The sequence below is a fragment of the Phoxinus phoxinus genome (genome assembly GCF_949152265.1).
Source record: "Phoxinus phoxinus genome assembly, chromosome: 22".
NCBI lineage: Eukaryota > Metazoa > Chordata > Actinopteri > Cypriniformes > Leuciscidae > Phoxinus > Phoxinus phoxinus.
The window spans coordinates 10,995,171-11,283,104 of record NC_136897.1 but is presented as its reverse complement, the minus strand read 5'-3'; the positions used below and the strand labels follow the sequence as shown (position 1 = coordinate 11,283,104).

Here is a 287,934-nt window from a genome sequence, read left to right as displayed (position 1 = left end):
TAAACAACAGCATGGATTGCACTGTTTATGTACTACTGAACACATTAGCTATGTTTCCATCCACACGTTTTTATCCGAATTAAGTGATATCGATGAAAAATGCCTTATGGAAACAGTACAATTCGATTGAATTTCATGAATATTGACTCAAATGAAATACGTTCGGTCTCATCGGATTTTATCTTGATCGATATACGGCTTATGCGATAAACGCTGATGGAAACGTTATTTGCCGAATAAATAATTAATTGCATTTTGTCTAGCAAAACTTTGTTCGCAAATGTTGGCTTGAATGTTGTGCGATTCAGTGCGAAAATGAAATTAAACACCTTAAAATGTCTCAAATCAATTCGATATACCAATTTGATCGCAAAACAAAATGTGACGTCATTACGCACAGGTTTTTATTCACTTTAAAGCCGTTGGATGGAAACACACTTTCACCAGCTTTATTCGCATGAGTTTTTTTTACCGAACTTCAGATAATTCAATTGACAAGTGGATGGAAACTTAGCCATTGTTACACTAATAAACCACAAAAAAAAAAACACACGTGGAAGCTGCAAAATCACATAGAGAAGGACTTTAGCAGGAAAGAGCGCGAAATTTTGACAAACTAAAGTTAATATGTGGTAAAGATCCGAACGAGCTAGCTTCTCTAGCCCTTACTGCAATTCTTCTTATCCTGGCTACGGTCAGATTGTCAGCCCAAAAAAGCACATGAAATCCGCTTCAAGCTACAGTATGTGGTTTGAAATCCTATTCAAATCACATATCAGGACATCAGCTTCAGTCTGAACGCTCTGATCGGATTTCGCGTGGTATGTGAGTTTCTCACGCCAAGTAAATTAACACGTCAGACGTTACAGGAAACATGCTGAAAGTCGCTGCCGAAACAAGGCTGTGTTGTTGCAAAGTGTTTTTATTATTCTTTGTTGTTATTATTTTTGAAACGTATTTTGAAACCGGTGCAGACAAGAGCGTGGAAAAAAAGCTGTACATACCAGCCTCCTACAGTTCTGCCACAGGCTCAAGACGCAGTAGTCCAGCGCAGTGGCTACACATTTCTATGTTGTAAAATTTAAATAAGACAACAACTCTATTGCAAATGCAAACCCCTCCATCAAGGGGTTAAGGGGTTGCAAACCCCTCCATCATATTGCCAAAGTGCTGCATGGACACACAAATCAGACTTGAACAGTTGCGATACAGTGTGGACATCATTTTAGATAAGATTCCAATCGGATACAAAGATAATCGGATGGACTGACAGTGTGAATGTAGCCGTTAACTACGTCAACATTTTAGCCATAGTCAACGTTTCATTTACACATGTGGCTGATGCTGTAACGTTACCTCTCTCAACCACAAATGCCTTCTTTCATCAGTTTATTGCACTCTTCTCTTTAACTTTTGACAGTCTATAGAACTCAAAATGTTTTTTCCCGGTGCGACCGATTAGTACAGACTAAACCTGGACCATTTTTCAGCAGCAATCAGCCAAATTTGCGAGTGTTCAGTTGCATTGTTTATGTTCAGTGCCTCCAAAATGGCTGACTTCCAGATTGATGACGTGTGGTGAAAACCCATCTTTTCAAAGCACTTTCTCGCCTGTGATTCCGAGGGGGTGTTGATACTTTTTCCTATGCAATAGCCAATCATACCAGTGGTTACTGACAAGCCTTAAAGGGTCAGTTCAGCCATAAATGAAAATTCTGTCAGTACTCACCCTCATGTTGTTCCAACCCCGTAAGACTCCCGTTCATCTTCGGAACACAAGCGCAAAAAAAGTATTCTCATTGCTTGATAAACTTAAGGTTGAGCCACTGTAGTCACTTGGACTATTTAAACGATGTTTTTACTAACCTTCTGGGCCGCCAAGTTTCAATTACAATAGAACCCTATGGAGGAGTGAGACAGTTCTCAAATTTAATCATCTTAATTTAAATATCTTAATTTGTGTTCTGATGATGAACGAAAGTCTTACGGGGTTGAAACAACATGAGGGTGAGTCATTACAGAGTTTTTGGGTGAACTAACCCTTTTATAGGAGCCACCCATAAAAGCAAAGATAATTTCAGAAAGAGGCTGCTTCTGAAAACCTAGGCAGTTGACTTGTTGCCTCGCTGCCCTGTCAGGAAATGACTTAGCAGGCAGCGTTTACACGTGAAGATACCTCACAAAACTGATTTCAGACAGACTTCTGAGGCGGCGTAACGATTTAATGATCGATAACAAAACAGAGAGAGCTTTGGTGACAACTAATTGAATATTTAATTACTACAATACTAACTTCTCACTAGAAATGTGTGAGAAAAGTGGTACAAGTTGGTCAAAATTTACACTTTACACAAAACTGACCACATACCTCAAATTTCAGATGCCATTATTATTTTTTAGCTCAATTGTCAGGGAATGGAACGCACAGGATTGTGGGATATCAAAGGCAGCGAAGGATTCATATGCTGCCTTCAAAAATCGATCGGATTTTTGCTGCCTTGTAAAATACGAACATTCAAATAATAATTATATATTCATGTCATGACACCTTTAATATGGGTATAGCCTATATATTATGTTGTTGTCATACTTTTACATTAAAAGTAGTTTTAAACACATCAAATGCATCTAGAATAAAATAGTTAAATTATTAACTTTTTTTGTAGGCTAATCACCAAAAATTGTCATTTGCACTAAACACGTTTAAATTCATACAAATCAACATTTGCTGTCTAACTAATAGCCTCTGTTGAGTGAAAGTATAAATAAGGTAAATTTAATTTATATGAGCAGTATAATATATTTAATATACTTATTTAACATAATATACATTTAAATAAAATGATAACATTTTCCTTGTGAAGGGGGCTTCCTTTTTATTACTTATTGTCGTTTCTTTAACCTGATATTTTCAGTCACTAGATGGCGCCATCTGTCTATCTAATAGCACGCACGCACACACGTTGGGTTTCCATATTTTACGGGGACTTTCCATGGACATAATGATTTTTATAGCCTACTGTTCAAACTGTATATGCATTAACCTAAACCTACCGTTAAACAAAACATTCTGCCTTTGTACAATAAAACAAACAATTTACTATGATTTATACATAAGCTATTTTCCTTATGTAAACCAAAAAATTCCCCACATGGTCATAAATGACTGGTATTACTATCCTTGTAGGGACATTTGGTCCCCATAACATACAGGACCACTTACACACACACAGCTGTTACCCAGTTGAGTTTGGCTTCATTCCTGCCTCATGAACCATTAAACCTGCTAAATAACATAGATAATTAAATTTATAAACATAATTATGTTGAAACAACAGAAAAGGGTTCATATTCCTAATTCAGCCGCATATGACCATGAACAATCAGCACAGAAATAGCACTCTTCAAGCAGGGTCAAAAGGGGTCGAAACACACATAATCATTATATTACATTAACATGATGAGTTATGTCATTTTCTGCTTACATCTACACGGCTTAATGAGCAACAGTCTTGCTTATTTCAGAATCTCAATGAAGTATTGAGTTTGAACAGAAACTCAAATTCTCATGTCTAAAAGCTACAAAAAAAACTGATTTGATTCTCAGAATGATTCAATGTCCATTATCAAACTCTGAATGCAACAAAAAGCACTAATTTTATAGAATATCACTAGCATAATTTCATAGACATCCACCTTTTCAGTTCTATGATTTTTTTGTAATAGTTTTTTTAAATAGTTTTTACTTTTTTACTTTTTTGAGTACCATTTATACCATAGTGCATGAATATGGCACCATGAATATGGTACAATGTATACGATCGATACCATCATTATTCTGGTTCTGCACAATGCTTTTTTGATAATGTGTAATAACATTTCTATTTAAACAATATTGTAAAAATACAGCCTAAATGTTACAATGTTTACAAATTTAAACAATGTATTATTATTTTTTAAATCCAAACAAAATTTTTCAGCTATCTATTTGCTAGTGTAGTAATAAAGGTTGACAAAGCTCACTTTTAGCAGATACGCATTTCAAATTTACTGTCTGTCTATTGTGGGAAAACGGAGAAAAAATGGAAAAAGTGGAAAAGGGGTGGGGGGGGGGGGAGAGAGAGGGGGGGGGGGGGGGCTGTAATATATACAATATAAAACATTTAGGATTTTTTGGGGTCTATCATGAAAAGTTTTTTCAAGCTTTGAGCAACAAAAGATTTTTCTTGCTGAAACAATTCATTGTCCTGTAATGGGATTCTCTTTTGATGATTCCGGTTGACTCTAAAAAGAGACCAATTTACCGACCTCCTGAAAATGTGGAGAGACAAGCCAACAAGGAGAACAAATGACAAATGCTATTGATCGCCACAGCAGGAATTTGGAAAAATGCAACAACAGAAAAAAGGAAGAATTGCTGGAAACATAGTGGCTAAGCTATGTATAGAATTCCAATTTTTAGAAGCATGCTAGAAGAGAGATTAATTCAGTCAAAAAAAAGAGAAAACCCAACTTAGTGAAAAGCTACGCTCGGACTGTTTGAAAGGCAGAAGAGCAGTGGTGTGTTGTTGATGATCATCCCAGCTTGATTCAGCACTCCATCTGCGCTCTCAGCCGTGAAAAGCAGCTCCCGCTAGATACCTTTTAGATGCTGCTCGGCAGATAAAAAATTACCTTTTGTGCCTCTTTGTCTGAAATCCGGTGGCTGGTGTGGAGATTTTCCTGGTTCCCCACTGAGTCACTCTGGCTCTCCTCGGCCATTTGTCCATTGTCTGCACAGCAAGCATTAAATATTCCCCCTGGAAGTTTCACACAATTTTCAGCTGAAGCTGTAGATTTGGCATTGTGTTCTTCTGCTGACTGACATCAGTTAAAGAGCCCAGCGGCATCTGTCATTCTCACCTGTGGGTCAGAGAGATGCTGAGAATGTTTCTGCTGGTGGGGCTGTGGTGTGTTCATGGTGATTCTGTCTGCGGTCACTCTCCCGTTGACCAAAGAGGCCCGACCCAGGAAGTTTAAAAGTGCGGAATGAAACTTCTTCTCTTGTCCTTTTTCAAGTTTGGGACAGCTTCTGCTTGTACGTATAATAAATGCCGTCAAGTCCACACATGGCACTTTCAATTTCAATATCTTTATTGTCTTGACAAAAAACTGAGGTAAAAGCTCTCAATAAGGAACATTTTTATTTTTGTCCCACTGTCCCCAAATATATGACGATTGAAATCATGTTATTAGGGCCAGAGCACCGATGGTGTGAGGACCCTCTTGAAATTGCTCCGTTTATTTTTAATTAATATTGAAGGAGTCACATAATTTGTGTAAAATTTAATGTTAAAAGAAGTTTGTTTTGATCATGTAGCCTAAAAAGACTGGCAGCTAGAGAAACTGCTGGGGTATAATGGTTTAGAAAAGAGCTGTCTATGGCAAAATATGCCATCATAGTGATACGGTGACACATGTGCATACTTTTAAAGAAATATTGTTTTATTTGATATTGTCAACTAAAAGTACATTACAAGTACACATACAAGTATTGTCAAGTACATACATAAAAACAATGATATACATTTTTTTTTTTTTTTTTTCAAAGATGATTGCGTATCCCCTGCCACCTCAACACCAGCTGGTCCAACGTATTTTACGAGCTGGCTAATTCGTACGAATTCATACAACCTCACTCGTACAATTTTTGCTAACCTGTACAATTCGTTAGCCTGGCTAACGCCAGACCCAATTCTCGATGAGACTTGGGTCTGGGAACCACATGTGCATTTTCTCGTATTTGAGGCGTGGTTTATGAATGCCCGGCGCCATTTGGTGCTAAGAATGTCTATCAAATGCGCCTGTACGTAGCTCATAGCCAATCGTTTCCATTATACCAGATGACGTATGTAGAGCGACAGAAATTAGACAAGGAAGAAGACGATGGGTAAGATATTTTTGTGTAAACAATGACGTTCAGCGACTATTGCCGTTTGTGCAAGATAAACATGAGGGTCGAAGATATATATGGATATAAACAAACTGCTTAGTTGTGTCGCATAGATGTCGTCATCGTCTTGCTGCTCCCTCCCCGTTCTGTGATTGGTTCCCTAGATGAGGCGAAAATCTGGTCCATGGTATCCAGACTGCCTTTCAGCGTGAATAAAATCGCGCTGCGCAAAGGCAGTATGGGGAAACCCAGGCTAAAATTCGTATGAATTCATACGAATGACCTACCCCTGACCGCGCCCCTAAACCTATCACTGGGGTTTAGACAAATCGACGAATTTTTACGAATTAGCCACCTCGTACTCACTCGTACGAATTTGTACGAATTGGTCATGAGATAGCATTGGCTAGCCTGCTGTTCTCAGACTAAATTTTTAGGTAACACTTTACTTGAAGGGGTGTGCATAAGACTGACATGACACCTTCATAATCATGACATGACATGACACATTTCATGAATATGAAGGAGGTTTTATGCATGTTTATGACAACTGCCATTAAGTGTCATTCGCTCAATTATGAAATTTAACTGAAATATGACATTGTTTGAGATGTCTTTGTTATGACAACTTGACATAAACCAATACATCATAACCTGTCAGTGTCATAACAACTTGACAATACCAAGACAATATAAATTGTCATAAATATGTCATAAACATGACATAGCAGATTCATTATCAAACTTAAAAAACCACTTAGCTTTTGTTAACATTACATTAAACTGTCTTGTGGTTGGTTTTGACATTGGCTGTCATGAGGCCATTATAACTGTGTCATGAATGTTTTTCTTGACCTCAACTACAGTGGTATCCAGTATCCAATTTATCCAGTTCACTTTACGACAAAAAATAGTCTAGAAAATCTTTACTGTTAAAACACAGTCGGTTATGGCTTAAGTGAACGTAAACATTTGATTACTTTATTTAATTTCTGTACCTGAAAACTAGTTATACCTACCTGAAAAGCACTGTTTATTTCATGTGTATCTTTATCCTGTTGTATTTATATTTTCGTGTTGGCCTGTTGAATGTTAAATTGATCCAATCCATGTTCAATGGAACGTTTAATAAAATTGAATAAATCAAATGAATAGAGATGATAAAAGTCATTAATGTGTTTACTTCTGCTCATTCATTTAATTGGAAATGGAAGGTCATGTGTATTTTGTGTAATGTGCACTTCTGTATATTACACATTTTTACAAATGTAATGGGTTGTGTGGTATTATACAGAAAATCTACTATACATACTACAAATACAACCCAATCCAGGCCACTTATTCTAAAGCTAAAACCCCGCCTGAACAAGCGTTCTGCCCTCTATTAATTTTTGGACATGAATGTTTTCCTCCCAATTTTCACTTGCTATATTTGTCAAAATCATTATTTACATGCAGGAATAATAAGCATAGTATGCTCGTATGCTATTCCAAAACCAGTCCACGTGTTAGGAAACATTTCCCCCCAGAGCGGTTAGATAATTGATCAATTGACCTTTTAATAATTGCATCTGATTGTTGGATTGCAGCTTCGCCAGTTTATTGGAAACTTTAGAAGTTAATGAAAAGGAAATCATGACACTGTTCTCTATCGTAGGTTCAAGCTGTTGAGCTCTATGTCCCCAAGGGTGTATTTTACGCTGCAGTAAATCTGATAGAAATGAGATGGAAAGATAGACCAGTATCTTTCCTTAGTTATCTACCATGCTTTGTTCCTTCTCTTTTCTTTTTTTACTCTTCCTCCTCTCCACAGACCCTCACGGTGACATCCCAGTGAACAAAGCTGGATTGTGGGCAGGCGTGGGCATTGGCGGCTCGGTCACACATGCTAGTCAAGCACCCCGCCTGAGCAAGCGTTCCGCCCGAGTCATTTTTGGACAGGAATTTTTTTCTCTCAAATTTCATTTGCATAATCCTTCACTAAACACCCCCAACACACACACACATTCTCTCTTTCACTCTTCACTCACATCTATTGGACCATGTTCACTATAAGGTTGACAGACACTTCTGAAGAAGTAGAGATTCAAACACACTCAACAGTACAATTCAAGCAGGTGATTGAAGATTTGCTTTTATTCTGCGGCTCTATTTATCTGCTGCTTTTTCTCATGGATTCCAGAACAAAAGCTATGCAGAATCATGTATTCGCACAGGTTAGACAGTGGGAAACTGGTGGACTGTAAAGTTTGTGACCTTTCTCTTTTTCACAATCAATTGGGATGATTTTATAATAACTTTTATATTATAATATATTATTGTCATGAACTGCTCCGAGACACGAAGGTTGAGGTTCCAAATGCAGTTTTATTGAAGGACAATCCAAAAACGTAATCCAAAGACAGGCAATAGGTCAAAACACAGGGTAAATCATCCAAACAGTTACAGGGTCAAAGGGGCACATGCGAAAACAGAGAAATCCAAGAATAACAGGCAGAAAAAGAAAAAAAAACAAGATACCACAAACCAGGAGATAACTATGATTTTTAAGAACATTAGTAGATAAGTTCTGTCTTTAGTTGTGTCCCAAATTACATACTATACACTATGCAAAAGATTATGTAAATAAAACTTAGATTATTGGAGTAAGTTTTACAAGAAAACACTTTCAGTCTTTCTACTTAAAAACTTTTACTTAATATTTCTTTGTTCAGAGCCAAATAGTTGCTATGTAAAGAAAGCTGTGACAGTGCTCTTTTGGTACAAAACATTATTTGGTACTCTAAAATTATCATTTTAGAATAATGAAATTTAAATACATTTATTAAAAGAGCCCAAACTATTATTAAAAGAGCCCAAACTATTATATTTAAATTCTATTTATTTTTAGATATAGCAAAATTATCACACTCAAAAAAAAACTTGAATGTTTGTATACAACTCAGTTGCACATAAGGCAGTCATAAACACTCGTCTTCATGACAAATTTTTTCAAACATACATACATAATAGGGATGGGACGACACACCTGTCTCCTGATTCAAAACCATCACAATACTTGGGTGCCGAAACGATATGTATTGTGAATTGCGATTCTACAAGTATTGCAAATTGATATTGTTATATATTGCGATTTTTGTTTGCTTTTTTAACTCTAGACCAGGGGAGGTGAACCTGTCCAGCATGATGAGCCAAAAAAAAAAAAATCACTTCAAAGTGTGTGTAAAACACAACAGATGTGTTTTACAATAACTTATTACTATTGCAATTTATTACAATTACTAATTACATAACACACACTAGTTTTCATGGATTTGAATGTTTGTATCAGCCTACCTCCTTCTACTTGACTCAGTGAGACACCTGGCACTCTTTGGTTTCCACACTCTTTGTTAAGTCTGGCTTGCATTCAGTTGTGGCTACTCGTAGAACTGTCAGCCAGAACAGAGCGATGCTTTGATTTCACTTGTTTCAGTTGTAACTGTGGCAGGCCCCAAACAGAATTTAAATCAGCAAACTAAATATATATATATATATATATATAAATTAGTCTGGGCGCTAGTTTCTGCTAATTAGCTAGCTCTTTAAACCACTGGTTACAAACAAATATGAATCAGAATCACACAAAGTATCAGTTTCACAGTTATATTTTCATTATTTTCACAGAAATCAAACAAAACTTCATTTTCACCGTCAGCAAGGAATCAGACAAACTAAACATTAAAAAGAAAATACTTTAGCTCAAGTTCAAAATACAGTCTTTCCACCATTTTTTAACTGGTTCAACTATAAAGAAAAAACAACAACTAAATAACAAGTGAAAGTTGTTTGGTGCTGAGGTAGAATTATCTTTGGAGAACTGGTCGGCAGATTCAACACTCCATACTGGAGAACTTGCTCACACTCGTCAGCATAAAAGACAACAAGCTTCACTGTGCAGTCGGTGTCCAGAGGTGCAGCGCACACTCAGTGTCAATCGCCACGGCAACTCACGCTCACTTTAGCGATCCACCCGAGCCCAAACACAGCGTCTCACGTCTCACCGATTATGCGTTCGTCTCAGGTAACCCGTTACTTTTTTTCCCACTGCTTCCTCTCCTACAACTCCACCTTACTAATTTCCTCACTTCCATCCTAGTCACGCAGCTTACGTTTTTCCGTACTGCCACACTCCCCCCCCCCCCCCCCCTGGAGAAAGCAACCCAAGGTTGTAGGATAGAAAGTGTGGATTAAAATCCCAAAGGATTCTTGGAATATTTCAAGGAGTCATTTCCTCTCCTGGATCTCCAACTCCTCGGCTGTGGGGAAGCATGCTTTTAAATTACTCACATGCACATTATTGGGGGAAATTCCTAAGCCACACACGGCCCTTTTCTTTAAAGGAGTAAAGGAGTCAATTACAAAATCCAACTTCTGCAATCGAAGAACCCATCTAATGAGACGATTGGTGTTTTTTGTAGAGCTCATTACCCATTGCAGGGCTGAGTGATCAGTCACAACCGTGAATAGTTTGTTCTCTAGGTAATGTTGCCGCCTTTCCAGAGCCCATATGACGGCAAGGCATTCTTTCTCTGTCGCAGAGTAATTGGTTTCGGCTTTGCTCAGGGTTCTACTGGTGTAGGCAATCACCTGCTCTGAGCCCTGGTCCTTCCGTTGCGCCAACACCGCACCTAGTCTGATGTCACTGGCATCCGTGTATACAATAAATGGAAGTTCAAGCTTGGGATGACCAAGAATGGGAGGTGAGGTAGGCTTTTAGCTGTTCGAAAGCTTCTTGACATTGGGGTGACCAATGAAATGCACACCCCTTTTTTTTCCCAAGGCATTTATGGGCTCAGCGATCCTCGAAAAATTTGGGACGAACCGGTGGTACCACCCAGCAAGTCCAAGGAAGCGCTGAACCACTTTGATGTTACGAGGTACATGGTATGCACGTATGGCTTCTACCTTACTCAGGTCTGTGGAAATACCATGAATGTTCACCACATGTCCAAGGAATGTACACTCCTGAAGACAAAATTTGCTCTTCTTTAGGTTGATAGTTAAGCCCGCTGTCTGCAATCAATGGAGAACAGTTTGGAGATCGAGGAAGTGCTGGTCCATGTATGGTGAGTAGACTATAATATCATCAATGTAGACAAAGCATATGTTACCTCGTAATTCCCCCAAAACTGTCTCCATCAGTGTTTGAAATGTCGCTGGGGCATTTTTTTTACCCAAAAGGCATGACTGTAAACTGATACAACCCCGGTTTGCTCTCTGGACTCATTTTTCACCTGCCAGTAGCCACTGTTGAGGTCAATTGTAGAAAAGATTGATGCACCAGAGAGGGATTCAAGAATCTCTGTAATGTCAGGGAGGGGGTATGCATCACTCTCTGTTACGGCGTTGACCTTCCGGTAATCCACACAAAATCTCATTTTACCATCTTTTTTTGGAACTAGGACAACAGGGGATGCCCATGCCGAGTGAGATGGTTCCCCGATACCTGCTTTTAATATTTCCTCCAGCTGCTCTCTCACAACAGCTTGTTTAGAAGGATGCATGCGATAGGGTCACTGTTTGATGGGCACTGGATAGGTGGCAACATTACCTAGAGCACAAACTATTCACGGTTGTGACTGATCACTCAGCCCTGCAATTGGTAATGAGCTCTACAAAAACCACCAGTCGTCTCATTAGATGGGTTCTTCGATTGCAGAAGTTTGATTTTGTAATTGAGTATCGTAAAGGAAGGCCGAATGCTGAATGATGGCTGAGTGTTGAAAAAAAGTGATTCACATATGTAAGTTGACCCAAACATTGACAATAGTTTGACTGCAGCCTGTTTGACATTGGGATATCTCTCAATCGGCACAATCTTCCAAAACTCCACGGTTCCTTCCCTCAGAACACTTTAAAGTCAGTCATCCTCAGAAAGTTAAATCATTTCAAGCTAAGATTCTGCTTCATCTTCCACGAAAGGATCTTTTAAACAGTCTGATTCAGCAGTGAATAGGTTGATGAGAAATGTAATCTGTGGTCTTTTGTCCTCAAAACTCTGTTTGAGATTTTCAAGCAGTGTTTCATACTGTGCAGTACTCCCGTTTACAACCTCTGCTGCTTGTCCACTTGCCTTCAACAAGGATGGAAAATGTGTTAACTGTCTCTTTTGTAGATGAGTCTTGAACAGCTTGAGTTTGTTGACAAATGTGAAAACACTCTGCACCAGGTCAGGCACCATCTTTAACTTCTCATGCAGATCCACATTGAGGCCATTCAGATAATCCAGTATGTAGACCAAAAAAGCCAAGTCCAAAATCCACTGGGGATCTCGTAGCTCAGGATTTTCCTTATGTTTCTCTGCGAGGAACAGCTTCACTGGATTTAAAAGCTCAAAAAGCAAACAAACAGAGAAAGCACATTACCTCTTGACAGCCATCTTACAGCGCAGTGAAGAAGCAGATCAGATAGAAGATCTTCATCAAGGTCAGCAATGTGATTTTTGAACTGCCAGTGACTGAGAGCATGTGTGCGTATAAAATTGAAAATTTTCAACACAGGTTTCATGATGTGATACAAGTTCAACTTTTTAGACACCAAGTGGTCTTGGTGGATAATACAATGAAATGTCCAAAATTCAGGAAAACAGATGTAACGCCCCCTACCTGTCTTTCTTGAAACTAAGTAGGACAGCGCTCCAGATTCATTAACTAAATGCCTACTGATGTTGAAGTTAGGCCCCTCCACAGTCACAATGATGATTTTCTTTTGAAAAGTTATGCAGAATTAACTCTATACGCACCACCTTAACTAATCAAGTTAACAAACACTTTTGAAAGAATAAAACACTTTTAGAAGTACCAAAAAAAAAAGGATTTAATTGGAATAAAGGGATTAGTTGGAGTTATTAAATGATAACTAGCTTAAACAATGAATTTCAGTATGTGAAGTATTCACACAATCACATTTCCAGTAAATCTGACACAATTTAACACCTTATGTGCAATATACAGTTGACAGACCTACTGTAATTAGTCTCTAGGTAAAATACACTCAGTATAGACTGAACCAATGTGATGACTACATACAATAACTCACACAGATTATACCAAATATACTCTGAATACTCACATCATATTTTCAGTGCACTGAATACTCTTAAATGAACCAATATTTAATGCTGTGGGCCCACACTCACACCAGTCATTCACACAACCCACCCCGTTGCAGGCCTGAATCGTGGCTCGTGTTCGTGGTGGCCGGGAAACTGAAAAATGGCCCCTTCACTCTCCTGAGCACAAAACAAATCAAACAAGATACCTCAATTCCACGTGCAACCATACAGCAATTCCAGACTCCTTTCGCAGGCCTCGCGCAGCTCCTCGTCCTCTCTCTCCCTCGTCAGCCGACGAAACGCACCTCCCACGCCGCCAGAGGAACCCCAAATAACGCGGGTATTTGGGGCGCTATCTGGTCCTCAAGGTCTCCCTCGTTGATAAGGAAAACAACTGCGTTAACAGTCTTTAGTCTTGTGGTTTAACTGTTGTTTTAGATTATCAGTTCAGATAATTAAACAGCCTGTATTCGCGCCTGAACGGCAGATTAACAACACTAAAACGGCCGTAAAAACCTCGCGGCGATCTCAAAGTAAACACAACTGAATAATTCTTGTGTCAGTGTTTCACACCCGATCTACATAACAGTTTAAGATTTTTAAACTTGTAAATCATTAACCAACTCACTCTCTTACCGCAAGTGCGTCTCTCACATTCTCATGTCTCTAACTGAACTCCCGCACTTGTCAAAAGCGTCTCTCATCTCTCTGGAACAACCACTCACATTAAACAAAACACCAGTGAGGGCGGGACTTAATACACATAAACCAATAAAATAATAAAACACCTAACTTGTAGGTTAATGCCACATTTTGCACATGTACATCGCAATCAAACTTGACATAGGAACGAACGTTCTTAAAGGAACACACACCTTTAAACATACTATACTGAGATGTATTCACATTTTAGCTCTGGATTAGAACTAAATAAGAACGAATAAATTTAGATAACCCATTAACTGAATAATTGTATTTTACTGGGTTACATGCTCCCTCTTCTAAACATCTCATGACCCCATGAGATTACTTCTCAGCACTTTAATGGAGACTTTAGGCTCCGTATAAGAGTTTACTTGGTTACAATGAGCACACTGTGCCATAAGGTGACACCACATGGTGTTACAGGATTTCTTTTCTGACTCTTCCCCACCCTCTACATTTATGACCATCCCTCTATGAACCAGAGTTAAGGGTCGGTTAGTGGGCTGGCCCAGATTATCATAGCTCAACTTGACTACTGGTCTTATGTCTCTTTTTGGGCGGGAATGAACAGTCTCTACTACCTCTTTAGTAGCATTAACTATTTCAGGCTCTCCCCCTTCTAAACCAGGATCTCCCATTTCATCTGAACTCTGATCTGAGAGCTCTCCAGGTCCTTCTTCAGGGAATATCGGCTCTGTAATTTCAGCAAGGGGTCTATCCAATTCACCTCCAAGGTTAACAGTTTCCTCCTCCACTGTAGATTCCTCCTGTGTAACACACTCTGGCCTGTGCTGTCTCTCCACCCTATCCGAGTAGTAATACCACAGGTCATCCTCTTCACTGTCAGAGTGGTTCCTCAATTCACTTTCTGTCAGAGCCACATTCCTTTCTCCCAATCCTCTTCTCCGTTTTCTCTCCACAGATCTTGTCCTGGTCTCTGGCGGATCAGAAACTTCCGTTGGTTCTCCAGGATCTGCCAACCTCACCTTGTCACCAACTGGTAAGAGATGGTCTCGGTGTAAAGTTCTTACACTTCCCAAACCAGACTCGGGTTTCAGGCGATACACGGGTAAGTTCTTTAGCTTTTCCACCACCAGGTAAGGAACAGAATTCCACTTGTCGCAGAGTTTGTTCTTTCCAGTCAAAGCCAGATTTCTTATCAGCACACGATCTCCCACAGTCAGACTCTGGTGTTTCACTCGCTTGTCATATAATCGTTTGTTCCTCTGTTGACTTTTCTGGGCAGTTTCAGTGGCTAACTGATATGCTCTCTGTAACTCGGATTTCATTCTTTCCACATACTGTCGATGGCTACCAGGTCCCGTTCCATCAGGCGAAGTCCCGAAACACACATCCACCGGCAGACGAGCCTCTCTTCCGAACAGAAGATAATAAGGGGAAAACCCAGTTGCTTCGTTCTTAGTACAGTTGTAAGCGTGTACTAATCTGTTAATGTGTTGACTCCATTTGTGTTTCTCTGCGGGATTCAGCGTACCAAGCATGGAAAGAAGTGTTCTGTTGAACCTTTCGGGCTGTGGATCTCCTTGTGGATGATAGGGAGACGTTCTGGATTTTCGGATTCCCAGCATGCTTAGTAGCTCTTTTATGAGACCACTCTCAAAATCTCCACCCTGATCTGAATGGATGCGGGAGGGTAAGCCATAGTGAACGAAGAATTTGTCACACAGTATCTTGGCCACAGTCAGAGCTTTCTGATCCTTGGTGGTGAACGCTTGAGCATAGCGTGTGAAATGGTCTGTTACGATGAGAACATTGCCAATACCTTTTGAGTCAGGCTCAATTGACAGGAAGTCGATGCACACTAAGTCGAATGGCCCACTGCTGGTTATGTGATTCAATGGTGCAACCCTCTTGGGTAATGTCTTTCTCATTACACAACGGCCACAATTCTTAACATACTGCTCTATGTATGTAGACATTCTAGGCCAATAGAAACGTTCTTTCAAGAGTTCAGTAGTTTTCTCTATTCCCAAATGACCCGAGTCATCGTGCAAGGAGTGCAGTACTTCGGACCAGTACCTCTCAGGTAAGACGAGTTGTGTCTTTTCTCTACCACAGGAACTTTTGGTGACTCTGTACAGAAGTTGACTCTTTATCTTTAACTTGTCTCCCTGCCGCTGTAACAGAGCAATGGTAGCATCGGAACTCCTAGCAGCTGTAAGTATTTTTTCTGACTCCACTTCTCGCTTTACCACCCCAACTACAGGGTCCTCCTCTTGAGCTTTCCTCAACTCTGTATTAGTCAGCTGTTCCATTTGACCAAGACCCAAAGCTGTGGGACAAGAGAACGCATCGGGAATACTCTGAGGTAAAACACCTAAGTGATCCACCAGTCTGGATGATGAACCTCCACATTCAGCAACCACGGCTAACTGACAGATGGCTCGTACTCCTGACTTGGGTATTTCCTTCCAATCAGAGCAAGCAGTCGATTCACAGGGGTAGCGAGACAATACATCCGCATCGATGTTGTGACTTCCTGGTTTGTATTGCAAGCTGAAGTTATAGGTAGCTAAGGCAGCTAACCAACGATGACCAGTCGCACTCAGCTTGGCACTTGACAACACATAGGTAAGTGGATTGTTATCGGTCTTCACCACAAACTGGGCTCCATATAGATAGTCGTGAAACTTGTCCACAACCGCCCACTTGAGCGCCAAGAACTCTAGCTGATGAATGGGGTAACGTTGCTCAGAGGCACTTAGTTTCCGGCTTGCGTAGGCTACGGGCCTCAGTCCTCCAGAATGCTCCTGATTCAAAACGGCACCCAGTCCACTCAGACTGGCGTCCACATGCAGTACATATGATTTGGCAGGATCAGCGAAAGCAAGTACTGGGGCATGTGTGAGACAGTAAATTATTTTATGGAAAGCTGTTGTACAGGTGTCGTCCCAACGCTCTCCAAATTGCTCAGATACTCTGAAGTATTTCTGGCCATCGATTGACTTTCTGTTTTGCCCAGATGTTGGTGGGTAACCTTTGGTGAGCTCCGTCAAAGGCCTTACAATGGCGGAGTAATCCTTTATGAATCGCCGGTAAAATCCACAAAACCCCAGGAACGACCTCAACGTCTTTAGGTCGGTGGGCCTTTTCCAGCGTGTTACGGCTTCAATCTTGGCTGGGTCTGGTGATACGCCAGCAGCTGACACAATGTGCCCCACATACCGTACTTGAGGCTGGCAAAACTGGCACTTGTCAATCGACACTTTCAGGCCACACTCTCTCAGGCGGTCCAGGACTTTTAACAGTCTCTCTTCATGTTCTTCAAGGGTGCGTCCGAACACTATGATGTCATCAAGGTACACTATAACTTGGAGAAGATGCATGTCACCTACAGCTTTCTCCATTAGCCGCTGGAATGTGGCTGGAGCTCCAGTAATTCCTTGAGGCATGCGTTCGAACTGGAAGAATCCCAGGGGACAGATAAACGCGGTCTTCTCTTTATCTTCCTCCGCCATGGCTATTTGATAGTATCCACTGCGGAGGTCCAGTACAGAAAACCATCTACTACCAGCCAAACTGTCCAGGGCATCGTCGATCCTGGGAGTGGTGTACTGATCAGGGATGGTACGAGCATTTAGCGTTCGATAATCGATGCACATTCTGATTGCCCCACTCTTCTTCCGCGCTACTACAATGGGCGATGCGTACGGACTCCTTGACTCCTTAATTATTCCCGCTGCTAACAGGTCTTTGATGTGACGTCGTACATCCTCGATATCTGCAGGAGCGATGCGTCTTGAGCGTTCTCTGAATGGTTTGGTGTCTTTCAGTCTGATGGGATGTTCAACCCCGCGAGCTAATCCAACATCCCATTCCTCTGTTGAAAACACATCACCTCTGGTGGATAACTTTTGGCGCAGTCTCCGTTCCCAGGCCTCAGAAATGGATGACTCACCAAAATTAAACAAGCTCGGGTCTATTGCTTGGGAGCTCTTTTCCCCAGAACTTACGGTGAGTGTGTCAGTCGGATACACATTGGCAATTACTGTTCCAGCAGGAATGGAGATATTTTTGGATGTTTCATTATGGACCAACACTTTGATATTTTGTCCTTCTACTGCTGACGATGGGAGTACCACTGGGGTTATGAATGTTCCAGCTGGAAGACTAGCGTCCTCGGGCGTGTCTACCACAAAGATCTCTTTTCTTAAAGGCTTGTCAGTCTCCATTTTACAGACAGCACATACTTCTCCCCTTGGTGGAACTATGCAATCACCAGGTCCTATCCATCGGACTTTTCCTTCAGGTTTATCAGGTAGAGTTTCAGTCTCTTGCTGCTGTGGTAGCTGAATTACAGGGTGTCGAGTCTGGATTCTCAAAGCACGTGCAACACTGGATCCTTCTGTATCATGGCTAAGAGCAGCAAGACGTTTGAAGAAACTGGCGTTGGTACCAATAATGACTGGCAACTGGGAAGGACCTTGGGGTTCAGGACATACAAGAGCCAGGATGGACAACGGCTCCTCCACACCAGTGACAGAGGCGGGAAAGGTGACATCCACTATGATATAGCCCTTATAAGGGTAACTGGAAGAACTGAGGCCCCATATGGATAATCCAGTCAAGGGGTGAATGGGCACATCAGGCAGGTTCTTGGAATACCAGCTTTCAAACACAATCGTCACTTGTGATCCGCTGTCCCACAGTGCTTGACATACATGGCCATTAAGCTTCACTTCTACAGTGGATGCCGGTCCTACTAGTCCTTTAGGAAGATAGCTGGATTCATGTATGGTGGTCTGGCTCTTTTTGGAGAAACAGGCTTGGTTTTGAGTACCGGTAGTTCTATTATTGTCAGCCGTCTCAGGTTTTCCACCCTTTGCCTGCCGCAAAGAACGAATCAGCTTCTGAATCACTTGATCAGAATTTGGTGGAGCTTGACACTTTGTGGCAATATGGCCATCTTCTCCACACTTGTAGCAGAAGTAGTCATCTCTTGTTCGGGCTGACTGATATCTTAACGACACAGGAACAGGCTGGGATGGTTTTGGCCAATGCTCTGGCACATGAGGTGAGTATTGAGTAGAACTGACACTCAGAACTGCCAACTGCTGCTGTAGGTGTTGGACCTGTTTCTTTAACTCTTGGACTTCTGAATCATCAGTTTTTTCAGTTTTCTTGAATGGTTTTTCTTTGGTTTTAATCACTAATGATGAAGTAGAAACATCTTTGCACTCAACCCCGCTTATCTGGGTTCTCAAGTCTTGAAGCTCGGCCTTGAGTTCCTGGATAACAGACACGCTGGCTCTTTCCTCTTCGTGGAATTGTATGGCCTTAGCTTTTGCGGACATTCTGTGGCGAGTGGCTTCACTCTCCTCTGCCTCACGTATTTCCTTCAGCAGACTCAGAAAAGAAGGTGGGTGATTTTTTCTTTCTCTCAGCCTCAGTTGGAGCAACATCATGTCAGAATTCACAGCCCCTCTAATCAGCTGTTCCACTCGTACTTTATCGACCATACTGAGAGTCAATCCATCTCTTTCCACGACTTTGCTGAGGGTCTTCTCCATCCTTCTTAGGAATTCAGACAAAGCCTCCCCAGTGCCCTGGCGCATAAGACGAAACTTGAAGTACAAATCCTCACCAGACTCCGAGGATCCAAAGGTGCTCTCCAACGCTTCCAAGTACTGTGAGGCACTAGATTCAGGATCAGAGAATCTGACAGCTCTTACAATATCCATTGCAGGACCCTTGAGGCTTTCCACAATTCTGCGTCGTTTTTCTTTTTCGGAGCAGTCACAATCAGTTATCAGCAGCCTGGCTTGATCAATCCAATTTTCCATATTCTCCTCCCCTATGGGGGTTGGAACTACGGCTGAAAATGTGCGCAGGCGTCGGTATGTGTTGCTGTCACTCGAATGCTTTACTGTCTTTTCCAGGACCTCACCCATGGCGCGTATAATTGACTCAGGGGAACTGTCAGTGGCACCGTGTGGAGAAATCAAAGCTTGTACCTCACTGAGAGACTTTCCTTCTTCCATCAGGAACTTTGCAAACTTTTCTGTAAACCCTGCAGAAGCGGTGTCGGATACAGGTTCTGTGGTCTGGATTACTATGACTGACCAGGGCTTTTCCTTTTCTCCCCTTGACACTTCAGGAGGTATGCACTTTGGGTCAATGGCTTGTCGGCACTCACACAACACCCGCAGATAATGTGAAGTGGGTCCTTCTCTCGTGTCTCTTACTCGAACTCTTCCTAGAGCTTTTACTGCTTCCATCACCTCTTCCATTTCGGCCACTTCTGTGTGAACAGTAACATTTAACAGCATAAGAGCATGAGTCTCATCAATGTTAGCATCTTTGCACCAGTCGGCCAACTCTGCTTGGAGACAGGGGTCTTTGGTTAGAGCCATGATAGCACTTTATGCACTTTTCAATTGATAATGATGTAACTACAGGGGTGCGTTGAGCTTAATTTCTTTTCTCTCCTTTTTTTTTCTTCAGCAAACTATTTTGTGACTTGCAGAGGGAGTATCCCGGACGAGCCCCCACTTTATGTAACGCCCCCTACCTGTCTTTCTTGAAACTAAGTAGGACAGCGCTCCAGATTCATTAACTAAATGCCTACTGATGTTGAAGTTAGGCCCCTCCACAGTCACAATGATGATTTTCTTTTGAAAAGTTATGCAGAATTAACTCTATACGCACCACCTTAACTAATCAAGTTAACAAACACTTTTGAAAGAATAAAACACTTTTAGAAGTACCAAAAAAAAAAGGATTTAATTGGAATAAAGGGATTAGTTGGAGTTATTAAATGATAACTAGCTTAAACAATGAATTTCAGTATGTGAAGTATTCACACAATCACATTTCCAGTAAATCTGACACAATTTAACACCTTATGTGCAATATACAGTTGACAGACCTACTGTAATTAGTCTCTAGGTAAAATACACTCAGTATAGACTGAACCAATGTGATGACTACATACAATAACTCACACAGATTATACCAAATATACTCTGAATACTCACATCATATTTTCAGTGCACTGAATACTCTTAAATGAACCAATATTTAATGCTGTGGGCCCACACTCACACCAGTCATTCACACAACCCACCCCGTTGCAGGCCTGAATCGTGGCTCGTGTTCGTGGTGGCCGGGAAACTGAAAAATGGCCCCTTCACTCTCCTGAGCACAAAACAAATCAAACAAGATACCTCAATTCCACGTGCAACCATACAGCAATTCCAGACTCCTTTCGCAGGCCTCGCGCAGCTCCTCGTCCTCTCTCTCCCTCGTCAGCCGACGAAACGCACCTCCCACGCCGCCAGAGGAACCCCAAATAACGCGGGTATTTGGGGCGCTATCTGGTCCTCAAGGTCTCCCTCGTTGATAAGGAAAACAACTGCGTTAACAGTCTTTAGTCTTGTGGTTTAACTGTTGTTTTAGATTATCAGTTCAGATAATTAAACAGCCTGTATTCGCGCCTGAACGGCAGATTAACAACACTAAAACGGCCGTAAAAACCTCGCGGCGATCTCAAAGTAAACACAACTGAATAATTCTTGTGTCAGTGTTTCACACCCGATCTACATAACAGTTTAAGATTTTTAAACTTGTAAATCATTAACCAACTCACTCTCTTACCGCAAGTGCGTCTCTCACATTCTCATGTCTCTAACTGAACTCCCGCACTTGTCAAAAGCGTCTCTCATCTCTCTGGAACAACCACTCACATTAAACAAAACACCAGTGAGGGCGGGACTTAATACACATAAACCAATAAAATAATAAAACACCTAACTTGTAGGTTAATGCCACATTTTGCACATGTACATCGCAATCAAACTTGACATAGGAACGAACGTTCTTAAAGGAACACACACCTTTAAACATACTATACTGAGATGTATATTTAATTCACATTTTAGCTCTGGATTAGAACTAAATAAGAACGAATAAATTTAGATAACCCATTAACTGAATAATTGTATTTTACTGGGTTACACAGACATCAGCTTTAAACAGCCCTACAAGGTCTTTCCCAGATCCCAACATGGCTGGAGCTCCGTCAGTGGCTATTACTGTTAGTTTTGATAACTGCAGATCTGCTTTCTCAACAACAGTGATCAGTGTCTCTTTCAGGTCGATGCCACGGGTTCTGTCTTTCAGTGGCACAATTTCAAGCAGCTCTTGAGCCGTCTTCTGACACATATCGTACAAATATTGCCAACTGTGGCTTATCTTGAACATCGCAAGACTCATCCAAAGCAATGCTGAAATACCGGCACTTCTGAAGATCTGAATATAAATGTGTTTCAACTGAGTTGTTAATGTCCGATGTTCTCTCTTCAGCGGTGTGCCGTGACAGCTGAAGGTCCTTTACTGAACATTTCAAATGTTCATTTCCGGGACAAAGAATAGCAACAACATCACTAAGGCACTTTTTTAACAAACTCCCCTTCACAATATGTTTTTTTTTTTTTTTTTTTGCACGAGCAATGCTAGCTGATATGACGCTATGTCCCTGTCTCTGATTAATTGGTAAATTTCAGAAAAAGCTAACTTTGCTTCTCTGGCTGACGTTTCAAAGTGTTTACCTTGTGCTTGTGAAGTTCACTGCCTTTGGGAATGGAGTGATGTGAAATGGCGCTCAAGATTTGAAGCCTTAAAATGCGACAACGAAGTTTGGAATATCAAGCAGAATGGTTTTACATTTCGTTCAAAAAAAAAATATAAATCCTCTCATTCAGATAAATGTTCTGTGCTCATCTTCATATTTGCGCTTAGCTGTACGCTTCTTTGATTCAGCCATGATGATTCCTAACGTACTTCAAGTTAAACAGGCAGCGTAAGCAGCTCCTGTCAGTCAATAGATGTTAAATAGCGTGAGAGCCGAGGTTCTGTTCAAAATAATTTCATATTCTGCGGGTTCGCCACCTCTGCTCTGGACCATTGGGGAAAAGTTGAATGACACGCTTATAAATAATGGGGCAGTTTGTATATCCGTAGATGTCTCTCTGTCCACCATTTATCACTTTCCCGTGTCCACTAGTAAGCGTTATGACATCATGTAATACTCACAGATACAACCCTCTCTGCTGAAATAAAAGAGATAACTTTCCTCTGTCTCGTCTATAAGCAAGGACTAAAATAAAGCAATTGAATATGTATTAATATCGATTCTGGAATATAAAAATGTAATCGTAAAAATAATTGCGATAGTTGGGTGAATATATTTCCCCCCAACCCTAATAATTACCAGTAAATAAGCTTATCTCTGTTGTTTTTTCATTGCTAACTAACGAACTGTGAATATTGGATAACTTTCCTGAGGTTAACGCAAGAAGTGATACATAGGTCACAAGCTGTTTTATTGACTTTTTTTCCGTGGTTGAAACACATTGAGCGAATACATGAGACATGATGATATATTTCTGTAAGTTACTGTATCTTTCAACATACATTTTGATGTTCATGCATGTTTTTTCATGCTATAACTTGTACTAAAGTGGAATGGGCTGTCAAAATGAACGTGTTAAGGCATTCGATTATTTTTTTCAGTTTAACGTGTTCAATGCGTTAAAATATTCAATGCAATTAACGCAGAATCCTTTTTTCCCGTCATCTTTTGGCTTGCGTTATATGACCAAGCTCTTATTCAAGCAAATGCTTTTAAACCATTCAAGCACGATTAGGCACAAAAGAAAATGCATGCAGTGCAGAACAGGTGCATGTCTGTGAATCTCATGTCTTATTGACACACACGACTTGGAGCACAGAAAGCCTCTTCAAACTGTCTTAAATGAGTTAAATAAATTCTTAAATGAATGTAAAGAGATGTGAGAAAATGGGATGCATGTCAGATACACATCATGTGCAGCAGCGGCAGGTCTTAAAGTGACAGCAGCCTAATAAACCTGCAGCTGTGACGTCTGTCATTAATGTTAATCAAAGAACAAAAGAAAAATAGAAAATCACTCACTGCTCTTGACTGAATAACTTTTGTTGCTTTAATAACGATTAATCTGTATTTAATTTATAATTCATGCAGTGAAGACTGTGACGTGGTTGATAACTTTTTTGTTCTTATTTTTATTTGTCTCAAGATGGCGCTAATAAGTTATTCTAGAGATACTGCAACGCAAAATATTCACAACTTGTCTAAATTATCATAATTACAAAATTCGACTTGTAAAAAGTGTTCACAACTCATAATTACAACTTGTAAACTGAATTTTCTGAAAGCTCAGACTTGTACCTCCTGGCTGCTGTAAAGTCATGCGGAAACACTCAAAATGGCACTGGCTTCTTGCAGTAAAATTTAGCATTTTTCGTGAAACGTAGTTTTTTTTTAATATATATTTCCTTTTTTTCTGCCCTTATAATGCAAAAATAATCTAAAAAATAAACGGAAGTCATACAAAAGTTTTAATACATCTAATGTTCCGCTAAATAAACTAAAGTTTTATTAACTCTTTCCCTGCCATTCATGGAATTTTCTGTCATTTATGAGAACGCATCCCCGCCATTGACATTGACAATTTTCCGGCTTTCTGTGTTTACTCTGTTATATGTTAAGAGACACTATTATGCATCTTCTGAAAGAGTACTGAATCTCCGGATCAAAACACAGACAAAAAAGGAGCAGAAACATGCAATAAAAGCATTGCTTAAGAGCAATGTTGCTTTTTTGATGAAAACATGTGAAAATTATCAAAAGACTTTCCTCAAAAGGACACGGTACGTTGCTGTGGACAATGGTCAAATATACAGTTTGCCATTTGCCATCAATATCAAGAGTTGTGTAATAATGTGCTGTATTTCATTTTGCTTATTTGTATCTGAGGTGACTTCAACATCTCTGTAATAACTAATCCAGCTCAAAAAGATGATCCAACCTAGTTTGAGATAAATAAAACAAAACAAAAAAAACAAACCAAAAATTATTTAAAAATGAATAAAAGTAAAAACCATGATTGTCAAATGCACATAAATAAAATGAATTAAGTTGACTGAATGGAAAAATAAAAATATCATTAATTCTGTTTGTGACAGATTGCTTTGACATGATCAACTCATCTCTCACATCCGATCTTTGCATTTGAGAACAGTGCCAGAACAATACTAAAAGCACAACTTTAAATCCACAAGCCATGGTAACTTTAAAGAACAAAAACAAAACACTTACATTTAAAAAAAAAAGTGCTCCATCAGTCATCAGAAAGCCAATGAATTTGTCATCTCTGGCTGGACTGCTAGTAAATGTGGAGAATTAAACAACTGTGCCCAAAAAAAAAACGGTTCCAGAAATTCTTCTTTTGGAGAATGGCCATATATCTTGTGTTTTAATGTGTTAACATAATGATTTGTTCCAACAAGGCCTGCAGGACTTCAGAGACTGTTGTTACTTCATACTTTCTGGGGAAAGGGCCATTGTGATGTTTAAAAAGAGAGATTTGAGGCTCTTAAGGGTTGGCCAGCCCAGCGCATAATTGTTTTCTAGTTAACAGTCTTTATCTTAATGGCTTGCACACTTAAGAAACTCTTGACACTTTTTTCTTAGTGAAGAATTTAGTTGCTGTAAATCTCGTAAAACATGGTATACATTTCGCTATAGTCTCCTCCACTGTCGGCTGAGAGGGGCAGATGGATGGTTAAACTTGAACAGATAGCTGAATTAGAGGCAAATGAGGGCTGATGAGTTTTTCGGAGGGTGGATGTTGGGGGTGTGGAGTAGGTTACCCCGAGGCCCTGAGGATTAGGTCGCAGTCATGAGCAAATGTAAGGCGGGAAAATTATTTTTTCCGTTCATTTTAGTGTAATGAGGTGTATATTGCTTCCTGGGAGAGTAATGAATTAGAGAATGTGATTCTTTTCAAAATAAAGTGGTACATTCTTCCTTGGCTCATTTTTTCCTCTCCCACTCTCCTGCAGTTCTTTGTGTTGCACTATTTTATAATCAGGGTGTCAAGCGGCAGAATATAATAACCCATAATTTCCTATTAGGCTCATGAAAAAGTCATTTGGGCTTGTAGAAGGGAGAGTGAAAATATGCCGCTGTTTTTTTTTTTTGCAGATCTTTTTAGAGTCATAACAGGTATAAATAGGCCACTGAGTCTTATTTACTGAGAGATTATTGCTTGCCGCACTTTTTATGCAGAGTTTACAATAAAAACGTAAACTTTTTATGTTCATAGAGGAAAGGCAACTTTGAGAGGCCAATTTAAAAGTTGCTGGGGAATTTGTCAGTGTGTCATTTTTTTTCACCATTTAACTTAACACATTTTAATAGTTTTGAAAAAACTTTTACAAATAAATTAGCCTTACAAAAGCTGTTTTATTTTACATAGAAAAGAAGGCCTCTTGGTGGCAGACATGTTGAGATCACATTGGTCACATCTAAATATGGGTTATGTCTTTATAGCATCTGCAACTGAAAACATTCTTATGTGATGTCACATCCACGCCACTAGCTGTCAGTACAAGTCTTAGACAACCAGTAAAAGATAAACAAGGTATCCTTTAATGAAGGTCACGTATAACTGCTGTGGGGTTTTTACTCAGAGTGAGTTTTGAAAACTATTACATTTGAATTACAGCGAAAGAACAGACTGCTGCAAGAATGACTTGAAAGTTAGCATCACCCTGGTTCCCTCAGCATAAAGGCAATAGAACTGCTCCATTGACTTACAGGAAATAATCTCAGTGTCCAAAAAACATTTGATTCTTAAACAATTTTCACAAATGAAGAAGTAAAAAGCAAAAAGTTAGTCTACGAACAACACATGACTTCAATGTCTCCATCACTAAGCTTCTGGAAACTCTTTCATTCAACTCATCTTTATTTAACATCTACAAGTTGAAAAGTTTGAGTTTAGAGTAGTTTGCATGTGTATTTAAACACAACGAGTCTGTAAAAGCCACTATAATTGTACCTGTTTGTTGTGATGGCGTTTAAGGCCCCCGACAACCTCTCTAGTCCCATCACTTGTTTGCAACTGCCTTTTTCAAGACAAGTAGAAACTTTTAAAAAATCATGAGTGGGGTGTTATTGATTATGTCATATAATGAAACGTGAAAATATCTTGAGTTTATGTTAAACACAGATCTTATTTCAGGCATCATAACCATAACCCCATTCAAAAACCCATTGACTGGGACTTTTTTAGGACTTATTCCTGCACCATTCTGTGGGCCTGCATCATTAGTAGATACCATACCTTTTTAAAAGAAGAGGAAATTGGATAATTGAAAGGCTCTAATCTTCAAATGTATTTATATTTTGGATTATTTTGAAATGCCAAAATCAAAAAGACACACATTTCTATCATGTCCCTTGTCTTTTGTTAACTCAATTAAATCAAGATTAGCTAATACTCTAGTTGGTTGCCATAGTTTCTATGAAAATTTTGTCATTTACTCACCCTCATGTTATTCCAAACATTTTTCTGCTTCTCATAGTGACGCTCGCATGGCGGTAGTGTACTTTGTCATAGATGATTTGTCAAATATACAAATATAATATTTGATGTTTCAGACAGTTTCATGAAGCAACAGAAACCCTTTTCATACTATACTTTATGGACTGCTTAATGCAGTGCCATATGTACAATAATCAAATATAATTTTTTTATCAGTTTTATATTTAATAAATTACACAATATAGCACTAAGGTTAAATTAAAATAGTTTTTACTCTTATAAAAACAAAATTGTGAGCATCAGATGAGGTGAATATGTCAGAATAAACATGAAACTAGGGATCTGCCTGAAGCCGAATATTAAGTTCGGAAAGGAAATGACGCATTCTACAGAGCCCCTAAAGGGACAGGGACAGGGACATGGTGATGGAAAAAAAATGGGAGATGGGAGAAAAAAATAATATTCCTATGCTTTTTAGTCCTCTGGCAACTATACAGTTGGGTAATAATATTGTATATAAATCAATATGCGGGGTATTTAATTGCTATTTGTCAATGCCGCTCAGGATCTGTTGTCCACCAAATCCTCTGTCATTGTCCTGTCAGTCATCTCTCCTTACTATCTTCATGTGATAAGTGAAATCTGATGTACAGTAATGGCTACCGCAGAAATGGTAGGGGACATTCTCCGTAGAATGCACTACTCATTTTCCTTGCCTTTCCAAATTTGGATTTAAGGTTTGAACACATTTCTACATAGTCTCAGCCTCAGACGTCATGCCCACTACCGTTTGCTGAATGTCTGATGAATATGGCAAACTTTTCTGGAAACACTTCAGGAGTTTCAAAGTCGTGATCTGATTGGTTGAATTCTACAGGATGTCCAGGCCAAGTACTGTATGAGTCGCGTTCTTTATCGGTCCGCCTGGAAACAAATGTTGTGACGCCAAAACCCCTCTTGGAAGAAGAAAGCCGTTGTGTTTACAACTGTGACAATGAGCGCTTACCAGGATTTAAAGACTAAATGCTGAAGTTCACGGTTCCATTGTTGCAGTAAACTTGCACAACGTACTTGAATGAATAATTTATTTAGATGCACGGTCTGTTATTTTAGGGACATCGACCCTGTTATTGGTCACTCCCCTAAACATGACACGGAACAAAATTAACTGTGATTGGTTGCGTTACATGTCAGTCAAACGTCCTATTGGGCGGTCCTTGTCCAAGAAAAGTTGCGATAGAGTCCAGACCTTCTGCCGTCAGTCTGAAGGTCTGGCTTCGCGAGACTTATTCCCACATGAAACACACATGATCGTTGTCTTTGGTCATCATCAGAGCTTTGAATTGCTCTTGTGGTACTTTGATGGCATATGTCACAAGGCAACTCGTGGCAACTCGCAAGTCGGACAGAATTTCTAACTGGCATGCACTGCTTCAAGTCAAACGCAGCGCCGCATCAAGTCGAACACACGTACTGACTTTTCTTTCATCCAACATGCACAGCGTTACCGAAGAAATGTTGAACATTTCCGCTAGTCACACCTGTAGTGTGTCCTTTGTGTGCCCCCACATTCACACATGCACACACTTGCGCAGTACGTACTCGCACACACGCACTCATAAATCATGCCTCACGCTTCTTACCAATTCCAACATCTCACTCATCTCCTACTGCTTTTTAAGATCTCTAATCTCTTCATTCTAGAGAGAGCGAGAGAGCTGTGGGCCTTCATTTTTCCTTCATGCTCTTCTGGTCACAGTTCAAGCCATCATCTCTCCTCTCATCTCTTTCGATTTCCTGTCGAGTATTTAATAGATTATTCCCCTGCGTCTCCACTGCCATATGAGGCCCGGCAGGGGCGCAGTGTGACCGCAGTGGGGTCATATGTTGATGTACTGCACGCTGTTGTCTCTGATTAGCACCCGAGAGCTGTGTGTAGGGAGCAGCGCACACTAATTAAAGGTATCAAACCCCATCTGTGTCCGATGACAGCAGAGTTTAGGAGTGACACCACAATCCTGTGTGTGTAATTAGACGTCCAGAGGCAGCTCCCCCAGCAGGCTCCTAATGATGGAGCTAGTCGACTCAGGTAATGCTCACTTGCTCATTATCATGCTGTGAGTGGGAGCACTTGTTGTCTTCTTTTGTCAGTTTATCAATTTCATTCTGTTCAGAGCAATTAGATTTAACTCAAACTAATCTGTTCAACTAAGATTTTACAAAAATAAGTTAACAGTTCGACACTATTAATTCACAAGTTACCAGTGCTGGTGAAATTACTTTGTAATGAACCATTATAAAACCTTTGTTCACGTGACAAATCAACATGATCCCATTCATTTTCAATGGAGCGCTGGCGACATAATGTAGGCGTGCGACACGACTCACGCAATAAAGTTCAAACCCTGCGTCTCAATGTCCATACCATCCATCCTAAGGATTCAAATAAGTGTGTCCCAAAGCAAAGTTTGTACTGGTATATAGAATACATGTGTAGAAAACAGTTTACGTGAAAGGATGATTGTAACTAAGCAACAAGAGCAACAACTTCTTCACAAAAAGAGTACATACTTTTAGGGCGTATTAGCAAATTGAAGTACAGTATAAATGTAACTTTATGCTAATGAGCAGCAAATTAAGCGAGCGACAACCAATAGGAGTAAAGACTGTCGGTGAAGCTCAAGTCACTCGAGTGCAGACAAGACAGGACAGAGTTTCGGAGCGAGTACACTGTTGTATATGATTTGACTGTAACCACATACATGGACATAGTAAAATGATGCGTGAAAAAGATACTGTCAGCAGTCAGTGAGTTTGATTCATTGATAGTTTGCATGTTGATATTCAAAAGATGCAGTGAGCAGTTTAGCACTGCTGCAGTTCATATGACAGTTTGCCCTGCATTGTGTTGATTATTATGGACAAGAAAAAATATTATTTGTCAAATTTGACCATTTTATTTCATTTAATTTGTTAATTGATTGATCATTAATCTGGTAAATGATTAAAGGGATAGTTCACCCAAAAATGTAAATTAGCCCATGATTTACTCAACCCTCAAGTCATCCTAGGTATATATGACAATCTTCTTTCAGACGAATACAATCGGAGTTATATTAAAAAATAAAAATGTCCTGGCTCTTCCAAGCTTTATAATGCTGGAATTTTACATTGTAAAAAACGTTTCTTACACAAACGCATCGCTTCACTTCAGAAGGCCTTTATTAACCCCCGGAGCCATGTGGAGCACTTTTATGATGGATAGATGCACTTTTATGGACAGAAACAGCTATTCACTGCCATTTTAAAGCTAGGAAAAGCCAGGACATTTTTTAATATAACTCAGATTGTATTCGCCTGAAAGGGAAAATGTCATATACATCTAAGATGACTAAGATGATATTTCGGTCAAGGAATATAACCCCTGGAGAGAGCTATCTGTTAGCATTAGCATTGCCAAATGTAACTGTAGCAGGGGATAACAGAACCACGCTAACCATTCAAACCTTTGCTTCATTTGAGTTGGCTACTCTACAAAGTACTAATACAAAGAATTTTGTATTGGTTCGCACTGCACACTGTTGACGTCGACAGCAGCGCGGATTGATAGAAATGGAAAGAAAATAGTGCCGATTAAAACTGAGGTATGAATTTTGTCTGGAGTGTTTTTTGTGATGTAAATTAATAGAAAAGCAAATAACTTTTTCACGTAAAAACGCACAGTTTTGAGGCCCCGGAAACTAACCAGGACTACTTTCTTGAAAAATTTCCAGTGGCCAGAACTCTGACCACTGAAGGGAGGTGACCACAGAGTGGGTCAGTGTGTATGCACTATAGTGCTGGTAAGGATAGCATACAACTTCAGGTCTTAAATGGGCGAACTAACCATTTAAAGAGTGACACAGAGAGGTCCTGCGCAAGCGTCAATATGTGACGAGTTGGGAAGTGAGAATGTGTTGCTAGTTGTTAGTTAGAAAAGCTACAAAATGATCTATGAACAGGTTACTTAAAAATGCATAGTTACACCACAACTTTTACAACCTAAAGTAGGAAAACACTTGTGGCTTCCCCAAGTGAAAATCCTATCCCAGTCTATCTCTCAAACATCACACACGCATATTCACAATGGGAGGCAGGTGGAGCATCTGTGTCCTCGCTAAACGAGGCTCTTAACTGCACATCTCCATCTTCCTCTGCATCTGATGGCGGCCCCAGACTGAGGCAATTCTGCCCCGCTCGCCGTCGGCACTGCAGCAGCTCTGTGCTGCCACCAGCAGTTAGACAACAGTTCAAAGATGCATGTGGCGATCACTTCCCGCCCTGGAGTTCTCACTCAAAAGCCATCATGAGTTTTCCTGCTATCAGGAGCAGCCGTCGGTGGTCTCTAAGTTATTCATATAAGCCGGTGGAGGCCCTGCGCTATGCCTACTGTTGCCGCCTGCGTTTTGAAAATGTAATAAAGCAATAGAGATGTGTCTATGTTTTCTTGTAATGCTTTTTGAGGGTGTGTTTGAGCGCATGTGTTTGAACGCACACCAGTGCCGACATTTAGACGCCCTCTTCTAATTGATTTGTGCACAGACAGGGTGTTTATCAGACCCTTTTCTCCTGTTGGCTCTCCGTATGTTTTCAATGAGTGATTGTGTCGATACCCACCCCTGTCCTCGTTGTGTTCTGAGCCATCAACACTCTCAGTGGGGATTGAAGCCCCTGCTGGAAAACTATTGGAATTTGCCTTTAGCTGTTCTGGTGCTCTTTACTTGAGGACTGGATGAACGCTGGCCTCACGACCCAGACCAAAGCAGGACAGCCTATGGAAAATGAGGAATAAAGGTCGAACTGTGAAACTCATGGGACAGATGAACACTCAACATGTGTGCCAGTCATGTGAGAAACTGGGAAATGTGTCTAGGAGTTTTCAAGTTTACAGAACAGTTACTTGGATTTATTGATCCATAAAAAGCAGTCTGAATGAAACAAGTTGATCATTGACACGAAGCCCTATTCGAACAGAACTAGTTTTCAAAATAGAGTTTGAGATGAAATTTTTATCTGACATCTGTGATTTTATGTACCAATTGAGACTGGACTAACATCTCTACGTTTATTAAAGAGGCAGGAGTGTGTTTTACCGTAGTTATTTTAGTGAATTATTGTTATATCATTTTTCATTTATCATAAAAACCTTATTTAAATAAATTTCATAGGAGGCATTAGATTTCGGATGGCATTCGGTTTTTCAGGGGACTATTGAATTTGCTGAAAAACAGGTGATTTGCTCTGGAATATTTTACAGAGGTTTGAAAAAAAAGACAGATTTAGCAGATTCAGACAGGATTATAAATCAAAGTAAGTCTGTGAATTTCTCTAATGTCCTCTGTGAAAACAGTCTTGTCCGATTAGGGTTTTAAAGTGTTAAAAAAATGTAAGAAAATAATATACATACTCTAGTCTAAATATTCAAAGGTCAAAGGCCCACCCACCAAAAAATATCACAATTAAAAATGAATTAATTTAAATGAATTAATGAAACATCAGAGGTGTATTCAAGTATTCAGTTGTATGAATTGCATTTTTAATATTTAAAAAAAGTAAGCTTTGTGTCATTGACCAAATGTGTTGATGGACTATTTTTTTAAGGTCCAAATCATTTCAATAGGAATCGATGCATGAGGACGGAAGATTTGCCCATGCAGATTTCGCGACATGTTCAATTTGGTCACGCGGATTCGTCGAGTTGATCAGCAAAAAGCTTCTTGGTTTGAAAGTGACTTCTGTATTACTGTAACACTATTGGCAATCATCTATGAACTTAGACATCTCACATACATTTTGCCAATGTGACTGCACGTTTAGAGTCCTATTTGGAACAGGGCCTATCATACCCCTTTGATTGACACAATATTGCTTTGTCAGGCCACTCGAAGGTTGCAATTCTGTTTGGTGCCACTAGAGGTATCAAAAATTACCCACTGCACATTTAAAGGGCACCTATTATGGAATTTTGAAATTTACCTTTTATGTAGTGTGTAACATAGATCTAAGTGAACAAAAACATCCTGCAAAGTTTGAAATATGAAAGTGCACCGTATATAAAGTTATTGTCTTTCAAAATTAAGAGTCGACTCGGAGTCATTTTTATGAATCGTTAGAAGACCGAAGCTTTTTCTCTGACTAGATGACGTCAACTTGTCAAGTTATCTGAATATGATACGCCCACTTATTGCGCTCCAAGGCCAGCAGGGAAATATCATGGCGACGAGACGCTGTGTTCTGAAGTGCGACTCAAAAGCCAACTTTTTTCATCTTCCCAAGGAGGAGCATTTGAAGACTATGTGGCTACAATTCATATAACTATATCACAGAAGTATAGTCCGAGCCTTGTGCTTTGTTCGTGCCATTTTGAAGACGATTGCTTTTTAAATGCAATCAAACTTGGATTCGCGAGCCGGCTGATATTGAAGGAAGGTTCATTTCTAAGTGTATTTGCATCAGCTTCCTCCTCCATATCACAACCTGTAAGTGTTATTAATAATTGTTGCATTTATGTTTTATGTAGCATGGTTAATAATTATTTTGTTTGTTGTGTAAGCACCGTTTAGCTTCTAGGTCTTCAATGACAATTGTATTGAGATATGTTAAGTGTTTGTCGTTGTTTTCGGAGTTGTCTTAAAGAATAGAGTAATACCTCGTAGTAACGTAACTGCATTTTTTGTTTTGTAAAAACGTTATGTTTATGCATCGGGCTAACGCAAACAAAGACTGATTGTGCTTTTACAATATGAACTCTGGGCTATGCTCGCTAACATAACATTAAATTCTTTATCTTATTTTTAGTTTTTTACTACAAAATACAAAGCAGTGGACTATAATCATTATTATAACACGATTTAATTGATAAAAGCATCATTGTACTCCGTGTTAAACAATAAGTATTATCTCTGTAAACACTGCTGGGTCATCTGACCAATCGCAGATTAGCGTCGCACAAAGGAGGGGTTTGGAAAATTAGTCGTTGAACGAATCATTTGGGAGTCGGTGAGCAAATCAGGTAAAAATAAATGCATATTATACGAAAACAAAAGTGTTTTTTGACATTGCATTCCGTTTTCAGAAAATGGAGCAAGGTTTCAGAAATTGTGTTTTAGCAATTGAGAAAAACTGTAACTTGAACCTACGATTGAAAAACAAAGTGGTTTTGAATGATTAGGAATTGATGCATCATGCTCTGCTGCGATTGATTTAATTTGGAGTCTTGGACTCAGTTAAGACTGATGCCCCTCACACATGACTGGTAACGTGTTTGACAGTTGAGACATCTATCCATCTTTCTTCTCACCTTTCCTATTCATCCATCTTCCTGCTCTCCTTGCACAGCATCCATCTTCCTGGTCTCATTCCTCATCAGTCCGTCTTCTCGCTGACGCTGTCAGAAGAGACAGTGAGAAGGTGTCCATGGCTTACCCATAAGGTTGCTGGTACTGACATCTTTAAGCTTGTCTGAACTTTGAGCAAGTGCGCTATACGACAACTCACATCCCATCAATCAGAGAAAGAGAGAGAGAGAGAGAGAGAGAGAGAGAGAGAGAGAGAGGAGAGGGGGGATAAAGAAAAAGAGTAAAACAGAAGTGTGCTCAATAGAATTGGGAGTAGCTTTAGCTGCTTTTTAACAAGCTATTTTTCCCCAAGAGTAGCGGTCTAGCAACCACATGCAACATTGCTGTTTTTAATGTCACATTGTTTGTGCTTGTAGCTGTTTCTTATATTTAGAGTTGGTAAGTTTGATTCATTTTAGTGACAGTTTGTGACAGTGATCAGTTCATCACTCAAGTCTGAATAATTTCTATAGTGAATTCATTCTATTAATCATTTCGTTTTTTTTTTTCTCGCAATAGGTTTGGAAAGTTAAATTCCTTCAGGTGAATCAGTTCATCTCTTTTCCATGTGCTTCTTTGGAAAATTTTATTAATTATTGTATATTATTCATAAATGGTCCTCTCTCACATATAGCATTTGAAAGTTCAAATTGCAGTGAATCGGTTTGTTTGGATAACACAGTCTCACCCCAAAACGTCACATACTGACGGGTCTTGACCATACGTCAACATACGACGAAAAGGGTACCCCTATAACGTCCATGTGTGACGATTCGGGTATGGTTGGGTTTAGGTATGCGTTAGGGTACCGCTAGGAGGCGCTGCTGGTGCGCTTATGTCTGCGTCTCATATTGACGTTATAGGGGAACCCTTTTCGTCGTATGTTGACGTATGGTCAAGACCCGTCAGTATATGACGTTTTGGGGTGAGACCGTTCACACGAATAAACGTCACAGATTCTTCTCCCTACATGGCATTTTATTTATTTTTTTAACAGATTATTAACTTAATAACAGATTATTAAGTGCTACCACTTTTTCAATCCAGTTACAAAAATGTGAGTGTATTTTAGTTTTCTAGTTGTATATAGTATAAATACATCTGTTCAATTAAGTCTAATGCTGTCACCGTAATTAAGATGAATTAATTGAAAACCCTAATTGTTTTGTGCCAGAAAAATATGGCTCTAGTTTAATTATATATTATTATATATTAATTATATATCCATAGGCGGAGCATGAATAGCTTTGAATTCTATAGCCTGCTGCTGCTTCTGATTGCTTCTGAGGGAAAAGCTTCTCATTACTGCTGGTCTAGGGTCAGTCGTAATAATAGCATATTGGCGAAAGATTTGGCAAACAATCCAGTGCATGTGGAAGGTTTATTTACAATGTGTTTTTGAAGCTTTGAGCCAAACCACAAACATAGCTGTTGGTTTCTTGAAGGCAATGGACAATCAGAAGTGTTTAAGTTAACATGAACAAAAACTCCTCTCATCCTCTTCTCTCATCATCCTCAATCCTCTCATTAGAACAAAGTGTAAACATTATGTAAATAAGAGATTAATTGTGCAGGCAGTTTCATTGATTATAACGGAACTTTGTGAGATTGCGATTAACTAAGATGATTGACAGCTTTTTAGTAATTATAAAGGGAGCCCATCTTCTGCCATGGCAAATCCATGTATTAGCTAATGATGTTAGATGTTGTGTTACAATGTTAGATATATTTTTTTCTTAGTAGCTTGTAATGTTGCCAACAACTTTCATTAAAAGCTACCCTAATGGATATCTCCCTCGAGGCATTAAACCTCCTTAAGCTAACTACTTTTTCAGAAGAATTTACATTATGAGCAGCTTGTAACTTGGCTACGGTGTAAAGTATCCTCACCATTGAAGCCAAATAAGGGAAATGGCTTCCTCATCTACTGTTATTTTTATGGAGATATGGAAGTCGTCGCTCTAGTTACCCTCGTTTATCTGGAAGATTGGGACTGATGCGGTGGGTGATGGAGATGGGGGTGTTTGTCATCACTCACCCACCGAGAGAATCGTCCCGGGGGCAAGAGACGGTATCGTTATCATGCTGAGAGGAAGTTAAGCTGATTTGGCCTGAGCGAGGTTCATTTAACGCTGCCTCTCGGGAAGACCGAGGCTTTGCAGAGGAAATGATGATGATCTTTAGAATATCATTAGCTGCTGAAGATAAGAACAAACTGATCGCTCAAAATCTCATCTCAATCCAGATCTTTAAAACATTTGTCACGGAATTAGGTGTTGAGTAATTGCCACCTCCGCAGCACAGAGGTCAAACCAAGGTCAATCACGGGTAGCTCTAGTTTAGCTCTCTGTAGTCTGACAAGACATGTTTGTCTATGCTTGGGAAACCTAACTAGAGAGTTAGTAAAACTATCAAGAGAATCTTTTAAACATGGAATTCATTCAACCAAAACATACACATAAAAAATGCTTTGACCTGGAGCCAGCTGTGCGTAAGTTACAACTTTGCCATCAACTTTAAGTTACAACTTACGCATTATTAAATATTTTTGTGTTGCACCATTAGACTTAGTTAATGCGTAACTCTGCGTATAAACTAAACATTTACGGAAGCCCCTGATCAGGAGTAAAGAATTTAGAGGTTGGAATAAAATAGCAGACTGACTAAACTGCATCAATAAGCTCTTTTGTTTACCTGACAGACTTCAATTCTTTAGACATATATTATAATGCTGACATTTACACTCGCTTACATTTTAAAAGAGAGAACATTATGTGCAAAGATTACTTTGTTAGCTGCTCTTTAACACGAACCTGTCCTAAACATCTGTCCCATCACTCCGTGGTGTAATCATAATCAATAAATGTGATTTCTTATGTTTTTTTCTATTTAAAACTTTATCGACTCAAATAAGAGTCCATCCGGCAGATAGCCTACGCATGGATTTACGGTGAAAGAGTGACCCTTGACCTGACGCATTGACGAATACGGAAGCGCAGAGGATAGAGCAAAACTAAACACCAGTCACGAATTAGAAGTCTAAAACGACGAAGTCCTACATCCTACATCGTCAAGCGTTACTCTTTTGGAGTAAGCCGACTTGCGTAGGCCGTCTGCCGGAAGCTAGTAATTATAGTCAAATAAAGGTTTAAATATGGATATATTTCTTACACAAACGCATTGCTTCATTTCAGAAGGCCTTTATTAACCCCCCAGAGCCGCGTGGATCACTTTTATCATGGATGGATGCACATTGATGGACTTCAAAACAGAAACAGCCATTCACTGCCATTATAAAGCTTGGAAAAGCCAGGACATATTTTTAATATAACTCTGGTTGTATTCGTCTGAAAGAAGAATATAATATACACCTAGGATGACTTAAGGGTGAGTAAATCACGGGCTAATTTTCATTTTTGGGAGAATTAAGAACAACCGAAAACAAAGTACAGAGTTAGTTACAAACTAGTTGTTACTAAGCCTCTAGTGTGTACTTGGACTTCGTTCCAATTTAAGAAAGAACTTACGAACTAGAACTTACCGCTGGTGCAACCCCTGGACTCAGGACCTCAAGTCATGTACTTACTGTAGTACTCAATCCTGTTCTATACACACAGAGTTTGGTTACAGAAATTATAAGAAAAAAAAGATTAATACCAAACAGGTTACACTGTTAGCATTAATGTTTCTTGTGACACACCAAAAACTTGATGTTGTTGATTAGCCCCATTCCCAACCATCACAGATTGGAAGCAGCTCTTCTCATACACACACACACACACACACACACACACACACACACACACAGACACACAGACACACACACACACACACACAAACGTGGAAATCTTCAGCTGTTTTTGCTCTGCCTCACCAAACTTACCCTCCCAGCCAGTAACTATGTCCGCCAAGATTGGCATGTGGATGATTTAGGACATATATTTCCACCAGATAGTACTAATCTGGCTCCATTAATTGGATATTAAACGCTTTTGGTCTTTTTTTAACGTAAATTCTGTATTCATTGAACATTTTCTACCAAAACAATGTAACAAAAACATTTAACTTAGATTATATTAATTGTTAAAATGGATTATTAAATTTCTCAGTTATAAAAAAAAAAAAAACCCAGACACTTGACAAATTAGTGTGCAAAACAATATTTAATATTCAAATTTTCCACACTATTATGATTATATTATAAGGTTTTTTTGACTTAACTACAAAATTTAGCTAAATACCGTTTTTTTTTTTTACAACCATTTAACATTCTTTGGTTATGTTAACAAAATACAAATTTGCAAGCAAAATATTTCAATATTTTTAATAGTTAATGTTTCATTGTATTATAGAAGATGTTTGGCCAGTGACTGATTTTTTTAAGACATACTTTTCACTGTTGCATTTCATGTCACAGCTCAGGATAAATCACAAATAAAGGGCTTGACTACAATCACCTTTAGGCCTGTCAGGATGTTATTTTCCAGTGACTTTATATTAGTCATGGCATTTACGATCTGAATCTGTCCCTATATATTTAAACTCTTTATGTCTAAATCTATTGGGACACACATATCTGCATTTTGAACTTTGTAACTTGCTTTTCTCCATCACTCATCAATGTTTGTGACTCAAACTGCCCTTTACTGTGGTGCCTAGGGTCTTCATTAAGTTGACCGTGTACGAATACGCTGCAGTTTGTAGCTGTACAATTACTAAAGCAGGGTCCAGATTCCCAGTTGTTGAAAATTAGCACATAATAGTAGGAGATCAAAATTTGCTAATGGCTGCCATGTTTATATGTTTTGAACCTAAAGGAATTAATTCACCCCCACCCCACAAAAAAGTTAACTCTAGACAATTTTAGATAGACTTTTGTAAGGTTTTTAAAGGTCAGTAGAACGATGTGGCTGACTGCACCAAAGCAGAAATCACCAAGCGAGCGAATAGTTTATATGCTAATTCTATCCACTCCCATAATACACACAAAAACATGCAGATAAAAAATGGCCAAATGTAGCGGAGATGCTCTCCCCCCACCGTGAAAACTACTTATGGCACATCTCCTGCCATATTCTGGAAGCGGTAAGTGCTGCCCAAATCTCGCCACACCGTCGAATGATCGCACTCACAAGCGGAATGTCAGAGTGATCAATATAAATTGCCGTGTGCGGTGTCGGGAGAATGGAACGGGAAAGGTTTTGATGTGTTGTCTGGTGAGGAAAAGACGAGAGAGCATGCATGATTTGACATGTGAAGGCAAAACTCTGCACCAGGCCTTCCTAATGGCTCTATTGGCTAGTTAGGCATGTCCGCAGTTCAGATGCCCCTGTCAGTTTGCCGCTTTTGCCTAAAGGGGTATTATGCAAAGTTCTGGTTCAGTGCCTCCCGTCACAAGTACCTTTTTCTCCTGGTGGTCCTGTTCTGCCCTCCACCGCCCACCAGCCACCCCTTGCTTTTTTGCCCATTCCATTGTTTATTTACAGGAATCCCTGTTGAGAGTGAATGGGCAGATAATGGCGTTGGCATGTGAGACGTAAATAATTGCCAATTTTCTTCCTGCTTTCGACCTGCCTCAAACCACTCTGCACCATTTCTGCTTTCTCTGAACAAACTATTAATTGGACATGTCTCCTGTTTTCAATTACTCTAATTGGTTGCACTTGTGAGGTGTACAGTGGGCAGAAAGGACAGCATTTTTCCGCTCATCATCCAGTTTCCTACTTAGACCTCTGGAGAGCCACTGCCATTCCCATCACACTCAAATCCTGAAGGACCTTTTCAACACTTTGATTGGACGGAAGGGTCTTTTCCTGCAAAAACACAATAAAGTACAGCCCAATTAATGCCTGATGGGTCCTCAAGTGACCTCTAACTAGGTTTTGTGTTTCTCTGAAAAATCAGCCTGTGATCGACGGCTTTCTTTGAGCGCCTGTGCTTTTGTCTGTCATCTTCATTAATGCCGCGTCTAAGTCATGTTGGAATGATCGTGTTTACGACTTGAGTGCGAATGAGTGACGCCATCAAGTCATAACTAGTGGGGAAACTTTGCATTTTCTTTAATCCCTGAGCTTCTGAGTGAGAATTTAGTTGTAACTGTGAATGTTGATGGTACAATTTAGTTTGAATGCATTTTGTGTGTTGTTGATAAACAGCAGCGAAGCTAGACAAAAAATACCACTTGATCTGAGGTTAAGGAGACGTGCTTGTGTCACCACACTACAACCCCCATGATTCTAAGAGGTGGCACAATAAAGATGGATATGCTGCATTCAAGTCCGCTTGAGAAGTTCCTACATCCAAGTTGGTCAGCTGTCCTTACACACATTCAAGTCAGAAAGAACATACTGAGCTACCCAAAACCAAACAAATACACAATAAACAACAGCAAACGCTCTTTTTTTTCTGTTGTCCCAATCTGGGGTAACAGCAGGGGTTTATGAGTTGATGAAAAGCTAGTAATTAATGAAATCATGAAATAATTTTTCTTAATTAGAGATAAAAACTTATCTTGTCTTTAGCCCTATTTGGGCGGTAATTGTTTCTCATGTGGACGTCTTGGGATGGCGATTTATTCAAGGTGGAGGAGCGAGTTCTGTAGCTACGTTCACTCCATGTCATAATAACGTAACTATTCTGAACTGTTAAATGGCTTTACATTCTTGTAGAACTTGTAATTACAATGTGTAAACTCGTAAAGAGCTACGACCTTGTACCACGTGGCCGTTGTATCATCTGATCACTGCAGATTTAAGATGTGTTCAACTTGAAGAGGCGGTGAGCACACCAATCGGTGTGACATCAAAGTACGGTGAGAGCGATTCGATAAAATAGAAATGTCATGTGCTTGGAATAATAAGAATAAATTCATATCTTATTTAACAATAGGAAAATTATACATTTATTATTTGTTTATTTAAATCTCCGGTTTAAAAATAGGAAAATAGACATGCTATAGTTGAAGTGGTCTTGCAGTTTATCTCTCAAAATTATGAATTTTGAATTCTATTTAAAAATGTGGAAATAAGTGCAAACAAATGCAAACTCTTATTTACATAAGGCAAACAAAAAGCTTCTTGGTTTATGTTTTGTAATGTATAATGCACATAACACATATGATAAAATTGTATTGCATACCTGTTACTGCCATATTAATGGCCCAAATGTTTACATGATTTTATTTCTTCTTTTTGAAATATTGTTCTTGCAAATACTTTCCGGCATTTCAGTAAGTGTACGTCTTTAAAATGCCAACTACCCCCAAACGCAGCAGTAACCACACAACCTTGGTGTTCGGCACAAAACTGTAGGTAATTTTTACACGGGGGGGGGGGGGGGGGGGGGGAAGAATTTTTTTGGGAGAATGGCAATAAAATCACAGACAAACCCTGTAAATTATGGAAATACCTTGCGGCCCTATAAGAAACAATTAACATATGAATAGGGCTAATTGTCTGGGAGTGAAAAAGAAAAAAAAAAACTGTCCAGAGAGCCCATTTTATTCCGTCCAAAATCCCTTACGCACATCACCTTGAAATTATGACTTTCCAGGATGACTTGAACGCAGCATGATCCTCTTGTTGGAGCTTTACATCTTTCTCGAAGTTCCTCATGTTACATTTCACTCTGAAAGTCATGTGTTGATGAAGAAAAAGAGAGCCGGGGGAAAGACAGAGAGACGGCGGGGCTCTCACACAAAGTTTGGCAGGGGTCGCCATCTGAGACGATGAAGGGTGACGGCCAGACCTAGTGAAGAGCAGATTACAGACTGTCAAGAACTCCACTGGGGATCACGCGTTCCCAGTCTCTTCTCCCCTCATCCCTCAAAGCCTTTCACCTATTCATCTTCCAGAAGGTGACAAAATTGTCAACAGCAGTTACTGCAGAGGCCGGGCGCAGGCCGGCTCCCTTCGGCTGCTGTCTTCTTAGGCTTGATAAATGTGTCTGATTCCTAAAGCCAGCTATCTCTGTCACATGGAGTGTTTTACAGGGTTCCCCGAGAGAGACACTGTGATGTAACCAATAAGGATCTCAGATGAATCTCCACCTTCTCATTCAGTTGTCTTTGTAGGGAATGTGCTGTCTCAACTGCAGGCTCATTTTACTCTATTCAAGGCTCTATTCAAATTCAGCTGAATATGTCCAGTTTGTCCAGCGTCCAGTTCTACATCAATTGCAACAATTTATTTCTCAGTAATGTCAGAATTTATGCAGCAGACTTAATTTATTATCCCACTTTTATGTTTTTACACAGCTTTTTTTAAATAAACATGACCTAAAGCAAAAAGTTAACGTACACATTTTAGAGTTAAAAGACCCTATACAATATTATATATTTTCAAAAATATATCTATCTTAAATTGCCTATAATGCAGTATACATAGGATGCCTCAAAAGAACTGTTGAAGAAATTTTAGTCTTTTTGTATATAACTTTTTTTCTGGCAGTTTAGAGTTCTGGATACTGTTGAAGTGCACATACTTGCACTCAGCTCTCATTGCTGGTCAATGTCATAACCCAGCCTTTAACATACACATCCAACACACTCCCTTAGAAACAACACATCAGCAACACAAATCATGAACACAACACATCACCTGCACGCTCTCAAACGCATATATCACACACACCAAAACACATAGGCTGATCAGCACACAAAACAGATGGTAGGATTCTTCAGTTGAAAAGATGCTGCTGTGGAGCATCTGAAAATTCTGATGAAAAACAGACTGTAGCACATTTCTTTACTAACTTTAAGCTGCACATGTTATTGTGACATTGCTGTGTCATCAGATTCGAAGGTGCCTTTTTAAATTTCAGTTCAGTTCCAGAATTTAAATTATAGACAAGTAGAATTTAAATCGAATGAAATTCAAAAATATATATTGGCAGTTTTGAATGATTCATATTATTTTAAAAGTATGAATTACTCATCAACATGTTATCACACACAATTTATGGGGCATTTCCAGAGATATTATATCAGTGATCAGTTTTAATTTAATAGATCTTAAAAAAAAAAAATTGTGTGACTTTTATGTGACTGTTGTGTTACATTACTTTAAAATGCCTCTTCCATGTCATTCCGATTGAAATTCCAGAAAATGTATTACAAAAACAGTGCAATTGGTTTATTAAACAGATGGGATAGGATTCTGAGGTTTCTATAATACAGTCCCAGGATAGTATTCTGTGTATGCGGCTTTAATTCAAATCATGACAAATATACTGAATATACTTTCACCCAACCTTTTTATTTTTCATTATAGGGCCTATTGTGACTCATGTGAAAGGATCAGTATTTTATAATGGCAAAACATGAGGTCACTGTCTCTTTCTGATGTTCATGCCTACAGGACTCATAATCTCAGCCACACTGATGTTGTACAGCTCACAGAAGGGCTCACTGGTCCTGACCTACATATGCGCCCGTGTGTTCTCTTTTAGGTTCCTTAAACTTCTCTGATTAGCTCTTATAGTGCATGCCAGCGGGTTGCTGCTTCTAATCAGGTGGTCTTTGGTCAGCTATGCGTCTGGGAGTAATCGAGCTCTGTTTTAACTCCTCCCCACTGGCACTTCAACATCTGCACTGCCAAACCGGTGATGTCATCACCCTGGAAGCTTTTTCTTCTTTTTGTCCTGGTTAGGTAAAAACAGCCCTGGACCGGTTCCCTTCCACCAAAAATTCCACTCTTCTTTTATTCATTTATTCACACTTTCTGTATGGGTCCAAAAGCCTAAGAACACATTTCAAATATGTATTTTTTATTATTTAAACCATGGAAGAAACAGAACCCAAACCCCAAAAAATATATGTCAGGAGTGAAAGTATATGGTAACAGGAGATTTCCTGACAGGGAAGTATTTATTTATTTGTATTTTTTATTGGTAATGTGATCCAATATGAGGTGACCTGCTCCATGTAAAATTAAACAGCTTTTATAGGCTACTGAAATTACTGGAATTAAAACAATGTGGACAAAAACAATTAAAAAATATATATATGAATTTATTTTTTAATATAATATATTTTTTTAAACTACCATAATGACTGTGCTCATTGTTTTGACATTTAGAAAAATAGGCCATGTCTAATTAGTTAAAATATGTATGTATTATACACACTAGTAGGGACTAGAGAGGTGTTATTATTCAAAATCAATGACTAGTGATATGTTTTTTTCTTGAAACGTTTGTGTGACTGTGGTGAAAATACAAAAGCTTTTATAAGGCTACTGAAATCAATGGAATAAGTCCAGGAATAAACTATTTTTTACAAATATTTATTTCATTTTTACATAATATTTTTCAGAAGTATCATTCATTCGTTTATTAAAACCTTTTAATGTTGCAATACACAAGCTTATAGACACACAAAAAATAAAAGCTAAAGTTTGCATGGCTGGCAGTTGTAACTTTGTAATCTGGTTTTAAAAAACGGATGGCCATTTAAAAGTAGCCACACACACACACATGCACGCACGTCACACACACACACACACACACACACACGCACACACACACTTTTTTCTTTGCTATTTTGTGGGGACTCTCCATAGACGTGATGGTTTTTATCATCATTGAAAACTTTCTGCATTTTTACATTAAAAAAAACCTCAATCTGTATGATTTATAAGCTTAGATGTTTTGACAAAATTAGATGCAACCATACGCCATCATTAATATTGACATACAGTCACTGATAAACGTCTACTGACAAACAGATAACATTTTCTATTGGTTTATTTAAAAAAAGCAGCCCAATCTCAGGTGGGAGCCTGAGCCCAAAGACTGATATCTTAAATCTGTATACTGGCATAGTTTTATTGCACTGTAACATCACTTTTGGAGATATTTGTCCATTTTGTGTATTCTTTCTCCTCTCTAACTTTCTTCATCAATCAAGGAAACATATATTCCGGTTTTCAAGTGCTCTCCCGCTGAAAAACAGGACTGCATCTTGGTCTTTGGTTGTAGGCGTGTTTGTGAGTCATTATCAGAGGGCTGAGGGCAAAAGAACAGACGGCACACAGACATCAGAGCGCCAGGCGGAACAACATGTGACCGAATCCCCAGATACAAGCAGGACACCTCATGAAGATCACAGTCCGGTTTGTATAGCCTACTAACAAAAACCATCAACATCACGTTGAGACGCATGGGCTGATATAATTGACCTTTGGGTTTCGTGAACAACACGATCCATGTGTTCCTCAAGACTACTAGACTGTGTTCTGATACGGCTATTAGATTAATTAAACCCCACACATCAAAGTTTCAGAAGCAGATCTGCAGGTGTTTGGTTGTCTTTACACCTGCCCAGCTCTAACACACTGATGTGTATAATTGGTTGAGTCCTCAATTATGCCATTAACTGGTGGTACTAAACATTTATCTATCCATTATTCCTGCTGGGCATTTCTAGGCTATTAGCATAATTAACAAAAGTGCTTATTAAATGAGTCACCTAATAGCCACATACTGTTCTATGACAGAATGCTGTCTTATTGTTCCTATAATATTGCATACTAATTGGACTTCGACTGGACTGTGAGACAGATCTGGCCTCTGTCACAGATGTTAAAAAGCTAATTATAATGTTAATTACAACTTTAAATAGATTTATTTTCTTTTTTTTTGTTATTCTAAGCTGTAATAAAGAACTGTGAAATCTACTGAAAATGAAAACATAGGCTTGCTTCATATAAATGGCCGTTTAGCTTAAAATGGCGGTTTAAATTCATAAATTACAGTCTGAAATGTTGATAAATTATATGGCCTTCTTCAGAGGGTAGTTTAAACTACGAGGGCTGACCACACTGTATATAGCTGCCAAAAAACACTCAAGAGCAAGTTTACAACTTTCAAGTATAAAACTATTTATTGCAGGCAGTGAAAGGCGAATCTTAAAATCGAGGGGGGAAAAACGAGTGTAAGCCTTGATGAACTGAACTGCTCAAGCTGAACAAATGGAAACACTCAGAGCCCTGGGAAGTGAGGTGTCTAGAGATGACTAAAATAGGTGCACCTGGAGTCCAAATTTCACTTGGTGCTACAATGAATAAAACATGGTCAGCTCTCTCCCGCACTCTCTTTCTTCTCTCTCTTTCTCTTTGTTCCTTTCTCTCGGTTTCAGTTTCAATTCACTGGACTTTATTGGCATGACAAATAACATTACATTTGGATTGCCACAGCGGTAGCAGACAAGCTGAGGACAATCATTTTAATAAAGAGCAGGGTTAAATAAATGATGAATTATATTTAATGAAATAAGCCACGACAAGTAATAACTTTAATAATGGAAGATTTATTTAATGTACTACAGTACGAAAAATATGCACGTTTGTTTACTCGTTGTTCTTGAGATAATAGCATCAACGTCATATGCTCAAATCAGTATTTTATTATATATATATTTTAATGTAACTTATTCCTGATAGCAACGCTGAATTTTCAGCAGCCATTATTCCAGTCTTCAGTGTCACATGATCCTTCAGAAATCATTCTAATATGCTGATTTAAGGGATATTTATTAATATTATCAATGTTGAAAACAGTTGTGCTGCTTAATATTTTGTGGAAACTGTGATATTGTTTGGGGGGATTCTTTGAACAATAATAAGTTCAAAAGAAGAGTGTTTATTTGAAAAACATTATAAAAGTAATACTGTCACATTTGACCAATTTAATGCATTCTTGCTGAGTAAAAGTATTTATTTATTTAAAACAATACATAAACCAATAAATAAATCTTAGGGTATTCAGTCCAAACTTTTTAACAGTATTATAAATATAGATTTTCTTAGCTTAAATCTGAAAATGTATTTAAGTTTGAGAATATGCGTTTAGTGTAATCAAAATGTCATACAATTGGTTTTGGTTAAAAACAAACCAATAATTAAGTAATTTTACAGTAGAATACTGCTGGACATTACTTTCCTGTGCTGCATGTGGCATTTCATTTGCCAGTCCAGTAGGTGACATAAATGCTGCTTTCTTCTTCTGCTGCTGTTTTAATGGTGGTTGGCACACAACATGCAACACACATGCCCTCAAGAGAGCAGGCCAGAAAATGGAGTGTAGCTGGAAGAAAACACAACTAGAGGTATTTCGCATTGTGTGGAAGGAAAGTATTTCTACCTCCAGAAAGGCCTTAAATCTGCTAGATCTGCTTACTTTTCGACTCTCTTACACGTTCACACTGCCGCCCTGCCATCGACGCCGTGAGATTCGGGGACTCTCTGGCGCTCTGACATAGATTTTTTATTTAAAGGAGCCGCAAAGCAAATAAGAACTGAACATAAATCAGTATCCTATTTTGTGCATACTGGCCACACGTAGGGTATAAGTTAACCTTTTAAAATCTTTTAAATGTGAAAGTAACAAAACACCAACAATTTCAGACACCTTTTTTCATTCTTCGTTCTTTTTATTAATGTCCCTGTATGTAAACAGGGACACGTCGTACAATAACGGGAAACCCGCAACAGAAACAACTTTTCCTCCATTTTGCTTAGGAACTAATGTGGTCGGAACCAAAGTTTACAGGATTGTGTTCTCTGGTATCCTCTCAGGCGGAGGACTTCTACATTACGATTGGTTGCCACCGAACCGCGTCATAGCTTATTACCATAAAGTTGACTTGATTTCAACTCTTCTTGCCGTCCAAGACGCGCGCCGCGCCGCCCTCGCCGGCAGTGTGAACGCACAGTTAGAAGAAACCAATCACAACCTAAGTATTTATTTATTTATTTCATACTGTGGCTAAATTAACTCGAAATAAAACTTCATTGAGAGGTGGTGGTTGGTGTTCGGGCTTGGAATCATAATCACACCATGTTTGTTCAATTGGCCCGAGGAGAACTGCACCCCCGACTGAGCCTGGTTCCTCTCAAGTTTTTTTTTTCCCCACGTCTGTGACCTGATGGAGTTTGGATCCTTGCCACTGTCACCTCTGGCTTGCTTAGTTTAGGACACTTAATATTGAGCAATATTATTGATTTGACTGCACTGACATTATTGGATGAGAAGTGAACTGAGCTGGACGATGACATCATTGTTTTCTGCAGAGCTGCTTTATAGCTGAATTGAATTTGTTCCATAATTTATTAACTTTACACAGTTATTGAACAGAAGTAAATTAACACTGAACTGACTACAGGTGAACAATGACTGTGGAGGCCTAGAGCCGTGAGAACATGAGTCCAATGGCGTGATTGATAATGAGCATCACCTGCGCACACTGGCGTCATATCTCTCACAGAGGAGCTAAGGAAGCATAAAAGGAGGAGCAAGGACAGCGAAGAACGAGAGAGGACCAGGGACCTGTTTAAATAAGGAGGTTCAACCAACTCTGAGTTAAAATTGAACTCTGAGTTGACTTAAGCCCTATTCGCACTGGATTAAGATCACAGACAACCTCCGCAATTATTACAAATAACTAAAGGTCACCAGGTAATACTTATCCCGTGCGAAGAGGGCTTTACCCTGAGATGAGAAACTCTGAGATTTTGGTTTCAGAACAGCTGAATTGAGTTAGTTCAATCAACTCTGAGTTAAGCACGTGCACCATGAAAAGCCATGATCAATGGAGCTCTGAAATTACGATTCACTTGACAAACAGACGTCCACATATTTCGTAAGTTTGATTCTTAATCACTGATATAATATCAAAGGTGAAAACTGGCAGAATGGTAAGTTATTGAACTAATATTCATTTTCATGGTATCCCATGGGCAACAAAAGAAAAAAGGGGGGAAAAAAAGAATGCGGCAGCAGCTAAAAAATGAAGTATTTTTTTTAATTGATTTAATCAGGTAACGCTTTAAGCAGAAAAGGTTAATGGGTGTAGGCTCTTACTTTACAAACATTTGACATATTAAATGCATATAATTCAGAGTCCATTTCAGTGTGCAGCAGCTTTTTTCAACCTAGTTTAATGTCGTTTTCACATAATTAAATGTTATCTAATCCAACCTGTTACATTTCTTAATTAGGGTTACGAAATTAACATTTGATGACTTCTAAGCCAACAGCAGGAGGGAAAAACTTGCAAAAAGAAGAGGAAATGGCCACAATACCAGGTATTGGAAGAATATTAAAATCCAACAGGAAAAATAAGAACTGTTGCTTTTGGATTTGTAGAAGTCCAAATGAATTGTGAATAACTTGTTTATTTAACAGCTGTGGTGGTGGTTACGGCATATATCTCTACTCTTCAATTCCATACAGTAATTGTTTTATTTTCAGAAGGTGCGATGATGCGTGTCATCAATGCATCCAACCACATTGTAAATCCTAAAGGAATTTCTAATTAGGTTACTTCCAGAGTTCGCAGTAAGATGTTATCAAGTGAACATCATTTATCAGATTAGCCTCATTTAAAGTGATTTCTACACCACTGACCTGTAATCCAGTAAAACTCCTCTTTGATGGCTCTCACAGGTTTGTGACCATGCAGGAAAAAGATTTCAGAAAGAGTGTGAGAGCGAGGCGCACTTTCCTTACTGCTCTGCATGCAGTGGCCCTAATGTGCTCTGCATCCCCGATGTTCTGTAGAAAACTACCGACTACCGGTAAAATAAATATGCATGTGGATATGGCAACCAAAAAAAAAAATCCTCTCCTTATGAATTAATGCAGCCTCCTGCATAAAAGGACATGCCATTTTTGTCACTTTGAAGGTCTCTGCATGATGAAAATTTGAGCAATGGATGAATGTACCTGCGTTGCAAAAACATTTTTCTGACTTCATATTTTTTTCTTGTTGTTTCCAGTAAAAATGTCTAAAGATTCTTAAATCAACATGCATTTTCTGGCTAAAAAATGACATCAGGTATTTAGTCTTTTCTGAAAAAACTAATTTAAGAATTAAATTACTTTGCAAATTAACTACCAGTGGGGTAAGAAAAATAATCTTGTTTCCGGTATTTTTAGTAAAATGCAATTAATTTAGATTCCCAGAGAGGAGACTGAAAGAAACGGGTTTATCGAAGAAAACCTGCTCTTGACCAGGTTAGGTTCACAGAGTAAGTTACCATGGTAACTGAAGTTCCCTTTCGTTGTCACTTCGAGTTACGTCGAATGACGACGAATGGGGTTCGCTTAGAAGCCTATCATCTTCGAACAGTAATAAAACGAGCCAATGGCAAGCAAATGCCATGGGTCTGCTGAATTTGCATAGCATAACTCCGCCCCACCTTGTGGGTATAAAGGAAGTGAGCCGGCAACATGCAGATATGTTTTCGCTTTCGGAGCCAAGAGCATTCTTCACTCCACAAGCCATTCTGAGATCATCTCTCTTCACTCTTCGAGACGAGCTACTCTTCAGAAGTGTTGGTGTGACGGCGAATTCCAGCGAGCTTCATATTGCCTGCCGATCTGCGCAGTGGTCTGCCAGTCGTGTGTCTCTCCCTGGGCGCTTCAACACTGCTGTTTGAGTTTTATCTCTCTAAAAGAGCTGCACGCGGCGCGTCTTTTTAAAGACGGTTCGCCCGTGTGTTTCTGGGTGCGATACACAGATTAAATCAGCTGATGGGCACGGACGCTGTCTGATGTGTTTGGGCAAACGCACAGACAGCGTTCGTGGATGCGTCATGTTCTCATTGCGGGGACATGACCATCGCAATGTAACGATCGAGACTCGATGACCTCCTCGAGAGAGAGTCCCCTCATCCACACCCCGATCTATTCTCTCCGCAAGAGGGAATACTTCGGCTGGTGGCCAGGGTGATCAGAGGCTGCTGTGTGGAACCAACCCGACGATCTATCCTCGGTCCACACACTCCTCTTCACATTGCAACCCGTGTGGTATCCGGATGAGATCGCTGACCAGTCCCGGCCAGAGGTCGCGGGCTGGTCCAGCATTTCATTCGATGCCCCGGCAGATGAAATCTTGTCTATCGCCGCATCACAAGGTGGGCGTGAGTACGCTGGAGAAGACTCGGCTGTGCTGCCTCCTCCGGGTGTGCCAGCATTGCCCGAGTCTGAACCAGAACTCTGCCATGCTTCCCCGGGCAGTCGCGAGCATTTGGGCTTGTGTGGAACCCTCCGCCATGTCCCAGGTGCTTAAAGCTGATGATCGGTTTTTGGGGACGCACCGGCACACGTCGGCCCGCCCCCAATTCCTTTCTTCCTGGACGTGCATGAAGAGGTCATGAGATTACTCAGCGGCCTCTTCCGCCTTCTCTGCCCTCGATGAGGTCGCGGCCAGTGGGTACACTGGGGTTCCCCCTATGGAGTGTTCTGTGGCAACACAACTGTGTCCCCACAGCGCCTCCACTGGCGTGGCGGCCCTAAGCACCCACCCACCCCAAAGCATGTAGGTTTTTGTCTACTCCGGTGGCAGAGATCTATAGAGCTGCGGGGCTGGCTGCCACCTCACTGCATGCTATGCCCATCCTTCAGGTCTACCAGGCCAGGGGTGCTCATTGCTAATGCACGAGGGTAGGGCTGGTCCAGGGCTCTTGCAAGAGCTGCGTGCCGCCACCGACCTCGCTCTACGGGCGACGAAGGTGACCACACGCTCCCTGGGTCAGGTGATGTCCACATATGTGGTCCAGAGACAAAAACTGGCTTAGTCTGGTTGATATGGGCAAGGCTGAGCGAAGACGCTTCCTCAACTCCCCATATCCCAGACTGGCCTCCTCGGCGGCGCAGTCGAGGACTCTGCCCAGAGTTCTCGGCTGCCCAGAGCGGACTGAGGCTCTGATCCCGCGGCCAGCTGCTCAGCCGCCGGCTCAGCTGCCTCATTCCGCTCGCCGCCGAGGGCGCCCTCCTGCGACACTCCCTGCCGGCCCTAGCAGCACCCTTCACCCAGGCCGTGCCGTGGAGGTAGTCGCAGGAAGGCGCCCCAGCCCGTACCAGCCCCGCAGCAATGCGGTGCTCCCGTTACGGGCAGCTCAGAGATGGGTTGCAGTTCTTTCTAGGAGGTGGTTGCAGGGCCACTCCTTCCCCCGGTGGAGGGCCGGGGGAAAACCTCTTTTTCCAAAGAACTGTCTCTCCCATCTCTGAGCACACAGAGTTCTCGGACGACAGTGCGCCCCACCCTCGGGTCCCGCCACTCTCGCCCTCCTCTGTCACAGAGTTCTCGGATGACAGTGCGCACGCTCACGGGCCTCGCCACTCTCGTCCCCCTCTGTCGCCAGACCCCTGCCAGAGCACGCCCCTGTGGAACGCTGGTCCTTCCCTGGCCTCCTCTGGCAGGACGCGGCTAATGACCGTGCCCCCACACCGGGCCGCTATGCCACCCACGTCTGGGCCGGTCATTCCGCTTCGCTGCACCCCCGGGGGGACGTCTGTCGTTCGCATGACCCCACTGGCACAGTCCGTGGAAGCCTGGTTAGAGCTTCCCCCCTGTTCCGCTGGCTTGCGCGAACCATCAGGCTCGGCTATGCGATTCAGTTCGCACGGTCTCCTCCCCGCTTCCGGGGAGTCCGCTTCTCTATGGTCGGTGGCTATGCCCCTGTCATGAGAGCGGAGGTCGCCACCCTGCTGGCGAAGGGTGCGATCGAGACTGTCCCTCCAGCCGCAATGAGGTCCGGCTTCTACAGCCCCTACTTCATTGTCCCCAGGAAATCCGGTGGGTTACGGCCAATCCTGGATCTGCGCGTCTTGAACCGTTCCCTTCACAGGCTTCCGTTCAAGAGGCTCATGGCCTAGCGCATTTTCGAATGTGTGCAGCCACAAGATTGGTTTGCAGCGATCGACCTGAAGGACGCCTACTTCATGTCTCCATTTTTTCTCGACACAGACCGTTCTTGCGGGTTGCTTTCGAGGGGCAGGCATTCCAGTACGCTGTTCTCCCATTCGGGTTGGCCCTGTCTCCTCGCGTCTTCACGAAGGTCGTCGAGGCAGCCCTTGTGCCGCTACGGCAGCACGGGGTTCGCATCCTGAATTATCCCGATGACTGGCTAATCCTAGCTCACTCTCGGACCAGGGTTGCGAACACAGGGACCTAGTGCTCCGGCACCTAGCCCGTCTGGGCCTTCGGGTCAACTGGGAGAAGAGCAAACTTTGCCCCGTGCAGAGGATCTCTTTTCTCGGTAGGAAATTCGACTCGGTCGCCATGTGCGCGCAGCTTACGAGCGAGCGTGCGCAGTCACTGCCGACTTGCCTGAGACAATTTGAGGGCAAGAGTGCGGTTCCACTGAAACTTTTTCAGAGGCTCCTGGGGCATATGGCATCTGCAGCCGCGGCAACGCCGCTCGGATTGCTTCATATGAGACCGCTTCAGCACTGGCTTTGCGATCGAGTCCCGAGGTGGGCATGGCGTCAGGGCACGTTCCGAGTACCAGTTACTCCGACCTGCCATCAGACCTTCTCCCCGTGGACGAATCTCAGCTTTCTCGGGCCGGAGTGCCCTTAGAACGAGTTTCCAGGCATGTTGTTGTCTCAACGGATGCCTCCTCCACGGGCTGGGCCGCCATGTGCAATGGACATGCTGCCGTGGGCTCCTGGACAGGTCCCCACCGCCTATGGCATGTCAATTGCCTCGAGTTGCTGGCAGTACGTCTCGCTCTGCACCGCTTCCGGGCGCTGCTCAAGAACCAGCACGTACTAGTCCCATCAGACAATACCGCAACAGTAGCGTACATCAACCGACAAGGTGGTCTACGCTCCCGCCGTATGTCGCAACTCGCCCGCCACCTCCTCATATGGAGTCAGAAGCATCTGAGGTCGCTTCGAGCCATTATATTCCGGGAGACCTGAACTGTGCAGCCGACGAGCTCTCACGGCTTCAGCCTCTTCCGAGAGAATGGAGACTCCATCCCCAGGCGGTCCAGCTGATTGGGATCAGTTCGGGGACGCACAGGTAGACCTGTTTGCCTCCCACGACTCGTCCCACTGCGCCCAGTTTTACTCCCTGACCGAGGGCACGCTCGGCACGGACGCTCTGGCGCACAGCTGGCCCCGGGGCCTCCGCAAGTATGCGTTTCCCCCAGTGAGCCTTCTTGCACAGACCTGTGCAAGATCAGGGAGGACGAGGAGCAGGTCATATTGGTTGCGCCGCACTGGCCCACCCGAACCTGGTTCTCCGAACTTGTACTCCTCGCGACAGCACCTCCCTGGCCAATTCCTCTGAGGAAGGACCTCCTTTCTCAGGGACGGGGCACCCTTTGGCACCCTCGTCCCGATCTTTGGAACCTCCATGTGTGGCTCCTGGACGGGACGAGGCAGGTTTGAGTACCCTACCACCAGCGGTGGTGGCTACCATCACTTCCGCTAGAGCGTCGTCCACTAAGACAAGACATGCCTACGCGTTGAAGTGAAACCTCTTCGTCTTTGGTGCTCTTCTCACTCAGAAGACCCCAGATCATGCCCGATCAGTGTCGTGCTTTCCTTCCTGCTGGGTTGGAGCGAAGGCTGTCTCCCTCCACCCTGAAAGTATATGTTGCCGCTATCGCCGCACATCACGATGCAGTTGATGGTAAGTCCGTGGGAAAGCACGACCTGGTCATCAGGTTCCTGAGAGGAGCGAGGAGACTACAGCCTCCTCGCCCTCCTCTCGTTCCCTCTTGGGACCTCTCGGTGGTACTAAATGCCCTGCAGAGTGCTCCCTTTGAGCCTTTGCAATCAGTGGAGCTTAAGTTCCTGTCAATTAAGACAGCGCTCCTGGTTGCTTTGGCCTCCATCAAGAGGGTAGGGGACCTGCACGCATTTTCTGTAGACGAAGCGTGCCTGGAATTCGGGCCGGCCTTTTCTCACGTGATCCTGAGACCCCGGCCTGGATATGTGCCCAAGGTTCCCACCACTCCCTTCCGGGACCAGGTGGTGAACCTGCTAGCGCTGCCCCTGGAGGAGGCAGACCCAGCCTTGGCATTGCTCTGTCCAGTACGCGCCCTCCGTGCTTACGTAGACAGAACGCAGTGTTTCAGGACCTCAGACCAGCTCTTTGTCTGTTATGGTGGGAAGCTGAAGGGAAAGGCTCTCTCCAAGCAAAGGTTGTCTCACTGGATAGTGGACGCCATTGCTTTGGCTTACCAGCAGCAAGGTCGACCGTGCCCCCTTGGTGTGACGGCCCACTCCACCCGGAGTGTGGCCTCCTCTTGGGCTCTAGCGCATGGCGCCTCGCTAACAGACATCTGCAGAGCTGCAGGCTGGGCGACACCCAACACATTCGCCAGATTCTATAATCTCCGAGTGGAGCCAGTGTCCTCCTGTGTACTCGCTTCAACCAGCCGGTGCTAGGACCCGCTCAGGTGTCTTCGCTTGCTCGCCATTCCACTCCACGGACTGGATACGTGCGATATTCCTCAGGTGAGCCTGATAAGCCCTGAGTTCCTCCAGCGCTGTTGACGTCAACGCCAGAGTTATGCCTCCGGCAGCTTTCGCGTTGGCTAGGTGCCACCATGTGCATGGTTCCCCCTCTGGGCGACCCCCACGTGTGTATTTCCACTGTAAGCCTCTCTCGAGCATGTGTCTTTCCCTTGGCAAGCCAGTCTGCCACCCCTGGGGTTGAAATACTCCACCCTACGGGCTGGACACCCCAGTGTTTCCGTATGCACCCCCCTCCGGGTCATATGTTATTCTTAAGTCCCCCCTTCGGGCGGGCACTGATTGCATATTCCACTGAGATATGCTCCCAGTGTACCTTGGTATTCCTGTGTTAAGTAGGAGTCCTTCGTCCGTGCTAGCACGACAGGGAGCTCAGACTTACGCAGGGCACTGGAAGACAGCCGAGGTGGCGTGATTGGACTGGTAACCCCATTCGTCGTCATTCGACGTAACTCGAAGTGACAACGAAAGGGAACGTCTCGGTTACGGATGTAACCCTCGTTCCCTGAGTAGGGAACGGAGACGTTACGTCTTCCTGCCACTTCCGCTGTACCGCTGGAACAGCCGAGTTCAGCCTTGGCTCCTTCAGCGAAGAAACATATCTGCATGTTGCCAGCTCACTTCCTTTATACCCACAAGGTGGGGCGGAGTTATGCTATGCAAATTCAGCAGACCCATGGCATTTGCTTGCCATTGGCTCGTTTTATTACTGTTCGAAGATGATAGGCTTCTAAGCGAACCCCATTCGTCGTCATTCGACGTAACGTCTCCGTTCCCTACTCAGGGAACGAGGGTTACATCCGTAACCGAGACGTTACCTCTCTTTCAGAAACGGGCTTGACTTGCTCTGCTTTCTCGGGTTTGACATGCCTCCCATTCTGAAATTAAAAAACAGTGTTTCCTTCATTTTAGGGTTAAAATACTCAAGAGCTGCTTTACAGCTAAATTTAATTCTGTTTGCCTCATTGAATCATTTTCCTGTTTATCAATGTAAAACTGTTTTGAAACAATCAGATTTTTTTTTCAGCTGCTTTGTAGCAATCTGCATAAAGCGCTATATAAATAAAGATGCACCAAGCAAATAAATACATCACCATATTGAGTGTTTCTATTTTTTTTAAATAGTTGTAATAGTTCTCTTAGTAGTCCATCTCCTCCCCTTTACTGAGGTTGTGTTGTGAAGCACTAAGGGCAGAACATTGTTCTGTACATTACTGAAGGTTCAGTTTTCTTCTAGATTTGACTCTTATAAAAAATTTATTTCAGTCTCCAGTCTCCAGTCTCTTCCTCTTTCTTTATTGCTCTTTCTAAAGTCTAAAAATAATGCTGCCATAGACTATATCCATTAATTTGAAGTTTCATGACCCATATGTGTTTTGTCAGTGGCGGCACCGTGACATGAAAAGTGATCCTATTTTCTTTCATATATATACATATACTATTTCACTTGGAATATCCCCCCCTAAAATAAATAATTAAATAAATAAATGTGACTGTTATGGTTCTGACAGCTTCATTTGTTGACGTGCACATACAACTGAAATATTTAGCATGTGTCCAATGCATAGATCACAACTCAAAGCGCTGGGCTGAATAACAGAGTCAGCAGTCTTTAGTCCACTAATAGACTTAATCTGTGTCTGTACATGTGCATTATCAAGTGCTCTATTGATGGTATGATTATGCCAGTCAGAACTCAGCGGTACATCTCTTATAGACCGACCCAAATGGATCTCTCCTGGAGCGAAGCGGCTATTTCCATTATGCTACATTTGTATCTCATGCCATTATTGCTCAAATAGCACAGAAAGATGCAGTTCTGTTCTGGGTTTCTGTTACAGACCCTGATGGGTCTCCATTTACATTAATGGTCCCATTTTGCTGGATAAAAGCCTGGTCAGTTTGGCCTGCAGCTTACTATCCTGGATCTCTCGCTCTGTTTGCGAGGATTTTAGAAAACACCTTTGCTTAATTTTTTGTTGTTTTTTTGTTGTTGTTATTTTTGTGTTTATGCAAGCAAACTGCACTTCAGGAAAAAAAAGGAACATTTTGTCCAAAATACAAAGTTTTTTTAAAAAGACAAATGTACTAAGAAATTACTTTGCATCTACATAAAAGCACTACACAACGTAGACTGACAACGTTCCCCCAAATGTTATCCTCATAGGCTAGTTTTACTATTTCAAATTTGTTCTATTGAAGTAGGACTATTCAATTATTTTAAATGATATTATTGTCACAGGCTGGTTGCAGCAGAGATTATACTGGAGTAGGAGTCTTTATTGAAAACAAACACAAACAAACAGAAATACTCAGGTTCTCAGAAATACCAAAAACCAAGGACAGAACAACCATAGCGACACCGATAGACAACTGGACAGGACTAAACACAGGGCTTAAATACTCTGAAAACTAAATGAGAAACTATCTCGACACACCTGAACTAAGGCCTCTAATCAAATCTGTCACCAAGGAGACAAACAGGCAGGGGACAGAGGAAGATAAACAAATAAACTCATAAACGTGACAATTACATAGTTAAATTATATTATTTTATACAATTATTTCAATATTTAAATTGATTGATAGTTTCAGTTTAGTTCAAAATTTTCTATTGAATTTTTACATTTTTAGCAACTATTGCACACATTTCTGATTACTGAATGAATAAATACTGACTGTTACAGACTCATTGTTTTGCTGTTTTCTTTATTTGTGCAATTGTTGTTCATTATCTGTTGTGTGGCAATGTTAAGAGCTCATATTTTAAATGAATGATGTTTGTTGAATGTCACTGCTTCTGTGTTTAGGTTCATATGCTTCTATATAAATTACTGCATAAGATTTGCCTTACCGGATGTTCTCTTGAGACAAAGATTGTGGAGTTAATTTTATAAACGTGTTGAAAAATAATGATAAATAAAATTTGCCAAGCAAATTGCTAAGTTACTTTATATTTTGTTCAACAATAAATCTTGTCCTGACAAGAATTCAGGCCCTGTTCCAGAATCAAACCACTGAGGGTGCTTCTGAAAATAGTGAGTGTGCTCTAGCCTTAATGCACATCTAGTTTGACACAATTGTCACATCCATTGCTCTCTTTATCACTAAAAAGCTGTTGCTAATCTTAGTTCATTGCGATCTCACAAAGTTGTGTTATTATCAATAAAGCAACACTACAAAATAAATGTCTTATTTACAGTAGATCATGTCTACACTTTTGTTTGTTATGACAAGATGATTCGTGAACTATCATTGAGGGGATTCTAACTTAAAGTCTCTGATTCGCCACTGCGTTCAAGAAATCAACAGATATTTCTGTGATTGGCTACACTCCTCAATGCTGCAAAAACACATTGCAAATAGAAAACTTTGACACTCTCCAGAGCACAAACACAAATACGCACTGGATCATTTGCTAAATCTGTTTTGCCAATATGCTGTTATAACAGCTTCAACTGAGGGTGTTCCTGCTTTCTAGCACCCCGTAGAACCGGCAATAATTATTGGCTTAACCAAATGAATTAATCATTTTGACCCATTCAGGTATTTTTTTATACATTTTTAAAGCATTAAACCAAAAACAATAGAAACATTTGACATTTACATATGACTGGGTCGGGCCATAAGCCTAAATAGACATTGAGTCGGACATGTCACCCCCAATATTAGTGGTAAACCAACTGAATCCCAAATACATGGTTATAAAATATATAACAGCTGTCAATTTTCCTTCCTGTTGACTTGATTATTAACTTTTCTCAACAATACAGTATATTGGTTAGCCAGTTTGAAACATCAAAAAGATCGCAGCATAAGTCTTGTGGGTGAATATCAAGTGCTTAAAAAGCACTTACACCGTTCCATTTTTCTTTTTTAAACAGTGTGTCAGATTCAGAGTGGTTTTTCCATTTGTCAACTCACACTTTATCCCAGTAGGACACACATGTGCCAGTAATGCTGTGTTTGGCAGTGTGTGCAGTATGTCATTTAGACTATTTTTTCCAGTATATGTCCATCTTCATCATCAATACATCTTTCTATTTCTTATAATTGCACAGCACAAATCTTCTTTAGCAATCGAAGTTCACATATACAAATATCCTCTACGACCATAACCATCTTTTCTGATACCAGTCAATAAAAGAAAGTGCTTGATGGAGCTCGGACCCTTTGTGACCCCAGCTGTGATGGCTTAAGGCTTTCTGATGACCTTCGAACGATTTGCCAGTAGCTCTCCTTCTAGCTGATGGTGACAGAGTGCCGTACCACCACACAGTGCTGCTTAATCTAATAGTGGGGCCAGTGCTGGCCGGCCCACGCTCACTCTCCTCTCATGCTCATATGAGGAAGGCTAATGTAATCTGTTCAAGCCGCTAGAATCATCCGGTAATTCGATTTGTCTGTTCATGATGTGTGTGCGGAGGACTGACTCATCTTTTCCTTGAATCTCTGCTGCACGGGAATGTGTCATATTAACTCTTGGTTTGCCATTGTGCTACTCAACGTTAGCAGAACAGAAAAACAGCTACGGTGAGTTTTTTAATAATGAGGTGTCACTTTTTTATATATTTTCCTGTCGGACACTTCCAAAACATTTGCTGTTTCTGATTTCTAAGAACGCAAAGAACGGACTGGGGAAGATCAAGCTACCTTGAAAGTAGTGTTGGACGCTTTCGAAACACGCTTCAAGAAACTTTGAAACCTTTGAGGATTATTTGTTTCGAACCAGTAATTCGGAGTGCATATCAAACTGCCAAACTCATGCGATTTTAGTTAACAAAGCTGTGTTTACTAAAATCGCATGAGTTTGGCAGTTTGATATGGCAGTTTAAATATTTAATGAAATTGATCCGAGATCAGGTAAAAACCACAAAGACACTGGTTTATACCTGATCTCGGATCAATTTCATTAAATATTTAAATACATTTACTGAAACGTTTATAATCAAAAGGAAGAGTTGTAGTTAATAGTCTTTTAACCCTCTATAGGAAATCGTCAAATTGCATTAAAAATACAATAATATTGTTCAGTAATTATTTTTTTTTGGCACCTGGAAGTGAAAGAGACATTAGCACACGTTGTAGACCTTTTAGGGAATACCTATTTCTGTGTATCTGCACTATTGTTCGGTACTGGCTGTAAAATGATTGATGATAGTGATGGCAGTGCAAGTGAAAATGAGATCTTAGTAAGAAAGGAGTTGAGGATCAATGTGGATAGAAGCAGAGAGGGTGATGGCAGAGGTGAAGGATATAAGTCATAGATTATTATGGAAGTCAGACGTTTGGGTACATTATCCAATGCCAGTTCAGAAGATGTGATCCATACTACAAAGGTCATATGCCATTGCCTATTGGCCTCACTACACAGACCAAAAAATAATGACTAAACAGTTCAAAATCGAGTTACGTGTGAAAAAGTGTGGGCTACTTGCTGATTTTCACTTGTTACAACCATTGATTTGGAATTCCAAGAAAGAAACAATGTTTTAATGCTTTTTAAAACACTAAGACATGGTTTCACTACTTTCCAGGCAGTGAAATTGCATCTGAATTTGTGTTTTTTTTTACATGTACACATGTGAGTTCCAAATGAAATATAGTAGCACAAGTTGAAATGGAATGGTAATTAAGCTGTTTAATCTTTTTTTAAACACTAAGATATTTTCACTACATTTCAGATAGTGAAAAAGCATTTTTAATGTGTGGGAAGTTTCAGACAATTTGCCAAGGATAATTTACCCTGTAGGACAAAGTCAGTTTGGGGGATAAGAATGCCCATTTATACTTAGATATAAACTTAGATTCTGTAGGCTACTATAGAATATGTAGATTGTATGATATTAACATTACCTCTGTAGGCCTCTCTGTGGCAGCAGAAACTGTTTCTTCATCCCCATCATCCTGTGAAGATGAGCATTTGGTTGAGTACACTTTATAATAGGCCTAGTATTTGTCATAATTTCTGGTGTATTGAGTAGGTTACTTACAACTGCCTGGGGTTCTGTTGGGACAGGAGGCTCCAAAAGACAGATATTACCATCAGAATATGTTGGGACCAATGAAAAACCCAACCTAAAGTAAAATAAATGGAAATATCAAAAATACCCTATATAAAAAATAGCACATATGTAGACCTCTTACATTTTATGAAGCCCCTTGGATCTTCAGGAGTGACTGGCTCTGATGAAGTCCCTCCAGGAATTCCCTCAGCCAAAAATGCTGCCGCACTGCTAGACACTGGATGCTATTTAGTTATTTAATATGTCAAATGTTTGTAAAGTCTGGTAGCCTACACCCATGATATGCTCAAGCCTTACCTGATTGAATTATGTTTTTATATTTCATTTTCAGCTGCTGCCACATTCTTTTAATGCCTGCATGATTGCACCTAGCCTACATGCAAATTAAAATTAGGTTGAATAACATATACTGTTCTTCCAGTTTCACCTCTAATATTATAACAGTTGGGTAATTTAAAATAGTAAATAATTACTAACTACAAATGATGTCGTCAACAGTATAGTTAGATTAAGGTAATAATTACTATCTTTAAAAAAAGTATTGGTCTACTTAATATTAATATTTACTAAATCCCATATCAACCTCAACCACTTGAAAAATACAAGGAGAGACAAGAAACTGCACTTCTACCAGAAAGACTCGGGAGATAAATTGATATAACAGCGTATATTTATTAACAGCCCAGCAAGCATGAATTTATAAAGTTCTTTGGCGTAGGCCCCGTCCTTAGAGAGCAATGCGAGGGTAGCGGAATCTGCATATCCTGCCTGAAGACGAAGGCAGGGGCGCAGCCGACCCCCCCTGGAGGTTAAGGAAGGGACCATCCTGGTGGTGGTGGGGAGGATGAAGGGGAAGGTGCCATCTGGGTGGTGGTTGGGGAGGATGGAGGTACTTGGCAGCGTCAGCATCTGCGAACTCAGACGAATGTAAGTACCGATCTTTTATACTGTGAGTGTTAGCACATGATTGGTTAGGAGAGAAGTAATACGTGGCACGCTGATTGAGTCTTCCTGGCAGAACCTACGCTGAAGCTGTCATTTCTACCAGAAAGACTCGGGAGATAAATTGATATAACAGCGTATATTTATTAACAGCCCAGCAAGCATGAATTTATAAAGTTCTTTGGCGTAGGCCCCGTCCTTAGAGAGCAATGCGAGGGTAGCGGAATCTGCATATCCTGCCTGAAGACGAAGGCAGGGGCGCAGCCGACCCCCAAAGATAGGTGGAGGAATAATTCCACCGGGACGGAGCCCACCCCCAAAGAACTGAAAGAAAGTATACCCACCGGTCGAGCATCCTGCAGTTCCTGAAACGAGAAAGAAAAGTTAGAAAAATAACGTAATAACAGCAATATAGTGGGTGTATACTTTTTTTTTTTTTTTTTTTTTTTATAAATAATGCATAGTTATGATGCCTATAGACACGGCCGCAATAGACCATTAGACCGTGATGGCTGTACGTGAACATGGTGAAACAGACAACATAGAGACGAGGTCCAATGGACCACACACAGAAGCCATAATAGCGCAAGGTCGAGATGACCACATAAAGACGAGGCCACGATGGACCACTTGACCACGATGGGCCGCACATAAAAGCCGATGAGGCGCCAGGTCATGATAGACCACATAAACACAAGGTCAGCTTGACCACAGGCCATGATAGACCACATAAACACGAGGTCAGCTTGACCACAGGCCATGATAGACCACATAAACACAAGGTCATGCTTGACCACAGGCCGGCTTCGACCACACGTAATAAGGCCGCGATGGACCCACATACCTCAAGGGCACACACAGACAAGCCACATGGCCACACGGCCATGATAGACCACATATAAGCAGGGCCACGATAGCCACGAGACCACGATGGGTCACACACAGGACAGGCCGCGATAGACCACACGGCCATTGGACCACATAAAACCGAGGCCGCGACGGGCCACAAGCCATGATGGCCGCATAAAGGACAAGGCCACAGTAGGCCACACGGCCATGGGAGACCACAGACACGAGACCGCTTAGGAGCCACAACGGCCGCTAATGCCACATAAATACGAACCTATAAGACAAGGCTACTAAGCCACACGAAACAGCGGCCGCGATGGACCGCACATAGGACAAGGCCGTTGAGGCCACACGTAGACGGCTAAACAGACACGACCATTAGGCCACATGAAACCGAGACCTCTATAGGTCACTAGACCACGATGGGCCTTGGAGGACAAGACCACAGTAGGCCACACGGCCATGGGAGACCACAGACACGAGACCGCTTAGGAGCCACAACGGCCGCTAATGCCACACAGAGACAAAGCCTATAAGACTAGGCAACTAAGCCACATGAAACCGAGGCCACGATGGGCCACAGACCACGATGGGCCACACATAGGACAAGGCCACAATAGGCCACACGGCCATGATAGACCACACTGAACAAAGGCCGCGATGGGCCCGGCCACGAATGGCCACGCACAGGACAGGGCAGCAATGAGCTACGAGCCGCTAAAGGCCACACATAGACGGGCTAAACATAGACACGGCCGTAAAGCCACATGAAACCACGACCTCTAGAGATCACTAGACCACAATGGCCTTACAGGACAAGGCCACAGTAGGCCACTCGGCCATGGGAGACCACATAGACGAGACCGCTTAGGAGCCACAATGGCCGCTAATGCCACACAAAAGACAAGTTTCACGAGACAAGGCCGTTAGGCCACACGAACCAGGCCGCGATGGACCATGAGGACAAGGCCGCGATAGGCCACACTGACCGTGGCTATGACCGCCTACTTGGGACAAGACCGAGCTCAGCCACTAGGCCGAGAAGGATCACGCAGAGACGAGACAGACTGAACAGCCACACGGAACGGAGTTGCAACACATAGAGACAGACACAATATGGCTTATCAGATGATGTGAATAAGCTGCAGCTCGGTAAGTAAGTGATATGCAACCGAGACACCACCACCAGTATTTGCATGAGGATTTACCTGGATCGTAACTGGAGAGCTTGCTGAGCTTCAAGGATGATTTTAGAATCGGTTCTTATATAAGATTCGAAAGCAGAGGAAGACCATCTTCCCATGATCTTAATGGCTGATGAAGAAACTCCTCGTTCAGCTGCTGTAGTGGCTGCCCCAATTCTGGTGGAATGGCCAGTATAGAGAAAAGGGGATAGACGGCAGCTTTTGAGGACAGAAGCTAAGTGAGACCTGAACCAGGTTTTAGACAGAGGTGCTCCGTTAGGTAGGATAACAGGGGGAGTGATCTGAGACTTGGCAGATATTAAGGAATTTAATCATAGATGAGAAGGAACAGAATTTATTGCTAATTTTGGAAATTGTTAATGTGATAACAGAACATGAATTCTAGAGTACATTTAGCAAAGTTACAACACTCGAAAGGTCAACCATGGAAGATTTCATTTAGCGAGATTGCTTTAAGGACTACGACAAACGCTGAACGGCATTCCTCCTGGGTTAGTGGCATCACAAACCCTTAAATTACATAAATCCGGTCCCCAGAATATGATTTATAGATACCAAAACAGAATGAGCAAATCAATGACTAGAAGATAACTACGCATAAGCTGCGAAATCATGAACTAACCATCCTGAAGTGAGGTCTACATGTTTACACTTCTTGGGTCTCTCCATCTTTGACTGACTCGGATTTGAACAAGCTAAAAGTTTTTAAATTTGTCTGTGAGGGGTAGGCGAAGCTGTAGTACGAGCTGTTGAAACTCCGCCCCCTGTGCTGGGAGCAGTAGCCTGACTGCATCCGAGGGATAAACGAACTGTGTGCTTCACTCACCCTCGAAGACAATTCCGGCATCAATACGAAAATATCTGAGGGGCTTTGTGAGCCAAAACCCCTCGCACGCACCCTGGGGACACCGGAGACCTACCACACATAGATTTTGTAATTGTAGACGAGGAAGGAACAACCGGCCATGATCAGGATGGGAAATAAGGGGAATCTGAAAAGAAAAGTGAAACATTATAACAAATACTGCAGCGTCTGAGCTTTTAAGGTGTTGGGAGCCACGCCTTTAGTGAAATATGGTCTAGCTGGATTGACTTAAATACATGATCTCTGTTAGAGGAGGGCAGGGTGATGGATCCGGGTTGCTGAAGGGTGAAGCCATCTGAAGCCTGAAGACTAAAACTTGAAAGCACGTAGACATGGCATTGCAGTGGCCAGGAATGAGCGCGACCTTAATCATGAAATTAGAGACTACTGATTGCCAGATAAACATTCAGAAATAGAATGACCGCCTGACAAGAACTGCTTTAGTGACGCAACGGAGCTTCGTTAGCACATACAAGTTTTACCACCACTTCGACCCAAAAGGACGTTAGCAGCCGCTATAGGATAATTCTGTGAAGCGTGGATGAACGAGCCGGAGTAGGCTTGGTAATATGTCTGACCTTAGCTGTTCCAAATGCCCAAATCTGAGATTGGACATGCACCTTCGTCTAGCTGAATCGGGTCACTTAATTCGCCACAGTGGGCCAGCGTTAACACAAGAAAGATGTCCTGCTTAGAATAGAAATACTCAGTGAATTTTCGATGACCGAGCAGAAAGCATATACTAGTAGTGTCAACAATAATAGATTTGGTGATGCATCGCAATGCGGGGCATGCCCGATTCAGCATCGATGCGGCAAAGTGCCATAATCGTTTATTTCGCCGTTTATTTTCTGGCCTTGGGTTGGACAATAAAGTTGTGAAGTTTCAATTACATCCGGGGTCATAACAACAACAATCAAGATGGCTGAAGCGGAGGGAGATGACCGAGATAGACGAGTAATTAAAATCGCACCCAAAGCTTGGAAAGCGGACATCTGGGCACATTTAGATTCTACGGAGTTAATGGGAAACGTAACAAAACTTACGCGATGTTTTAAAACCTGCCACACTAAAATCAGCACGTTGGCAATGCAACAACGACAAAAAGTTGGCTGTTATTATTGCACTATTTAATTTCAAATGGTTCAGAAGCAGAGAGATGGGAAACATTTCTCGTTCAAAGCACTGAAAGCAGTGATTTAGGTTTTCTTTTCCAGGTTTAAAAATGCCTTATCTGATACCCTGTACCATTCAATTTTATTTTGTTTAATGACATTTATGTCAAAGATACAGAAGAGTGATAATACACACATAGCAGCCTATAAAATCTGTTGTTCAATATATGACTGCTTGTATTGCCTCATGACTGATGAAAAATTTGCCTTGTGTGCAGAATAATTTTGATGCATCGCAATGCGTCGTAGAATCGAATTGTTACCTGGTGAATCGTAATCGAATCGAATTGTGAGGGCAGTGCCAATTTATTTATTTTAATAGCACTAAATCTTAATCTTATTAATCTCAGTACGATACTTACCTGAAGTGAGGTAACGGTATACCGATAAGATACTACCTCGATACACTTGATATTGAGTTGACTTGAGCGTAGAATACATTTTCAGCTGCACAGCATGTACCTGACATTACTCTTGAGTTGCTCTTGTAGGAATTAAGTTTTATCCACGGCCGGGAGATGCTGGCCATGACAACCAAGTGAGTCCCTTGGATAGGAAAAATATATATTAACATTTAAATCATGCAGATGAGTAAAACAATGTCACTTGAGTCTCTTGACTGTGATTTGTTTTGGTGACACATGCTATCAGTGGATTAAAGTAGTCACCAGGAAAACGTGTTACAACGATTGTACCATATCTGTTATTGTAGACTTTTTTTTTTTTTTTTTTTTTTTTTAAATAGTATAAGACATTTGTTAGAGAATTTCCAGCACTTGTAAATGTATAATATACTGTCTTTGTACTTTACTACAGCATATGCAGAAATATAGTGACCAACTGTTCTCTTAAGCTAAGCTTTTTCCTTTATAGATATGGTGGTGGTCATATATTAACATGAAAAACTAAAAATAGCCGGACATCTCTGTAAATACCGAAGCTGATGAATTAAGAGAAGGCATAACGAGTTGAATTGGGTAGCCTACTGCTCCTTTAAGTGGAACGCACTCTCTGGTGAGTGGGCAGCCGGTATGAGACGAGAGCGCGAGCTTTGAATATAGCATGTAAGCCGGTTAACATTTGTGTTACTCTTATGCTGGTTTATTTATATTCGGTTATCGTGAAGTATATGCGAACTGCCCATGTGTGCGTGGGATCAACGATGCTGAAAAGACATTAACACTGCGCTGCCTGTGGGATATCAGTTACGTGAATCTTGCTTACACATGCTACAACCATCCAGCGAGCTATCCAGCCATACTGAAAAGCGTTACAGTATGTTGCGTTGAATACTGCAATCTGTATCCGCAGTTAAGAAAACTGCCACGTCACCACAGTCACGAATGAACTCCACCGCTGGTGAAGGAAGCAGCGGAGTAGCCAAATAAATTAATATACTTACCTGAATGAAGTTTGAATATTTGATCGTGAGTAAATGTTAACGTGGATGCTGGAAGCGCAAACGTGAGAACCGACTTGAAAGCGTTGAAAGTGAATTTGAACTTGAACTGAAAACCATAGAAGATCGTCTCTCATGAGATGAGTTTCCTGCACGCGTGTCTCGCACTCGCGCGCCGTCAGAGTTGGTAAAACCGACGATATGATTGTGTGTTGGAATGATTGGAATTGAGACGCGGGTGACTTGGCAGCGTCAGCATCTGCGAACTCAGACGAATGTAAGTACCGATCTTTTATACTGTGAGTGTTAGCACATGATTGGTTAGGAGAGAAGTAATACGTGGCACGCTGATTGAGTCTTCCTGGCAGAACCTACGCTGAAGCTGTCATTTCTAATGCTTTCAAATTAACAATATACAAGTGCATGAATTATTCTTGAATTTACCAAAGTTTGTAGATGGAGAAGGTTACATTAAAACATGTACCTTTTAAAAATGTATGTTAAATCCACTATTGTTTTACACAGAATTGTTCTATAGTCTATGCAGTAGCCTACTTAATGTAATTACATCAGATTTTATTTTAAATAACAGAATAATAAAGAGTAATCCCTTTAACTAAATTACAATATTTAGATTACTTGGTAATTAATTACACCCAACACAGTATAACAGTAGATCCTCTTTGTGTCTGGCACTGTTGCCATGGTGACTCATAATATCTGCGCTCCATTGATAATGGCTTTTTATAGTTGTGGTGCACGCGCTTAACTCAGAGTCAGTCAACTTAGAGTTGATTGAACTAACTAATTTCAGCTGATCTGAAACCGAAAACTCAGGTTCCCATCTCAGGGTAAGTCAACTCAGAGTTGGTTGAACCTCCTTATTGAAACAGGCCCCTGGGGCATGTTTCTGAAAGGAGGTTAAGTGAAAACTCTGAGTATGTTAACCTTGAAATTAGTGAAACTCTGGGTTTTCCATTTCAGAATGGGAGGTATATCAAACCCGAGAAAGCAGAGTAAGTCAAGCCCGTTTCTGAAAGAGAGGTAACTTATACTCAGAGTCAGTTACCATGGCAACTTACTCTGTGAACCTAACCTGGTCGGGAGCAGGTTTTCTTCGGTAAACCCAGAGTTTCTTAAGGCCTCCTCCCCTTTTTTAAAGAGGAAGCGGCGTTTAAACACCTCATTCATTCTTTCTGTACATTTATTAATTGCTGGTTTTACCGCTGTTTTTTTATATTTTTTTTTATAAGATGAAGTCTATATAACTCCTTAACTGGCAACTGAAAATACAGTAGATTAGAGTTACATCATGTAGTTCTAAACAAATTCTACAGAATTAAACTGTGGCATTTACTGAAAATCACTGAAGTGTGTTCATCTGTGCACCAGAAGTTGATGGACCTTCCTCCTGCTGTTATAAGAATGTCCGTTTATACTTAGATATAAACTTAGATTCTATTGGCTACCCCACATACAAATGTGAATGTGTAGATCGTCTGATGTGTAGACACATACTATTAACATTATACCCCTGTAGGCCTCTCTGTGGCAGCAGAAACTGTTTCTTCATCCCCATCATCCTGTGAAGATGAGCATTTGGTTGAGTACACTTTATAATAGGCCTAGTATTTGTCATAATTTCTGGTGTATTGAGTAGGCTACTTACAACTACCTAGGGTTCTGTTGAGACAGGAGGCTCCAAAAGACAGATATTACCATCAGAATCTATTGGGACCAACGAAAAACCCAACCTAAAGTAAAGTAAATGGAAAAATAAAAATACCCTATATAAAAAATAACACATATGTAGACCTCTTACATTTTATTACTAATAATATTCAAAAATTATTATTGATCTGCCTGCATTGACACCATTATTTGAGAACTGAACTGAGCTGGATGATGACATCACTTTATTCTCCAGAGTGGCTACAGGCTAAGTGAATTAAATGAAGAAATGTTTTACAACAAAAGTAAACTATCACTGAACTTACTCAAGCTGGACTATGACACTATTTACTTCTAGAGCTGCTGTACAGCCGAAACAAACGTTGTTGCATTATTTTACTGTTACAACTGTAGAGCTGCTTTGAAACAATCTGTCTTGTAAAAATATACGCTATATAAATAAACCTGACTTGACTTGACCTGTGCGATCCTTTCCTGAACTGTCAATTCTTCAGTCTTCATCCATCTTCTGTGATCATCTTGTCTTCTGGTTTTCCTCTCATTCATCATCACTGGCTGCAACAGATAAAAACTGTCACTTTCTTGCCAGTATCACCATATTGATCTGAAATCCAGTTACTCACAAGCTGAAGTCCCTTATGTCACTCAATAAACTCTTTTTGGAATTTACCGGTGTTTGCATTCCTCTGTTCCGTGATATAAGATCAGACCTTAAGCAATGATATCAACCATGGACATCATATCTTTTGACCCAGAGAATCTCCTCCTCTCCTTTTCACAAGATGGTCGTCCAATTGAAGATTATGTTGAGGAATTTCTTAATCTTTCCAACCTGGTATCATGGAATGATGGATCCTTGAAGACAATTTATGGGGTTAGAGGATCATCTTTTTCAACAGATGCCGACATCAGCTACCACCTGTTCCCTGGAGCGCTATCTTGATCATGCACTGTTGCTAAGAGGTTTGTCCTTCACTGTGAGTGAAACCAACGCCAGCTTCCCTCCTCACGACGATGCAATGGCACATTTCAATACCATCATGGTAAGTGCTCCGGCTTTTCTTCGGGCAAGGAAAGCTGTCTAAAACAGTGCAGACCTGATGGGAAAGCTAGCGGACCCACCTATCATGGCCATCAAGACCGCTCTTAAGAAGATTTCCCATCTTTGGTCCTCATGTCCAGTCTGTTCCAGTGAGTCCTCTTCCTCAGTCTGTTCCAGTGAGTCCTCTTCCCCAGTCTGTTCCAGTGAGTCCTCTTCCCCAGTCTGTTCCAGTGAGGCATCTTCCCCAGTCTGTTCCAGTGAGTCCTCTTCCCCAGTCTGTTCCAGTGAGTCCTCTTTCAGTGAGGGGTTGATTACCCATTAAGCAGCCTGACTGCATGGGGGTAAAGACTGTTGGCCAGCCTGCTGGTTTTGGCCCTGATGGACCTATATCTTCTTCCCGAAGGCAGTAGTTGGAAGAGGTGATGTGCTGGATGTAAATGGTCCTGGAGGATGTTCTTCACTCGATTCATGCAGCGTGAGGTGTACACAGTTGAAATGTCTGGGAGGATGACCCCAATGATCTTTCCTGCGGCTCTCACCACTCTGTGTAGGGCCTCCTTCTCTGTGCTGGTGCAGGCAGCAAACCACACCAGTAACCCGTAGCTTCCTGAGGAAGAAGAGGCGCTGTTGGGCCTTCGATGTGGCAGAGGCGATGGTTTTCCCCCACGACAGATCCTCCGTTACAATCACACCTAAAAACTTAAAACTAGAGACCCTCTCCACCACCTCATTCCCAATGAAGAGTGGAGAGTGGTTTAACTGTCCAGCCCTGCGGAAATCCACAATGATTTCTTTGGTTTTCTTTGTGTTGAGGGTCAAGTTGTTGCTGCTGCTCCATGCCGCCAGCAGTTGGACCTCTCGCCTGTATGCAGTGTCGTTATTCCCGGTGATGAGGCCGAGCACTGTTGTGTCGTCGGCAAATTTTATTACGTAGTTGGATGGGGAGGAAGAACTGCAGTCGTATGTGAAAAGTGTGTAAAGAAGTGGGCTGAGCACACAACCCTGGGGGGCCCCGGTGTTAATGATCAGGGTGGAGGATGTGTGCTTGCCCACTCTGACATATTGTGTGCGGTTTGTTAAAAAGTCCAGTATCCAGTTGCATGGTGTGGTGCCTAATCCAAGTCCCTGTAGTTTGTTACGTAGCTTGTTTGGCAAGATTGTGTTGAACGCTGAACTGAAATCAACAAAAAGAAGCCTTGCATATGTGTTCCTGTGCTCTAGATGTTCTAGCAAAGTGTGTAACACAATAGCTATGGCATCCTCTGTTGACCTGTTCTTCCTGTATGCAAACTGGCATTGATCTAGTGAGGGTGGTATGGCAGTTGTTATATGTGTAATGACCAGTCTCTCAAAACATTTTGCAATGATGGGGGTGAGTGCCACTGGCCTGTAGTCGTTCAGGCTTTTGACATTAGACTGCTTGGGGACTGGAACTATTATGGCCGATTTCAAGCATGCAGGGAACCATGAGGTCGCCAGAGACAGATTAAAGATGGTAGTGAAGACCGTTGTTAGCTCAGCTGCACAGTCTTTAAGCACCCGACCCTGTACTCCATCTGGTCCTGCTGCTTTCCTTGGGTTGATGTTGCGTAGGCAAAGTCTGACATCATGGGTGCACAAGACTAGGGCCGCATCATTAGGGGGCAGAGGGGGCAACACAGAGTCTTCGTTATCTCTGTCAAAGCGGGCATAAAATATGTTAAGTTCCTCAGCTAAGGTGGCACAACTGTTGACAGGAAGGGATGACACTCCCTTGTAGTCTGTGATTGCCCTACTGCCCTCCCACACCTGCCGGGGGTTTGAGGAGTTGTAGAAGTGTGCCTCAACGCGGTTTTTGTATGCCAGTTTGGCATATCTGATGCCCCTTCTAAGTGCTGCCCTAGCTGTACTGTATGCCTCAGTGTCCCCAGATCTATATGCTATATCCCTGGCGTTAGTTAATGTTTTTAGTTTTGGTGTCATCCAGGGTTTTTGGTTTGGAGCTACCCGGACCTGCTTTGAAGATGTCACGGTATCCACACAGAAGTTGATGTAATCCAAAACTGTTTCAGTGAATTCATCCAGAGAGCCCCGTGTCAACACCTCCTGGCCTCTGAAGATGTCCCAGTCGGTGGAGTCGAAGCAATCCTGGAGTCTGGGGATTGCATCATCAAGCTGTTCAACTACAGTGGTGTTTGTGCACCAAGAGTCGTTAATGTAAATACACAGACCTCCACCGGTCTTCTTACCAGAGTCTGCTGTCCTGTCAGCTCGGTAGTTGGTGCGGCCCGCTAGCTCGATCGCTGCCGCCGGGGTCGTGCTGTCTAGCCATGTTTCTGTGAAGATCAAGCTGTTGCAGTTGTCCATCTGTTTCTGCATAGTCAATCGCAGTCGGACTTCATCCATCTTGTTCCGGATTGAGCGGGCGTTCGATAGGAAGATGGTGGGAAGCGGAGTCTTGAATGGATTGGCCTTTAGCCTAACCCGCACTCCCCCGCGCTTGCCTCTCTTCTGTCGGCGCTCACAGCGTCTCCTCCTCCGGTTCACAACCTCAGAAGTCCCGGATAGTGATAAAACGATCTCGAGGGGGATGGATATATCCAATGGAAGATGGTATTCTGCTCCGTTGTTAAGTCGTAATAGTTCATGGCGACTGTATGTGTGTGTCTCCAGTTGAAAGCTACGTGCAATAATATTGAGTGCTATCAAAACAGCAAAAAACCTATGCCCACTGTGAGAGCTCCTAGCTGCTGCGACTGTGCGCGCTGCCATTTTCAAAGGAGGCATCTTCCCCAGTCTGTTCCAGTGAGTCCTCTTCCCCAGTCTGTTCCAGTGAGTCCTCTTCCCCAGTCTGTTCCAGTGAGGCATCTTCCCCAGTCTGTTCCAGTGAGGCATCTTCCCCAGTCTGTTCCAGTAAGTCATTTCCCCCAGTCTTTTCCAGTGAGTCATATTCCACAGTCTGTTCCAGTGAGTCATTTTCCCCAGTCTGTTCCAGTGAGTCCTCTTCCCCAGTCTGTTCCAGTGATGCATCTTCCCCAGTCTGTTCCAGTGAGTCATATTCCCCAGTCTGTTCCAGTGAGTCATATTCCCCAGTCTGTTCCAGTCAGTCATATTCGCCAGTCTGTTCCAGTGAGTCATTTTTCCCAGTCTGTTCCAGTGAGTCATATTCCCCAGTCTGTTCCAGTGAGTCATATTCCCCAGTCTGTTCCAGTGAGTAATTTTCCTCAGTCTGTTCCAGTGAGTCATCTTCCCCAGTCTGTTCCAGTGAGTCATCTTCCCCAGTCTGTTCCAGTGAGTAATTTTCCCCGGTCTGTTCCAGTGTGGCATCTTCCCCAGTCTGTTTCAGTGAGGCATCTTCCCAAGTTTGTTCCAGTGTGGCATCTTCTCCAGTCTGTTCCAGTGAGTCATCTTCCTCAGTCTGTTCCAGTGAGAGAAACTCCCCAGTCTGTTCCAGTGAGTCATATTCCCCAGTCTGTTCCAGTGAGTCATGATATTCCCCAGTCTGTTCCAGTGAGTAATTTTCCTCAGTCTGTTCCAGTGTGGCATCTTCCCCAGTCTGTTCCAGTGTGGCATCTTCCCCAGTCTGTTCCAGTGTGGCATCTTCCCCCAGACTGTTCCAGTGAGAGAAACTCCCCAGTCTGTTCCAATGAGTCATATTCTTAAGTCTGTTCCAGTGAGTCATTTTTCCCAGTCTTTTCCAGTGAGTCATATTCTCCAGTCTTTTCCAGTGAGTCATATTCCCCAGTCTGTTCCAGTGAGTCATCTTCCTCAGTCTGTTCCAGTGAGATAAATTCCTGAGTTTGTTTCCCCCTCTGAGATTCAGTCCAGTGTCTGCTCCAGTCACCGTGAACCAGCAAGTTCAGGATTAAACTACAGCTCGCTTCCATGTAATTCTCCTAACTCAGGATGACCGTCCTCTTCAAGCCCACACTGCAAACTTTTTGGAACTTGCCTCTCAGACCCATTATTCTGACCAAGACTTGATTACCTTTTTTTTCATGCAGGGTAAAATAAACCGTTAAAAGACAAAATATATATATTCGGCATATGATCGTCAAGGGAGATTATTGACCTTTTGTTAACTTTGTGTTTTCTGTTAATGTTCAACACTCCCAAGTCCCTACACAGTCCATTGTCGGCTCCAGACCCTGACCAGAGTCCATTGATGTCCCCTGGATGTCAGGAGTCCCTTGAGCTCAGTAAAGAGTTCGTTCCATCCTCTGAATCTACTGTCACAATCCTTAATCACCAGTCCAGTCACCTCAGCAGTCCCAGAATCCCTCCTGGCTCATACCTGCTCTCACTCCACAATCACCATACCTGTCTGTGATTACCCTCATCAGCACCTTTCCATTTAAGCTCACCATTCAGTCCACCTTTGGTCTGGTCTCGTCATTCAACACTGAAAACTTACCTGACTATCCACCTATGGAAACTTACCTGTGCAACCCTTTCTCGAACTGTCCAGTCTTCTTCAGTCTTCTTCTTCATGAAAAATACTTACCTGTGTGATCCTTTCCTAAACTGTCAATTTTTCAGTCTTCATCCATCTTCTGTGATCATGTCGTCTTATGGTTTTCCTCTCATTCATCATCACCTCCTACAACGGATAAGAACTGTCACTTTCCTGCCAGTATCACCATATTGATCTGCAATCCAGTTACTCTCCTGCTCAAGTCCCTTATATCACTCACTAAACTCTGGAATTTACCTGTGTTTCCATTCTTCTGTTCCGTGATAATATTAAGACATTAATTAGTTTGTCATTTTATTTTAATTTCAGAATTATTGTGTGTGTGTGTGTGTGTGTGTGTGTGTGTGTGTGTGTGTGTGTGTGTGTGTGTGTGTGTGTGTGCCTGCATGTTTATACATAACAAAATGGGAAGGGAAAAATTTGTGTGAGTGTAGGAAAGATGAGAATCAAAGTAATTTGAGAAAAATCTAACTACAGAATTTGATTAAAACACAAAACATAACAACAAAAAAACTTGTAATTTCATGTGTAAAGCCACAGTTCACTTTCGGGTCAAAACAGACCTGAACGCATAAGGTGTGACTATTTAGTTTGAATGGTCACACCTTACATTTAAAATACCTCTTCCAGTTCAAAAAAGGCTTATGTATGTCATCCACCTGAAATTAATTATGGGATTTCTAACAGTTAATTTATTTTACGTCTGTATTTGATGCATGCATCCTCAATATCAAGAACACATCTGGGTAATTCCACACAACCTCGGTACTTGCATTCTTTCGGCAGGTGATGATGACTTATAACGAGAATACAAGATCGCTAGAACGCACAAAGTGGCTATCCACACAGCAAGGTTTAGAGACGCATTTTTTGAAATGTTGAAATGATTTGAACTTTAATGCCATGTTTATAGAATGCCTGTGCCATCCATGAAATTGCAAGTACAACAGTCAAACATTGTCTAGCTCAGGGGTGCCCAAACCTCTTCCTGGAGATCTACCTACTGTAACTACCTACATAGTTCTACGGTGGCCGAGAGAACTCACCACACTGCAACTGAAGAAAACATGTAAATAGGAAAAAACTAAAACTGTCTTAGTTTGACAACACATGTGCTGCAAATACTCACAATGCAACTAAATACAGAATCATGTGCTGCAAATACTCACAACGCAACCAAATGCAGAAACGCCTGCAAATACTCACAATGCACAAATGATCAAGATGCTAAAATGAACAAAAAACTCATCTTTCAGGTCATCGAAAACATCACTGACGAGTAGACATTGAACAATAAGCATATCCCAGTCATGTTTGTCACTTGTTTGGGTCTCCTTGAAATATTTCCATTGTGGTTTGTGCTATTTGCAGCATGTTTCTGTATTTGGTTGCACACACCAAGCAGGAGTTCGTTGTTAGTCGCCAGCAGCACACACTCTAGACAACCAATGTTACTCATGTATGGAGCAGAAACAACTCAACCTCGACGTCCGATTTCAGGCCTTCCCACTAAGGTCTCTCTGGCGCTGGAAAGCTTTTCTAACATCAATGCAGGTCCTAAGCTCTTGCCTGGTCATAACCCTTCTTTTCCCAGTGAAATTTCTCTGAACTTTTCTCTTTTGTATATGTTTCTCCAACACGATCTCATGAAAGTGCGTATCTGAATGTTATTTCTCGTGCCATTTATACGCCAAAATATGTTTTTTTTGCATGCATATGCTACGCACTGAAAACCCTTGGGTAGGATTAGGGGTGGGGAGTGCGTGCGTATTACACGCCATAAAGTGGGTATCATATGCACGCGAAAACTGTGTATCATATGCATGCAAAAACTATTTTTGGCGTATAAATGAAACGAGAAATAACATTCCTGGTATAGACACGCACTTTCATGAGATCGGACTGGTCTCTCAGTAGCGGTGTAACGATACCCCCATATCACGATTCAATACATGTCACTATACTGAACTCACGATACAATATTATTGCGATACTCCAAGACATATGGAAAAGGGTTAACAAAAAATGTACTGTCGATTCAAATGCTAAATTTGGTATTACATTGGGGGTGGAAATGAATAGGCCTGGACTTTGTGCTGGTGAGCCAATGCACAGGACAATGTTAAAAACCTGAATAAAAGCTGAACATACAGAATTATTTTAGATGAATATGCGTGCACTCTGTCACTGACAAGATATATTTAAAATAATGTAGGACACTTTTTTACTGGTAACAAGACATTTGACATTTTTAGGACACGCAAATATTCCCCCATTGCGTTATTATACATTATATTCAACATATAGTCATTTAATGTACTGACACTAAAACTCTGTAAACTTTATTTTTTTTTCTCACACAGTAATTGTCATTTTGGGTGAACACAATACAGATTGTCACCATCCACGATACATATTGTTGCATTTCTGTTTTGCAATATATTGCAACACTATATATTGTTACACCCCTATCCCTCAGCCATCTCTTTATCAACAGTCATTCTTCAAATCTCCCTCTTGCTCACTCTCTCTCTCTCTCGTCGCCCCCCAACATGACTGCATGCACCCCCTACAGCAGTATCGGCTACAAGTTTGTTGTGGTTCTCGGTCCGATCCACTTTAAACAGCGTTTTTCAGAAATCGCTTACTGCATCTTTAAATAGCTTGTTCAGTTGAGTTTGATCAGGGTTGAAGCTGAACTTTGCATGAAGGTAGATCTTTAGGAATAGCATTGGGTACCCCTGGATTAGTTTGTTTACATACTGTGCAAAAGTCTTAGGCACGTTAATATTTTCACCTAAAAAACCTAATTTTGCTATGTCAGTAGAATTTATCAGTTTATATTTCCAAACATTCCTTTTGCCATTAATTTTAGTAATCCAGTGAGATTTTTATATGCTAACTTGCCTAAGACTTTTGCACAGTACATATATTCATAGATATGCATACTGCTTTTGTATAATAATATATATGGTCTTTTATTATGCTAGGATATTTGTAACATTGGATTCAGATACCTTGATGTATATAAAAGGTAAGACAATATACACATAAAAAATAAGACAACACTTTTCAGAAAAAAAGCCAATTTGAAAAAAAAAAATGATTCAGACATTACATGTTCCCTTGGTGGCACCTGCATGAGGGATGCAGGTTTTATAAGTGGCATGCTATAAATCACAAATGTCCTTTACATTATTGTGCAAGAGTGCAAAACTCAATTCCTGGAGAGCCACAGCCCAGCAGCGTTTAGTTCCACCCCGGCTCCAACACACACCTGTAGCTTTCACCAGCTATTTATAAACCTCCTTGGCCTGATGTGCTCATGCAGTACCAGAAGAACTCAAAAGGGGGCGCACAACATCAGCAAAGATGCTCAGACTCACTGGAGGCCGTAGGTAAGTCAGATTCACAGATTCTGGCAGCCTACATGTTCGACCCATGATCAAATAATTAATGATGAAACGTAATATGGTGCAGTGAATCTTTTTATTAAGCTAAATAGAAGTCGAGCAGATGCTGATTTCTAATGTTTTTTCTTAGTGAAGAAGTCACAGGGTGCACTTCATGTTTACTCTACCAAAAATATTTCAGAGAGTAAAAATGGCCTCTGCTGTTATGAATTGCTCCTAATCCACTGGAGAGGGTCCCAAATATTATGATATTTGTCTGCATCATCCGAGTCTTTGAATGTGGGTGCGTTTGAGTTTGGTTCAGTAATTTGATAGCACATCTGTCGATCCACAATCTCTTTAACCCGCTGCCTTTAACTCATGCAGCGCACTTTCATGTGTGTTTGATTCGCCAATTAGTCTCAATGACTTCACGTGTTTTTAAAAGCATCTTTGTGAAGGTCTCAGCTTTATAAAGGGCTAAAGTGAGATAAACCCTAGGATATTAATTTCAGCATACTGGCTGGTCATGGAATGGATCTGCAGGCTTTCCAGCACTTTTGTGCCAGCAGGCATTTGAAGTTTACAGCAGGGCTTCATATGGGACTTGATGACCTTCACAAACTGCATCAGAGGAGGCATGACTCCAGCTGCAGAGACATTTCAAATTCAGCCATGTCCTGTGTCGGAGACATTTACTCTTACAAGGAGTAAGGGCCCCAACGTTTCTGTGGTTACATGGACCTTTGAAATGTTAAAAACTAGTGCAAGATGTTTTTTTTTTTTTTAAGTCGAGAGTGTTGAAAGTGTGTTGAGGGGTTGTTAAAATCCATTGCCTGCAGTTATGAAATACTATAGCAGATGATTTAACTGATCTTCACATACAAAACCAGGTGGATCATTCCTACGCACTGCATTTTCATGTAATTATAGTAATTACTTACATTAATGACCCATATTTGTAATTAACTAAGTGAGGATACATCACCTGAAGCAAAACTCCTGTGGTGTGTGTGAGAAAGTGTTTGTGTTTTCTCTCTCTCAGCTTACAAAGTGCTCAAGTAAAGCTTTTGCTGCCGTCCGGCAAAAGTACAGCCCCGTTTGAAGCTTTATTGGAAAGGTATGCTTGTTCCCTCAAGTATAGTTTTACACACATGGTGGTTGCTGGCGTGTGCGGCAGATCTTTCAGGAAAGAAAAAACAGATGTGGCCTCTTGTCTCTGTTAGCCACATCTCTCTTCAGGCCAATATACATTTCCAACTGACTGCTTTTAAGAAAGTGACCTATTACGCTGACAGATATATTTTTCAAACATTGTCCGGGCTTGTCAAAAGATTTCCACGAGGTAGTGTAATTTGTTTGTGAACAGTTTATTAGCAGCAGCGGTAACATTTCCTCTCAGAGCATCTATTAAGGCTTTCAGAGTTTGAATATGATCGCTGATTGATCTAATGCAGCAGTGAAGGATGCAGATAAGAGAATGTCAGAATAAAACAAAGCCAAGTGAGCAGATCCAGTCTTAGGGTCAAACTCCAGTGAGTCACGCTGCCCTCTGCTGGCAAACACTTAATCTTAGGCCAAGCCTCGCAGCGCAATACGAGTAAAACTGTGAATCACATTTCTTGTGAAAGTGTAAACAATATGAACTAGGCTGGATATTCATATCCATTGTAACATGTCTTTGTTAATAGAAAAAAAAAGAAAGATACTTATCTTCTTATTCAGAAAGCCAGTCGGTCACATGGTCATGGTGTTTTATCAGGGAATTTGAATAATATTTTATTTTATAGCCAAGCGTGACTTTTTTTTTCTGCTAGTAGGCTATATTCTTTTTTTTGGCATCTGTGTGTGCTGTGTCTCCTCCTATAGCATCTGTATCCTGGGTATAATGATTTCACAATCCCCTCCACAAGTCATTAAGCACTCCATGCTCCATACATATATGCAGAACACACCCTGAATCTTTAATACATGAGCACCATTAATCTCTGTACCATCTTTAAAAGCAGAATTAAACTTTCATTTGTATTTTTCTTTCCTGTGTGTCTGTTGAGCCCCCAGCCTACTCTACTTTTTAAATATTAATCAGTGCTGAATCACACATCTCTCTCTCTCTCTCTCTCTCTCTCTCTCTCTCTCTCTCTCTCTCTCTCTCTCTCTCTCTCTCTCTCTCTCTCTCTCTCTCTCTCGTTTAACACTAAAGACAGCATCAAGCACCAACAAGCACTGATAACAAACAGTAATATTGTAAAATATGATTGCACTTTAAAATAGCTGTTTTCTTTTTAAATATAATTTAAAATGTAATTTATTTCTGTGATGTCAAATCTGAATTTGCAGCATCATTACTTCCCCCATTTGATGATTTAACATGGGTAACAAACTAATAATCATATAGCATCATCATCCGTTTTTGTCCTGGACATAAAATCAAGAAACTTTAAAGAAGTCAAAGATTAAAATATGAGAATTAAATGAATAAATTCTAACATGCCATTATGGATATTAAACAATTTAGGTAATACAAAAGTAATTTTCCTGAGTGGAAATTACACTGTAAATTTCAATTTTACACAGAAAATAAATGAAAATGAATGTAAATCATGCCAAACTGTATACTGTAAATTATTTTCAAAGGCAATATACATTTTACAAAAAAAAAAAAAAAATTGTAAAAAAATTAACTGTAATTAACTCAGTATATCCGTCCCAGTATATAAAGTACTGGTCAAAAGTTTGGAAACATGAATATTTTTTTATAATTTGGAAAGAAATCCCTTAAAGGGTTAGTTCACCCAAAAATGAAAATGCTGTCAGTAATTACTCACCCTTATGTTGTTCCAAACCTGAAAGACTTTCGTTCATATTCGGAACACAAATGAAAATATTTTTGATCAAATCTGAGAGCTGTCAAACTCCTCCATAGGCTTCAATGGGATTGAAACTTGCCGGCCCAGAAAAGTTAGTAAAGACATCATTAAAGGTACAATATGTAAGATTTTTGCAAATGTTTCCAACTATTTTTAAATCGTGAGAAAATTGGGATTTTAACCAAGGAAACGAGCAGGGGTGAGCTGGGAGTTGCCAGTCAATGGCGTCATATCCACGTTACCCTCGGTTTCCGCTCGTACTGCGTGGAGTCCTGGACAAATGTGGAAATTGTAGTTGTAGCGTCTATCAAGCAACAAACTTTAGCTTGTTTCGTGCAATCGTTATTATTCTTTACCGATTGCAGCTGGTTCTGTCGACAAAGACAAGTCCCATAAACGTACGGGTCAGTTTTATATATTCCAAATGTAGCATTCGGTAATAGTTATGTTTATGTAAGGAAAGTATTATTGCTTTAGGTTTGTGTTTAGTTTATTGACATTGTTTATCACGTCTGGTGTTTACGGGCATGTAAATAAATATAGCATGTGATAGACATAAAGATTAATCAGTCTTTTGGCAAGTGATGTGGGTATGTTCGAATTTACTTTTACAACAATTGTTTAGAACACGTAAAACTGTGCAGTGTTATCACAACAATGAATTCGACAAATACAGTAACATCTATGATAACCAATTTAGTATTACACCTTACTTTTCTTGTGGTTAATTCATTTTAATGAAATAAAAGCATGTCATTAAACGCAACATTTATATAAATAGAACTTTACCCCATCCATGAACATGATTTTTCGATTCCCGTCTGACTGATTTACATCCACAGTGGAGTTAAAAACGACAGTTCCCATCATTCCACGCTCCTTCACATCGTCATCAAGCTGTTGTTGTTGTTGTCTGGAATGTAGCGCCCTCTAGTGGCAGAAAATCTTGCATATCGTTAGCCTCATAGCATAATTGCCTAAGTCATTTAAAAAAAAAAAAATGACGTAGGCAATTATGCTATGAGGCTGACGATATTGTACTTAAACGTAGTGTAGTGCAGCGCTTCTGGGTTGTACATTACACGCATCACACACATGACCAGCGTTGGCCAATAGTGAGCCTACGTGCTGACATACAACACAGAAGTGTTGTGCTGTTACACTATGTGAACTCACTCAGAGACCCACAGAGGAAAACATGAATGGTTGAATAAAGTTATTCAACTTTATGATTAAAAATTATTCTTTTCGCTTGATAAACTTAAGGTTGTGCCACTGTTGTCACTTGGACTATTTTAACAATGTCTTTGCTAACTTCTCTGGGCCGGCAGATATAAACTTAAAGGACAAGTTCGGTATTTTACACTTAAAGCCCTGTTTTCAGATTGTTTCTGATGAAATAGAACGGTTAAGTTTTAAATTTGGACACATGCTGCTGGCCCGAGAATTTTTGTTTTTTGGTTTCTGTGGTAGCGCCTCAACTAAAAAAAAAAAGATAAATTTGCAGCATCATTACTCCAGTCTTCAATATCACATGATCTTTCAGAAACAGTAAAATTATGATTTTCTGCTCAACTATATCAACTAATATTGGTGCTAATGATTAATAATGGATTAATAATTGAAAAACATTTATGAATGCTTAGTATTTTTGTGGAAACTGTGATACATTTTTATTCAGATTCTTTGCTGAATAGAAAGTAAAAAATAACAGCATTTATTTGAAATATACATTTTTTGTAGCAATATAAATGTCTTTACTGTCTCTGTTGATCCCTTGCTGAATAAAAGTATTTTTTTACCTACCCCAAACCTTTAAATGGCAGTGTATCAAAAAAAAAAAAAAAATATTAAGCAGCACAAATGGTTTCAACATTGATAATAATAATGAATGCATGTAAGAATGATTTCTGAAGGATCATACCGATGAGTGGAGTTGATGCTGAAAATTCAGCTTTGCCATCATAGAAATATATTACTTTTAAAACATTAAAACAGTTATTTTAAATTGTAATACTATTTCACAAAATTACTGTTTTACTGTAACTTTGATCAAATAAATACCGCCTTGGTGAGCAGTAAAGACTTCTTTCAGAAACATTAAAAAATCTTAATGTTTCCAGACATTTGACCGGTACTGTATTTATTTACATTTAATTTTGCAAACAATTATTATATATATTTTTATATTTATTACTCAAAATTATTGTTATAATTTAATGACCACCAGGAACAGTAGCCTACATGTAAAAGTGAGGTAAAAACCGCACCGTAATGCTTGTAATATTGTCCCTGAATTTGTACGGTAAAGATGTGGTAAGCACAGCTGGCATTTAGTTTTTACCGCAAATTTACAAACAATTTTACATTTATAGTGCTCATGTTACAAACAACAACATTTAAAACATGTCACACAACCCACACAATCTTGCACTTATCTTTATTTGTCAAATGCAAGCTGTAATTAAGTTAAATTTCATAATGGCCTTCTTAACGGGCAATATCTCCAAAGTTTCAGTGTGTAGGTCCAGGCGGTCCCTCTTCAAGCAGCTCCGCCCCGCAGTCGAGGATACAGCGAAGAGACTGAGACGTGCTGAGAGAGACAGCGCGCTGTGGAGGCAGGACCGATCGTCTTTAGGTAGGAAACAGATAAAATGTCATTTCACACTCGTGAGAGCGACTGTCTGTAAGGAGCAGCAAGTTGTTCGCGCGCAGAAGCGACATTTAAAGCGCCACACCGTCAACTTTGCGCGTGATGCGGCGCGTGTGGGTTCAGCATCGCGTCTGTGAGCGCGCCACGAGTCCGCGACCGAGATAACTTTCACATGGCAGTTCGACACTGAAGTGTTGGCTACTTTTTACTCTCAGTGACTGGTGACAAAGAAGACCGACTCGGTCAGGTGGCTTAAGAGAAGAGGCTCACGGACCACGCGCATGTGTGGAGTATCAGCAGGGTTTTAGAGCGCGCACGTTCGCCTGAATGGATGCTAACTATCTGGCCACTTTTTACGAGTCTGAAAAAAAGTTATTTTATAGCCACTGGAAGAAAGAATGGATGTGAAAAGCAAGCGTTATTGTAGTTTGACAAGCAGTGCTTCTGAGATGGAAACATCTCAAGCTGTGGAGCTCGAGATGCTGGATGGATCCTCCGTGATAAGTTCTTTCACTGAGCTTTGACTTTACTTTTATTGCTTCACAGAAGAATGTGATGCTTTTGAATAAGACTCTCACACACATTCTTTAAACGCATCTATTATTAACCGAGCTTGTATTTTCTCCCTGTTAATTGACATTATGGACAAGAACTCTATTGCATATCAGATGGAGTTGACACTTTTCATGGTCGTCTTCCTGTTTTGGGTCACCGTGTGTGCGGATGACAGTAAGATCATTTCAGACCGGTATGCTGTGTACTGGAACAGCACGAATCCCAGGTAAGAAACACCACAGTGCATCACTACTGAAATGAGTGTGAGTCAAGTTTCAACTGCTATTGCAGAGTCATGGCTAGCAGGTTTTACTCGAGTTTTTCAAAACTACAGTCAGGCCAGAGTTGTTTGGAACTTTTCACTTTTGTGTATTTTTATTTTATTTTGACCTTTTATATGTACATATATATATATATATATATTATGTGTGTGTATGTATGTATATGTGTGCGTATGGGAACCTCTAGACCTAGAAAAAAAGGCTTTATATAAACAACCCTTATTCCAGTGTTCTAGTGTCCAACTTTTTATTTTGAATTTTCCCTAATTTGAAGAATAGAAATAGTTGCCAATGCAATATTCAAAACATTTAAACACTATGTTGGGCTCATCTTCTATCTAGATAAAAAAAAAATGTTTTTACTTGCACTATAAGCATATTTTTATTATAAGTTTTTTATTATTATTTACATTTATAATTGTATTTTATGTCAAATTCAGTGCCACAATATTGCTGTCATTACCATCATGTTGAACATTTAGGAAAACTATTTTTTTTTCCCTAAAAAAAGTTTATAATTGGTTATGTAAATATAAAGGCGGTATCTTTTTATAAATTAATTTGTGCTTTTCAACTTTACTCCCAAAAAAAAAAAAAAAAATCATTAACGTCACAGATTATTTCACTATCCTGAAATCCACTCGAAGGTTGCTCAGGCCATATACTCCGATCTTTATTGTAGGATGTGTGATGTATATTTTCATATCGATTAAACAATTTAGAAGTTGTCGAAAAAGCCTCCAATTAAAGAATCACCATATATTAATATTTTTTTAAATATGTTTTTCTTTGATCAGTTCTGATACAATTTAGGTGAAGTCATTTAAATCAGTCCTAAACATCAAGGGACACTCAGGGTCTTCCATTTGAGTTATTCATGTGCGATTTCACTCATAAAACCACCAAGATTTTAAAACGCACACAAATATGCCTCACTTGGGCACTGTTTTAACAACTCGTGTGTTCCATTTAAAAGTACTTATAGGGCTTCTCACAGAATCAGCCTCTCTGAGCATATTGTAACTTTATGGCCTCATTTATTGCACGCTTACTGTTTGACACTTGGTGTCTGTTATGAGTTACTGAGGGCTGTGTACGGTTACATTGTGTGCCGTTGGGGTGCGGGGTTGATTATCACCCAAAATATGTTAATAAATGCATAGTCTGATATCCTGTCAGCTTTTGAAGAGACTGTTTTGTTTACTATTCTTTGTGAATGTTTCTCAGGATGGATCAGTACTGTTCATTTCATATCACCATATGGTTTAAATAGTCTAAGATGAAGCCCCCCTCTCGGTACACCCCAGCACCCCTCATCAGACCGCTCTCAAAGGCTGTTTCTGGCAGAGGACAGGGCTTTGTGTAACCACACAGTCAAACTTATACATTACATGCCACAGTTTTAACCAATTAGAAGTCATTACTGAAAGGTCCACAGATGTTTGTTCTCTTCAGTTCTGTGAAGAATTTCTAAAGTTCTTTTTTGAGTTCTAGATTTGTAGTTTTTGCTGGGGATTGTTGCTTTTTGTCTTTTGCAAGAACGTTTGTATTGAACTGTTCTTTTTTTAAATGAAAAACGATAGCATGGAAGGAAGTTAACAAGGAAAAAGAGAAGATAATTTTATTTGCATATATCTTAATTTTGTCCAGTTCATCTTAAAGGAAAGAATGCAGAGTAGAGTGTATCATTTATTTAAAATGTTGTTTAAGAAAGAGACTGCACATAGTTTAAGAATTTAAAACGTTAGTGGGCTTGATTTTTGCATTACAAGTAAATGGTTTATATGTTATATAGAATAACTTACAGTAGTACATTAATACTATTATTTATATATTAGACCTCCCCCCAAAAAACAAAACAAAAACAATTTCATTCTCAAATCTAAAAGAAAAAACAATAATAAAAAAAAGTTTTCTGTCCCGCATTCCATGCGTCCATATATTCAAATAATTAAATCTCCGATTACAGCAGATTTTTCTCTATTTTTTCACCTGTAAGTTGTGTGTGTTTGTGTCTGCTGTGCTATGTCAGAGCAGTGAAATGTTTGTTCAGCTAAACTGAGATGGGTCTTCCCTCTCTCTCTCTCTGTGTGTGTGTGTGTGTGTGTGAGAGAGAGCGCTCAGGGAAAAGGCATCTCTATTATTAGGCTGCAGAGTTTTTAACCCGTACTATTGATTTTTACCGGTCAGCCAGTAAATCTATGAGATGTATCAGTTCTTCCAGGTTTGGGCGGTCAGAAACGCAGAGCAGATATGCATTGTAGCTCCATTGATTTGACTTGGTTGTTTGCAAACCTGGAAAACTGAAATTCGAGTTTGCGGGCTCATTCTGAGCTGTGGTTTTCTAGCACGCCACCATAAAAGCGAGCTGTGCCGTCTGGTGTGGTTTGAGTCAGGTCTCGACTGTTTGAGTCTGTTGTGTGGCTCAATTAGAAGTGTGAGACTGAAGTGACTTGTGCTAAATGACCCCAATCAGAGCATAAATAAATACACTGAAATACATTTCTGCTCTCTATGAGTTCAGCCCTGAGGTGTCGATTTAACCCTTGTGGCTTTACGGTGAGGTCGAGGAGACTGGTGACTCAATAAAGAGCATTTAGGGTGAAATGTGAGTTTTCACATAGGTACCGCATCATGCAGCACTTCGGGACCGTTTCAGAATGGAGCTGTTCAGGTCCGAAGAGTAATCTTTGTGATTACATTTTTGAGTGTAGCAGCTAAATAGTTAGTGAATGCTTGTGTGTGTATCAAGTTTAGTTTTTAAGCTATTTAGTAGGCACTCTTATCTGTACAGACTTAGAAAGAATACTTTAGTTTAATTTGTGAAGTGCTGAGAACTAAATGGCATGTCCAATTATTGATGTTTTGCTAAGCGTTGCAAAAACGTTTTATTTTTGTAGTTATACTTTTAGGTATTTTTTTCTATTGCTATCATTATTATTATTGAATAATAATTATTTATTTTAATTAATTAATGAAAGGAAATATTTTTATTGGATTTAGCTTTTCCCCGTACCAGTAAAATATGCAATGAATTGTTTCTTCATAACGAATAAAATGACACATAAAAATCTGATTTTTTTCCAATATAATACTATTAAATATCAATTCACTATAACAAGAACCCATTGTTCTGGTAGGGAATAATTTCTTTGTATGGTTTTATTTTACTTTCTCGCTCTTTGGCATAGTGTAATTGGTTCCTCAAGGTTATGAGGGATGCCTAGTGTCAGAGGACTTCTGTATGAGGGCAAGACACAGATATGACTGTCTGAATCCACATGGATTTTATTCTCTTAGGGTCATTAACCTCTATTGTGATTGGTATGCTTGAAATTAATGACTTCAAGCTTGACCTTGGATGCTCGTGTCAAACTTCAGCTCCTGTAGGTGGCATTGCACCACATTCTGCCCCAGTTTACGGATCTGTCCGCCATTTTGTGAACCCTCACACTTGCCTCTGGATTATGGTGCAAGACGAAGACAAAAAATGGAGTATGGGGTTAATTCAGTCATACTATGAGAACTAACCAGATTTTAATTTATTTTAATTTATTACTAAGAACTAATTTTCTTGAGGTTTATCACCATAGGGCAGCATTTTGAAACTATTAGTATATTATTGACAGTTATAATTTAGTTAGCATTTTCATGTTTATCTAGCATAGAGTGTTGAAAAAATGAATATGCTAAATATACTTTATTGCATTTATTGTAGTGACAAATTATCGTTTTGGTAAAACATCTGTTTTTCAGACATTTTGTTCAAGCTTTTGTGTTGTTCGCTTAAACACGTTTTCATAACACAGTTGTTTAGCAAAAAAGTGTGCTGATTTAAAAAAAATAATAATTTATCTCTCTATGGCAAGTCATATACATACCCAGTGCCCAGTTTATTGTGCCTGACATTAATTGATTTTTCTGTTTTAAGCAGCACTTAGAGTTCAGTCAGCTTCCACTTCTTTGTTTGTGCATTCTCTCCGTATGTGTTTATAATTCATTTCTGGGCAGCTGGAGGGTGGCAATTTACAGTCTGGTTTCATCTAGACAGAAATACCTCAAATTTCACAATGCATGACCGGGTGTTTCTTCTGCTAAGACTGACCTGCCGTCCTGAGGGTTGGGGGAACAATTTTGCCTCTTTGTAGGAAAACACTTTGAGAGAGAACCCATTCCAACCACCAAATTGCCGTCCATCCCGTGACTTATTGCAACTTTAGCATGAGATCGCCGTTTTGTTCGGTGGTTTAATCAAATTAACTCATCCATTAAAGTGTATAAATATAATCATTGTTTTTTTCCCAACGACCCCCGTCCATTAATACGCAGTTACTACAGTGAGGGAAAGCACTTAAACTGACAGCGCTCTGGGCACAGTGAATTCGTTAGTTTGGAAATCAGATTACAGTGGGAATGGCAGTCAGCTGTGTCCACTTGCTAAAACAACAGTGCATCTTTTAAGATGGGTGCATGGAGTCACGCAGCCTCACTGGTGCTTTGTTTCTATGAGATTACGAGCTACTTCTGTTGGAGGACTGTAGGAAGAAATTCAGTTACTGGGGTCTGTAGGTCAGCGGTTATTATAGCTATAATGCTTCCATTCTGTTATTGATGTTTACCGCTGGACTTCAGATTCATCTGCTAATGATTATCAATGACAGAATGTTTCATGAGACCTTTGTTCTCTAAATGCATGAACCAAAAAGGGAATTGAGCCCTTGTCGGCAGTGAATGATGCAAATGGTCTAACGCCATATTGCATCAAAAGGCTCCAACATGTAATTAAAGATTAAAGTTGCCGCATGGTTTCTACCTAAAACGACTGTATGAAATAAAACATTTCGCAATCAGTAATCTAGGTTCAAAGTTTCGTTGAACAAAATGACAACTCATCTGCTTATTTAATTTTCAGCATTAATCAAAGTTACATTACCTCAGGTTGGAATAAAACATCCCGCTGTGCCAGTCACTGAATGGTGGAAACGGTTGTGCTTCTCTAAATTTTACTGCAGGAGTAACATAACCCTCTCCGCCATTATCTGCACTGTCCTGCCCCCCCACCCTGCGACAAACTGACTGCTCATACCTGAACATTTGCACAGATGTGACATTCTTTGCAAACAACAACAACAAACAACTTTAGTGTACAGACAATATAGACATTCAAGGTTGGTGTTTATAAACGCATGTTTGTTTGAATTTTAAAGTGAAATATTTTAAGCTAGTTTCTATGTGTACGCCAGATATGTTTTGTTAAAAAAATACCGGCAGTGTTATTTTTGTATAATGTACAGTATAGGTCAAGCATTGCACTTTTTATTTTTTTTAAACATTGAATTATTTATTTTTAATTATTTTGTTGTAAGGCATACACATTTTTCTTTGTCTGCTTTCAAAAAGTTTGAAATCACTCTGTTTAAACCGTCACAAGTCTTTTATAGAAAGCAGCAGCCAAAATGCTTTCTGTGCAGGCGCTATGACAGTCAATTTTTACGCTTGTTCTCTGCGGTGGACACAAACCAGAATTCATTCTCAGGACCTTACAGGGCACCTTATCACCCCTTCGTCCTCACCTCTTTGTGTGGCAGTTTATTTTTGTCTGTTTTTATACCCAGCAACAGCCCCAATCACAGCGTCACCCTGCCTTCTGTATTACTCATAAATTTTAATGCCTGACCCACATTCACGTAGCACATTGGCAGTCACGTGCATCCTGGGAACTCAAACTTGGTTTGAGGTAGGTGCTTGTTCATGGGTGGATCTTCCCCTCAACGGAAGAGAAAACTGAAGATTTCAAAGCAGCATTGCATGCTGGCTTTGGTTTAAATAGCAAATCTGAGGACTAGGTGTTTGTTTAAATATCTTCTTGTCGTGCTTTTATCCAGGTGCTATTGGGTTCTCGGTCAAGTTAGCTCAGGACGCTCCTCTCTCTCAGGACCAAGGCCTTTCTCATTTAGTGTACAGTATTTATGAGACGCAGAGTGCCAGAAAGCCCTCCCTCAGATGGGGTTGTTTTTAAGCGAAGTGAGATCACCAAAACCACTTTCTCTTTCTTGTATTGTGGACCGAATGAGGTTTTCAGTTTGTTTTCTTAATTTTTTTCCTTAATATGAATTACGCTGATTTCATGTTATAATATATATATATATATATATATACACATCACATTTCTTGAAAAACTAATTTAAGGCACCAGGCATCACATTGTTTAATTTATTCACTGTCTTAATTCGGCTGGAACTGTAGTTTAGTTCTGTTGACCCACATACAGTCGGCTCATTATGTCCATCCACAAACTCCTCATTTCTCTCCTCAAGTGAGTTCAATTCGGAAATACACTCCGCTCTCTGCTAAGAAAGGGAGGGTGATTTTATGTCTCAAACCAAATTTGTGAAATTGCTTGTACATTTTTTTTTTTTTTCGGGAATCTTATATGATATAATACTTAAAATAAATGCCGCTACTCATCGGTGCTATAACTAATTTAATATATTCTCTGAAAAAAATTTAACGGCCAGTGCCGAATAATTTTTATTTTGACATGTTTATTCAGTATTAACATGGTCAAAGTACAGTGCACTTCCTGAGAAAAATAAAGATACAATCATCGGTCAAACGATCCTCAAAAACATTGTTACATGGGTTTTGCTTCATAAGTTTATCATAAGGTATTGGACGTATTCAGTCTGAATCGAACAGTGCCGTCTTCTGTACTATTCTGTGCCTTTTCCTGATTATTATTTAAAATTTTATTTTATTGTTGATAATGTTAAACTTTTTACATTTCCTCAAGTAATTCAGTTTTACTGCCGTAATAATTGCCAACAAGACAGAAAAAATGCTCATCGCTATAAAAAATGGAAACGCATGCTGCACTGAAATATAACACAGGTATTTATAAAATATTATTTTATTTTGTGTGGAATGCATGCGAGTTGGAAATTTAGCAGAATCCTCAATTATAATTCACACTATGAATATATAAAATACTCACAAAATAAATTATGTTTATAAATATTCACATTTATGGAGAGAGATTTTATGCGTTATTTATTTTTATTCTAAAATATGTTTCATATCATTTAATATTTTATGTACATTTAAAATCGCAAACAAGATCATTTGACATGAAAGTGCCCACTTACAAAGTGGCTCACAAATATATTTCTCAGTTAAGAGAAAGAAAAACATTACTTGAATATTTTACTAAATGATACATACAAATATAATACCACCTGGATCTTGGCAAAACTCGGAATGTCTCAGCGGTGTAAAGTTTTAGTAATTAAATTAAGTTTAGGAGGATTCCTGATGCCGGAGCCACCAGGTGACTTATATTTGATCTAAAAAACATTGTATTTATTTTGTTGTGCATGTGACTCCATCTCCCTAAAGCCGAATTAGTGCTGATGTGTTTAGTTGATTCACCTGTTTTCACTTTACAAATGTCTTCTTTTCACCAATGGGGTGAAAAGCCACTGAACACATGGTTCTGTCTTCAAGTGAGAGGGAGGAGCTGCCCACACATCTCAGTAGGCCTTGACCTTCAAATAACTCGACATTTCTAAAGGAAAAGAATAGGAAAGCATGTGAGAAGTGGAACATTGCCTCCTTAGTCATCTGGGAGTTTTCTCTCTTGAACTGCAGATACGTCAAACCTGTCATTCTTGCAGAACGAGAAAAGCCCTCTTATGTAGGGAATGTGTTGGCAGAACAGGGACTTGGGTTTGGGACCAATCCATGAGGGAAAATGGCCGACCCTTACCCTAAATATCTGCTGCACACCCACTGCCAGGGTTAGTGGGACAGTTTTTAAATGCATAGCTGTATCACCTCATGCTCTCCATGCACTGCAAACCATGCGGTTTGATAAACTCAGCCGGCATCTGCGGCTATGCTTACCACTGACATATCCTGCTCAGCGTTTACTTAGAAAAGCTGAATTAAGCAGTAAAAATAACATTAATTTTAACAAAACAACATGCACGTTACATACAGTTAAAATCCAATATTTATTCAACAAATAAAAATTTATTTTCTTTGGTTTTAAAAAAAAAATTAGTTTGTGATAGACTTGTGAATAAAAACATGGTACATAATAGTTTCTGTAGGTCTGAATCTTTTATTTCATGAAATTAACATTGATAATATTAGACGGGGAGTAACACGGCAATGTCAAATGTAGGAGACTGATGACGCTCAATAACTATGCGTTGTTGACTATGTAGATTCATAAAGATATTATGATATTGCTGAATTCCGGTTTAATCCCTTTGTTGGGGTAACTATATTTATAATTTAGACATTAATACATTCATTATATTACCTGTATATTGTTGTATTTTTGCAATGCGTTTGTGTGGTGTTACTTAATGTTTAAATTTGTTTACATTAAGCACAGAAATGCAGCCCAAATAAGAACACTGTTTTTTTTGGCATATTTTAATATTATTAGACCTTTCAAAATGTTGTGTAGTGGTTTTTGGTAGTTTTTGCTACTCATGAAGCAGTATAATTTTCAGAAGTGTCTTTTAGTGAAATTTTTTTGTTTTCTCATAGTCTTAGTCAGGAGCAGGCATGGACAAGAAGGTCGGTTTCTGTGCCCCTTTTTTCGACCCGACAATTACGCTTCCGACTGAAAAAACTGTGGAATTTTTGATGTCTTCTGATGAAAGGGTTCTGCGAGAGAGACTGTCGTTGAGATCTGCAGAAAGAATCGATTAATAATGACAAAACTATATCATAACTGTGTGAGCTTATTTGCCAACCAGATTTTAACAAGTTATTGTGGAGAATGGGGCTAGTCGTCAAGCTTTTTACTCCCGTGAATATATTTATTCAGAGTAGGTTTATTTTTGAAAGTTAATTTCTATACAGGCATAAACGGTCAACGGTATTGGCTTTTTAGGTTAAAATTGACCTTTGTTCAATAGTAGATTCTTTTCGGGTTTGCTGAGCTTGTAGTAAGTTGTAGTCTTTTTGTTGTTGTTGCACAATGCAAAGCTTTAAAAAAAGTAGTATGCACACAAATATTATAATATTTGACTTGAAACGTCTACAGATCCAAATTTAGGAAATGACCCACTCGACATCTGCCATATACTATACATGACTCTGTATATTATGCTGGGTAAAACACTGTAAAAATACACTTTCCTCCTCAAAGAGAGAACTTTCCTGATGTTCGTTACACCCGTATGTTTGTAACAGTGAAGATCAGTTAGTTTTCTCTGCTTGTTTTGTGAAAGTCAAAGAGACCGTAAAATACACAGAGAGAGAGAGAGAGAGAGAGAGCGGTTCGGCCTTTTTATGGTGCATGATGGGTAGGATGATTGAGCTGTGTGCGGGCGGGACTGCATATGCCCGAAACAGCTTCAAAAATGCCTCGGTTGCCTCCAAATGTAGGTTACTGTGACAGGCAAAGCAAAAAAAATAAAAATTCTCACAAGCCTGCAGTGGTACCTTTGGCCCATGTGTTATAATGTGATTCTTGGAAATACATACTTCGAGTTTTAATGTAACTCTTGAATTAGTTTGGTAAGAAAAAAATATGTTCTCCATGGAAAATTGTTAAATATTAAGATTTCTAAATTGCGTTGTGGTTTAAGCACAGGGGGCCAAGGCTGTAGTGCAAGGGACAATTGAATTTCAGTTATATATAGGCTACATACATATTTTTTATACACTATTGGAAATAAATTGCATTGGTTGATTCAGCTTCAGCAGGTCAGTGTGTTCAGTCCAGATTTGCGCTGAAAAGAAGCGTTGCATATAAACCCATTGACAGAAGCTAGAGAAGTACTTATCTTGCACATTTCCACGGCATATACTGTACGTTATTCTGCCATGAATTGGCTAATCCCGGCACAGGTGTGATCACGGATTGATGTCTCACCTTTTGCGCTGTGAACGAGCCAGCTGCTGATCAGGACACAGGAAGATTACCTGGGCAGTGTTGTGAGTTTAAACAGGATTAGCCATTTCAACTCAGGTGCTACGCTAACAGGATTATAGACTCACTTCACTGCACCATCCCAGCTTCCAGTTGTAGTCCAAAACAAAGGTATGTTTGACATTATTGTTGGCGACAAACATTTGGCCACACGCTTCGTGTTTGTTTTTTGATGATCAAATACTTTTTAGCATTCCAGTATAATATGCTAACTACAAGTAAGACATTCATAAGTTGATTCCCCTGAAAAGTGTAAACACTGTCTCTGATGTGCTATCAAAACAAATTCTGTTTGCAAACCCTGACCAGCCTGACATAGCAACAGTGGCTCACCCAATGGAGTTCTGTCTGTTATTTTGACCAATGAGAGACATGGGTAACTTGATTGAAAAACGTAGTTATTTTCTATAAATAAATGCTGTTTTTGGTGAGGCTAGTTGCACAAATCAGTCATACTTTAGCTTGAACATACCCCTGATTAAAATTATATTAGTTTTTAAATTAACTGGATATTACTGTTTATCGTTAGTGTGTTTGGACTGATTTTAGCGAATGAGATAGATTCTCAGCCCTGATCTGTTCACATAATGTTCTGGTTATGATTATTATCACATGCTTCATGTTCTGTGTGACAAGGGTTGATGACAACCCGCAGGACTTTGGTCTGTTCAAGGCCAAACAGAGAGAAAATCCCAAGAAGGATGTATTTTTAATCCAAGGATTTTGTCTTGAAAAGCCAAACTCCTCCAGAGGGCTTTGAGGTTCCTTCAGAATTCCACGGCTCCTCAGCCACGTCTCATGGGGGAGGAAAGAAACTGCATGTCTACTGATAAAGAAAGATTAGTGTTGGAAATTAATTATTGTGAAAATTATTTTATTTTCATATTTAAAGTCTTGAATGACATTCGTTCATGGAATATGTTGCACAAGCCAGTATTGGCTAAATATTGCAGTGGTTCTTTGATTATTAAAAAAAATAAGTCATTTTTTTGTTTGTTTTCTGATCAACCATTGTTACAAATCTGATATAGTTATAGTTATGGTCAGAATTATTGGCACCCCTGGTAAATATGATCAAAGATGGCTGTAAAAATAAATCTGCATTGTTTATCCATTTGATCTTTCATAAAAAATAAAATAAAAATAAAAATCTAACCTTTCATTGATGTAAAATAATCACATTATGAAATAAAAAAAATTCTCCAAAACACATTGGTCATAATTATTGGCACCCTTTTATTAAATAATTTTTGCAACCTCCTTTTACCAAGTTAAGTTTTCTCCTATAATGCCTGATGAGTTTGGAGAACACCTGACAAGAGGTCAGAGACCATTCCTCCATACAGAATCTCTCCAGATCCTTCAGATTCCCAGATCCATGCTGGTGCTTCTTCTCTTCTGTTCACCCTACTCATTTTCTGTAGGGTTCATGTCAGGGGACTGGGATGATCATGGCAGAAGCTTCATTTTGTGCTCTGTGACAGATTTTTTTGTTGATTTTGATGTTTGTTTTGGATCGTTGTCGTAATGGAAGATCCAAACACTACCATTATAAGATTTTTAGCAGAGGCTGTCAGGTTTTGATTTTTTTTTAAATGTTGGTATTTGCTAGAATCCATGATACCATGTATCTGAACAAGATGTCCAGGACCTCCTGCAAAACAAATTGGCCCACAACATTAAATATCCATCAGAATATTTTACCGTGGGCATGGGGTACTTTTTATCCCTGTTTGCACCAAACTCATCTGGTGGCAGTGCAGTAGGTGTATAGACAATAGACAATATAGACACATCTTAATTCCTAATTATTGCCCTGATGGTGGAAATGGGAATTTTCAATGTTAAGGGTTAGACAACAACGGTATGCTTAAAAAGGATGTAAATGTTTCAGAGACATTCTAGGGGTGCCAATAATTGTGGCCAAAGTGTTTGAGAAAAAAAAATATTCATAATGTCATTTCCCCCACTTTCGATTGTTTTGCTTAATTGAAATGAATGAAAGATTAAAAGATAAACAATGCAGATTTATTTTTTTACAGCTATCTTTGGTCATATTTACCAGGGGTGCCAATAATTCTGACCACAACTGTATGACTTGTGGCTACACTATTTTCATCATTGTTATGATTATTTAGCATTTGATACTATCATGATAGTAATGTACAAACGTTTGATATAAGTTTTTTTTTTTACACTAAAAAGTACACTATGGCCTATTCATCTCTTTTCTAAAGAGTTTAACCAAAGCACAGTGTAACGATATATTAATTTGATGTTTTTTCCCAATGCCAATGGGAATTATTCTGATTTTTTTAGTACTAAAACATCCCTGATCCAGATCTCACAGACGGCATCTCTAAATCATGTGTCTGACAGGTAAAGGGCACTTAACAGGGCAAGCTGGAATTCATCAAAGCAACCGTTTTAATGGTAGGCCATTCCTCGATTCTCTTTGTGTCTTTTCCAACCATTTTTGAATATCAAGCCACTTGAGTGCTCAGTTACTTTATTGATATTTTCAGAAGCAGAATGCCAGCCCCTGTTACCTCCAATATCAATATTAAATCGAAAACTCAATGCAGCGGTGAGTAGATGAACCGTTGAATTTGGGTGGTAGATTTCCATATGATACTAAAGGAGATATTACAAAATTAATTACAGACATGCAGATACGGCCGGATTTATGCATAGGCAGTCTCGGCATGTGCCTTTGCTTAAAGGTCCAGGGGGGGGGGGGGCCCTATTACAATAAAAAAAAAAATCATTATTATTTCACTCTAATGCTAAAATTTCTGTAAGACAGTTACTTTACAAAGTAATAAAAATTGAAATATCATTGCTGTCAGGTAGAAAACTCGTATCTCCATATTTCAACATTTTAAAAAAAATTCTACAAATCATTGGCTACTATTACCTGTTATGCTGTCTGTGGGTTTTGCAAATATTTAACAAATTAAAAGCCTGTGACTAAAGATCGTAACTCCATTGGCCCCTCAAACTGTCAGTAAAACCTTATAACTTTACCCGCCTCAATATTAAATGCTTTACAAACAAGCAGAAACTATCCAAAAATGATGTGTAGCACTTCAAAGGTAAGTTTGAATAAGTGCAGCTTTCTTTCTTTCTTTACTAAAACACTATATATAAAGGCTAAAGGTGTATGTTTCTTTTTTTTTTTTGCGGAGAAGAATGTTTAGTCTTGCATTTGTCATCGAGTCATAGTCAATGGGGTCTTAAATAGCCTGTAAATAACATGAGATTGTGACCAAATAACAGAAAAAAATGAAGCACCCACATAGCTACAGCTACAATAAACTTTATAACCTGTAAGTTGATGTGGATGTAAGTTGCCTCAGTGTCAGTAGGAAGTTTCTTTATGTTTTTGATCAGGGAAAAATGGTTAGTGTTTTGTTTTATGCGGTGCTCTGTTAGGGATGTGGTATCACTGTAGATGATACAAATAGGATTAATAATTGACTAGAAAGGCTGGTTCGGTTATTGGCCTTAATATTCACTTGAGGTCATTGTGGAAAAGAGAACGAGGGCAAAATTAAAAATAATTCTGTGTTTCAAAGGTCATCCACTACACTGTATCTTTAGTGGACTTAAAAGCTCATTCAGTGGACGATTAGTAATGCTTCAGTGTTCCATAGAGCGATTTAGAAGGTATTTTATTCCTACTGCAGTTAGTTTTTTTTAATGAAGTTAAAGTTGTTGTTTTTAATGTTTATTTGTCTATTTGTGGTTGTCTATGTGCAATGGTGGCAAATGCGTTTCCCCTTACAGGGATTAATACCGTTTTATTATCTAATCTAATCTAATGAGGCCATTCTAAGAACAGAAAAAAACATGAAATTCGCCGGTCAAAAACTTTGGAACTTAATCTGAGCAAACATTTATTTGTCCCATGTCATAATATGTAAATCCATAAATCAGGCCCTGCACAGAGATATGAATATTGAAACAAACTTTCTTAATTTTAAAGTGTGCCCTTTTCCACCGGTACTTTCCTCATTATCTGACTGAGTTTGTAATTTGAGATGTCTACTGTAAAATGTTGAGTATCATTAATAGTAACGATAATTCATTTTTAAATTCTGTAATCAATGCTGTATATTTTCAAATCATGCATTGATGCTTTGTTTCACTTTGCCTTCAAATTTAAACAGCAGCAGATTTTTGTCAGATACCAAAATTTGGTATCGGTGTATTTTAACAATACTGAGAAACAGTTGGAGTTGGTTTATTCAGTTCTTCATTAAACTTGCATGGAAATGTACAAAACTTCTGAACGTAACCTTTCCTCATCTGTAGTTTGACCCAGATAGTTAATTATGATGGAGAATTCTCTCCAACGCTGAGGGCAGTCACAAGGTCAAATGAACGATCCATTTCTATCCCTTTTCTTCCAGATGTTTGGAGTTCAGTGACAATGGCAACAATCACAGGAGATTCAGTGTCATTAACCTCTTATTCCATCACCATTAACCCTCCGGTGAAGAAAAAATCTAAACCAAACACATCAGTGAGACACATAATCTGTCTATATTGCTGTCAGTTCATAATGTCTTATTTTTAGGTCACACAGATGTGCTGTTTCATCATGGTGTGTGTGTGCGAGTGTGTGTGTTTGGAAAAATATTGTCAACACTGATAGCTCTATTCCTAAACCTAGCGAGCTGCCTTGTTTCATATGGCCTACATAGGCAAATGATTTGTTAGACAGCATCCTAACAAAGAATAAGTATATGCAGCACACACAAATGTTAAAATAAAATCGATAAATAGGGATGCGCCGATAATAAAATTCTGTCCAAAACTATTTATTATATGGCCGATAATCAGTAAATAGCAGATTATCACAATTCTACACTATTTTGTCACAAAACAAACAAACAAACAAACAAAAAAATATGTGCTTTTAAAGATCACATTTGAGTGTTAAATGCAAAGGTTCGACGATTCTGTATACTTTTTCAAAGAAAATCTCTTGATCAAAAGTACAATAGAACAGTAAAATTGTGAAATATTATTACAAATAAAATAATTGTTTTCTATTTTAATATCTTTTCAAATATAATTAATTACTGTGATTTCAAAGCCTGAACCATCTAATAAGGAATCATTCAAGCCTATTTTGTACTCAAGAAACCGTTTTTTTTTCTTTTTGGTATTGAATGATTATATATAACTATATAACTGCAGTCTATCTATAAAAAATTCACTGCATTCTGGTGAAGAACAATGCTCTCATTTTTGGAGGCAGCATGGGAGGCCTTAACTAGATTTTGGAAGAGCAATGTGTGTTGATGGCTCTGTTTCGGCTTCCTTACTGCATCATTAGATCATCTCTTTGTCCTGCGTCTGTTCCACATGTCTGGCTGTTCAGCGGCTCTGCATGTCAACACATCACGGTCAGCAGGATTAACCGGTTCCTCTCCATTAGAGAGCCTCCCACTCGGACACACTGAGAGTATGACATTTACCATTCCCGTATGCTGTAAAAAACATCGCTTAATACACTCCATTACCAAGCACTCTGGGAAAATGTCTTTTTACCTCATGTAACGGTAACAGACTTTCTTTTTTTTTTTCTCTCGAAACCTGTAGCCAGTGGTCAAAGTAACCGTTTGCTCACTAGGCAGCAGCGCACTTAGTTCTTATGAAAAGCCACTGCCTTATGCTGCTGCTGCTCAGGTCGAGGAAAGAGGGAATTTCATGGGTCATTAGCATGGTTCATAACCACGCCTTACGCTAAGGACTTTTCAAGATGTGATCTCGATGGGCCTGCATTTGATGGTATAAAAAGAAAGAGCATTTGGGGCCTCGCCTGGATGTGGGGGAAATTTCTGTGCACTGAACTGCCTGCCTGGAGGGAGACCAGGAGTCGAACGGTGACTCGCAGTGCGGCGAGTGATCTAAACATCCAGGAGGACTGGAAAGGTGAGAGGTCTTTCAAACCGAAAGGAGTTCAGGGGTCGATCTTTTGGTGAGCTCTCGGTGACATCTTGAAACTTGAGCTTCAAGACCAGTATGTTTGTGCCCAGTAAGTGGACATGTTTGATGCCTTTGGAAGAGCGGCGGGCTCATCCTGGTTTGATCCCTTACAGTCTCCCTTTCTAAGTGCTAGTAGGTGCTGGTGAGGCTGTTTTAATCTGTCTGCAGAATGGGCAATTAGGAAATCCTCGGAAGCACCGGGCCACTGAGCCCTTTATTGAGGAGCTCACTCCACACACAGGGATTAAATCGGCAGAGAGAGACTCCGCTGCAAGGGTCTTTTCTGCCACATTAGCTTTTACAAAAGGGATTTCAGAGGTCTAGGAACAGCAGCCCCCACCTTTGCCTCATCCTCCGTCAGAGTTCGGTGGTCGCAATTAACCGATGTTCCCATAGAAGGTGCATCTGCAGGTCCGGTCGGGATGAGGGCCTCCGTGTCCCCTGCACTACACCCTTTAGAGCTACAATTAAAGTTGAGACAACTCTTAGAACCAAAGAGATGATGGGAGGGCTAAAGGCGCTTTGTTCAAGGCCTTTTTGGAGGAAATCAAGCCTTGTTGGTTGAACTAGTCTGCATGACTGATCAGCTTCAACAGACCACAGGGTGTAGATGGGCTTTGTGTGCTGGAGAAGGGGGTGGCATCAATAAAATGCATTGAGTACTTCTCGGATAACTTCAAAAGCCAGTGGCTCAAACTAGCCTGTATCTAAGCTGACAGATGAAGACTAGACTTTCGATTGTTATTTAAATGACTCTTGAATAAAGCACATTTGCTTTTTTCACAGCATCCCAGACATCCAAGCACCTAAAAAAGGCTAATGCGTATTTACTGGTCAGTTCAGTACTGAGGTATTGCTGTACTAAAGGCTGTTTTTTTAATATGTTTACTGTGTCGGAAACGAAGAGAGACATATTTTATCCATTAGACAAACTTTATTAAATCCCAGGGCACTCAGGGGAAAATGGCAGAGGGATTATTGCTCTTTTACAAACGACTAGTTTTGTATTACGATATATTGCCTCTTTAGACACTCTGAAACTCATTCTTGGCTTTGCCAGTGTTTGTACTATGTAGAATGCTGGCCTCTGCAGTACCGGCTTGGTTTGCAGTGGCACAGTGCACAAGTCTTTGTTAATACTGCCCTTAATCCCTGCCCTTCAGGGGGCCTTATACCCAACACCCACTCTCTTCTAAGCTCAAGAGTCCTGTACAGTGGGCGATACTTTCACTGTAGAATAGCCTCGGGGTATCATACCGGTCACAATCGCATCGCCACATTGAGTTACGGCACAACTGTTAAACTTGGGCTTTTACTTGTCTGATATCTAACAGAAAACTTGAGACACTTGTGAGAGTTAGAAAACACTCTTGAGTTTAACTTGTATTATTTTGTGGTTGGGATTTTAATGGCTGATGCAGAGGACTGGGCAGCAGGGTGACTGATGGCCTGGTTGTGCCTGCAGAACAAATTTTAAACGAAAGCTTCACAAAACAAATTAAATGTCTGTCTACGTGTGTCCTGCCCCTTGAATGTTCATTTATTAAATATTTTGGCTAATTTGATGACATGACCAGTGCAAGTTCAGTACCCTCACCTCTGTTTAACACATTTTACGCTATTTTTTCCAGCAAAGGCAATACAGAAAATTACAGAAAGAGTCTGAAAATAGGAACAAAAGGCTGATTCTTATATTAATTTTGGAACTGACACTGTGGAATGCCCACTTTAATTAATCTGCGGTTCAAGGTATAGTTATACTGACCCCAGTCATTTCAAAATATTGGACAGTTAATTGGCTTGGATGATCCTACTGTGGGGAAGCTCAAAGTGCAAATCTGTTTGACTGGCAGTTTTGACAGGAATTTTGCTTCTGTATGTTTATCTCATAGAATGTCCTGTTCTATTGCCTCTTCATCGTCTAAAATCAGGAATTACTTTTTTTGATTGACAAGGATATAAAATTATACAACTTTTTGTTCAGACTAATTGAGCCAACAAGGGACAGTTTTTGTATGTTGTGAACTTTTGACTACAGTTTGGACCTGAAGACACAAATTAATGTATTCATTATTGTTTATTCAGACAAAATGTCATGTATGGGAACATGTTGACCTTTCTGCAAACTCTACGTTATGTTATTACCACACTCCAGAAAAGAGTCCTCTCTAATGAAAAACAAACAACACTTTCTTTATTGTCTTTTGCCAGCCTGTGATTTGATATACATTGTTTAATTTCTGTTGAGTAATATAGTATGTACTCATGAAATGAAAGCATTTTTGTACCCATTGACTGTTCATTATGGATGACTTCAGATCGCTGCATGTAGCCTTTTCATAAATCATTTAAAACCAAAGAATAACTGTTGTTCATATCTTTCCCTACCCGCAGGGAATGAGACCTAGTTACACACGGGTTCGAGCTATTTGGATCCGAGTAGAAAGAAATGGAATGAATTATGCGGTGCATTTATGTAATGGCTCTTTTAAAGACATGCTTCCCTGATCAAAAAGAGCCGGTTCGACACAGCCTCCGGCCTCCCAGTACATTCAAACCATTACACTGTCAGATACGGAACCACACGCGAGTGATTGATAAGTGTTGCTTACAGTAAACACGTGTATGTACAATGTATCATTCAAATGGGGCCCCACATCCTTCAAGCTTTTTTCGAGGTTGAGGAGGGTGTTGGGAATCTGAAACATGATATTACAGCTCAGAGCATTCCGTCACTCTGTACTTTTACCCTTGGCCAGAAATCATTCAAGACTTTGCTGGTGTGAATTCCCACCAATGTAACCCAAGGCTAGTGCAGAATTCTTCAACATGCATTACACAGGTGCCATTAGCCCCGGACCACGTTTCCCTTCTGTTGGGGTTTTCTCTGTTGCTCACAGTAGAACTTTAAGAGAGTCTTCATTACAAAAACAAACAAACACATTGCCTGGCAGATTGGCATTAGTCTTTCTCCAAATCTGCCACGTTGGCTTCTTACTGACCATAACTCTGGTACCCATCTCTGATAGCCCATATCCTGGCAGGGAACATATTTTCTCATGTGATACTATACCACAGCCTACTGTGGGTATTTCCTCAGGAAAATCACAGCTGCGTGTGGGACTGGATGTGTATGCATGTGTAAGAACACATTTTTTTCCCCAAGTCACCAGTTATTTAAAGAGCAATTTACTGTATATTTTAATGTGCAGTCTGCTATTTGAATAATTGTTATGATATTGAGGTTTTATTGAATCAAATAAAAAAAATAGTAGGATTTTTTTTCACTGTAAAAATATGATCAATAAGTTATGACAACATGTGTTTTTACATTGCATTTACTTATCAACATGAGTTAAGCAATTTCAACCTTTTTTTATAAGTTATACAAGATTCAATCATTTTAAATAAGTTAATGTAATTTAAGTTAAAATGACTTCCAAGTTGTTTGCACTTAAAAATGTAAGGTGGCAACTTTTTTTTACAGTGTTCAAATATATCATGTCATACCAAATGGTAAATGGACTGCATTTATATAGCGCTTTCACGGACCCAATGGCCAGTCTCAATAAGTATTTATGGTTTCAGTGCTATTTGACACACATTCAAGTCGGCATGCAATGGAAGTTGAGATCTATTTTCTTCCTTATTGTTGAAATGGCTTCTTGAACAAGAACACTTGTTCTTGGGAATTGATTGGATTGCTGTGGTTAGCTATTGCTGTGATCTCATGTCAGTGAAAGGTTGTCCTGCCCTCACACGTCATCAGAAAAGAGAAGAGATGTCAAGTGGAAGGGGAAGTTATTTTTTTTAAAGATAAAAAGGGAACATGAATTGTAAAAAATAAATAAAATAAATGCTCTTCAATATTCAAAAAAATAAATGGTCAATTTTGATTTCATGATGATTTTTAAATTATGTATTTATTCATTTAAAGTCTATGAACAAATAAGTTGAGCTATTCCAATTAGTAGAGATTTTTTTAATATAAATTTTGTGCTTATTTTTCATGTTCAAATTTAGGCTGGGTGCCTGAACCAAAAAACTGTTTGATTCATTGAGTTTCATCACAAACAATGTTAGTTGCCATGTTTTTAGCATCAAGCCATTAATAAGATTAATTTCAACCAAGATGTTTGTTTGTTATAAGTCCTTAACTAGAAAGTCCACCTTACTGGCCTATTGGACAGCACCTCGTACATAGTAAACTCATAATCACCACTTAATACTACCACAATCCTCTGTTTATGAAATGATTTCCTCTGTAAGGGTCCATCTCCTTTGATTTTCTTTTTACCTTGGCCTAAAATCCTCCTAGTTCTTCCTTTCTTTTCTCCATTTTTTTGGGGCGGCCGTACGAGCGGGGCAGAGGACGATGGTAAAGGCAGAGCAATAACAGGAGAGTTAATGGGATTATGCAAATGAGAGCGCTCTTAAAGGGCCCATTTGAAGTGTTTAATGGAGATTATGGAAATGGTTCACTGGCTTCAGCGTTTGGAGTGGAAATGAAAGGCGTTGGAAAGGTTTTGGAAGGAGGTTTGGTGAGTAGGGGACACAAATAAATAAATAAATCCAATGGGCCTGCTTGTCAGCATTGTGGGAGGAGAAGGCAGGATGGATTGAGGGATGAGCCGACCAGGAGGAGGAGGAGGAGGAGGAGATGGAGTGGAGAGAGCAAGATATTTGCTTGGCTCAAAGGTTATAATGCTCTTTTCTTTGCGATTTGGGGCAGAGGTCCAGTTTGCTCTCTGATTTAATGTTAATGTTACAAACTCATGAAAGTTTGGAAGCACACTCATAGACCATTCTCCCCAAGAAGTGTGTTTTATGCTGGGGAAATTGCGGTTCTGAACTTGGAATTAATCACGAAAGTGCAGACGATGTTGAATTCCTGAATGGAGAGTTTATAACTGTGTTTGAAGATGGTGTTCTGCCCTTTTTTTAGTCCTGTCTAGACAGACGTTTGAGTAAATGGCATTAAGTCTGGTTCACAACGCAGCTTATTCTGGCTAAGAACCCCTATTTAGACATAAAGAGAACGACCAATTGCTGTTGTTTTTTATGGAATGTTTACGAGTGTGAATAATAATAGACCTGTCTTTAAAAATAATTAAAATAATGGTTAGACATCAAGTGAGCTCAGAAAGCAAACAAACAGTTCTACTCTCTCGTCTGGATTGCCACAAAGTTTCACGAAGCCAATCAAAATATAGCTTTACTAAAAAAAAAAAAAACATGGTGTATGATTTACTTTGAAACAATTTTCACTTTTTTCAAATTTTACAAATAATTACATAGAAACAGCAAGTAACGTTTTGAATTAAACGTGAAATTTTGAAGTGAAAAAAGTTATTTAGTATTTTCTTGTAAAACATAGCCTACTCCAGTATGTTTTGTATATATATATATATATATATATATACAACTTCTAAAAATATATTTTTTGTACATTATACCCGAATAACCAAATGTGATTCCAAGGTTTGTGGGTGGTCTGTAGGCAAAATAGAGAAAATGCATATATTATTGATAATTGCATATATTTTCTTATTTGTTTACCTAAGTTGACTAAATAATAGAATTGATTAGCAAACTATTTGAATCTGCATCAGCCTTACGTAACTGTTTTTTATTTTTATTTTATTTTTTTAGATCAATTTCACACTATTGTGAATGGACAGTGATAAATGTGCACAGGGCAAATGGGGAAACATAGTCGGCCCATGCGTATACCACGTAAATGTACTTAATAAAATAATTGTGAAAGGATTTGGCCTTGTTAGTTAAAATTGTCCCTCTGTGGTTTTACAACAAAAATGGCTTCCAAAGAAAGCACCCCTGTGGCTAACATATTTTAATGTTGGAAAAGCTGACTCAGTATTTGCATGCATTTTCTACAGAGCCTTGGACACAGATTCGGTCCCGAGAGCAAATAAACCCACCTGATCTCGGTCCATTGCTCATTGAACTAAGCGAGCAGAAGCAATTGAACATGCTACACATTTGAGACTAATTTTCCCTGCCTTTAATTAAAGGGGCTCCCTCACATTGTAAGGCTCGGCTGTTTGAGCTCAGGATTTAATTGCCATAAGACACTTCAATAAACTGCACCGGCTGAAACTATTAGAATGGACACTTACTTTTGCCGTTTTGTGTTGGAGCAATATTAGGCTGTTTAATAGATTCAGCTTCACAGAAATGTTTAAAGATATACAAGCGGAGCCCATTACAAGCTGCTAGCTGAGCTAACTCTTCGTTTAGCAGGAAATTAATGTCCATGTTCAATTTACACATGCCGTAGATATATCTCTTTTGCTGTTAACGCTCACTTTAATGGCATGCAGTTACTGTATATTAGCAGAGCTGAAACACCCTCTTAATTTTTTATTAATGGCAGTGAATACAAGTACTCCTTTATAGCAGAATTTTAGCAGATTAGCTACTTTAGCATCCTAGCCTTTGTTTTGTTTGTGGAATAGATTCTTCATTGCTAGATTTTGTCCCTGGCACTTAATTAATTTAAGTTAAATATGTTAGCAAATAAATTAGCAAATCATTGTGCTAATAAACAATTTCTAATTTTAATGTAATGTTTTAACGTTTTAGTTTTGACTTGAAAATTAGCTAATATTCATACACTGACGTAAACCATGATTATTGGAGTGTTTACAAGAAAACACTATTTCAGTCTTTCTACTTCAAACGTGTAAGTGTCAAATGTTCCAGGACAGGTTCAAACTATGGTAATTGACTTTGACTTGAGCACATACAGTACATTGTTTGTCTGTCATTTCTGTCATTGTTAGCGGGAGGTAGAACAGCACATTTCCAGTGACTGTCGCTCAGAGCAGGTGCATACAGGGGGGAAATACCCTTGGAAAGCTATCAAGCGCATTTTATTATGTGTTACTGCACCACTGGCTCCATAATTAAAGTTTACAGCAGTGTTTAGGAGTGCATGTATATTGTAAACTTTCAGAGCAGTGATTTGGCACTGCACAGATTTAGATGTTTGGAGTTTAATGTAGACGAAAGCTCATTAGATGATAGAGCATGTATCTTTACTACTAGACTGGCTGAAATCTGTTCATTATTTAAAAGGATGCATTATTTAAATACTTTCTGCCGCGGAGCAGTGCAATGCTGAAGAGGAATATTTGTTTTGATGAATGATTATTATCCACATTAGCATTCATTGTAAATACATTGCATTTTCACAAAGCTTCACTTCACAAAGATTATTATTTGTGTGATTCCTCATTTAATCGCATGGCTCTAACATTGTTTTTCTTTTATTAATGTCCAAATTTTAGGTATATATTATACAGGGTTGGAGGGAGGTGGGGTACTGAGTCCATGGTGTGAATTTCAAGGAGGGAGTTCCAGTTTAAAATGTAGAGGATTTCCATCTTTTATTCACGCAATAGCCTCCAAATGCTATGCAACTTTCATACATAAATATAGTGGGATTTTCTGCATCTATGGTTTAAAAATATAAAATATGTCCCCAACCAAGGTCCCCCCAGTGAATCTCAGCCTTTTCCGCCTCAGGATATATAGTTACGTGTGTGTGTGTGTGTGTGTGTGTGTGTATACAAATATACACATATATATATTTCCATAGATCTTAAAAAAAAAGTTTGACATAAGTTATACATAAATCAATATTTATTTAGTATAGTTATGTATTACCTTACATAATATTTAAAACCTTGGTGTAAGGAACATCTAGTATTAATTTGCACTTGGTTACAAAATAAAAATATAACAGTTTTTCAAACCATGAGAAACCAACTTTATTATATATAGTTTTAATTTTCATTATCGTGGACACTTTGTCATTGACTCATGTTCATATTCTCCTTCCTTTTTTTCTTTGCGCCAACGTCAGTAATGGATTTCGAATACATTACATCACCTTTGATGCGTAGTTGTGTAAAAAAAAAAAATAGCCTGTGCTTTTAAAATAACAGTAACCTGTCATCCAGCCCCATCCTGTCCACATTCTCCTGCACATGATTATTGATGATCATACTCACAGAATTAACACTCAAGGTTGGAGGAGAATCGGAAACAGGGGTCCGAGCACCAGGCCCGACTGTTCTGGCTGAAAGAGGAGCTGTGTTCAAAATTTAAAACAGCCCCAGACATGTTATTCTGTCAGCAGCACTTCAAAGTCACCACTGGTTAAAAAGCACGAAGAGTGAATTAAATTGACTTTGTGAAGTTCTCGACCTCGTCTGCACATAAAACCTATTCTTCCTGTCCCAGAGCCTGCGGCTCGGATGGAATCGGAGAGGGCAAGCTTCTCTGTGCTACCTAATTCTTTCCTTCACTTTTGCTACCAGATTGATAGTGTTAACAAAATAAGTATGTAGAATAACAGAACATAAATGTTAACTATCTCTTCATTCAATCTTTTCCAGGGTAAATTGCGATAGTTGAAAGATGTAAGTCACCTTTCGAATAACCCCTTACGCCCCGCTCTCCGTTAGCTCCTCGGGCTCCTCTCGAAAGCTTTGTCTTGGAAATACCAATCAGGGGCCCACATCAGAGAGCTTCACTCCTAGTCCTGTTACTTAACTTTCATTCCCTGAAATTGATATCGAGTGATGAGATGGATGAATCGCCCTCTGAGACGTGGGGTCCGCCGTCCCTCCCGGTCTGTGGTCTGGACAAATGAGTAAGATTTGGGAGATGGAAAGGTATCTTAGCACTAATGTGGTTCTATTCCAGAATGCTCTGAATATATATCCCAGCCAACTCTATTATGGTATCATCAAAGAAAAATAATGACCTCCACGTTACCGACCGAAATTGAAAATCTCTCTCATCTTCGTCATCACTTAAACCACTCAGTTTTGCTCCGAACCATCAGGCTTTTCTTAAATTATGTGACTTAGATGATTTTCAACAGAGATCTAGGCCATTTATATTCAGGCTTTGACTTGGACAGCTCTTGTTTTGCGATGATGGATGCAAAATCAGTGCTACCCCCGCAGGCTTCCTGTGCGCCTCGTCCTCTGGGCCGATTTCCTTTGAGAGTGGAAGCCGCATAAGCAAAGCACTTGGGTGGTGGATGGACACTCCAGTCCTTTCCTGTTTGGCATTTGTCTCTTCCCTCCAACCTGTTGAGACACAGAGCCTGCAGCCGTTCCATTTAAACAGAAGCCTCTCCTTCTCCTCTCCGCTCCAACTTTCATGTTAACAAGTGCTCCCAGGTGGGAGTTGCCATGGCGATTTCCCCATGGCTGCCTTGGAGACGGGATTGGGGCGGAACGGGGAGCAGGTTTGCTGCAGACAGCTGAAGCCCCTTCTTTTGCCCTCTTCCATTTCCTCAGTGTTTTTTTTTTTTTTTGTGTGTGCTCATAGTTAAACCTCACCTCTTAGAGCATGGCTATAAATCAGCGATTTGTGTCCATCTGCGAAGTTGCGTCACTCAACTAAATTGAATTGTGCATAAATCGCCTTCAATTTGGCCTGAAGTGCTCACTCGCGGAAGTCTCTGGTTACGCGGCGATGCCTGCGGATGCAAATTGAGTGATGGCGCATGAGTTTTGTTTTCATCTCTGTTGAAATGTCCATCCATCATACATTTATTAGTCATAAATGTGCCTTACATAAATGCTCAAGCAATTTGACACATCACATGAGCTCATTCTTCAGGAAATTGAGCATCACTTGAGCCCAATGCTGTTTAAGGTGATGTCTTTTTGCAATAAACTGTAATTTGTATCCACTTGGATGAACTCAGGAACGCTTTTATTGTTCCTGCTTAAAATACCAGTTTAGACCAGCATTTAGGGGTCAATGACAAATATGAGTTTTCAAAAATAAAGATAACTTTTAAAAATCTAGTTTAAAACAAATATGGCAAGTTCTTAGAAATGTATTTTTGTTTGAAAAACATCTTTACTATTTTTAATAATTTATATTTAATAAAAAATGGCATTATTAATTGGTTACTAAAGTTATATATATGTATATAATAAGTATGCAATGTTTTTCATAAACACATTTTTTTTTTTTAAATATACTGGTTTAACTCTCTTCAGATCCAGATAGAAGTGGTCTAAATGTATATAAATATTTCGGTCCAAATGCAATGATAGGATGTCCTACCTACCTATCTTGCATATCTCCGCACACCCTGCTTGCACAGACATCACACGCCATCACCGGGTTCCGCAGAGTTGTATACAAAGACAACAGAACGGTGTAAACAATCAGCCGCCACCTTTACAGTTACTCCTGAACCAAAACAACAAGCTTATGCTGTTCATGCCATCTCGTTATTACCGTGATTAAGAGAAGGCAAGCCGCCACGTTCTATGTGGAGCCGTTATACGCTCACATTCGTGGAATTATGCGTTTCTATGGCAACGGCAACACTATCAACAGCGAAAATGAATCTGCAGCAGTCAGGTGGTACAAGTCAGAACTTTAAGTTGTTTACGTTCATTAATTGTAATATTATGTGCTTTGAGACATGAGGTAATTTATCGTCTCTTGTGATCTCTGCTCTGGCTGTGTGTGTTCATGTGTTTTTGAGGAGGCATGGCTTTGGAGAGCGCTCCGAAGGGAGACTGGGATCATATGCTTTTAAAGCAAGCATTCTATTGCTACCCTCTCCAAAATTGCCTATCCTTTCTATAATATCATGAATTATTAATTAATAAATATGATTGGTTTTGGGTGGTTGTACCACATGACATTTTACAGTCTGAACAAAGTATTTTGCCCTTTCTATGACATGGCAACATTTAAGGAACTAATTTACACACAGTCATGAGTGTCTTCAGGAGTTTTCTCTATATAGTTTCTCTATATGACACATATTTTTTATGTTTTGTTCCTAAATGTTTTTGCATGTTGGTTGCACCACCTGATGGGTAGTTGTGGCCTAATGGTTCTAACCTGAAGGTTGTGGGTTCGAGTCTCAGTACCGGCAGGAAATGTAGATGTGGGGAGAGAATGAACGGCGCTCTCTTCCCCACAACTGAGGTGTCCTTGAGCAAGACACCTAACCCCTAATCGCTCCCTGGGTGCCGCAGCAAATAAAATGGCTGCCCACTGCTCCGGGTGTTTGTTTGCGGTGTGTGTGTTCAGAAACTCACTGCTGTGTGTGTGCACTTGGATGGGTGAAATGCAGAGCACAAATTCCGAGTACGGGACACCATACTTTGCCACACGTCACTTCACTTTCACTTGACTTTGGCAACCAATTTTTTTCTAGTATTGATACTTTTTTTCCTTCTTTATATTCACATTTTAAGTGTACATCAATTTATTTAAATTTAGAAAAAAAACATGCTCCGAAGAAGTGTATTTAAGTCATGACTTGCATTTTTAATGTACTTTTAAATAAATTCAGACAGAAAATGAGCATCATGTCAAATAAATGGTTTTGACTCTGATGCGTACTGGTTTGGTGAATGTTAGTTTGTGGACCAGCATTACCTTTTTTGTAAACCTAGATGTTGCAGCATAAGATGGTCAAAAAGCCTGGTTTGAACACCAATAATGCTGGTCCTTCTAGCAGGGATAGTCGAGGTAATTATAGTTAATCCATATCCGGTTGATCTTCTACTTCAGACTTGAGGTATCATAAATGTCAGACTGGGGAGTTACTAATCGGCTAGCAACACTCTGACACCTCTGATGTTTTCCTTACAGAGGCGACTGTATCCTTTCCTGTGTCTGAGAGAAACGCTGAGTCTGAGATGAGATAGATATGGTATAAGAGATCAGGTTTTCCCTATAGAGTCTTCCCTCCTAGGGGGTTCAGCATTCAGATATCTATCTGTGGGGTAAATATTGATGTATCTGCACAGGTCAGGATTACGGGATTACACTTGATTCTCCGTACAGCGTACAGAGTAAAGTCTGTAGTTCTTTTTTAACGCTTATCCTCAGTCCCCAGGATGTGCTTACTGTTTCAGAAGAGAAATGTGAACATCTACAGCGTGTCCTGTAACCTTTTTTTTTAAGCTTAAACCACAAAGTAATTCACATGATACAGTTCTTGTCTACAGAGGGTTTAGGCTCTACAGGGCCACCCTTGCCCTCTACAGGCGAGTGAAAGTGTATCATATGAGATTGGCTCCAGAACAAAATAAGTTAGCCACACAGTGTGAAATGAGAGAAACTCGGGGAGATGGAGAGATTTTAACCCTGATTTCGGATTTATCTTTCTTTTGATTGTAGTCTCAGTTCTTGAATTGACGACTGCCCCACAATCAGGTGATACACCACCATTTGTTTAGGGTCAGTCACTATGAAACCAAAATTGTCAATTCTTATTTTTAAGTATACTATTTCAGCATTTATTATAAATTTTTTATGTGCACATCACTATTGAAAAAAATCATGTGACCTCATAATATTTAATCAAAATAATTTTTATATAATTTGTCGTCGTTTGGTTAAACCTCCTCTTCTCTGTTAACGTGCATTACTGGGATAAACTGACACTCACATGAGATCGCAGCAAAAGCAAACAGCAACAATCTAACTGTTTCATTTTGACATGCATCACAACATGGAAGAAAAGGCTATCACAACTTCTGTTTCATGCCTTTAAAGAAATGTATACTTTCATTCAGCAGGGATGCATTAAATTGATCAAAAGATTTCTAATTCATATAAATACTGTTCTTTTGTATTTTCAATTCATCAAAGAATCCTGAAAAAAAATATTGCAGTTCCCACAAAAATTTTAAGCAGCAACACTTAATAATTTAAAGGGTCATGTGACAGTGAAGACTGGAGTAATGGGTGCTGAAAATTCAGCTTTACCATCACAGGAAAAATTATATTTTAAAGTATATTAAAATTGTTAAATTGGAAACTGCTATACAATTCAATATTTCACAATATTACTGTTCTTACTGTGTTTTTGAAATTGTTGTAAACAATTTATATTTAATTAACAAAATTCCCCATCTACCTACTTCTAATGAACAAAACAAGTTTATTTTATGATCCTTCAATTACAAAAAATATTTATGCCCCCTCCCCTGACTATATAACTATCTATAATTATGATTATTGATTATAATTTGCATAATATATGTATGGGCTTTTGATTTACGTTATCTAATCACATCATTTAATCAGTGTTTTCTTCTAATTTATTGTATAATTGTGCTATTCATATGTATTTTACAGCACAGAGTAAGATACAATGAGGCGTGGACTTGACAAAACAGTCAGTAGACCTGGTGGGATCGTAATGCATTAGATCAGCGTGTTTAGCGTTTATAGACCTGATCTTCAAAAAAGTGGCATATTGGAGCTGATGAACTGGAATGAATTTGCTCTTGTGGATTTGTGTCAGTTTGATAGCTGTCAAAAGCGGAGATATTTTAATCAATTTCTCTTCATCCTCTCCCCTTGTTTTCCCCTTCACACTGTCTGCTACAAGAAATGTCTCTTTCTAAGAAACATTAACGTAAGCCTGGTATGCAGCTGAGATGTCCTGCCCTCTGCTGAAGTGCTTTCAGACCTGTATGTCTCTGTACGCCCCCGAGGGCAGGCCGGAATGTCTTACTGTGCGGAAAAGTGTTTTTTTAGGGATAGCGATCGGGGAAGCGGTCGGAGTGGCCTCCTCTGTCATTCACAGCTCAGGATGATGCGTATCCTGAGGGCCATTTCAAATGTCTCCTCTCGTCCCCTCCTTCCTCTCGTTGGGAGGGAGCCCTAGCATTTGGGCGGAGTTGGAAGGCCTGCTGGCCAGGGAAATAGTTTTTATTCAATGCATACATAATCAGGCACCCTATCTGAGCGTTCACCTTTCTCTCTCTTTCTCTCTCTCTCTCATACACACATTACCGACGAGCAGATCTGCTCCGAGGCCGAAACACATTATACACTCACTTACACTAACACAATACTTAGCACAGACACGGCTGGAACACACACACACACACACACACACACACACACACACACACACAGATTTACTCTTTGTTCTCTCGGTCTATACACCAGCTGCTTGATCACTCAAATTTGGGGACGCCACATGTATCATGCATCCCCACACAAACACACTGACACATGTAAAGTCTTTGCTGGTTGTGTAAGTGGTTGGCCTTTGCTTTTATTAATGGGCCAGATTCCCAATACGCTTTGTGTTTACCCAGAATGCTTTTTCTTTCTTACAGCAAATAAGATTTGTTCGAAACCGATGGCTGCTGCCTTGCTGTCCAGTCAGTTGATAACTTTGTGTAGACATTTTGTATGAGGAAACTGGTGTCAGACTGACTTTCAAATCACTTTAATGTGTTGTTGTTGTTGTTGTTGTTGTTGTTGTTGTTGTTCCTTACAAAAGTATTAATATACATACATTGTACAAATCTGCTTAATTGATTATAAATATTAGAAAAAAACATGTGACTAACATTTAGAAACAAAAACAAAACAGGAAATTAAATCAGAGTGTCAAGGTCAGTAAGTCTCTTAAAATATCAGATAATTTGACATTTTGAATGATAAATAAAACATAGCCTATGTCTGGAAGAGTTGTTCACAATAAGATCAACGTCATGCAACGATATTAAAAAGTGATTAATTTTCTATATAATAATATACATAAATAATTAAAAATGAATTTTCATTTATGGCGACTAAAAAATATTTCAGATTCAGATTTGTAGTTCAAAAATGAAAAATAAATAAATAAACTGTCAAAATTCCACGTTGAAGTTCGATTAATTTTCTGCATTAGCCTATGCTGCTTTTCTTCCCTTTATCACCTATGCTTCCTTTTTTAAAAGAGGGAGTCTCTGATATAATCTAGGGAACTCAGCATTCAGGATACTGCTGTGATTTAGGTCAGTAGTTTCGTTTGTTTTTATGGGCTGTTCGTAGCTCCCAAATGAAACGGTCTTAGAGAAATTATATGATGAACGGAGTCCACAGAGAACCCAGACAAATGTGCTCCCCTGAAGCTGCCAGATACAAAAACAAGAGACTGTGAAAGGTTTGGATGAGGACACACTAAAAATGGAAGTCATCCTAGTTTTGGAGGTCCTGTTTGACTCGCATTCAGTCTGCATGCTGTCATACTCCAGACAGCCCTGGTGCTCAAGACCCTCTAGAGAGTGATGCACCCCCCACTCCCCAAAAAGACGGCTCTCCTCGTGGGCCGCCTTTTACCCCTCGCCCTCTGTCTCGTCTCTGTTTAAGGTGGTACAATTTGGGGCTTTCAGCTCACAAGCTTTAATTCTTAAAGACAGGCCTCTATAAATTATTCATGCTTCCATTGCCAGCTTTCTTTCTGCATATGGTGCTGGAGTATTACTGATGTGTGTGTGTGTGAGTGTGTGTGTGTGTGTGTGTGTGTGTGTGTGTGTGTGTGTGTGTGTGTGTGTGTGTGTGTGTGTGTGTGTGTGTGTGTGTGTGTGTGTGTGTGTTTGTGTTTGGGGTGGGGGGAAGGTGGGCCACAAAGGCAAATCTAACGAATGCTGGGGTCTTAGCAAGCTTCCTGTTTAGCATTGTAGATACACCTTCAGAGGACCGGGTTACTCTTTGGCTCTCTTTCTCTCTCTTTGTGTGCATTTATAGCTAAGGGAATGGTGCCTTCGCCAAAATAACTAAATCATTTTAGCAATTGCCAGGCCTCTACTAGCTACAGTAAGAGATCATTGGGGGAAGTTTTTACCCTTGGTTTAATTTTACGGCTCACTATGGCTTCCTTCCTGAAACAAAATGGAAGCAAAAGGATGAGGTTGTCTAGCTTATGGCGCAGTGGAAACCTTGTTCTCTGGGTTTGACTTGTGCGGGATTTGGCGTTCCTCTCTTTTCAAAGTATAGGTGTGTCCACACAATGATTAAAATTGATATCAATGGATGATGAATTGTTCTCCATTTTAGAGGCATTTACCATTTTAAAAGCATTTTTGATATAATTAGTTTAAGGATCCAGTATCAATTACTGTTCTGATTTTTATGTTTGTCTGTCTAGATATAGATGCATATTCATAGATAGTGCATCTACCTCAATTTAAGGATTTTAAGGCGCTTCAATCTAACACAGCAGTTAGGCTTAAAGGTGCCCTAGAATGTGAAATTGAATTTAACTTGCCATAGTTAAATAACAATAGTTTAGTACATGGACATGACATACAGTGAGTTTCAAACACCATTGTTTTCTCCTTCTTGTTTAAATCTCGTTTTTAAAAAACACCCCTGAAAACGGGCGAATCTCCACATAACACCAACTGTGACGTAACCGATGGGATGTACGCCTCCAAAATTTGCATAAGCCAAGCGCTTTCAGAGATCCGGTATACACAGAACTGCCCTGCGCAGGTGAAGCACACACGCACACAGACACACACACACACACGCACGCACGAACGAACGAACGAACGCACGCACATACACACACACACACGCACACACGTGACTGTTAAGTTCGTACTGAAAATAATGAATAAACTTACCACTCCGAAACGTTCATTTGCATTCTACAAACAACCGCTTGTTTCTCAAACTCTGCATCGTCGTCTGAAACCGGCTCAAACATATACGGTTGTACACCGAGTCTCTCCATTTGCACGTCGGACCTGTTTGCTGTGACTTTCTGAGCTCTTGTAATGAGCCCGCAGTGAAAGAGCCAATCAGAGCAGAACTCCTCATTACTATTCATGACCCTTCCAAATAAGGTAAAAACAGACCATTTCATTCTAGGGCCAATTTATAGGGTTGGAAATTGACCTGTAAAACCTTTTCTGGACATCTTTTTAAGCCACATACCCTCTATGTAGATATCAGGGACATAATTAAAATATTATTTCAACACATTCTAGGGCACCTTTAAGAAAAAAAAAAAGCTGAATCATTTATGAATTTTTCCAATGTTTTTTTTTTTTTCTGCAGAGATGCTGGATCAAAGAACAGCCGTACTACAGCCATCCACTGACTTTAACATGTGCTTAGACTGTCAACCACATCTCTCTGATTTATAAACACAGCTTTCAGGTCTAACCACAATGTATATATGTATGTGTGTGGGTCAAAAAACACAATACTGGTCTTGGTTTGTTGGTAACATGGACAATTAGGGCTCGTCTTGTTGACTAACAAGCAGAGACCTGTGTTGTGTTTGACCCTATACACACGCACACGCCAGCAGCATTTAAAATTCCATTTAAAATTTAAATAAAAAGCTTAAGAGCCCTTTAGTTGGGGACTGATAAAACATCTACTATAATACAATACTTTGTGTCGCTTGCAAAAAAAAAAGTCAGAGTACTCGGCTACTTTGAATGGCTGTCAATGTACAAACATGCTTTTTGGCAGAATAATTGGTGTAGTTATGGTATCTATCATCTGGTTCTATGTGAGTGATCACAGGGCGAGCTGACTTACTAAAAGGAGTTTCAGATAGTTCGAATGGGCCTCTCTCAATACCATTTTGGAGTTAGGAGTTGAGTTACAATATGGAGAGTGAGTCTGAAGCTGGCGCTTTGGTTAAGCTCGTTTTTGGAGGGATGCTGGGCAGCGGCTGGCAAAGAAACTTAGTGATTAGAAGTGAATTTGCTCAATCTCTGGAGAATTATTAATTACAGCCATTTAAATGTACCCGGCGCTGCCCATGTCCTGCTCTAAACACAGTGACTGAGTGTTGTTACAGAGAAATGATCCTAACTTACTGCAATTACAGAGTCTTGCTGTTAGAGCCAAGAAAATGCTCAAAGAAAAAAAAAAGCCATTTCTCTTTTGCAGTGTTGCGCACAATGACTCACAGCTGTGATTGGAAGGCCGCTGTGAAAGAGAACAAATGGATTCCTATTTGATAAATTTGGTTTAATTTCTCTTGCTCTCTTCCTGGCTGTGGTCCTGAGTGGGAGTAGACTTGTGAATGGTGTGAATTTGCTTTCTGGTGCTTTGGTTGGAAAGTTCAGAGGCGTTTATGCCTTGGCACACTCGTCCAAGCACAGTCTGTCTCGGTAATTGTGGATATAAGCAGTCAGTCATGCTTTTCCCTGCCCACCAGCTAGCTGGACAATACACGGCAGTGGTAAGGCCAGAAATTTCCAAGCCAGTTGACCTAGTGGAAATTGGATCTATTTGATCTAAGTTTTCCTCAAAGATTTTACACCCTTCCTTAAGCCTTTACAAGAACATTGCAATGTGAATGATGGGAAACCTGAGTCCTGCATGTTTGTGTAATGAGCAAACAATAAAGGGTGTGAATTACTGATTTACCTCTTATTGTTTTACTGTTTACTATTATTTGAACTAGTGTATGTTTTAGTTTAGACAAAAACAATGCACTAACAATGTCAGCTGTGTGGACCAGGGCTAGGTTGATTTCTCGATTTTAATTGATACTGATATGGATTCTTAATCTCAAGATTGATAAATCATGCATGTAAACAAATAGTCTCCTGTGGCACTTCCATTCCTATAGCTTCCATATCGATCTTTGCAGTGACTCGATCAAAACGTGATTGGCTCTCTTAACTATAAGGCGATAATACAGCTGTCATATTAAGAGTTATGATTTCTTTCATTTATGTAACTACTGTATACATTATCTGATGTCACTCCAAATGGTTGATATCAATGCCATGTTCTTGTCCTGAAGTGTTTCATAATAAGGCTAGTGTCACGTTTTGAGTTTGGTTTTGAATTTCCTTGTTATTCTTCTAGTCATTTAATTGGTCATCTCCCTGTTTGTTTCTATGGTTTCTAATTGATTGTGTTCGTTCAGTTCAAGTGTCATTAATGATCACTAGCTCCTCTGTTTGCCCTCATATATTTAAGTCCTCAGTTTCTGTCTGTTCTTTGTATAGCTTTGTTTTATTAAAGTGAGTTTGTGGTATGTTTCTCCTTGTTGACACTTCTGTTTATTTTTTTGATTTATTATATTAAAAGTCTTCTTGAATATATATCTCCTTCATCGTGGGCTTTAGTACTGCAGCCACCACTACCTGACATCTAGCCAGACAAATGTGTTCCAAACTACCATAATGAATATGCGACCAACTGCTGTTCAAACATAAAACTCAAATTCAAATTTTTCTTTTCTGGGAACATGCTTTGTTAATTAGCATCATCATAATCAACCTTCCTTCTCCTTTTCCTTCTTCATTAAACGGCGTGTTTAAGTAATGGTTTTGATGACCGCTTGATTAGCAGTGTTAAATGTAGTCATTTGTATTTTCACAGAGCGCTGTTTGTTTTCTCACATGCTCTTCAGAAGGCTGGTTTGTGTGTGTGTGTGTGTGTGTGTGTGTGTGTGTGTGTGTGTGTGTGTGTGTGTGTGTGTGTGTGTGTGTGTGTGTGTCTGTGTGTGTGTGTGTGTGTGTGTCTGTGTCTGTGTCTGTGTCTGTGTCTGTGTGTGTGTGTGTGTGTGTGTGTGTGTGTGTGTGTGTGTGTGTGTGTGTGTGTGTATGGAGCTGTAATTCATTTTTATGTCAGGACTAATTTGTGTGGACGGAGTGCTTGGTGTTTTGTGTTCTCTCACCTCAGATGACACTAATGACTTGTCCCCGTGCACCCAGAAAGCAACACAAGCCGCTGAGGACATGAGAGGCACATAATTATTACTTATTTTGGAATCGCCTGTTCTTGTTAATTTGTAAATGTGCTTCTTACAAGCAAACATGTCAGAACATCTTTCCCTGTATTTCTACATGATTATGCTGTTACAGTTAGAATAAGGCAGATTATGTGTTTTCTGACTTTGTGTGTAAGTTTGGCTCAAGACTCTGGCAGTGACAGAGTAATAGTCATTTGAAAATGACTGACAGTTCAGTCTGTGGTTTGATTGTGGCTAACAAGATTCTAAATTTTCCTCTTTTTTTTTTTACCTGGTAAGCTTGTTTTAGTCGATCAAACAAAACAACATCAGTCTGTCATCATTGTCAATATCATCACTTTTAAAGGAAGTATTGCGAGCTGGGCACTCACACAAAAAAAGATTAAGCCAACAAATTAGAGTAGACTTTTATTCCTGGACACACAAGAGAGACCAGAGGCTGCTCTTTCATAGCTGAGGTGAATTAATATCATTCTCAGTTTAGTTTCATTTAATTATCAATTTTATCTGTTGAATGTTTCTCCTAAAATTCTTTAATTACAACCTAAAATGACATTGTTAAAGGAATAGTGCACTTAAAAATTAAAATTCTGTCATTTACTCACCCTCAAGAATTTCTTTCTTCTACTGAACACAAAATAATATATTTTAAAGAATGTCAGTAACCAAACCCCATTTTTTTTCCTACTATGGAAGTCAATGGGGTCCAACTGTCTGGTTACCGACATTCTTCAAAATATATATTTTTTGTGTTCAGTAGAATACAAAGATTCATACAGGTTTGGAACAACATGAGTGTGAGTAAATGATGACAGAATTATGAACTATTCCTTTAAGTATAAAGCTGTAAAAGTAATGTGAATAGCATAGTACATACTGTATATAATTTGGTCTTGGAAGAAATGGATGAGTAATGTTTGAGTTCATCATTTTGGCATTTCTGATTGCAGATATTTTTGCTTTGAAATTGTGAGCACAGTTTGAGATGTTGAGATCTTGAGGTGACACATGTGAGACAGCTTATTAATTATTCAAAGCTTATTAATATTTGAACAAATTTTGTCTGCCAAATCAAAGTTATGAGGTCCAACCATCATGACGAAACATGCAGGAAAAAAAGACTGTTTGTCAAGGTTAGTAAATTTCTTATAACATTTCAGATAATAAATATCAGGCAATTTGACCTTATAATGACAAAGCAGGGTTCGGTCAGGTTGTAATATGTTGTGATTTGACTCCCCAAAAACGTAATGTAATTTATGAATTAATTATTAATGATCTTTAAACTTTTGTTTTACCCTATTAAAAAAGTCTCAATTTGATCTCTATTTAATCTCGTTGCCGTTTTCTATACATTGTGACGTCACAATTTAACAGGCCCCATCCACGACTGGTGAAGGAATCTGGCCTGTTAGCTTAGATCCTCCTCTGAGTGAGCTGCACACAGTCCGCCATGTTGTGTTTCCACTCGCTGCTCTAACGAGGAGACAAAGTATGTCTTAGCAACGTGATAAACAATCTAAAGGCTCGTTCACAAGGAACACACTTTTTCATTCCACTGCGCTACTTTTCCATTGTTTTTCCAATGTAAACGCGCTAGGTGGACGTTTGACCATTGCGTTCGCATCTCGCACATATAGGGCCCTATTTTAACGATCTGAAACGCAAGTGTTAAAGCGCAAAGCGCAAGTAACTTGGTGGGCGGATCCCGGCGCTGTTGCTATTTTCCCGGCGGGATAAATGCCTCTTGCGCCCGGCACAAATCTAAAAGGGGTTGGTCCGAAGTAGCTTCATTATTCATAGGTGTGGTTTGGGCGTAACATGAAATAAACCAATCAGAGCGTCATCTCACATTCCCTTTAAGAGCAGGCGCGCTTGGTCCAACGCGGATTGCTATAACGGCGGATTTGCCAGGCGCACGCCAGGAGCGATTCACAGCCGAGGAGACCGACATTCTCGTCAGGGCCGTAAAACACAGAGAAGTGACATTGGGGATGATGGGAGAAACCCACCCAAACTGGGCTGGGTTTATCCTGGTCAGTGGCGGAATTGCTTTCTAAAACTGGAAAATAGCACCAGGGAAGTTTTGCGCCGGAACACGCCTCATCTTTGTGCCAAACCGCCCCCCCCCCCGAGCGCAAGTTCATTCCCTAATTTACCGACGTACGTCTGTGGAGGGAAAAGTCCGCTGTGCGCGGGTGCAAAATAGGAATGATACATGCGTCGGTGTACAAAGTCAATTGCGCTGGGTGCAAGATAGGGCCCTTAAAGTGTCTAGCGTTAGAGGCATTTTAATAACGCAGCGCTCATGTTAAAAGAAGTTAACTTTTAAAAATCGCTTCTCAACACCTTGCGTTTTATACTGCCCACATCTCGCATCCAGTGTGTGAATGGCCCCAAATAGGAGAAAAAAAACGCAAGGTCCATCTAGCGCATTTTTACGTAGAAAAAAAATGGAAAGCAACGCTTTTTTTTGTGTGGAAACGGCTCCTTCCTGTTTCTCCTTTTTTGTTGTTGCTGGAGTATCCAAGGCACGAGCTATCAAGGCATAGCCCTCTTCTGGAAAGGTGGGCGGGGAGCAGCAGCTCATTTGCATTTAAAGATACACACAAAAACAGCTTTGCTTTGCTTCCACCCAAAAAGGGGCATTTTGGACATTGTATAATACATTATTTGTGGGGTATTTTAAGCTGAAACTTTACAGACACATTCTAGGGAAACCTAAGACTTAGGCTATATTGCATCTTGTAAAAAGGGACATAATAGGTCCCCTTAAAATCAATCCTATGGGACATACTGGACATGAAGAGACTGGCAAAAGTAACAGCATCTCAGACCTTATAAATGTATTTTCTGATTTTTGTTAGCGCACAAATGATTCATGCTCTTGGGAGCTCTATCCACCCTTCAAAAATCCCATGAGTCAGTTCCCCTTCAAAGGTGTTTGCCACATCTGACTACACAGGGAAGAGCACTGCATAGTGCTAATCCTATAGAAAAGCTGAAATATGATGTTGTGCGCAGCTCTATGGGGGATTACTTTCCTCTAGTTCAGATGTAATCCCCTAAAGTGAATTCACTAATGACATTAACACCTTTCTCTCTGCTGGAGGGGAAAATGGGAAGGAAAGGCTATTGCTCAAAGGACTGTGTGACCTCACATCGGATGTAGTGAATGTGACTTCACATCGGTGAAATGTAGGTTGGTCGGAGTGGAGCTCCAATAAGAACAGAATATTCTGATTTCATAATCTCACTTATTAAACGATGAGCTCCCTTCCAGTGTCCTTGATGAGCTCCTTATTAATAACCGAGCACATGTTTCATTTCTGATAAATTCAAGCACACGGATTCAGGCACACGCATCGCCGAAGTGAGACCCCCCACCCCAGCCCCCCTCTTCTCTTTTATTATTGCTTTTCTTTCCCTAACCTGCTGCGTTAAGTTGCATGAGTTGGACGTCAGGCTCTCTGGCAAACACGCTTGCTCGGTCTGTCAGATGTGACGGTGGGAGAATCGGTGGGTGATTAATGAACTCGTGTCTGTTACCGAGCTCAAACTGTCTCCGTCAACTCATGGGTGGATGTGAGGGGCTGACAGCCCACGGCGGATTAGCCAGCTCCGGACCATTTCTGTGTGGCTCTCCAATCTGGAGCCTGAGGATTTAATCTGGACAAGAGAAACACGGCCACACGCCTAAAAAAAAAAATCATCCTTCAGCTCGACAGGGACAGCGTTTTGGCCGTTACCCGCAGAGTGTATTTACATGTCGTACAAAAGTGCGCAAGTATGGGTTTGATAGAAGTAAGCTCAAGGGCCCGAACCTGACACAGTTGATCCATGTTTAGATGTTAACCGAAACATATAGTTTCCATAATTGCGCATGATATACAATCGGCTGGTCATTATGAAATGAACCCCAACATGGTGAATTAGGACATGTCACACTTGAAGGGTTTTATTTTGTGATAATGACTGTCTGATTGAAAGTTATGCTGCTTATTACATGACTACCTGGCTATCTGCAATATTACATGGCTGCTTATTACATGGCTACCTACACTCTAAAATGCTGGGTTGTTTAAACCCAATTTTTGGTCAAATATGGACAAACCCAGCCGTTGGGTTAAAATTTTATAATGGATTTTTAATCCAAAGTTTGGGTTTGTCCATATTTGACCCAAAATTGGGTTAAAACAACACAGCATTTTTTAGAGTGTACAAAGTAAATGAATTAAATGGACATGATATTGATCTGAGGTGAAATAATAATATTTGATCGTTGTGTGAAAAAAATAGATAAAATGAAGGGGTTTTGGGATAGGATATCGTTTGCTTTTGGAAACAGTGAGTTATATATAAGTTTATTGCTCATTATAGCAATGATTAGGGTGGACTACATAAGCAAAAATTTATCACAATGTAAACATGCTGATCAATAAAAATGTATACACAATATACTCTGCAATCTCATTACATTCAATGCCTTCTGCAAACTAAAAATATTTATGTTTTTAACATTGCCATAACCATAACCAATAAGACATTTATATTTGTGTTTATCAGCCTTTAAAGGAATTTCAAATTACAGTCAGGTTCTTCTGCTTTACTGTAACATTATTCTATACTCCCACAATAAAGTTAAACCCACAGCAGTGCTGGACTAAAGCATGGGCACAAGCACTCTAAAGTTACAGACTCTCCGTCGCCTCTAGACCTTTTCAAGGGTCATCATAGCTGTCTCTTCACACGGCTGTTTCTCCTCAGTTCAGGCTGCAGTCGCTCTAGAGACAAAACTGAAGGGTTGTTCTTGGATTCTGTGCTGTTCCTGTGGGTGTCTCTTTAGATTAACTTTGGCTGCTGATTTTTTTCCCTCAGGAAGAAAATGGCAAGAAAAATGGTGTTCTTTAACCCTGGGCAGATTTTCCAGGCCTGCTAAAGTGCTCTAATAAAAGGGGCCCCTTCAGACTCAAGCGAAGGCTGAGCGCAGTTTATGGGCACTTGCAGATATGGATGACTAGCTGTCAGTGGCCTTGTTATAACCACACTTTCCAACTCCATTTTGTTTTTTAAAAGGCTGCTTGTTGTTCCATTAATAAACTCACAGGTTAAGATTGCATTCAGACACCTTATATTTATACTTTTTCTAAGGTTGTCAAAAGTACTTTTGCGTTTCCTCTTGAAGCACTTTCAAAGCAGGCATCAGGACAACATGTTGAAAGTTCTTGTGCAGTGAAATGATGTACAGTAGATGTTCTTTTCAGTAAAAATGTGCTGAGTCAAAAGCAAATAAGAGACCGTAAAGAATTATTCTTAAAGTATGACAATGAATTGATGCCACATCAATGCCACAAAAAAAGTTCACAAAGGTAAAAAGAAACAGCAGTTATTTTGTCTTCAAATTACATCTTAAAGGTCTTAAACTAATAATTTCCCAAATGACTTATGAATCCCAAATAGGATTTCACCCTCATGTCATTTCAAATATGTATGACCTTCTTACTTTCATGGAAAGCTAAAGGAGATATTTTGAATGATTATACTGCAAACAAATTTAGAAGAATTATACTTGCTGTGTGATTAGGTTTCCATCTAAGTATCATGAACGTGGCATATAAATGCTTGTCTTCTGGAGTCATGCGAGAGCTTTCCACAAGGATCGGATTAAAATCTGTGAGTTGAACTTGAGAACAGGATCAGTCCTATTTGTGAACAAATTCAGATTCATTAAAAAAAGATGACACAAAAGAACAATTCATTTACACAACAGATATTGCCACATCTCTCATGAATGCCCCAATACGAGCAGAAAGAAGGACAAATGGGTTTGAAATGACACAAGGGTGAGTAAATAATGACAGAATTTTCATTTTTGGGTGAACTAATCCTTTAATCTGCTGTGCGACAAACTAGTTTTTGCAACAATTTGTGCCATTTTGTGATAAGTGTGAATACCATTGAGCGATCCCGCCTGCGTTTTGACTGATCTCTGGCTTGAATCTGGCTTAAATCTCACTGGAGCAGCACAGAGGAGAAAGGCCAGCGAGTAACAAATTATTAAGCCATGCTACTGCCGCCGATTCTCAGAGATGTGTCAGAAAAGTGGCTTTAATGAGCTTCTCCAATCAATAATCCTTTAACGAGGATAAGAACTCTCTGATGAAGTGGGATGCCGAATTCCCCTCTGCAACATCTTTTTCCGCCTCTCACTCACCTGCTTTGTTTGTCTCAGTGGAGGCACAGTCACAGAACGCAGTGCTCCCCACATCGGCAATCTGCAGTTACACAGCAACTCTTTCCCCGCATTAGCGAGCTGCAATCACACAACGCACCCCGCATCGGCAATCTGCAGTCGATAGGCTTGAAAAAGACTTTATTTGCAAGTATTGACAAACGGGATGATGAAGTCAGGATGGGTTCTCTCTCCCTGCTCGACTGGAAGTCTTATTCCATTTGGATCGAGAACAGACAGTGGTTGTTAAATTAATGTTTCGAAATACTGCGTTTAGGGACGAGACGGTAAAGGGATAGTTCACCCCAAAATAATGATAATCTACTCACTCCTATTTTGTTACAAACTCATCTGCTGTTATTTAAGTCTTCTGAAGTCATACAATAGCTTTTTTTTTTAGGGACATCAAATTTCAAGATTAGTAAAATCATATGGGTTTGGAATGTCATGGGGATGAGTACATAATGACAAAGTATATATTTTTTGGGGTGAACAGTCCATTTAAGGCGATATAGTTTGCAATGCACATTCATATGTTTGCTATTGTTTTAATTGTTTTATCGTTTAGAGGCATTTTTAGGCTTGTTTGTATTTTGATTTTCCAGATTTCCATTCGAGGCCATGTCAGATGCCTAGATATCATTTATTCTCTCACCATGAGTGTCACGGAAATCCACATAGTTTTTAATGCCCTTTCAATGCGTTAGTCATTAATCATGAGAACAAATGAAGTAAGTTATGAAATGTTCTCGGAAAGACAGTGGAAAAACCAGTAAAATTCACCTCAGGTCCCAAAGATGAAACTGCTGACACAGATTCTTTGTTTCATTTCTTATTCACATAGTGCAGGCACCCCCTGATTAATACTTCTCATGATTGATACTTTTTTACCATTGTTAAATGACTGGATTGTAACAAAAGCTTGCAGAGATTTCCAAGAATGACTGACCTCTCTCTTGTTTTCCTTTTTAAAAAAAAATCCTGGGCTTTTTTTTGGTCTGTTTTAAAACTGAAAGTGTGTAATTTCTCTGTCATTACACAACCAAACCAGAATAGCGAAATTGATGAGCGTTTTTAAAAAATCTAACTGATTTCCATTTGATAAGGTCAACTGTTATCTCCACCCCAAACTAGGGCTAACAGGATTCTCAAACAAATAGAGCAATGTTTTTAAAAAACAACAGTGTTTTCAGTGAGTCAACCTACAAATGGCTTACTTATTTTTGATTCTGCATATAAAGCTGAGATAGAATAAAGTATTTAACATAACAGTTTACCTGTCAGGGATAGTAATACATTTTGTAAAAAAAAAAAAAAAAAAAATTTGTTCTAAACCCCTTTTTTTTTGGTAAAATATAATTTTTTGTGTGTTCTGCAGAAGAAAGAAAATAATACAGGTTTGTAATGGCACGACTCTGGTAGCGTGTTGTCTGTACTTGGCTTTCAGTGATGCTGTTATAACAATGATACTGTGGACTCACAGCATCAGGCAGAAGATAGTCCATGTTTTATGTGATTACTGTAGAAATCCACAGTGAGTTCACCTGCTGGAACACGTCCTGTTAATGAAGCAAGAGTAGATTTACAGAACCATTAGGCACTATTAAAACTCTATTGTAGTGAACCAACTGGCTCCACATAGAAAAAAAACCCCCAAAAAAACAACAACACATTTTTACATGATTTTTAGCTGAATATATACATATATATAGTCTCATAATTCAGCATTGTACTGGTAGGGACCCTGAATGACTGCCCCAGCCTGGTAGGGTGGTATTTACAGGGTTTCTGGAGGGGGATTGGGGGCATGTTCCTGTCAAAAGGAGGGTCGCCTCTCCACGCAGCCAACTGCTACTCATGAGTAAGGCCAACGTTGCCTGTGGTAACCTGACAAAGCCAGCAATGGTGAGGTCATTAGAGGTTGGAAGGAGTGCAACACAACTCTTGCTGTTTTTTTTTTTTTTTTTTTCACAGACAAGGGGAGGGAGAGGGTGACGGGTGGGGTTCAGGATTATGGGTCTTGTCCTTTGGAAACCTTTTCATTTTTTTCCTAAATCTGATTAGCCTTTGAGATGTGTTTTGGCAAAAAGGGAGCGAGGGACGCAAGAGGGGGATGAGAGGGGTTAGATCTCTCATCCTTCAGCTATTGTTCACCTACTATAGAAAGACTCAGTATTTCACAGCAAATTAGTCTCTTAAGAGCTGTAGTCCGGAGGATCTCACAGCACCGATGCCTGTTTTTCGGTTCACAGGTAATGAAGGGGTAGTTCACTGAAATAGGACAATTCTTTCATTAGGCCTTGTCCACACTAATACGTTTTCATTTGAAAACACATATTTTTCTCTCTGTTTTGGCCTACTGTCCATACTGAGACTGCGTTTTTAATAATACAAATGTACCTTTTTGAAAACGCTCTCCAACGTGGATAAATTTGAAAACACCGTTTTGCGTTGTAGTGTGAACTGTCAAAACGGAGGTATTTAAAAACGATGACGCAAGTTTAGTCGTGACGCATATAGAACCCATAGATATTCATGTTTATACAGGTATTGTGCCTATTATGTGCTATTATAACTGTCACACAGTTGCTAAATATGTTACTTTGCACACTATTCACATCACAGTCCTTCAAATATGACAGAAAATGTACTCGCATCTGTCCTGCAGCAATACGAGCAATATGAGAGTAGTTGCGTTTTAGAACAAACATGGTGACTGAGTGCGACCTGGACACATCAGTGAATGGTGAGATATTTTGCTAAATAAAATTATATTTCTCCATCTGTATCATCTCAGTGAGCTTTTGTGAGGATTTACACATGCGCAGTAAGGTGAATTTTGTGTTTTCAAGTGTGGAACATTGTTGAAGGATAAGTTCACCCCCAAAAAACAAAAACAAAAACAACTTTAAGTTACTATTACCTTAAACTGACTCGCGCTGCGGCTCTGCTTCAACTAAGTCTGACTCAAAAGAACAATTTGTTCACACATGTTCATGATTCTTGAACAAACTATTACTAGTCTGAATGATTCGTTTAAATTTAATTCTGGAGTAATTCAATTCTCACCAGCTCGCTCCATTCACATCAGTTATCAGCTCACAAGAGGGGGAAGATCATATAAAGAAAATTTTGGTCTATTAATCACGCCAAGCTATTGTATGACTTCAGAACATTTGGAATATAATAGACCACTTTTATGCTTTTTTTTCATGAAAGCTCATCATCCACTATCATGTAAGCTCTAGTCCACATTTATTGTAACTGCATAGAAAAGAGCAACTAGGACAATATTTAAAACATCTCTTTTTGTCTTTGGGTGAAAGGAAGTCATACAATTTTGGAATGAAATGAGAGTTCAGTAAATGATTCTAGAATGCTACATTTTAAATAAACAATCCCTTTGAGCCATTAAACAAGCTTATAGTGTACAATCTAGGGTTCCTCAAAGTATGTGGCAAGAAGCAGATTCCTGGTACTCCTGGCTTATCCAGGCTTTATCCAGAAAGAGGGGCCCATTCCCTGTTTCCACAGTGCTAAACTGGGCTCGGCGCCCACGCTACAGTAGATTCATGACACGGGCATTTGGCCTGCAGTCTCTCTGACTGTGGAAAAATGAGCGGGCAGGAAGCTCAGAGTCTTTTGTTCTCTTTTGCCGCTGCCCTCACTGGAAAACACCAGGGTCACATGGTGTACGATGGCCCTGATGCTTAAACGCACATAATGGAGGGCAAGACAGACCGGGAGAGAATATAGATGGGTGAAATTTTGCACGCATGAAAGATAAAAGATACGAGACAGCTGTGACTGCAGTCCGGATCGGTATTTTATAGGAGCCTGTTTTCTAAGTCATTTTTCATCCCTATGTTTCAGAGCCACATTATGTTATTTGAAACTACACAAACTTTCCGTGATTCTTTGTAATAATATCTTATCTAAATTGCATGTGTAACTGGTCTTTTTTTTTTTTGCTCTAGACTCCGCGTAGATGGGAAGGGGGAGTTCTGTAGTTTCATTTGTTGACTTTTTCAAGCCCGTATCCACATCTGTGTTTAATATCCTCCTTGATTTGCCGTTCCAATGTTTAATGGAAGTAGTTATTGTCATTATGTTGTACACATTGGCTGATGTGTTGTTATTAAAATTACTATAATTTATAGCAAAATGCAAGAGTATGTACAAGTAATTGAATGTATAAAATCTCTGATGGGAAGCCAGTAAATGTGCCGTTTCCCAGATTCCAAGCAATTTGTTTGAAAAATGAACCCAATATGCGTAGGGTTCCGTGTCACTCACTATGCAAAAAAAACCGTTGAAGGCCATTTCATGTGTGCACGATCCTTCTCTTTAAAATCATCTCAGTATAATATATCACACATCCAGCCAGATCCAAAAAGGAGTCTTAAATGCTTTGATGTGCTCAGTTGGATTACTCTAAAGCATTTTTTAAGGAACGGGAAAAGAAGAATTCCCGAAGATGAAGGATCTGATATTGCTGTGCTTTTCTCCCCTCAATAACTCCTTTTAGGATCAAATGTTTTACGGAGAGAGCACCTGCACTTGTTCTCGACAAAAGCAGAAAACACTTGGATAAGTGGAGCTCCATGTCATAGTTAACCCAAGACCTATATACCCCCATCACATCTCTAAAACAAACCTCCTGATTCGCACCCCTGCCGAGCTGCTCTTGAAGTTACGGGGCTTCCTGCGAGGAAGAATGGAGACTCTATGAGAACTAAACTCTTTTAATCTGGGGGATGGGGGGGATCCTGCTTCTTTGTCTAGATGGAGACGGGTTCTGTGACCAATTAGTGTTTTATTGGTTAGCAAGAGGCTCTGTCGTATGTGTCCTAAGAAGTGTGTGACTGAATATTCAGGTCTTCCCTCCCTGTGGCCTTTTCTTTCCCATTCAGGATAGATACACTGTGTGTCCAAACCTCATTAGAAGAACAGCGAGCATGTTGTTTTTTTAGAGAAAGAGAAACCTAGAAATGGAGTGAGTGGTCTAGCATCCTCCAGCAAGGGAATGTCCTGGCTTCAGTTCGAGTTAAGCTGTACCGACAGCATCTGTGGCGTACTGCAGATGACCTCAGGAAATAATTACAACTCAGCTGTTAGTTGAAGTACAGTAAGTACGTTTGCATGCGCAGTTATAAGGGTCAATGACACGAAAGAGAGTGTCAGTGATTAAAGGGAAAGTCTTTTAAATATCTAATTTTTAACACATGTACAAAAAGTACAATTTGAAGGTTGCAATTTAATTTGCTTTTACATTCAGGCATTTTGCTGACACTTTTATCCAAAGCAGTTTACAAAAGATGAACAATGGCTCTGAAATGTCATATGGTATAACCATCAAGTATTTTTTTGTTAGTGTACACATATTAGCAAAGACAGTGTATAACTGCACACTTGTATTTTAATTTGTATTTTTTTTTTTTTTCGACGTTTCTGCAAATAAGCAGTTTTTGTCAAGGTCAACTTCTTACAAAATGAAGAACACCATAAATAGAGCTGGCGATTACTCAAAGCAATGGTGTTTTCCATTTCTTAAGAAGTTGTACCTTGACAAAGGCTGCTTGTCGGCCGAAGCGTCAGAAATAATAAAAATACTTAAGTGAGTGTGCATTTATACTTTTTCTTCACAAAGTTCTTTTCTTTAACTGGCACCTGAAAAAGGTGTGCGTTTGCTTCAGCTATTGCTCTATTTAAGTGACATCTTAGTTATTATTATTTATTTTTTTACATTTGACATTTTTTAGGTAAAATATGTTTATTAATTATATTATTATTATTTTAATTTTTTTTACTTATTAATTCATAAATATCTATGTTTTTGGGGAGTGGCATCGTGAGATTTGAAGCTTGCCTTGTCATAAAAAGTTCAAATTATTTGATGAGACAAATTGACCTTGACACACACTGTAATGAGTATTTGCAGGGGTCCTCTCTATGATATCATTTCCTGTTTGATGGTTTTTTTTCCCCTGCAAGTTGGTCACAGCACATGACGTTGAATTGGTGGGCAAACGTAATTAATACACAGTAAAGCAGTTTTGTTTAAATAATGTTTCTAAGAAATAATGATAAAAAGATCATGGCAAACTACTAAGGTTTGATTTTCGTCTTTATGCCACAAAATCACTTACTAGCTTTATTTGTTTGTGTAAAGTATCATCAGTAAAGCTGCTTCCAGCTCCTTGCTCTTTTCAAATTGTTATTTTTAATAACTAGGGATGAGACGTAATTGTTTTCGGTGGTAATCATCATTAATCAGCAAACATTGTTGATTGTGTGTAACTTTTGAACCCTGAACATTCCCAGACATAAAGACATTTGCATTTGCAAACAGCTTCTAAAAAAAAAACAGATCTCATAACAACATTTACATGTTAATGGTTAGTTTGTATATATTACAGTTGCAATGGAAAGTGAAATTTTATCCAGTTTTGCTTTCTTTCTCCTTTAAAACCATACTTCCCAACCACCCTTGTCCCATGATTGGCATGTCATTATAACATGCACATATGTGACCTTACATACACTCTTACCCGTTTGGTTGTTTTTCATAATATCTGAATGTTTGGAGCAAACTATTATTCTTTGCTTTAGTAAATGAAGTATTTATTTTGATAAGAATTTCAAGCGAGTTAAAAAAAAACATTTAACTCAAAACTGAATTTATGTTTATTGTTTCTAATTCCATTTTGTTTCTCTCTCTCTCTCTCTCTGGCTTGCCTCATCCTGAATTGCTGCTGTCGTGGAAAAAAGGTAAGACATTCTACTTAAATGTGGTCCTTTTCTTGTGTTGTTTGAATGTCTGACAAGTTCATTCTTTCATTACTAATAAAAAATAGCCCATCTCATCATCAGGTCCAAATGTTCAAACGTTTGCAACACACTTTGCTACCTGATGTATTTCTGTGAAATAGAATATGCAACAAGAATTTTGACTGATAGTATGACGGGAGGGTTAATAAGAGTGATTGACATAATCAGCTGAAAATCAGTAAATTAATAAAATTGTGATTAAAAAAAATATATATACTGGTATATAGTGGTCATTTTGATTTAATGTTAATGATGACTTTAAAAGTATTTGGTATCAGTTAAGTTCAGTTGATTTTAAATGAAGCAATATATATATATATATATATATATATATATATATATATATATATATATATATATATATATATATATATATATATTTATATATTTATATATTTATATAATATATATATATACCTGAAAGTTCCCACCCTAAAGCCAGAGCCTTTGACTGTGAGATCTTCTCAGCAAAGAGCCGGTGAATTCCCACAGGATGCGCCGCTCCAGACTTCAGTCCTTTTATCAGAAGCCACATTATGTGTAATGCAGGAGAGGTTCCTGTCCTGCTCAGCAATGATTTTCCTGACAATTGTGGGATACTTTTTAAGACCTAGATGGACTGAGAGAATGCACAGAACTGTTGAATGTCAACCGTTTCAATAGAAGCAGAGACAGTGTGCTTTTTGAAGCACGCCACAGATCTTTAGGCGGTGTAGTTAACCTGGAGCGGAAACCCCACGTTTCCAGGCTGCTCGTCCTTTTGAAGATCACTCATGAGGTCTATAACATGGACCCGGGGTTTGCAGGTTAGTGGATAAGCCGAGTCTCTGAGCTGAATATGAATGTTTGAGCGTGTGCAGTCATGCAGATGAGTGAATATGTGTGTGTGTTTACGGAGGGATTGGGTCTGAAATATGCTGTTTATTTATGAACTGTGCTTTCAGACAAATCATGATTTCATCGCGCAGAGATGATGCTCCTGTCTTTCCAGTGAAAAGCCTATAGTATCCGTTTAACTGTCCACGGCTCCGCATTTGTAAATGTGTTCGTATATCCATTAAATTAGAAGCGTGAGAACACGCCGGGTCCTGAAAGCTTGATGGTCACGATTTTCGGCTTTACACATAACAGTGACCTCATGTTTTAAGAGTAATTTTGGGCCTATAAAATCTCTCCTGTGCGCTAAATGAAGATGAATGGCTTTCCTCGCTCTCGCGTTGCTCCCTTATTTGTGCAGCTTTGCTCTTGTCATGTACAGTTCTGCTCGGTATCGCTCAAGAACGAGAAAAAAAAGGCCCAAATGATCTCTAAGAGATATTTTCTAGCAGATTTGACAGCATAAGATCTTTTCCAATCTAATGGCTCTTCATTGGCCTAATGATGAATTTCTGTTAAAGCGCCCAGCGTAAAACAATCTCTAATGGCCTCGTGTCATGAGAGAAGAAATCATTCCGGGGGTCAGCGCTGGAGTTTTCTAGCTCCACCAGCACTTCTCATTTAGCATTCGCTGTGTCGTTCTTGTTAAATAATTGCCTTCCCCGGCTGGAAAGCAAGAAGGTTCTCCTGATAATATAAGTTTAGTAAGAGGCTCTCGACAGCGATATTCCATGATTCAATTAAAATTGATTCAGTTTAGTCTGTCCGGGAATATGATTTTCACTTCGCTCCTCATAAATCGAGAGCGGGGCTGTTTTACTTCGAGTGATGCCATATCACTGTTGACATCGCAAAGCTGTTTAGAGTCACGGTCACATTTACAAACACAATTTGGGCAAGAATGCAGTCGCTGCTCTTGTTTATGTAATATGAGAATGTGCAATACATTGTATTGTTTCTGTGAAGCTACCCATAACGAACATAATACAAGAGTGTCTCAAACGATTTAATGAACAAAGAATGAGTACAGTTGCGGTTTCTTCGTGAAGGACATCACTTTGTTTTTTTCATGAGCAGCATAGGTTATTTGTAGCAGATAAGCGGGTGTTATAATGGGAATGGTAAGGATAGTTGACTAGGTGACTAGTTGTCAAACAACCAACTAGTCAGTTAATGAGTTTTAGTTATTATAATGAATAGCAGCAGTGTTTAAATGATTGTGTACTGTATGACGAGACAAATTTAAATGGACCTTGACCATTGTATTTCACACTGACCATTGTAAACCACCCTAATTAATACAGGGCTTTGATTTTGATTGGTTGATTAGTCAAAACATATCCCTGTGATGGAGTGCTCAGAAAGTCAGTGGTCTGCTGTTATGTCCTGCTAAAGAACGGACTACTAAAGTCATCTCAGTCTGGAGCTTTTGGAAACTTTTGCATGGGTTCAGTGCAGAAAAGTAGACTGAAGGCCCTCTGAGGTGGTCCCCACGCTTCCCTCACCTCCTCTGAACAGGTTACTCTAGATTTCTTCAAGCCAAAGTTCTCAGTTTGCCTTTTTGACGGAGGAGTGTAGCTTGTTAGACTTTTCTCTGCAGACAGGTCCGCTTTAAGCTTTAAGAGAGCTTTGCGGCTATTCTCCACTAACGTCTGCTGCCTGTACTGGGTCTTGGCGGTAGGAGAAGAAACATTCAGATCTTTTTTTGATGGACAGTGGCCTAAAAGGGCCACTTTCCAAACCAACATGGGTTATATTAGAGTCACTTGGACACAAATTAGGGATTATATTTCTTTCATTGTACAGGGAGTTTGTATGTATCCTCAAAGGCATTAAAATGCTTCAATACTTTTATTATTTTCTTTCTTGTCCAGTTTCGTTTGTTTTGTCTCATTTAATTTTGTTTTATTTTTAGGGCCCAAGCCTTGAAAAGGCGAAGGCCCTATTGTTTTTCTCCGGATTATTATTAGGGCCCAAGCCTTGAAAAGGCGAAGGCCCTATTGTTTTCCTTCGGATTATTATTATTATTATTTTTCTTACGACTATTCGGGCACTTTTGGGTCTCTTAACGTGCTCAAAAACTCTTGAAACTTTGCACACTGGTCAGAACCCGCGGCCATTAGAGCCGGACTGAAGCTGGTACCCGGGCGTGGCAGGGGGGCTCGACAGCGCCCCCTGGAACGGGGTCCGAAAACTTGGTCCATAAATCAAACACGCTTGCATGTAATAATATGAAAATCGATATACTTATAGATCTCATCGGTTCATATATCCTTCGTGCTTTTACTTTTTACGCCAGCCCAACAGGAAGTCGGCTATTTAGGGTAATTTAAAAACGCATGTTCTGGCATTTGAAATACTCCTCCTAGAGAATTAATCCAAACACCACGAAACTCGGTCAGCATGAAGTCAAGACATTGAGGATGAAAAATTGCCAGGGGATTTTTGATATCTCGAACGGTTTGGCCGTGGCGAGGAAACAAATTTATGGCGAATATTGGAAACAGGAAGTGTGTTATAACATCCTCATACATTAACTGATCTTGATGAAACTTCACCATTGTGTTCGCTGTAAGAGGCCGATCACATGGATGTGACTATTGTGAGTCAACGTTATAGCGCCACCAACTGGCAGCAGGAAGTGTGTCACTTTCAAAATGCTTTAAAATCACCCTCTTATTTTTACCCGATTTGCTTCAAACTTCATCTGTATAATGTAAACACACGGCAGATGTGGACCTGTGAAAGGATTATTGATATCTTAAATACTGTTGCCATGGCAACGCATTAAACTTTAATATTTTTTTCTGATGTTTTTGAGACTCTTAGCATGCTTGAAATTGGATGAAACTCGACAGACACTTTAAATGTATTGCCTAGTACACTTGTGCAAAGTTTCAGAAACGGGCGTGGTAAGGGGCTCAGTAGCGCCACCTTTAGTCAAAAATGGGGTATTAGTTTTACCTACAGTAACAAAAATCGGTATCTATATTTATCTCCCCGAGCCGGACAACTTTCTAATTTACAGTCATTAGCTCCGACCAACAGGAAGTCAGATATTTTGGTTTGAATGTGATTTGATGGGAATTTTGCCAGTCTCTCTCAGTGTCTGTGTGTGTGAGAGAGGAGGGGGGCTTTATTTTAACCCTTTCTCTGCTGTGTGGGACTTTTCTGGCACTTTTGGGGCCCTTAACGTGCTCGAAAACTCTTGAAACTTTGCACACAGGTCAGAACCTGCGGCCATCAGGGCCGGCCTGAAGCTGGTACCCGGGCGTGGCAGGGGAGCTCAACAGCGCCCCCTTGAACGTGGTCCGAAAACTTGGTCCATATATCAAACACGTTTGCATGTAATAATATGAAACTCGGTACACATATAGATTTAATCGGGCCGAACAACTTTCGTGCTCTAAGTTTTACGCCAGTCCAACAGGAAGTCGGCTATTATGGGTTGTTTAAAAACGAATCCCCCTGGAATTTTATATACTCCTCCTAGAAAATTATTTCGATCGCCACCAAACTCAGTCAACATGAAGTCAAGACATGGAGGATGCTAAATTGCGGACGGATTTTTGATATCTCGAACGATTTGGCCGTGGCGAGGAAACGAATTTATGGCGAGAAAAGAGAAACACGATGTGTTATAACGTCTTCATACATTAACTGATCTTGATGAAACTTCAGTAGCGTGTTTGTTGTAAGAGACCGATCACATGGATGTAACTAATGTGAGTCAAAGTTATAGCGCCACCAACTGGCAACAGGAAGTGTGTTACTTTCAAGATGCTTTTGACTAAAGTGGGGGGGTTATTTTTACCTACAGTCACAAAACTCGGTATGTATTTTGTGCACATCGAGCCGGACAACTTTCTCATTTACAGTCATTAGCTCCGACCAACAGGAAGTCAGATATTTTGGTTTGAATGTGGTTTTGTCTCTCTCTGACAGAGTTCCCCTTTGCCATTCTGTGTGTGTGCGTGTGCGCGTGTGTGTGTGTGTGTGTGTGTGTGTGTGCGTGCGTGCGTGTGTGTGTGTCTGTGTGGGGAGGGGAAGGAGGGCACACACACAGACAGCCCCCCCTGTCTGTGTGTGTGGGGAAGGGGGCAGAAAGACTATTAAAAATAGGTATATTGTGCCATCTAGTGTTTTATACTATGTATACATGAGTTTTTTCTTTTAAACAAGTGTTTTAAAGTACAGTCATTTCAATGAATATATATACCACACTTCATAGGAATTTTAGGTGTTGTGATTTCATGTGTCCGTTAAGTCCATGAGACTGTAGGGTGTCTAATTTTTCATTTTAGGTTTCAGAAGGGTGCTCACGCATACTTTGTGGTTGATATGTGCCCCCGATGCGCACTTTTGCAGAACCCACACTGATGCAAGCTCTAAAGCAGACTTCTTCTCGACAGTCAAAGCGGAGTTACGTTATTGCCCGTCGTGCACAGGAACCCTAAAGGCACCGGGGTGGCGGTTTTTATATATATATATATATATATATATATATATATATATATATATATATATATATATATATATATATAAATAAATATAGCTGCAAGCAGCGATGGAGGGCCCAAGCCGGTGGCACCGCCACCTCGGTGCCTTTAGTGCAACTAAAGGCACCGGGGTGGCTGTGCCACCGGCTTGGGCCCGTAATCGCTGCTTGCAGCTATATTTATTATTATTTTTCTTACGACTATTCGGGCACTTTTGGGTCTCTTAACGTGCTCGAAAACTCTTGAAACTTTGCACAAATGTCAGAACCCGCGGCCATTAGAGCCGGACTGAAGCTGGTACCCGGGCGTGGCAGGGGGGCTCGACAGCGCCCCCTGGAACGCGGTCCGAAAACTTGGTCCATAAATCAAACACGCTTGCGTGTAGTAATATGAAACTCGGTACACTTATAGATCTCATCGGTTCATATATCCTTCGTGCTCTGACTTTTTACCCCAGCCCAACAGGAAGTCGGCTATTTGGCGTAGTTTAAAAAACACATGCAATGGAATTTAAAATACTCCTCCTAGAAAATTCAACCAATCACCACGAAACTCGGTGTGCATGAAGTCAAGACATGGAGGATGAAAAATTGCCAGGGGATTTTTGATATCTCGAACGGTTTGGCCGTGGCGAGGAAACAAATTTATGGCGAATATTGGAAACAGGAAGTGTGTTATAACATCCTCATACATTAACTGATCTTGATGAAACTTCAGCAGTGTGTTCATTGTAAGAGGCCGATCACATGGATGTGACTATTGTGAGTCAAAGTTATAGCGCCACCAACTGGCAGCAGGAAGTGTGTCACTTTCAAAATGCTTTAAAATCACCCTCTTATTTTTACCCGATTTGCTTCAAACTTCATCTGTATAATGTAAACACACGGCAGATGTGGACCTGTGAAAGGATTATTGATATCTTAAATACTGTTGCCATGGCAACGCATTAAACTTTAATATTTTTTTCTGATGTTTTTGAGACTCTTAGCATGCTTGAAATTGGATGAAACTCGACAGACACTTTAAATGTATTGCCTAGTACACTTGTGCAAAGTTTCAGAAACGGACGTGGTAAGGGGCTCAGTAGCGCCACCTTTAGTAAAAAATGGGGTATTAGTTTTACCTACAGTAACAAAAATCGGTATTTATATTTATCTCCCCGAGCCGGACAACTTTCTAATTGACAGTCATTAGCTCCGACCAACAGGAAGTCAGATATTTTTGTTTGAATGTGATTTGATGGGAATTTTGCCAGTCTCTCTCAGTGTCTGTGTGTGTGAGAGAGGAGGGGGGGCTTTATTTTAACCCTTTCTCTGCTGTGTGGGACTTCTTGGGCACTTTTGGGGCCCTTAACGTGCTCGAAAACTCTTGAAACTTTGCACACAGGTCAGAACCTGCGGCCATCAGGGCCGGGCTGAAGCTGGTACCCGGGCGTGGCAGGGGGGCTCGACAGCGCCCCCTTTAACGGGGTCCGAAAACTTGGTCCATATATCAAACTGAATATTGCATGAATTAGTATGAAACTCGCTACACATATAGATCTCATCGGGCCGAACAACTTTCGTGCTCTAAGTTTTACGCCAGCCCAACAGGAAGTCGGCTATTATGGGTTGTATGAAAACGCACGCCCCTGGAATTTGATATACTCCTCCAAGAAATTTAATTTGATCTTCACCAAACTCGGTCAGCATGAAATCAAGACATTGAGGATGCTAAATTGCGGATGGCTTTTTGATATCTCGAACGGTTTGGCCGTGGCGAGGAAACAAATTTATGGCGAGAAAAGAGAAACACGATGTGTTATAACGTCTTCATACATTAACTGATCTTGATGAAACTTCAGCATTGTGCTCGCTGTAAGAGGCCCATCACATGGATGTAACTAATGTGAGTCAAAGTTATAGCGCCACCAACTGGCAGCAAGAAGTGTGTTACTTTCAAGATGCTTTTGACAAAAGTGGGGGGTTAGTTTTACCTACAGTAACAAAACTTGGTATGTATATTGTGCACATCGAGCCGGACAACTTTCTAATTTACAGTCATTAGCTCCGACCAACAGGAAGTCAGATATTTTGGTTTGAATGTGGTTTTGTCTCTCTCTGCCTCTCTCTGCCAGAGTTCTCCCTGCCATTCTGTGTGTGTGAGTGAGTGTGTGCGTGTGTGTGGAGAGGGGAGGGCACACACACAGACAGCCCCCCCCCCCCCATTGTGTGTGTCTGTGTGTGTGGGGAGGGGGGGCAGAAAGACTCTATTAAAAATATGTATATTGTGCCATCTAGGGTTTTATACTATGTATATGTGTTTTTTTCTTTTAAACAATTGTTTTAAAGTACAGTAATTTCAATGAATATATATACCACACTTCATAGGAATTTTCGGTGTTGTGTACTTACAATGGCTGCTGATTTCATGTGTCCGTTAAGTCCATGAGACTGTAGGGTGTCTAATTTTTCATTGTAGGTTTCAGAAGGGTGCTCACGCATACTTTGTGGTTGATTTGTGCCCTCGATGTGCACTTTTGCAGAACCCACACTGATGCAAACTCTAAAGCAGACTTCTTCTCGACAGTCAAAGCGGAGTTACGTTCTTGCCCGTCGTGCACAGGAACCCTAAAGGCACCGGGGTGGCGGGTTTTTTTTATATATATATATATAAATAAATATAGCTGCAAGCAGCGATGGAGGGCCCAGGCCGGTGGCACCGCCACCTCGGTGCCTTTAGTGCAACTAAAGGCACCGGGTGGCGGTGCCACCGGCTTGGGCCCGTAATCGCTGCTTGCAGCTATATTTATTATTATTATTATTATTATTTTTCTTACGACTATTCGGGCACTTTCGGGTCTCTTAACGTGCTCAAAAACTCTTGAAACTTTGCACAAATGTCAGAACCCGCGGCCATTAGAGCCGGACTGAAGCTGGTACCCGGGCGTGGCAGGGGGGCTCGACAGCGCCCCCTGGAACGCGGTCCGAAAACTTGGTCCATAAATCAAACACGCTTGCGTGTAATAATATGAAACTCGGTACACTTATAGATCTCATCGGTTCATATATCCTTCATGCTCTGACTTTTTACCCCAGCCCAACAGGAAGTCGGCTATTTGGCGTAGTTTAAAAAACACATGCAATGGAATTTAAAATACTCCTCCTAGACGATTCATCCAATCACCACGAAACTCGGTGTGCATGAAGTCAAGACATGGAGGATGATAAATTGCGAGGGGATTTTTGATATCTCGAACGGTTTGGCCGTGGCGAGGAAACAAATTTATGGCGAATATTGGAAACAGGAAGTGTGTTATAACATCCTCATACATTAATTGATCTTGATGAAACTTCAGCAGTGTGTTCGTTGTAAGAGGCCGATCGCATGGATGTGACTATTGTGAGTCAAAGTTATAGCGCCACCAACTGGCAGCAGGAAGTGTGTCACTTTCAAAATGCTTTGAATTCACCCTCTTATTTTTACCCGATTTGCTTCAAACTTTATGTGTATAATGTAAACACACGGCAGATGTAGACCTGTGAAAGAATTATTGATATCTTAAATACTGTTGCCATGGCAACGCTTTAAACTTTTATATTCTTTTTGGGTGCATTTGAGGCTCTTAACATGCTTCAAATTGCATGAAACTCAACATGCATATCAGATTTATTAGGTACTGGGCATGTGTGAAGTTTCAGAAACGGGCGTGGTAAGGGGCTCAGTAGCGCCACCTTTAGTCAAAAATGGGGTATTAGTTTTACCTACAGTAACAAAAATCGGTATCTATATTTATCTCCCCGATCCGGACAACTTTCTAATTGACAGTCATTAGCTCCGACCAACAGGAAGTCAGATATTTTGGTTTGAATGTGATTTGATGGGAATTTTGCCAGTCTCTCTCAGTGTCTGTGTGTGTGAGAGAGAAGGGGGGCTTTATTTTAACCCTTTCTCTGCTGTGTGGGACTTCTCGGGCACTTTTGGGGCCCTTAACGTGCTCAAAAACTCTTGAAACTTTGCACAAATGTCAGAACCCACGGCCATCAGGGCCCGACTGAAGCTGGTACCCGGGCGTGGCAGGGGGGCTCGGCAGCGCCCCCTGGAATGGGATTCAAAAACATGTCCATATATCAAACACGCTTGCATGTAATAATATGAAACTCGGTACACATATAGATCTCATCGGGCCGAACAACTTTTGTGCTCTAAGTTTTACGCCAGTCCAACAGGAAGTCGGCTATTATGGGCTGTATGGAAACGCATGTTCTGGCATTTGAAATACTTCTCCCAGAGAATTCATCCGATGACCACGAAACTCGGTGTGCATGAAGTCAAGACATGGAGGATGCTAAATTGCGGACGGATTTTTGATATCTCGAACGGTTTGGCCGTGGCGAGGAAACGAATTTATGATTAAAAAAGGATGCATAAAGTGTGTTATAACTTAGTTATAGTTTTACCTACAGTTACAAAACTCAGCGTGTATATTGATCTTATCAAGCCGAACAACTTTCTAATTTACAGTCATTAGCTCCGACCAACAGAAAGTCAGATATTGTGGTTTGAATGTGAATTGTGTCTCTCTCTGTCTCTCTGCCATTCTGTGTGTGTGTGTCTGTCTGTGTGGGGTGGGGAGGGGAGGGGGGGATCTGTGTATGTGTGTGTGTGTGTGTGTGAGGAGGGGGGCTAGTTTAGTTTAACCCTTTCTCTGCTGTGTGCAAAATCTCGGGCACTTTTGGGGCCCTTAACGTGCTCGAAAACTCTTGAAATTTTGCACACAGGTCAGAACCCGCGGCCATCAGGGCCAGGCTGAAGCTGGTACCCGGGTGTGGCAGGGGGGCTCGACAGCGCCCCCTGGAATGGGATTCAAACACTTGTCCGTATATCAAACACGCTTGCATGTAATAATATGAAACTTGGTACACATTTAGAACTCATCGAGCCGAACAACTTTCGTGCTCTAAGTTTTACGCCAGCCCAACAGGAAGTCGGCTATTGTGGGTGGTATGAAAACGCATGCCCCTGGAATTTGAAACACTCTTTCTAGAAAATTCATCCAATCGCAACCAAACTCGGTCAGCCTGACGACAAGACATTGAGGATACTAAATTGCTGACGGATTTTTGATATCTCGAACAGTTTGGCCGTGGCGAGGAAACGAAATTATGGCGAGAAAAGAGAAACACGATCTGTTATAACGTCTTCATACATTTATTGATCTTGATGAAACTTCAGTAGCGTGTTTGTTGTAAGAGAGCGATCACATGGATGTAACTAATGTGAGCCCCCCCCCCTTTTCTGTGTGTGTTTGGAGGGGAGCAGAAAGACTCACACTGATACAAGCTCTAAAGCAGACTTCTTCTCGACAGTCAAAGCGGGGTTACGTTATTGCCCGTCGTGCACAGGAACCCTAAAGGCAACGGGGTGGCGGCTTTTTTATATATATATATATATATATATAATATATATATATATATAAATAAATATAGCTGCAAGCAGCGATGGAGGGCCCAAGCCGGTGGCAGCGCCAGCCCGGTGCCTTTAGTGTAACTAAAGGCACCAGGGTGGCGGTGCCACCGGCTTGGGCCCGTAATCGCTGCTTGCAGCTATATTTATTTATATATATATATATATTATATATATATATATATATTTTTAATTTAATTTTATTTTAAATGTTAAAGTATGCATGGTGGCAATGTAGAATGTGTATCTAATATCTACATTTTTATCTAAATATCAAAAGTTGTATGATTTAGTTTTTATTTATCATTTATACATTTATATATATATACATTTATTTAAATAAATTCAAATGTATTTATTCATTTATTTATTTATGGAAGGGATTTGGGGCCAATGAGGTTAAAGGGGCACATCCCTGTTTAGGAGACATGGCTGTCTCCCTACCCTACTGTCCAGGGATGGGGACGCGAGGACCCTCTCTACCAGCTGCCCCTCTGTCATCTCAGGGGTCAAAGTTTAAGCTGAGTGCCCACTCATCTGGAACCAGCAGCCATCACCAGATGCCTTTGCTGATACCATGGTTCCCACTGCTCAAACACACACATACACAGCAGCAGTCTGCTGAAGGCCATTCATAGCTGATTTTAAGAGGCGCCCAGCTGTTGGAGAGGTAGTAGGAATCTCACGTTCCCTCACCTCTGTTTAGAGCTCAGTCGGAGCTTAGTTAATTGTTTAACCAGATTCATCAGCTGATGTGGGCCCCTTTGTGCTGGTTTTGTGGTAAATCCACTCATTGAAAAAGACCGTTGAAAGCGACAAAGCGGAGAACACCTCAGACAGCACTTTGTGGATTTGTGCGTGGTTTAAACATATTATACGGGGTTGAATACTTGTATGTGTGTGTTGTGAGGTCAGGTTTTACCAGGGAATGTTCTTAATACAAAAACAAAATATATTTTTTCTCGTGAAAATCTTAAAATGTAGACTGTTTGAGGTAGGGTTGGGCGGTATATCGAGTTTGTACGATGCATCAAAATATACTTTTTATCAACAATATAGAATGAGGCAATACCGTTTCTATCGATATACAGTTGTTTGATATTACGAGCACATCTGAAAAATAGTGGAGGACACAGATTAAGCTGCTGCTGGGAAATGCACAATCCAATTTGTCCTAAACATGAGATGCTTTATATTAAGGGCTTCAAAATAAGGCATATTGGATATTTGCTGCATATTTAAAGTGGCTTGCCCAGTCAGATGCTCTGATAGATACTTATGCTGTTGAATGCGTTGAGATGGGGTGTTTTTCTCAGTGCAGAACTAACATTTCACAGATATGTTTTCAATCTGTAAATGTTAGAAGATCATGCTAATATTTCCATTTAGAAAATATCAAGTTATTATATATTCAATAAAAGCATCATATCCCGGCTACATCATACAAAGTATTGTTTTGTCCGTGTTTGTGTGAGATTATAGATTACATTCTCTAAAATTAGAGCAGTTCATCTTGAATCTAAATAGTATTTTGTGGATTTTTTAAAATAAATTAATACTTTTATTTAGCAAAGATGCATTAAATTGAACAAATGTGATAGTAAAAAACATTTATACTATTACATTTCGAATGCATTTAAATATATTTGTACCACCATTTCCACAAAAATATTTACCAAATGTTTTCAACATTGGTAATAATAACAAATGTTTATGGAGAACGATCATGTGACACTGAAGACTTGAGAAATGGTTGCTAAAAATAATAATAATATAAAAAAAAAAAAAAAAAAAATATATATATATATATATATAACACAAAACAGATATTTTAAATTTGAATATGTTGCAATATTATTGTTTTTGCTGTATGGCCTCTTTAAAAATGCCTCCTTGTTGTGCACAAGATACTTTCAGAAACATTAAACAAATCTTTCCAACCCCAAAACAATTAAATAGTTTTATTTAGATAGTTTAAATCATATTACATTTTTTAACAATACTTTCCTGTAGTTAATAAATTATATTATCAACATTCTCTTTTTTTCACTGAGCTCCTTTCAGTGCATTCTGGGATTTGTTCACTAAGGCGATGTATGCAATTATTTTTGCCAAAATAGGTATCTACCTTTTGGAACAGCCTTAGATGCCCATAAATGCTGCCTGCAGAAGAAGCTTACTAGGTTTTGGAACAGAGCGTGTGTCCATGTGGATCAGTGTTACACTGAGGATGTGTGGATAGTGAGGACGTAGTGAAGTGCTGATCACCTGAAGCACAAGGGATCCACTCGGAGTCCTGTGAACGTGCTTGTGTGTGTTTGTGAATGTCTTAAAGGACGGCGAAACACAGATCGCCTTTCATCCCCTCTTCAGGGCATCCTTCAGCCTCTATCTCCATAGGTGGGTTAATCGTCCCAATCACTGGCCATGACACTGTTTGTCTGTGGGATTTGCATGAAATTTTAATGAGTGATCGGATTAAAATGGCTATAGGGCCATGCTTCCAGCAGTCTGTAGCATGTAATCCCTGCCGTGGCAGGCTAGCGATAAGGGCACATACTGGCCCAGTGTGAGCAAAACCCCAGAACGGCCAAGAGCAGCAGCGCAGACACCCAGATACAAGGATGCACAAATCCTTCTCTGATTGGCCATGCTTAGAGTTTGCAGCTTTTTCATTGGCTCACCAAAAACCTTTTTTGAAAATCACTTCAGTGGTTCAGTGGTACAGCGCCATTCACTATCTGAATTCTATGTAATGGAAAGAAGTTAATTTTCCTTCTGCACGGAAGAGAAGAAAGGGAAAAGAACAAAGTAGAATAATAGAAGATATCCACTTTTGTTTTTTGCTTCATCTGTTGTATTTAGCACCCATTATAATTTTTTTTCAATTATACAATTCAGCTAACTGACCCACTTTCAGAGAGCACAGATAAAAGGGTAGTGCAAATAATTTACTGTTAATCTGTTAAATTTGAATGTTCCAGTTTAACATATATACTATATACCATACTATTATATATTTTTACTTCATATTATGAAAAATATTGTATTATAGTATAATTGTATAGCCTACTACATTATACTATAAAACAAATGTTACATCATTATATAAACATTTTCTAGGTTTAGTCCTGTTTTAGGGCTATATGAGAAATGCCATTTTAAATCTCAAATAAAAAGAGAGAGAAAAATGTTGCTTAGAAAATTTTGACTTTTAGTCACCTCTTTTTGAAACATTTCTCCCAACTCCAGGTGTCTGCTATAGTATGCAAATGCTACTTGGGGGAAATCCTTGCCCTTTTCACAAAGTACCTCAGAGAGAGTTTATTGTTGTCCAGCCTCTTTGATTGTCCTTCCATATCCAGGACTGACAGGCTGCCACCTCAGGGGTTGTGTGAATACAGCAGACATGCACCCAAGCAGAACAAATCTTCCCTCCCTCTGCCCCCCTCATAGCACTGTACCTTAGGACACTTCAAAAGTAACCTGACCATTACACACATTCACAAAATAGTGAAAAAAAGTACATAAAAAAAGAAAAGCGGGGAGATGGTGTTACACAATGGCTCTCACACTGAACATGGACTCTTTATTTGAATTTTCTATGGTTTTGAGGCCAAGCTCCTCGCTGAAGTAAATAGAAAAGTGGTCTCGGAAATACTGTTTACTCAGCAGAACCTGAGTATTAAAATCCTTTCCTTGGAAGGTTAATGTTTCCTTGTGCAGGCCACAGCCATCCTTTGTTCTTCCTGGTTATAAGAACCAGGATGACCTACAGATAGAAAAATAAAACATAACCATGTTATTTCCAGAGCCCAATGCTGTTAAATAGTTCCATCCCAGAGCCTGAAATGCAATAAAGTTCACGGCATGTGTTCAGCACTGTGAATCGGTGAAGGCATTTTTCTCCATTCCTCATGTTTCTGCTTCTAAAACCCAGATGAGATTGAATTACCCATGGAACTTTGCCACAAATATGCAACTTTTTTCCGCTCTTTTAGTCTTATTTTCCTTTTATAATGGCTCCCCACTGTGAAGTTCTCCCATAAACACTCAAAACAGACAGGGCTGGGAACAGGTTAACCTGACCATGTTGCGTCACACTATCACTAGCGCCCTGCAGTCCTCAACGGTGAACCTATAACATGGGAAAAGGTTAGTTTGAACAATGGGGGTCAATATAGGAGGGATCACGTGGAGTACAAATTAATCTCTCGCATGGCACATCGTAGTTTGTTGATATTTAAAGAGTTTTGCCTGAGAGTGAACAATACAGATCACTAATCTAGCTGCTCATAGCAAAGAGAACTTGCTCTTAACATTAAGAGTGTTTGCTCTACGGTGTACGTTTCAGGATATTATATTCATGCATTCCAAATGAGTGACCAAGAGAGCAAATATAAGCGTTGATGGAGTTCATTGAGACAGTGGAAAATCATCCAGTCCACTGGCAAAACGTTTGAGGCCTATTTTCAGATCAGTCTGTTATCCAGGGCTTTTAAGAGCTACAATAGTGAAATCCAAACCGTATTTGTAAAAATAAATAAATAAATCAGATTCGATTTGAAATATTATTGATTTGTGCCCAATATTTTCAGAGATTATTGGAAAATTACAATGTGTCCATGTAGAGGCTTTTAGCGGAGTTGGATTTCTGAAAATAATACCAGAGGTATTTATAGCTCAATATATATCATTGAAATGTCGATTGTTATTATCTATGGATTTAACATACAAATAATACAATGCATCATTTTAATAATTATAGCTTCTATAGGATCTAAAAAAACAAAAAATGAAAAAAAAAAAACAGTTAGGATAAACTCACTGCATTGATTGTTTTTTTTAAAGCTTTGTCTGGTCACACTATTTTTAGCTCAACTGGTACATTAGGTGTCTTTTTACTACTGTGAATAGTCTAAAACAAGAGCCTTGTCGTCTGTGTTTCGCTGTCTGGTAAATACACTCTTGTCTTTCACTTGAGAGGTGTTATAGGCATTGAATTTCAGCGTTTGAAGGGCTACAAATCAATGGCATTGACCTGTGACTTTTATTACCTGCTGAGCTGAACTGATAGACAAGTCTTTACTGAGTGTCTCGTTTGATCAGACGTTGGCAGGGCACATGTCTCCTGGACTGTTTCTGTCTCTTTTCAGCATGTTCTGCAAGCTTTCCACTCATTCTTTCTGTGATTTAAGAAAGCTTTTGTTTAGTTTTACTGTTGTTGTTTTTTCCCTGGTGCAGAACTTTTTGGGGTTGTCATGGCCATCAACAGCTCAGACGTCTCCTCTTTCCAACTGTACAAAACAAATGGTTTGAAACATCTGAAGACTGTTTTAAACTGTTTTAAAAATAAATAAATAAGGTGTGATTTTTAAATCTCATATTTATTAATCATATTTTCAGCTTCTGGTCTCCCAGTTGTGACTGGGACTTTATTTTTCATAATTAAAACTCTTGAGTCTCTTCTTTTTTTTAACTGTTTAGGTGAAACCTAGGCCTTTGTGTGACGGTTGGTGAAACATTCTTGTGGTGAACATGCATTGATGGCCCATCACATTCAGCATATTGGAGTGAAGAGGGCTCATATGGAACCTTTTTAAGTAATTAAATGTCATAACCAATAATAGGAGATGAATTTCTCAAGCTGTTTAATGGCCGAGCTCACCAAATTCCCCCCCCCCCCCCCCCCCCCCCCAAAAAAAGAGAAAGAGGCCTTTCCAAAAATATAAGTTTGTGTCTGTCCCTAATTCAGAACCAAGTGACATTTTCTTAACCTGCTTCTTTTCTGTTGCTTGGATCGATTTTCCCCGCTTCACAATTGACAGATGCAGTCTGAATGCGAGCCGTTTTTTTGAAGAACTCAATGGGAGAGCACCTCTCTAAGGAGTCAGACCTCTAGACTTAATGCATGGCATTCTGTGAAAATCTTTTTTTATGGGCTTCTGCCCCATTCAGACCTTCCTCACATTCACAAGCGTACATGAAAAATAGGAGAGAATGTGAACCGGGTTGTCCTGCTTGTTGGCCCTTCATTTATTTACGCAAACAAATGGATTGGGAAAGAGGGGTGTGACTGTGGGGGAACGAAAAAGAAAGCGGTCCAGAAACGGACTGCAACGACATAGCCAAAGTGAGAGCGGGTGGGGGTTTGAGACAGGGCTGTCCTGGCTACACGCTGGGATCCTCAAAAGCATTTGCCCTCCTCTTTTCATTACCCCGCCCACACGTGGAAGATGAGGCGGCGTCCGGGCCTGCTTCGTGCAATCAATTGGTTACGGCTGAAGGGCGGGTTAAACAGCTTGTGGGGCTCATGCGGTGCCCTTCTCCCCCTTGGCAAATGTCTGGGAATCTTGGTAATGGAGGTGGCCGCTAAGGCACAGATGCATGGCTGCGATAAGTTAGCAATGACATAGCTTAGACTAATTTTTGGGGGCAGAAGCCTTGTGGGGGCTCGGATTGGCTCAGAGTCAAGTTGGGGTCACTGGTTCTCCTGAGCTGCGAATACTGGGCCGCGCTCTCTGACAGCGCTAATTGAGTTGCTCGCTTCCTTAACGAGAACTCTCTCAGTTGCATATCTCCCACTGTCTGTGTCTAACATGACCACAAAATATCATTAAATAAAGACTGACAGCAGAGGTGAAGGGCCACTAATTCGACTGTGCAGAAAAACTGCACTACTTAATGAGAAGCTGTTTGTGTGGCTGTGTCAAGCATTATTAGGGACAGAGGGCTGGAAGGGGCTCATGTTCACTTCAGGCTTTGTTACTTGCTAAGTAAAATAAGCACAGTTATTTTATCACACCTCAGGTAGCTTATGGAGGAGGGGCATCAGTCTAAAATAAAGATGTCAGACCCCTGTTGTTCCTTTGACTGTATTCTTAGGCACTTTTTATTTTTATTTTTTTGTCTAATTAAAATCTTCTCTGCTTTTGAAATCGTCAAACTGCCTGACAAGATATTTGTGATGCCATCCAAACATTTGCCATTTACTCTTCTTGGGAAAACTTGAAAACATTTAATAAATACGGATCACAGAACCTATTGAATTTTGAGATTATAAATCCCCTTGTGATGCTATTCCATTCACACTTAGACATTTATTAAACTATGCGCTTCACACAGTGGTGTAAATTACATTTTTGGAATCTTGCTAAGGCTAATTTGACAGCTAGCATTTTATGTATCTGAAATGCATGCAATAACACACTCATTTCAGACTTTTTGAATACTTATACGAAATTACAGAATTGCTGCCTGGAATTTTTTTTTACTTTTTGCATACTTATACAAAATTACAGAATTGCTGCCTGATAAAAAAAAAAAAAAAAAAAAAAAAAAATATATATATATATATATATATATATGGCTCACTTATCAGATACATTGACTCTTTTCGCTGTTGATTTACTGTAGTAAAAACTTGGTGTTCATTTTTCAATTCAATTGATGAATTAATTACATAAACATTATTCGTGTCTCATGAAGAAAAACACGGACAGAAAATACATTACTAACCAAAGAGAAAAACATTTTGGGCCCAATCATACATCTGGTGCAATGCAGCGCTAGGCGGGACACAATTGTTTTCTGCTAATTTCAGCCTGATACAGTTATCAATTTAATGTCCTGCGCCACGTTGTTTGAATAGCAAATGCATTTGCGCCCATTTGTGCGCCTATGGGCGCGCTGATCTGAAAACGGGGTGTGTTCAGGCGCATTGTTGGAGCTTTGCTATTTTGAGGCAACTGGAAAAAAAAAAGATTTAAGTCTATTTCATTTAAAGAGCGCGTTAGTAATATGCGCCTATAGGCTGGTCCACAATGCGCATACACTCTGCTTATTACACACAGGGATGCGCAGCAGCACACAAGCATGCCAAATATTAAAAATAAAATGATTACAATGTAAAATATTATTATTGTGTACTTAAAGATATGGTGGAATCCGGCTTGTCCCGTAGATGGTCTGCTTGCGCACTTTAACCTCGCGCATGAGCAGATTTGTTTCCTCTCTGGAGACGCGTAGTCTTTCCGTTTACAAATTCCACCTTAAACATATCAATGCACCATGGCACGAGTGCAACTGGCTTTTAAAGGGAATGAGAGATGAGACTCTGATTGGTTTATTACACGTAAAGCCCAAAACAAAAACATAATTTTTTATTATTATACATTTTAATGGGTATCAAAAACCCATTACTTATTAAGAGAATAGGGACAACCCTTGTAGACCATGTGCTGGGCGCGCAGACCAAAAGTGGATTCGGACGCCAAAAGCAGATGGTCTAAGTGCGCTTTAGACCATGCGCTTAGTTCTTTAAAATATTATTATTTTATTCCCATGTTGTTGTGAGTTGCTCTCTTGCATATACCTGATGATGAAAACAGAAAGCACACGCTTTTTGTAAATGTTAATCATAATGGTAAAATTGTGTGTATTATGACCCATCCGGACCTGATGTGAGGTCCACCAATTAGAGAGTTTCCTTAATCTCAATTGTCTTTTGGATTGGTTACAATGGAGAATATCCCGTGTTTTTCCATCGGTGCTCAGCCAATTCCATGGGGTTGCATTTCCAAGGTTTGTGCTCCTTAGCCAACTGAAGGTTGTCATGGAAATGTTTGATGTATTTTGTATTGATGTTTGTAACATAAAAGCTAGTAAAAGTTCTGGGGTAAAATGTATTTCGTATTGAAAGTACACCAACACCTCTCTATAAAAAAGGAGAGAGTATTAGCATATCACAAATAAATAGCTGAACAAGATTGACACACATAATTCTTAATAAATCGTTGTCTATTTCACCCCAACCCCAAATTACTGGGGGTGCTGAAATTAACATCAATGCATTGTGATGCAGACGTAGATGATTCTGCATTGATACATTAATAGACCTTAATCGATTATAGCCTACTGAGGTTTCTCTGACGTCATTCGTCATATAGTATAGAATGGCGGACCATGTGGAATAATATTGAAAAGTGAGGATACAATGGATCGTGATTTGGAATCAAATCATTGACATAATCCTAATCGAAATAATTTGTAAAACCAGTGACTTTTTGGATTTTTTGGATTTACAATAGGCAAATTGAGGAAATTGGCAATGATGCAGTGAATCTCTTTTGTTGGAAACATGTTTTGTTTCTCTGCACTACACTACAGGTCAGAAAACATCATCTAGTTACTCTGGCCATGGCTCCTCTTAGTTCCATCCAAAGCAACTAAAGAGCTCCAACACTTATTAGTATTTGTGGAAAAAACTTGCTGTCAGTCCATAATAAAACTTCTGTTTAAGGTTAATGTTTTTTAGCAGCTCTCAAGGGCTTGTTTTTTGCATGTGTTGAGACAAATAAATAAAAATGGTTTTGAATTGATGTGTGCGTTTGTAGAACTCAAAAAAACATGGGCCCAGACAAGGCCTAATTGTGAACCGATGTAAAGTGACAGGGAAAAGTGTAAATCATCCATTTAGCTTGGGCTGTTCTGGCACACAACAACGTCTTTGATGGAGACTTGTATGTAATTGGGAAAATCTGGCTGTGGTTTATGGCTCCAGTTCCCCCTTCGACAGCACCTCCTCACCCTTACCCACCAACTCCACCAATCCCATCAGAGCTTCCAAATCATCCAAATCAAACAGGCATGTAATTTCCAGCAATTGTGGTATGCTCTGTGCACAATGTGTGCTTCATGAAACCTGAAGCTTTGGTGAGGGTGTCTGGGTACAAAAAAAAAACGCAAAGGGTTTAAATTTAACCTACAGCTTCATGCTAGAGTTAGCCAGCCACACCAGTTAAACTTTTTTTTCCCCTAGTCTTGACACTAAGCGGTATTTTCTCAGGTTTGGGTCCTGTTTAAAATCAGACAAACTAATCATTATATCGCAAAATGCAAATATTATACTTTGATAAAAGAAACCGTGTTCTAAGGATAAACATATGCAATTTTCAGTTGCTGCAATACAAGTCTGTTCCATACTGTAGATGGTTTCGGACTAGATTCTAACTTATCTTGCAGTTGCAGGGTTTCTCATTTTGTAATTTTTGTGGTTTGGGCCAGTTGTCATGACTTCGGTTTGGTGTCTGAAATATTGCTGACCTCTTTCAGGCCCTGGGCACTTTCCCAGCAGGTAAGAGTGCATTATTAGCGGTGGGATAATTAATTGTCAGGTACACAAAAGGCAGGTCCTGGCCCTTTCAGGACCCCTGAAGGACCTCTTGTCCACTGGAAGCTTGTAAATCACCCAGGCTGCTAGGGTTAGTCTGGTGGCCCTTTCTTCATATGGTCTCCAATGCAACACTAAGACTTGATTCATGTGAAGAAAAGCCTCTTTCAGCAGCAAGTAATATATTTTATTTATTCTCTCACTTGCCGTTGTGAGTCCCTTATAATCAGATAAGATCCACTTGTTTTTACAATGAAAGACCTGAATGTCACAGTGGCCTTGAGCGAGAACCTGGATGCTGTGGATAGAATCTTCTAGATAAACTTAATTACACATGCAGCCTTGAGTCTAGCCGTGCCCACAACCGAACGGGAGTGTGTGGGTCTCCGCTTCGAACAGCGGGGTCCAAGAAACCGCACTCAGATTGTCTTTCTTTTGTGTGTGTTTTTGTTTTTTTGCAACCAATCTGCAAAAATAGGAAATATATACAGTATACTGTATAAAAACATAACACATGTATTCAAGATGTAAGGAAAAGTATATATTTTTACTTCATGGTTACACCATATGACATTTTTAGGTTCATTTATTTTAAACTTAAAAAAAATATGTTTTTGAAAACAACATGAATGCAAAGTGTATATTTATGTAATGCTATCGATACCAATTCAATAAATTACAAAAAAGTTTTTCGTTGTACATCTTTTTAGAAGTACAACAGAGAAACCCCAAATAATAATATAATAATAAGTGTGTGTGTGTGTGTGTGTGTGTGTATATATATATATATATATATATATATATATATATATATATATATATATATATAATTTGCAATACAAGAAAACTTTGGAATTATATATGATATTATTTGGAAGAATGATATTTATAACTAATGTTAAGAGTACATTTAAATGACCTTGTAAAACTTATCTTGAAAATGTGTACCGTAATTGAAGCAGTCTGGGATCAGTGTTGCACAATACAGTTTCCACAATGCAATTCAAATCAATGACAGCTAAATAATTTAAATACTCCCTGCACAGAGCTATACCAGCAAAGGTAGCCCCTGGTTAAACTGTACTGTAGATATTATTCACAGGGTTTTGCTCTGAATGTAGTTTTTAAATGTGAGGATGATGATAAGCTTTTGTCTTGTGGCACGGCTTTAATAACATACTGTACACATGAAGAAATCGTGCACACATACAGACACGCATTGGTGTGAAGGTGAGGAGAAGGGAGATTGTGGCACACAGGGCAGATGGCAGGAGGCAATGTGTCACCATCCACTTGAGGAAACGCCAGATACAAGTGCTGTGGGAGCCTGAGTCTCCAGTGGGCAGATGGGAGTTCTCTTCAGAGAGGGCTAAGCAGACAGTGTCGTCTCATTAGCCAAGCTCATTACCCCAGTAGAACCAGATCACTAGATATGCCTTGCTCTACATTGCCAACCCTGAGCTTCAGAGTCTAAACATCAACACAGACTGAGACTCAATCATCAAATCTAGAGCCAATAGACAGTTGTGTTGGATCAATACCAACATTTTGCCTTTGGTAAAATACCAGCCTCTGATACTTCACTTAATGTAAGGCTACAAATAATAAGAAAAATAAAAAATAATATTTATATTTTGGCCCTAGTCCTTGTGACTTGCCTAAAATAAATGAATAACATCCTTAGATGCAATGAAAGTCGGAGAAAATCCACATTTTATTTTAAATTCATTGAATTTAATAAAAAAAAAAAAGTTTTAATTTTATATGATGATATTTAAATTATTTTAATGATTAACATTTATATAATTATAATAGAAATCTGTTATTGTTATTATTATTTTATTATTAATTACACCCTATTTGTCGGAGACTTTATTGCAATCTAGATTTGGTACACAATTATAACATGTTTTCGCTTTAAAGGTTTGGTACGCCTTTTATAATATCCTGTATTAATGCAACTCTAAAAATAGTAGGAAAGTAAACAGAGGCATTTATTTTGACTGTTAACCCTTATATCCCTGGATTTGTGTTGTTACAGTCATCCCGTATTAACAGATGGCTGTTTCGATTCTTTTGGCACACATACTTGCATATACTAAAATAATCTGCAGCGAATTAACCAAGAAACTGTACTAGAATATTCTCCCTCTTGGAATTGCGTACTTGTCAGGATCAGTTGTTTATTGATAAAGCTTATGAATATGTCTCATGCTTGTGGTATGTGGTTGGTGGAGATCTCTCCCCGTTGTTTGTGTGTGTAAGCGTGCGTGTGTGTGTGTCTTGCTTTAGATGTGTTGCAGAAGAGTGTATTGACGTTTTCATGGGCCCGTGGGAGGCTCACACTGGAGCATCCTGCTCTTTCATCTGCTGCTCATGGAGAAACGTGGCGAGAGAGAACTCACAAACAGAACTGAGAAAAGGAGGCTGTCATCCTCATGAAGTGTGTGTATGTATGGGACGGCTGTATGTTGTTTTTTTTACTTTTCCATGATTGCCCTGGGCTCCAGGCTTTTTTTTCTTCTTCTTCTTCATGTTTTCTTCTTCGTCCTCTTGTATGGAGGAGAACGAGGATCGGGCAAATATAGTGGCCTAATTTTGTCTCAGGGATCCACTGATTCTCTCCAACTGCAGGAGAACTTCCTGTGTGGAATTCTAACTGTGTCCTGTAGATGAGATAGAGCTCTGTTAGTGTAATTCATCATAAAGGTCTACACAAGATAAAGAGTGAATAAACGCTATAAGCGTCCTTTGCACGATACAATTATAGATGCTATTCAACCACACATGCAGACGTGAGCTTTCTGTGAATGGGGATTTGAATAGCATAAATGTTCACAACCACAGTAAGTTTTACCAATTATTCAGGGTGAAAAATGTGTGACGTTGATGGGAACATATATACATTCAGATTCAGAATGTATCTCTCTGATACATCATTTTTTGTCCGTGATGAGAAGCTGGCAAATTATTTACATAAGATAAAATAACATTATATAATAGAATCAAACCAAATCAGTAAATCAAAAAAAATTGTACAAATAAAAAGAATAGAATTAGAAGAGATCACTTTAGAACAGAATAAACAGAAAAGAGTTGAACTGAATTGAATAGGCGAGAAAGGATCTGAACTTAATATAATAGACAAGATGAATTGAATAAAATAAAATAGAATATGTGAGTCTAGAATGGAACAGAATATAACAGAATAAATTGAAAAAATATAAATTATACAAATCATATATATAAATAAATCTATATATAAATAGATCAGTCTATAATGGAATAGAATATATTAGTCTAGATAAAATATAACTGAATAAAACCGAATAGAAAGAAAAAGAACTGAACTGAGTAAAATAGGTAATTTTGCAAAATTATAGAATTAGATGGTATAATGATCTTGAACATAAAAAGAAAATCGAAAATATAAGTCTAGAGCTGAACTAAACAGAATAGAGCTGAACAGATAAGACTTGGAGAAAGCATGATATAATAGATAAATCTGGAACGGAATAGAAAATATTATTCTAGCGTACAACAGTTCTAGATTAGAACTGAATATATAAGGAAACCGCTAATTACTGAACTGAATTGAACAGTTAATTTTGCAGTCGAATACAATAGGATACAGTGTAGAACTGAATAGAACAAAAACTTTCAGTCCAGAATAGAATAGAATGAAATAAAATATATGCCATATAATAGATCAGTCTTGAAAATAACTAAATAGAATCGATTATGTTACAGTCGAGCAGACCAGAATCTAACAGAACAGAACGGTTTATCAACAGTATTGTGACTAATATATCAACAGACTGGGTGGATGGAGAACAGGGCAGCATATTGCTGTCTGAGTGCCAGTGTCCCACATCCCATGTGTGTACTGTTGGAATAAATTCCAGCAAAGGAAGGGTGGTGTGTGTGCAGATACAGGTGGCACAGGCACACAGCACAGATTACATGAAGGGTGCCGTTCTGTTGTGTGAAACACGCCTGCAAACTCTCAGCCTGATAATCAAATGCAGTTTGAGCGTTCAGAACCAGATGCACCCAGGCCTGGCATAGGAGGGGTTCAAGAATCATTTGAATTTCTTAAAGGCATAGTTCACCCAAAAATGCTAGCTCTGTCCATTCATTGAAAGTCAGTGGGGCCCAAAACAACATGAGACGATATGCATTGCAGTGCATACAACGTCTACTTTAGCTACAATGCGGGTGATTGGTGAATGCAGGTGTTTGTGTTGAAACACTGTTAAGTGAATTTTCCCCTCAAGGTTTAGTCATTAGAAAACATATACATTTTGTGTCAAATAAAAATTCTCCAATCTACTTGTGATGTTTGAAAGGATGGTTAGTTTATATTATGTAATGCACTAAATAAATAGACAAGAAATAATGAAGAATCTGTTTGATGGGCCAATTTTCTTTTGTTGAAGGAGTAGAGGACAGCAGATCTTTTCATTACATCATGACCAGCTGTAATTAATGTTGTAGTCAGTGCCATTTCCTAATGTTTACTCCATGTAAACATATTACAATAATGGGAAAATGTATTATTTATTTTCCATGGGAGTGAATCTGCACGAGTCATCAGAGAGCAGCGGTTTGAGGCTGGGTGGCCAAATTGTTGCTCAGGTAATTTTAGCTCTTTACATTTGGTTCATTATTCTGGCCTCCGTGCATTCTATCTCCAACTGAAATTACCCTCCATTACGGCCATTTGATATTGACTTTAATTTGAGTGCATGTTATTTTTGTATACATCTCATGAACCGTGCAGATTGATTTGATTTGGCTTTGTAGATTCATTTAAATACACCCACGCTCTATAGACGCACATGCGTAAACACACAACAAAACACCTACAGCACATACACACTTGCGTTGCCTCCAGAGACTGTAGAGATGAGACGGCTCTAATTATTGTAATGTGTCTATTTGTGTTATTGTAACTGACTTTCAGAGAGGTGGCAGAATGTTGTTTCCTACAGGGATCTTTTCTTTCTCAAACGTCTCTCTTTATGAGACCCCTGGGTAACATCTCCAGCGTACAGGGTGATGGTCATGTGGTGCATTGTGGGAGTGAAGCTCTGAAAAACTGAGATGTTTGAACAGGCAGCCTGTTCCATGTTGAGACCTCACATGCGACTCCAGAGGAAAGTGAACCAGGATGGGACCGGGCCTCCATGGACACCTGATGTTCCATTAATTGGCCACGGGTGAGCGGTGTGAATCTGCAGGCAGGGCTCCGAGGCATCAGAGACGAGCAAGACATGCTTTGCGTGAAAGGCCGTGGTATGATTTTATTAAATTATATATGATGCTTAATGGAAACTCTTTACCTGTGGAACAGCGTCCATTACTGCACACAAGGGCTTTCGGACTCTTTAGAAACTTGACAAAAAGCTATCCACCCTGCTTAAAGACAAAAACGGGGCTGCGGACCTGTGTTCTTATAAGATTAGAGCATATTTTCATAAGCCTTTTTAATGAAATGGAAATTGATGAACAAGAAATGCAGGAGAGATCCCCACCCCCTCACCAACCCTGTCACCAATCTTGTCCAAAACGTGTCAGGGTAAGGACAACGCTCCCAGGATTTTGGCACTCACGTTTTTCTGTTGTTGTTTTATTATTCGTCCGCCTTGTCTCTCAGCTCGACTGAAAAGCAGTGTGTTTCATTTACTGGTTTATTTATTTTTTTCATACTGGTTTATTATAATTTTTTATATTGTTCATAATTTTTTTGGTTTTCACAACGCTCCCTTTTGATTCACTGCATTTACGTGATTGGCTAAACTCAGTCTCTTTAGATGTGCTTAAGACTGACAGCATCTCAAGGATTGTTAAATACATGCCTCTTTTGATAACGCGCCTGCGCACATATTCAAACATGCATACCTATATAGACTAAACACGTAATATGCATGTGCATATTAAACATCACCGTTTTCACAGATTCATGTTTATGAAGTTTACATGGAGATAACACATTTTTTCTAAACTTGCACCTATTTTAAAGTTTAAATAAATGCAAATAAACGGCCAAAACACATTAAAAGTTTTCTGTTTTCAGTTAAAACGGTCTCGTGGAAGCGCTCCCTAAATTAGTAACTAATGACTTTACAACGGAAGTGAATCAATAAAAGAAAAACGTACTTTAGCTGGACAATAACTTGGACTAGATAAACTAGAGCTGCTATCTATCCGCCTGTCCGTCATCCATCAATCCATCCACCCATCAATACATTTTTTGCTTCTAATGTATCATTTATTTGAATGCACATTTTTTCTAATGCACTAAATGATTATATTTAGGCAGATATTAAAACCTAAGTGTAAAATAATAATAACAATAATAATATTGACTTGATAATGTTAAAAAGTTGAAGTACTAAAATAACTAAAACTAAATTAGAACTAAAACTTAATAAAAGCTGTTATAGAAATAAAATAGTTTTAACCAAATAAAAATGACAAAACGCACAACAAAATTAACTTGCCTAAAATGAAAATAAAAGCAGAAAATATAAAAGTAAAATCTGTAAAAGTATATCAATCATACTAAAATAACACCGTTACCAAGTGCCAGCTGCAAGTAAATATTTACGTTCTCGTCAACAGATGATAACTTTACAGTGAACTACAACATATGTGGCCTAAATTGTAAGCATGATAGTCTAACCCTTGCTGACCAAGGTAAGCAATTTAGATTGATGACAAACAAACCATCTACCGAAGAAAACATGACACAACTTGCACGTCTTCTAACTTTTACTTCAGTGTAAGTTTTCTAAGCTGCCTGAAGTTGTTTTCTCCAGAACTTCTTGTGGTGACACATATGTGAAATATTCTTCACATTTAGCCAGCAAAATGAATAAACTAAGAGCTAAATCACGACGGGTCGTCTATACGTTTTTGTGACAGGTGCAGTTTTACTGAGAGACAGAGACTAGCTGAAAATTATGCTGAAAGTTCCACAATAACCTTACAGTTTGTCATTAATATTCAGGAGGAAAAACAACTAAAATAATCCTGTTCTCATAAGGACAAGACTGCATATTTTAATGAAAATATTATTTTAGTAGAAAATGATTACAGTACATTTTCCCAATTCACCACCATAGGTTTGGCAAAACGTTAACTTTAGGCCTAGCATGTGGCTTAAAATCTTTGCTCTGTCCCATATTTGCAGCCGTCGAAGGCAGAGAGAGAGGTGCTAATGCGAGCTGACTGGCATTAATGGCTGCTGACTCGACCATGTGTTGCCCACAAGCTGACAAGCAGCAGGCAGAGGGCTCGTCCAGGGCCTGCGGTCCGACAGACAAACCCTAAGATTGGGGAGAAAAGCACCCCACTTTCTCCCCCGGGCCCCACTCCTCTCTCTCTTCTCAGCAACTCTGATTGATCCAGACGTTGGGTGACCTGTACTGTCAGTCAAATCTGCCCACAAGGTGCTTCCTGTCATGGGCTTGCACGTTTAGTCCACAAACACTCCAGAGTGATCAACGCTCTCTTTCTCTCTGAATGTCTCGACACACTCACCTGAAGGCTTTAGTAGCATATTAGATTAAACACTAAATCAGAAGTGTAAAGCTTGATGTTATACACCACATCTGCTCATAAATATTTAAATTGAATGATAATGACGTTGCTGTTATGCACATTAGTTCCATTACAGTGCATTGCTGTCTACTTCGACAACGTCATAGATGTGCATTCGACACGAAGACTGTTCTAAAAGCCCATAGTTAATGATACTTTCCAAAATAACTTTTTTTGTCAGCATCACATGTATCCTTTGTGGAGAAGCAAATCCCAGAATGCATTGTGATGAGCTCTGGTAAAAAAAAAAGTATTTCAAAAATATATAATTTCAATAATTGTTGATTGACATAAACAGTCTGTTAGGTTATGTACATAAAAATCAGATGTATCAATATATTGGTCTTAAAATGACATCAGCCTAATACCTGTTAATCAACCTTATTAATGTTAATCAAACAACAAAAGAAAACGTCTCGGTTACTAATGTAACCCTCGTTCCCTGAAGGTGAGCGTGAGCGACTGATTGGGAACAAAAGATCAGTCACTGCACTTGACTGAATAACGTTTGTAGTTTCAATAAAAATAATTGTATATTTAATTCATACAGTGAAGATTATGCAGTGTTTGTACCTTTTGGTTATTCATTTTCTGTAGTATTTCGAGTAGGCCTACCTGAAAAACTTAAAGTACTGCTTATTTGGATCTTTGTTCTGCTGTATTTATTTGCCCTATTGCTTGCAATTCGTTTCTTTGTTCTTATTTTACTACTGACTGTTCATATTGCCCACCCCTATTGTGGAAAACAGTACGTTCAGGTGATTGAAGGGACCACTAGATTTGTCCATTTGTACTCACGGCCAATAGAGTATACTTAGTAAAAATGAAGTAAAAAAAATGTACTCCAATGTACAAAGAATTTTTTTGTTAACTGAACTACAAAAATAAATAAAACACGGATTAATGGAGTACATTTTATAAGGAAAAGCTAATTTGGTCTTTCTACTTCAAAATGCCATGTTTAATTCAATGTATTACAAAATTGTTTCAAAGTAAATCCTGCACCATTTTTTTCAGTGTCTGTATATGAACCTTTAGAAGATGGCAGCAGTAGAGCAGTAGGTGTTGGAACAGAGCTATTGTTTGACGTATGAAAAGTCCTTGCATAAGGCATGAAGACTATTTTTGTGTGATTCATTATTTATGTAACGTTCATCTGTGTGTCAATATCAAGCATTATGACACAAGTTCTGTATTTACAATGGCAGCATGTGTTTCTCAGAAATATGACAATTTTTTCCAAGCAGCTTAAGTCATATCTGACTGTAAGTGATACAAGCTGGGAATTGAGGTCCCAGCAGGTACATTACAACTGAACCTTTTTAAACTTTCTTCATTTGGTAATACGGCATGTGTGCCTCTTTTGTGACTCTGCAACCAGACGATCGAGGAAATGTAGTAGAGTATCAGTCTGAATGTTTAGTCGATAACTCAGAGATGAATGCGGAATGAGCGATTTTAAACCAGTGGAGCTGGACTCATGGGTTTCGACTGCTGCCCTGTAATAAGGTGTCAAGTGTGTAAACAGGTATGACAGATCCAGATTTGAGGTGACAGCTGCAGAGAGGGTGAGTGAGCCACACTGCGTTCTGACAGACTTCCTTCCCTTCCGACATACGCACACTCCCTTCAGCCCGTCCACGGATCACGGAACGTTCCATAGGATCGTTGGCCAATCTAAGTCAGCCACTGTGACATGTACACCTGCTTCGCCTTGATAGGCAGTTGAAGCTCAGGACTGTCGGATGTGGCCACCCCCTACCTGCCTTGATAGGTGTGCCACTCTTGGATACCCACCAAAGCTGGCAGCCACCAATGCTTCGTCACCCCCCGCCACATTAGTCAGTCTCAACTGGAGGGGTCCGTCCTGACGCGGATCGACCCGGCACAAGCACCACCTTTCTGCTGACAGTCCGTCACATGCAGAGGGCGCGTCAGTCACGGCTGCACCACCCCATTCTGCCATCAGCGCCTCTCTGCACATGGCTAACCACAGTCCCTGCTGCCACATGGCGGGGGAGCTCATGTTTTAATACTTTGTGGAACACACTTATACGTACACACTCTCAACCTCTTGAAGTTCAACAGGTCTCGCCTATCCCAATTGTTTACATTAGACTTACTACTGTTTTAGCAGGCCAGATAAATGTTTTGTCTGCTGCATGACAGATTTATGTTTGTGTATGTTAGCTACATGCTAACCTTTAGCCCATTGAGTGCTATGGGTCGGAGCAGGCCGTCAGTGAGTTTGGTTTTGATGGATCATGGCAGTCTAGTGCCTCAGGGATCAACAACCCTTGAGGCCTTGGGAATTAATACATGATCACTGCTGTCCAGATTTGGATTTTCAGTGCAGAGAGCTGTCAGTACCAATGTTAACAATGAGTAACGAACAATCAGTGACTGAAATTGCAACATTTTCTGAAAAATGCAGATGGTACTTGCGTGTGCAAAAGTTGCCACCATGATGCTACAAGGTTGACAAGGTGTTGCGGTTAGGTTTGTGCTCCGTTCAGAATTTGATTTTTGAATTTGAATTTTTGTGGAACATGTAGATTTGCAATTTGAATTTAAATATAAGGAAATGGATTACATTAATTGAAATTCAAATAAAATCATATAATTGGCTTGACAAGGCCTTGTTTGAAATTTTTGGAAAAGTTTAAAAAGCCTTACAGATGGAGAATGATACATAAGACAGAGAGACATTTACAATGCTGGAAAAATGCGGAGTCCAACCCTGGGGAGGGAGGGAGGGTGGGCACCTTGGGAGTCGGTAGAGTGACAAGTGGAGGGCTGGAGACCAGGGCAGTTTCAGCAGAATGTTTGTTTGTTTGTTTGTTTGTTTGTATACTTTATTGTCCTTTTTCAGGAAATTTGTCTTGGACTCAAAGCTGCATTTATACAAAAATACTAATTTGCTTCACTTCACTTACATTCTCACAAAATAATGGGAGTCCTCCATTGCGGTACCTATAATGCTGGGGGCCAAGGAGGCGCTGGCAGCGTTTCTGAGGAATCTTAGCCCATTCCTCATGACCAATGGCCTCCAGGTCAGTAATATTCTTGGGTTTGTGTGATGCAACCGCCGCCTTCAAATCCCACCAGAGATTTTCTATGGGGTTCAAGTCGGGGGACTTGTGATGGCCACTGTAGGATCTTCCAGGACTTCTTCTGCAACAAAGCCTTGGTGGTATTTGAGGTATGCTTGGGATCATTGTCCCATTGGAAGGTCCAATGACGGCCAAGCTTCAGCTTTCTCTGACGGCATGACATTTGATTTCTTGATACTTTGATGAATCCATCTTGCCTTTATGGTGCTGCTGATAAGGGTGATTGCTAGCAGGTGGGGGTGATTGCTGGCAGGTGGGAGCCAGGGAGGATGATGGGGAACGTAGTGCAGAAGTGACAGTTGAGATTGTGACACGTTTTTTTTTTTTTTTTTACAAATTAATTGACTTTATTTTTTAATAAATAAAAAACAAAGAAAAACACAAAATTTTCCTGTAATTTTGCATAACCTGTGTTAAATATATTTAAATTACCATTATAAATCAATACATTCCTCTTCCTGGCATTCTAATTCAAATTTCAATTTTACTTCTATCAAGATTAGGCAAGATCGATTCAAAATCTTGAATTTTGCACAATTTGAATATTGATTTTTGGTGTCCTCATTTATTTATTATTATTTATTTTTGTCAAAAGGGTTGTAAATGTTTTTATTATTTTACAATCTTCTATGTGGCAGTTGCTAGGTGGAAGTTAAAACAGCCCCCTCTAAATCTGTATGATATTTATGATAAAATGGTCTAAAGCATAACTAGTGTGGGATGAGTTGAGGCCCCAAGCTTAATATTTAGGGTTTATTCAGATCCCTAACCATAATTATATACACTATTGTTTGACACTACGAATTAAACTGCAACACCAAATATATAATCTGGTCAGGAAACTTTATTTACAAAGTTGTCCCATTATATGTCTAAAAACCTCAGTCCAAAATAATATTTCAAAAAACAAGAGCAGAGTTTACCTGTCCTTGAGTAAAAGCCTACTGAAAAAATGAACCCCGAGTACCTTGCCAAGAGGCAAGTTCAACCTGCCAAGCTCTGCTAGTGAGGACAGACGACAGAGCCGACTTTGATGTGGAAATGAATGGATTTATTTTTAAATTTCTTGACGAGGTGTAGCGGGTGCTCTCGGTGGCCTGTGACAGTGGCAGTTGGCGGGTGCCGCTGGTAGAGACCTCGATAGATGTCTATGTTTGATCCACATTTACCCACTGGCACTCAGACACTAGAGGAGATCCTACCCAGGAATACATGATCACTCATAGAATAGAGAAGTGAGGAGAAGGAAAGGATGCAACCTTGAAAGCTGTCCTCCATACAGATAGACTTTCTTTGATGATTTACCAATAATGCGCTTAGTTCATATTCCAGTTTAATCCAGTTGGTTTTGTACAATGATATTGACTACTAGTGGTTAACATTTCCTAGTTTTTTACTGTGTGAGTGTACAGTATATAAATACTTAGAAACCAAGCAGTGTAAACGCATACTGTATCTACGCCCGTGAAACCACCCACAACAGCCTAGTATCTTCAGAAAAGTTAATATTTTACCTATCTAAAGTTTTAACAAAGTTACTCATCTTTGTTGAAGCATTAACTACAGAAATACCCACATACAACAATTGCATGGCCTTTCACTGACAGACAAGTGAAATGAAATCTGGAAAAACCCTTGCAAAGTGATGATGGCACTGAATACTCCCACATCCCTCTTCACGCCGAGGAACAGGACGAATTTAATTTTGTGACAGTCTTGAATTGCAAATGTGGAAGAAATGCTTGGCAGATCTCCAGAAGAGTGAGAGCGCACAGTGCCTGACAGACTGGTGTGTCACATTAGTCAAATGAGATGTGAAGGCTGAACCAATCATCTGATGCAGGTAAAAAGCTCCTCATGGTGTCGTCCTGACAGCTCCAGCCAATGAGAAAAGCAGGAAAGTTGTTGGCACTCTGGCCAAAAAACAAAGGCCTTGATCAATACAATCTATTACCAATTAGAAGCCTTAATGAAATAATCTGTTTATGTGAAACAGGGATCCCTCAGCCGTTAACGGAAACAATCCATCATCCAGAACTATTAAAGTCCGCCCTGCTGGCGATATTTCAAATTCCTGGCCAGTTTTAATCTCTTGATTTGATGCAGTTGTGAAACCCTAATGCTTTAATTCATCTGGTTGGTGGTGGAAATGCATTTCAAGATGAGGCTCTGTCCTGCAGGTGGGAGAGAAACAATTTAGCAGGTCTTGTGGTAAGGCTGGACATGGTCAGGCCAAAACCTGACTCGACCGAGTGCTTCTGTGCACGAAAGCTAATTGAAGTGATAAACTGCTGACCATCTGCCACAAGAGAGCATCTTCAGAGTGAAACCGGACACGCGGGGCTCATTGATCCACGCTAATTCCACAGGAGATGCTATTAGGCGAACGCTCAGCGGCGTGTGTGTGGAAACGAGCTTGTGCTGATGGAGAAACCGGGACGTAATGGACCCCTTCACTTACATTCTCACACCCACATTACTTTTCACCTCCTGAACGCATGTAAAGCCTCTCAGAGCCAATGAAGAAATTAGCCCCGGCGCTTCTCCATCCGCTGTGCCTCTGAGAAGATTGACCCCCGAGTCGCTCGCACCATATCCTGATGTACATTTCATTTTATTGGGCAGCTGTCAGTGCTGGCTAGGCGAACGATAGCCTGTCAGAATGAAATGAGGATTGACAGGGCGACTCAAGCACCTCAGGTCACTTAGTTTAGACTGAAGCAACTAACTCACATTTATCTCTTTATAGAAGACTTAAGTTTGTGAAAACAAACCTGAGTTGGTGGAAACCGGTGGAGTGTTGTAAACACATTTTATTGCATCTACACCATACACAAATTATTTTTCAAGGTTTTGAATGAAACAAAGATTATTGGAATATGTTTTAATGTCTTATTACTGACTAACTGTAATTATTTGTGCAATTTCTTAGCAATTTTGGAGTGAAATTGTGAACCAAAGTAAATCCTACAACATTTTTTTAGATGTCTGAAACTATGATAATGTATTCACATAGTTGTCTGATACATTTTCATGAATTTATTGTAATAATCAAATTTAATTTTAGATCTTTTTTTTCTCTTTCCTGTAAATAGGTCAGAATTTGGTTTATTTAAAAAAATACACACAATTCATACATATATATATATATATATATATATATATATATATATACACACAATTCATACATATATATATATATATATATATATATATATATATATATATATATATATATATATATATGTATGAATTGTGTGTATATATATATATATATATATATATATATATATATATGTATAAATTGTGTGTATTTTTTTTTAAATAAACCAAATTCTGACCTATTCAGGAAAGAGAAAAAAAGATCTAAAAGTAAATTTGATTATTACAATAAATATATATATAAATATATATATATATATATATATATATATATATATATATATATATATATATATATATATATATATATATATATATATATATAAATACAAATGCAACTTTTGTCTGCCAAACCAAGTCATGCACTCCAACCAACAAAATAACTCTTTTAAAATTATTATTTAAAATAATCTGACTTTTTTTTTCTTCTTTTTTTTTATAAAGAAGCAATGTTAGATCTGGTTGTAAAATGGAGTGTGATGCGACTCTTCAAAAACTTGATTAATTATATTTATAAGTAAATCATTTATAATTTAAGTAAAAAAAAAAAACTTTTAATCTTGAGGAATACATTTAAAAACATTTTTGAAAATAATAAGATATGTACATTGTTTTCAAGGTGTACAAAAATATTTAACTTTTTGCTTGATGCCGACACCTCACGGCATTTTTAGTGCCTTTTCTTTGACAAGGGTCTGTTTTTAAAGAATGAAACTCGCAAGAATATAAAGAGTACATTTATAAGAACTCAAGACGTGTTTTAATCTAGATATTATTTTTTTTGTGTGTGTGTGCAGTCTCTTATTTATCATTGACCTTTATATACTATATTTATATAAGGCTTCTTATAAACCTACTGTCACCTCACATGTGGTGGTCATGTATAAAAGTAGTTTCACCCTGTAGCTCATTTCTAATTGGTTCAACTGATGGACCCCATGTAACACCACTCCCCAGTCTACTTTTTACTTAAAGAGAGATTTTTGAGTGTTTAAATGTGTATTTGGCTTAAAGACATCAGTGATTATTAGTAGCAGAACACTTGGTCTACCGCATAATTTAAGAAGGCCGTTTGAGGATTTGCTGCATTAGTTGCCTCCTTTTCTAATTAGGATTGTAAACTGACGTATATTAAACTGTATGTACAGTGTGCTTGTGTATATTTTCTCTCCAGTTGTAATGGCTCAAGTGGGAAGTGGGATCTTCTGATCTCTGCCCGCTCCAGCCCTCGACTCGTCCAGAAGAGCTGACTGCTTGCTGATGTGGCATGTCGTTAAAAAGTATTCATCCTCACAACCAGTAAACAGCCAGAGCTGGAACGTATTAGTAGATTTGGGGAAATTTAAGGCAGAATGCTGCCCTGCTCCAGAGCCACGGAGCTGTTTATTTGTGAGACGGGCACGTCGCCGGTGCCATGTTTCATATCATTCTGAAAGATTCTTATTTTCACTTTTGAGATTTTCTGATGGCACATGCCGAGGGGTGGCGACTGCGAGCATAGTTGTGTGTAGCTTTTTGGCAGGAATTTGCATTACAAAATTCAGTTTTTTGGAAGAGCTAATTAAAGGGCGTTCACACTGACAGCAATTAAATCACTGGAGGTCGTCAAGTCGCTGTACAGTTGGTAGTAAGCGTTCATACTCGAAGAAATGGGTGGTTGTCAGAGAATCGCTGTCTAGATTTGCCCTCGTTTTGGAGATTTTCGCATTGTGTTACTGCAGATTTACTTAAAACATGTTCATCATGTCACCTTAAATAGTCAACTCTCATTCAAAATAAATTATTCGGTTGCTTTGCATTGTCAGTGTGAACCTTTTAGATCCTTTTAGTCTGTGCACTGAGCTACTGTACAATAAATAATGTTCTGCACTGGTCAGCGCTTTTAAAAAGCCATGTGATTAATGACAGCAACTGCTGCAGTATTACATATTTAAAGTTGACATGAAACGGAAGTTGCTATAGCCTTTTCTTCCCTATTGTGACGTATATCCAAGTGAAACGGTTTCTTGAAGAAGAAAACATGTTGGTCGGGGCTTGATTTTGTCCATTTTGAATTGGATTGGTTTGTTGTGGTTTGTTATGGTCATCCAAGAAGAGAAGAGATGTTGTTGGGAGGCTAAATTATTTTGATTAAAGATTAGCATGAATTTCAAAAAAAGATGTGCACAGGTAAATCAATTGCAATATTCCACAACAATACGGATCCATTTTGATTTCATAGTGGTTTTTTATGTCTTATATGTTTGTTCAGATGCACGTTTTGTTCCAAAAGTTAGTGAGCTCAATACACACTCATACACAATCTTATAAGTATAAGCATTAATATTGAAGGCAAACTCAAACTTTGGGTAAAATAATTGTAATTAATTAATTTATTATTATTATGAATTATTATTAAAAATAAAAGAATACACACAGCATTGCAAGTATTTTCAAAGAGAAGCCAATCCCAAAATACAATGCGAAAAGCTCAGTGGTAAAGATCCAAGATGGTGGACAAAGCAATGTTGATTATAAATATATACAGTTTATAATTAATACTTATTAAAAACTGAGTATTTAACCCAATATTTGTGTGCGATTTATGCTTACTATGCTTAAATATACTCATCGTTTATTATTCAAGATGGAAAAGTATTGATGAAATAATAATTGGGTTAACAGATTATTTAACCAACTTTTCCATGTATAATTGTGCTACTAAATATACTCAGTTTTTAATATTTAAATAAAATAAAATAAATAATACACAAAATGGTTTAATATATTTCTTTAACTCTTTTGGAAAGTAATGGAAACATAGCGTTTCACACGGTTTCTTTTTTCTTTTGGTTTCAGGGCAAATGCAAATACAAAAATGATATACCGGTAGTCATCTCCCAAGTTTACCCGACCATGATGGCCGCCTTCTTCTGAGAACCCGGAAATGTAAAAAGGGTCATTTTTTTTCTTAAAGTCATGTTGGTCATGGTCTGAGGGAGTTCTGGTGTGAATAAAAGGTCTGGGTGGAGCTTTACATCAGATAAGTGCAGCGACTACTCAATTCAGGCCAACGGCTCCTTCAGAAACAGCAACTCATTAGAGCAGCGCAGAGACCAATCAATACAACCATTAACCAAGAGCAGCACTTGAACGGGATCAAGCCTGCTCAATTGGTCAGCATTGCTGCACTCTGTGGTCGCCCGCTGCTTCACTCCCTTTCGAAATTTCTATCCCTCTCTCTCATATTGATAAATCACTTTACTTCATCTGTTTATTACTACAGGACTGGGAGGACTCTCATTCATGGACCTTTTTTTGCTGAAAATTACTTTAAGTTTGTGACTGGCACCAGTCTATACCTATAGACTGAACACATAATATGCACGTGCATACACACGCCGTCAGCGTTTTCACAGATGTGTGTTTTTGAAGTTTACGTGGAGATAACCTTTTTTTTTTTTCAACGCTTGCTCCTTGGAACCTATTTCAAGGTTTGCGTTCTTGAGCCACCAGGCACTGTTGTGCAGATGAGCAGGCCGGAGTGCGTTAAGGGTTTTCTGTTAGAACGGTGTCGTGTAAGCGGCCCCACAAACACCTTAGACCCCAGAGGGTTAATAACTAATGATCTTTGCAACGGAAGTGAATCAATCAAAACTAACTTTAGCTGAACACTAACTTTATTCTAGAGCTGCTGTACAGCCTAAACAATCTCTGTTACTTTAATGTCCTATTATCACTGTAAAGCTGCTTTGAAACCATTTATATTGTCAAAAGCGCTATAAATGAAGGTGACTTGACTTAACCTCTGATTACAAAAACATTTTTTGGACGCCTAGGTCAAGATTTATTTATTACCGGTAATCTGTTTTTGAACAGTAGGCTACAACCCAAAAGTTTACTTGTGCACAGCGCATACAGAGGATAGCTTCCTGAACGGCGGCTATATATACAAAGACTACTTACCACTGTGAAATGTTCTGCTTGATCGATCATCTGCATTTTCAGAATCCGACCTCAGGGCTCAAACTGATACGATAAAACCAGCAACATTGTTAACTATGTGTTTACAATTGCAATTGTCCAAGTCCTCCTGCGGTCAATAATTGAATCCTTTAAAACTCCTCTTTGATCACCAAAATTATATATTTAAACATTTCTTTCGGTGAAAAAAATAAATAAAAAGATTCAAGCCTTAAAATAGCTTGAATGTAGCCCTACACATTAATATGCAGATTTGCCCCGCCTCCACTCACTCACACCAGCTCAGAAATCCACTCAGTCAACTTTACTAATAACAAACGCTTGCGCAATGGCAAGTGGAAAGACTGGTTTAATGGAAGGGATGATCACTTTCGCTTGAACTGTGCTAGAATGATCTCTCGGGCCACATTTAAGAGCTCCAAAACTGTATTTATTGTTTGAATTTTGTGAAAAAGTAGACATAATTTGAAAGCTGTGACTTTGTTTCATATCAAAAGTAACAAAGCACAAAGCTTATTGCGATTTATTGGACAAACATTCAAGATGAAACCTGAGTGACGCACGGTTCAACTTTCTCTTCATAAATAGATAAATGAATAATGCTTATATGCTTGTCCTGTAAGTTTGTGAATAAAAATGAAAATGTGAACAAAAACAGAGCCTATTAAATGGGGTATTATCATTAAAATGAAGGGTAATAATAGATGTCAAAATGATGGACAATGCGGAAGTTCAATGCGACTTCTGACTTAACATGCATTTTTATGTTATACTAATGCCCCTTGGTAGTAGTGCTGAGAATACAGTGTGCATTTGAATTGTATTATGAATTGTGGTCTGATGTTTTGGAATGCAATGAGATGACGTACAAGTGCATGAAAAATAAGTGTTTTATTCCCTTTAATTTAAACTGGCCAAACTCCCTGTAGTCATATTCTCCCTTCTCCATTTAGTGCTTATTTTGGTATTGCATTATTTTCACTTTCCCTTTCAATTCCATCTGGGGAAAAAAGAGCCAAGGCTCACCAACCTCATTAACACACTTCAAATAGAATTATTAGGAAAAAATTAATAAGTTAGCAACAGTTTGTGAAAATGTAATAATTCAGTTGTTCTGCTTAGCCGTAATTCCCCAGGATTTCATTAGGAAGTGTAGAGACACCTAAGAAGAAAATCACTCTTTTATTTGGCTTCATGCATATTGTATTTTAATGCGTGGTAGTTTTGCGCTGGAAGGCTGTGATGGTTCTGCGTGTAATACTGTACGTCACGGTTCTGCCCGTAATACGGGAGGTGAGCGGAGAGAATGTGTGAATAACGTGGTATTAACGCACAGCTCATCTGGGACCGGAGTGGCAAGAGCGTTTATTGTAGATGCAGAAAACCACAGATGGAGTTTTATGCATTTTGCTTACGGGCTTGTAGTCATTTACAAAATTTAGAATTTCTTATTTAATGCTGGCTGCAAGTTTATTTTAGTTTAGGGTTAATATGTAGAGGGATAAAAGTGTCAGGACAGATCTTAAATATTTGATTGGCACTTTTTCATTTTAAATCCTAGTCAGATGGGTGGCGAGAGCTGAACTCTGGGTGTTTTAAGAGACTGGAGAAGGTAGCTTGCTCTGACCCCTCTGACCTTTGACCTTCATCTCATCAGGTTTTTTGTCCATTACTGACAGGAAGGTCAAAGGTGTTTTGCTCCAGCTGTGGTTCATGAGCTGAGCATCAAATTCTTTCCTTCTTAGAAATGTTTTTGTTTCATGTCTCAAAGTTTTTCATCAAAACACTCGCTGGGTAATCTGGTTGGACACGAAAGTAATCTAACCAGCCAGGCTGTTGTCTCTTTGAATAAATCAGGATTTCCATGTCATGTTTTTATAGTTCTATTTTTAGTTTTTATGCTACAAAACTCGATTAACAATCATAACATATTTATGGGATGGTTCGGAGTAATTTCAACCTAGGGTCCTTTGCACCATGACCTCGAGCAAAACACCCCCCCCCCCCATCCCCCCCCCCCCCCCCCAGAAGCTTTTTTTCCCTTGGTCGAACATTATTAAAGTTAGAGCTTATTTAGAGATATCAGCCGAATGGCTTTGTGCAGGCACTAATGGATCTGAATGTTGTATCTCGTAAATTACCCCACTAATAATGCCCGGAATGGTACAAATAGGTTTTGTTCTCATAAAAACGAGGCATTGTAAAGTGCGTTGGTGCATCAGGAGTTTCTTTAAATAGCACTTGCCTGATGGCTTATGCTACTGCTAACATGGACGTCGAGGTCACTTCTATGATTCGGGAAAAGACGTAAAAGTCCTGGCAGATGCGATGCATAAGGATGTAGTGTAACGACACCCAGTTCCAGGACGAGGTCATGTTTGGCTCGAGGTCATGGTGCAAAGGACCCTAGGTTGAAATTACTCCGAACCGTCCCTTTAATATGCAGCATTGTGAACTATACATTCAGGACAGATATCATGTGAAATGGTCACACTATCGAATCAAAACTGGTTTCCTTAACCTTGGGCCTTTTCCTGTTTCAAAGCATGATCACAAAAATACCCTCTCTCACCCAAAAAATACAGGATATTTTTTATGGAGCCCGAAGCAGAAATCCGAGGAGGTTTGTGTTACAGTCCGAGTACAGGTTTTCTACTGTATGTAGCATCTAATAAGGGCTCTCCATATGGGGGAAGGAGGGGGGAAGAAGAAGAAAAAAAAAGCTGTGTAGCCTCTGAAATATTTAACCCGAGCTAATTGGAGTGCACTTCCCATTTCAGGACTCCTCAACCTCTGAAAAAAGCAAGACCAGATCAAAGAATTCTGCTTTCCCTCAAGATATTGAGAGAGAGAGAGAGAGAGAGAGAGAGAGAGAGAGAGAGAGAGAGAGAGAGAGAGAGAGAGACAGAGGGGGGTTTGAAGGAGAAGATGCAAATAGAGGAGGGCAGTGCAAAAAATAGGGAGATGTATCCTCCAGAGATGGACAAAGAAAAAGAGAGAAAGGCATGTAACCAGCAGAAAATGGGAGAGAGTGGATGGTGAGGCAGAAGAGGGATGGATGTCGTAATGAGATGATGCTTAAGTGTTTTTAGAAACAAACAGGACAACTTTTATGTAATCCAAAAACTTTTATGTTATCAATAGGGGAGTTCATTTCGCACAATAATTTAGTGTGATTAAATAAAAAAGATAAGAAGATAACAAAAAACACAATTGTTCTCCCTGACCCTGACGCATACACTACCGCTCAAACGATTGGGGTATGATTTATTTTAAATACATTTTGTATTAATAATATTAATAATCAGCAAGGATGCATTACATTGATCACAACTGACAGTAAAGACATTTATAAAAATTACAAAATATCCAATTCAAATAAAATGTGCTCTTGTGAACTTTTAATTTCTTGAATTGGATTCTGAACAATCATGGTTTCCACAAAAAGAGTAAGCAGCAAGTTTTGGTTTTTTTTACATTGAAAATAATACAAAATGTTTATTGAGCAGCAAATACAATTTTTTGGTTGATTTCTGAAGGATTATTTAGAAATAAAGGCTGGAATAATGGCTGCTCAAAATTCAGCTATCACAAGGAATAAATTACATTTTAAAAATATTTTCAAATAGAAAATATTTATTTATATTGTAATATTTTAACATTACATTTTTTTTTTTTTTTATACTGTATTTTTGATCAATAAGATAAAATCTACTGACCCCAAACGTTTGAACTGTGGTGAGCATAAACATTTGTGGTCCTTGACACAAGTATAGACTAATTTCAAGTGATTTCAACCAATTCAGTCACTTGACAACAGAACAATTCACTCTGATTTAACCACTCTTTACGATTCACTCTGATTCACAAACAAAATGTTCAATCTAATTAATAAACCTCAGTTCAAGTGGTTCTTTGACAAGAATCATGTCAACTGAGTGATTCGTTCACAAAGCAGACTATCAACCACATGTGTGTTTGTCCTTTGACCTCCATCTACTGGAATGGTTTGTTTTATTCACTTGCTCAAAACTGATCTCCCAGATTCATCATCAACACCAAACACACCACTGTAGGAATGAAGGTCAAAGGTCATTGTCACTATTGCCTCAATAGCCAATCATCAGAGCCTCATTCTTAGAATAGAAGCAATTCTTTCACAGGTCTTTTGCCATTTTTGCAATAGATCCAGAACTTAAACAGTCCTCGGTCGCATCCCCCCACCACCACCTCCATACAGATTGACAGCTAGGGCTAATTTCATAATCTGGCCAGCCTCAGCGCTGCCTCCATAACTTTACTTGGTCAATAAAAAATCAATACAATGCTCATTTGTAATCGGTCTCTTGTGCTGCTTTCATCCCTGCCTCATTAGAAGGACCCAAAGCCCAACTTTCAGCTATACCTGTTTAAGAACAGCTCTGATCCGCCATTAGATGCTCATCTCGTGGCATCTCTGAGCGGCCTTCAATAAAAGCGTGGGCTGGGGGTTTAAAGGGCCCTGTGACAGCAGGTGTTTGTCCTTGAGCGGTGTAGCATCGGGATCGGACCTCCCCTAACCTCAAACTGATTTTCTCAATGCTACCGCCTGTGATGTTTTTATCCGCTTTCTCCTTGCTTCAGTTTCCTCCCTCATTGTCTGACTTGGAGGAATAATGTGGGAGATAATATTAGGGTTCTGCTGTTTCCCCTGGGCAGATAACTATTTCCAGATCTTTCAGAGGGGTCGCAATTCATGCAGAGACGGAAGACGGAAAAAGGCGTCCTTGTTTCAGAAATGAGTGTCGTCCTGTGTGAGGGCATATTTATTTGCTGCGTACCCAGCAGAACAGCCTCTCTGGTGTTTGTGTGTGTGCCTGCCTGACACAGAGCAAACTTATGAATAAAGAACATTTAGACACTGTTGAGCCTCTATTAGTCAGTTCTGACACTTTCATACAGTTGTCTGGCTAGTAATGGCACTGTTGCCTTCTTAAAGGGATAGTTCTCCACCAAAAAGATTGTTTTCCTTTGCTTTAAAGTGCCCCTATTATGGATTTGTGAAAATAACCTTCCATGCAGTGTGTAATGTAGCTGTATGTGAATGTAAACACTCTGCAAAGTTGTAAAGCTAAAAGTGCATCATAAATAAAGTATCTCAAAAGAAAGAGCCGACTCTGAACCGCTCAAACGAGTCGTTTGGAGTTCAAAACTATTTTCGTGAAGTTCACATGTCACGACTTACTACATTTGTATAATGTCCGCCTACGTTCTGCCTGGACAGGACATCTTCCTGTAGCTCGTTTCGTTTGGATATCATGTCATCAAGACGCTGTGAAAGTAATCTTGAAAGTAAAGTAATTTTCATGTGATTGGCCATGACCAGTGAATCAGTGACCAGTTTATGCCGGTCAAATGCACTCGGGCGCCACATGATTAACATCGCAACATCAGCATCACACGTGCACTGCACACAGAACGCACATGTAGGAAACCTCATGAATTATGGCCGTTTCACACCGCAAGCGTGAGCGGCGCATATTGTTTCCGGTGTGCATGTTACTCAATGAGTGCATTCCATCACACCGGGAGCAGGAGCAGTGCGTGAGCGTCAAGCAGGAGCGTCGCGTGAGCAGCAGTGAAGCAGGGGTTTCGGCGTCGAGTCTATTTTTGCTGCGCTGCTCATGCTCAATTAAAGTGAAAGCACACTTTTGATTGACAAAAAAATATGATTTCACACAAAAATTGCCCAAAATGCACAGAATTTGCATGTCTTTTGCATGTCTAGTGTGTTTTAACAAGAACTGGAGTCGGCTATGTCAGAAAAGAATATGAAGACTCAAATATTTATAGAAAATGTACCCATTTAAACTTGTTTTTATTATTCAGTTTTTCAGTTAAAAGCATGTGTTTTAGAAAAAAATATATAGAAAAAATAAATTTGTGTGTGCTGTAAAGTGGTTCAAAAAAATTAAATTGGAATCGGCTAAAATTGGTATCGGCAGGTCAAACTCAATGAAAAATAGCTAATCGGAATCAGCCTAGAAAATTGTAATCGGTGCTTCTCTAATTATTGATGTATATATGTTCTACCGGTGTTCAAAATACTTAGTTTTGTGTTTTATATTGTGTAGGTCACCTGCTAACTGGCTTACTAAAGTTATCCCTGTCTTACTGAAATACTTCTGCTAATCAGTTGTGGGCCACTATTACCTAATTACCATCTGTCATTCTCACTTCTTTGAGTAAAGATAAGGGATGGAGCAAGATTTGTTTTACCAACGTTTATGTTACATCAGTCATTCACGCTAGAGCTCGGCTAATGTATGAACCGTTATTGATTCAGTTCCCACATGTTCATCACAATCAATTATAAAAATACACCTCGGTTTGTTGATGGACATATGTTAATGCTGATGGTGAGGAATTACAGTTGCAACATCTCATAATGTACCTCAAACTGAGTAGTGTATCACTGAGAAACGTCCTGCTTAAGTCGTCCTTGCGATGGAGGTTCGGGTTGATTTGTTCCAATGTTTCATCATCGGACTTGCTCAGATTGATATGGTAAAATCAACGTCATCGTTCATTACTGTCTTTATTTTATGATGTGTACAATCGCTGAGCTGTAGGAAGCCTCCAGATGGAGCTGAAGTTCAGTTATGGCAAGGTAGACCAATCACAACAGACTGAGCTTTCTGGCCAATCAGAGAAGGGATGGAGGCAAAGGAGGAATTTAGAGAGATTGATTTGAGAAAGCAATTTGAGAATCATTGAAAAATGTGGGGATTTGCAATGTTAATTATGAGAAAATAAAACCGTTTTTGACCTTTGATGCATGTAAACCTGTTGAAGGAGACCTCCAAAATAAAATTAGGAGACTTTAAAATAGCATGATAGGGGCACTTTAACACAGTTAACAGTTATAAATGTATTTTATTTGTCTTATGTTGTTTGATTAACCTTAATGACACAGATGGCAGCAGGTTTATTAGGCTAAATTTTATTTAGCAGGTTATAAGACCGAATGCATGGATCCAATATACTGATACACATGTGTTTTCTTTCTCAACTATTTATGTTCCCTTAAGACATACCCAACTGTTTACTAGGACATTTGCCAAGATGGGCATTTTGACATAATTTTGTCTGTATTTGTCCTTTATTATATTATAATAAGATCCCCTTCCTACGTCAGAAGGAATTATTTTTTGACATGCTTGCAGAGGAAGGCTCATCAATACAGCGTTACTGGGTTGTCACTTTTTCACGTTTTCTGGGTTGGTAGATGCACTGGGGACCCAGTTATAGAACTTAAACATGGGAAAAGTCAGTTTTTCATGATATGTCACCTTTAAAAGGTCACAATTACTCATTTTCATCATCGCATCTTGTGTGCCAATGATAAGGCTGTTCTGACACACTTAAAATTGGGTTGAAAATGGAAAAAAATGGATTTCTAAAACTAATGTATTAAATCCTTGCCTGATTCACGTTAATTTGTTTCATAGAAAATTTAACACTCTTTTAGCTTAACTCACTGTGTATATTTCACTTTAAAAGTATCGCGAAACATGCAAGAAGATTGCTTCTGACCTAGTCTCGGCCTCAGACGTCACGCCCACGGACCGTTGGCTGAAGGTCTGATGCATACGGCACACTTTTCTGGAAACACTTTGGGAGTTTTGGAGTCGTGACCTGAATTCCACAAGATGTTCGGGAGATGTGTGTGTTGCGTTCTTTACCAGTCTGCCTGGAAACAAATGATGTGACGTCAAAACAACTCGTGGAAGAAGAAAGCCGTCGTGTTTACAACTGTGACAATGAGCGCTTACCAGGATCAACTAAACACTGGATTTTCAAAAGTATGTGAAGTTTGCGGCTCCATTGTTGCAGTAAACTTGCATAACGTACTTGAATTAATAATTTATTAGATGCACGCCGGTCTGTTGTTGTAGGGACATCGACATTATATTTTCACGCCCATAAACATGATGCGGAACAAAACTAACTGTGATTGATTGCGTTACATGTCAGTCAAACGTCCTCTTGGGCGGTCCTTGGCCAAGAAAAGCTGTGATAGAGTCCAGACCTTCTGCCGTCAGTCTGAAGGCCTGGCTACGCGAGACTACTTCTGACCTGACTCATAACATTTATCTTAAATATATAAAATCTGCTTAAAAATGCTAATCAAAATATAGTTCTTGCTAATTTGTACTGGAACTACTGTTCTATTTTCTCGTCGCACTGGTATTTGTTGTGGTGCTAAAATTGTCTCGTTGTAATGGGCAGATTGAGACATATTCTTGGAAAGCACACGGTGTGCAGCAGGCTCTCTCCATGCACTGATGACACACAACACCATGCTCAATTAGCCCTACAGTTGGCTTAATGACCACCGAGAGTCAAAGACACGGTTTCTGCAGAATTCAGGAACGAGGTGTGAACCTGGTCAGAAAAAAGATGTCGCCCAGCTTTCTGGGATTTCCCTTTCCAGTTCACTGCTCAGAGTTTTGACGTAAGGGATCATAGCTGTACCGACATTTTAAATGCAAAAAACATCTATATGGTTAATAATTAATACATTATATATTTGAATAGATTGAATATGAAATTAATAAAATACACATTTTCTGTTACCAGCTCATTTTAATGTCTTCATTACAATTCTGAATCTTTTACACACTTTTAGTCATTCGATAATATTTTTTTGTTGAAAATGGTAATACGTTTTATTTAAAACCATATGAAACCAACATGAAAAGATTTGGTCTTTTTTCCACCATGGATACTCTTGTTTGTCATTGGCCCAAAATAAGCAGAGTCGCCTTAAGAAATTACAAATCTCTCAAAAAATTGTGCTCCAAGATGATGTTTAGTAGATTCCATTTAAAAACGTGTAGTTAGTTGTCAGACATGTTCAACAAGCACAGCATTGAGTTTCTTTGTGTTGATGGACTGTTGTGCCTCTCCATTATTTGTGAGTATTTTCGTGGCCAAGAGCAGCTTGCAGTGAGCTCAGAATGACGTTTCCTTAGAGATGAGAAAATGGACAGATGGAGGGTTTGGATGCTGTTGGCTCAATTAGCACACATTTCAGTCCCGCTGCAGCCCTCTTTTGCGGACAGCCAGTCCCAACCTTTTATAATTATGGGGTTCCAGCCAAACACGGGCCAGCCTGAGATATCACTGAGCTGCTTGCAAAAAGAACTACCATTTTTTTTTTTGACGGAGCGTTATTCACGCTGAATGGCATTGATGTTAAATACTGCAGTATGGGGTGACCCACTGATGATTGTCTTGAGGGGAAAGACACTTCTCTCTGACTGCGATTAGCACCTCCCTTTGGGATATAGACTAGCTCAAGCACACCGTAGGTTGGATAAATGGGTTCATTCAAGTCTTGCTGTCAAGCAGCAGAAGGACCTCAGCCATTGCCGTTAATTTGTTGTCTGTTGTTGATGCCGAGGGAAGATGGTGGAACTCTGGGAATTATAACTGCTCCTTAAAAACCACACAGCAGGGAAATAACGCTCCTGACCCCAGACCTCTGGAAAGCCACTTGGATCACCTTGCTATGATTAATACAGAAGCTGAAATTCACAAAAGAGGCTTGACAAACAAAGAGAGCCAAATGTATCGCTTTCTTCCTTTCATTCTTCCGTGTGCTCCTTACTTCTGTCAACCCGAATCGATGGGTAAATCTTGACTGTCACTCTCAACCAGCTTCACAGGGTGCAAAGCTGGAGGTCATGGCCCCCATCGATCCATCAGCCTAGTTGCCGTCTGGCTCGCTGATGGATTCAGTCCCCCCAGCTTGGACGACTAGCGCAGGCTTCTGAGAGAGAGATTTGTCCCTAGCAAAATACTTCAAGCTTATGTTTAGCTGGAGATTTAGACTTGCTCTGTCAACTCTTATCTTAGTTGGTCTGTTCTTTTTTTTTTCTAAACGGATCCACACTAATTTTTAATCAGTGAAACACAATTTTGTTTCACAAACACAAACTCTTGCTTTCAGCGTGCCAAAGGTGTACCAGAATCAGTATCATGTAGTATCATGTTCAAGCCATAAAGTGCATTGTTGTACCATGCTGGTGCTCCGCCTAGAAGGGTTCAGGAAGAGTTCAGAAAGGTTGGACTAGATCTAGACATTGTGCGACTTTGTGGTTGGGTTTCATGTAGCATGTGGCACTGAGCTGTAGCCTGTTACACTGAAGCTGATCTGGCTGTCTTTATTTCCATGACATCCAACTCTCTCTCACTCAGCTTAACCAATAACAGCTGACAGCTGCTGCACATCGAGCCCTGAAGAGTTCTAAAGGGTGAAATGGTTTGATTTTAGGTAAAACAGGGTGTCCGCGGGGTCTTAAAAAGTATTAAAAGTTGATAAATCCATTTCGGGAAAATTAAGGCCCTTAAAAGGTATTAAAAAGTCTTAATCTTGATTTTATGAGGTATTACATTTTGTTCAAGCTTTGTCCAAAGAGTTTGACTCCAAAAAGTATGCATGAATATATTTATTTTCCTCCCCATTACTAATAAAAAACAACGGCGTAGTCGGTCAGTGAGATCAGATCGCTGCATACAGGTGATGTCACATATTTTGCGAAACGCGCGGTTAGGTGATGTTAAATAAAAAAACTAAAACTATTAGGTGATGTGTCATCGTCCTCTACATGGCACAAACAACTGTTTATTAAGTTAAAGGTTTGTTGCTGATTAGAACTTGAAGTAGGGGTGTGTGATATCATGATTTTTGATTGTGGATGATAAATGTCTCCACGATCTGCTTTTTGAAGAAATATCGTAGGATCGTGCATTCCATCAGTTTGCAGTTCTGGCGCCTCCGTCTCAACATACTGTACAGCGCGACGTATATTCACATGAAATGCAGAGGAACGGGACACTGTAGTTCATAAAAATTAATTATTTGCATGTGCTTTAAAGCCTTACCGGTTAAACATGTCATTCGCTGCTGATGCGCTGTTCTAACAGGCGCTTTTCTGAGCCCAATACACCCGACGCGCACATGCACTAAAGCCTGTCTAACACAGCGCCTGATACTGGACTAAGTTATCTTTCGAGGCGTATTGCGCTAATACGGTCAAATACACACAAGGTTTACATAAACAAAGTTGGTTATGTCTAAAGTGAAAGAACAGTAGAAAAAAATTAAGGAAAAAATCTGCTTGACAAATGTGTGTATAGACTTGTCGCGGGCACTGCCGGGCAGATCTTAAAGTGACAGTAGCCCTAATAGTAAACATGCTGCCGCTTGTCCTTAAAGGGATAGTTACCCAAAAATAAAAATTATGTCATTATTTACTCACTCTAATGATGTTCCATACCTGTATTAATTTATTTCTTGTGCTGAACACAAAAGAAGATATTTTGAGGAGTGTGGCTAACCGGGTGGTTGCTGGTCCCCATTGACTTCCATAGTGGGGGAAAACTATTATGGAAGTCTCTGGGGTACATCAACTGTTTGATTACCCACATTCTTCCAAATAACTTATTTTCAACAGAAGAGGGAGACTTATTCGTGTTTGAAATGGCTTGAGAGAGTAAATGATGACAATTAAAACATTTTGGAGAACTATCCCTGTTAATAAAACAACAAAATACAAAGAGCAAATCACTCACTGCTCTTGACTGAGAACTTTAATAGTAGCTTTAATAAGAATTAATGTACAATTTATACAGTGAAGTCTAAGTTGTGTTTTATTTTCATATTTGTTCATTTAATTACTTTCTTCAATGCTGTTAAATACACCTGTAGCTGGAAAAATAAAGCACTTTTTATTTCATTTGTATATTAAGTTGTGTATGTGTATCTTTGTTCTTAATTTTTAATAACAAAGAAAATGACAGATTTTTTATCTTCGCCACTTTGGCCTTAAAGGTAGGGTAGGTTAGAATTGTCTAAAAAAAACTTTTATTCAAATTTGTTTAAACTGTCTTTATATACCAATGCATAATTAAAATGCAAGTACTCTGAAATAGAGAGTAAAAAAAACGAGTGACTCTAGTGTATTTAATCTTCAATAAACACAGCTCATTAATTCCATTCACTCCCACCTAAAAACGGGTGCGCGACTGCGCGCACGTGGGCAGAGCCAGTAATAGCGGCGGTAGTCATGGCGACGGAGAGTGACAGTCGCGCAAGCCAATCCTGTGATTCGTCCCGAATGGAAATAATGAGCTGTGTTTAATGAAGATTAAACGGTCTAGAGTCACTCGATTTTTATACTCTTTTTATCAGAGTACTTACATTTTAATTATGCATTGATATATATAGAAAGTTTAATCAAATTTGGTAAAAAGTTTTTATATAAATCCTACCTACCCTACCTTTAATGTCTGTCATTCTTTTTATTTTATATTTTGTTACCTAAGGCTTTGTTTTTAAAATAGGGACATTAGTTTGGCTGTAATGCTCAGTCACTTGAAAAATAGTAAAACCAACATGAAAAGGAATTGTGATAAAATCGTGAATCGTGATTTTCCTGAAAAAAATCGTGATATGATATTTTTGCCATATCACCCACACCTAACTTGAAGTGGCGATGAGGTCTTAAAATATTTTGAGAAGGTCTTCAAAAAGTCTTAAAAAGGTATTGAAATTAACTTCAGGATTCCTGCATATACCCTGTAAAATTTTGGGCGGTGCTTTAACTGCCCTTATTATAGCTATTATGGGAAGAGCGCATCTAACGGGAGTTGGGTATTCTGACTAGCGCAGTCAACTTCACTTGTGTATTTGCGCTCTTTTGTCCAGATGTAAGTTGTACTATTACATTTATGTTGTATATATATCTGACTAATCCCATAGGATGTGTTTGGTTGAATTAATTAACCCACTAGAAAAGCATTTCAGTTTACCGGTCATCATTCACTCTTTGGCTTCAGCTCACCAGCTGAAATGACAATATGACTATGATTTGGTTATTTAAAATAATTATTTTAGATGTTTCTTTTACAAAAACATGTTTTTTTTATATTCATTATTTGTATTATTTTTTCAGTAATTTTTCCTTGTCATATTTTCACAGTATATTTCAGTATTGTTTCTAATTAAAAATAATTTGAGAACTTTTTGTACTGAGCTATCGATACTCGAAAGGAAAAATTGACCAAAAAAAAAGCCCATTCCTAGTGTACACTCAGAATTGGGAACATGTTCCATTCACCCCCTCCTTCTCTTACAGTGTCGCTTTATGTGCCGGCTGCTCAAAATGGCCTGAGTTTTGCTTTGATCCAGGCACACCTTTGATTCCAAAGCCTTTACAGAGCACTATTACAAAGGCAAACAAGGGACGTCAGAGAGTTGCTTGGTAGTAGTGTCCTGTTGACAGTAAGGGCCTTAGGACTTTTTTTCCTTCCTTCTTTTACCCCTTTTGGTGGTTCTGCAGGAAAAATTTGCTCCACATCATCTCCTTAATCCTGCTGGTCTGGAACCAGCAACCACCGACATCAGTGACCAGGTGGTGGAATAATATCCTCACTATATAACTAGATCACCCGCATAACAATCAATCTTCCAGCTACATTGGAAGCAACCATGCACTGTGTTGCATCCTGTTGCATTGTAACACTACTCCAGAATCAGTCTAAAATACTGCTGCTGGGATTTGTTTTTGTTCCATTTTAAGGAGGTTCACTTCTTCTACAGCTCTCCTCAGATGCTCTCTGCCAATATCTGGTAGATTTCAAGACACTCTTCCTGGTTGAAACTATTGCTAGTTGCTTGGCCTACTATACTTTCAATCCTTCATAAATCTGTCTACACCAGCCCAGCCACTTTAGGTTTCTAATCCCTCTTTCCTTCCACATGAAGGAATTTAGCATGATCCGGTCCAAAACCATCATACTTTGTCCTCACTGGTTGAACAGTGAGGAACATCTCTGGATAAATAAAGCAATAAGCCCCGCAAAGCCGTGTTTTACAGTGAATTTAGAACAGCTAAGGGGCGTTGTTAGGCACGAGTTAACAGAGTTAAAAACGGTTACTCCATAAAAATATTCATTTTAATATTTATTTTATTCATAAAATAAACTCCAGCAACAAAAAAAATATAAAGTGTTAACACAGTTATTCCTCCGCCAAGCAATGTAGTTCCAAAGAGGTTGCCAAGCAACACATGCAGTAACAAAGAATCACAAACGGCAGGTGCGCAGTAATATTAATGTAATGCGGTCACAGGTGTATGTTTGTTTGAGTCATTTACATTTGAGTCATTTTTTGTGTACGAGTCATTTACAACGGCTTTGAACGCGGCTCAACCAATCAGAATCAAGGACCGGAACTATCCGTTTTATAATGGAAAACTTATTCTACTACTACAGTACATCCAACAAATCCTTAAGTCACACATCTTTACTATTTGTTTGCAACAGATCTCAAATGGAATACTGTACTTGTTTAAATACTGCTCATTTCATGCTGTTGTAGAGATGGGTTAAAAATATTGATTTATTAATCAAATTAATGAATTATGAATGAATAATTTCTCATTTTGATGAACCGATATTATTTATTAAGACCCAAGAATCAATCTTTTAGTCGGTTTAACAAAACTTTATAGCGTGCCTCCCATCAAATAAATTGCAATAAGCTTTGTGCTTTGTTACTTCTGAAATGAAGCAATGTCTCTGCTTTCAAATTATGTTAATTCTATTATGAAATGTCAAACAATAAATACAACTTTGCTGCTCTTTAATGTGCTGTGAATGATCGCTGTAGAGCCTCAGTACAAGTGAACCGGCACTACTGATCGCACGTGAACTGATCATCTCTTTCTCTTTACTAGTTCCAGCACGAAAAAAACATGAATGAACAATGGAAGGCATGTTGAAAGATATAATACTTACCTGCTTAATAAAGTCTGTATAATGTCTCATAATCGCTCAATCTGTGTTTCAACCGTGAAAAGACTTCTTAAAAATTAATTCTAAACTCATTAGTCAGCTAGACAAAAATAAAACTCTAGTAAGGAGCAATTTGCTTAATATATGCTCTATATTGCATATGAATTGTATCTTCACTTAACCTGTTGCTCTGTATTTAATGTATGTTTTATCATCACGTTTTTTATGACAGTCACCTATATTTAAAAAAATTAGTTGAAACATAATTGTCATTAAAAAAGTTATAATAATAATACGTTTATTTTATATAGCGCCTTTTAGAAAAAAATCAAGGTCGCTTTACAATAAAGTACAAATAAACATGACAGAAACATGACATAGAAACTATACAAAAAACTGACATAACTGATTATAACATTATTATAAAGACTTTGTGTTTAAAAAAACGTTTGTGTAATTTAAATGTATGTAGCCATAAACAAATCAGTTAATGTTAAGTTTTAATGTTATAGTAAAATGTATTATAGTAATTTAAATTATTATAGTAATTTAATATGTACCAACTGGGGTTCTCTGTATAGTTTATAGTTGAGAGATATTTTTTTCCTTGAGAATATTTTCTGTGTACTGTACCTGATAGACGTCCCAATCAACCAGTATTGAATCTAATCAAATCATAAAATGTGTGTCAATACCCATCCCTAGTGTGTTGAATTTACTCATCATTGACTCATCTGTAGCATTAGGGTCAATGACATGACTAAATTTTTTTCTCATAATGTCTATTTAAGTATTCAAAAATACATTACAATTTATTTCGAATAAACATCCTCTATGATGAGCATGATTTTTATATTTTAAGTTTTTTTTTTTTTTGGAGAGCATATACGGTAATCAAAATGAAGAAAAAAAGCCTAATTACAAATATTGTTTCCACAAAATGGACAACCAACATGCAGAAACATGGAGGGGAATGCGGTATCAAAGAAAGTATACCTTCATGACTTTGTGTCAAGGTCAATACAATTTCTTAAAATATAATTTTACATTTTTATGAAAATACAAGGTTGGTTCATGTGGTTTGACATTTATGAATTGTTAATTCATAATATTTGTAATAAATAAAGACAATTTACCATAAAAAAACACATATTCAAAGTGCAAAATATAATTGGGTAAATATTGAATTACTTTTTACTTTTTACTTGGTTCAAATTTTCAAATTTTAAGTCTTTCTTGAATTTCAGTCTTTCTTAAATTATTATTATTTATTTTTTTGGGGGGTGCCTTATATGTCATTAACCCATGTGTAAAATACACTGGGCATGTATTATTGTAGCAGTAATCTGATATTATTTGTAATCTTGGTCATTTGAAATTATTAGGTTGTATTATGTTTCGTTTTCGCTGTAAGGCATAGCCTAGCATGCAGCAGGAATAACCATTAACATGATTTGTGCAGTTTATTGTAAGCCAGTTTCATAAGCATCTGCTAAGAACATAAATGTAAATGTAGACGTGTCATGTACAAGGTCATGAAAAATGCATTACCTCTGTCGGCTAAGCACTCGCCCTTTTCATCAGCGCTGGCCGCCTCAGTGCTCTGTAAGAAATATAAAATAGCCCTTTAAAGAGAGGGCCATATTTTCTCTGGCTCAGATAGAAGCATTAGGATGATTTTTTTTTTTTTACATAGTTTACATATCCTTTCCATGCATTTTCCAGCTCGCCATTTTTGCTTGACATTATAAACCTCTGATCTTTCCTTTCATAAAAAGGTTGTGCCCTGTGATCTGACCGCAACAGAAACCGAGGGGTCTCCACGGGGATCCATTCTCACTCTGTCACCTTTCACAAAGAAAAACACAGCTAATGCATGACTACATAAAAGGGCAAGAAGAAGTGGATGAGTCTGGTGACAACAGACGTATCTCCTAGCCAAGTCTGTCATCTCATCACTGTAGAATAGTGTTTGGAAAAGAAAACCTAAGCAGACCCTGTTGGGATGGCGGTTGGGGGTGTGGAGGATGGGGATCCTGGGAAATGGGCGGTAGTCTGGGCTTGGGTTACTTGTGTTTTGGCCCTCTCCACCCAGGGGGCTGCACCGCACTGCTACCGTCTTCTACTCCTGTGGGCGTTTTAGACACACTGATCCAGTCGCCTCAATAGGCTCAGGTTTCCCGTTTCCCCACTGGCCGATGCAGGCTGCAGATAACTTTGTCTCCATGCTTGTATCTTTTATCTCACATCTGGGAGACTTGCCTGGGAGCTGGATGGTGACTACACTGCTTGCTTTGTCTCGGCCCTTGTCATTACAAGGCTCAGGTTGCGGGCGGAGCTGGCAGACCTCCACCTGAGCCGACCCATCGCGCGCACTCCCAAACATGCTCGACCGTTGGGTTTTTTAGGGGCGTGGCCCACATTACCTGATGTAGGTTAAAGTGGGGATAAAAACACACAGGTCTTGATGACTCTGCAAGTTCTGATGGTTATCTAAGAAATTATCCCTCTGTAATTGCTATGAAAGAATGTTGCCTGAACGTTTGGATGGATTTCACTTTCACCTACCAGCTCACTGTGCCCGCATGCCCATGCGGAATGCATCCGGGGTTTGCTTGTCCCTTAGCTTTTTAATGTGCTGATTAAAATTAGAGATGGAAAAGAAAAAAAACACTAGTTTACTGATAAACTATCCTTTTAAATTGACTGTAAAAAAACAAAACAAAACTGGCAGCCGTGGTAATAAAATACAGTGATTATGGTATGGTGTATTGTTGCATGTGCGTATATTTAGCAACTTATAACCCTATTGTATATTACATCAGGTGATATGTCTATATACTAATCTACTTGAAGTATCAAAATCTGTTTTTAGCTTAAAATATTCTGATGACCAGGCGGTACAATAGAAAAGCAACATGGGGAATCAAGAAAACACTAAAAGCACTCATACTGTACATTTTACCAATAAGTGGAAATTGGTTATTTTTGTGTTTTTCCGGGTTGAAGCCACGTCACATAATCTGAGGTAGAAGCGTGCATCAGGAGTGTGTGATTGGCTGCTAGGGCTGGAGAGCACGATTCCACGTCATCCGGTTCTGAGGCTTCTCTGCATTTACTCATGAGAAACAGCTCGTTCAATCCAATCACTGCGCCATAGTATGCATGAGATCGATTTACAGCGGAGAATTCAAACGTAACGAAAGACCATTTCAGCACTGTTCCTTCATCTCTGCCTGTTCAGGGTTGTATTCGGACAGTATTTACAGTAAAATTACATATATAATGCAATGTTTTTCAATTTGTGTCAATAAATTAAATTAACAATCTTAATAATTTATTATTAAAACACGTTTTTAAGACCAAACAAACACATTGAACAACATGCAGTATTTAGAAAACCCCAAAACATATAGACTAGGCTCTGAGTAAAATTCAAAAGAACTGATAGAACATGTTGTTGTCATTACATTTAGAATATTGATGAACATGAACTAAAAAAAACTGAATAAGAGGAACATTTAAAATGTACTCGTATTGTTAAAAAAATGTCAGTCCGTTTCTTTCTAAACACCTTAAATTAACTTTAATTGTGATTGCTCCTCTAATCCCTTCTTCACTTTACAGATTCAACTTAAAGGGTAACTAAACCCCTGGTCAGAGCCTGACTCCACCCACTGGCAATATTTGAAAAATGCTGGAAAAGTGGGCAGAGCCCAGCAGAGACAGAGGGGACGAACCGAGGGCGGGGCTGAGCGGGCACCTGAGACCTGCAATGACGGATTAATTGACAGCTGCTGTATTACTATTACGTTCAGTATATTTTGCTGCTATGTGAAAAAATTATCCAGCAAAACGCGCCGGCGCATTTGTCGACACCAGAGGGTTATCTTTAGCCTAATAGAAAGGAACATAAATTGTGATTAAAAATATATTCTCACTCACATCATGACGCCGCTGCGGTGGTGGAGTTCATGCAGGAAGAGCAGCGTTTGGCACTGCGTCGCTTTTCAGCGCAAGCTTTCTGGAGAAGCCCATCTCCAACTCCATTGCGTTGGAGAAGCAATCCCGCGTAAAATGCAGATTGCACACTCGAGCGATAGGCGGGAACTCACGGTCTTCCAGGCCAAGTGCATGCAAGGACTGGCGCCTAATTTCCAAGTCTGGTGGAAAGTTATGCAGTCCAGCAGTGCTGTTGCAACCAGCAACACTAAACCTATGTACCATCCTAAGCACTGTACTAAATACAGATAAAGCTAATGCTAAAAATCTACGCTATCCTAACTGATGCAATACTATGCTACTAATGAACTATGCTTCTAACAAAACAACTATGCTAATTAACTACCTAGGCTACACAAAATAATCTAAATAACTATATAAATGCTATGCTAACTAGATGCTAATATACGCTATCCTGATCGCTTTCAATACTCGTAATTCCAACTCCTGACTCCTAGTTTTGACGGAACCAGATGCTTTTATACCAGGGGCTGCCAAGGGCATGGTGAGCTTGCACCAAGGGCGTGACAGAGTACCGTCACATAGTTCCCTACGTCACAGAGAACCCCTACTAAAGGAGATTCCGTTTAACCGGACATCCGGGCAGCACTCTTTTACACCATATATTTGAAAATTAAAACACTTTATACCCAAATGTCAAAAAATTTACTTGAATCAATGAACAGCATTTATGAAGCTCCATTATTACAGATCATTAACTAAAAAAAGTTGTTTTAGTGTTTAGTTACCCTTTAATGAATCTGATTTTCACTTACCTTTCTGCTCTTTCTTTCCTTTCTTCCACCTCTGACCTGAATATCCTGACTGCACACTCGTTTTTGTTTAAAAAAAAAGTTAATTATACATTTAAAATAACCAGTGAATCTCAATTTATTTAATTAACTAATTACCGAAGGTTTAAGGTAGCCCACTTTACTTGAATCCCACTTGCCCTTTACCTTTTTGTCCTTTCTACTTTTCAAGTAGGCCACCAGTATTGAAACACCTTACAAGATAACTAACACATTTTTTTATATATTTTTTTATTCAATGTTAAATGTAAGAAACAAACAGGACCTGTCACAATAATATTTTTTTTACATTTAGTAAGCAGCCGTATAAGTTGTACCTTTCACCATGAGGGAGTCCTCTTTGGAGGTGAGGCCACACACACCAGTGTCATATAGAACATTGTAAACAATGACGTTTTTTTGTGGGCAGAGCCTATCTGTGGCAGAAAGTGACAGTTCTGCAGTAGCAGCCAAAGTAGATATATCTACAAAAATATCTACAACATGGATACATCAACTTATTATTTTAATGGTTTTAGTTGTCGTACACAATTAAGCTAACTGCAATGGGGGGAAGTTTCCTGACCCATACTCAGTCATATAGACTATGGGTCAAGGATCCAACTAAATGGCCAACATTTCCGTGGTTGGACATATTTGTATACCTTGTGGAAAAACCCAGCATCTATACAAAAGAAAAGACAATTTTTTGCATCCAAGATTCTGACATCCATGCAAGGCAAAGAAGGAATATGTTTCCTTATTCCGTGGATCTTGCCTGTTTTCCTCCACTTTTTACCACTGTTTTTCTGCCAAAATAATGCACACGCAACTGCAGTGACGTAACTATGACGTGCTCCCAAATTGTCAATTGCATAAGCCCAAACTATTTTATAATTCAAATAAATTGTCTCTTTAAGTAAAGACCATTGTTATGCTCTGAAAGTGCAAACCCATTTAGCACAGTCAAGGTTAAACAGCTCACTTTACCTGATGGTCCGCTTTACCCAAATTCACCCTATAACATTTTGTCAAAAGACACAGATCAAGTTGAAGGGAGAAATATATTTTTTGGAACCAGATGTCTCTTGTCAGGGTTTTGGGTTGAAGTTTAGAAAATGGCAGAAGTTAGCAAAACTGCTAATTGCTTATGGCTTTCATAGAATAAATACAAATATCCTATGTTTTTTATAAGATGTTTTGGGATGATCTTTCTCATGTGAACACGCATACAAAAACACATTGTTTGGTTTATCATGTTTCCTGCTGTTTTATCTCATTTTCATTTGTTAGCTAGAAGCAGACATTCTGACCAAAGAAGCCGCAGATTACACTCAATGGCTCTTTTTCTTTTTACAAAACTAGTTAGACAAAAGTACATTTTTGGGTTAGCACATCATGTTGAGGGTCTTTTTAAAAACTTTCTTCTCTCAAGGAAAGCATGGAGAACAGTTGCTATTGCTTTTAGGGGAAATGATTCAATGCAAGATGTTTGACTGAGTGTAAATGGCGAGAAAGAAAAGAATGCATCAATCCCTTTTAAAAGAAGCCGGGCAAGATGAGAGCGGCGAGTGGATGAGAGTCCGTCACCCAATCCTTCTCCTGCCGGCCGGGGCGGGCTTATAACGTTATTACACTGCACTTTGCTAATGGTGTTAAAAAAGACAAAGAGGGCAGGTCAGGGAGAGTGGGACGGGTGATACACTTAGCTTTAGAGTACATGGCATTACCATCATTTTCAGTTTGATGCCCTCTGACAAACCCAGTCCTTTTTTTACGCCGAGAGGTAGACACCTTCTCAAACTCTTTTTTTGTGTGTGTTAGTTATGGGAGTGACAATTAGGCAGAGGGTATTATAGTGTGTGTGTTGATGTTTTTTTTTAAATGTAAAAATGCAGGAAGTTTTCTGTGATGGGTAACGTGTGTGTGTGTGTGTGTGTGTGAAGTTTACAGCATATGCATGTGTGTTTAGTCTTACATGCATGTATACACCAGTACGCTCGAGCCTGCCCCACTTGTCGAGTATCTCACAGCGCTCTTGTTTGTTTGTTTGAGATGGTGTATTTTCTAAGACAGGTGTTTACTCACCCCATGATGAGAAAAACAGCATGCTATCACACTATGCAGAAAAGCACTCACAATCAGACAGCGCAGATCCCAGCAGCCCTCTAGAGGACGTAACATGCAAAGAGAATGGATTAATTCCCTTTAATCGCAGTAATCTGGTAGTATGCCATGACATACACATTGTATTTAACCTGCAAGTTATTATATGGCTAAGGTAAAAAGGGTTAACACTGCACTTAACCTCTCTGTATGTTTTCCATGTTTCACCTTTTTTATTTGTACATACAGTTGAGCGGGTAAACGTGTGTTATATTTTAAAATGTCTCAACTTTTACTTATACTTTTAAATTTTATGATAATTTAGGATCCTGTTTGGTTTGCATTATTCTCTCACTATTGATGAAAGTGTCAGAATGAAAATAAGTGGTTTGAATTTGAGCAGCTGTTTTATAATTTTTTGTATTATATTAATATAATTTCTAAAATAAGTAAATATGTTTATGGTATATATATATATATATATATATATATATGAATAATGTATATATATATATATATATATATATATATATATATATATATATATATATATATATATTAAGCCTCTAAGTGCCATCTGAAATGTTCTTCTAGAATGATCATTTTTATCAAGCTTGTATGTTTATGTTCAGTTATTTCACTTCAATGGCAATGAAAATGACCTATTAATTTTCATTAAAGTTAAATTACTTAACTTAAATATACGGGCTTGATAAAAATGCTAATTTTAGAAAAAACAATCAGATGGCACTTTGAGTATTTTGAAGTAGAGCGATTTAGAAACATTAAAAAAAATAAGTTTAATTCAATGTGGTACTTGCTTTTTATCGAATTATTTGTGAAATTTAGCAATTTTTGAGTGAAAATTGTTTCAAAGTAAATCCAACACCAGTTTTTTCAGTGTATTGTGTGATGGTGTAAGTGTGTTTTTGCTTCAGGTAAACCTTGTTTTCAAGGTGTGTGTGCCAGAAAAATCCCTTTTAATCTCTCTCGTCTGCCATTACCACCCACAAACTACTGCTGTTCCTCTCGCTCACACACAGGCCTACAAATGTGTGCTTTTTTCCTGCTTCCACAACCCTGCAGATAGATTGTTGTTTTTTGTTGGATTTGGGAGGAAATACATAGTTTCTTCACTCAGAAGAATATGTATTTTGGGTGAGAGTGTGTGTGTTGTAGGAAGTCTGTGAGTGTCGTGGGTGGTTTGTAGTGTTTTAAGTGTTGTGTGTTGTTGAAAGTGGAACGACCGGTGAGCATTGTTTTAGGCAGTGTGTGTTTTGGGGGGCGGTGAGGGATAAAGACGGGATGCAGAGTGTCTTCTCAACAGGAATCTGCAGGTATATGAGGAAGTTTCTTAACTGAGCCATTAAATCCCAGAAGCCTCATTACACTCACCGTCAGAGCTTGTGGTGACGATGAGATCCAAACGTGCAAATTTAAAATAAATGCCAGACATCCTCAACTCCTAACAACAGTATTTATCATAAAGTTTGAGAAAAGTTCATTTGAAAGGGGGAAAAATTATAAATACAGTGGCGTACAAGTATCTGAGACAACTTTGAAAATGTGTACAACACATTATAAAACTGAAAAGTTATGATGTAAAATGCATAATGAATATTTTATATTGTACATTTTATTGTACATTTTCTGTAAACATATATATTTTTGTATATATGCAATATATTTTTGACAATATTTTAGACAATAGAGTATATAGTTTATTTGTCAGAATTAGAACATTTATTGATATTATTTATTGGTATCGTCCAATATTAGATGTTTAATTGTGCATGCAATTTTTTTATTTATTTTTTTGCCATTTAACGCTCAGTTAAAAAATAAAGACTGTTTATATTTTGCTGATTTCTAAAATAATATCTATTTTTATTACGTTACATTTTAATTGTGTGATGCCTATATTCACATGTGGGTTTACTGTTTTATATTTCATTTATAAAGCTGTAATATTTGTAATAGTTATAATTGTAATAGTTGTAATATTTATCAGTTATAATTAAAAATAAGTTTCAGTATCAGACAGCATTTTTAATATCAATGCAACCCTAATTTTCACTAATGGTAGTGGTCTTAAACTTTTACTTAAACTCAACCTTTTCCATTGTATATAAATAAGAATCATTAAAATTATTCTAAATTCTAAATAATTGAATCCGTTTCAGAATAATTGTGTGTCCTCATCCAGAAAAGCTTAATGTTGGATGCATGGCATTGTTCATGCTACAATATGTGCACATGTGACCTGAATCTGAATCCGTCTCAGGCAATTTCCTGATCCTTTTCCCTCTTACTTCTATACTGTTCTGGTTGATTACAGGCAAACAACCCAATTTAAAAGTTACATTTATTTATTTATATGTATAAGCAGTTCCTACATACAAGGATGTAAACATGCAGAGCTGAACTGAGGTTGTGAAGCCGCTGTGTGTGTAAACTTTCTCCATTAGCAGCCTATTAGAGCTACAGTACAATGACAGAGAGCATCCCAGCACTGCTGCTTTCGCTTTTGTTCTGCTTTGATGATAGAACACAGATTTGTTTGCTGATTTTTCATTTGCCGGACTACACTGGTCCCTTCTATTTTCTTCCACTGTCTTTCAGTGACTAAAAGGTCTTACACAGCTGGCTGAGGCATAAAAATCTAATTAACCAAGTGTCCCCGCAAGGACGGGGCACTTTTATCTAATGATGGCCCAGAGTAAATGAGGACGCCATGTGAAGAGAAGGTGGATGTGGACATGGACCTTTCGAGAAAACACACAGCACCTGGATAATTACACACATACAGACCTACACATCTGAAAGTATAACTTTGCGTTAAAGAAGGGATAAAAAAGAAGCACAAAACAACTATTACTTTTTCTCTCACACAACGCACATGTGTTTTGTCCTCTGAGGCTATTCCTATTCTTTTTCTTTTTTGTTTGTTTCATTTTTCTCAACCACCCTCCTCCCCTGACAACGTTTTTAAGCCCTGGCTGAACGTCAGCTGGGATAACGTTTGCATAAATGCTGTGATAGAAAAATTGTTCAAGCAGAGTTGGAATAACAGGAGAGATTGCGGGGAGATGTGGAGGGAAGAGGGGGCCGCAGAGGTCTCGGCGTCTGCCTGACACAAAGAACAATAAACATGTTCCACATGGGGAGAGGTAGTCCACAGACCAAGCCCAAGCTGAGCATGTGGAAATGGGTTCCAGACCCAGAGCCGTCGGCACAAAGGGCCATTCTCGCGCACATGTACACAAACACACACTCATGCTAAACTCTATGCTGCACTGAGGGGGGAGGGCAGACAAACACTGGCATACAACGCATGCGGGCCCAGCATATAGCCCTGCAGCACGCTGGAGGTAGTGTTGCATTTGAAGGGAAATTACGCCAAAGTGTGTGAGGCATGTGCCAGGTTATTAGCCAGTTTTATTTGCCCTAAACTATAATGGCCAGGTCATTGGTTAATTGCAAAATAAACACACATATTTGCTTTGGCTGCAACTCAACTAAAGGTTCAGGACAGACAAAACCAACAAGAACTTCTAAATGAGGGAAGACCTTCACATACTCATAATTTGTGTTTGACCTGACATAACTTGCATCTGCTATGTGGCAAGGTTTGGTTCAAGATATAATTAATGACTTGTTTAGAGTCTATGGCTTTCTAAGGACGAACAGTGTTTTCTCATTTCTCTCTCCTTGCAGACAGCTGGACTTTGTATAGAGGTAGACCCCTGCCCGACCCCAACCTTCGGTGGTTGTAGAAATATAATCCATAGATGTTTTATTTATAAAATACTCAAAACCACTTGTCCACTTCATTAATCCAATTCTGAAACATTGCAACATTGAGAGACACACATTTAAGGCTCAAATAGTCAAAGTGGCTCTGTTTGTACCAACCAGGAGCATCTTATCTTGATCTGCTTTCTTGGTTTTAACCTCTTCCATTTAAAGATGCTTCCTACTATGGGCCTGGAAAACAGGCTCTTCTGCAGGCAAACATTTACTAAAGGAAGTTCTGAAATCTGGATCTGAGAGCTCTCTGCCGGCCAGACACTGACGTAAATCACAGCACTTCAAACCCCTTCTTTAACCGCAACCGCCAGGAAAGTTCACTCAGAGAGTCACCCTCCTTCTAAACACGCCAAACGAGAGTGGTTTGGTCTGATTAATTGATGTCCTGTTGAAATGATAGAGGCTGGAGAATGAACTAAAGCCCAAAGAGCCCCAAAATCCAGACTTGGATTTCTGCACGCATACATTGTACATTTTCTCCAGATAGGAAGAGCAAAAAACTTAGTACAGGTGTTGCACTTTCTAGGATGTCTTACATCCTTGCTGATTGCACACATTAGAATTCAATTAAATCTGAAACTAAATTCATGAAGAAAAGTTGATCAGCCTTAAAATAAATATGCTTCAATAGTTTTTTTGCGTCACCTTAATTTCTGCAAAGAAACCTACTTCCATTATTTGCTGTATTGTGTTGAGTTGGCCTCTTGGTTTATTAGAATTTAAAAATGCAGATGTTACATTATAGGTTCAGATCTGTTCCTGTGTTTATTTTCAGGAGAACTTGAGGAACATTGCCTTGCATTGCAGAATCTACTGATACCTTTGTAGTTATAATATAAAAAATAAGTGAAGTAGATAGCATTGCTCAGATCATTTAGTTTCCATTACATCCATTTCCATTTCATACATCCAGACTTTTGATTACACAGGTTATCTTGACAAACTTCAGCCCACATTATTGAAATATCTTCTGAAGAGATGTGTGATGTTGAGGGGATTTTTCTTAGGAGAAAGTTCTGAGAAGAAAACTTATTTTAAGTGTTCTATTTTTTGGCATAAGACTATAGAACCTTTTTGAGGTTCTATCTGGATTGTTGACATGATGAAAATATCACACTGAGAATTGGAGGCTATACAGCTCATTTAGATTTTATATGAGATCAGCTGTTGATGTAGCAGTGGAGGAGGAGGAGTTCAGGGAGGTCCGATCAGGACTGTGCTCAGTGGACTTGAGGAGGTAGACCGGTGAATACAGTATGATTGATGAAGCGAGCTCACCTAACTGCATGCATTAGCTCTCTCTAAACATTCTGGGCTCACTTATTGATATTTCCATCTGTCATCTCCTCCCTCCGCCACCCTGTACCCACAAGCCACTGGCTGTAAGGTCATTTTTTATAACAAGATACTTTTGAATCAAAGGGAATGACGTGTTGCCTCGGTGTGTTGGATCATTTGGCCGACGACTCCAGATTTAATGACATCTGGGAGTGAAAGGGAGGAAGGGGCATTAATATCGATTTGTTAAGGCATAATGCACCATATCAATCTGAAAGAGATATGCCTGACCCAAGAAAAGTGTAGTAATGATAACGCACCTTTGTATTAAAGGGCAGCTAACACATGTTTTTTTCGTTGTTGTTGTTGTTGTTGTTGGCAGGATGATTAAATTTAGTGCTCCGTAAACATTAGGCGGGTCCTATGCCGATGTTCTGCTTCCATTACTCTTCGCTGAGCTCTCGATATCGTTTACTGGAAAGCTGTGATTAAAAGACAAACTGACACAAAAACACACAAGAAGAAAATAAGGTGGAGTTCGCGCATCTCTGCAGAAAATTAAGCATTTTCCTTTCCAGGAAGAGAAATTTTGAGGTGCTCAGGTGCTATGAGAAGAACATTTCTTGTTCTTTTTTTTATGTTTCATTGAGCTTTTTGGCTACGAGGCGAACTAGGACAACATCAGTGATGTAGTTCATGTTTCCGTTTATATAAGCTCTGGGGTTTAAAGTATTGCTTATGGACAAAGAAAAAAAAGTGACAAAAAAGGGATATGGAAGTCATGCAGTGTGAAGGAGGTTGTTCTGTCGGCCACTATGTTAAGGAAAGGAGATGTCTGGAGGAGCTTCATGTGCTGCTACAGCTGGTGTTTGGCCTGGCTTGGCCCTGAGACAGTAATTCCAGACCTAGATTAGCTGTCATCTTATGCCAAATCTCATTCCAAACCCCCTGCCTACTGCCCCCTCACCCCCTAGCCCTGTCCCTGCCCTCTCTTCCCTAAAAAAGACCATGTAATGTTCTGATTTATATAGACTACACTCACAGTCGACAAAGTTAAGCTTTTTTTAATTTTCGTTGTGTATCATGTGATTTGCTTTTTTGAGGAAGGAGGTTTTATTAGGTCTTTAGTTCCATTCCAAAACCTGCCTCCGGTTCATAGACGTTCCAAATGCAGATACTTTTCTAAAAGATAGGCAGTTTGATGCTCCTTCTTTTGGCCAAATTCAAAAAGCAACAAATTGTTTTTGTGAAAAATGTTAGTGTAGTGAAAAATAAATGGTGGATGCAATAAATTGAATTCTGAATTAAATAGATTTTGATGAAAAATGTTAGGGTTTTACAACTGTTATAATGCAGTATGATGATGAAAAAAGCCTCATTAAAAGAATGAAATTCTTGGAAAGAAACCAAGTAGAAAAAAAGCAAGTAGTTAGCATAATCGTTTATTGTTTATCTGAAAAAATTTGTTTTAACAAAACTGATTCACTGCTTACTAGTATTTGGAAAACATTTGTAATGTAATGTGGTGCAACTAACATAAAGAAACATCAAATAATTGTAACTTTTTATGGCAAGGCAAGGTTAGATCAGCTTGTGAAATGACATGTGGAGCGACTTCCTAAAAACTTTAATAATTCATGATATTTGTTAAAAATACTTTTTAGCTTACAAAATAAATGTAAACGGGTTTTTTTTTTATAATGGTTGAAAACAAAGATGTGTACACTCATATGTATTCAAAATGTAAGGAGAGTTTAATATTCTTTTTAGTTGATGGTTATTCCTCGTTTTATATATAACACACACACACACAAATATATATTATTTCGGTCTTTTGACGCAGGCCACAACAACTTCGCCAGGCTTTTCGGTCCCTGGCCAGACCCATCCAGTCTCTGTCGATGTCTTTTCTGAGCGAGTCACGCCATCGGGTTGCGGGGCGGCCGAGCGGGCTTTTAATGTCGAGTGGCAGCCATTCGGTCACGGCCCTCCTATATAAGTATCAACTGTATTTTATTTTTATTTTTTATAAATCACAAGTTGCTGCCTATTTAGAATGTTTCAAATCTGTAATTTATGAGCTTCCATTTCAGTAGGGATGTAGACAGAGGCATCTCTCTAGATTTTGGCACAGACCTCTTTTGTTAACCCAGTGCATTTCTGCTGATTTCATCTCATCTTTGATATTCTGTTAAATTGGATGAAGCGCCTTGGTATGGCTTCTCATAGTGTGAACACTTGATTTGAGTTTGCTGGCTCATATTCTGTAGTGTCTATAGTGAAGGGGACTGCTTTGATGGTGTGGAGAATGGAGGATGGAGCAGGTGTGTCAACCGCACTGGTGACAAACCATTAGAGTCTCTCGGCTGGAGACGTTAGATCTTATTCATGTAATCTTCACACTGGACAGAAAAAGAGGATCTGAAGAACTCACAGACAGACAGACACACACACACACACACACACACACACACACACACACACACAAACACACACACACACACACACACAATCTGTGCGTTCTGTGTTTGTTTTCTTGTAAGCTGAAAACCTGATGTGCATTTAGTTAAGGCTAGATTCTATCAAAAAAAAAATTTTTTTATTAAATACTTAACTTGTAGAAAATGTGTATTGTCAATATCAGTAAATAAAAAAATGCCTCACTTTTCAAGCAAAAACATGTTTTTTTTCTGTATCCAGTAATTTGATGCGATGATGAGAAAACAATGACAAAAATTAGATTGTTGGGTGAACTATCCCTTTAACATCCAAATGCTTTTCAGGTCCACAGTATATCCACACTGTAGTTTGTCTGCATATGAAGTCCCAGTTTCTAGCCAAGTGACTGCTGTTTCTGTTTCTTGAGTCGTACCTTCCTGCAGGTGCTCAATTTGTGTCTAAATTGCCCCAGCCAGCAAACTCATTTCAGAAGAGCTGGGTTGAAGCCAGACCGTGTGAAAACTCTTAATGAAGTGGCTTTCCCTTTCTGAACCCCTGTCAATCTCTGCTCATCCACTTCCACTTGGTCATTCCAGTCAGTTCGGCCTTTAGCACCAAATCCCCCTTGACCAATCCCATCCTGTCACATACAACACGGGGAATATCTTCAGCATGAGTGACAGTAGCTACTAGCAATTTCTTTTTTTTTCTGATAAAAGAGTTTTGTGTTAAAAGATGTTACATTCTCAATCTTCGGCCTGTCATTGTGAGATATTTTGCAATATTGTGAATCTCAAATAAGTTGTTTGTGTTTGTTTTGCAGATTCTTGCATGGTGAATACACAGTGGAGGTGGCCATCAACGACTACCTGGACATCTACTGTCCACACTACGAGGACCATCTTCCTCAGGAGCGCATGGAACGTTACATCCTTTTTATGGTCAACTATGACGGCTACACTACCTGCAACCACCACATGAAAGGCTTCAAGCGCTGGGAATGCAACCGCCCAATGAGTCCCAACGGGCCCCTTAAGTTCTCAGAGAAGTTCCAGCTCTTCACACCCTTCTCTCTGGGCTTTGAGTTTCGCCCAGGCCACGAATACTACTACATCTGTGAGTAACCTTCTCCTTTCGAACTCTCAGACTTTAACTTCAAATCCCTCATCTATGTTTTCTTGTGACCAGGTGTCAGTATGGCCCCAGGGTGCAATCATTCACTGAACTGATGGTTCTTGGGTTACAGGAACTGGGGTGTAGAGGGTAAAGGAAGACTTAATAAGGACGCGTAGACTTCACAACAACATCTGATCAATAGCATGTGCCACATGATTCAGTCTTCTGAAACCTGTTATGTGGTCTCTAGAGACATATGGCAGAAAGAACAAATAAACTATTTGCCAGTCAGTCTTTGGTTTATGTTATAACGATATGGTTTATGGAACCAAATGCAGAGTGTAACAGAAACTTAAAATTACAGGTTACACATCTTGAATTTACATGGATCCAATTTGTTATGCACAATGTTGTATTTGAAGCAGAATGTTGTTTGTAAATGGCTAGTAAACAGTGACTCGTCCACAGTAGCCGGGTTTTCCCTGAGTAAACAGAGAGAAACATAATTCTCCTGAAATCTCAAGATTTGATATCACAAGAATAACATAATTTTCTTTTCTTTTTTCCTCTAGTTTTTGTGTTGTTATTTCCCTGGTGTTTGTTTCTGATGGAAGATTTTATCAGGTATGATGAAGGCTGAAGGAATGGGTCTTCACATCAGCAGGAGCTTAAAAGGATAGTTTACCCAAAAATGAAAACTCTTCCATCACCTTCTTGTCCCATTCCAAACCTGTAAGACTTTCTTTCATGGAACATAAAAGAGAAATTTAGCAGACATTTTACTGTCGTTCTTTTCTATACAATGAAAGTGAATGGGGACCATGGACTGTTAAATTACAAAAATTACAAAAAGCACCAAAAATAGTGTATTGTTATTTAAGAAATGCAGTATTGTTATTTAACTCTCATGGCAATTTTTTTTTTTTTTACTATAATATTGTAAATAATATTGTATTATTTAAATATTGATGGTCCTTGGTCACATTTACATTCATTGTATGCCAAACTTCACATTTGTGTTCTAAAGCAAGCTGTTTCGTCCTTATCTTTAATGTTGGTGCATCATGCCAGGTGAAATTTTCCAAGGCCAACATTTATTGGAGACATTAATTATTTTTAATTTGAATGTCCAGGAGTTTAATCAGAGTCGTCAGGGTAGAAAGTCCTGTTCTACTCCTGCACTCCCCTAAGAGCAGAGTTTAGCAGTATCCTGATGTCTCCGTCTGATGAAAATGTCAATTTGTTGAATGGCATGTGCACTATTAGCTGTGCACTTTGCCACTCTGGGTGAGATCGGTGCAAAACCAGTTACCAAGGCCATCATGCGTAACTGTCCAAATTATGCTGATTGGTCAAATCATATTTAACAGAAGGATCCTGATGGGAGTAATTGCATCTCCAGCTTCTGGGGTGCCATCCATTACCATTTTTCAGATAACAACAGCTAAAAGCCATTAACCTGGAGGGGGAGTTTTTGGCTCGGGATGGTGCCCGGATGACAGGCCTGACACTTCGTCCTACGGAGGGGGCCCGCCCACTGCCTCAAGGTCAGGCCTTCGCCTGGCCGGACGAACCAAGTGGGGTTCTGCTTTATCCTCTTCTTTCACTCTCACTTTCATGACAGGGGGGAATTTGCTGGGGTGCATCTGTCCCTGTTTCACTAATGGTCTTCTGAAAGGTGTCCTTTGGCCTGATAAAAAGGGCTCCCGCTGGGCACAGGCAAAAGGAAAATGCTCAGGGCAGCACGACGGATGCATTAATGAGGCAATTTCTCTTCTTTTTTCTCCTCACTTATGCTTTCTTGTCTGCATGTGAGTGTGTTTATTCTGACTTTTAGAAGATAGAAAGGAGTTTGAAAGAAAAGTTTCCTGTGATAAAAGAATGCAGCTTTAAATAGAATGGCATGATTTTTACCGCTCACCCTGCTTACCATGTCCCAGATTTCCTTAGAACTGTCACTGTGCCCTCAGAGATCGGCAGTTCAGAAGTTCGTTGGACACAACTTGTAGCTCTGCTCATGACTATAACCACCCATTGTGTCACAGGACACCTAATCCTAAAAGCATACCACACAAATTGCTCTTTAGAAATCTAAAAGCACATTTATCCTAATACACGTTGCAAAGTCATTTCTTATAGTTCATGGCCATCTGTTGTATTTAAAAGCCAAAGATGTAGAGGCCAGAAACACTGAGGGGATAAGGTGATTTGACAAGGTGTTACCTTTTACCTTTTTAAGTAACAAAATGTTTGCTAATAATGGTAACTTTTATCAGCACAAAATACAACACGTCTTAAATGGATAGCTCACCTAAAGATGAAAACGTTGTTCCAAACCCAACGCAATATCATGAGAAAACTTTACTATTTTATGTTTTCCCGATTTCGAGGCAAATTCATACAATTTTAAGTCATACATGATATAAAAAATCAAATTCATTTAAATTTGCCAACAATTTGCAGGAACATCAAATAGTTAAGAATTGCCTAAATTGGAACAAACACTATAATAACTTCTTAGCTGATGACTTTATTTTTGACAAAACATACTATCATATTTAACATATGAGCAGAAATTGGCGAACAAACGCTTATTTCATGTCGCAGTATATTTTACAGTAAAAACTTAATAATCTATAGTCAACGAAATGTTGTATTTCATATTTCGTCTGTAACATATGTCTATCGTTTTTATGATATATTAGGGCATAGGCTATAAATGTTAATTTGCAGTTTAATACGTTGCTTATACAAATACATTTTATTTCAACTTATTTCAGTCGATTTTTACTCATCTCAGTATATCAATATAGTTTGGTAAAAGCTGTTCATTCAGTCACACACAGAAACGCGATTCAAATTATAACAGCCTTTTTGCCGTTTACAGACACTATTCCATATCGCAATTAAAACAAAGCACTAGAGAATAAAGAACTTACTATTCCTCAGCAGGATCCGTTGCTTCTCAAAATACCAGCACTTCTGAGGTACATTTTCCAGGATTATTATTAAGATAGTATTATTCCTCACAGCGTCGTAAAACGGTGTAAACAAGTACAGTAATCTGATTAAACTTGATGTGTTTTATCAAGCTGATGTGGGCGTTCACAGTTGGCATGTATTGCCTCAGAATATTTGCGTTTGAATAGCGTGCGCTCTCATGGGTGTGTTCACATTAAAAGTTAATAAGCTGAAATGAGAACGACTGACATCTCTCTTTTTTCATACAGATTACATAAACAGAGAATATTTGATTTAGTTTTGAATTAGATCATTTAAAAGTACACACTTAAATGATTATAAAGATATATCTCATGCCTGGATGAATAGTATTCGCTGAGTTTAGAGACGTGCTCCAAAAAAAAAGTGTACGGAGAGGCAGAAAGCACACCCTGTTTATTTTCTTTATTTTACAAAAGCACAGTGTTTTATTTAGATTGTAAGTGTACACATAAAAAATAGACATTTAACAGTTTATTTTTTCATATTTCTTAAGTCTGTATGACCATAAATGACAGAGTATTTTAAGTCTATTTTGCTGCTATGTGAAAAAACGCCGGTGCGTTTGTCCACCCCAGAGTTAACCAGTTACATTACCACTTAGTAAACCTTAAAATTCATGAATGTTTATGTGTTTGAAGTCTAAATACTCTTAATAGACCTACTCCTCCCCTTCAGGATGACATATAGTCGGTTTCCTGTTCGCGGCCCCTCCTACTAGACATTTCCAGGAACCGGTAAGACAAAGAGACATACATATTAATATTAAAACATTGGTTGTTCAACTTCACCTTGTATGTTCCACTTCAATAACAGTCACCATGGAATATGCACCTTTCATGTGACTGCCACGAGTAAAACAAACACACAATAAAGATCTCACAAAACTGTTTAATATGGTTCTTTAAGACCTTTTTGACTTTATTAGAACACAATCAACAACATAAAATTAGAAGAATATTCAGTCTGCTCTTTTGCATACAATGATGGTAATAGGAGGACACTGTCAAGCTCCAAAAGGGACAACAAAATGTACTATTAACCTCCTAGGGGTAAACAGAACAGAACCAACATGAATATATGCAAATATAATTAATTCAAGCTTTTTAAAGTACAAGATAATTCGAGAATTTATTCTGATTCAAGGGGAAACAGAATGCCAAATCCTGACTGGGCAAGAGGAGGAGCTGGGGATGGAGGAGGGTAATTAGCTCCTGAGAAATGCAATAGCTGCTGATAATACTGAAGGAGCTTATACATGTATACAGTGATAGGCCTCGCATTCCTATAGGTAGACGTGGATCAGCTGAGAGTCAGCTGATGCAAGCTTGACTAACGTGACATGCCAGAACTGACGCTACGCTTGTTGATATATATATTTTTTTTACTTCTCAGCTATACGTTTATGCTGATTTGTTTAGGGATATATGGTACTTATAGCCTGGGAAAACCCAGACCACTCTCAGTTGTAACTGAGTTAGGGTCTGGCAAAGCTCCATAGACAATTCATTTCCACAGGGGCGTCACCAACGGACGTCGCTTAAATGGCTCTGGGCGCAATTGGATAGATCTAAAACCAATCAGAGCGATGAATGACATGACGTATGCAGAGCGACGGAGAAACATCTGAGACTCTCAGCAATTCTCTGTTTGTGTTAATGAAAATTACCATTTTTAAATCGCTTGAAACAGACGCGATAGCTGATTCGAACGAGTGATGTTGTGATGTTCCACGGCGGCATCCATCTTTGTAATGTACAAAATCTGCGTCACCGTCTCTGCTCTGTCGTCATCGTGTAAAGCCCGCCCCAACGTTTCTGATTGGTGCCGCGATTTCGACGGATTGGAAATGGGTTTCAATGGGCTCTTTGCCAGACCCACTTGCAGAGCAAATCTAAATTTGCCGGAAGTGGTCTGGGTTTTCCCAGGCTATGGTACTTACCTATTTATGCAAAATTATTCAACTAGACCATTAGTTTGCTTAATAAATATAAATTTTTTATGGAAAAAATAACTTTAATGTTGATCAAAATTAAATATGAGTTATTTAATGTTATTTATTTGATCTACTTTATGTGCTAGGGGCAGAATTATGTAATCTGTTGGTTAGTGGAAAAACCTGTAGGAATTACAGTTGTAGAAAAAAAGTTGTATGACTATATATATCCAGTAGAGGCCCCATAGAGATCCATTCATTTTTCTAGAGGTGGCCAACTGCTCCTCTCACAACTTTTGTGATATATAATTTGTGAATATATATTTAAATATCATAAAATCTCTCCGGGCCAGCAAGGAGACGACCAAGTCAGTCGGCCGCGCTGTGGCAGCCCTGGTGGCCACGGAGAGACACCTATGGTTAAATCTGTCAGAAATAATGGAGAAAGACACTAGTTTTCTGCTTTCCCCTCCTAGCCTTTTCGGTGACGCGGTCACCCTTAGTTGTCAAGAGATTTCAGGAGGTAAAGAAACAGGCGACAGCATTCTAAAAATTTACCGTCTACAAGCTCCTCACAGAAAGTGAAACAGAAGCAGAGCATCGCTTCCCATGCTCCCCCGCAGAAAGACTGGGGGCCGGGGCTGCGCTCGCAGCTAAAGTCTTCAAAGTGTAAAACGGATCTGAGGACCATTATTATCTCTAAGGATTTAGTGAAGAAGTCCTGACGCCACCGGTGTCAGGCTTCTGAGGGTAGTCCCTTCCGGAGGGAAGTGGTGAACAACTATACGGTGCCCATTTGCCCTCGGTGGCCGTTCTGCCAACCCTGCCACCTCGTGTGCTTCGGGCGCAACGATCTCCAGGGATTCAGAGCAGTCAGTTTGGTTGTTCCCTGATGGTTCACCATTTCAGGGCACCGAATTCACTGTTCAAGTACCATCATAGGCCAGTCTCAAAAGACTGGTACCCTTGGGTTTTTGGCAGCGTTGGAAACAAGAGGTAAAGGCTCTGCTGGACAAGAGGGCCATAAAATATGTTCCTCCTCCCAGCAGGAAATCCAGGCTTTACAGCTGGTACTTTATCGTTCCAAAAAAGGATGGGGGTTTCGTCCAATTTTAGATCTGCACCTTCTAATTCGATCTGGAAAGAAGCTCACGCTAAAGCAAATCATGTCAACAATCAAGTCCGATGACTGGTTTTTCATGATAGAGCTCAAGGAAATATTGGGTTCTCCCATTCGGTCTAGCTTTATCACCCCGCACCTTCTCTTAGGTATAAATGTTTTAAAGCTAGGCCAGTCACTCACTGTCAAACATTTCCAGAGGCTGTTGAGTCTCATGGCAGCTGCGTCCAACGTGATACCTTTTGATCTGCTGCATATGAGGGCCCTTAAGTAGTGCCTCAAAACCTTCCTGAGGGGAAACCCACTTCACATGATCAAGGTCACGCGGCGATTACTACAGGCCTTGGTTATGTGGGAAAAAAAACTGTGTTGGGGTCAAAGGCAAAAGGGTAATCCAGGGAACAGGGCAAGAAATCCCAAAACCAAGAGACATGAAAACCAGGAGAATGCTCAGAATTGCAGTGTGACACTAAAACAAGACTTCGCAGGGAATGAATGAGTGTACGTGGTATAAATAGGCTGATACTAACAAGGTAATGAGATACAGGTGAATGTAATCAGTGATGATGAGTCCGGGCAGTAAGTTATGGGAAATGTAGTTTGTGAGGGAGTGATAATAGTCTAATGTGGAGTGCCCTCTGGTGACTCTCAAAGGCACTCCAGCTGGTGACCGTTACAACTATACACGGGTTTCTGTGCAACGTCATCACATTGATGCGCGCGCATCTAAGAGGCAGAAAGCAACACTCTTTACGGCTATATCTAGCAGAAGCAGAGATGACGCGGAGCTGTTGTGCTGTAAACTAACCTAAATAAATAGAGTATGTCAGGTTTTTATGATTCGCTAACTTAGTTGGACAATTTCATACAGTCAACTAACTAACGTTTTACATAATGTTATATTAATATGCAAATGAAACACAAGCAAACAGATCCAACTCTGAAATTGCAGTTTATTATTGAGTCAACAAGAATTTACAAACAATGCGAAATCTACGTTAATTACAATGTTCTTTTACAGAACTCGGCATAACATATAGTGGTCTTGCCTCTAGGATGCGCGCGCATCCGGTATTGTTTGTATACAAGAAACCTGTATATAGTGAAACAACAAAACACAATAGATGGTTTAGAACTTTTAATAGTTATTGCACAGACCACAACTGGCCAACAAATCCAAAAATAAATGATGCTTCTTAGGAAATGTACCAAACATAAATAAATAGTAATAAAAAATATAAATACACATACACTCTTTGTAGTGCAAATTAAAATGAGAAAACCTTTACAACTGGTAGACATACTGTGTAGCCTATTTGAAGTATTTTCTTCCTCACAAAAGTAAACAGTTTAACTAAAAGTGTTCTCAATATAATGCTGAACAATGTACCAACATAAATAATAATAATAAAATGTAATATTTTGGGTTTTTATTTTTCTAACCTACAGAGAACTTCATCATCAGAGGTTATTTAAGCCAAATTATAGTCGTGTTTGCCGCACGTGTTCACAACCGATCAAACAAAGATGTTTTCTGGGAACGTTCCCTTCAGGTTATTTTGGAGTTGTATTGTTTAACCATATAAACTAATTAAAACGTTGCAGATGATAAATGTTTAATAAATGTTTGTGCTCTATTGTTAGCGGAGGGGCCAGCGTCAGGGTCTCCAGTGCGTCATCAAGTAGGGGCGTGTCCAGGAGCTCAGGGGCTCCAGTGCGTCATCAAGCCCCCATTTTAGCCCAAAAAATCCGGAACACAGCAATGGTGAAAAACTGTTTAACGGTCTAACTCCACAATTCAGTACTTCACAGTTCACAGACTTTGTAATATGTTTTAGCAATACATTTCTAACATTTATAATGCGTTTAGAAATTTTTTTTTAGAATGGCCTTTACAGGGACTTTAAAACGGACTCAATATAAGATATGTAAAACAAAGTCATCAAGGACCAATCAACATTAAACTTGGACAGTCTCCGTAGACAGTATAGACGTTGCTGGCCCTTTTTACAAATCGTCTCCACATTGATATTAAAATTCAGCTTGTTATCAATCACACATCCCACATACTTATATGATTCAACTACCTCAACCTCCTGCTCTTTAATAGTTGTTCTCTTTAAATCAATTTGATTACGCCTGAACTCAATGAGCATGTGTTTCGTTTTAGCCACTTTTATTAGCAGGAATGCATTGTCATACCATTAAACAAAATCATCTACTATATGGCCATGGTCATTTTCTTCAGCACGGAGGAGGCTGACAATAGCTGAATCGTCTGCAAATTGTACAGTACATATATTGTCATGACTGCTCCTGCAATCAGGTTGTTTAGATCATACGCCAATCCAGAGCTTCCTCCACGAAGAAACTTTATGCCCTGACGTGGAGAGCGTTTAACTGCCCCGTTGGTACAGTGCTGGAAATCCTGCAGGAACATTTCTCTGCAGGGTTATCCACCTCTAATATTTATGTGGCGGCCTTAGCTGCTTACCACACTCCTTTGGGTGGGGTATCTCTTGGGAGAGACCCATTAGTTACTCGTTTCCTCCATGGCACCTTGAGGCTGAGACCTCGCATGCACGAGAGTGCTCGCATGGGATTTTGCTGTTGTGTTTGGAAGGCCTTGATGCAGCTCCCTTTGAGCCTATCGAAGAGGTTCCAGAAAAGTTCTTCACCCTCAAGGCTGTCTTACTTCTCGCTATCTCATCTCTTAAAAGATTTGAAGACCTAAAGGCCCTGTCGGTAGCTCCTATGCTCCTGGAATTTGCTCCGGGTATGGTGAAAGGCTTTCTTCACCCTAGACCGGGCTATGTTCCAAAGGTCCCCATTAAACATTGCTGCACCTATTGTACTGCAGGCCTTCTGTCATCCACATTTTCAAACATCAGATCAGGAGAAACTTAACCAGTCAGGGCATTAGATGCCTATGTCCACAAAGCTGCCCTTTTCTATTTATCTGTTACTTGATCTAGGTTCCACTCCAGGTGCTTTGGTGCTCTCGTCCTAGTGTGTGCAACAATTTCACCAAGACAGGCTCATGCTAGTACCGCGGCGTGGGTATAAGGTTCCCACAGCGTCTAAATGCAGCTTGAGTTCCCTTGAAAGGGAATGTCTCAGTTTACTACTGTAAGTCCTGCATGCCTGTGATCGACTTGCTTCAGCCTATCAGAAGCTAGTGCTGTTTTGTTTTCCGCGCATGCTTTATAGTTTCCTGGTCGATGACGTCACCCTCCTATGACGTTCCGTCATGCCATTGGACCTATTTCACGTGCTTTACAACGCAATCATGCAGATTGTTCCCACAGACTCTCGAGGCAACGTGTGAATTATTCTTTCAAAGTTAGCGTGATTCGTAAATGTGGAGATATAGTCTCAAGGATGCTAGTCTGACCAAAAGCAGGCACAGAGTGTCTCAAATGAGAATCAATTTAAATATCATGGCTGTCCAGGAATTTGATGTGGTGGGCGTCACAGAATTGTCACCAAACCAGCAGGGCGTCCTAGACCTTCCATCCAACCATGGGACATTTTCACCCCAGTTGCAACGTGAAAACGGAGACACAGAAGAGGGTCAATCAAAGAAAAAAGAAAGGAAAGAAAGAAGAAAGAGCCCAGGGTTCAAAGTTTGCACTCGAGGCTGGGTGTTTCTTATGCCTGTCCTGGGCTATTTTTAATGCAGTCCACCCTGTCGCTTGGTGCAAGACCCGTTATTATGCACCTTTTGTTCAAGACAGCGGCCTGGGCTGAGAAGTACTTAGTCTGGCTATTCATCAGACAAGGCCATCTCCTCCTCCAGAGAAGTGTTTGGCTACTATCAATATTGTTGCTGTCATGGCCCCTGGGGTTATGAGGCAAAGGGATCTGCCACAGGGTTACTGGGGGGAGGGGTAATAGGGGTAACTAAGGCTTAGTTTCGTATCCCACAACAATAGAGGATGTCCATCACCTTTGGGTCAACTCCGCCTCGACCCACCAGAGAGGGTGACTGAGTGAATGGCAACTGTGACATTCTCACAGGCCTGTGTGCTTGAATACGGCAAATGGGTATTTCAGAGACTCCCAGCACACACACACACACACACACAATATGCCAGATCTCTGATGGCCCCCTGTTCATACAAAAAAACCCTCTCACAAATCTCTCTTTTGTTAGACATTTTCTTAATATGTCAATAATCATAGCACACGTTTTTTTGTGTTTATTTAGTCTGAAAATGTCCTTTCTCCAAACATTTTACATTTACATTTTTTTTATGGTCCAATTAAACTAGTTGAATTCTGACCAGCCCAACATAGTAACAGTGGCTAAAACAATGGTATGAGTTTGGAGCAGGACTAGTTGTTTTCCTGACCAATAAAAGATGGGGTTGGAGAGTTTGAGAATTTTTTTAAATGAATAGTTCAATTTCAGTCGATGATGATAGTTGCACAGAAAACACACTTCAGCTTTTAGATGTTTTTTAACAATCACAAACACACAATTTTGTATATTTTTCAAAATTTTAGATAGTGGGTTTTAGTCTTTCTCTTAAAATTGAATGATATTGTATCAGCATATCAATTTGCCATTGTATTTACATGGTACTTCAAGATATTTCAAAGAATACCTTAGTACTAACATTGTACAGAAAAGCATGGTAGTACAATGCATCGTTGTGGTACTTTTTTTACAGTATTTAAAGTGTATTAAAAATGCTGTATAAAATAATTGTCTGAATAACTATTTATATTGTTCACTAAAGTAAAATGTAACCTCAGATTTTGATATTTTATCTTTTGACTGCATGAGAACACCATGTGCCAATTTTATGTCCACACACTTAAGAACACCTGTTAGAGCAGAATTCACCCAAAATAAGCTTTTTGTGCAGAACACATCAGCTCTCCATTAGCTGAGCCGCTGAGTGATTTGTGGTAATTGCTAAAATAATTTTTATGTATCTGAAGAGCAAGCTGAAAACTGTGTCATGGCAAAATCATGATTTGTTTTCCATTTGCAATCTTTTTTTTTTTGTTGTGTGCCAAAAATCCATTTGTGTGCTTTTGAAGGAGATGAGGGGAAACGAGTGCCAGAATGAAGTTAGACTTTTAAATGAAGAACAGACTCTAAGTGCTTTTTCTTAGCCATGTGTAGTATGTGTGAGGGTAAGAGAGGGAGAGACTCATATGGCAGAATAATGGAAATTTGTTCATTGCTCTCCAGGCAAATGTTTTGTCTGGTTCAAGGAGTACAAGAGCTCCTGGTTTCCATGGTGTCAGTAGACATGGCCTTACCAACAACACTGAATCTCACATGTGTTTACTGTCAGAGGACCTCATGGTCGTTGTCTTGACTTTTTCTACCTTGCAATGCTACAAAGCACAACAGTAAAGTTTCAGAAGTTAAAAGTAAACATTCTACCAGTGTGGGCTAAGTGTCACGCTAACCAGCCTAACCTATATATTAGAGATGTGCCTCGAACTGAATACCTTATTTGGAAAGGCACGGATAATGGCTTCAAAACTAATAATGAATTCTACTGAATAGTAGGAAAAATATTTGGCAGACAGTCACTTTTATTGTTTGCTGGATAACAGGTGAGCCAAGAGATAGCATGATATTATACACCTCTAAAATCACTGCATAAGTGTGTGAAGTGAATGAATGTGAACTGAATGATATGAGCACAGCAAGGTCTGTGCATCTCTCAGAAATCAAAGCTTTTTCAAGACTAATATCAACTAAAATACTATATCATGCCTATTTTCTACTAGTTAATGTCTATTTAAATGTTTTAAACATGACTAAGTCTAAACACTATGGGCCCTATTTTAACGATCTGAAACGCAAGTATCAAACGCGAAACGCAAGTTTGTAGGCGGATCTCGCCTTACTCTTACTCTTGCGCCCGACATAAATTTAAAATGGGTTGGTCTGAAGTAGCTTCATTATTCATAGGTGTGGTTTGGGCGTAACGTGAAATAAACCAACCAGAGTGTCATATCACATTCCCTTTAAGAGCAGCCGCGCTTGTTCCATGGCGGATTGCTATTATAACGGTGGATTTGCCAGACGAACACCAGGAGCGGTTCACAGCTGAGGAGACTGACGTTCTCGTCAGGGCCGTAAAAGACAGAGAAGTGACATTTGGGATGGGAGAAAGCCACCCAAATTAGCTTCGGTTAAACAGGCGTATAATAATTTGGGTAAATGTGTAAGCTAGATTTATTTTTTAACATCTTCATGGACACAACAATGATTTCCCTCGTGTGTTATTATTTTTCCTTGTAATAATATAGGCTATGATTTGCAAAAATGAAAACTGTTGCGTCTGTGTAGATGAGTTAATCAAAGTGTATGGGCGTTGTGCACACGCTACATTATGGCCAAAGCATGCGCCCTTAAAATACCATTTGAATAACACATGCAAATGCGCCAATAATTTGTTTTCTGGAACTGCAAAATAGCACCAGGGAACGTTTGCGCTAACAAAATAGGATTGATACATGCGTCGGTGTACAAAGTCAATTGAGCTGGGTGCAAGATAGGGTCCTATGTTTGAAAGGAGCACAGTGATAACAAATCTTAGTAATCAGAGCATTGTCAAGAATAATATCTACTAAAATACTATATTTTATTCATTTTCTATGACTTTATATCCATTTAAATGTACATGCTCCCAGAGCCAGCAAGCATGTATTTATTATTTATAACTTTCATTTGTATGCATTGCAAACGTTGTTTTTAGCAATTTTCCATCATATTTTCTTCCAAATTCCATGTTTTCTAATCAGCTATTTTATATGGAGTCCTCTTATTTGAGGTTGTGGATGATTGACCTGAAAACTCAAAGTTCGTATGGAATATGAAGATTTTTTCAAGAAAAAAATATAAAGTTTTTATTAAATATAAAAATGATTTAATTTTATAAGGTATAAATATTTGTTAAATGAAAACAATGAAGGGAACATACTTGCATTTAAAATGGGCTTCTCATGTAATTTTATGAACTTCCTGCTTTTTTTCTGAATAGAGATACAGATATTGGCTCTGCTGCACACTTCTACTATTAATATTATACAGTATATATATATATATATATATATATATATATATATATATATATATATATATATATATATATATATTAGGGCTGTCAAAAGATTAATCGCGATTAATTGCATCCAAAATAAAAGTTTGTGTTTACATAATATATGTGTGTGTACTGTGTATAATTATTTATATATATAAAAACACACACAATCATGTAAATATTTAAGAAAAATTGGTTATATTTATATATAAAATATTTATATATAATATAAATTATATAAATGTATATACAGTATATAAATGCAATTATTCCTTAAATATATACATGAATGTGTCTGTATTTATACATAATAATTCTACACAGTATACACACATATATTATGTAAACACAAACTTTTATTTTGGATGTGATTAATCGCGATTAATATTTTGTGCCAATATTAATATTTGATTAATATATATATGTATAGCTTAATTCCAATGTTTGGGTGTTTTATATATATATATATGTATGCCTTCTGTTTACCAATGCTGCATTTATTTAATCAAAATAAAGTAAAAGCAGTAATATTGTAAAATATTTTTACAATCAACTATTTTCTATTTTAATACATTTTTAAATCAAATTTATTTAGTTGGTGGTTCTTGGTTGGTGGTTTGGGTTAGTTGGCCACTGTGATTTAGGTCAACAGTAAAATTATACCATAGATGTACTTTTAAGCCATTTCTAACTAAATAATGTCAAGTCACATAGATTTATGTGCGGCATATTAACTGTAATTTTCACTTTCTCTGTCTCTTCACAGCTTCACCACACCCCAACCTTGGTGGGAAGCCGTGTTTGAAACTGAAGGTGTACGTCAAGCCTACAAGTGAGTGTGTTCCAGAGTCTGCCCGCCATGTCTGCTCTCTGTCTATTTATGTTATTTATGGTGATACTTGCAAATAGGTACCAGGAATCTCACATCCCAATCCTCGTGTCCAGTTTGATTTAAGCAGGTCAACCCTGGGAATTCTGTGAACACATGTATCAACTCCAGTAATGGGTGAAACGCTTAGCTTTGCTTAATTTATTTTCAGGAACTTTGTTCTCTTTACTCTGGACCTCCACTGATGACTAGGACAGCTTTTTTTATGGGGCTGATCATTCATGTACCATAGACGATGGAGCGATAGTGTTGCCCCTCGGGGGCACTTGCTGTAGGAAGCTATTCATCTCACACAGGGCAGATAACAATCAAAAAATGTTGACCTTCAACTAATCAAGGCAGGCAGGTTCAGACGTTAAGAGACATGCAGGGGTTCCCACACACAAGCCACAAGCACCAGGATAGCCTGCAGTTAAACACAGAGGTCTTGGTTTATTTAACCCCTCATCCCAGGTAGACATGCCATATGGGTAACACAGCTTAAATCACTCTCCCTCATGTCAGAATTGTCCAGAAAATATACTCATTAAGCTAGACTTTAATGTACAACATTTGCATTTATCACACATAGACCTGCTCATTGGCATGGAGGACTTGGCACTGAAAAATAGTGTGCAGCAAAATCTTGTGCAGCAAGAGGTGGACATTTTGAATGCTCTATAGCATTTACACATTTTTTAGATTTAGTATTGTTTAGAACTTTTGAGTAGACATTGATATTTACTAGTTCTCAGTAGACAACATATTTGTTAAGTCCATGGCACGACATGTCCTGATATCATAATAATGAAAACAATTATAATAATTAAATTCTTAATTAAAGTAGCTGTCATAATATTTTATTATTATTTAGAAAAAGAATTCTCGCTATAAACATTTTGCTTATTAGCCTGCATATTACTAGGATATTGGCTGTTTATTAGTACTTATAAAGCATATATTAATGCCTTATTCTGCATGACCTTATTCTACATCTCTTATTTCTACCCAATAACTAAACTTAAAAGCTACAAAAAACACCTTACTAAATATTAATAAGCAGTAAATTAGCTTTAGCAGAGTTTGTTGAGGCAAACGTCGTAGTTAATAGTCAGTTTATACATATTTGCTTTTTGCTTCAGAGCTGAGTGGTTCTATTGTTCCTGCTCTGCAATCTTCGATGAGAGAGTGTTCTACGAGCCTTCTGTTCTTTGGGGAAGAAGCCTCTTCAGTAGGTGTTGGCGAGACGGCGCTTCAGCTGTGGTCGCGGTCTCTTTCAAAAAAAGCTGTTTTCACAGCTCTTTAAAGAGTGAGTGCACACAGCGGGCTGCACTATATCCCTGCTTGTGGTGCCAGTGAGTGTGAGTGCACACAGATGACCATCTCGGTGTTGCGGTCGAGACTCGAGTACCTCAGACGAGGTGGAGTCCCTTCACCTATCCCCCGATCTAGTTCCTTTTCTAGTGGCCACCAGAAAATGGCTATTTCGGCTGAGCACTGCGACCGTTGTGTATATCAGAACACAATATACACGTTGTGTATATTCTGGTTCTCAGAACTGATGGTCCTCACAACAGACCCTCCCTGGCGCATTCCTCTGAGGAAGGACCTGCTTTTTCACCCTATGGCACCCAAGTCCAGACCTCTAGAATCTCCACGTCTGGTCTCTGGACGGGATGTTGAGTAATTAGGTGGACTGCCCCAAGCATTGGTAGACCCCATCACTTCGGCTATAGCCCCCTCTATGAGGCGCATTGCATTGAAGTGGAACATGTTCGTTGATTGGTGTTCTTCCGACCATGAAGACCCCGGAAATGCCCGATCAGAGTTATGTATGCTTTCCTTCCTGCAAGATGGGTTAGAGTGAAGTGTCCCTCCACCCTCAAAGTGTATGTTGCCGCTATTGACGCACATCACAATGCAGGTAAATCTATAGGAAAGCACGACCTGATCATAGATTCCTGAGGGGAGCAAGAAAGTTAAATCCTCTTCGCCCTTACTCTATACCCTCTTGGGACTTGTCTCTGGTGCTTATCAGCATTTGCAGAGATTCCCCTTTGAACATCTTCAGGTAGTGGAGCTACAATGAAGACAGTTCTCCTGGTTGCATTGGCTTCCATCAAGAGCAAGGGTGGGCAAACTAAGGCCCGCGGGCCACATACAGTTAGGCTGTTTAATCCGGCCCGTCGAGTATTTAAAAAATTGTCTTAAAGATCGCATTCATTTAGCCTTTTTCTTGCAATACTTTGCGTTATATATATATATATATATATATATATATATATATTGCGTTGCATATATTTGACAATCGGAATATTAGATATTTCATGCCATAGCTAACAAATTTGTGAATATTTTGAATAAAAAAGGATAAATGAAATAGAAAGCAGATCATCATTCATTCAGCACTGTTGTGGCTGCGATGTGTCACGTGACAAGCAATGACGCGTCACCATGGAAACCATAAAGTGACACTCACACTTTCTATAAATAACGGTCATTTTGAAACACTCACGCTGGGGAGTCACCCGAAATGTTTTAAATTTACGTGTGAAATTAATAATGAGTGGATCAAAGAAAAGAAAAGCGGACAGTGAATGCCGAGTTTTTAATAACACACACGCGCGTCCCCAGCACTTTTAGATTTTGACCCAGCACTAATATTTCCGCCTGTGTTCTCTGATTTGTTACTTTGGCTGAATGTTAGTTCACTCAAGTCTATCACAGCGCAAATCATCTCTGCCATGAGCTTCAAATCTTGCGGTTAGCGCTCTGCTGCCTTTATGAAGCGAGAAAGCGGCAACGAACGGCAATTACACTGAATCGTTCTTCTTCACACCGTTGGAACAAGCCAACATAGAAGTTGCTCGCCATAGAAAAACACCTCTTCAGCGGACCGAATCACAAGCTGCTATTGTGAACGCGGCACTCCGCTACTGCTGAAGATTTTTTTAAAGGTTTAAAGGGGGGCGCGACCAAAAACGTTTGAGAACCACTGGGCTATATGGATTTTACGTCATAGGAATAATTATATAAATCATTATAGTAGTATAATAAATGTTTGGCATTCTAAAACACCAGTGATAATGTAATGTACAATCAATGTGCACAGTTCATGGGTTGAAGCCGGTTCAAGCTCTTAATTTTGAGCTCTTAAAGTGCACCAGATTGCTGCATTTAACCTTAAAATGTACAAAATTTTCTGGAGTTGGGGCCCTCTGAATTCTTAAGTCGGCCCTGCACATCCGTCCCCCGCACTTTTGAAAAGCTTGCTATACGCCCCTGAAGTGTGTATACCACGCATTGTATTTGTGGTGCTTATGATACGCAGTTTTCGCGTGCATATGATACGCACTTTATCCCTTGGAGGAGGTAGACCCAGCCCTAGCTTTGCTCTGTCCAGTCCGCACTTTGCTCCTCTACGTGGACCGAATGCATAGTTTCAGGACTTCAGACCAGCTATTTGCCTGTTACGAAGGCCAGCTGAAGGGGAAAGGCTGTCTCGAAGCAGAGGTTAGTGGATAGTGGATGCTGTTGCTTTGGCGTATCAAACCCAAGGCGCGCCTTGCCCGCTCTGGTTGAGGGTGCACTCTACTAGAAGTGTTGCTTCCTAGGCGTTGGCACAAGGCGCCTTGCTAGCAGATATTTGTAGAGCTGCTGGCTGGGCGAAACCCAACAAGTTCGCTAGATTTTATAGCCTTCGTGTAGAGCTGGTATTCTCCTGTGTACTCGCTACTAGGAACCCGCTCAGTGTTGGCTGTGTTACTCGGCTGCTCTCTCGGTGAGCCTGTGTCTTTCCTCTCTGCCGGTGTGTGTCCTAAGCGGAAACCAGATATGCAATGCGTCCGGTTCCGTATTTATACCCGCACTGTGGGGCAGTTTGTCAGGTGCAAATCTCGCATGCCAATGTCCATTACCTGATTTAGTTACACTAGAAATAGATTGGTCTCTCAAAGCGATCCCCAATTTGTCGGTACACTTCCGTCGTAACGTCTCCCTTCCCTCCTTCAGGGATCGAGGGTAACATGTACTGGATGTAACTGGATGTCCTTACTTATGCTCTCTTTTGACTCTTAAAGTCACTACCAGGAAATGTAATCTTAGATCATATGGGTAGCCTGGGAAAACCCAGACCACTTCCGGCAAATTTAGATTTGCTCTGCAAGTGGATCTGGCAAAGAGCCCATTGAAACCCATTTCCAATCCGTCTAAATCGCGGCACCAATCAGAAACGTTGGGGCGGGCTTTACACGATGACGTCAGAGCAGCGACGGTGACGCAGATTTTGTACATTCCAGAGATGGATGCCGCCGTGGAACATCACTCGTTCGAATCAGCTATCAACTGATCAACAGCTGTTTCAAGCGATTTAAAATAGTCATTTACAAAAACGGCAAAAGTCGTCAGAAGCCATTGCTACATCTTCCTGAAAATCACAAACAGAGAATTGCTGAGACTGAGAGTCTCAGATGTTTCTCCGTCGTTCTGATTGGTTTTAGTCTATCCAATTGCGCCCAGAGCCATTTGAGCGACGTCCGTTGGTGACGCCCCTGTGGAAATGAATTGTCTATGGAGCTTTGCCAGACCCTAACTCAGTTACAACTGAGAGTGGTCTGGATTTTCCCAGGCTATCATATGGGCAAATCATGTATGAAATCCCACGAACGCGAACTGTCTTCGGTGAAAGTGCCTTTAAAGTTTTTGCACCTTTTTCCTGGTATACATTGCAAAATCAGCAAAAATTTTACTGTTCACCGACAATGACACAACTTAAAATGAGGATAAAGGACTATTTGAGTACTAAATGCACATGTGCTGTTACTGAGAGCTGCTGGTGTTTATGTTAAATTGCCAAAATGTATTTTTTTGTTAAATGTTTGTATATGTACTTTTAATATGGAACTATTATTCTGCTGTCTTGGCCAGGACTCCCTTGAAACAGAGATTCTGAATCTCAATGGGATTATTTCCTGGTAAAAAAAATAAACAGACGATTTCTTAAAGCTGCAGTCCGTCGTTTTTCCTCTTTGTCGCCATCTCTGTTCGAAATCTGCAATTGCAGTTATTCGCGGAATTATTAACTGTGCGTGGGTAGTAAATCGGCATGAAACAGCGCGGATGAACACAATGTATTGAGGGGAACCTGTCGCTGCCGCGTCGCTGTGGATACTGTACTGTCATCAGCAATCTCAGAGTATACTTTTTGAAAGTGTCAACATTAGAATTTTCATCGGAAAATGTCATCTGAACAAGTAAGAAACATTCACTTTTGTTCTGACCAAATTCGGGGGGTGGGGGGAAGCATTGCAGTAGGCTATCATGCTGATTAAATCTAACGATTGCTTATATCACGTCAAAACGTGAAAAAAATATTTTTTCTGTAGCCACTCTGAAGTCCGAATTCTTTGGGTTTTACAACTGGTGAATCTCCAGTTGTCACTGGTGATTGTCGCTTTAAACTTTCGGGATCCGCCATACCAAGTGCTGAGCTAAATCTCCACCTCCATCATCCACACACGCTAGCCGGGGACTCCTTCTCTATGTGTACAGAAGTGACGTAATGACGCAAAGACATGCTCGAAATTCCCGCGGAAATCCACCAGTACCACTGGAATTCAATTTATCATTACAAGCTTACCGTTTTGAATCGAGGTAAGGCAAGCAGATCGTTTTGAACACGGGCTGGTTACGTTTTTTTTCAAAAATGTCTTTTTTGATATTTTTAAACCCAAAAAAGTGCCGGACTGCAGCTTTAAATGTAATTTTTACCTTAAAAATAGCATTGAAAAAAACCATTGAAAAAACAAATAAACATTAAAAACATTGATTGAGAAACTGTATAAAACCACCATGAATTACAGAGTCCTAAAAAACTTGTAATGTGCAATCTAAATGTCACAAACTGCTCTGAGACAAGAAGGTTGAGGATCCAAATGCAGTTTAATTGAAAGGGTAATCCACAATATTAATCGAAAACAGGCAAGAGATCAGAGCAGAGTAAATCATTCCAATCAAACAAACAAATCCAGAGGGTGAGACAGGAATGAGAAATCCGAGGGAACAGGCAGAGTCTCACGATAACCAGGACACAGGAGAAAAAGGAAACAAACACGCTCAGAAATGCAGTGAGACAACATACAAGACTTTGCAGTGAATGATAGAAAGAACCAGGCTTATATATGGTGAGCAAACAAGGAGACACAGGTGAAAACAATGAGTGCTGACGAGTCCAGGCATAGTATTATGGGAGATGTAGTTTGTGAGCGAATGACAATAGTTTGTTGTGGAGTGCCCTCTGGTTGCTCTCAAGGGCACTCCAGCTGTTGACTGTTACACTAAGAATGTTTAGCTTGAAGTCCCATATTTATAAAATCAAAAAGAAAATGGAATCAGAAATACAATTAGAATTGTTAAATTCTTTTAATATTTGCAGTCATAATTTAGGCATTGTGTAAGTTTCGAGGAGAAGCCTCTGCTCATGTGACAGCCCATTAGCGTGATGTAATTGTTAGCAAACAGAAGTGTTCCAGATAGCAGTTCAGACAATCGCATGCACATTGAAACAACGATCCACCACTCAGTCTATCATGTATCTGTTTACAAGAGGACTCATGACTCCATCCATCCTCCGGGTTTAGTGACATCAGCAAGCCTAAAATGTACATAAACCCAGCGCTCATGTAACCCGCCTGGAACAGCCTTACCTCGGCTAGTCCTCCTGACGTTTGCTGCTGGTAAACGACAAATGTTTAAATTCATCTATAGCTTCGGTTCTATTATATGAAACATATACGTTCAAATACATTAATGACTCGTTTTAACGTAGGTCAAACGACTTCTTTAATTATGTGAAGTTTTTCTTCATCTCATTCAGAAATGTAGCCTATGACTGCAAGTGTTCAGTGTCACATTCATAGTTAACATCTGAACAATGTCATTCCTTCTTTCACGCGGGCATTTAGTCATTACAAAACAATTTATTGAGGCCAAACATATAATAAGTTATTGAGGCCAAACATTTAAAATGACATTATAATCTGAAAAGTGGCCCTGCCCCCGTTTATCACGTCGCTTCACCACATGACAGCAGCAAGCAGGCTCCGATTGGTTAACGCGGCACGAATTCGCAGCAAACGCGTGACTGCACAAATAGCACTACATCAAATAATTCGCGCTTAACGCGCCAGCTACTCAATTCGCGCCATTCGCACGAACTTTACTGCGCGAATGAGGCGCATTCAACGCCTCATTCGCGCCGCAGTAACGCGTCTTTGCATTGACTTAACATTGAAATCACTTGCGCTTGACGCGCTATTCGTGTCCAGTGTGAACGCACCATTAGAGTACATTTGTGAGTCAGCTCAAACTTTAGTATCTATCTTTTCCAATGCAATCGAAAGTTACTCTGTGTGCATCTCACAACAGTTCCTATTCGAGCAATTTATAGATTACCTTGACAGAATATCCTAATTGAAAATAGTTAACTCCACATCAGCAACATAAATTCATCAACTAACCTTTCAGAGACGTCCAGTTGCATTCCACATGTTGTCACTTCTTCTTGAGTCTCTCCATCTTTGTCTGATTCTGTTTTAACATTAAAGGCAGAACAGTTTCTGTCATTTTAGTGTGTCTGCGTGAGGTAATCGCAGCTGCTAACACACGCAAGCTCTTGAAACCCGTCCTCTGCAGCAGCTCATTTGCATTTAAAGGGCCAGGCACAAAACGGTGCGTTTTTGCAAATCCTCAAAAAGTGATAACTTTAACAGGCTATATAAAAATATCTGTGAGGTATTTTGTGCTAAAACTTCACACACACACTCTGGGGATTTATTTGACATCTTGTGAAAATGGCATTTTACCACCCCTTTAAATTGATTCACAATTAACAATTTAATCTCTGACTGAATGTAACTTTAATTGATCGTTTGAATTCAAATTCACTGTTATCACCCTTTGTCCACTGTTGGACTTTAGAGGTGTAGAAAGTTGTTGCAAAGGGCTGCATATTGTTTCAGTAGGTTGTGGACTTTGGTATGTTTTCATGAAATAAATATAAGTGCATACAGGATGGAGAGTAACAAAAAGAACAGCAGATGCCTGTCAGTGAAAAACTTTATCATCCGGTGTGACCCATCCATGTCATTGTTTATTTTCCTTCTCTCTGACTGGGTGGAATCCTAGTCTTGTTGTAGACAAGGGTTAATCTAAACCCCAGACCCCATTATAATGTCTATAGAGATCAAGAGACTGGAATTGTTAGACCTGAGACAAAAGTGAACAACTGTGAACATGCTGATATCAAGATAAACTATAGGGCTGCACAATTTTGGGAATACATTTTAAGATTTGTTTTGGTTAAAATTGTTATTTAGAATTTAATGTTATTTAAAAAAATATATGTAATGAACACCAGGATTTTTGTGCCTTGTAGGCATATTGTTGGGCTGCATCAAATAATAATAACAATAGCCTATAGAGGGCGGCCTATAAACGGTTAAAAAGGAACACTTCAGTACACTACACTAGAGGAAAAAAATTATATTCCTTAGACGTTATGAAATGATATTGGAGTAAAAACATGAAGTCTAATGTTTGCCGCATTTTGCTTTTCAAAGCCACAGCGCGAGTGACTCAAACTCACAGCGCGTGCAGATAACGTTATTGAAGCGATCCAAACTATGAAACATTATTGTTAGCACATTATAAACATCCAAGTTTGAGCAGATATTAACGAACACATAACATTAACACTGGTCTAAACATTATAATATGCATCATAAATGTCATACTATAATGTATAACACTGGCCTGTATGACAAAAGAGTTATTTGAGTCGCTTTTGCACTGATAAGAAAAATTAATTGCCGGTGCGATTGCCGACCCCAGAGGGTTAAAAAGACACCTTTCAACAATTCTTTAAAAAATCTAAATTTGAACATTTATTGTACTTTTTGAACTATTGAAATAAATAATATAACAGATAATACTTCAATAAGTATTTTAATAATTCTCCCAGGTCTACCACTTATAATGCGGGAAATTCCCCTGCAAACATTGATTCACTTTAGCAAGTAGATTGTATGAGTAGCCTAAATTAATCCAAAGAGATTATACAATCAAATCAATCATTTAAAAAATTTCTCCAAGAGTTTCACAAACCGCATGAGTGTTCAGCGGTGCTGCGTCTTCTCTCTCTCTCGGTCTCTTAAAAGGAGAAAATTACAAATTACAGTGCCTGACATCGTACTTGCGAGTTCACACACCTTAACGTTAATTTTAGTGATCTCCGACTGGCGAAGTCAAACATCATTGAACACAAGTCGATCACAATTTTAGTGATCATCGACTGGCGAAGTCGAACACATCGACGTGAATAATAATCTTAGAGAATTTACAAATAGCGTTATAGCCAGCACTTTAGCCACCACAGCACCGGAGCACCACAGGGGGCCGTGCTCTCTCCTGTCCTCTTCACCTTGTACACATCTGACTTTGAGTATAACTCAGGGCTCTGCCATGTGCAGAAATACTCAGACGATACTGCAATAGTTGGCTGTATCAAGGATGAACAGGAGGGGGAGTACAGGAGCCTAGTTGAGGACTTCGTGAGGTGGTGCAGGACCAACCATCTGCAGCTGAACGAGGTCCAGAACCAAGGAAATAGAAGTGGACTTCAGAAGGAAGAAACCACATCTCCAGCCTGTGTCCAGCTGGGGTCCTTCAACATCTTCAAAAAACTGCTGCAGATGTTCTATCAGTCTGTGGTGGCCAAGCGTCCTCTTTTATGCTGTAGTTTGTTGGGGACGAAGCAGCAAGAAACGCTGGTCGACTGGACAGACTGGTAAGGAGAGCTGGCTCAGTAGTGGGCTCAGAGATGGACTCTCTGGCGACAGTGGCAGAAAGGAGGACCCTGGACAAACATAATTTCTACCTCCCTCTGCACTCTTTACCTCAATTTGCACTACATGTATACTGTTTACCTCCATCTGCACTCCATTTGCACTGTTTACTGTTTTGCACTGCTTACTGTGGCTACTGTGTTACAAGTTAATGTTCTCCCGGCTCCTGGCAAACATGTGACTATGGTGGTTGGTGTCTTTATTTTCACGTTCCGTGTAATAGTATCGCCAATAACTTGGGCACATTCAACGGGATTCTCAGTAGGTGTTTCACTTAGTGGGGAGAATCTATTTGTTATGGTAATCGGAATGGAAGAGCGGTGTTTTCTTCCACGACTAATGCGTCTCACGGTCACCCAATTGCCCTGCTGCACGGGCTCTACTACAGCCGGAACCGAACAATGTACAGAGTTCACTAAGCTAGTTGCATCCAAAGTAGTAAAGCCCTTGCACTCTTACAATTAACCTCAATTAAAGTTTGGATGTGTGTCTCTAGTTCTGAAATCTTCTCAGTCAGCCTGACTATCTCCCTGCATTCATCACATGTAAATTCTATGCTGACAGAGAAGGCTATGTTATAGATGTTACATGAAGTGCAAGTGACAATAAGAGGAGAAGATGACAAGACTCACCGGGTTTGTTGACTGATCCTACTCACCACAGTTGTTGGATATTTTAAAAATAAATAAATAAATAAAGAGCGCACGGATGGCACGCTAACAGGCTAGCAAATTACTAGTGTGTTTGTGCTAGCAACGATTTAGATTGAAGCTAGCGATGTCAGGTTAATATGTGATGATGAGTAAGTTATATTTAGCAGTATAAACAACAGGGAATGATCAATAATGATTCAAAACAGAAAAATACGAAGCTTACAGACGCAAACCAGACAGCAGCAAGGCAGACAGGAGCAATCGAGCAGGAGACAGGAGCAATCCAGTCAATGAACACACTATAATCTCTTCTGTGCAGAAGATTCCTGAAATGCACATTGCTGTTGTCAGTTTCTACTGTTTGTAAGTAACATGGAGCAGACAGAAAAAGGCAAAGGTGTAACATGATTATTAATATGCATTATTTCTCTTCCTTTCTCTCTCAGATGACTCTCTGTACGAGTCTCCAGAGCCTTTCCTGACAGATGACTCCAGCAGTGGTTGGGCATTGACGCCCAGCCTGTGGCTCATGCTTCCATTGCTTCTGCTTTTGTGTCCCTCATAGCATTATAATCCACTGAGCCTGACCACGCCCAACCTGCCCCACCCCATCATACATCACAATGACATGCCCCGCCCCATGAGATCTGGTGTCTAGCCAACAAACATTGCTCCTCACCTGCTCTCTGCACTGTTGAAATGGATTTTTACCAACCCTGCAACCCGGCTGGACATCCGAAATCAATCTCTAAATTACAATGACAATATGCCTTACCAAAATGCCCAAATACGGGCGTTCCTGCATAGGCTTTCTTGCTCGACTGACAAGAGACATGTGAAGTGGCCAGCATTTTTGAGTGTGCTGTACTTTTCTGCCGACATCCCACTATCATCCGCGTGTCAAGATTCAAGCGACTGTCATCTGAATCTCTCTGTTTGTCTGCGTTAACCACCTGTCATCTGAGCTCAGTTTTCACTATTGTGAGATTGTAAAAGTGTGCGAGTGAGTTTGTGCTTGTGCGTGCACGTATGCCAATGTTCTTATATGAACAGATGTACAGAGCAGTCACAGTCCCTTAAAAAATTACTAGAAAAAAACTTGTTCTATTACTCATTGAGAGAAGGAGACGAATCTATCTGTGAATCTGCCAAAGACACTACTTAAAACTTTTTTTAATAGGGGGAGTGGGTCAAATACTGGCTTTGGGAAGAGATCACATGCAACAATTTCAGGCTTTTTCGATTAATGGGAGGGGAGTGACAGACGACAGTGTAGATTTTTCTATATAATTATCTTTTTTCCCATACAAAAAAAAAAAAGAATGTTGTGTAGATTAAAAAAAAAACAATAGCTAGATATGGCCTTTTTTCACTGGTGCTCAATCTGAAATTAGTTTGTCTGTCTCAAACTGCAAAAATAATATTAATAAGTTTCTTAGTGAGTATTTTTGACTTGTTTTCCAGTAAAAATATCAAAATCTTACAATATTTTTTTATTTACCCAATTAGAAAATTATGCAGCCCCTAAAGTGACAGAAAAAAAGACTTTCACATGAGAAAAGTTTTGCATATGCACAACAAACTTTTCTCTGGAAATGTTCTTGTTTGCAAGCGCAACAGAATTAAACATTTTCTCGTTTACACTTACTATGTCAAGAGAACAGAATTGTTCTTGTTTTTTCACACAAGGTTTCCATATGTACATATTTCCTAATGTTTTTTTTTATTATTCGTTGTTTTTGCAAAACTGTGAAAAAATAACGCTTTTTTAAGTTTTTCATGAACACAATAAATGTCTCATTCACATGTGCAACGAAAAAGAAAAAAACTTTAATTTGAAAGTTTTGCACACAAGTTTTTTGTACACACATGTAGAACATTTGTGCACATGGCGCAAATGCCACTTTAGGGGCTCCATAACAAATTGTTTTCTGTTTTCATTTGTTTATATTAAGCATAAATCTTTTGTGAGGTTTACACTTAAACAAGAAAAAAAAAGAATTCAAGAAATATCCTCTGAAAACATCCTCTTAATATCTTACGCAGTTTTACACAACACAAAAATACAGATTAAGAGAATGAATTTTTGCAGTGTATACAGTGCCAAGTGGAAGAGGGATGTCTGTGTCAAAGAAGTGTTTGTTGTCAGGTCTCCTTTCTAACTTTAGTCCCACCCATCTCTCTCTCTCTCTCTCTCTCTCTCTCTCTCTCTCTCTCTCTCTCTCTCTCTCTGTGTCATTTTTGAATGTGGTCTTTTCTATGTGCTGCCACGCATAGATCTCCCACACTTGCACTTGCACCCTTTATCCGTGCTGAGAAGGACCGCTGAATAAGAGGCATCAGGACCCTGAGCGCCAGGTAACTGTGACATCATTATGACATCACAGGCTTTGGCGTAAAGACTGACGGACCGAGGCCTTGCACTGCAAATAGAAATGCTACATAACATGACATATGAGGGATTAAAATCCACATAGCACTTCTGTTTTGTGACAATTTCATTAAAAAAAGAAAGGAGAAACTATAAAGATGTGGGAATATTTGTGCTTTGGAATTGTTTTGTGACTGTAATAATATATGTCATGAAGATTTCAAGGCAAGTCGGCATGGATTGTCTACGAGAATGAAAAACGTTTTTTTTTTTTATGTCTGTTGGAACTTTTATATTTTACTTATTCCTGTGTTATTTTTAACTTTGCAAAAGAGCAACAGAAATTATTCATATGTGATATGAAATTATAATGTAGACCCTTGAATTATTAGAGCAACGATGGTACCAGTTCTGCAGTTAAAAGAGTCTAGACAAGTCAGATGTTGCTGTTGTTGTTGTTGTTGTTGTTTCCTGCTTGTATCACGATGCATTCTGGTACATGTAGTCCTGAATATTTTTTTTCTCCAAGTGCTACTATGAGATTATTTTTATTTGTTAATCATGTGGATAAAACATATTTTGAGTTTCTATAAAATGTTCAAATGCTCTGGCAAAGGACAACTACAAGAAGAAAAAAAAAGAAAAAACTGAAATAAAGCTTTTTTGTTTAAAAAAAATATATTTTTTCTTTACAGATTGTGAAATGTGAGTTTGTATAAATCTGTGTGGAATTAAATGCTTGATTTTTTTTTTTTTTTAAGTGAGTATTCAAAAGTTTTGGATATTTTTTGAAAAACAATACTTTCAGTAAGCAAGGATGCATTAAATTGCTAATATTTATAATCATTTTCTATTTTAAAAAAAGCTGTTCTTCTAAACTTTCCATTCTTCACTGAATTCTGAAAAAAATGCAACATGGTTTCTACAAAAAACAGTACAACTGTTTCAGCAATGACAATAATAAGAAATATTTCTTGATCACCATATTATAATTATTTATGTAGGATCACACTGAAGACTAGAGTAACGATGCTGAAAATTAAGCTTAGCCATCACAAGAATACCCTTCAATTTTAAATATATTAAAATAAAAAAGGTCACTTAACTTGTAAAATTTCACCATATGATTTTTTCTGTATTTTTGACCAAATAAATGCAGCCTTGGTGAGCATTTCACCTTTCCAACCCTACTTCCCGCCTAGTAAAGTAGCATCCTAATGGAACCTCTCATAACATTTTACATAGGCTGCAAACTTAGCATGTTGTATACACTGAAACATTGTTTATTATTTTTCAGTTTTGAATTAAATGAAAGTTTAAGATTATATAACATTAAATACATACGTGTCTTTTACGTCATTTTATATTATTGTCACTGGGTTTCTTGTAATGGATTCTGGGATTGCCTTCTCAAATGATTTCAGAACAGATTTTATGTCTTGTTGAAATGCTCCCTCTGTAGGTAGCTCACTTGGTTTGGACTTTAAAGTATCCCAAAACCCAAATTTAGAGAAAGTCTAATCTGTTTGATCAACATTTTTTTTTTTTTATGATAGAATTAGATGTTTTTCATCAGTATTACTTGTATTTTGATAAAAGCAAAGGATCTCAGACCAGGCAAAATGAGCTCCAGAGACATCCTCAAAGATATGGTAATATATCAATCACACAGAAACCAGACAACATGAAAGATCTTCCTTTGATTTTTATGTTTCCAACTTGCGGGGAGGGGGAGGGGGAGGGGGATGGAGAGGGGAGGGGGGGGGGGGGGTGGATTATCCATCAATTTAGCAGTGTAATTCAATAACTTAATCCCTGCTGGCCTTGTAACCCCTCCAGGACTCTGAAAACTTCACTTTGCACTGACAACACATTTTCCATTTCTAAATGTATCTTTCTCTTGTTCTGTTTGTCTCTCACTGACACACACGGACCCCTTGTGTCCAAAGGTGGACACACAGTACTATTTGCGAAGGGATGGCAGTAAATGCACCTGAACGGCTGTAGTTTGCAGTAATGTTTGTAAGAGGGTCAGAAAATGGAGGCTGATAGGACTGAGTGCTGAGCTTGGTCTCATGCAGCGATGGAAACCACAGTGCCATGAGAGTCTTACTGAGGAGAGATGGGGGTAATTGTGCACAGATTTGGACAATTTTCCCCCAATTTGGTATTATCTGTTTCCTACCAGACAGCTGAAACAGAAAATGATGGAAGATTCTAGAAAATACCCCTTTCCGTGACACTAGGGCCTCCTGGAAATTACACATCATATCATCCATAATGCATCACATTATGGAATAGGAAGTATTTATACATTACTAAATATGGTATGTATGAATGGCTTATAATTCACCATGTGGAAAACATTTTGTGTCAGTCAAATGTCATTAACATCAAGTAAAAGTGTTTGACATTGATGTTTTTGTAAAATATGACAAGGCATTCACCGCCAAGAAAAACTCATAACATGCAGTTTGTTTCAGTTGTGTGGGACCTACAGTACATTCATAATCTTTCAAACAAACATGGTAAACTACTAGAAATGGGAAAAAATTTACATTTCGCACCCCAGGTGATGAAGTTAATTTAAAATAATAAAGGTTTAATTAAATTATCCGCTTCATTTTAAGAGGTCATATGTTAAACTGGGGTGAACATATGGGATTGGTTTGGAATAGCATACTTCACTGCATGAAGTACACTATGCACAGAATGTTGCATTAAATATCTATATCTAAATATCTAATATCTAAATGGACATGACCTTCCATTTAATGACAAATTTGTCGTCTTTGTTTTTTCAGACTGCAGAGTTTATTCTTTTAGCTTTTTTTTCTTCTTTTTTTTTACAGCAAATTGGAATTGAAAAAAATGTATATTTATAAAAAAGTCAGCTCTCACTGAATTAAATATGACAACATGAGCTTCATTAGCATTGAGCATTAGGTTTGTAAGTACATAATAATGCATGCATTTTTCCATGTTTGGATGGATATGCAAATGTACAAGTTCAACTTTGACAGTATCTAAAACGTATCACTATCAACTAAACAAAAATGTTGCGAATCCTCCAAAGTTAATTGTATATTATACAATTTATTGGTTGATTTTATTGTATTTAGGCTGGGTAGGAGATTTTTTTATTTGTTTTGTTATGCAGGTTGAAAGTCTCTTCACATCCTGATAGCAATTACTGACGTAAGTGGTCAAGTCAAGTCACATTTATTTATGTAGCGCTTTTTACAATACAAATTGTTTTGAAGCATCTTTACAGAGATAACAAGAAAATAATGCAAAAAAGTTTGTTTCCAGAAGAAAATAGCGTCACAGTCCAGCTTAGGTAAGTTCAGTGATGTTTCATGTTTGTTTTAAAAAAGTTATTCATTTATATATTGTGGGGAGAACAAGTATTTGAGACACTGCCGATTTAGCAGGTTTTCCTACTTACAAAGCATGTAGATGTCTGTAATTTGTATCATAGGTACACTACAACTGTGAGAGACGGAATCTAAAACAAAAATACAGAAAATCACATTGTATGATTTTAAATTATTAATTTGCATTTTATTGCATGACATAAGTATTTGATCACCTACCAACCAGTAAGAATTACAGCGCTCACAGACCTGTTAGTTTTTCTTTAAGAAGCCCTCCCGTTCTCCAGTCATTACCTGTATTAACTGCACCTGTTTGAACTCGTTACCTGTATAAAAGACACATGTCCACACATTCAATCAAACAGACTCTAACCTCTCCACAATGGCCAAGACCAGAGAGCTGTGTAAGGACATGCTTTGTAGAAGTCTATCCCGGTTGGTACTGGGGTGTAGCTCCTCTCCTAGTGTCGGCCTGGCTCTGGTGTCTTCACACTGCTCTCTGGAGTCCCATACCCTCTCACTCGCTTCGAACCAGGTGTTGATCAGGGGAAGAGAGGAGGTTGGTACCCGAGTATGCATTGAAACGGTATCAGACCGGTGGTGTCCTGGCGTAGTGATTTCTTTGCATACTGGGCCCACGGGAGCAGATCCAGCTGTCTTGGTTCTGGTGGCAGTAGGTTCGCTGGTATCTCCCGATCTACTGTATCTTGCACTCAGTCTGGCCGTTGGATTGAGGATGGTACCCCGAGGATAAGCTGACTGAGATTCCAAGTAATCTAAAGCATGCCAGACTCGGGAGATGAATTGGGGACCTCTATCGGATACGATGTCTTCTGGTAAACCAAAGTGACGGAATACATGTTGGAATAGATGGTTGGCTGTTGAAACCTACCAATTCACAAAATTAACGGAATGCATAGCTGATATAAAAAAATTGGATGACTAGTAATTTCCTACTACTAAATTCAGAAAAAACAGAGATTCTAATTATTGGACAAAAAACTTCCACACGTAATAACCTAGAGTACTGTCTAACACTTGATGGCTGCTCTGTTAAGTCTTCGTCGTCGGTTAGGAACCTGGGTGTGCTCTTTGATACCAATCGTTCATTTAAAAGTCATGTGTCTAGTATCTGTAAAACCGCTTTCTTCCATCTTAAAAATATATCTAAATTACGTCATATGCTCTCAATGAATAATGCAGAACAATTAGTTAATGCGTTCATGACCTCAAGGCTAGATTATTGCAATTCTCTACTGGGTGGTTGCCCTGCACGCTTAATAAACAAACTACAGCTGGTCCAAAACGCAGCAGCTCGAGTTCTTACCAGAACCAGGAAGTATGACCATATTAGCCCAGTTCTGTCAACACTGCATTGGCTGCCTTTTAAACATCGTATAAATTTTAAAATATTGTTGATTACTTACAAAGCACTAAATGGTTTAGCTCTGCAGTACTTGAGCGAGCTCTTAACGCATTATAGTCCTTCACGACTACTGCGATCTCAAAATTCCAGCCAGTTAATAATACCTAGAATATCAAAATCGACTGCTGGTGGTAGATCCTTTTCCTATTTAGCACCAAAACTTTGGAACAGTCTTCCTAACATTGTACGGGAAGCAGACACACTCTGTCAGTTCAAATCTAAACTAAAAACACATCTCTTCGGCCTAGCATACACATAGCACATTATAGACTTCTATAATTCAATGTTAGGCAGCATAGTTTAGAACAGCCGGGACCGGGAACACTTCCCATAAATCCTGATGTACTTGGTACATCATAAGAAGGATGGCGTCTACGCTAATATTAGTCTCTCTGTCTATCCCGAGGTTTACCGCTGTCCACCGGAACCCGCCCGTATCCAGATCTGATGAAGGACCAGCGCCAGGACACGACGACGCCGCTGACCTGAAGTATCAACCAGTCTCTCCTCCTCTCCACTCCGACTTCACCCAACCGGAACTGGACAAATACTCTGATTCATTCTGACTTCTGACCTGTAATGCTCCTGAATCATAATCATACACTGTTCACTCATTGGCCAGAGGAGAACTGGCCCCCGACTGAGCCTGGGTTCTCCCAAGGTTTTTTTTCTCCATTCTGTCACCTGATCTAGTTTTGGTTCCTTGCTGCTGTTGCCTTACCTTCTGGCTTGCTTAGTTGGGGACATTTAATATTCAACAATATTATAGATCTGCCTTAAAGGTGGACGATGATGAAATAGTTTTTTGTATTATTTTCATGTTATCACTGTGAAGCTGCTTTGATACAATCTGTATAGTAAAAAGCGCTATATAAATAAAGGTGACTTGACTTGACTTGACTTGCAAAGGGCGGTGGGAAGACCTTTCAACGGGATGAGTTTGCATGCTTTGGAGAAACGGTCGACCAAGACCAGGATGCAGATGAGATTCTGAAGATAGGAGGTCGGTCATGAAGTCTATGCCCAGATGGGGCCATGGACGACGGGGTATGGGTAGTAATTTCAGCTTTCCTTCGGGGAGCCGTTGTGGAGTATTGGTGGCGGCACAGACTGAGCATCCGCGAACATATCGGGAGACATGTCACATGTCTCATATCACACAAGAAAGAATGTGAGGACAAAATAAATAAATAAATATATATATATATATATATATATATATATATATATATATATATATATATAATCCAAATATAAATTAAAGTCAAATGCACATTTTTAGTACATAGGCATACCTGTAAACAAATCCTGTTCAAATAGGCTATATGAGCCATTCTACAGAATTGGTTCAAAGTTAGATTTGGAAACTTTTCTTTTTCACAATTTTTTTATACATGCAAATTGTATATTATCCAAGGTAAACATTTCTAGTAATTGTGCAGTTAATTCTCATACTGTATTTTCAGAAAGTTTTGGAATACATCCTCTGCCCAAATGTGTCACTAATAAAAAACAATCAAAAATAATTTTATGAGAAAGCTTATATTGACCTATAAAGATTATTTTACATCTATCTTGTAAATATATTTTTTGCTATTTTATTAAAAAGTGTTCACATGTAAATCAACAACAATTACAATTTTAACAATATTTCAAGTGTAATCTTTCTTTTTTTAAAGTATCATACATATTTCAAAGTTAAGGATTCATTCGTTTGATATAGCCTAACGTTACATTGAAACAAACACTATAACATCTATAGTTTATGAGTTTATTTTTGACAAAACATACTATATATTTAACATATGAGCAGAAACTGGCTAACAAAAGCTTATTTGATGTCTATTTTACAGTAAAAACTTTATAGTCTATCCAAAACTAGTCACAACTAGTAGCATCAGCGCACATATATGCCCTTCATTCATCACACACAGAAACGCGATTCATATTTAAACAGTCTTTTTGCGGTTTACAGACACTATTCCATATCGCATTTAGAACAAAGCATATATGAATAAAAAACTTACTACTAATCCTCAACTGGATCCATTGCTCCTCGAAGTGAAACCAGCACTTCTGAGGTAAATTTCCCAGGATTATTCCTCACCGCCTCGCAAGATGACATAGAACATTCATCTGATTAAACTTTATGTGTTTTATCGAGCTGATGTGGCTTGCCTCAGATCATTTGCGTTTGAATAGCGCGCGCTCTCCGTGGGCGTGGTCACATTAAAAGACAACAAGCTATAATGAGCTGAAATGAGAACTCACTCTTTTTTTATAGATTACATAAACAGAGAATATTTGTTTTAGTTTTGAATTATATCATTAAAAAGTACACAATTAAATTATTATAAATATATTTTGCTCGTGCCTGGGTGAATAGTATGCGCTGAGTTTTGTTTAAGTTTACAGATGTGCTCTAGAAAAAAAGTTCACGGAGACGGAGAGGAAGAAAGCACACCCTGTTTATTTTCTTTATTTTACAAAAGCACAATGTTTTATTTCGATTGTAAGTGGACACATAAAAAAGTAGACATTTAACAGCTTATTTTTTCATATTTCTTAAGTCTGTATGACCAAAAATGACGGAGTATTTAAAGTCTATTTTGCGGCTATGTAAAAAAAAAAGAAGGCAAAACTCGCCGGCGCGTTTGCGGTCCCCAGAGGGTTAAGGCTGGATTCTAGACTTTTGATCGACGTAGAATTGATATGGAGAGTAGAGGAGCTTCCCAGATGAGACCAGAGAGGAGGGAGATTAAATAGGCGATCTTGGTGCGATCAGTAGGGAAGGTGTGCGCTTACATCTCAAAATAGAGAGAACATTGCAGAAGAAATCCGCTGCAACCCTCCGCTTCAACCCTGTGTAGGTCGGGGGTCGGGCCATGGACTGAGAGAGGCAGGCAGTGAAGGTAAGTGAAGACCGGGCGTAAGTGACTGACTGACGGCTTGTGCTTGCTTGGGGAGAGAGACCCGTGAAGGGTCCTCTTCTGATCCAGTGGATCTTTGCATTCTGTTGGTCTGGTCTTCTGTCACTGACAGAGGAGAGAGACAACGGGAACAGAAATAAGCACAAATGTCAGTGCATGTCAAAACACATCCAGGGCCCAGAAAACACCTATTGCTTGCCTCTCCAAAAAGGAGATAAATGATAAATAAATAAAAGGAGAAAACAGCATCATCCTATTTTAATAACAGTTCGAGTATGTGCTATGAGCTTTTAGCAATCTTAATGTTGAATGTCAGCTTTGCCTAACATCGGTTACGTTGTTTTACGGGTAATGTGAGTAACATCCTCTCTGGTAGAATGCCATCCTTTAGCCACAAGTTCACCACAACCATCATATTCATCTGCACTGATGAGTTGAGCAAAACTCACATATTTACCAAATCAATGTTTCTCCTCCAGCAACTTGCAGCTTTAACCGCTAGAGAGACACATTTTCTGTAGTACAGTAATTCATAATTAATTCCATCCACACAAGTTAAACGTTCTTTCTCCATCACTAAATAAGCAAGAGTTTTGCTCTTGGATTGGGTGTGTCTGTGACGGTACTATCAGATCTGGCAAGTACACAAACGACTTTAGGTTTTTGAAGCTGTCAGTACATTGATTTTGTTTGTATCACTCAAAATGTAAAAAGAAGAAGAAAATAAATGAAATACTTACATTTACAAATACTTTCTACAGTAAGGAGGTCATGCAACAACAGTGTAACTTACAGTTTAAAATATTTATTGTTGCATAACAAATACTATTTACATACTATTAAAAATGTAAACTGTGTACAGTGCATACTGCAGTTTATGCTGTAACCAGAGGTATTCCACCTATAAGATTAAGTGACCAAATGAGGAATGAGCATTATATACAGAAGCCCTTTTACAAACCTCTCACCAACTCATGTGTATCAATGACAGAGTGAGGAGTCTGCTAGAAAAAAACAATAAATGAAAGCACTCTTTGCTAATTAGCATATTGAGTGCTGTACCTCTTGAAATTCTTTTAGCAAGATGAACTGATTGGTATTCTGGAGTCCGCCAGTGTCTATCATCTCCAGTAAATTTGCTGTGAACGGTGACTGTGTTCCTGTCGCGTTTCTGTGTGCCGCCACTCCACTGTCCTCTTGTGCGATAACAAAGCTCAGCCTGACCTTTTAGCAATCAAAAGCCCAACAGTGTTGGGTCCTATCAAACTCTCAGTGTGAGATGCCTATGCCTGGTTCAGGATAGTGCTGGTAGATTGCACCCTATGTATCTCCTAACAAGATAAAGAAGTGGCAACTAAGATGTATTACTCCTAACAAATCAAGCCCAGCAATCTCATGGCCAACACAGTAATCCTGCTGTGTGTCACCCTGCATGGACTTGCAAGCACAAATAACACGAGAAACAGAACTAGTTAAAGTCCCTCAGTCTTCATCCGTCTGACCATATAACAACCTTAGCAGAAACTATTTGGCCTCCTATGATTTCAAAAGAATTTCAACCAGACTCAGAAATCCTGGAGGATTCCTAATGTGGAAAATTTCAAGAAATCCAGAGGTCAGACATGCCATGTGTTCTTTCCCCCCCTTTTTTTAATGGATTATATTTTCTTGATTAAGGAAATTATTTAAAAGTCTGAAATATACATGATAAAAACATTTGATAAATGCTAGCATTGTTGGGGAATGTTACTTTTAAAATGTAACATGTAACAATAGCGTATTACTCATCAAAAAAACAACAACATAATAATATGGGGGGCAGACCTGACTTGTTGAAAAGATATTGTTTCCATACTTCCTGGGGTGGTGACACTCTTCTGTCTAGTAATCTCATGGTCTTGGTGTTAGTACTTGACCAACTGGGGCCCAGGTCAGGAACCAGGCTTAACCGACCATCTGCTAGCCACCACGTCACAAAAATCAGTAATTTCACCACACAGAGACTCCTTGATATCACAATATAAAGACTGTTTCTCAAACTAGTAAATACTAAAAACTCCCAAACCTTTTGAAGGGTAATTTAATAAACAAATAAAAATTATATATAATGCAGATAAACAATTTATAAAGCTTATCTTGCTGAATATTAGATCCCTGTCTACTAAATGACTAATTGTTAATGATATTAGAAACCTGTGCCCGTATGTATAAAACTTCTCAGAAATGCTGTTAAAGGGATTGCTCACCCAAAAATGTAAATATCCCCATGATTTACTCACCCTCAAGTCATCCTAGGTGTATATGACAATCTTCTTTCAGACGAATTCAATTGGAGTTATATTTAAAAATGTCCTGGCTCTTCCAAGCTTTATGATAGCAGTGAATGGCCGTTTCTGTTTTGCAGTCCATCAAAGTGCATCCATCCATGATAAAAGTGCTCCTCACGGCTCTGGGGGGTTAATAAGGCCTTCTGAAGTGAAGCGATGCGTTTGTGTAAGAAAAAAATCCATATTTAAAACTTTATCGACTAAAGTAAATAGCTTCCGGCAGAAATGCAAAATCATGCTAAGAAATTATGAGCACATGCAAAAACAAGAGAGAACCAGTGAAACGTTAACCCTCTGAGCCTGAAGAACGCCGGCGCATTCTGCTGGATTTTTTCCTTCTGACAGCTTTAACAACTTAACAACTTAAAATACAAATTTTTGCCCATTCATATAAGTGTCACAGGTCGGGATGGGCCAAGCCAGACTGCACCCACCCCTGAACCAGGACCACCTTGAGGAGCGTGTCAGAGACGAGTCAGAGACAGAGATAAAAGCAATATCAAGTTTATTTTAAGTTAAAAGTAATTTGAAAATCCTAAACTAAAATCTTCTCTCCCTTCTTCTTCCCAGGAATCCAGGCGACACCGTGACCAGTAATGGACAGGTGGGTATCACACAGGCGAGTGTCACAGTTGAGTAGGGGGTCGAGGCTCGCTTCCTTCTGACACTGGTGCCCAGCTCACAGTGGTAAGTAATAGACAGGTAAGTATCACAGGCGAGTAGGGGGTCGGGGCTCGCTTCCTTCTGGCGCTGGTGCCAAGCTCACAGTGGTAAGTAATAGACAGGTAAGTATCACAGGCGAGTAGGTGGGTCGGGGCTCACCTCCTTCTGACGCTGGTGCCAGACTCACAGTGGTGAGTAATGGACAGGTAGGTATCACAGGCGAGTCGGTGATCTGGGCTCACCTCCCTCTGGCGCCGGTGCCGAACTCACAGTGGTAAGTAATAGACAGGTAAGTATCACAGGCGAGTAGGTGGGTCGGGGCCCACCTCCCCCCGGCGCTAGTGCCGAGCTCACAGTGGCAAGTAATAGACAGGTAAGTATCACAGGCGAGTAGGTGGGTCGGGGCTCACCTCCTTTGGGCGCTGGTACCAAGCTGACAGTGGTAAGTAATAGACAGGTGGGTATCACAGACTCAGGTCACAGGCTGAACGGAGCTTTCCCTGGGACAAACAACCTCCAGACTCTAAGCAACGGTGTACAGTTCTCACGTGTGTGATAGGGGGCAGACACTTCGCCCCATACAGGTGGGCTTCCGGGCTGCAGCAGGCTCAAAGTCACACGCTGAGCGAGGCTTTCACAGGAGCAGACAGAATCAAGCTTCAAGCAGAAGTAAACAGTTCTCACAGGGGTTGCGGGGGACAGACACTTCACACTATGCGGGTGAGCTTCAGCGCTGCAGCAGACTCAAAGTTGCAAGCTGAACGGGGCTTTCGCTGGAGCAGACAGAATCAAAGCTTCAAGCAGAAGTAGACAATTCTCACATGTGTTGCAGGGGGCAGGCACTTCACGCTATGCAGATGAGCTTCAGCACTGCAGCAGACTCAAAGTTACACGCTGAGCGGGGCTTCCGCTGGGACAGACACTTCACAATATGCAGGTGGGCTTCAAAGCTGCAGAAGACTCCAAGTTGCAAGCTGAACGGAGCTTCCACTGGGACAGACAGAATCAAACTCCAAGCAGAGGTAAACAATTCTCACATATGTTGCGGGAGATAGACACTTCACACTATGCAGGTGAGCTTCAGCGCTGCGGCAGACTCAAAGTTACACGCTGAGCGGGCTTCCGCTGGGACAGACAGAATCAAACTTCCAGCAGCAGTAAACAGTTCTCACAGGTGTTGCAGGGACAGACACTTCTCAATATACAGGTGGGCTTCAAAGCTGCAGAAGACTCAAAGTTGCAAGCTCTAGTTACAGACAGTAGACCAGCATGACATATGGGGAGTGCACGGCGACAAAAGATGAATCTTCCACACAACACACGGCAATCCAACCAAAGATCTCTATCTGAAGAGCGATGGTCGTCAGCGTTGAGAAGGATGTTCCAGATATTTCCTCACAGACACGGGCAGGATTCACATCACCTCTGTCACTGCAGAAGGAGGAGGTCAGCGCTCGATAATGAATCAGTGCACTCCACTCAGTGATACTCGTAGAAACGTAAGCCGAACACTCCAAGCGCATCCAGTCCAGTGTCAAAAACATGCATTTAAGAGACTCAAGTTGTCGATACTTCTCTCACTCTCTTCCAGCTCAGACGGTGTGTTTTACTCTTCCTCCACCGTCGTCGAATTCCCTTAAGCAACACTTCTTCCTGCATACAACGATCCTTCAGCGGCAACACTCAACACAACGACTTCCCGACAGGGGAGAACCACCCCAACAGTCTCTTTCTCCTCGCTTTTATATCCTTCTCAATGCCCGTGTGACCTCATCACGGATCTGGATTAATCCTCCACACCTGATGTCGATCCCTCATCACGGTCGGCAAGGCAACCGGTACACATTGGCACAAAGGGGGCGGTGTCTCCTTGTTATTGTTCCGGAGGGAACACAAATCCCAGCGAAACTTAGTTCCGCTCTCTATTTCGTCACACCGTGACATACCCCCCCGCCAAACCGTTCTAGTCCTGAGAACGGGATCCAGAGACCCAGTCTCCATATCTGCCTGGGGGCTGACCTCGGTTCTCCCGTTGGGACCGCCTGGGGGGAGAAATGGGTTCTTCAGGCCGTGGCTCTATACCTAGTCCCCTCGGGACCACTGCCCATCCCACTAACTGGGCATCCATGCTGTTGCAACTGGGGGCTTTTCTGCCACGGGAGTAGGATAGTTCGGGCAAGGGCGGATCAAATTGCGATGCAACACCCGCTCTGGACCGGTTCTCCCTTCGGGGCGGATGGCATACACCGGCTGGTCTGGGTGTGGCTGTCGCTGGACTACATAAGGCTGCGACTCCCACCGGTCACTTAATTTGCCCTTCCCCTGGCGACGGTTGTCTCTTACCAACACCCTCTCCCCAGGTAGTAGCGGTGCTTCCCGGGCCGTCCGGTCATACAGCCTTTTGTTCTTCACTGCAGCCCGATTGATCTGGTCCGAGACCTGCTCGTAAGCCGACTGAAGGCGCTGGTGGTGCCTGTTCACCCACTCGGTCAGACTACTCCCTTCTTCCGCCGCCATGGTCCCCAAAAGCAAATCCGTTGGAAGCCTCACATGCCTTCCAAACATCAGGTAAGTTGGGGCGTAACCGGTGATACTGTGTACACTGTTATTGTATGCCTGAATCAATGCCGGGAGTCGGTCGGCCCAATGGCCCTGCTGGTCCTTCTCCAGGGTTCCCAGTAGGCTCAGCAGCGTCTGGTTGAACCTTTCACACCCTCCGTTCCCTCGGGGGTGATAGGGAGTCGTATGGGTCTTCTTCCCTCCATACAACTGGCACAGCTCAGATATCACTCTGGACTCAAAGTTAGGCCCTTGATCGGAATGGAGTATTTCCGGACACCCGAAGGGCTGAATCACGTACTTCCACAGAGCGTTGGCAGTGGTAATGGCCGTCTGATCCAGGGTCGGAATAGCCCAAGCATATTTGGTGAACAGGTCCGTGACCACAAGGATATACTGGATCCGGTCCACCGGTCGACCCAGGGTCAGGTAGTCCATGGCGACGATGTGTAAGGGCGCCTTGGCCTGAATTGGGACTAGCGGAGCCCGTACCTCTTTCCTGGTCTTAAACAGTATACAGCGTGGGCACCCCTGGAGATAGGCCCTCGTCGTGCCTTCCATCCCAGGCCAGTAGAAGTGTCGCCGTAACAATGCTGTCGTCCTCTCTTGCCCTTGATGCCCCATCCTGGTGTGATATGCCTCCAATAGCGCTTGCCAGCGTCCCTCCGGGACCACCACCTGACAGATCTTGTCACCCAACCGGGGATCTTGGAGGGCCCTGCAGATCACCCCTTCTTTCAGGTAGAGCCTCTCTCTCTGCCCCAGCAATCCTCGCACTGTCCGAGTCTGAGCCCGGCACTCCGCCCCTTCGGGCCATGTTCTCTGCCTCAGCCAAGCCCGAACCACCAGCAGATCCTCATCCTCGCCCTGCCATAACCTCCAACGCTGCGGGTCTCATCCCCAACAACCAGGCGGTTCCTCCACTGGTTGACCTGGTGCCTCCACAATCCCCACCATCAATCCCTCGTTGTGCCCTGCTTCAGGAGTCAATACCGGGCCTGAGGATCCTTCCCCCGGCAGCCTGGACAGCACGTCGGCGTTGGTGTGTTCCCTCCCTGGCCGGTACTGGAGCTGGTAATCAAAGTTCGCCAGCTGCGCCACCCATCTCTGCTCCACCGCCCCCAGCTTAGCGGTCTGAAGGTGTACCAGCGGGTTATTGTCCGTAACCACTTGCACTTTCGCTCCCCACAGATAATCTTTAAACTTTTCGCTTAATGCCCATTTCATCGCCAATAGCTCGAGTTTAAAGGAACTGTAGTTGGCGTCGTTCTTCTCTGTGGGGTGCAAGCTTCGGCTCGCGTAAGCGATCACCCTCTCCGTTCCTTGTTGCTTCTGAGCCAAAACAGCTCCCAAGCCCAGGTTACTGGCGTCAGTGTACAAGATGAAAGACTGCGTAAAGTCAAGACTGCCAGAATTGGGGCTTGTAGTAACTCCTGTTTGAGCTTCTGAAAGGCCACCTCACACGCCGGACCCCACTGGATCAATGGCGACCCCCGGCCCCGAACTCGTCCCGTACCTCCCAGCAGCTGATTGATCGGCTTAGCAATTTTGCAGAAGTCTTTAATGAATCGCCTGTAATATCCGACGAAGCCCAGGAAGGATCTAACCTGGCGCACCGTTTTAGGGGCAGTCCACCCCTGTACAGCTACCACCTTCTCCGGGTCGACCGCGATCCCCTCGGCACTCACAATGTGGCCCAGGAATTTTACCTCTTTTCGGAAAAGCTGACATTTATCCGGCTGGAGCTTCAACCCGTACCTCTCCAGGGAGAGAAAGACCTGTTCCAGGTGTTGGAGATGGGACCCGAAATCCGGAGAATAGACGATCACATCGTCGAGATAGACGAGAGTGGTCTCCATTAGTTGGCCACCCAAACAACGCTGCATAAGCCGCTGGAAGGTGGCTGGGGCGTTGCAGAGGCCAAACGGCATCCGGTCCCACTCATATAACCCAAAAGGGGTAGTGAACGCAGTCTTCTCCCTGTCCTGCTCGTCCACCTGTACTTGCCAGTATCCGCTGGCCAGATCAAGTGTCGAGTACCAGGCGGCTTGTGTGAGGCTAGTGAGCGAGTCTTCTACTCGGGGCAGTGGAAAGGCATCCCTTTTGGTCACCTGGTTCAGCCTCCGATAGTCTACGCAGAACCTCCAAGAACCATTCTTCTTCCGTACCAGTACTATCGGGGCTGCCCAGGGACTGCTGCTCTCCCGGATAATTCCCTTATCCAACATCCCCTTCAGGAGAGTGCGGACCTCCGAGTTCAAGGTCGGGGGCACATGTCGATAACGCTCCCTGCTGGGCGCAGCCTCTCCGGTCGGGATCTGGTGCTTGACTGCATCTGTACGGCCGTAATCCTCATCATGGGTAGAGAATAAGTGTTGCCATTTCGCCAAGAAACGTTGGAGCTGTTTGACTTGGTCCTCTTCCAGTCCTTCTCCCCGCAACGACTCCCCTTCAAGGTGTGTTGGCAGCCCTCCTCTGGCCCCTCCTTCTGATCGACCCGCTTGGGCCAGGGCCACCTCTACCACTGTTGGACTTACTTGACTGAATTTCACTTCCCCTTGTTCTCGAACTTGATGGGGCTTTACCGAGGTAACTCGGGCTAGGCGTTGGTGGCGATGTAGGTGGATCGGGAAAGAATTTGTATTCCGGACTTTAACCGAGACTCGGCCTCTCCTAGCGGACGTCAGCCCTCGAGCAACTTCCACTTTGGGGCCATCCAGGCAGGGCTCCACCAAAACCCACTCTTGGGGGCTATAGAGCCGAGAGGGCACCCTGGCCCAGACCACGGCCTCACTTTGAGCGGGAATGGACAAGGCATAGCGACAGGCTACTCTCCCAGTACTCTTTCGTTCACCTTGCTGCTCAGCCAGAAAAACCCGGCGACAGTCGGCCCGGACCCGATCCCACTCTTGGTCGTCCGGTGACATGGCGGCCCGCGTCGGTCTTTCCCGGAACAGTTCCTCCCAACACTCCGAGATCACATTCATGCCCAGCAGGGCCCGATGAGACCCCAGACAGCCGTCTCGCACCACCACTACTCCCTTCTGGGGTACCACAACCCCGTGTATCTCTAGATCCGTCACCACATATCCTACGTATGGTATGTCAAGTCCATTAGCCCCACGTAGGGTCAACCAGGGCGCTTCGGTCGTTGACCGACCCTGGGTGCCAAACAGCTCATAAGTCAGGCTCTTTGCGAACAAGGTGACTTGTGACCCGGTGTCCAGGAGGCATTGTACTTTCCGGCCGTTGACCTGAATCATTACCACCGGGCAACGGCCCACCAGATGTTTGCTCGGGGGTGTAGGAAGCTGAGGGTCTCTCAAGGGGGTCCCGACCACTTGACCCACAGTGGTCGGATGCTCTAAAAAACCCCCTGCGACGCCCGTCTGGAGGGGCACTGACGGAAACAATGACCTGGCTCTCCACAGTTATTGCAGAGAGGACGACCCCGTTCGTCCCACTGGAAACGAGGCCCAAATGGCTGGAGTGGGCAGCGCTCTGGGAGATGACCCCCATCTGAGTGTGCCCGCTCCCGTGTTGGAGGCAATGAGCGGGGGTGTTCTCGGCTAAGCTCTGCAATGAAGGACTTAGACAATTCGGACAGTTGCTCGCGTACGTCCCTCTTCAACTCCTCCCGAAGGGCATGCTTCCAGTCCGATGTGACAGGGGGCGGGGGACCACTAGCGACGTTGATGGCCAAACAGCTAGGAGGGTCTACATTTGCAGTATGGTCACGTTCAAGGGCTAAAGCTTCTTCTCGTAGTTCTTTAAAAGTGAGGTTGGGTTCTTGTCGTAGTTGGACCCGCAGACTCTGACGCACCGGGCCTTCTCGCAATCCTAGTAGAAACTGATCTCTCAGTAGAACTTCCTCATCACCCAGACCATGACCCTGTCTTCCTTTCAAACGGGAGAACTGATCCCTTAACTGTAGTGTGAATGCACGGACGTTTTGTCGAGGCCCTTGCCTACAATTGAAAAACTGTGTTCGCAGGACAGCTACCGGGGTGGTGTCTCCATATTGCCCTGTGAGAAATTCAAAGATGGCTTGGACCGTCGTTCGGTTTGCTTCCGGTGCTGCCTGTACCTCTCTTCTTGCTTCTCCTTCCAATGAATTTAAAACAAACTGTACTCTCTGAGGGGCACTCAGACCTTGAAGCCCGGCTAAGTACTCAACCTGGGCTTTCCAACATGACAGGCTCACTTCTGATCCGGGGCCTCCGTTCTTCTGGGCCCACGGTGCTCCCATAAAAATAGGCATCGCTGGTTGTCGCACTACTGGCTCTTCCTCTTTCGCCATCTCAATCTCTGATCGCTCAACTCGTTGGAGCAGACAGAATCAAGCTTCAAGCAGAAGTAGACAATTCTCACATGTGTTGCAGGGGGCAGGCACTTCACACTATATTTAGGTGAGCTTCAGCACTGCAGCAGACTCAAAGTTACACGCTGAGCGGGGCTTCCTCTGGGACAGACACTTCACAATATGCAGGTGGGCTTCAAAGCTGCAGAAGACTCCAAGTTGCAAGCTGAACGGAGCTTCCACTGGGACAGACAGAATGAAACTCCAAGCAGAGGTAAACAATTCTCACATATGTTGCGGGAGACAGACACTTCACACTATGCAGGTGAGCTTCAGCGCTGCGGCAGACTAAAAGTTACACGCTGAGCGGGGCTTCCGCTGGGACAGACAGAATCCAACTTCCAGCAGCAGTAAACAGTTCTCACAGGTGTTGCAGGGACAGACACTTCTCAATATACAGGTGGGCTTCAAAGCTGCAGAAGACTGAAAGTTGCAAGCTCTAGTTACAGACAGTAGACCAGCATGACATATGGGGAGTGCACGGCGACAAAAGATGAATCTTCCACACAACACACGGCAATCCAACCAAAGATCTCTATCTGAAGAGCGATGGTCGTCAGCGTTGAGAAGGATGTTCCAGATATTTCCTCACAGACACGGGCAGGATTCACATCACCGCTGTCACTGCAGAAGGAGGAGGTCAGCGCTCGATAATGAATCAGTGCACTCCACTCAGTGATACTCGTAGAAACGTAAGCCGAACACTCCAAGCGCATCCAGTCCAGTGTCAAAAACATGCATTTAAGAGACTCAAGTTGTCGATACTTCTCTCACTCTCTTCCAGCTCAGATGGTGTGTTTCACTCTTCCTCCACCGTCGTCGAATTCCCTTAAGCAACACTTCTTCCTGCATACAACGATCCTTCAGCGGCAACACTCAACACAACGACTTCCTGACAGGGGAGAACCACCCCAACAGTCTCTTTTTCCTCGCTTTTATATCCTTCTCAATGCCCGTGTGACCTCATCACGGATCTGGATTAATCCTCCACACCTGATGTCGATCCCTCATCACGGTCGGCAAGGCAACCGGTACACATTGGCACAAAGGGGGCGGTGTCTCCTTGTTATTGTTCCGGAGGGAACACAAATCCCAGCGAAACTTAGTTCCGCTCTCTGTTTCGTCACACCGTGACATAAGTCTTTATACATCTTTATAACCTATAACGGGTCTTATTTTATTTGTGTACACTCACAATAACAACAAATCCTTGTGCTTTTGTAAAATAAAGAAAATAAACAGGATGTATAACGTTGATGAAAGGTTTTGATCCACTTCAAATTAGGGCTTTCACGATGTTAGATTTTTCACCCCACGGTTATTGTGGCCAAAATAATTCACGATATCGATATATCGCGATATCTATACAAACCTTGGTAGAAAAAAGTTATCAGTCAAATTCATTTTTCAAAACACATTTCAAAAAGACAGAAACTACGGTCAAGTTCAACAGTGTGATAAATTAATATTAACATCAACACTGATACTTCAACCTGTTAACTTGCGTAACGTTACCCATATTTTAAGCTCTTAAACCTATCGTTTAGCTGAAAATAACATTATTCAAGAACCGCTATAAAGCCAAAACAATCTGTTACCTTAAATTATATGTTTATCTCTGTAAAGCAGCTTTGAAACAATCTACATTGTTAAAAGCGCTATATAAATGAAGATGACTTGACTTGACTATCGTTGCACCAGCGCCAAAAAAATAATAATCACGTCGTGCAAATACAACATACAAAAGACGAGTAAAGAAAACGAGGTAGGCTACTTAATAATCACCATTTATTTAAATATATTAACATGGAAACCTGCTGTTAACAGGTTAATGTCACATTTCCCATTCCATGACTAGTAAAATAATCACAACTTACTCTCTGTAAAATGGCTAAATCCACAGGGTGATGGACACGGAGAAGGGGTAAAAAGGTTGGTGGTGTTTCCCCCCTTCGCACTGACCGTAGCCCGACAGATTCTGCAGATTGGGCTGTCTAAAGTGGCGTTTTCTTTGAAACCAAAAAACTCCCAAACTGGCGAGCTTACTTTCTTCGGGTGTGGACAGAGCGTTTCACTCTCTCGTTAGACGACATGGTTTTTCTCAGAATAACGGCGCGGGCGCGCACTGCGTCTTCTTCTTGTTTGATAGGTGTCAGCGGGTGCAATACTGCCACCTGAGAGGTCAACGTGGTACTGGCGCTGGAATATTTACGTGTCATCTTATCATAAGAGTCCTATTAATTTTAAACATTGTGGTTATCGCCAATACCGGTATATTGTCACACTCTAAATTAACACGATGTCGATATTTCATGCTTTGAATATCACGATTATCGTCAATACCGGTATATTGCGACACCCCTACTTCAAATGTTGACTACTGTATATATATATATATATATATATATATATATATATATATATATATATATATATATATATATATTCCTAATACTTTTATGAATAAAGCAAACTTGTCCTAAGACAAGAACGGGTATTGTTCAAAATTCATGTATAACTTTGATGAAAGGTTTGATCCACTTCAAATGTTGACTACAGTATAATATATATGACCTAACAAGTTTGCTTTAATCATAAAAGTATTAGGAATATATATATATATATATCCTAATACTTTTATGATTAAAGCAAACTTGTTAGGTCATATATATTATACTGTACTCAACATTTGAAGTGGATCAAACCTTTCATCAAAGTTATACATGAATTTTGAACAATACCCGTTCTTGTCATAAAATACCCGATCTTAATCATAAAATTATTAGGAATATATATATATATATATATATATATATATATATATATATATATATATATATATATATATATATATATATATATATATATATATTCCTAATACTTTTATGATTAAAGCAAACTTGTTAGGTCATTAGAAAAAGTTTGTGTTTGGTGTGGTTAGCCACAATAGTGCTATTTAAGTCCCTGCTTACTGTGGCTATATATATAGGCTATATATATATATATCACTGACAGTGTTGTTCAAGTTACTTTCAAACTGTAATACATTATATATTACTTGTTACTGTTATGTAAAAGTAATTCATTGCCTTACAATATTACTGTCTCAGAATTGTAATGCGTTACATTACTCCTGTATTACTTTTGAGTTACTTTCACCAAAATAACTTTACAGAAGTAGAACTTAACATTCTAAAATGACTAGGGCTAAGATATGCGATATGAAACCGAAATCGCGACACTCAGATCCGGGAACCTGCAGAATCGCGACACACCCTTCCAACTCGTAGAGTTATCTGTCCCGTCCAGATCCAATGCTACCACATCTTTAAATTACTATTAGTATTATTTGAAGTTAACATTATAAAAAGCGTGGACCTGCTACACCACAAAACTAGTTGAGAATAAATTCTTTAAAATCTGGGAATTCCAGCGTTATGGACGTGACATTTGCAGTCAAAACTTGAAATATACATTTCAAGAAAATGCATTTAATACCAATATATTGAAACGTCTGTTTATCCATAGGCTACTCCCTTAATAAAGGAGTCCAGACATTAGAAAAATATCAGTCTACACATGCATTTTATATTTAATATGAGGGAAATTGACATGAATGCATGCGTGACACAAAAAAATCTTTAAAGGAACACTCCACTTTTTTTGGAAATAGGCTCATTTTCCAACTCCCCTAGAGTTAAATTTTTTTTACCATTTTTGAATCCATTCAGCCGATCTCCCGTTCTGGCAGTCGAACTTTTAGCATAGCTTAGCATAGATTATTGAATCGGATTAGACCATTAGCATTTTCCCAAAAAAATTATCAAAATGTTTTGCTATTTTTCCTATTTAAACCTTGACACTTCTGTAGTTACATCGTGTTCTAAGAGCGACGAAAAATGAAAAGTTTCTAGGCCGATATGACAAGGAACTATACTCTCATCGCATTGAGCGTGAGACTCACGCAATAGGCCCTTTTCACACGCTCTCACGCCACATTTTTCACATTTTCTCATTGGCTGCAGCAGATAACGTACTAATTGTTGGTGATTTTAATATACACATAGATAAAGAAAAGATGAATTGGGATTGGCATTTAAAGACATTGTAAACTCAATTGGAGTTAGACAACACATGTCAGGACCTACTCATTGCCGTAATCATACTCTAGATCTAATACTATCACATGGAATAGATGTTGATGCCGTTGAATAATACTGCAGCAGAGAGATGACATCTCAGATCTGTTACGGCACGCACACAAAAGGGTGATAGTCCAAGTGGACTATCAGGAACTAGTGGTTCCATTCAGGAACCCAGGAAAGCGCAGGTCGTGCAGATGGCCAGGGTGGAACCTGCCATTCGGGAACCCGGTGAAGTGCAGGTAGTGCAGATGGCCAGAATGGAACCTGCCATTCAGGAACCCGGTGTGGTGCAGATGGCCAGGGTGGAACCTGCCATTCAGGAACCCGGTGAGGTGCAGGTGGTGCAGATGGCCAGGATGGAACCTGCCATTCAGGAACCTGGTGAGGTGCAGATGGCCAGGATGGAACCTGCCATCCAGGAGCCCAGTGTGAAGCTGGAAGCAAGGCAAGCAGCCTGGACAGAGCTGGCAGGGTAAGCAACCTGGGTGAAGCCGGCAAGGCGAGTAACTTGACTGGAGCCGCCAAGGCGAGCAGCCTGGACAGAGTCGACCAGGAAAGCAGCTTAGGTGAATCCGTCCGAGCGGGCTGCTCGGGTTTGACCTCCCAAAGGTCAGCGGGCTGCTCGGGGACGGCCTCCGGGAAGACAGCGGGCTGTTGGGGGCACGGCCTCTGGGACAACAGGGACCACGGGCTAGAGTGAGGAATGAGAAACGCCTTCCTAACGATATCCTTGTCTGGATACATCGGCGTAGAATCGGCCATCTTGTCTGGAGACGTAGGCGCAGAGTCAGCCCTCTTGTCTGGAGACGTAGGCATCAAGTCGGCCATCTTGTCTGGAGACGTAGGCGCAGAGTCAGCCATCTTGTCTGGAGAGACGGATGTAGCTGGTGTAGCCCACTGGCTCTTAACGCATTAATTGATGTAGTACTCGAGTCCGGTCTCGGACTCGAGACCGATTTTCTGCTTTCTCGGACTCGTCTCGGACTCGTTCCTTCAAGGACTCGGTCTTGACTCGGACTCGACCCTTCAAAGACTCGGTCTTGACTCGGTCTCGGACCACAGTGGGAGGAGAAGGACTCGTAATTTCAGACCGAGTCCTCAAGTTTTTTTTCCAACGCATTTTTTTATGTTCATATAAAAAAAACACACAACAATAATAATAACACATAATAAAACACATAACAAAAATAATAATAAAATCTAATGTTGACGGGCATTATTTGAAAATGACATCCCATGGTGCAATGCATACTGCCGTCAGAGTCTGCTGCCAGTCAGTGTCTTCTTCAGTTGCTACCTGGTGTGAGCGGAGGCAAGATGAGCAATTTTTTATTTGCTCTGCATGTCCTAACTATGATTAAAAAATTCAGGCTGGGCTTAACATGTTGATGACAGAGCAGCACTGTTGAAGCAGTTTAGAAAAATTGGCAGAAGATGATGCATGTGGTAGGGATTTTTTTAATGATAGTAAAAGCTTAGTCCATATTACAGTTTTTGACCGTTGCTTGAACACATTTAGCAAAACTTCGCTCATTGTGCCAAAACTCTACACACAAGTAAACATGACACAACACTGGGAAATATACCATTCACATCTGTGTCAAATTGAAACTCTGCTATCAAAACCTCACATTCCTTTGTCAAAATATAACTCTGATGACAAAATGATACATACTTGCATCATATGCATACACTTTCAGATCAGGGAGAACACACTAGTCTACTTTATATAAAACACTATAGTCTTTGATTTTCACTGTTTATTCTGAAGGCATATTTTCAGGAGGCACATTTTCAAACAACCAAAAAAGCAAATAGGCCTACTCAATATTGTACATTGCAGCACTGTACATTGCAGTAACATGAATTCAGATAAAGCACAAAAAAAATGTATAGAAAAAACACTATGTAAACACAGAAAATCATGGCAATTGTGCATAAATGGGCTCATGGATCAAAATATCCCCTTGCATGTCGAAACCATCCATGGATTGCTGTCACCTGAATGTCGCCGCAGGCCTGTTCCATTGCCTGCAGAAGAGGCATGTGGGCATGTACTGTAAGTAATCATGGTATGTTTCACAAAAACCATCACTTTGGCTGCATTAGCACCCTGCAATACCCTGTACACGTGATGTGGTAATGTGATATACTGTAGTTCAGTGCTGTAAATACCATCTGAGTAGAGTAGAAGGTAGAGAGGTGAAGACACCTGTTTTCACTGTGAAGCGGCTTAGATCTCTGAGTCTCTGCCCAGCTTCCCTCATAGTCAGGCAATGGTTGATAACATGGTCCACCAAAGTTGCTCTTATATCATCAGAAATAGGGGTCCGTGCATGGCCTCTTCGACCTTGACCTTGTCCTCCTCATCCTCCTCCTCATCCTCCTCCTCCTCCTTCTTCTCCTCCTCATCATCCTCATCCTCCTCATCATGCTCCTCATTCTCCTCCTCCTCATCATCATCATCCTCCTCCTCATCCTCCTCCTCCTCCTCCTCTTCCTAGACCGCAGCAAACGAGACCAATGTGAAAGCCCTCTAAAAAATTAAAAGCTACACACTCCATAAATTAGGGTATGAAGAACTGTTGCCAAACATATAACATGCTAGAAACACAACAATCACTTCAATAATGATCCAATCATAAACTCTTAAGCATTTGCCTATTTAAATCCAAACAGCATTCTTTTTTTCCCTTTTCTTTTTTTGTCTGGGGCAGTATTCCCACACGTACGTACTTTTTAGGTACAGTATAATTACAGTAAGGTACGCTGTACATTATTTTTACTTGCGCAATACTTTGCGAGCTGTAATGTAAAGCGTTACCAAAAAGACTATCTCATGGTTATCTACAGTATTTAAAAAGATAGTCAATGTGGTAAGGCATCCAATGTATGGTCAATAGTTTTTATTAGCGGCTTGTGTGGCTAATTGCTTTTTCAAAAGGGTGATAAGATTGAACTGCTTTAAATTATCAGTAAAATCTTGGTTTGACAATCTGAGTGGATGTCCATGGGAACATAGGGAAAACAATTTTAACTGACAAGGACATTATCCAGAACAAAATAAGCATAACCTAGTGGCTGGTTTGTTCATTTTTATGGTCAGATGACTGGAGAATAGGTTTTGCTGGTTTGACAGGTTTGTTGCACAGACTGTGTGTCTAGAGGGATAAATTACTCCAGCATTCGGGTTCTCAATCGTACCAGCTCAGCACAGAGCAGATCTCCAGTTAATCCAGACAGGATAGGAAAGCTTGCATAGACAGCTCTATACCACAATGCTCATTACACCAGCACTACACACACCAACAGTAACACCAACACACATAAGTGCAATCGCCAACACACCTACAGACACACACAGAGCTTAAGGAGAAATCGCTGAGTCTGCCACCCCAGCCGCATGTCAGTGGTGCTGGTGAAGTAGCAGTGAGTTCCAGGTCTATCTTTGTTGTAGCCCAGTCATCCTCCAGTAAAGAAGGGCAGTGGGCCAGGCAGCAGCAAAGAGACACACCACATACATTTTTCATTATTTTTAGCGGCAAGAGGCTCAGATACCAGAAAGAAACGTCAAGCAAATACGATCAAAGAAAAATGCAAATTTCACTTCAAAATTAATATTTAACAGGGGATTAATATTTATATGGGTATATTTGTTGTTGGGATTTTCATTTTGGCATTGCAATGGTTACTAGGAAGATCTGGTTTTGAATATTTTAATTTTACTATTTATTTTGTGTGTATGTTTATGTGTGGTTCAAGTATTCTTAACGAAAAAATGTCCCTAAAAGATTTCAGAACTAGAGACACGCATCCAAACTTTAATCGAGGAGAGTAATAATGCAAGGGCTTTAGATACTGCTTTGGATGCAACTATGGCTTAGTGAACTCGGTACACAGTTCGGTTCCGGCTGTAGAGCCCGTGCAGCAGGGCAACTGGGTGACCGTGAGACGCTGTAGTCACGTGACAAAACACCGCTCTTCCATTCCGATTACCACATTTTACAGGTTCTCCCCAATCAGTGAAACACCTACTGACAATCCTGCTGAATTGGTGAACGCAAAAACAGAGACACCAGCCACCATAGTCACAAGTTTTTATCTTATGGGGACTTTTATTTGCCCCTTGAGGAAAGCAGCTTGTAAATCCCACGAAATTATGTTTGAAAATGTAAAAATGCAGGTTTTTCTGTGATGGATAGATTTAGGAATAGGGTTAGGGTTCTAACATATATTAGATAGTCTAGTATTGCCTATGACATTAATCTGACATCACTAGCTTTTATCTAAATCGTTATCGCTAGCAAAACACACTAGCCTGTTACCCTGCCATCTGTGCTTGCCGTCTTTTTTTTTTTTTCTCGTGCGCTCGCACCTTTTACGAGTCTATCAAACAACTGTGGTAAGGATGATCAGTCAACAAACACTGTGAGTAATGTCTTCTCCTGTTATTGTCACTTGCACTTCGTGTCACATGTATAGTATAGACTTCTCTGTCAGCGGTGATGGTTTCAAATGTGATAAATGCAGGGAGATAGTCAGGCTGACGGAGATTTCAGAACTAGAGACACGCATCCAAACTTTAATCGAGGAGAGGAATAATGCAAGGGCTTTAGATACTGCTTTGGATGCAACTATGGCTTAGTGAACTCGGTACACAGTTCGGTTCCGGCTGTAGAGCCCGTGCAGCAGGGCAACTGGGTGACCGTGAGACGCTGTAGTCGCGTGACAAAACACCGCTCTTCCATTCCGATTACCACATTTTACAGGTTCTCCCCAATCAGTGAAACACCTACTGACAATCCTGCTGAATGTGCTGAATTGGTGAACGCAAAAACAGAGACACCAGCCACCATAGTCACATGTTTGCTGGGAGCCAGAGCGCCTGACATCAAAGCAAATCTAAAAGTGCTGGCTAATGCTAATCATAAATTCCCTAAGATTATTATTCACGTCGGCACTAATGATGTTTGACTTCGCCAGTCGGAGATCATTAAAATTAACGTTAAAGAGGTGTGTGAACTCGCAAGTACGATGTCAGGCACTGTACATTTTTCTGGTCCCCTTCGCGGGAGTGATGAGACACTTAATAGACTGTCCTCACTCAATGGCTGGCTGTCTAAGTGGTGTCCACAAAATAATATAGGGTTCATAGACAATTGGAAAAAAATTTGGGGCAGACCTGACCTGTTGAAAAGAGATGGTATTCATCCCTCCTAGGATGGTGCTGCTCTTCTCTCTAGTAATATGGCACATAGTCTTAGAGCTCAAACATGAATTGGGCCTCAGGTCAGGATGCAGACAGACTGGTTAAACCGACTGTCTGCTAGCTGTCTCACATCACTGAGGTCAGATAAATCCCATCACATAGAGGGCCCTATTTTAACGATCTGAAACGCAAGTGTCAAAGTGCAAAGCGCAAGTAACTTTGAGGGCGGATCCCGGCATTGTTGCTATTTTCCCGGCAGGATAAATGCCTCTTGCGCCTGGCGCAAATCTAAAAGGGGTTGGTCTGAAGTAGCTTCATTATTCATAGGTGTGGTTTGGGCGTAACGTGAAATAAACCAATCAGAGCATCCTCTCACATTCCCTTTAAGAGCAGGCGCGCTTGTTCCATGGCGGATCGCTATTATAACGGCGGATTTGCCAGGCGCACGCCAGGAGCAGTTCACAGCCAAAGAGACAGACGTTCTCGTCAGGGCCGTAAAACACAGAGAAGTGACATTGGGGATGATGGGAGAAACCCACCCAAATTAGCTTCGGTTAAACAGGCGTTTGGGTAAATGTGTAGCCTAATCTTTTTCACATCTTCACGGACACAACAATGATTTCCCTCGTGTGTTAATATTTTTCCTTGTAATAATGTATGATTTGCAAAAATGAAAACTGCTCCGTCTGTTTATAATTATTAGAGAATCAAAGTGGATGCGTGTTAACACGCTACATTATGGCCAAGCACGCGCCCTTAAAATACCATATCACTAACGCATATGTCAGAGTGCTATAGTGATAGTGATATAGTGATAGTCACCATTATCTGAGTTCAAATCATTGCCAACTAGTTGTGGCACTATTATACTATATTTAATTGTTTAAATACAACAATTGTATTGATGTAAATGTAAACAGCAAACACATCCCAGACAACAGCTCTGATCTAGTCGTTTCAGTCATACTTCTAACATATGTCGATATGTTAGACAGCAAACATAAAAAAAATTATAATAAAAAAACTACAGTCGAGTTTGATTTGGGTAGTGCTATAGGCTATACCTGTCTGTGTACATAAACTAAAAGAAAGCATATATATATATATATATATATATATATATATATATATATATATATATATATATATATACTATTGGGAATAATTGAATACTCATTCATGGAAAAAATATATTAAAGTGCAAGTCAGTGATTAGTGTTTAGGCCAGCAGAGAAGGCCTTGCTGGCCCTGACGGCCCACCACTGATATATATATATATATATATAGCACCCCCCAGTTTTTTATATATATATATCAGTGGTGGGCCGTCAGGGCCTAAACTCTATCAGAATCACTGACTTGCACTTTAATATATTTTTTCCATGAATGAGTATTAAATGATTCCCAATAGTCCATTCTCTTAATGTCATAGCTTTCCTCTTGGTTGCGCTGCTTCCAGTAGTGTATATTTATTTTAGTGCTTTTATCCAATCATATTTCAGCTATCATGTGTTGCCATGGCCAAAGAAATCTGCTTCGAGGCCTTCAGAATCGATACTGCGGGCGCCTGTAGCAGAAAATGAATGGCAATGAAACTGATGCTTTAACCAATCAGATAATCAGTCAGATTTAATCAACCAATCAGATTTCGATTAGACTCCAGCAGGGCCATCTAGCAGGCGTACAATAACGTCTGCATTTTCTCGTCCTTTGATTGGATGGTCAGAGCGCATACTACTATTACTGGTAGCCAGAGCTAGCTAACCGCATCTGTAGCGAACTGCATAAACTAAAATATATTCCTGTAGATTTAATAGTTCTCTTACGAGAGTTCTCTCGCACTGCGTCGAAGACGCTACGGGAAAGATTCTATCTTGAGATATTGAAGCCTAAAAATGAATCCTTAATTTTGTTATTAATGTAAAACGCTTTCAGCAGCATACAGCCTTAGGCGGAACAGCTTGCACGCCCATTGGCTGTTCTGCTGGAAAAGCAGCAGCCTATGCGAGGCCCCTAGTGACGCTTGACCAAATGAGGATGCTTCGCGCCCTCTGCGTCACGTCCCGCCGAAACGGGCGTGGCCTAGGCCTATAAATGCTCGAGCGGGGCTGCCAGCGAACTTCAGCGAAGCTCCCGCATCGTTGGAATCTGGATACAAGCCGCCACAGCCGTCGAGAAAGCACCTCTGCAGGACGCGCTCATCTCTGAAGCCGCTGGTCATCGCCGCCTTCAGCTGCCGTTCCCTGCGACACTATCCGGCGTGGATCTATATCCTTTATATTGTGTGTGTGTTTTGTGTGTGTTCGCCGTTGCGTCACACATTTTTTCCACTCACAAAAGAGCACGAGCGTCTTTTTAAAGATGCCTCGCACCTCCTGCGGCTCGTGCAGAGCCCCACTCATCGACGGGGACCACCACGTGCTGTGTGTTTCCTGCATGGGTGAAGAACACGCAGCTATCGCACTCGGTGATGGCGGCTGCCATCACTGCGACATGATGCCTATGGCGACTCTGCGGACTCGCCTAGCATCGTTCGCCGAAGCTGCACTTCCACCCGCCACAGTGCCGCGCCGTAAAAAGCGCCGCGCTCAGCGGGTCTCGGAACCTCCTTCCACCACGAGAAGCTCGCCGCCGCCGCCACAAGCTTCTCCGTCTGCTTCCCTGGAGTCGCTCACCGATGGACAACGGCCGCTGTCTGCCGCCGTGTCTGTCATGGACGACGAACAGGAAGCCGCATCTGTGGGGGAAGACGACTGCTGTTCTCTCCTCGCTTCGGGAAGCGAGGAATGGGCGAGCTCCGTGGACCTCCCCTCCCCCGCCGTTCCGGAACGTCGAGGAGGGAAAGTTAGCATCGAGGCAGAGCTGATGCGTCTGCTCTCACAGGCCGTCGCGAGCCTCGGCCTCGATTGGTCGACGCCCGAAGAGCCTGCACTCAACCGGCTGGATGGCTGCTTTCTGGCCGGGGACCGCGCTTCGCCGCCCTCTAGACACGCCCCCTTTCTTCCTGAGCTTCACGAAGGAGTGGCGAAGTCCTGGAAAGCCCCCTTTCTCAGCCAGGACAGCATTCTCCGCGATGGACGGTGTTCGAGACAGAGGCTACCACTCTCTTCCTCCGGTGGAAGAGGCCGTAGCGACTCACCTTTGCCCACCCTCTGCTGGACGCTGCACACCATGGTGGTGCTTCAGATCCACCAGGCTAACCTTCTCCGCAAGCTGGACGAGAAAGGCTTTCTGTAAAAACGAAACCAACGCACGGTCAGTCAGTTCTAACAGACAGTAAACCCCAGTGTAATAAATGTGCCCGCTGTCACGCACCCACATTTATCCACGAACATAACGAGCCCTACGGGGCTCGCCCCGCGCGCTCTCTCTCAACTGAGAGAGTTGAGCGCGCGCGGGATGCCCGCTCGATTAGGCGCGCCCCCCGCCTCAAACGCTGCAAACACGGCGTCCATGTGACAGCACACGGTTGCTCTCGCGTCGCCGCCATTTCGCGACCAGGGCCCGAAATTCATTCGACCCCTAGTTACTCGTGCGGATGCATGGGTAAAACTTCCCGGGGTTTCAGAATGGGTGTTGAACATCATAAAAAGAGGCTATTCGCTACAGTTCTCCCGACGCCCTTGCCGTCACACGGCGAGAGTCGAGACTACGGTAAAAACAGAAGTAGCACACCTACTTCGGGCCGAAATAGCGAAGAGTCTCAGAGGTCTCAGAGTCAACTGGGAGAAGAGTTCACTATTTCCCAGTCAAAGGGTTTCTTTTCTGGGAGTGGTACTGGACTCGCTGTCTATGACGGCACAGCTGTCATCACAGCGCAGACTGACTATTCTGCATATGATAGCATCCTTCCGCAGCGGTCGCATAGTCCCGCTCAGGAAGTTTCAGAGGACGCTGGGACTTATGGCCTCGGCGTCATCAGTACTACAGCTGGGTCTGCTGCGCATGCGCCCACTGCAGTTCTGGCTGAAAGCGTGAGTGCCGCGCAGAGCATGGGTTTCCGGTCTTTGTCGCCTCAGGGTCGATCAGGAATGCATGTCAGCCCTAACACCATGGAGAGCGTCAGACTGGTACCGATCAGGTGTAAGCCTGGGGACTTCCTCAAGCGTGAAGGTGGTGTCCACGGACGCGTCCACCTCAGGCTGGGGAGCGCTGCTCGAGGGCAGACCGTCCTTTGGCCAACGGTCAGAACGGGAGAGGGTACCACACATAAACTGCCTGGAAATGTTGGCAGTGGACCTAGTGCTGAGGCGCTTTTGTCCCCGGATAAAAGGACACCACGTCCTGGTCCGTTCGGACAACATGTCGGTAGTGGCCTACATAAACCGCCAGGGGAGTGTAAGATCCCGAAACCTCTACAGGTTGACGGAACGCCTCTTGGTCTGGGCACAACCTCCGCTCACTGAGAGCAGTACACGTGCCAGGGCACCTGAACGTAGGCCTGGACAGACTCTCACGGAACAACGTTCCTACGGGAGAGTGGTCTCTACACCCACAGACAGTGCAACTGCTGTGGAAAACGTTCGGCAGAGCAGAAATAGACCTGTTTGCATCTCAGGAGAATGCTCAGTGCCCGAAATTCTTTTCAAAGAGCATGAACGCGCTGGCCAGTGCCTGGCCCCACTGTCCGCTCTATGCTTTTCCTCCTGTCTCACTCCTACCTCAGGTGTTGGAGCGAATCAGAGAAAGCGGATGCTCAGTGCTACTCGTTGCTCCGCTCTGGACGAACCAAGCGTGGTTTCCAGTATTGATGCAGCTGACGAGCACTGCTCCATGGCCGATACCGGTGAAGAGGGACCTCCTCTCTCAGGCCAAGGGCTCGATTTTGCATCCTCGCCCAGAACTATGGTCCCTACATGCGTGGGCTATAAACGGGTACCCGCTAACCTCCCGAAGGGAGTACTAGACACGATCGAGCAGGCTAGAGCCCCGTCCACTAGGCGGCTCTATGCCTCTAAATGGTCTGTGTTTTCGGGTTGGTGTTCAGCCCGGGGTCTATCACCCCTACATTGCGGGGAGACGGAAATTCTCTCCTTTTTACAAGAGCTGCTGGATAAGGGTAGAACCCCATCCACGCTCAAAGTCTATGTGGCGGCTATATCAGCGTTTGTTAATCCGACGCTTGGCCGTTCACTGGGCAGGAACGACCTGGTAGTTCGTTTCCTTAAAGGAGCTAGGAGGTTGAATCCTCCCAGACCTCCTTCAGTCCCCGTCCGGGACCTTTCTACGGTACTAAATGCCATGAAGGGTGCCCCATTCGAGCCTGTACACTCAGTTGAGATGAAGCACTTGTCTTTCAAGACTGTGTTTCTTCTGGCTCTTGCTTCAGTGAAGCGCGTGGGGTATTTGCAGGTACTCTCAGTGAGAGCATCATGTATGGAGTTCGGGCCTAACGACTCTAAAGTCGTACTAAAACCGAAACATGGGTACGTGCCTAAGTCCCTCAACACACCGTTCAGGGCTCAGGTCATCTCCCTGTCGGCTCTGCCGGCCTCCGAGGACGCTAATAGCTCCCTTTGTCCGGTCAGGGCATTAAGAGCTTATGTGTCCCGCTCCGCTGTTTTTCGACAGACGGAGCAGCTCTTCGTTTCGTTCAGTGGGCGTTCTAAGGGACGAGCCGCGTCGAAACAAAGCCTGTCTAGATGGGTGGTGGATGCCATAGCGCTGGCCTACGCATCGGAAGGTTTAACATGCCCACTGGGCATCAGAGCACACTCTACGAGGTGCATGGCCTCCTCGTGGGCTTGGTATAGTGGAATCTCGTTGCAAGATATCTGTATGGCGGCAGGCTGGGCCTCCCCGTCTACATTTATAAGGTTCTATAACCTAGAGGTTCCCGCGTTGCAGGCCAAACTACTCTCGGTCTAGAAGACCCAAAACGGTGTTCCTGCCCCGCCTTGCGGCCCAGACCACCTAATGTTCTAAGAATCACTCACTGACAACTGCGTCCTATGAGCATGCTATATATTTATTCATTTACTTATATATGCTATTATGTCCTTCGGGGCACTACTATAAAGCACCGCTAACACACGAACTCTTTTCAAGACATTCAACTCTCTCCTCTGTCCACCTCCACCACCACCCACCTCCTCTTTAACTGCTGATGATTTTGCCAACTTCTTCACCAACAAAACAACAACCATCAGCAGTCAATTCTCAACTCCACACACACAGGAACCCAGTCCAACCCCTCCCAATCCGAAACACCTTCTCTCCTCATTCTCTCCACTGACCGAGGAAGAAGTATCTAAACTTCTCCTCTCCAGTCACCCCACCACCTGTCCTCTAGATCCCATCCCCTCACACCTTCTACAAGCCATTTCTCCCACACTTCTACCAGCACTCACACACATCATCAACTCATCCCTCCACACTGGCACTTTTCCTACAGCATTCAAGCAGGCTCGGGTAACTCCACTGCTTAAGAAACCCACATTAAACACATCACTCTTAGAGAATTACAGACCTGTCTCTCTCCTACCGTTCATTGCGAAAACACTTGAACGAGTTGCCTTCAACCAAGTAACATCCTTCCTCTCTCTGACCAACCAACTAGACGTAAACCAATCTGGCTTCAAGAAAGGGCATTCAACCGAGACTGCATTGCTGTCAGTCACAGAAGCCCTACGGATCGCAAAAGCTGCCTCCAAATCATCAGTTCTCATTCTCCTGGATCTGTCTGCTGCCTTCGACACTGTGAATCATCAGATCCTCCTGTCCACCCTCTCATCACTGGGCATCACTGGAACTCCTCTTCACTGGTTTGAGTCCTATCTCACAGGTAGGTCCTTCAGGGTCGCATGGAGTGGCAAGGTATCCAAAGAACATCAACTGACTACAGGGGTTCCTCAGGGTTCAGTTCTTGGACCGCTCCTCTTCTCCATTTACACCACATCACTGGGACCCATCATACAGGCACATGGCTTCTCTTACCATTGCTATGCTGATGACACCCAGCTCTACCTCTCATTTCCACCTGATGATCCCACAGTAGCTACACGTATCTCAAGCTGTCTGGCGGACATCTCGGCGTGGATGAAGGAACATCACCTGCAGCTCAACCTGGCAAAGACTGAGCTTCTCGTCCTCCCTGCCAACCCGTCCCTGCAGCACGACTTCACTATCCAGCTAGATTCAACTTTAATCACCCCATCAAGGTCGGTCAGAAACCTTGGAGTAACATTTGATGAGCATCTGACCTTCACAGACCACATCACAAAGACAGCTCGATCATGCAGGTTTGCACTGCACAACATCAGGAAGATCAGGCCCTTCCTAACTGAGCATGCAACACAACTTCTCGCCCAGGCCTTGGTTATCTCTAGGCTTGATTACTGCAATGCTCTTCTGGCTGGTCTTCCATCATGTGCAATTAAACCTCTACAAATGATCCAGAATGCTGCAGCCCGTCTTGTCTTCAACGAGCCCAAAAGGGCCCACGTCACTCCTCTGTTCATCTCTCTGCACTGGCTACCACTCGCTGCTCGCATCAAGTTCAAGGCATTGACGCTTGCTTACAGATCGACCACAGGCTCAGCTCCCTCCTACTTTCACTCGCTCCTACGAGTCTACATCCCTACCAGAAGCCTGCGATCGGTCAATGAGCGACGACTCGTGGTACCATCACAGAGAGCCACAAAATCACTCTCCAGAACATTCTCATTCACGGTTCCTTGCTGGTGGAATGATCTCCCTACCCTCATCCGGAATGCAGAATCCCTGACCACATTCAAAAGACAACTGAAAACTCATCTCTTCCGTGAGCACTTGACCTAAAAAAAAAAAAAAAAAAAAAAAAAAAACCTCTCCTTTACCCTCCTTTGTTTTGGCTTATGCTACTCTGAGCAATTCCAGAACTTTGTATTTTGAGCACTTCTTGCGTTATTTTTGCTTCTTCACAATGACTCGCTTGTTGTAGTCCTCAGTTGTAAGTCGCTTTGGATAAAGGCGTCTGCTAAATGACTAAATGTAAATGTAAATAAAGGGATGATGCTATTCTAGCCGCTCTCCCTATAAACTCTCTGTGAGTTTTTTGTGTTCAGGCACTTATATGCCCCGGGCGTGCGCGCCCAGGGGTGTCTGTGTTGAATCAGAGCACGCACGGCGTTTTACACGGGGTTCCCGTAGCGTCTTCGACGCAGTACGAGAGAACTCTCGTAAGAGAATGTACTCGGTTACTAACGTAACCTCGGTTCTCTCTAGAAGAGGAACGAGTACTGCGTCTCCGTGCCGTGCATGCCCACTCTGCGTCGCTTCATTGGCGAAAATCAGTGTGTGGCAGCCCCGCTCGAGCATTTATAGGCCTAGGCCACGCCCGTTTCGGCGGGACGTTACGCAGAGGGCGCGAAGCGTCCTCATTGGGTCAAGCGTCACTAGGGGCCTCGCATAGGCTGCTGCTTTTCCAGCAGAACAGCCAATGGGCGCGCAAGCTGTTCCGCCTAAGGCTGTATGCTGCTGAAAGCGTTTTACATTAATAACAAAATTAAGGTTTAATTTTTAGGCTTCGATATCTCGAGAAAGAATCTTTCCTGTAGCGTCTTCGACGCAGTACTAATTCCTCTTCTAGAGAGAACCGAGGTTACGTTAGTAACCAAGTACGTTTTTCAACCTACAAATTAATGTTTCTTTCCCTCCTCGACCGCCAGCTTGTTAGCGGTGACTGTCCCCGTGTCCACGGCTTCTGTCGAGCAGACACTCAGCACTAAAGCGAATGAAAACTTATGCCAGAAATACGACGGGACAGACTCTACTTTCAGCATTAGCCAGCCTTGATAGAAAATACTTATTGTTGGAACTGAAACGCACAGATAACCTGTACAACCAAGTAACTTAAGTCTTTTTAAGAAAAGAAATTAGGACATTTATTTTGTGTAAAAAAATAATCAGTAGTTTTGCCCCCCCCTTTTTTTTTTCAAACATTAATACTATTGTAACCATTGAGGGACAAGACAAGGGAGGCTCCGTTTCTGAACTTATAATCGGAACGCAAGGAACACTAACACAAGCCAAACTCACTCGCTCGTTTCTCTCTACCCGGCCTTTCCCGAACTCACCGCATTAACCCTATAACTGCCGGTGCAAAATAAAAATATACATTTCACAACAATTATAGAGAGTCCGTGTGCTGCTACACTATTACAAGTTATTAATTCAGGTTGGACACCACTGAAGGCCTAGGTGTGAAATGCACGGCCTGCCACTGATATATATATATATATATATATATATATATATATATATATACAGGTTATCTGTGCGTTTCAGTTCCAACAATAAGTCTTTTCTATCAAGGCTGGCTAATGCTGAAAGTAGAGTCTGTCCCGTCGTATTTCGTCGTATTATTGTACGCCTGCTAGATGGCCCTGCTGGAGTCTAATCGAAATCTGATTGGTTGATTAAATCTGACTGATTATCTGATTGGTTAAAGCATCAGTTTCATTGCCATTAATTTTCAGCTACAGGCGCCCGCAGTATCGATTCTGAAGGCCTCGATATATATATATATATATATATATATATATATATATATATATATATATATATATATATATATATATAAAATCATATCTGGCTAGTTTACTAGTTTTTTAAATAATACACCATACTTTCACCCAAACTGAATAATTAAAAACAAGTTTAATGTGTACATTTTCAATAAATATTTTTAAATATTTTCTGACATAATCCAGTTATGTTTAAAATACACTAGACATGCAAATTCTGTCCATTTTGGGCACTTTTTGTGCGAAATTTATTTTGTTCATCAAAAGTGAACTTTCACTTTAATTGAGCGTAAGCAGCCCCAAAACCCCCGCGCTGCTGCTTGACTCTCACATGCTGCTCCTGCTCCCGGTGTGAATGCACTCATCGATTTTTAAGCTGCTTTGATACAATCTGTATTATAAAAAGTGCTATATAAATAAAGGTGACTTGACTGGCTCAGCCTCAGCCCTCTAGCACCCCAGCTCCTCCTCTGACAATCATCACTGGGGCTCCGCCTTGGCCTCCAGGACCATCAGTGTTGCACAATCTCACTGGCTCTACGTCTGCGCCCAGGTTGCCACGTCCATTGACTCCATCTCCATACATCGTCCCCATGATGTCGACAGCCAAATATCTACCATGGCTCCTTTCTCCTTTGACTCTGCCATAGGCCGTCGTCCTGGCTATGGTCTGGTTCCTGCCTGGCTCTGCCATAGGCCGTCGTCCTGGCTATGGTCTGGTTCCTGCCTGGCTCTACCATAGGCCGTCGTCCTGGCTATGGTCTGGTTCCTGCCTGGCTCCTGCTTGCTCCTAAAATTTAAAGGAGTAAAAACTCCTCTAGTTTTATCGTGTTTTGGTTCTGTTTTCCCTGTTCCTGTTTGCCCGTGTGCCCTGTCATTGTAAGTTGACCTAGTTTCCTAGTGTGTACAAGTTTGTTACCTTAGTTACTGATTTTGTTGACCTGTTGTTCATTTAGTTACCTCATTCCCTCTCCTTGTGTATTTAAGCCCTTAATTCTCCTCAATGTTTTGTGTCAGTTTATATATATATATATATATTATATATATATACATAACAGTATATGTATATATATATATACCACAGCGTTTACTGTCTCACATTAATTCACATCAATACACATCCACATAAAATAAAAAGACACACTACAATAGACACCACTTGATAAAAAATAAAAAGGCATATAAGAATTTTAATACACATCCAGCTGCAGTGCAACAATTTAGGCCCTTCCCTTCAGAATCCTGTGGCCTACTTACACCCCCAATTCTGTTTTATTAATTTTACCGACTAATTAACAAATTATATTTCCATAACCTGTCCATTCTAGCATATGGTACTCTAAGGCCCCGATCAGACAGAGGTGCACAGCACTGCCTTTTTTGTTTACTTTTTTAATTTATAAAAGAGCAGTGCGCGGCGTTTATTGTTGCTTGGCAACTACCGAAACCGCTGCCCTGTCTGTCAGTCTGATCAAGGATTATAGCGCGAAAGCTCTAGAATCTTTGGTTTGCGGTTAAGTAAACTGTCAAATTAGATTTTTATCAACTTTATTTACTTTTTGTTAACATTGTGGTAGTTGCGGTTCGTGAAGTCATACATCTCCGGGTAACCCATCACAGCCATCAGTTTCTCCTCCATCATCGCAGTCTCCGGATGTTCAAAGCAAAACTTGGCCCAAGCATTTGGCCCACAATCTTATACAGTATGCTCGGCAGTGTATATGAACATCTGTAGATGTGTGTTCTTGGCACAATGGCATTTGACAAAGGCTTCAGACACTGTATTGTGGATTAAGACTTACTCTCATCTTTAGGGAAAAGGTAGATATTTTGGTTGACCATCAGACTTTCTTTCACATATAAGGCTGAAGAGTTTGTGTATACACCACTAACCAGGACCAGCAATTTGCAACAATGTGTTGCACTATACCAACTTAATTACAATTTTCCTCACATTCGATTTGTGGCCCTCCTCCTTCCGGACACCATTAACATTGTGACTGAAAGGCCCAGTTCTCTGTTCTGTAAACCTCAATCACTGTAAGAGTGTTCAAAGACACAAGTTTTTGCTCAGAGTGAGAGGGAGGTGTTTGAATTTGATTTCCTTTGCCACCCCTGAACCCACACTAAAGCTGCACTAGCATTCATCTCTCAGTCAGAGAGGATTACGAAGCCCTGCTGCTGTGCTCTACTCCCTACATAAATTGGATATTTAGCATTTAACGCCAAGGTCAAACGATATCGTCTTCTGAGACGTGCTGTCTCAGAAGTGGGATACCTCATTGATTTGAGCCCTTTTAATGCATTTCTAAGAACACTTTATCTGTGCACATTTGGAAACAGATATGATCCATGATCTCCATTTAAAAGACACGTCAATCTGTAAAGTCTGTTAATGATTGACTGCTGATAAGGAGATCACATTTAAAACTGTAACAGAAAAGAGCCACAGCCACACCGACAAGCAATTATTATTATTATTATGAATATAGTATTAATCTAATCCAGTAATTTGGTTTTGTGACTAATGAGCTTGTTATACAGAACATTTCAGATGGTATAAATCACTTCTGTACTTGGAATCTACAATTCAGCCATGTTTATAAAATTATGCGTAGAGACCTTCCTACATTTGATCTTACGATTATTTCTCAAATGTGTATACGTGTGATTCATAGAAAAAAGGTACGCACACACAAAAAAAAAAGAAATTTGCACACACCTCTCTTTCAGATGTGAATTTTATAAATTGCAATGTGTACAGCTGAATGGTTGCAGATCTCCACCTTGTAAACACAGCCTAATTCAAGTCATTAATATATAAAAGACCACCAGTCACTGTCCAAATCCTTTACTAGAGAATGACCAGTGGCAAGAATTGCTTAGATTTCCAAAAACATGTAGTACTCCGACTCTCTGCCACAAGGAAAAAAGTGTGCGTCTGCTTAGACCCTGATGTGGCATTAAGCACTTTTCCATGTCAAAGACTGTTTCTATAAATATAAACGTTGGCATGGATTTTAGCGTACGCTAATATATGCACTAAGTTCAAATCTGTGCATACACACGTTTTATAAAAGACACACGCTTTCTTAGAACATTTATACATTTTTATATTACGTTTCATTATTTCCACATATATTCACTGAATTCACAGAATATGTGGGCCATTCTCAGGAAATTGTCACGTTTGTGTAAATAGGAATTGTTCCATTTTAAAATATTTTTTTAATTCAAAGTGTTGTAGGGTTGAAAGCGAGTGCATTTACCTACAAATACAATTTATGTCATGACCACTCTCCGAGTGTTTGGCATGGTAATGTGTATGACAATGTTGATATGGTTTGGTCTTGGCAAAATAGATCTCCTACGCTGCTGCTGCAGAGCAAGTACGGGACTTGCTGCTGCTAATACATACACAACACACTGCTGTGAGCAAGTAAGACATGCTGCAATTATACATACATACGGTGACCGGGAGGGGACATGTTCAGTTCACTTAGTTTTATCGTGGCCACAACAAATAAACTCGCGGAGCGTGATAATGTTGTTGCCACGAGATATTAATTAGTGGGAACGCCATATTAAAGTCAGCATGAAATCAAAATTAACCCTATTTACTTTGTTAGCGGAAATTACTAGTCTTGTGGTGAACAATTAATCCGTGCAAGTTAATACACAGAAAAAAATTGTTTGCCGTGGTTATCTTTAATCAAAGTCTGAAAAGTTACTTCCGGTCTGGCATGGTTCTTTTTCTGATGACGTAGGTTTGACGGCTTGGGTTGCCTAAACGCTTAACCACTCCCCTCAAACCGTTACTCTGCTATGGGTGAGAGATGGAGAGGAGGAGCGCTAAAGTAAAACCCTGCCCTCTGTTCAATATTCCGTTTCACTCGGAAATGCGTCACAACACTTGAGAAAAGTCGTTTGCAACTTCCGTTTCACGGAGACTTTAAGTCAAGTCAAGTCAAGTCATCTTTATTTATATAGCGCTTTTTACAATACAGATTGTATCAAAGCAGCTTCACAGTGATAACATGAAAATAATACAAAAAAACAATTTCATCATCATCCACCTTTAAGGCAGATCTATAATATTGTTGAATATTAAATGTCCCCAACTAAGCAAGCCAGAAGGCAAGGCAACAGCGGCAAGGAACCAAAACTCCATCAGGTGACAGAATGGAGAAAAAAACCTTGGGAGAACCCAGGCTCAGTCGGGGGCCAGTTCTCCTCTGGCCAATGAGTGAACAGTGTATGAAGTTCAGAATGAATCAGAGTATTTGTCCAGTTCCGGTTGGTTGAAGTCGGAGTGGAGAGGAGGAGAGACTGGTTGACACTTCAGGTCAGCGTCGTCGTGTCCTGGCGCTGGTCCTTCATCAGATCTGGATACGGCCTGGTTCCGGTGGACAGCAGTAAACCTCGGGATAGACAGAGAGACTAATATTAGCGTAGACGCCATCCTTATTATGATGTACCAAGTACAGCAGGATTTACGGGAAGTGTTCCCGGTCCCGGCTGTTCTAAACTATGCAGCCTAATTATATAAGTCTATAATGTGTTATGTGTATGCTAGGCCGAAGAGATGTGTTTTTAGTCTAGATTTGAACTGACAGAGTGTGTCTGCTTCCCGGACAATGGTAGGAAGACTGTTCCAAAGTTTTGGTGCTAAGTAGGAAAAGGATCTACCGCCAGCAGTCGATTTTGATATTCTAGGTATTATTAACTGGCCGGAATTTTGAGATCGCAGTAGACGTGAAGGACTATAATAAGTTAAGAGCTCGCTCAAGTACTGCGGAGCTAAACCATTTAGTGCTTTGTAAGTGATCAGCAATATTTTAAAATTTATACGATGTTTAATAGGCAGCCAATGCAGTGTTGACAGAACGGGGCTAATATGGTCATACTTCCTGGTTCTAGTAAGAACTCGAGCTGCTGCGTTTTGAACTAGCTGTAGTTTGTTTATTAAGCGTGCAGGGCAGCCACCCAGTAGAGCATTACAATAATCTAGCCTTGAGGTCATAAACGCATGAACTAATTGTTCTGCATTATTCATTGAGAGCATATGACGTAATTTAGATATATTTTTAAGATGGAAGAAAGCGGTTTTACAGATACTAGACACATGACTTTCAAATGAAAGATTGGTATCAAAGAGCACACCCAGGTTCCTAACCGACGACGAAGACTTAACAGAGCAGCCATCAAGTGTTAGACAGTACTCTAGGTTATTACGTGTGGAAGTTTTTTGTCCAATAATTAGAATTTCTGTTTTTTCTGAATTTAGTAGTAGGAAATTACTAGTCATCCAATTTTTTATATCAGCTATGCATTCCGTTAATTTTGTGAATTGGTAGGTTTCGTTAGGTTTTGAAGAAATATACAGCTGAGTATCGTCGGCATAACAGTGAAAGCTAATTCCATGTTTCCTAATGATATCTCCTAATGGTAGCATATACAGAGTGAACAGCAGCGGTCCTAGTACTGAGCCTTGTGGTACGCCATACTGAACTTGTGATTGATAAGACATCTCTTCATTTACTGCTACAAACTGATAACGGTCAGATAAGTATGATTTAAACCATGCTAGTGCAATTCCACTAATGCCAACATAATGTTCGAGTCTATTTAAAAGGATGTTGTGGTCAATGGTGTCAAATGCAGCACTAAGATCCAGTAATACTAATAGAGAGATACAACCACGATCGGATGATAAGAGCAAATCATTTGTGACTCTAACGAGAGCTGTCTCGGTACTATGGTACGGTCTAAATCCGGACTGAAAATCCTCGCAGATATCATTTCTTTCAAGAAAGGAACACAGTTGTGAGGATACTGCTTTTTCTAATATCTTTGACAGAAATGGCAGATTAGAGATCGGCCTGTAATTGACTAGTTTTGTAGGATCAAGTTGCTGTTTTTTAACAAGCGGTTTAATCATAGCTAGCTTAAAGGTTTTTGGTACGTATCCTAGAGACAAAGATGAATTAATGATATTAAGAAGAGGATCTATGACATCTGGAAGCATCTCTTTCAGCAGCTTAGTCGGTATAGGGTCTAACATGCACGTTGTGGATTTAGATGATTTGACGAGTTTGCAAAATTCTTCCTCTCCTATAGCAATGAATGAATCAAATTTTCCCTCAGGGAGACTACAATGCACTTCCTGATGCGATACTGTATTAGACGGTTGCATAGTTATAATTTTGTCCCTGATATTATCGATCTTATAAGTGAAGAAGTTCATAAAGTCATTACTGCTGTGTTTCTTGGAAGCTTCTGGGCTTGAAGCTTTCTTTTTCGTTAGTTTAGCCACTGTTTCAAATAAATACCTTGGATTATGTTTATTTTCTTCTAATAGGGTTGAAAAATAAGCAGATCTTGCAGCTTTTAAAGCCTCTCTGTAAGCAATCGAGCTCTCCTTCCATGAAATTCGAAACACCTCTAGTTTTGTTTTCTTCCAGTTGCGCTCCATTTTTCTGGCTGCTCTCTTAAGGGCCTGAGTGTGCTCGTTGTGCCACGGCGTTGGACTATGTTCTTTAATCTTCTTTAAGCGCAGCGGAGCAACTGTGTCTAAAGTGCTGGAAAAGAGAGAGTTAAAAGTTTCTGTTGCAATATCAAGTTCTTCTAAGCTATCCGGGATGCTGAGATGATGAAACTGATTAGGAAGATTATTGATAAAGCAATCTTTAGTAGCAGAAGTGATCGGTCTAACATATTTATAACACGGAGTCGGCTTTGCAGCCTTGGCTAAATGTAATTTACACGAGACTAGATAGTGATCTGAGATGTCATCGCTCTGTTGCAGTATTTCAACGGCATCAACATCTATTCCATGTGATAGTATTAGATCTAGAGTATGATTACGACAATGAGTCGGTCCTGACACGTGTTGTCTAACTCCAATTGAGTTTATAATGTCTTTAAATGCCAATCCCAATGCATCTTTTTCATTATCTATGTGTATATTAAAGTCACCAACAATTAGTACTTTATCTACAGCCAATACTAATTCTGATAGAAAGTCCGCACGACTTTAGGTCGTGGGAACGTGATAAATTGTGGCAACGAGATCATTTTGTTGAGGTAACAACATCATTATGTCGTGGCCACTCAATGTAAAGTCGTGGCCTCGAGATCATATGTTGAGGGAACTATATATTTTTCTCGTGGCCACGTCTTCATATTTTGAGAGAACGACACATATTTCTCGTGGCCACGGCTTATGTTTAGGGAACCACACCGGTCAATACTGTAACCATATAGCAGTCGGAGATGGAGATGACTGATGAAACAACATTTTACTTTGAATTAGGAATGTCATATGGAACAAATGGCCATAACCTGCAAATAGACATGAATAAATGATGTGATTTCATTTATGGTTATTATATTTTGACAGATTATATCTTATCCACTCAATTTACCTCTTGAAATGCCTTTAAAATGGTAAATTAGACCAGTAATAAAGTGATTTAGCCTCCACTTATTGAGTGAACTGTTCATTCTGCCTAAATATTAGCCTACTTGATTTCATTCATGAGGGTTATATTGTAACAGTTTACCCTGTTACAAGGGTGAAATTGTTCATCATGGCCTCAAGAGGGCAACAAAGAGAGGAAATGTATTTAATGTTGCAGGTAGCATAGAGGAAGAGAGATGAAAGCATGGTGATGGGGGTTTAATGATGTTTGCATAGAAGCTCATGGAGGACTCTGTAATGGGGCTCTGTAAATAGCCTATTTAATGTAATTACATCATATTTTATTTTAAATTACAGAAGAATTAAGAGTAATCCCTTTAATTAAATTACAATATTTAGATTACTTGGTAATTAATTACACCCAACACTGTATAACAGTAATTCCTCTTTGTGTCTGGCGCTGTTACCATGGTTACTCATAATATCTGGGCTCCATTGATAATGGCTTTTTATAGTTGTGGTGCACGCGCTCAACTCAGAGTCAGTCAACTTCGAGTTGATTGAACTAACTAATTTCAGCTGATCTGAAACCGAAAACTCAGAGTCAACTCTGAGTTCAAGTTTTAACTCAGAGTTGGTTGAACCTCCTTATTGAAACAGGCCCCTGGTGTTCATTATATATATATACGTGTGTGTGTGTATTTTGTAAATTTTAAAAGCAATTTTAACCAGAACAAATCTAAAATGTATTCCCAAAATCATGCAGCCCTAGTTTCTCTTGATATTAGCATGTTCACAGGTTTTTTTTATTTTATTTTTTTTAGGTACCAGTCCTGCTGACTTCAACTAGAGCAAGAGGAGGTAAAGTGAAAAATCAAACACCTTGGAAATGACAGGTATGCACTATGTTTCAGGAATGGCACAAAGGTGTGTGACTGGTTAACCTGACAAGTATCTTCATTAACCAACTTGCAACATAGACCACCTTGTTAAAAGCGCTATATAAATGAAGATGACTTGACTTGACCTTGCTAAAACACACATATGTAAACTGTGAAATATAAGTGAAATAAAATTCATAAATAATAATAAATATGTATCATTTTAATTTGCTTGTTACACAATGGAGCCTAACTTATTGTAATAATTATTTGACATAGCCTTTTACACTCAGAATTATTCCTTGGCATCCTCATGTACTAAACTTCATTTTTTAATTGTTTGCATGTTGAAGGTATGCTATTACGTTGTGTGCAGAGTGATGTTAACATTTAAGCTAGCTGGTGAGAGAAAATGGCACTATCAAAGAGTCTAAAGAGGAAAGTTGATAGCAAAAATAGGGCATACAAAGAAGAATGGAAAGACAACTATGCATTCATCCTACCAAGTTTTATGAATGCAAAGCCGGTGTGTCTTATCTGCAACGAAGCGATCCACAGACTCTTTTTAATGTCTTTCAGAACTTTTCAAATTAAAACCATTTAAATAATCTCAAAATAAAACATTGCTGCAAAAACGTTCTCTTACTTTTATTTTGAAGGACAAATCACTAAAGACTAAGTGATTGTGAGTAACTGTTGAGGTCATGACAGATCTATTTCAGAACCAGCTGCTATCAAAATAATCTGGCTGCGGGCACGGGTCAGATATTATTGCTGGCGGGGCAGTTTTGGCCCGCGGGCGCCTGTTGTCGACCTCTGTTGTAAAGTATTTGCCACACCACACTATTTATGAGATCAAAACAATGCCAAGAATAATATTTTTTTCCTTCATATTTTTTACCTAAACTATTTTCTTTAAAATTATTTTTCCCTAAAATATTCGGAATGTTCTTATCCAATCTGACTTCTGACCTGTAATGCTGCCTGAATCATAATCATACACTGTTCGTTCGTTAGCCAGAGGAGAACTGCCCCTCGATTGAGCTTTTTCCCCATTCAAGTTTTTTTCCCCTCATTCTGTCACCTGATGGAGTTTTGGTTCCTTGCCACTGTTGCCTTGTGTTACGGCCCTTAACCAGCTTTAGCTCGTTTTTATAACAGACACAAAGGTAAGGACCGTACATATCGAAAGTCACAAACGATTAATTGCTTTCTGATGTCCAATCACACCATAAAGTTTTAATTGGAGAGTCAAGCGAACAAGTACACAAAAGATATTAAACAATATCGCGAGACACCCAGCAAACAAAAGAGGAGAGAGAGCGCCATCAACGCTGTCGCAGTTTAAATAGCAGAAACCCTGATGACGTCACTCACGTCCGCAGTTCAGGGAAAATCCCTTCTCACAACTCCACCTAAAAAACTAAGATAAACAAATGCACTTGCACGTAACACCCTCACCCTTAAATGAATAATTGTAGGAATTAACTGATCTTACCTCATACAGTAGACTACAATCTATTCAAATACGAGATAAAGCATCAGCAATCACGTTATCCTTACCCCGTATGTGACGAAGGTCCAATTCAAAAGTTTGTAAAAACAAACTCCAGCGCATCAGGGGCCTGTTTCAATAAGGAGGTTCAACCAACTCTGAGTTAAAACTTGAACTCTGAGTTGACTTACCCTGAGATGGGAAACTCTGAGTTTTCGGTTACAGATCAGCTGAAATTAGTTAGTTCAATCAACTCTAAGTTGACTGACTCTGAGTTGAGCGTGTGCAGCATAACTATAAAAAGCCATTATCAATGGAGCGCAGATATTATGAGTCACCATGGCAACAGCACCAGACACAAAGAGGAATTACTCTTATACAGTGTTGGGTGTAAGTAATTACCAAGTAATCTAAATATTGTAATTTAATTAAAGGGATTACTCTTAATTCTGCTGTAATTTAAAATAAAATATGATGTATTATAATTAGCCTACATTAAATAGGCTACTGCATAGACTACAGAACAATTCTGTATAAAACAATAGTGGATTTAACATACATTTTTAAAAGGTATATATTGAATGTAACCTTCTCCCTCTACACACTTTGGTCAATTCAAGAATAATTCATGCATTTGTATATTGTTAATTTGAAAGCATTAGAAGTGCAGTTTCATGTCTCTCCTCGTTGTATTATTCAAGTGGTTGAGGTTGAAATGGGACTTAGTAATTAATAATAAGTAGACCAATACTTTCTAAAGATAGTAATTATTACATTAATCTAATTATACTGTTGAAGATGTCATTTGTAGTAGTAATTAATAACTAGTTTAGAGTAACTTACCCAACTGTTATAATATCAGAGGTGAAACTGGAAGAACATTTATTCTACCTAATTTTAATTTACATGTAGGCTATGTGCAATCCTGCAGGCATTAAAAGAACGTGGCCGCAGCTGAAAATGAAATATAAAAACATAATTCAATCAGGTAAGGCTTGAGCATATCATGGGTGTAGGCTACCTGACTTTACAAACATTTGACAAGTTATTTTTTATATGGGGTATTTTTGATATTTTCATTTATTTTACTTTGGGTTGGGTTTTTCGTTGGTCCCAACAGATTCTGATAATAATATCTAATATCTGTCTTCTGGAGCCTCCTGTCTCAACAGAACCCCAGGCAGTTGTAAGTAGCCGACTCAATACACCAGAAAGTATGACAAATAGTAGGCCTATTATAAAGTGCTCTCAACCAAATGCTCATCTTCACAGGATGATGGGGATGAAGAAACAGTTTCTGCTGCCACAGAGAGGCCAGGTAATGTTAAATATTAATATAATATTATTAATATAATGTTTATTAATATAACATTATTAATAATAACATTATTAATATAATATATTTATAATATATACCCCCCAGGGTCCATCAACTTCTGGTGCACAGATGAACACACTGCAGTGATTTTCAGTAAATTCCACAGTTTAATTCTGAATTTGTTTAGAACTACATAATGTAACTCTAATCTACTGTATTTTCAGTTGCCAGTTAAGGAGTTATATTCATCTTATAATTTTTTTTTTGAAAAAACAACAGTAAAAACAGCAATGAATAAATGTACAGAAAGAATGAATGAGGTGTTTAAACACCGCTTCCTCTTTAAAAAAGGGGAGGAGACCGCAAGAAACTCTGGGTTTACCGAAGAAAACCTGCTCCCCACCAGGTTAGGTTCACAGAGTAAGTTACCATGGTAACTGACTCTGAGTATAAGTTACCCCTCTTTCAGAAACGGGCTTGACTTACTCTGCTTTCTCGGGTTTGATATACCTCCCATTCTGAAACGGAAAACCCAGAGTTTCCCTCATTTCAGGGTTAACATACTCCGAGTTTTCACTTAACCTCCTTTCTGAAACAGGCCCCAGACGTTGATTGTTATTTTTTATCCGATTAATGAAAACCAGGGGATTGTGATCTGTGTAAACGACCAACGGGTGCGAAACAGAACCAATATAAACATCGAAATGTTGAATGGCAAGGACAAGGGCGAGCATCTCCTTCTCAATAGTGGAGTGACCTCGCTGATGTTTATTAAATTTGCCTGAAAAGTAGCAAACGGGATGCTTAACACCAGCCTGATCTAGTTGAAGGAGTACAGCTCCCGCACCGGTGTCACTTGATTCGACAGCAAGAAGAAACAGAGTAGAAAAATCAGGAGCAGACAAGACAGGAGAATTAACTAGAAGCGCTTTATTTTTCTCAAAACTCAACATTTAAATGGAACCTTTGGACTGAAAAGGTCGGTTAGGGGAGAAGCAACAACAAGAGTTTTTTATACAAAAATTTATGTTGTACCTTACCATACCCAAAAATTGACGAAGCTCGCGACGCGTATTGGGCATGGGAAACTGAGTAATTGCCTCCACCTTAGACTCAACTGGTCGAACTTGCCCACCACCAACAATTTTTCCCAAATATGTGACCGTAGCTCGCCAAGTTAACCGTAAGGTTAGCACGAGACAGACGGCATCAGTGTTTCCAAATGTTCTGACCAATGACAAGTAAATGTCATTCAACATTGTGCATGCCTTCGATGACACGATTTACCAACCTCTGAAAGGTTGCCGATGCATTTCGTAAACCGAAAGCCATTACTGTGTAATGTAGGAAATTATCTGGTGTTAGGAACGCACTGATCTCTTCTACGCGATCTGACAAAGGCACCTGCCAGTAAACTTTAAGCAGATCGATTTTGGTAACGAAAGCAGCATTTCCAACATGATCCACGCAATCTTCCATACGAGGCAATGGATAACTATCTGGTTTTGTCACAGCATTAACCATCTGGGGTCATTTTCATGGCTAAAGTCTTATTACACTTTATTCAGAACAAACTCTGCTACAATAATATGTCAGCAGTATGTATGTCAAAGTTTGTAGTTTTGAGATAATGACGTTTATGCGTGGTTTGTGAAAAAAAAAAATGTCACTGAAATAAGGTCATGAAACCCATACTGATTATTTCTTCAAAATACGTTTTAAAATGGTATCACGTAACCTAGAATATTTGCTACAAAACTATGTGAAAATTATCCTGCATACTCATTCAGATAAAACAATGTATTGTTTTAAAATGTGTAAGACATGTTTTGTGTAAGAAAGCTGTTTGCGAGGTAGGCGTAAACCATCCATGAATATTGATGTTTCACACTTGAGAAAGACAAAGACCCTCCCATAATGGCCCTATTAGGTGCTATCAGGCCATATCATGATGAGGAAGAATGAGGAGTGTATTTAAACAATAATGGCTTTTTGATTGTTTGTATTTATTTACAACACAAGATAATCCAAAGATATTCAACAAAGGACAAAAAAGCACATTACTGAACACACTTAATCTAAATACAGAGACTTAAACAGTCACACACCTTCGAGCCATTCCTGAAACAGTACATACCTGTCATTTCCGAGGCACAGCGGCGACGCACATCTTGGCGATCGCAAATGGATCTAACAGCGAATTTTGAGATGGGCGCCGCCCTATCTCAGCTTTCACCTGTTAGATCCAGTGCCTTATCTCAGGGAGAAGCACGCTCTGCGGTTTCTTCTCCCCGGGATGAGACACTCGTGCTGCGATCTCCAGTTCCGAGGAATTGGTATCGTTAGTATTTTGTAAAAATATATTTATGTAAATATTTATAATGTATAAGGCAGTTGTTTATGAGTTCAATAAGTCAGCTCATAACTCTGTTGAATAAAGAGGAGCTTATAAAAGGAGGTTTTATTTAGTGCTTTGCTAAGTTAAATATATTTACTGGCCAGCCAAGATTATGAGAGTGAGAATATAGGAAAACGTCTCCGGTTACTTTCGTAACCTCGGTTCCCTGAAAGGCAAGGAACGAGACATTACGGATGTCGTATATGGGAACTCCTCTCCTCCTTCACTTCCGCTGAAATCTTATAGGCTAACGCCAGCAAAGCTGGCCAATTGACGCAAATATGCAAATACTGAAACACCGTTGCAGTTATAATGCAAGAGCAGCGTCAATTACATCAGAATCGAACAAACGCTAAATCAATAGCGAACACGGCGGCGAGCGTAATGTCTCGTTCCTTGCCTTTCAGGGAACCGAGGTTACAAAAGTAACCGGAGACGTTCCCTATCAAGGCTACGGAACTTCGACATTACGGATGTCGTATATGGGAACTGTATAAAATCCCGCCGTGGTAGCACAGCGACCACTACAACAGAACAACAGAACCCAATACAAAGACCGCCCCCCCAGAATGCGAGCATCTGATAGGCCGAGATTGACCAATAGCGAATCTCAAACCTCTGATTGGTCCAAAGAGACCAATCACAAGTTCACAAAACACTGCCGTAATTTGCATATCCCGAGCAATTTAAACTAGGGGAAGTTTCCACTGTCGAGCAACAGGGCAACAACAGTAATAGAGATCAACGCATAGCGGTGACAACTGCAAAACATACACAATAGCACATAGAACAACTCATGAGCAAAACGCAGAGCAGCTCATCCAATGCTATAAAAAAATCAACTCACTGAAAGCACCCGAGACGCTACGGAGGGCAAATCCAACTTGTAAAACCTGGCAAACGTGTTCTGAGAAGACCAGCCAGCTGCAAGGCATAAATCCTGGATAGACATACCCTTAGTCCATGCCCATGAGGAAGCGATCGCCCTGGTAGAATGGGCTTTCACGTTAAGGGGGCATTCCTGCCCCAGGCAATCATAAGCCAAAACAATAGCGTCCACAATCCAGTGAGAAAGCCTCTGTTTAGAGACCCCCTGTCCTTTGTTGCACCCACCAAAGCACACAAACAGCTGGTCGGATTGTCGAAAAGCGGCCGAGCGAGAAATGTATTCCCGGAGCGCTCTGACTGGGCAAACAGAACCTTGAGCATCCGATCCCTGAGAGAATGAAGGCTCCGCGGACAGGGCAGGCAGTTAAACGATCTGCGCTCTGAACGGGGTATTGAGCGACTTAGGAACGTAACCCGGCCTCGGTCTGAGAGTTACATTACAGTTTCCCGGTCCAAAGCGAATACAATCTTCACTTACAGAAAAAGCCTGTAAATCCCCAACCCGCTTCGCCGAAGCGAGAGCGAGAAGCAGTGCCGTTTTAACCGATAGCTCTTTAATGGCAATCGAGGCTAAGGGCTCGAAAGGCGGTCGTGACAAAGCCTCCAAGACCAAAGCTAAATCCCACGGCGGCACCGAAGGCGGCCGTGCACGGCATAATCTCCTAGCTCCCTTGAGGAACCGTGTCACCGACGCATGTCTACCGATAGACTGTCCGTCAACAGGGGGGTGAAACGCGGCAATAGCGGCCACATATACCTTCAGAGTGGATGGTAGGCTCCCTTCATCCATCCTGTACTGAAGGAAGCGTAGAATATCCGACACAGAACAGTTCGCTGGGTCTATACCGACATCCTGACACCATTTTGAGAACACACCCCACTTCAGAGCATACAGGAGCCTGGTGGACGGAGCTCGCACCTCTGCGATGGTATTCAAAACTCGCGAGTGCAGCGCGTCCCGCCCGCTCAGCGACCCTGCAACGGCCACACATGGAGGCTCCACAGCCCGGGGCTGGGATGCCAGATCGTTCCGCTCGCCTGAGACAGAAGGTCCTTCCTGAGCGGGATCTCCCATGGCTGTCCTGCTAGTAACTCTATCAAATCCGCGAACCAGGGCTGATTTTGCCAGTTCGGGGCTACCAGAGTCACCGCCGCCTTCTCCTCCCTGATTTTGCACAACACTCTGGGCAAAATTTTTACCGGAGGAAAAGCATAGAGACAGACTCTCGGCCATCGTGCAGTCAGCGCGTCCACCTCCCGGGGTGAACGGGACAGCGAGAAGAACATCTGACAATGTGCGTTCTCGCTCGTCGCAAAGAGGTCTACCTCCGCTCTGCCGAAATGTTTCCATATCAGCTGAACCGTCCCGGGGTGAAGTCTCCATTCCCCCTGAGGAATCCCGCTCCTCGAGAGCATATCCGCTCCGCGATTTAGAACACCGGGGATGTGAGCTGCTCTCACCGAGAGGAAAAACCGGTCCGCCCACAGCAGAAGGGATTCCGCCTGCCTGAATAGGGCTCTGGAATGTACACCGCCTTGGCGATTTATGTACGAGACTACGGAAGTGTTGTCTGTCCGAATCAACACATGCCGCTGCTCTAGCTGAGACCGAAAGGTTTCGAGAGCTAGAGAGACCACTTCCAGTTCCAAGCGATTTATGTGCCACTCCATCTGCTTCTCTGACCACTGGCCCGAGGCGGGCTTGCCCAAGCAGACCGCTTCCCATCCGGTGGACGACGCGTCTCTCAGGACCTCCACTCGCCGCGTCACTATGCCCATAGGGACACCTGAGCTGAAGAGATCCGGGTTCTTCCACGGGGGGAATACCACGCACTCGGGGGGACGCGCGCTTTCAGCCAGTGTTGAAGCGGTCTCATATGTAGCAGCCCCAGATGACACACTGAAGAAGCCGCTGCCATCCGTCCCAACAGCCTCTGAAACTCTTTCAGTGGGACGAGCCTGCCAGGTCTGAAGAGACCGAGAGAAGAACTCAGAGCCTCCGCTCGCTCGGGGGAGAGGCGCGCTCTCATTCTCACCGAATCCAAGCACACTCCCAGGAATGTGGTAGTCTGGCTCGGTGTGAGCACACTTTTCTGAACGTTTACCCTCAAACCGAGCATCTCTAAGTGTCGAAGGAGGGTTTCCACATGGCTGACTAGCGTTTCTCTCGACTGAGCGAGAATCAGCCAGTCGTCCAGATAGTTCAAGACGCGCATCCCGTTCGACCTGAGGGGTGAAAGTGCCGCGTCTACACATTTTGAAAATGTCCGGGGAGCGAGAGCTAGTCCAAACGGAAGCACCGTCTATTGGTACAACGAATTCTCGAACGCAAACCTCAGGAATCGCCTGTGACGCTTTACTATCTGGATGTGAAAGTACGCGTCCTTTAAATCCACCGAAGCGAACCAATCCCCGGGGCGAATTTGCGCCAGGATTTGCTTCAGTGTAGTCATCCTGAAGGCGCGCTTGTGAAGCGCTCTGTTGACAGGTCTCAGATCCAGAATGGGGCGGAGACCCCCTCCCTTCTTCGGTACAACGAAGTAGCGGCTGTAGAACCCGCTCTCCCGCACGCTCGGGGGGACTGGTTCTATAGCCTTCTTTTCGAGCAAGCTGCACACTTCTTGCCTCAGCACATGAGCGTTTTGGGGCAAAGTTAATGACCGAATTACGCCGCGGAAGCGGGGTGGTCTGCGTTTGAACTGAAGTGTGTACCCGCGCCGAATTATATTCAACACCCACGGCGAAATGCCCGGAATAGCTTCCCACGCTGCCTGAAAACGACTGAGCGTGGGCTGTTCTAAACCTGCGGTCATCGCCGCTATGTGAGTGCTGGGAACAGTTATTGACCGTGACTCTGCGCTGCTCGAAGGCAGGGCGGGTAACACAGTGTGTGGTGCAAGAGGAGAAAAAAGCTCTGTTTGTGAAGTAGTGATTTGTTTTATTTTTGACACACTGACAACATTCACAAAACAACAACTGCACGCGTCGCTCGCAGAACGCTGAGGGACCAAGTGCACTAGAGCGCGCCGCTTGGACGCCGGGCCGACCTGGCGCTCTCTCCTCCTCTTGCCCGAGAGGTCAGGACGACTGCTTGGGCCTCGCAGGGGACGCGGTGGGCTTTATGCGCGGGCTCCTCTGCGTCCTCTTGCTACCCGCTCCCTGCCACTGGCCACTACGGCCTCTATGAGGATCCGGTCCCGGGCGGGGCGCTGTCTGTCGTCTGGCAGCAGCCTGGGGTTGGCGGCCTGAAGCTGAAGACGAACGAGAGCGAGGCTGAGGCGGTGGCGCCCTCCGAGGGATCACGTGGCTCATAGCCTTCGCCTTCTTCTGCGTCTCGGAGTAACGCTCGGTGACCTTCTCCACGGCGTCTCTGAACAGGCCTGCAGGGGAGATCGGTGCATTCAGCAGCGTCTTCCTGTCGGCCTCCTGCACGTCCGATAGGGTGAGCCACAGGTGTCTGTGGAGGACCACCAGGAAACCCATCGAACGGCCAATCGCCTGGGCCGAGCACTTCGTGGCCAGGAGCGCGAGGTCCGTGGCTGAACGGAGATCCCGGATGGCGTCAGCGTCGATAGAGGCGGCGTCATCCAGAGACTTCAGCTGTTTAGCCTGCAGCACTTGGAGAACGGCCATGGCATGCATCGCAGGTACCGCCTGCCCCGCGGCACCGAAGGCCTTGTTAGCCTGGTGGGCCGTAAATCTGCAGGCTCGGGACGGCAGGCTGCGGTCCGAGCCCAGGGCGGGAGCCGACGTACAGAGGTGTGCGGCGACGGTCTCCTCGACGGGGGGGATTCGGAGGTAGCCGTGGTCCCCCGCCTCTTCCACGGGGGCAAACATGGCCTGGGTGGAAGTGAGGGTGCGCGCCGATTGCGGGGCCGCCCACGACTTCACCACGTGCTCATGCACGTCAGGAAAAAACGGTGTTCCTCTTTTCGAAGCGGCCTGTCGGCGGCTCGATTGGAGGAACCACGTACCCAGCTTGCTCTTCGAAGGTTCATCGGGAGCTTTCCACGAGAGGTCCAGTTCCTCGACGGCCTTCGAGAGGATACGGAAGAGCTCGTCCTGCAGGTCCGCCGGGGTGTCTTGCTCCGCGGCCGTCAGAGGTGCGGCCTCCGCACCCCAGTCGTTCTCGGAGGCCGACAGAGACATGGAGTCGTCTTCCTCGCTCGCCCCGAAGGACACGAAGTCAGCGACCTCGCGAGGGGGTTGAAAGGTGGGGTCGGGGAAGCTCACCGGGGGACGGACCTCGACTTTGCGGTTGGGGGGGGGCTACCAGCGGCTCGGTGGCGGCGGCAGGCCCAATCCCCGCTGCTGCGCGAGCTTCCTCTCTCCTGGCTTGGAGGGCTCGGAGAGACATATCCGCGCAGAGGTCGCAGGACCCTCCGTCCCTGAGGGCTGACTCCGCATGGGCCAGCCCCATGCACGCGACGCAAAACAGGTGCGTGTCGGGGGGGACGATGGGGCACAATTTTGCACTATTTGCAACCGAGCACAAGTTGCAAATAGTTGCCATCGGATGCAGGAGACAGTGCGAGTATCTCCGGTGCAACTTCAACGACGGCGAAAAAATCCAAAGTTGTAGTATCAGCTTTCTAGCACACGATTTGAGCGTGAAGAGAGATATTCTGATGTAATTGACGCTGCTCTTGCATTATAACTGCAATGGTGTTTCAGTATTTGCATATTTGCGTCAATTGGCCAGCTTTGCTGGCGTTAGCTTATAAGATTTCAGCGGAAGTGAAGGAGGAGAGGAGTTCCCATATACGACATCCGTAATGTCGAAGTTCCGTAGCCTTGATAGGGAACTCTATATCTCAGCCTCCTCGTCGGGGATGCCGTTTTTTTTCCTATCTCCACACTGAGGTGTTGAGATCGTGGAATAAACCGGTTTCTATTTTGTGTTTTTTCCCCAAACTTCTACCAATGTAATGTTATGGGTATTAAATATCATGGTATGACATTGCCTCAGGTTAAAGAGACGCTTACTGCTATCTCTCTCCCGAGTCGACATCAGTATTACACCGACGTTATCCACCAGCCTTTATAAATAGTAGATAAATATTATTAGGCAGCATTGTTGGGTAAAGTTTATAAGGACATGGATGATTGTGAGGATGTCAGCACTGCCGCTATTCGAGAAATTGCGTCGCGCAACAGATATGTGACCGGTCACGGAAAGTAGGGACACAAGTCGGTTCTGGAGCATTTTGAGTTATGCACAGATTCTGAAAGTGTAGTCTCCAAGCTTTCCAACGATGTGTAACGCATGGAAATCTGATAATATTTGGAGAAGTTGTGGCCATTTGAAGGTAGGCACTCAAAAAAAAATTCAAATTGGAGAAATCTGCCTCTAAAGATTGAGCAGTTCTCACCTCTCTGCTGCTGGGAGTGACAATAGGGCTCATTTACATCTCATTTAGATAAGCCATACCCCCTGTAAAGCTCCCCCTGTAAAGCTGTAAAGCACATGTTGTTTTATTAACATTAAATGGATAGTTCTCCCCAAATGTTTAGTTAATTGTCATCATTTACTCTCTCAAGTTGTTTTAAACCTGAATATGTTTCTTTCCTGTTGAAGTTATTTGGAAGAATGTGGGTAACCAAACAGTTGATGTTCCCCAGTTACTTCTATATTTATTTCCTATGGAAGTCAATGGGGACCAGCAACTGTCTGGTTACCCACATTCTTCCAAATATCTTCTTTTGTGTTCAGCACAATAAATAAATAAATACAGGTTTGGAACAACATTAGAGTGAGTAAAGAATGACAAAATGTTTATTTTTGGGTGAACAATCCCTCTAAGGACAAGCGGCTGCATGTTTACTATTAGGGCTACGGTCTCTTTAAGACCTGAACGCAACGCATCTAATATGTACGCATAATATGACATGCAGATTTCTCTCAATTTAGACATAACCAACTTTCTTTATGTAAATATTGAGTGTATTTGACAGTATTAGCTCAAAAAGACTCGAAAGATAACTTAGTCCAGTATCCAGGCGCTGTTATACAGGCTTTTAGTGCATGCGTGCGTCGGCTGACGCAGAAAAGCGCATTAGAACAGCGCTTCAGCAGCGAATGACATGTTTAACCGGCAAGGTTTTAAAGCACATGCAAATAATGAACTTTTGAGAACTGCAGTGTCCTGTTCCTCTGCGTAAACATTTAATGTGAGTATTTGTCGCGTGGTACACTGGGCTGTTGAGACGCAGACTGCTACAAAAGCACGCAGCAGCTTGCTTGCAGCAAGGATCACAGCGCAACTTTGAACTATATCGATGCAATATGGTCTAATTCCATATCCCATTTAAAAAATATATCAATATATTTTTTATATCGATATTATATCGCCCAGTCCTACCACGCTGTTCCCTTGGAGGGCGGGGGCAATAACAAAAGAAACAAAAGCCGGCTTATCCAGTATGGAAATACACACAGACAGTGACACGCCCCTACTGCGAGCTAGAATCTCACAAAACAAGCCGATTTCAACCTAAAAATGTACGATTTTAAATATACCAATATTGATATCTAAAACATGGAGATATTTTCACAAGCGAAAATCACCAGTTTTGAAAAAAAAAACGCTTTCTCATTTTGCTCAAAAGTTGTGCTGCCGACTTGTGTCCTTACTTTCCGTGACGGGTCACGTATATATACGTTTTTCTGATGTAAAGAAAAATTAAGATAAAATATGTAATGTAAATGCCTCGGACTCTGGGTCCGTATGAATTAGCTCAAATGATTCATAGGGAATTTTAATAACTAATCATGAATATGATTAATATTTTGTATATTACAGTTACATTAAATTGTCGAAAGTGAAAGTGGATTATATGAATATATGAATAATCAATCGCAACGAATTATAATTCCTCATTCATATATCAATAATCTTAAAGGTAGGGTAGGTAGGATTTATATAAAAACTTTTTACCAAATTTGATTAAACTTTCTATATATATCAATGCATAATTAAAATGTAAGTACTCTGATAAAAAGAGTATAAAAATCGAGTGACTCTAGACCGTTTAATCTTCATTAAACACAGCTCATTATTTCCATTCGGGACGAATCACAGGATTGGCTTGCGCGACTGTCACTCGACGTCGCCATGACTACCGCCGT

At 40.4% G+C, this 287,934-nt stretch overlaps 1 protein-coding gene across 1 annotated transcript; it reads left to right on the top strand.

Annotated features, from left to right (window-relative positions):
- The first annotated feature begins 84,256 nt into the window (after positions 1-84,256).
- On the top strand, positions 84,257-230,591 carry efna2b (ephrin-A2b). The gene is made up of 4 exons (XM_079598476.1): positions 84,257-85,123; positions 202,682-202,974; positions 216,873-216,938; positions 227,976-230,591. The coding sequence occupies exons 1-4, from the start codon at positions 84,984-84,986 to the stop codon at positions 228,092-228,094; spliced, it is 618 nt and encodes a 205-aa protein (XP_079454602.1). The 5' UTR covers positions 84,257-84,983; the 3' UTR covers positions 228,095-230,591.
- The last annotated feature ends 57,343 nt before the right edge of the window (positions 230,592-287,934 follow it).

Coding starts and splice junctions, on each gene's coding strand:
- efna2b (XM_079598476.1), top strand. CDS start 84,984: ATGGACAAGAACTCTATTGCATATCAGATGGAGTTGACACTTTTCATG. Junction 202,975..216,872: donor CCACGAATACTACTACATCT/GTGAGTAACCTT, acceptor GTCTCTTCACAG/CTTCACCACACCCCAACCTT. Junction 216,939..227,975: donor GGTGTACGTCAAGCCTACAA/GTGAGTGTGTTC, acceptor TTTCTCTCTCAG/ATGACTCTCTGTACGAGTCT.